Source organism: Cydia fagiglandana, chromosome 8, assembly GCF_963556715.1.
Source record: "Cydia fagiglandana chromosome 8, ilCydFagi1.1, whole genome shotgun sequence".
Classification (NCBI taxonomy): domain Eukaryota; kingdom Metazoa; phylum Arthropoda; class Insecta; order Lepidoptera; family Tortricidae; genus Cydia; species Cydia fagiglandana.
Genome location: NC_085939.1, coordinates 9,049,160 through 9,337,517, shown reverse-complemented (window position 1 = coordinate 9,337,517; position 288,358 = coordinate 9,049,160). Strand labels below are relative to the sequence as shown.

The following is a 288,358-nucleotide window of genomic DNA, read 5'->3' as shown; positions in this document are numbered from 1 at the left end:
GCCACTCACTTGCTTGATATTTTTCAGTGACCTCTATTATTATAATAAAATAAGGGTGACAGCTGGTAGCTACAGTTACCAAAAGCAAGTGAGTGGCTAGTAAGTCATCATGGGCGATGCAAATGATAATAATCGACCAAAACCATATAAACACCCAACACCCGTCAACCTTTTACAGAAAAGTTTTTAAAGAAATGCAATAAGCTACTTAGGTCAGCCAACGAATGCTCCAAAAAGTTGTAGAGGGAAATGCTCGGAACACAATTTTTGACTCTGTAACTTGGTTTGGACAAGTTAGGAGGTGAACATATCAAAAGTCCCCGGCCGTAGCCCTTGAGCGGGGGGAAGAGAGGGGGCTTTGAAGGTCCCATTTTCCGGTTTTTCGATTATATCTCGGAAACTATGCATCTTAGCGACATGGCCACTTATACAAAATGAAAGATAATTTAATTTGTTACAAGTTTGTTCAGTCAATTTTTTCGATATGTTGAATAGTTTTTGAGATATCCGCTCTTGAAAGTTTATTTAGGGCTCTCAATTTTATCTTGATATATCTACATCAGTGAAGGTGCTAGGCCGTGTATGGTATCGTTTTCGTATAAATCTGGCTTGCTGAATCCATTTAAGGTATCACATTGACACCATTCCACAAAATAAAAAAAAAAACTTTTTAGGGTTCCGTACCTCAAAAGCAAAAAACGGAATCCTTATAGGATCACTCGTGCGTACAGACGCATGTCTGTCTGTCTGAGTACACAAAATAGTTCTTTACCTATAGATGACAGGAAAACCTATTAGAAATGTGCAGTCAAGCGCGAGTCGGACTTAATGTACGGAACCCTTAATACGCGAGTCCGACTCGCACTTGGCCGGTTTTTTTTAAACTCCTCTTGACGCTTAACCGCTGAACCGATTTCGTTGAAATTTGGTATAGAAATAGTTTGCGTCCCGGAACAGGACATAGGATAGATCTTATAACCAAAATCATCTTTTGAAGGTGTGAAAAGTGGCGTGGAAATTTGTACGGGAAATCAATAACCGCTGAACCGATTTATATTAAATTTGGGATGGTCTACATCTTTGATTTAGTTAAAAATGATAAAAAAAACATGACTTCAAACCTAAACTTAAACAGTATTAACTTCAAGAAGTCAATTCTGAATTCCCCCCTACACCTCATTTCACACCTTTAAAGGATGATTTTTGAGATAACTTATTATGTCCTGTCTCGGGACTCAATATATATGTGTACTAAATTTAAATTAAAACTGTTCAGCAGTTTAAGCGTGAAGAGGAGTTTAAAAGAAAGTACATGTTTTTACTTTGGAATGGTGTCAATGTGATACCATAACTATATTTGGTACTGCGAATTTATACGAAAACGATACCAAACATGGCCTCGTAGCTTTACTGTTGTAGAAGTCAAAATAAAATTGAGAGCCCTAAATTCTTATTACTTGACCAAACTTGTGTAGAAGGAAAAGGAAAAATAAAAGTCTTCGGCAGGAATATAAGACACAAATATAACTTTTTTTTTTGCGTTAGTATTTCAATCATCAAATATAAACATACCTTGATTATATCATTCTAGTGAGATCCTCACAGATAAACAAAAACATTTACTTAAAAAATTACAAGGTCGAAATGTCACGGAACTTGTGAGAGTAATATGTGAAAAATAAAAAAATTTATGACAAAAAAATCTGGACACAATTTAAGAAGCATCCCATTGCGTCGAGGAATCATCTGTATTTTTGCTTGTTTCATTACCTCCTCGCTTCTTTTTTTGTCCTTTGTATTCTGTAGCAATTTGTTAGATCTGAAAATAAAGATAACTTGCGTCGTCACGGATGTCGATTTATAGGTTTTAGGGAGTGCAGAATTCGAAAACGATGATCATTTTATAATCCAAGATGGCGGCTACGTATTTTGTCATAAAAGTCGTCATGAATATCGTTTTATAGGTTTTAGGAAGTGCCGATTTCGAAAATGATGACCAGTTTGGAATCCAAGATGTGTGCCGTGCACTTTGTCATAAAAGTCGTCATGGATATCGTTTTATAGGTTTTAGGGAGTGCAGAATTCGAAAATGATGACCATTTTGGATTCCAAGATGTCTGCCGTGCACTTTGTGATATAAGCCGTCATAGATGTTGATTTATATCCGCATTCGACATGGTCGACCATAATATTCTCATAGCGAAACTGGAGTTCTACGGCATTAGAGGCCAGGCCTTAAATCTTATAAAATCTTACTTTCACAATAGAACTCAATTTGTGGAAATTACAAACGTAGAAGGTAAATATGAGAATGTTATCAAATCCAAATCAATCAAACTAATGCGAGGAGTACCACAGGGTTCTATCCTGGGCCCAGTCTTTTTTGTGCTTTACACTAACGACCTGATACAATTTATAAGCAAAGAAATTCCGGATATCGGCCTAATAGTTTTTGCAGATGATACCAATGCAATTGTAAGCGCTAGTTCACTTGAGGCTCTGAACAGAAAGGCGAATCGAGTGCTGGAATTATTTGACTGGTGGTTTAGCTGTAACTACCTGAAGGTGAACCCAGGTAAAACCTGCGTTATGCTCTTGAGGTCTACAGTCAGGCAAAGAGACCATTTGAATCTGTCGTTCTGTGGCGATAAAATAGAAAACGTAAGCAGTGTAAAGTTTCTCGGTACTCATATAGACGATTTACTTACGTGGAAAAACGAACTCGTAAGCATAGTAAACTCCATTAGCTCGGCTTGTTATATCTTACGAAGCTTACGGAACATAGTGGAGCAAAGATACCTCAAGATGATATACTATGAGATGATTGACCACTCGCTCCTTCTAACTAAACTGTCACAGTATGGCATTGCAGGTACATTTCACGAAACTATTTCATCATTTTTAAAAAACCGGAAACAGAGCACTTACGTCCTAAACTCTAAGTCTAATTTAGAATCCACAGGAAGTTGCGCGGTACCTCAAGGTTCTATTGCCGGTAACAACCTGTTTTTGATTCTCATAAATGATATAACAGCAGCTTGCCCAGACCCTGAATATGTTATATTTGCGGACGACACCTGTATTATTGTACAAGCAGATAACTTTAACAACTTAAAGTCCAAACTCTGTCACGTGACAGGTTTAATTGAAAAATGGTTTTCTGCAAATGGCATGTTAATTAATCTTGATAAGACAAATATTGTCCATTTTCAACTAAAAAATACAAATACCAATAAACTTGATATTGTAGTAAATGACACCCAAATCCCACAAGTAGACACTGTAAAATACCTAGGATACCAAATTGATTCTGGACTAACTTGGGCCCCGCACATACAATCCACCTGCGACAGACTAGCCTCAGCCTGTTTTGCGCTGTCCCGAATAGCACCTAGTCTATCTATTGAGAACTTAAAGACCGCCTATTACGGATATTTCCATGCAATACTTTCTCAAGGTGTTGATCTTTGGGGCACAGCTGCTGATCGCGATAGACTGCTTAGAATGCAGAAACGCGCCCTTCGCATTATTGATGGCAAACCCGTTGACTATCCTGCACAATCTCTGTTCATAAAGCACAAAATATTAACGCTACCGTATATATATATATACTGACCGCGTGTATGTATGCCAGAACAAATATCCACTTGTATAAATCCAGTGGTTCTACCCGCAGTCGCCCTGCCCGCAAGTTGCCTATTTTGCTCGCTCCCAAATGCCGGCTCGCGAAATCACGAAAGTCACTAAATATCATGGGACCAACTCTCTATAACTCAGTATCGACTTATATAAAGGAGTCGAAAAGTGACACAATATTTAACAAAAAGCTAAAATTGTTACTCATTGAAAGAGCTTACTACTCAATTGACGAATTCATAGAGTCTATGCGTAACGATCATTGATTTGTATTTATTATTGTTAATAACATTTGCATGATTAATTTATTATTGTTAATAATATTTTTAATTATAAGAACCGAATGACTTGTAAAATGTACCTTTTTACCAATAAAAAATCTGTATCTGTATCTGTATCTGTATGCACTGGTGGAATCAAAACTTCGTTATAGTGTCAAGTGCTGGGGGAATAGCTATGAGTATAACATGAACAAAGCCTTTGTTATCCAAAAACGAGCCATGAGGACTATAGTGCGTATTCCACAAACTGAGTCCTGCAAGGAATATTTCATAAATCTCAAAATACTTACTGTCCCGTGTCTGTACATCCTTCTGCTCCTCACTGACTTGGTCAAAAGTCTAAAGGAGTACGAGACCAATGAAGAGAGGGAGACACGTGTAAGTACTAGAAGAAAATACCTACACTGTAAACTGCAGCCTAAACTTAATATAGTCACTCATTGCGCAGAATTTCAGAGTGTGCAGCTCTACAACAAGCTTCCCAGTGAGTGGAGGAACATCGATAGCCTTGTTATCTTTAAAAATAAATTAAAAACACTGCTGCTGAAAGAGTGCTTTTATTCTATAGTGGAGTTTACAACCTACCTTAGTAATTTGTCTTCGTAATGTTGGTATTAACTATTTTAGATAAATACGTATGATATTGTACTGCATGTTAGATTTTAAAATTCCTACATTTAAGGACCTAGATTTAAGCAACTTAGTATGTAGTTAGAGTCTGGCTAGCCAAATTTTGTTGACAAATATTTCCTTGTTGCATCACCAATTGTCTATGCTTTTAAAAAAAGTTAAAAGTCTGTTGTCAATTTATGTCATTCATTCAAATTGTTTGCGGTTTATAAGGCGTTTATTTTAAATAACACTTAAATAATATTAATAATGACTATGCCGAGTGTGGTCCGCAAACTATTATTTAAGCTCTTAAATAATTAAGACAATGTGCGAAGTCGACGTGAAGCGATTATTAACGAAAAACTGCAATGTTTACAAGTCGTAAATAATTTAGTAGGTTGGTGCTCTAATAATATTTTGATACTTTAAGTACTATTTCTAACATTTCCCTATAACTTTGATTAAGTACGTGCATTTATTAATACCTGAAACAAGTGTGTAAAAAAAAACGGATAAACTAGAAGTTCTAGAAAATATCAATAAAATCAAAACATTGGACCGTAAACTTATGTGTTTGTCGTTAACTGTACTTTAAATAGTGGTATAAATTATGTGAGCTGACTTTGAGTGCACGTCAACGTATATTTAACTTATTTTATCAGGTACCTTACGTGTGCACGGAAAATCAAAAATATTTTCTAGTATCAAAACTATAAATCCTACTACACACAGTGTGACCAGCCCAAGATTTTTTGAATTTCCCGCCAAAACTTTGGGTAATATTTCAGTAGCCAGACTCTATATTCAAATACAATTGTCACATTGTTCATGAATAAATAAATAATAATAATAAATATAGGTGTTAGGAAGAGCAGATTTCGAAAATGATGACCATGACCAACAAAACGACATCCATGTCGACTTTTAACATAGTACATGGCCGCCATCTTGGATTCCAAAATAGTTATTATTTTCTAAATCTGCGCCCCCCAAAACCTATAAAACGACATCCATGACGACTTTTATGACATAGTGCATGGCCGCCATTTTGGAATCGAAAATGGTTATCGTTTTCGAAATCTGCGCCCCCCAAAACCTATAAAACGACACCCATGACGACTTTTATGACATAGTGCATGGCCGCCATTTTGGATTTCAAAATGGTCATCATTTTCTAAATCGGGGCCCCCTAAAACCCATAAAACGACATCCATGACGACTTTTATGACATAGTGCATAGCCGCCATTTTGGAATCGAAAATGGTTATCATTTTCGAAATCTCCGCCCCATAAAACCTATAAGTGCATGGCCGCCATCTTGGAATCCAAAATGGTCATCGTTTTCGAAATCTGCGCCCCTTAAAACCTATAAAACGACACCCATGACGACTTTTATGACATAGTGCATGGCCGCCATTCTGGATTCCAAAATGGTCATCATTTTCGAAAGCGGGGCCCCCTAAAACCTATAAAACGACATCCATGACGACTTTTATGACATAGTGCATGGCCGCCATCTTGGAATCCAAAATGGTCATCGTTTTCGAAATCTGCGCCCCTTAAAACCTATAAAACGACACCCATGACGACTTTTATGACATAGTGCATGGCCACCATTTTGGAATCCAAAATGGTCATCATTTTCTAAATCTGCGCCCCCCAAAACCTATAAAACGACACCCATGACGACTTTTATGACATAGTGCATGGCCGCCATTTTGGATTTCAAAATGGTCATCATTTTCTAAATCGGGGCCCCCTAAAACCTATAAAACGACATCCATGACGACTTTTATGACATAGTGCATGGCCGCCATCTTGGAATCCAAAATGGTCATCATTTTTGAAATCTGCGCCTCCTAAAACCTATAAAACGACACCCATGACGCAGTGGCGGGACTTCCATACAAGCCCAAAAGCCGGGCTTGCCCTAAGGCAACTAATTGCCTTACCGAAATTACGTAGTGATAAGATCAATAAAGATTATTTTGAAAATCGCGCGCCAAACGAACCCGTATTATTAAATTCAAGCCACAGCGGCCTCGAACCGCGGCACGAGCGTGTTGCAAAATTATGCCGCGGCGTGGCGCCTCGTCCGCGCGAACTAAATCAGGCGGAGGATGTTCTAGCTATCCTGCTCGAACTCGCACTCGTTGGCTTGCAACCGTGCTTGCTTTTTCGTCCCGCTCTGGGCACTATCAGCCTACAAACCGTCAAAGAACGATGTAACTATTTGTTGGTATGTATAGCAATTTTATAAGACGATTTATGCTTGGATTTTGTGTGAAGTTAGCTGCATAAGTTCGCACAGCGCGCGTTCGCGTTTACTTCAAGTGTATTATTATTTAGTTGAGCCGAGTCAGTGGTCGAGTCGAAAGTAACGAAAGTTTGTTTAAGTGAATTTGATTAAATAGTGAATGTGAATTTGTTCATTGTTGTGGCGCTTAGTTTAATAAGTGTTAACAATGGATCAAGAAGTGGTTCCTTGTGACGGTTTGAAATGCGTCCACGTTTTAGTCAACCAAAACAAGGTAAAGTCTTTGACCTTTGTCGAAAAACGGGACCTAATTTCCGCGGCAAAACCAACACCCGACTTGTGTATTTCTCAGTCAAGTCAGTCGCGTATGAGAAATTTCTGTAGGGCCGTCTACAAAACTCATTGGATTGTTGGTTGTTCCCATACAAATAAGATGTATTGCTGGTGTTGCATATTTTTTTCGAACGATATTAACGTTTGGAATACTTCTGGCTATAACGATTTAAATAATTTATCTGGAGCAATAAAGAGGCACATGAATTCCGGTAAACATATGTGTGCAGTGATTTCTTTTAGCAATTTTGGGAAACAAAGGATCGAGGCCTCTTTGTCGCGACAATTATCAGAAGAAATATCAAAACATAACATGCGTGTTGACAACAATCGTAGTGTTTTTCAGAGGTTAGTCGATATTGTGTGCCATTTAGCACAGCAAGAACTTCCTTTTAGAGGACACGACGAGTCAAACACTTCATTAAATAGGGGCAATTTTTTGGAACTTGTATCGTTGCTATCAAAATATGACGGCGTTCTAGAAAAACATGTTCAAAGCGACAAACCAAGCTCGAGCTATTTGTCTAACAAAAAACAAAATGACATTATTCATTCCGTAGCAGACGTGTGCTATGATTAGCTCGCCTCGTCACGCTAGCAGATGCATTTGACCCCGAAGAGTGAAGATTGGACAGTTATTACGAAAACATATCTTTCGGCTTGCCTTACTCCAAAACCCTAGGCACGCTACTGCCATGACGACTTTTATGGCATAGTGCATGGCCGCCATTTTGGATTCCAAAATGGTCATCATTTTCAAAATTGGGGCCCCCTAAAACTTATAAAACGACATCCATGACGACTTTTATGACACAGTGCATGGCCGCCATTTTGGAATCCAAAATGGTCATCATTTTCTAAATCTGCGCCCCCCAAAACCTATAAAACGACACCCATGACAACTTTTATGACAAAGTATTTGGCTACCATCTGCATGCAAGACATTTCTATTATTTTTACGTACAAAAATGGCCCCCTGTCAACTTCCAACCGAGATTTAATCGATAATTTATTCGATTAATGTTCAGATTAATTCAATTTCAATCTATGTTAGGTCGACTAAACTAATCGTGATTAAAATTTGAGGATAAACTTTTTTTATTCCATTAATTAGCGCCACTTGCACCATTCCACTAACCCGGGGTTAACTGGTTAAACCTGGGTTAGTGGGACGGTGCAAGTGGGCCTTAGTCGAATAAACAGTTAATCTATTAAGTCCCATCTCTGACCACGTCATTTTTACACTTTGAGAATATCTGAAAACAAATGAACACAAGGAGCCATTTTGCAAATCCAGTAACTTTGTTATTACTTTTGACAGCGCGTGTCATGTGTCTACACAGAGTCGACACAAAGTCGAAACATTTGCGACTACTTTATAACTGCAATATTTCTCAGCCTTAAACAATATTTATACATCATAATTAACAAGTTTCGTAGTACGTAAAGCGTTATTTCTGTTATCTAAGTATATTATACGCATCGAAGTACTAAAAATGCATCAAATAATATATTTATGAACACAAGCACTGAGAAGTAAACAATTTCATTTCCGGCTAAACTAAAACAATGTGGTGGCGCGTTGATTATATTACACTTAGTTTATCAAATCACTCGAGCAGTTTAATTCCCCATAATAATTGAAGTCCTATTGTAATATAAATGCAAACAATATATAATTACGTCTTGTAATCCGTTTTAGAGATGGCGTATTAATGTCACTTATTTTTATTTAACTATTTTTCCATCTGACAGTTTCCATTTGACAGGAACAAAATGAACGAATGAACGAATGATTTTGGCATAAAGTAGTCGCAAACTAGTAACAATGTGTGCACACGGCGACCACACTTTATGTCACTTTGTGTCATGTGTCGACCCTTCCCCATTTCTGGTAACTGTGTCGACACGGCGACGACTCTGCGACTGGAATTGTGACCGAAACAGACGGTGTCGACACAAGATGTGTCTACACCGCGTCGTAACGGCGACTGGAAATGGTTGTATGGGTAGTTACTGCATTTTGTCGTAGACCCTTTCTTATGTAATGGTATAAACACAGAGTGTGTCCATTCCTTTGGCCACAGCCCGCCCCTCCAGATCTTGTTACATATAGTGTGAAATATGTCTACGCCAAAATCTCCGCAGCACTTGATTGTCTCAATTGGAATACAGTCGTTTCCAACTGCCTTCCCTTCCTTTAGATGGTTGATTGCAGCTTTAACTTCCTCCCTTATTATATGAGGTTCCAGGTCTTGCTCTTCTGGATTGGTAGAGACATAGTTGTGCGAGTTGGGGTGGGGTCAAAAAAGAGCGACTGGCAGTAATCCTTCCAGACCTCCAGAATATTTTCCAGCTCTGTAACGACCCTTCCTTCTGCGTTTTCGATAGTCCATGTTTTAGAAAAATACTAATAAATATAACTTATTAAAATAAACTAAAACTACAAAGAAATTAAAATTAATACTAAAATAAAAGAAACTTACCTATAAAATAAAAACCTAATTATAAAAAGAATACCCCCTCTAGCAGGTCCGCCTGTGATGGTACCCATTACGCTGGCGGCGTTTCCTCACATAAATTGTATCATACAAAATTAATTTATATTTTCAATCGAATCATACAATTTCTGTGGGTATTTTTAAAGAAATTGACAGGTAAATCACATTTTAAGTTTTGTCCCTATTCATCCCAGCAATTCCTATTCATCGTATGTAACTATCGTAATAAACAATCATGTTTTAAGTTAGTGTTTGGTGCAAGAATTAATTGATTTTAGCTAAATATAATCTACAGGTAGAAGACCCTTTCTCCCACCCACCCTTCCTCCTCCCCCCTATTAACAAAACTTATTATAACAGCAAACATAGGGAGGGTCATAAAAACCGGAACAATTGCTTATCAGATGGCTTAGGAGGGTTAACTCAGATAAGAAATAATTCGGTGCGGTTTACGGATGTACACTAAATATAGATTAGTGTAACATATCCTCCTAAGGCCCAGCCCTACAAATAAATAATCCAAAATTTGCCACTGCAATTTGAACCTACACTGTAAGAAATTGAGTTGATTCTGCTTTGTATAAAAAATGAACGACGCGAGACAAATGCAACTCTGTTCCAATTGGATAAGATTTAAATTTCATCGAACTGAATAAGTACTATAGGTAGGACCTTGGGCCTTACGAGGATAGACGCACTTTAGAGGGTTGGGGGCGTCAATTTTGTATTAAAATGTCGTAAATATTATATTTACCGCCACGAGGAGCGCTATTATTATCGACATAATTACATATAAATTCAAATACAGAGAAAACATCATTAAAAAAGCGCTGGTGGCCTAGCGGTAAGAGCGTGCGACTTTCAATCCGGAGGTCGCGGGTTCAAACCCCGGCTCGTACTAATGAGTTTTTCGGAACTTATGTGCGAAATTTGATATTTACCAGTTGCTTTTCGGTGAAAGAAAACATCGTGAGGAAACCGAACTCATCCCAATAAGGCCTAGTTCCCAGGCTCCCATGAGCCGTGGCAAAATGCCGGGATAACGCGAACAAGAAGATACATACACGTAGAAAACATCCATAACTTAGGAACAAATATTTGGGATAAACACAAATAAATGCCCTTACCAGGATTCGAACCCGGGAACAAGAAGAAATATTTGTATTGCTTCTCTTCTTACGAACCTACAATTCGAACGTAGTACACCGACATCAGAATGATATCTTAATGATGTCATTTAGTTATCGCGCGTCTCGCTCGCGCCAATACATATACGGTCGATTATGAGCGAAATGAACGATAACTGAATGACACAATTTAGATATTCTGATATCTGTGTGCGTTCGAATTGACCTGTGTGTGAATGCAGGCGACACGCCCATAAAGTTCGCTGCATAAAGTAGGTTTGGTGCACCTACTGCAATTTCGGCGAAAAAGCGTTTTAGACTAATTTAGTTTTCCAAACAACTTATCGCAGAACGCTTAGTTGGCAAACTGACGTATAGGTACTAAATTTATAGATTAGGCTTAGATGCTACCTAGTACCTATTTACCTATACCTATGCGAACCGTTGTTAAGCTAATTGATGATTCGCTCAAATGAAATTATGGGGAAAATCCTTTGGGATATCATAACTCAGCCTATATACATCCCACTGCTGGGAACAGGCCTCCTCTCATACGCTTGGGATATAGTCCCCACACAGAGTTCTTTTATAGGTATATTAAGACCCTTTTGTCTTATGTGTATGATTTGTCCTATTGTATTCTTGCTTATGTTATTAAATAGATATGATTAGTAAGTAATCATTTACCTACTAAATATAACATTGTTTGGTCCCACATGTCGAGCAATTTTCAACTTGAAATACGTGTGAGTTACCCGTTTTAATTTACAATACAAATACTCTTTATTGCACACCTCAATAAAAGAAGACAATACAAAAGAAAACAGAAATACAAGCAGAGGTAAACAGCAGGCGGTCTTATCACATAAAAGCTATCTCTTCCAGACAACCTTTGGGCAATACAATTGACATCAGTATATTTCATATTTATAGTCCCATAATTTAACCCATGAAGTAGGGACCATTCTATTTTATTCTATAAATAAATTTCGCTAAGCGGAGGATAGTAAAAGCGTGAAATGTGAAAAAGTACAAACTACTAACTCCCTGATATACGTAAGTTGAACTAAACAGAAGCGGCATTAAATTAAAACTAAAAGCCAAATGCAAACGCAAATTGGAACGTTCTAAAAGACGTAACAGACAGGAAAGCTAGGAAAGTTACGTCGTTTATAAAAACTGGTGTTTGTTAGCTGTGCTCCATTTATTAATTTGTGCCTCTGTAATGTGATAGTCAAGTTAAATTTGCATGCAGTTGGCTATCTGTCTCAATGTATGGACATTAGTGAAATAGCGGCCTGCTGGTTGTGTTCGTGATACGAGATAGTATCGGTTATTTTTAGTTTTTTTTTAACAGCCCAATAAACACTAAACACTTACTGGCAAAAAGTTATACCTACTTGACTTGGCCGGGGCACTAGGTACCGTGCCTCCAGATAATGTTCATATTGTGTTATTTTTTTGTTGACACTACCAAACATATTATGGGCCCGATTCGGATTTTAAAATAGACATATTTTAGGCATCACCAAGATACGATAACGATATGTTTAAGATCTAACCTGTCAAATTTGACATTTGCGCGATTCTGGAGATACTCTTGAACGATTTCCACAGGATATGACTTAGAGATCCAATTCACATCTAATAGATATCTTACTCTATCTAACGTAAAAGTGACATTGGTTGCCCGAATTGCGCTGCAAAAGAGAACTAGTTGATATCTAAACTATAACGTATCTAGAATGGATCTAGTACGTGTCGTCTATTGTGAATATCTTGAAGTTGGAATAAGCAGTATTAATGTTATTATTTTCCTAAAGTACCACCACCTTACCAAGGATTACCTATTTAACAAGTCAAAGTCAAAATCCAGTTTAATCGGCCTTCTTAAATTTTGTTGTCACTATTGAAGTTAAAAGTTGTAGTATATGAGCAATATGAGATCAAAATTATTTGCACTGTTGAGTCCCTCGCTAGGTTCAAGATTACACACACAAGAATAATATGAGCAATAAATGCATTTTCAAGAACTTTGTTCATGCTTGACTTGAAGTAAGTCGCTGGTGCAATAAGTATAAAATATGTAGTAAAACTAAAAATGTTACTTTAGAATAATAAAGGCTAAATACATGTGATGTGGGGTAGAGACGCTAGTGTAGTCACTACTAGTGTAGTATTGTAGTCAAAAGTTTAATTTATTTCTCTATATCTATGTACCATCGAAACGTGAAAAAAAATAAAAACGTGCACATTGCAATCCATTAAGGGCACTTTAAATACGTCAATCTTGGAGGATATAACCCAATGGAGACGCCTTGTCTATAATTTATTGTACAAAACAGTCTGCCGATTTTAGCGGGGGAGGGGCACGTCAAATGTATACCTACGTAAAAATAGCCATGTTAGATAAACGTCAGTCCATAAAATGTGTATCACCATTGGTCATAGAGTTTCGACAGAGGGGAAAGCCTGTTAATGGCTACTCCGTTTCGTTATATCCTCCAAGACGTCGTAAGATACAAACTAAACAGTGGTGCCTATTTTAAAATCGTTAGAAACCCAACGACCGAAGCAACGTGAGTGGTCCGCTTTATTCGTTTACTCGTGGTGCACAATTCGTGCCACAAACGAGGGCTCCGGGACCAATAAACAGAACTTCCTCCAATAAAGATCGCTCTTTATGTCGCTACGGAGTCGCAGAGTTCTCGCACAAGAGATACATTTTAAAATGATTTGTGTATTAAACAGGATAATAATATAACAAAGTGTACGGTAAGTTTGAGCTCAAGTTATTTTGTTGGCGCTTGGGAGAGCTTAGTTTCGGAGAGGATTTACAGTGAGTACCTACTTACGTGAATAGGAAAAGATAGAGTGAGATCTGGTGCCGTAGAAGTAGAGAGAAGTGCTGCAAATTGTTGGAGAGAAGAGAAACCTACCGGGGACCATAGAGAATAGAATAGACGACGAGGCAAAATGATAGGTCACTTGATAAGACACGACACCTTCTTTAAAACTATATTAGAAGGCAAGATCGAAGCTAGGAAAGGAAAAGGAAAACCACGAGCAAGCTATACACAACAACTAAAAGCAAAACCAAATGTCGTGTCTTACAGGGACCTAAAGAACCTGGCCGAGGACCGCGAAAACTGGCGCATACTCCATCGACAAGAGCCAGGCTCTTAAATTATGATGATGATGAGAGTGAGATCAATTTTATTTATTTATTACTGTCCCGTCCGTAATGGCTCCTCTACACGATGGGCCAATGCCGGCCACTCCAAGGGACGCATTTATGCGTTAGAGGAGCAAGTGATATTGCTATCTCATCCTACCGCATGATGGCTGCGTCCCTTGGAGTGGCCGGCGTTGGCCCATCGTGTAGAGGAGCCATAAAATATTACTTGCCCGAAATAATCACGAGCAATATACCTATTCGCGTTTTCTACTTTTTTATTTAAAACCTACATCATATCGCAAGTCGACCGTATAATATGGCATTATTACAACAGAAGAACCCTAATATGTATTGTACTAGGATTAGGCATTCATTTGGCGTACATCAAATGTATCCACAGTAGGTAATATACCTCGGTATCATTCATCAGCTTATCTCCACATTTGGGGACCCTGGCGCCGGTCCTTTGACGTACCTACTATTGTACAACTCCACTGACGAGGCTATGTATTACTGTAAAAGCACTCTCAACGCACTTACACACTAGTATAATTTGAGCCATGGGTAGTAATATAACTATATCACTAAACTAAAGCCGTATTATAGTTATATACCTAGTAAGATAGTAATGAATCGCTTTCATATAACTATATTACGTCATATAATTATATCCCTAGAGTTATAACTATATAACGGCTTTATCTATCTTACTGCGACATAAGTATATATACCTACTACCTACCTATTGTATTATGAAAAGCGACAAAAGTAATAGGAAGAAAAAGGTTAAGATGTATTAGTTAGTGGCACAACAGTGACCGGGACATAGGCTCAATATCTGGGAAACCGAGCGTTGCATGACTTGAAAACATGTAATTGAAACTCAAAAACGTACGTTTTCCCAGTGGGCCGATTTTTGAATTTCGATCGCTCGATTTCGTCACTCGGAAATCGGTGGAAAACGGAGTAATGCTAATTTTTGAAATACGAGCGATCGAAATTTGGAATCTATTGGTATTGACCACTTGATTTCAATTCTATTAGTAGAATTTAAATGCCTAGTAGTGGAGATATCGAGTGGTCGAAATTCAAAAATCGGCCCCCAGAGCTAAGACCGATTGATAGCTAGATCGATTGATCGCCCCCGAAATCCCCCATATAGCAAATTTCATCGAAATCGTTAGAGCCCTCTCCGAGATCCCCGAAATATATACATATATATATAAATAAATAAACAATGATAGTGAATAAATTAATCAGTAGGTAACTAAATATTGGTGCGCATGGAGAATAACAGTCCTACGTTCCCTTCCACTTAACATGTATGTACCTACATATTAACATACGGCTAGCTCTGAAAGCCGATTATTGGGGGGATATTGACACGATACTTCAATTTATATGACATTTTATAATCACGTTGTTTACCTGTAACTACCCCAGCTTCTCACAGGTTAACAAATTACTCACCTAAACATATTAAATACCTTAAGAACGGGTCACTCACGTATTTTAAGTCGAAAAACGCTCGACATGTTTCACTCCGTACCGAGGAGTGTCATCAGGAGATTGCGTTTACGGCGCAAACTGCGCCGATCTGTCACCGTAAACGCATGCTCCTGATGACACTCGTCGGTACAGAGTGAAACATGTCGAGCGTTTTTCGACTTAAAATACGTGAGTGACCGATATTTAATATGTCTGTGTCTCACGGAAGTTTTGTTATACTCGTATTCACCTAAACCTTCCTCAAGAATCGCTCTATTGATAGGTGAAATTCGTTTATTCGTTTATCGCGAACATACAAACACACAAACAGACAGACGCGGCGGGGGACTTTGTTTTATAAGGTGTAGTGATTATATATTATAGAGTCTTCTTCTTCTAAACTTGAAAATAATAATGTAACTATGATATTACGAACTCTTACTTTTTAAGGTACCTATACTCGTAAGGTAGGTACCTGGTAATAATTTCATCATACTTTAAAAAGTTAACTAAGTGAGTTAAGTGCCTTGGAATGAGGCTACACCCCACCAAGTTTTAAGCGAACATATCACTTACCGCCAGGAATTCTAAAGTAAGTTTTACACACAACTTGAGAAAGTAACCACAAGGTAATAATATTCTGATGGCTTAACGAACGGCGATATCGCTTCAGGAGTTTCTAGAGGAGGAGAAATTAATTTTCATGCGCATCTACTAAGTAAATAGGTTCCTTACAATATGTCATGAACGCGCACTCAGCTTTTTTGGTCATATCACGCGGTCTAAAAAGCATGACCTAGAAAGGCAGATTATCTTACGTCAATTTTTTTATGGTACCGTTATGATAATGAGTATGGTACCATATATATTATGTGGTAAATGAAAAAACCGGCCAACCGCTTGTTGTATAGCAGCACCACTTAAATATTTATTTTATTGTTTTTATTATTTGTTGTTATAGCGGCAACAGAAATATATCATCTGTGAAAATTTCAACTGTCTAGCTAGCTATAACGGTTCACGAGATACAGCCTGGTGACAGACAGACGGACGGACGAGCTGACGGATAGACGGACAGCGGAACCTTAGTAATAAGGTCCCATTTTTACCCTTTGGAACCCTACAAATGATAACGCTTTAAATGACCGAAAATGACTTCAAGAACAATAAAGCTACTAGAAAATTCCAATTCTGGGGGCCGATTTTTGAATTTCGGCCGCTCGATTTCGTGAATTTCGTATTTCGTTCAATAATATCTCCACTACTAGGCATTTAAATTCAAGTAATGGAATTGAAAACGAGTGGTCAATACCACTAGATTTCCAATTTCTATCGCTTGATTTCAATAATTAGACATTTCACCGATTTACGAGTAACGTTGTGTAAAAATCGCCCCCCTGAGGCCTAAAAGAATTCAGTCTATAATGGGTTAAAATCTAATCAAGATAACAATGCAAAACTACGTAAAATGCTCCAACATCGCATTTTCACTCCAGAAAAGGTTCTCTAAAGCAAAGAACCGTTGTTTTACAGCTCTTCTCAAAAACAGTTTGCATTTGTATTTATGACGCGCGAAGTTGGTTAATTGTACTGTTTCTTTACTTGCAGCAGTTTTAAGGGTTGGCGGAGTTTTATCACGCCTGAGAATTGAAAGTCGTAAAATTTAATAAAATGAAACGTTAAGATTCTCGCTTGTTTTACAGGTCATGCGAGAAAAGTTTACAGCAAATGTTTAAAGCGACCTAGCTCGAGATTGGGCTGGCAAAAGTTTAGAACTTAATACAATATAACATGGTCCCGAGTGGGGTTTTAGACGAAGAAAATATGCCTTTGCAGATTTAGTTAATTGAACATGCTTAGCACTTTTCTCAGGAGTAACGTGTTATATTAGTCTTCAGAGTTTATATTACATACTGTAACTAGTAGCTTTTCAAATGGAATGCATACTTATACAAACTACATACTTGGTTTACTCGAAGTTTTGCTCCATCTTGTTACTATGTACTAAGTACTCGACAACTTATAGGTACTCATCTTCATTTTAGCAAATGAAAATGAATAACGTTAAGTAACTTCATTTGGATTCCCTCTTGGGTTCTTTCAGGAAGAACTTTATATAAGCAATTCTAGTTGCTCTAGAGGAGTTTCTCAGTTGTTTCCTACCTTAGTTCGAGTTATTATATGTTCCACTTTACTTTATTATCTCATATCCGCCCAGTCAAGGAAACAAACTTATTGCATTGAAATATTTAACATGATAACTTGAGTGTATTTAATAATTAGCCAAGTTAAATCTTCAACTCTGATTATCCACAGAACTTGATACCCATTTGGATCTTTCGAACAGCTTTCTGCTGCAAAAATTTCTGACACTGTAAGAGTGTCATATATTTTTGCGGACTTCGAATAGTAACATATTATTGCAGGTGACTGCGCACCTAATTTAGGATTCTGTAATCAAATTAAAAATCCACGGTTATAGTTGTGTCGTAACGTAATCTCAGTCCCCTCTCAATTTCAATCTTAGAAATTAGTTGTCATAGCAGCCATATGAAACAATGAAACGATGGAACAAGTTCATCTACCGGTGTCGAAAGATCGCAAGAAGCCACCTTATTTCCGTGATGAATGTGTCATTGAACTTTTTCCTTTTTTTAGTAGTTTATTATGGCCGCTGTGACAACCAACCCCTGAGACAAAGACAACCATACCCGGTCACCTCTAAGCCGTGCACCGTGCACTAAGTATTAAGCAATCTGCCGTATTCGAACTTCAAGATTTACAAGAGACGACAAATACTACGAGCCCCAATGCAGAAGAGTTCGTCAAGTCATAGATTATTAAGTATATGAATCTTATATCAACTCGTTTTATTTCTAGAAAGGCATTAGCAGCAAACAATTTCTACAATATTATACTCCATAAATACAACGTTGCTTTTACACTATTGCACAATAAATACAATGTAAGAAAAAAAAATCCTAGGTATATTCATTCATGTATGGTTTCACAAAACAGTTCGGCAGGTTCTTAATTGATGCAAAATAGTTTGTACATGCCTAGCGTTAAGCCTTTTTAATGTTATTGCTCAAATAAATAAAAATGATTCAAATAAATTTGGAACCCATTGTCATTTAATATGTCAAAGGGTACATATATAAGTACATACTCCAAGTATTTTTTCATTATTATAAGTAATTTAGAGCAACATGGGCCGCGGAAAACCAGTCACAGAAGAAGTCAGGAAAATTATAATTTCCAGTAGTGAGAGTGGAAAATCTACCAACCAAATCGCAAGAGATTTATTACTGCCAAGATCTACTGTCCAGTCAATCATCCAGCATCGCAAGAAACACGGCACAATTTCGTGTTTGAAGAACTCTGGTCGACCGCGTATGACGAGTGCAGCTGAAAACCGAGTTTTAAAGAAAATTATCAAACAAAACCGCCGTGCTCGTGCGGGGGAACTCACCGTAAAATGGCGTGATATGATCCAGAAAGACGTTTCAGTGGATACCTGCAAAAGGGTTCTCAAAAGAATGAGATATGGTTTTTACACGGCCAAGGAAAAACCTTTACTAACGGTGTTACAGAAAAAGAAGAGGCTGAAATTCGCTCGCGAGCACTCAAACTGGACTACTGAGCAATGGCGTCAAATAATCTGGAGTGATGAATCAAAATTCGAAGTAACTGTCGGCGACAAACGAAAAAAAAAACGTTCGAAATAAAGACGAAGCATTCATCAAGGACTGCATTAAGAGAAAAGTGAAGTTTCCTGGGTCTGTGATGATATGGGGTTGCATGTCGGCACAAGGGGTAGGCCGCCTGCGTTTTGTAGAAGGGACTGTTAATGCAGTGAAATACCAGGACATTTTGAAAACCAGTTTAATTCCATCTATTCCGAGCTTGAAATATGAAAATGTCTACACTTTTCAACAAGACGGGGCATCTTACCATACTGCGAAGACCACGAAGACTTGGCTCGAGTCTAAAGCAATCCCCACTATGGAGTGGCCGTCGAATAGTCCAGATTTGTCACCCATTGAAACATTGTGGTGGAAAATGAAAAAAAAATTACGCAAGTTTCCATCGAGGTCAAAAAGTGATTTAAAAGAGAAAATCGTCACTGTCTGGGAGTCCATAACCCCAGAAGAGTGCGAGGAGTTGGTAGCGACGATGCCATTGAGGATCAGGGCTGTTCTTAAGAGTAAAGGCGAGACAACTAAGCGGTAGGCGAACTATTTTGCGTATTCAAGATCGATAGCCGAACTATTATGCGTTGTAGTTGATAGAAGAATTGTATTTTTTTATTACAATGCATGAATATTTTTTTGTTGTATTATATAGGAAATAAAGTTGATTAATTTTACTACACTTTTTTTTATTTCTTGCTCCTATGCTACCAAAATTACTTACTAGATTTGACTTTGAAAAAAAGTTACTCTCTTTTTTAAATAGTAGCCGAACTCTTCTGCATTGGGGCTCGTAGATCCATTCTAGATACGTTATAGTTTAGATATCAACTAGTTCTCTTTTGCAGCGCAATTCGGGCAACCAATGTCACTTTTACGTGGCTCTCTAAGTCATATCCTGTGGATATCGTTCAAGAATATCTCCAGAATCGCGCAAATGTAAAATTTGACAGGTTAGATCTTAAACATATCGTTATCTTATCTTGGTGATGTCTAAAAGATATATAATAGATGTCTATTTCAAAATCCGAATCGGACCCAATATCTTTTCAATATCGAGCATGTAAGTAGGCTTAGCACTACTAACATACTCATACATATCACATTGTTATCATATTTTTAAGGTCAGAATACAGTATGTGTCTGACCATGGGGCTTTAATTCCAGGGCTTGATTTAACTCGCTAAACTGACCTACTTTTACTATGGGACCAACCCTAAAATCGCGGAATTTTTTTTGGCATTTCCACAGAAAACGTCGACATCTGATCAGCCAAAATGTATGAAAAAGTAAAAATTTTTTTCGTGATTTCGGGGTTGATGCCATAATTATTTTATTTATTTTTTATTTTATTTATTCAGAACACATACAGTCATATAAGATACATATGTTAGAGGTGCGTAATACGCACATAAATCTTAATACTAAAAAGACCTGGAGGTTCATAAAATATACATGTAACTGAAAATTGGTATACAATAGGTACAAGCATAAGCCCAAGGTAGGATACATACAACAAGAAGCAAGAACAACTCATTAATACTTACAGTAAAAAGTCGGAATAATAATAATAATTACAGCGAGGGTCAAGAAAAGAAATATAGAATTCTGAAAATTGCGTAGTACAGAAAAATAGATAAGAATCAAGGAACAATAGCTATCAAAATAAAATCTCAGAGAGTAGGTAGTTACAGCAATAATAGTTTTTCCTTTAACATGATTTTAAGTGTAGTAAGTGATTTGTGAAAGGGATCAATCCTGCCTAGATGTCTATTACAATAGTTGGGCACTCGTCTGAAAAACGTATGCTGCGCATATTTCTTGCGAGCAAAAGTAACGTGAAAAAGGGGCCTAGAACGTAAGGGGCGGTGCATAATAAAAGTACCTCAGTTTAGCGAGTAGAATCGAGCCCTGGATTTAAAGCCCCATGGTCAGTAACACCCTGTATATCTCGGTGTCACGTCAAAGACTAATACGTTAGGTATATTTGTTTTACGTGTCAAGCAGAATTTAATTAACATTGTTGACACATCTCCCTCACGGTAGGGAGTGACTTGGCATGATTGCGCGTCATAAAACAAGGGCCTTGTAAATATTACTTAGCTTACATAAGACCCATTTAAATGCATGACTCGACAAACAGGCACGTGTAGTTACCAAAAATAATTCTGAATGAAAGAAGGTGGCTTCGAAAGTATACTAAATATTTGGATAACTCGGGACGAAAATAACCCCAAAGGGCATATTATTTGAATCCTAAACCAGCGAAGGGATTTTTTTTGTTCGAGTTTTCTTCTTATTTAGAGTTACCTACTTCTATTTAATTCCATACAGGTGACAGTCCATTTCCAACGACAGCTGCACAACAACAATTTCCATAGTAAAACTGTTCATTTTACTATGGAAATTGACAACTAATTTTGATGACTTATTAAACATACAATGCCCAATTAAATTGTACGAAGCGTTCACACTTATATTTAAAAATATTTATGATGCATGCTACAGAACACAAATAATTAGAGAAAACTATTACAATAGAAACAATAAGAATTGGGTAAGTGATAATTTAAAAAAAATGATCTCAGAACGTGATAGACTGTTTGTTATATGGTGCAATGAACCAAAGAATATGTTAAAAAGACTTAACTATACTAAATAGACGCGTTTTACCTACCAATAAAACGCATATTAATTTACTTACCTTATTCGAAGCTTATTAATTGAGATAGGCACGTCGTTTCCCGCCATTATATTGCTATCTCTTTCTAACTTATGGCTATATTTCGCTCTTTTTCCCCCCACCATTAGTGGACCACCACCTGGCAGTGGGGATGAGTTTCTACTTAAACGAAATTCCAGAATGGCTCGTCATTGGCTCGAAATTATTTAATGCCACCAGGCAGAGTTTACTCATAAGCTTCGAATAAGGTAAGTAAATTAATATGCGTTTTATTGGTAGGTAAAACGCGTCTATTAATTTGACTGTACCGTTATTCGAAGCTTATTAATTGAGACCTGTTTGTTATCGCCTGGTGGTGGTGAAAAAGAAGACGCCAATGTGACCTTATAATGTGATGATAAATCGGCAGGACAGAAATGTATAAAACCTTGGATTCAGTTATAAATCATTTATTGCCAATTCAAATGAGCAAACATTATTGTTATCATCACAGTTTATGAAGAATAGATTAGGTTACCTATTATTTAATTGGTTCAAATAAGTGTGATACAGAATCAACAGTAGAGGTTACAGGCATTACTTCACGCCTATAAAACCGACAGAATGTATTTTCTGAGCGCCAGTTACCACGCTCTAGAATGTCGTCTACAGGGAAATTATCCACCCAATGTTTTGATGCCACAGCAGAGCGAATGCTGCCTGGGGATGCTGTAATGCCTGCTTCCTTGAACAAGCTTTTTATCCAACCCGATATTATCGTTCGGGAAGCGCCTTTAACAACACCTCTCAGTGTAACAAATAAATCATATATATTGGCTAACTCACGCCTACGTTTTAATAAAGAAATAGTATGCTTCACCCAAAACACAGGATTTAAGTTTTGACAGTCAGGGTTCAGCAACAATTTCCATCCAGACTGCCTATAATCAGCGCAGTCCGTCTTAGACCCAAATGACGGCCAAAAAACAATAGCATTATCAGATTCAACAAAGTGCTGACAATCAATCTTTAACAATGTCAAATCATGGATTCGTCTGCCGGAGCAAAGAAGTAGTAGCATTGCAGTGTGCCTGGATGATTCGAAAGAACTTTCTAAATTAATTTTACATTTACTTAGATGGTCAAGAAGAATGTCTATATTCCAAATAGGTGGTTTTTGGCCGATAGGTTTTTGCAAAGCTATTGATTTAAGGACATGTTTAACAAGAATGTGTGAACTCAATAGCCCGGAATCCTCAGTATTACATAATGTTGACACTACTGATTTATAAAGTAATATAGTTCTGTACGAAAGTTTATGTATCAAATGAAGATCAGATAAATACTTCGCTAAGTCTGAACCTGATGGCTTCTTAAAGTCTACCTTATGACTAGTGGCCCAGAGGACCCACTTTTTCCACGCTATATCATAAGTTTTCCTGGTAGACGTACGCCAAGATTGTTCGAGCAATTTTAATTGATCTGGATTCCAGTCAGCTAGATTCTCTGACCACCCCCACACTTCCACACTTCTAGGACCATGTCCTGAACTTTCGGTGGAGGCAATCCCGTCGTGACGTCGATCAGGAACTTTTCCAGGGACCGTAGAGTGAACGGGGCTGCCAGAGCGCGTGACCTGATGTCCGCTCTCCAATAAACGCGACTCCATCGTGGAACTACTAGGAGATACACGCCCGTTGCTTGGTTGAGATGGGCTAGCACTTTCGGGACCAGGTAGGGAGGCGGGAACACCCACGCCAGGTTGTAATTCCATACTTGTGAAAAAGCGTCGTGAAATAATGCCGTCGGATCGTTTTGGTCCAGTGAGGCATAGTTCATTACTACATGCGCCCTGCGAGACGCGAACAGATCGATCTGGGGAACACCCCATTTTGAAAATACCTTTTCTGTGGCTCCCGGAAGCAGATGCCACTCCGGAGTCTGACGCAACCGTGACAGGTGATCTGCATGGCTGTTGTATTTGCCCGGTATGTGAACTAAGTTTAGATGGATGCGATACTGTTCTAGGATGCAAAATATCTGGAATGTTAATTCCAGGAGTGGATTCGATTTTGTTCCGCCCTGGTTGCGCAAGTAGGCTAGCACAGTTTTGTTGTCGCATTGCACAAGTACTGTAGAGTTGCTCAGGTACTGACAGTGACCTTCTAATACCCTTTGAACAGCTAGCATCTCTTTCTGATTGCAGTGCAACATCTGCTCCGATTTTGTCCAAAATCCAGTCAGAGCTTGATCGTCCAACTGTGCACCCCAGGCCAGGTCTGACGCATCCGTTGTTAAGAAGTGGGACGGTGGAGGCAGGTGGATTGGTGAAGGCGTGCGACAATGGTGCAACCACCACATCAAGTCCGCCTTCACCCTGTCGGGAATGGCAAAAGTCTCGCTCGAAAATCGCGGCACAGAGTTCAGAAGGTTTAGCAGGGCACGGTAGTTCAATCTTCCCCTTGGAACCGTAAAACTTGCGAAGTTCAAAAGTCCCACTAACCTCTCTAAATTTTTCCGGTTGGTTCTCGCAGCGGGAAGCATTTGTTGAATTTTGCCAATCAAAATAGGGATCTTTTCGTCCGGAAGTCTTTTCTGGTTTCTCCAGGCATCCCACCAGACGCCTAAGTATACCAGTGCTTTCTGGGGGGTCAATTGAGATTTTTGATAATTGATTAACCACCCTAGTGTTTCTAATTTCTTTACGACCACCTCGACATGCCTGGCGAGCATGTTCTTGTCTTGGTGGGCAATAAGGAAATCGTCGAGGTATACTATTATTCTTATATTCATGTCCCTTAGAACCTGTGCTATCCAATTGGTAAAAGTCGCAAAGGTCTTTGGCGCAGTACTGAGCCCGAATGGTAAACAGGTCATCTGCATGAGCTCTTGGCCATAGATAAGGCGTAGAAATCGTCTGTGCGATGGGCTTATTGGCAGATGGAAGTACGCTTGGGACAGATCTATCTTGCATAGCCAGTCTTTCGGCTGAATGAAATTTGGCACGCGGTGCACGTTTATCAATCCAAAATTTTCGGTCATTACATACCGGTTTAAAGCCTTTAAATTGAAAATAGGCCGGGGCGAGCCGTCGCTTTTGGGCACTATAAACATCGTTGATATGAAGCTGGGAGACGGATCCACTACCTCTAGCACACCCTGTTCTTTCATCTGATTTATGATATGCGACATCTCGTCTGACTGTGGACATTTTAGGTTGTTGTCGAAACGGTTCGGGTAAACCAGAGGTGGCTTTTGTAAGAAGGGTATGCGATACCCCTTTAACATCTGTAGCACGTGGTCCGGTGCGTTCATGTTCTCCCATATGCTGTAAAACTGTGCCAGCCGGCCTGCCCTGAACCTCATGTCAATATTTACCTCTCTTATTGTACCTGTACCCCGCGGGGGAAGCTCCTCGTTTTCGAGCAATTCTAGGCTGATTTTGTGGCCTTTGTTGATATTGTCTTGACCGACGTCCACGAAAGGAACCGCTGGGCCCAGCTTTAAATCCACTGTTATTATATCCTTGTGAAGGATGGTTATGATTGTAATTACCCCGCTGGGGCATATACGGCTGCGCGGCAGCATTTTCCTGGCATGCCTGAGCATTACATGTGAAAGTGTTGCTTGCATGTGCGTGATTGCAATAGCCCTGCGAGGGCGCTTTGTGAGGCGCTGTTCCCTGCGAGGGAACGCCTGTAGTGCCCTTAAACTCATCTGTTTGCGAAACAGTGGTCTTTTTTAGAGGCCAGAAACACTTACGAACTCCACCATGGTGCTCAATCTTGGCTGTGAATGCTTCGGCGTTAAACAGCGACGAACTAGATGGCGGTATCTTGCGTATGGCCGCCTTAAGCAAAGGCTCTTTGATATGCTTCGTGATTCCATTTCGTCTCATGTTTATCACCTCGGCTCTGTGTCCGCAAACCAGTTGTAACATGTCTTCAGAGACTTTGAAAAGGTCACCACCTAACAGGACGCTATTTACCTTTTCACGAAAGCTATCGTACGAAAACTCTCCACCAGATTTAGTATAGTCAAGTATTTCTGCCACTGCAGCGTGCAGGGCTTCTTGCTGTTTTATCAAACAAAACGTAAGGGCGCCATACGCTTTGTCAGAATGCACTAAATGTGGATATGTGTCATACTGTTTAACCTCTTCGTTAACCTCCAAATCAGTGTAGCCCGGAGACCTACTGTAGATTTTCTGAGTTTCGGAATAGCGAATGTCATTCCAGCCTTTATCATCGAGGCGTTGCACTTCACGCAAAAGTTTTATTTGCTCCTCCGTAGCGTCGGGTATTGTTGGTTCCTTTAATTTGGTTCCGAGGCCCAAAACAAAAGGTTTAGATGGGCCCGGCTGAGGTTCCGCCTCGGTATAAAGTTCTCGACTGACATTATCCGAAACCACAGAATATGCATCACAATCATCGACACGAGCGTAATAGTTATCAGGATTAACAAGTGCTCGCAGCTCGTTTACTTGTTTGGTTAATGTATGGAGCCTGCGACGGGATGTTTTTCGGCCCCCCCTTTTCTTGCTGCGATAACGGCACTTGCGTTTCGAATCTGAATTCGACGAATCTGAGGAACTGGAGCAGTCACTGTCACTACTGCTTGACTCGCTAGACACATGCTTACGCCTTGTTTTAGAGACATCTGGTTTGTCTTCAGGCTTTCCTTCTACATCATCCATAATTCTACAATAAAAACTACAATTAGAATCGAACGGCAAAAACCGTTTAAATAATTATTAATTTTCCAATAAAAATGGAGGGTAGATTCGAAACCCTTTGCACCAGTACTAGAAAAGAATGAATAGCTACTCGAAGATTACTTACGTGAGTATGTTGTCACAAATAACCTTTTACTGTATTTGCTAGTACTGAAAACGAACTATAAAATTTTAATCTTATTATGCTCGCACTTGGAACGAGCTAATAGTTTTATAACGGATTTTATCAAAGCCGTACTTTTTGCTAGCACGACCTATCGCGGCGGGAAACGAGACGCCAATGACGAGCCATTCTGGAATTTCGTTTAAGTAGAAACTCATCCCCACTGCCAGGTGGTGGTCCACTAATGGTGGGGGGAAAAAGAGCGAAATATAGCCATAAGTTAGAAAGAGATAGCAATATAATGGCGGGAAACGACGTGCCTATCTCAATTAATAAGCTTCGAATAACGGTACAGTCAAATTAATATAGAAATAGGTGTAATAAGGCAATTTCAAAATGTAAAAATGAGTATGATAAGCAAAGTATATTAAAGTGCAATAATAACATTAAAAAAGTATGGGAAAAAATAAATAGTTTATTAGGAAATAATAAATCTTCGTTAGATAGTACCGTAATTAATAATATAAAGATAGAAGATAGTATTAAAGAGATCTGTGATAAATTTGCATATACTTTTTCAAATGAGATAGAGCAAATAAAACATAGTTGCAGTGATAGATGGTTAGATAGAAATAGTTATGTAAATAAGGCGGATGTATCTATGAGATGGCAACCCGTGCACAGTAAAGATGTAAAACGTATTATTAACCAAGTAGATAAAAATAAAGCACCGGGAAGTGATCTCGTACGTATGTCCGACCTCAAGCTTATTGTAGATAAAGTTAGTCCAGTCATAGCTAAATTTATCAACTTGTCAGTAGCTCAGCACAAATATGTGTGGAGCTATACAAAATTGTTCTGCATATATGTTCGCTGACGATCTTTGCACCTTACGTGCCGGAACCAATGTCACTGATATATGTCATCTGGTTCAACAGGACATAGATTCAATAGTTAAATGGTCACACGATAATGGCATTATATTGAATTCTGATAAGACAAAACTACTCATTATACAATCACCTTATATATGCACCGTAGAAACTCCTTTGCCTATGTATACCCACAGTTTTACTTGTTTCCACGATAAATTAAAAGCTTGTCATTGCAAACCTATAGAAAAAGTTGATTGTGTTACATATTGTAACGGTTCGGGGAGCCCTATAGTGGTATAAAATAAAAGTAATAAAGAAATTGGTATTAACAAGTAAATTAATTACACCAACAAGAAATTTAAGGTAATATTATAATAATAACTAGCTCAGTCGTAATTTAAATAAATAGGTATTAATTTTTAGAGCACAGGGGGTGAGTCTGTGTTTCAATAGGCTGGAAGACCTTGGTAACTAGGGGTAAAAATATTTGAATATTGGGCGCCTTTATAAAATAATAAAAACCGTCTGACCTCCAGTTAGATAAGGAATGAGAAACGAGCCTTGCAGATTCGTGGTGGTGAGCTCAACCACCCCGGTGCCGCAGCCGCCGCCTCCGAACGTCCATGCTAGTTAAGCCGCCAAGGAAGCACCAGCTCAGCGCGGTCTGGAGCACATCCTCGCCCATGCCGACGCCCTTGACTAACTAGGGGACTGAAGGGGTAAACGAAAACCTCTTCTTAAATAAACCTCTTTCTGAAATACCCTTTCTTGAAAGCCCTGCCTGAAGGCCTGCCTGAAGGCCTGCCTGAAGGCCCTGGAAATAATTTAAAAAACAATAAGTATGTGGCTTTGCCGATTCTCGACGAGAGTTAAAATTCACCAGAACGGTTGAGCAACTTACCCAATGCAGAAAAGAAGCCGGTTTGTAAGTCCGTGCTTTCATGTCGATGCATGGGGCCTTCAGAGGTTATGGTACGAGGAACATAATATTCTCCCTGAAAATAAGTAATAAAACAATAAGCACTGAACACGTCTCGAACAATTTGATACGTAGATCAAGAAAAATACTTACGATTAAGCGGTTTAAGCCGCGATTTAAACAATATGGCTCACTGGCCTTTGAAGAAAACGGATCGACATACTACTCCATCACATCCGAAATAAAAATGACAGCTGACAGATCAAACCGAAGATACTTCCACTGCTGCGCTGCGTTTCGTTGCGCGCACGATGTAAATAAATACCGCCTCCAAAACTCGTTTCAATAAGAAAAGATACTTAATAATAATTTCCAAAAAGGAAAGAAGAAAGTTGTAAAATATTTAATAAGATTTTAATTTCGGTAAATTAATAAGAGTAAACATTTTATTAAAGAAAAATCCAATAGCGAGCTACTCACGCCCTCTGTTGATCAATGCAAGTATTAAAACCAGTATTACCAACGCTCAACGCTAGATAGCCTTTATATTAGAAACTAAATATATTAATGCCTATGAGGCTTTAAAAAAATGTTGTTACAGTACATCCCTCCCCGAATAAAATTTTGACGTAGGCAAAATTTTGAGCTGGTCTCCAGCTCCAAACATCTATCCGCAGAAAGTAAACAACAGTTATCCACCACAAAATAATAAATTTAATAAAAAAAACAACCACCCAAATCGAACCCACGCACTAAACTAGACTTACTTTATAGTAAACTCAACGTTTGCAAGTCGAGCTCCAAGCTACAATTAAATACTACAAAACGTCGCATCGCGTATATTTCTTGGTGACATAACGAACGGCCCAGGCCGCGGGTTGTGCGTCCAAGTGACATAGCGGAAGACGGCATATAGCCAAGTGAAATTAAACTAACTAATATCGGTGACTGTACTACAACTAATTTAAATATATACAACGCGCATATCAGGCCGTGACTGTCAGACGTCACAGGTCTAAACGCGGTAATCAGACAATAACACAACAACAATGATACGTTGACCAGCTGTGTCTGAACGACAAGCAGACGGTAACGTTCAAAACAACACGAGACACAAGGAACTCGACTGTACAGGCTCCATTTCAGGCAATGCAAGTCTGTCAGTCTGACACACAATAATCCGATGTTTGCGGACAACGCTTTAAGGCGTGTACCACATAACAACCCCCTAACATCAACATTAACGTTCACGCATATGATTTAAGTCATACCGCAAAGCGTTAACAAAGAAGATGGCACTGCTATTAAGAGCTTGACGGTTTAAAGTCCGCCAAAACCCGACCAGCCAGTGCCGATTGGAATGCTGGTTTAAAGCACCAGCACCCCGGTAAACACGCGAAGAGTCTTTAAATCGTCCTCTTCGCCCACCAACAACAAACAAACCACGTGCCTGAGTTACGTTTGCTCAGACACGATCGAAAGGTAATAAGTACGCGTGTTCGAAAGGTAACTTTCCCTTCCGGACACTATGTAGATAAACACCTGCACGAAACACATAAAAAAAACTCCTACCGAAACAACAACAAAAAAAACACGCAATCACCGATAAGCAACTATTAACTAAGTCTTTACTCCATAAACGTAACGGTAATAAGGAAAAAACTCGATTTAAGTCGAGATAATAGATAAGGAATAGTAGGTAAATAAAATAACTCCTGGACAAAACCCTACAATAAGATTCAACAATAAAGACAAACCTCAAAGAAATGAACCCGGATATTGTTAAATGCGCACGTTGGACTAAGTTAAACGATTAAAGAACTAAGAGGTCAACCAGTTATTCAAAACTTAAATGGATGTTAAAATTTTTTTTTAGAATCACCCTGTATGCTCTTCACATGTTTAACTTACTGTGTTAAGGTTCCAAAAGTACTACATATTTAATAAGAATATCTTGTGCTACCATTTACAAAACCGCAATTCACTATCATTAAGCTAGTAATAATATATTTAAGGTAAAAACAGCACCAAATATGTGACTGACTGTACTTAATTATTCTCCTACACATCTATAGTAAGTAATATTATTTAATTTTAAATTAACCACTTTCCGGAACAAACAGTAATAAATGTAGTACAACATTAAAAAAAAAAAACTGCTGACTGTACCTCGTTCACATCAAAAAGACAAATTCATCTTCAACTATTAAGTATAAAAAGAATAGATAAGCTTGCGGTACTATTTGAACGAAAATTTAGGTATAACTTGCTTACACTTCGGTAAAGGAATAAAATAGGTAGGTATGGTCAGCACTTTTAGCTATTAATAAGTAAAACTGAATAATTATAATTGGTAACTCACTAAAAAAAAGGTAAATAATTCCAACTGACTGTACTTTTAATACATAAGAAACCTCCTACAACAAAACATTCTAAATTAATTAATTATTTTTAAACTAATATTTTAACAATTATTTTGCCAACCATACCAATGAGGATAAATGTACACTAAAATAGGTACAGAAATACTTATAACACCTGTTCATAACATTCTACTTCAAATTATTTAACTTACTACCTTCATAACTACAAGATAACCTCTCAAAAGTATAAATAAAATATTTAGTTTTAATTACACAGTACCGCAACACTAAGGTAAATTAATAAGTAATTGTAAGAATACAAGAATGGCTATTGCTTTATAACCTCCATTATACACAACACACGGTGCTTAACCGCTTTAACTACAAAGGAAATAATAAAAAGAATAATGGTCTTCCAGCTTGAACACACTAGAGCCACACGTAGGGCTGCCACTGTAACGGTTCGGGGAGCCCTATGCCCCACTGTAACGGTTCGGGGAGCCCTATAGTGGTATAAAATAAAAGTAATAAAGAAATTGGTATTAACAAGTATATTAATTACACCAACAAGAAATTTAAGGTAATATTATAATAATAACTAGCTCAGTCGTAATTTAAATAAATAGGTATTAATTTTTAGAGCACAGGGGGTGAGTCTGTGTTTCAATAGGCTGGAAGACCTTGGTAACTAGGGGTAAAAATATTTGAATATTGGGCGCCTTTATAAAATAATAAAAACCGTCTGACCTCCAGTTAGATAAGGAATGAGAAACGAGCCTTGCAGATTCGTGGTGGTGAGCTCAACCACCCCGGTGCCGCAGCCGCCGCCTCCGAACGTCCATGCTAGTTAAGCCGCCAAGGAAGCACCAGCTCAGCGCGGTCTGGAGCACATCCTCGCCCATGCCGACGCCCTTGACTAACTAGGAGACTGAAGGGGTAAACGAAAACCTCTTCTTAAATAAACCTCTTTCTGAAATACCCTTTCTTGAAAGCCCTGCCTGAAGGCCTGCCTGAAGGCCCTGGAAATAATTTAAAAAACAATAAGTATGTGGCTTTGCCGATTCTCGACGAGAGTTAAAATTCACCAGAACGGTTGAGCAACTTACCCAATGCAGAAAAGAAGCCGGTTTGTAAGTCCGTGCTTTCATGTCGATGCATGGGGCCTTCAGAGGTTATGGTACGAGGAACATAATATTCTCCCTGAAAATAAGTAATAAAACAATAAGCACTGAACACGTCTCGAACAATTTGATACGTAGATCAAGAAAAATACTTACGATTAAGCGGTTTAAGCCGCGATTTAAACAATATGGCTCACTGGCCTTTGAAGAAAACGGATCGACATACTACTCCATCACATCCGAAATAAAAATGACAGCTGACAGATCAAACCGAAGATACTTCCACTGCTGCGCTGCGTTTCGTTGCGCGCACGATGTAAATAAATACCGCCTCCAAAACTCGTTTCAATAAGAAAAGATACTTAATAATAATTTCCAAAAAGGAAAGAAGAAAGTTGTAAAATATTTAATAAGATTTTAATTTCGGTAAATTAATAAGAGTAAACATTTTATTAAAGAAAAATCCAATAGCGAGCTACTCACGCCCTCTGTTGATCAATGCAAGTATTAAAACCAGTATTACCAACGCTCAACGCTAGATGGCCTTTATATTAGAAACTAAATATATTAATGCCTATGAGGCTTTAAAAAAATGTTGTTACAGTATCTGGGAGTCAAAATAGATACCGCATTCTCTTGGCAACAACATATAGACCATATCTGTAGTAAATTAAGAATTCTCTTAGGTAGATTTTATCACTTAAGCTATAAAGTACCTAATAACATACTGAAATGTTTATATTTTGCAATAGTGGAATCTGTATTGAGCTATGCACTTCATTGCTATGGTCTTACTTTTAAATCATACATAGATAAATTAGAAGCACTACAAATTAGATTCCTAAAACTACTCGTAAATAAGAAAACCAGAAACAGCTGTAAAAACGATTATTATAAACTATTCAAAATTTGCAAAATACTACCAGTTAGTTTAAAGCACAAATTCCTTCTAGCAGTTAACAACCATGGCAATGAAGAGCTCAATACTCAATACTAATAGAACATAAGCATAAAACAAGGGCAGTAACTGCGCGAAAATTTGAAGTCCCCCGGGTTAGCAACTATTTTGGTGATAGAACTCTTAGGAAAAGAGTTCCGTATCTCCTGAATAGTCTACCCGAGAACATTCGGCATGAGCCAAATAAAAATAAATTTAAAAGTGCCCTAAAACTGTACCTATTGCAAACACTTAAGTGACAGTTGCACATGTGCAAGTGCCACTAAGTGTTTAGATTTAATAATAATTTAAAATTAGTACTCACTTAAATACATGTGTATGTAGAGACTCTTACCTGCAGGCAAACTGTAAATACAGTTTTGCAGGGACCTGTTCAATTATATGTTCTGTACTGTGTGTTAATAATAATAAATAAATAAATAATAATAATAATGACAGCGACGCGTTCAGTACCGGTAATAGTGCAGCTGCGGTTAGAAATGGAATGTTACCATAAAGGGGAAATAAAGGGATGGGTGGGTGTGATGGTATCAAAGTAAGTAGAGCAAGAAATTAGCTTGTGGGCCACAACATTCCTCCGTCAGTCCTCAATGCTATGTTCCAATAAAAATAAGACCTAGATATGGTATATTTTGTGCATCTCGTTCGCTCTAATAGAGATCGACATAATAAACCAGAAACCACACCCAGAAACACAACCAGAAACTATTACAAAAACCTACATTTTCACGGTATACGAAAACACGAACCCGAAAAAGGAAGGTAAAGGGCCCTCAAAATTGTTTACCCATACGAAACCGCTTCGAATAAATGTGGCGTCATCAACAATGATTCAGTACGGAGTCTGCGGGTCGGAGGGCTCTCTGATATACGCTGCCCTCTAAGATACAACTACGAGTGACCGCAGAGGGCCGTGATATACTGTTATTGGCCCTAGGGCCCTCAAATGAATGCTGGCGTAAATGCATTATGACAAATGGGGTGTAATAAAACCTGCGTGAGTTTAATGGAGAGGCCGGTTATTTAGAGTGTTTATTGTTCTTGGTGGCTAGAGTTAGTTTGCGGCATTATAATTTAACAAACCGATAAAATAAATAGTAGTAGTAGTAAACACTTTATTGCACAAAACAAGTACATAACACAGAGAGAATACAGTAAATGTGTAAATATTATAGGTTAATATTATAGTAAACACCCCTACAATAGACGAGATCCTAAAAGTATACCATGCACAATTAATAAAAATTCTGTCCGTGTTAAAAAAATGGCGCCATGCTGTCTATGACTGGAGAACAAAAACATTGTTTTAATTTGTTAATTAATTATGTCGAAGCTAATCTCTTCATTAAACACGTCAAAACATAAATGACTTCGACAGCAATGCCGCAAAGACAGCAATGTAAATTGTCAAGGAAGTACTTATTAGGTCAGGAAATGAATGCTCAAAAAAGGTTGTAGAGGGAAATGCTAGGAACACAATTTTTGACTACGTAACTTTGTTTGGACTAGTTAGGAGGTGAACATATCAAAAGTCCCCGGCTGTAGCCCCGGTGCTGGGGGGTAGAGGGGGGTAAGAAGGTTGAATTTTTCGGTTTTTCATTGATATCTTGGAAACTTTGCGTCTTAGCGACATGACTACTAAGACAAACCGAAATATGATAAAATTAGTTACAAGTTTTGTCCAGTCAAGTTTTTCGATATCTTGAATAGTTTTCGAGATACCCTCTCTTGAAAGTTTATTTAGGGATTCTAATTTTATCTTGATATCTACGCCAGTGAAGCTGTTAGGTCATGTTTGGTATCATTTTCGTATAAATCGGGGGTACTGAATTCATTTACGGTATCACATTGACACTATTCCGAAGTAAAACCAAAATTTTAAAAAATATATTTTTTTAAATCCCTCTTCACGCTTAAACCGCTGAACCAATTTCGTTGAAATTTGGTATAGAAATGGTTTCAGTCTCAACACAGGACATAGGATAGTTTTTATAACCAAAAACATCTTTTGGGGCTGTGAAAAGTAGGGTGGAAATTTGTATGGGGAGTCAATAACCGTTGAACCGGTTTAGATGAAATTTAGGATGGTATACATCTGTGATTTAGATGAAAATGATACCAAACATGACTTCAAACCTTACCTTAAGCAGTATTAACCTCAGGAATTCAGTTTCGTCGACGAAGTTGAATTCCCCCCATACTCCATTTCACAACTTTAAAGGCTGACTATTGAGATAAAAAGTATCTTATGTCCTGTCTTGGGACTAGAAATATCTGTATACCAAATTTCAATGAAATCGGTTGAGCGGTTTAAGCGTGAAGAGGAATTAAAAAAAAAAGGTATTTGTTTAAAGTTTATATGTTTTTTCTTAGGAATGGTGCCAATGTGATACCAAAAATGAATTCAGCACCCCCGATTTATACGAAAATGATACCAAACACGGCCTAAGAGCTTCATTAATGTAGATATCAAGATAAAATTGAAAGCCCTAAATAAACTTTCAAGAGCGGATATCTCAAAAACTATTCAAGATATCGAAAAACTTGACTGAATAAAACTTGTAACAAATTTTATCAGCTTTTGGTTTGTCTTAGTAGTCATGTCGCTAAGACGCAAAGTTTCCAAGATATAAGTGAAAAACCGAAAAATGAGACCTTCTTTCCCCCCTCTACCCCCCAGCACCGGGGCTACGGCCGGGGACTTTTGATATGTTCACCTCCTAACTAGTTCAAACAAAGCTACGGAGTCAAAAATTGTGTTCCTAGCATTTCCCTCTATAACTTCTTATTGCTTGGCCTATTATAGCTTGGCAAAAAAGAGTAAAAATTAAAAAGTGGTAACACTGTAGTGTCGTCCCTTTCTACCCAATTTTCATAAAGGTAGACTTCCGAGCACAGCGGCTCTGGCGACACTAACGCAGCGACACTGACGCGGTGACAGAGCGACAGTATTATGCAGTATGGAAATGTATGAACTTACTTCCGAGCGCAGCGTCACTATCACAGCGACAGTGGCGCCGCGTCAGTATCGCTTGGCGATAGCGGCCGTACTACGTCTGCGCAAGCACTGTCGCGCAGTCGCTGCGATCGTTCGTGGTTTTGAGGCTATGTCAATATTTAAAATATCTAAAAAATGAATATTAAACCGACAAAACTCCTGAATTTGTCGTCGTTCTCGTTTAAATGCTTTTTTTTTCAAGTTGATATAAGTTCCTTCGTCTATTCTACTTTTGTAAATTGAGTTGGGTAGGCTTCGCTCCATACTGTAAAAGTAACGAAGCAAACAATCGTGATCCTCCTCTTCTTCTAAAAATATTTTCATAATTGATCGGTTTATCAGTATATCACGTCTGCACCGTATGGAATAACAACTGCGACTAGTGCGACTGTCGCCGGAGTCGCGCCGCTGACGCAGCGGCTCTAACGCTGCGGCCGTTGCGTCAGAGCCGCTTTGCTCGGAAGTCCAGCTTAAGAAAACGGGACGACACTACAGTGTTGGCACTTTTTAATTTGTACTCTTTTTTGCCAAGCTTTACTCAATGATACAGAAAGAAAGTTGCCACTTGCAATAGTAAGGCTACTGCAGTCACTATCCGAACGTAACCTTTATCTTTTTGATGGGATTTATACAGTCTCCATCTTCTTTCAGCCGTATTCGAACAATGAGATACGTCAAATACTAGATATTGAAACGATATGGATTAGATATGTCAGTTTCAAACAAGTGTCAAAAGTGACGTTTTTATATGAAGAAACTTCAATTTTGACCCTTGTTTGACACTGACATATCTAATCCATATCGTTTCAATATCTAGTATTTGACGTATCTTATTGTTCGAATACGGCTGTTTGTCGATTCACTCTTGACAAAGTGGCCATGGTCATCTCATCATCGAAATGTGACGAGCTTCTGAACACGCCACACTGTCTACATTAACCGATCCTCACCCAATTCTTATGGCTCCTCTACACGATGGGTCATCATACTGGCCCACTAAGATGGGCTAGCGTATAGAAAGGGTAGTAGTGTCGGATGCCTTATAGCGCGGCGGGATGGTCATGGGATGGCTACGGTGACGATTTTTCGTCTGCACATCAAAGGTGTGTCAGCGATGGTGCGTAGGCATCTACACGTGGCCCATACCATAGTGCGTGTTCTCAACCATCGCATGGCCATCCCGCTGGTCCAGCGCTGGGCCATCGTGTAGAGGAGCCATTATAAGTTCACAACAAAGTGTAACTCGCCAAGTTAGGGAGCAGATGTTATCGATCCACTTAATTAAACGTGTTGCGTAAACATTCGTAGAAACTTCTGTTAATGGCTGTTGCTAACTTCGACAAATTTCACCTCTTTTAGGACTTTCGGAATTCCTTTCACAAACAAAAAGACCTTACTTAAATAATTGAATACCTATCGGAGTCGGGCTAATCAAAGTTAAATATAAATAGACTATAAGAATAATAAAAATCACCAAGCGATTATAAGTTTTCTATTGAAGGCATTTTCCTAAAGGTAACGTTCGGATTTTAACTGCAGCTGCATTACTGTTGCGGCTTCACTATTGTCACCGCTGTATCTGTAAATTTCCTTAATAAAATTAGTCCTCTAACTTGGCTTGACACGCTGCCACGGTCAAGATGCGCCGACGAACATCACTCGTTTTATCAAGGAAATTGCCAGATACTATGGCTGCACTTGATATCTGAAAGTCACTTTAACACATTCACTGCCAGCGACCCGCTAGGCAGATTCTCTGTTCGTAGGCGCTTTCCGCTACATACGGTTTTTCCCGTATTATCGGCTACGTTCGTAGCGCGTTGCACGCGCTGGCACTAACGGCGCGATTCGGGAAATGAATTAGAGATGCACTAGGTATGAAATAGTAAAGATATGTGACGTTCCACGGCAAAAGGTACCTTATTGCAGCTGGCTCTTATGCTATTATTATCGCCGCTCCAATATTCAGCCGGGGGAATGGTACCTTTTGCCGTGGGACGTCACATATCTTTACTATTTCATATCTAGTGCATCTCTAATTCATTTTCCGAATCGCGCCGTGAATGTGTTTGAACCCTGACTCTGCGCGGATAGACGAAGATGTGCAGGCGGTGCGCAGTGGGTTCTTGCTGCGAGTTCTATTTCTAAGTGCGGCAACAAAGAGGAGTTATTACTAAAATGACTACTTACAGTGCAATTTACGGAGTAAAAATTAAATATTTATCATTCAAAATCATCACATAAAAGTCAATTCTATCATCCAATACAATTCGCCTTCTCGAAATACTAAAGTGTCGCAGTGGAATACCGTTTCGCGTACGATGTTGTTCTCAGAAAATGCTCCATTGTTCCAAATATTCCATTTGTTACTTACGTGGCTTCCTTAAAGTGCATTTAAAATTAATTCCGTACGCCAATCACCGTAACAATTGTGAGTTACATTGAAATTTCAATAAATTTACAATGTGGCGTTATCTCAGTGTAATTACATCCAACATCCCGTATTCTATTAAGTAAAGAGTTCCACGAATAAGCTCCTCAAACGCGACAAGACTAATTGATCAGCTAATTCGCTGAGCAGGTGTGTACGCGCCCTTATGAATTACAAATTGGTTTCTATAATCAATACCCATTAAGCTGCGTTGACATTAACCGAGTACTTGAACGAGGTTAGACGTACAAGCAAGTAGCATTCATGAAACAAGTAGGTACAAATGGAGACTACTTTGAGGCAAAATGAACTTAATTACCTATACCACGTACCCACGAGGAACCCGAGAGATTTTAACAGTATACTTCTTATCATATTTAAAGAATAAAATGTCCTATAAACCTTTTTGGAATTCGCCTAGTTTCGGGTTCCAGAGTTGAAACCAGTAAAAAATATATTTTAATTGTTACTTAGTGCAAAACACCTTTTTGATGGCGATGTTCCCTCGAAAAGATGTCAAAAAGTAACAAGTACCTAAGACTTTTCAAAAAAGGTTAGGTTTAAACAAAAAAAAAATTTTTTTTTGATTGACATTTTTACAAATAGCTTTTACATTTTATACAAATACACACAAAAAAATGGAAAAATAGAAACGAAACAAATATTTTTTTTTGCGAAATTGACCTAATCTCATATAACATTATTTCCTTCCCTTGGTCTCAGAAATGCGTGGTTAAAATCATATCCTATGTCTTTAACTAAGCGCTAGGTAAATCCAAGGAAAGCTTTCTGAAGTTAGTATGTCCCTTCGCGAGGCGTACAGAAATGTCAACGAGCAATGATAACATTATTAAGTATCAGTTTATTATACATCACATTGGTAGTCTTGAAGTCAACTGGCTAAGCTAGTAATTAAGTAATTCGAACGCTACACCAGCCCTGATTGAGTAGGCAGCAGTGAACCTAGTTAGTATAATATTTAGATTGATGCCTTCATTCGCGAATTGATTTAGTTTTAACTAATAATCTTAAGTGTTTCGTTGTTAGTTACAAGTTTGTTAGCACTTGCAAAAGCATCTTATACGTGATGTAGTATGTAGTGGCTAGTTATTGAAGGCTGACCAGTTATTGAAACCTTACTAAAATGAATTCTGTTTTTAGGTGAATATCTCGGGTGAATATAGAAATCATTTTTAATTTAAGGTGGCCATTTACTGGCGAATTACCCTACCTATTTATTTTATTGTTTATACCTCGCGTACTTATCCGATTTTTATGTCAATTTTATTATTTTTATTTATTTCATAGACTGTTTATCCCGAGCATACGAACCATAATTCATTTAGACCTCGCAAACTATTGTGCAACTTGATATTACTTGAGCGCCAAGTTTCAACTTTACTGTTCTAATAGGGTTGCCACAAAGATATATTTCATTTTAATTTATATCATTATACAATAAATTACATTATACATAATATTCAAATTCATGTCTTCAATAATGGACCTTTTTGTGTAGGTACTTAAAAGGCGAAGCGATTAAACTTGAGACGATGTTTACGCTATTCCAAGACATTAAGCCTTTAATAATTAGTAAAATAATCTGGCGGGGTAAAACACTTGCACTGCCTGTGCTATCAAAACAAAATGAAAAAAAATCTTAAAGTTTGCATCTAATTACTTTACCACTCTTGTGGATAAAATGCTATATTCTCATCAGTTTTTGAAGTATTAAAAAAGTCTTTACCAGTTGGTGTGGTGAAAATAAATATGTCGGTTATGAACCAACACTAAGATACTCACTTGATATATTTCAGAAGTGCCAGCCCTACGTTTCGGTCATAACCGGTTAATGCGATCTGTCAATAGTTTTCATTTCGATTTGTACGGACTGGAAACTGTTTGGCGAACGCTAAAATCTTCAGTATTTCCGTTAATACCGTACGATAAAGTGATTCTTCAAATTCCAGAGAAATGCTTCCGAAAAGTTCGAGCAGAACAAGTGGCGGGTCGTATTGAAGAGTGTACCTTTTAGATAAATAACGTTATGTGCAACTGTAGTTGGAAAGAGTACTTTATTATTCGATTCGGACGATATGACCAGAATTTTTCAACAAGAATCGAAAAGATTAATAAAAATAAAAGTTTATATATGACTCATTTTTACAATAAGGGGTTGTGGTCAAAATCACAACAAGATACCCTATTGATATAATATAGATAATTGTGTCATTTTCAATCTAAAGGTACCACATTGCCGGGTACAGGTTAACTTTAAACTGAAAAATTGCTGAAGATTTGTTTTGTTCAAAATCAATATGACCACTTCCACTCCCACTCCCGCATCCACTCCCACTCCCATTCGTAAATCGCATCATTATCCCACTAGTAAATCGCTTTAAAATCGGTTCAGCGAAACGCGAGATAATCGCGAACAAATACACATACAAACATACGGGTCAAACTGAGAACCTCCTTTTTTAAGATGGTTAAAAAATGGCTGACAACATACCACAAATAATTACACCACAAGTAATTTAGTCCGGTGGCTTGTTCCTTGACAACACAAAACTAGAGTAGCTTAGCGCAGAAGAGTGAGGAGGCCTGACCCTAAATAAAGGGAGCAGGGAAAGAAGGACAAGGTTGTTCCTTGACAAATTTTGATGGGAAAAAACAACACGCCTATCGTTTCGATGTGGCACTTAAGACTCTTTAGTAATAGACAAAATGAAAAGTGATAAGTAGGTACTAAAATAGCCTGAGAGCCAAGATATACCGCAAAAGTAAATATACAGTACGGTTACCATTAAGATGTTCTTTGGCTCTGTAAATCGTGACAAAAGAGTCAGTCAATACGCAATTTCAATCACTTGTGTCGTATCGAAAACACTTCCCAATCAATCTTTCCATCTCGGCGCGCAAACAGTGACAATCAGATATCAGAATCAGTATCAGATACTCGATTGCGACGATCACAATAGGATCAAATGCAAAACCAACATTTCTCACCAAACCTATCACACCTAACAACGTTATTGCAAACACTACCTTATATTGATTCAACTAAAGTTGAAATCACAGTTTCACCGTCTAATTACTCCTCGCATCGATACGCTGAGCGTAATTTTCCTGCTAGAGGTAATGTTATGCAATATGCAACTTTAAGATATTGTTGTTTGAGTTAATACCAGTATTTACGTATTAAGAGCCCTTCAACGTGCACACTAGCGCCACTGCTAAATAATCGAGATTATTTAAATTTTACGAAAGATATTTAAAAAAAGGGGGCCGCTACGGACTGCATTGTGTATTTAAGTACCTTTTGAATACATCAAACTAGTTTTTATGTTGCTTCATACTTTGCCCACCACTGGTTTAAGGTGAAAAAATCACACCAAAAATATTTCACATTAGGTATTTATAGACCGCCAGCCATACCAGGAGCAAAATTTCGTCAGTGATATTGCGATGTGTAATGAACCCTAGTGCACGTCAGCTCCGTAACTAAATTATTATGTATTTATTCTTAGCACCAATATGACAGGAGTACTACTGAGCAATATTAATTCCAAACAAGGACTCTACCTAATGTCTTTCGACCAATAATATAAGTGATATAAGGTTTACTCGGGTAATTCCGAATGTCGAAAACTGTCGGATAATTCCGAAGAGAGACTTTTATTATGATGGAATTAAGGGTGATTTTCATCTGAATTTCGGAATTATCCGACATTCGGTATTACCCGAATACACCTTAATAAATTCTTGTGTGGACATTTTAATGTTATTTATTTAATAAATTACGAAATTGATAAATCATTATTAAGTAAGTAATAAATTTAACACTTTGATATCTTCCTATCTGTTTTAAATAAACTTTAGAGATATCCTAGAAGAAACGGCAAGAAAAATCACTCAAGTTAGACATTTAAGTAAGCATATGCAAGTCGGCTAGATGAGGCTTTCTTTACTAATGCGGTGAGTGCACACCGCTGTAGGTATAAGGATTTTTGAGGTTGTGAAAAATAATCATCATTATTCAGTAAGAATCTTCACCACGACCGGTAGGGCCTGCGAACGGAGACGGGGACGAGAGCTAGTAATATTAGGATTTTTTTAGAGGTAGGTATACAAATTTAAAAAGAAATAAAGCACATTGGTTTTCTTTAAAAGATAAGAATATCTTTTAAGTTATAATGCACTCACTAATGGCATACCTAATCTAGAAACACTTAACATTAAAAAACTAATTATTATAACTTAAAAAAAATAATTACATTATTATACCCTTTTTCAAGAACTGCGACTGTGTCTATTCTGTATTTAATAGTTTTTTGTTTTGTTTAAAATAGTATGTCATACGATTAAATAATTTGTAATTATGGAGTGTAGAAGTAAAGGAGAGCTATCTTTTATGATAAGACGGTTGTAAAAGTGTCCAGCTGTCAGTATAAAGAATAGTTCGAAATCTCTCCGGTGGCGCTAGTAGGTAGCACCGGGAACTAACATGAATTTAGACCTTATTGACTGAGTGAAGTGCGCTGTCAGTTTTTTGAAATTTTATTAAAAATTTTCATAAAGTGATTTATTTAATTTAGGATTTCCTTGTGCAGTAAAACTAGCCGCCCCTGTCTCAGTACGCATCATATAGACTGCCACCTCTGTTATCTAGCCACCTCGGGCCTGGGCTTACCAGGCCTTAAGCCCCACATTCACACTCCTACCTTGTAGGCCGCCTCGTAGTCCGCCTCGTTGGGTAGGATTGTGTATGGGGGTTGCGGACTACGAGCCGTCCTACAAACGGCTAAACGGTAGGACGACTCGTAGTCCGCAACCCCCATACACAATCCTACCCAACGACGTGGACTACGAGGCGGCCTACAAGGTAGGAGTGTGAATGTGGGGCTTTAGGGCAAATCCACCGCTATAGGATATATTTTCTATAGTAAAAATGGGAAAAGTTTGCATCGTAAACAGTTGCCAAAGTGGGCGTAAGAGGAAAAAACAGAAAAATGTTACGAAATCCGTATCTTTTTTCCAACCAACGGTAAGTATGTAATTTTCACTACACCTTATAAAACAAAGTCCCCCGCCGCGACTGTCTGTTCGTGGGTTTGAATGTATCTTTGCGATAAACAAACTACTGGACGGTTTCAGTTCGATTTTCATGTATCAATAGAGTGATTCTTGAGGAAGGTTTACGTATATAATTTGTTGACTATAGTTCGTTTTTTTTTAGCATTAGAAAGAACTTGCAAGAAGGTAAGCGATTTTGACATGTCTTTTAATTGAAAAACGCTTTTTAAAATTCAAAAACTATTACTGATGAAAGCAGAATAATATATAAGAATGATCGTATTAGATTCATAATTGTTACATATTTGCCGTAACTTATTTTTAAAATGTGTTTTTCAATTAAAAGACACATCAAGATTGTTTACCTAATTTCAAACAAAATTTACAAAAAAAAAACGAACTATAGTGCGAAGCCGGTCGCTAGTTATTTAATAAAATATTATATTGTGATTTTTATATTTTTCTTATAAAATTCACAATTTCACTTCAACAATTCTTCATTTTTCTATTTATTCTCAGACTCCGGCACGGTTAGAAAGTTGGAAAAAGTCGTTAGGAATTGCATTAAAAGCAAATGATTATATTTGCCATCTTCATTTTAAAGAAGAAAATATAAATATGTACGAAAAGTTAACTATTAAAGGAGAGCTCAAATATATTCCTACACAAAGAAAAACGCTTAAGGAAGAAGCTGTGCCCACGATTGAGCATCAGTTTATTCCCATTCCCGAACATGAACTCCAAGCCAATACTATTCACATAGAGGAATCTTTCGAACCATACCGTCCATACCCCAATCAACCTAAGGACGAGCAGCAACAACAAATCAATGCCGAGCAACAGGAATTATCAGAAGATCAAAATGATTCTAATTATTTAATGGATTATGAAATGATACAACAGGACTTTGCGGAACCATTGTTTAGTCAATATCAGGATACTAATGTAACAATAAATCCAATAGAGAATTTTAAAAGTAAGTTTCGGGCATTTTCGTTGTTGCCGCCTTTTTGGCTACATGCAGAAAATCCTAATGGGCTGGAATTTATGCGAATGGATCCAAAAACTCAGAAGATTAAACATCATATACGTTTAAACGATGATCTAACTGTCACTGTAAGTGTTTATTAATGTAACAATAAAATTCGGTTGGCATGATTTGAATTTGTAACGAAACATAATTGCTATTTAATTGCAGGTAATTTTTCCCAATAATGAACAATTGCCACTAAAGGAGAAAATTAATTCATATGACAACACCTACGATTACTTAAAATCGGTTGAAAGATGGCCTTTGTGCGTTGGTACTCAGATTGACGACAATAAGTAAGTTTTGGTAGATTGTTAACCAAGGGATGAACGCAGTGAGAGTATAGTCCGAGGCTAAAATGATGCCATTCACCCGAGTTAAACACTCTACTTTTCATTTCGAATACGAGGAACCTAGCCCCAAAGCTTGTACTATGGGTGTAGGCGATAATACAACTGTTTGCAGTCGTCTTATGAATATATATACCATAATGTAACAGTTGTATTTAAAATAAAAGGATAACTCGTAAGCCTTGATTTTATTTCACATTTTTGTCATTAAAAATATTGTATGTAACGGTACATTAAATAGGTCTTAATTCTTGAACCTATCCTATTAAAACTCGACTTTTATGTGTATTTTAAGAACTCTTATTATGTAGGTACCTGTAGATTAAAGCACTATTTATACATAAACAATGGTACAGGAGAATAATAATTAATAAAAGATAAAAACGAATTTATCTAATAATTACATCAATTTTCAGATTTTGTAAAGGTGTGATTATTGGTGATGATACTTACGAAAGAAATCAACAGTACCCAAGATGTAAATCTTGTCGAATATTACGAAATCGTTTGCAGAACCGTAATTCCACTTCAACTCTATTACAAAAAATGGCAGAAGCTAAACGGCGCGCTTCAAATCTTGTACATAAATGCAAGCGTCTGAAGAGGACGGTAAGGCTTATGCCGGCTACATACGTAACGATAAATCGTTGCGATAAAACTGTGCAGTCCGACTGTGCAGATAAATCGAACCGTGTGTATGACAAATCCATAGACTTATGATATATAGAGACGTAGTCTCAGCCAGCTGTCACTGTTGCCACTTTTGTTTAGTGTACGATTAACAATGAGGCCCACGTTGCTGTAGCCATGTCGATAAAGTCATATCGATAAACTATCGACATTTCTTGCAATTTTAATTTTACTTCAAAGGCTTAACGATACCTAAAATGACCAAAAACGCTTTTATTCTTTATTGTGGTTATCAGATTACAATTTTATAGTCACGCCCCAGCAGGGAACCAAGGGAAAGTTCAGATATTTAGTTAAAATACATAAATACCTCCTAAAATATGTGTTCCGCAATAATTGAATTATATTATTATATTATAATATATTCATTATCCATTAGCATTTCAATTATGTTTATATTTAACGAAGATATTGAAGCTTCAATTAATCGCTATTTTGTTCCGCTGTGTAGCGTTTATCGATATATAACATGACTAAAATCGACTTTTCGCATCCCTAAAAGAGCACACATATACGCTTATACGCACACATATACAGACTGGGCGCATCAAGAAAGGCAACACTTGATTTGAAGTCCACCTTGTCAACAGTATGGTTGTCCTTTTTTGACAAACGGCATTTTTAACGAGCGAGGAGAGAGAAATGATACTAGTTGCTGCGCCTTGAAAGAGAACAGAAAAGGTTGGACCCTTGGACAAATCGTTACGATAATCGACAATCGGACAATCGGACTGCACAGTTTTATCGCAACGATTTATCGTTACGTATGTAGCCGGCATTAAAGCCGTAACAGACTACCGCACCGCGCCACGACCTTGATGGTGCGGTTAAAATATCTCTTTCACGCTCCAAATTATAGCTACATCCTTAGCCCCCTCCAGACTATGCGCGTGAATCGCGGGCGAAGCCGCGAACGCGAGTGTGGAGTCGATTTCGCAGGTCTGCGTTCTGGACTCCACACTCGCGTTCGCGGCTTCGCCCGCGATTCACGCGCATAGTCTGGAGGGGGCTCTTAACACACGTACGGCGACCACCTTACGACTATCGATACGTGCGCCGCACCGCACTAAAGTCGCGGTATGGTGCGGTAGTCTGTTACGGCTTTTTATCAAAAACATATTAAATAAATAAATATTAGGGGACATCTAAAGGCCCCTGTACACAATGGGCCAGCGCCGGCCAGGCCAAGGGACGCTGCCATGCGGTAGAATGAGATAGCAATATCACTTGCTCCCTCTAACGCATAAATGCGTCCCCCAGACTGGCCCACGCTGGCCCATTGTGTACTGGCCTTTACACAGGTCAACCTAGCCCCAAACTAAGCAAAAGTTGTACTATGGGTACTAGGCGACGCTATAATATACTGTATTTGTATAATTGAAGACGTAAAATAATACAAAAAGAAACTTGAGCAAGAAGTTTTCATACATATTTTTCGAAATCATTTCGAAATCCCTTAAGGCGTATCCAGATTAGTAAATTTTTCGCCAATCTGATTCAATTGCCCGATCGAATCAGGATCGAAGTGCGGATGCAAATACCAATTTGGCTCGCCGAATTCAACCGCCGATAATGACCGATATTACCGATAAAATGAAGTGCAGATGCAAGAATACCAATTTGTAAGGCCAGTCTGGATACCATTTCTGGATTTTTTCAATGTAGAGGGCTCTAATATCACCATAAATCTAAAATTAGAGATTGACGCCAATTTCATTTCTGATAAAATCAACCGATTTGATCAGTCCCGTCTGGATACCACTTTACTTAGCTGTTGTTTTTTATTCGCACACCCGCTTATAGACCAACAAGAAATTGTAGAAATTAAAAAGTGGCAACATCGTAGTGTCGTCCCTTTCAAATCAATCTAAGAAAACGGGACGACACTACGATGTTGCCACATTTTAATTACTACAATATCTTGTCGGCTTATAACTTTATACATTGTACCTACTTGAGTAACGAATTTCATATCGACCGTTCATATAATTGAAGAATATCCAATTAAGAGAGAAAATTTCCTTGGCTAAGGCGCAGTGTGCAAAGAAATCGGATACCGTAGTACAAGCATCTATTTCAAAACTACCTGAAGAATTTCAAAATGCCGTGAGATCATGTTTTGAAGCCGCGAAAAAAAATAATACAAAAGGTCGTCGATATACGTTAGAATGGATTTATGAGTGCATGTTGATACGTATAAAAAGCAGGAATACGTATGAATTTATACGTAAAAGAAATATTTTACCCCTTCCTTCTGTACAAACTTTAAATAAGTATCTCAGCAAAATCAGCTGTTCTGCATATGGATTCCAATCCTCTACTTTCTTTAGTTTAAAAGAAAGATGTGAGGCGATGAAGAAGGAGGAGAAACGAGGAGTTATTTTAGTGGATGAAATGAAATTAAGTGAAGGCGTTTATTTTGATTCTCAAACCATGAAATTTAATGGTTTTGTTGACCTGGGGCAACACACTCCAGATAATTTAAAAAATACAACAGCGGACCATGCTTTGGTGTTCAAGTTTGTGCCTTTTCGAGGTAGATGGGTTCAAGCCTTAGGTTGCTTTTTATCGAAAAATTCATGCAAAAGCGAACCGCTACATAAACTAGTTTTAGAGTGTATTGTTTTAATGGAAAACAGCGGAATTTGTGTTGATGCTGTCATGATGGACGGTGCACCTTGGAACCGAGGAGTATGGAAAATATTCGGTGTAAATGAAGACACTGTTAGCTGTGAACACCCTTGTGACTGCTCACGACGGTTATGGATGATTTCAGATTTTAATCATTTAGTGAAATGTTTTCGAACATCTACTTTGGATGATAAGCTACAAGAGTTCAAGGTTAATTAAGAGTAATGCATGAGTAATGATAATTTTAAAAATATACAAGGTGTAATTATTATATCTGACCAAACTCTGAGGGGTGAATATGTAGGTCATACTGAACAACTTTTACTATAGCCAACCCTGAAATCAGGAAAAAGAAATCGCCTGTTTAATAGAAAACATTGACTCTACTGATTCACCGCAATATGTATGAGACAGCAGATTTTTTTTCACGATTTCGGGGCTGGTCCCATAGTATAAGTTGTTAAGTATGACCTATATTCACCCCTCAGAGTTTGGTCAGAGATAACAATTTCGCCTTGTATAAAATGATAATACCAAGTCAAACTAATGTAATATTCTTTTTTCAGACCCCTTACGGAACTGTGAAAAAAAGACATTGGGAAGCGGTATTAGAGGAAGAGAATTATCGTCAGCCTAACTTAAAAATCGCTTACAAGTTAACACCAGCGCATTTGAAACCGAAAGGTTTTCAAGTAATGAATGTTCCTCTTGCAACTGAAGTATGTACCTATAAATATAATCAATAATTTTCATTGATTGTCCGGATTTATTTCGTAGGACTTTCGGCTCATCAAAACTAATATTATTAATCTTATAAAAACAGGTGTTTGGTCACGAAATTTCGGTCGCCATGGCTCACTATCAACCCTATTGCGAGGAATTGAAGGATTCAACTGCAACACAAAAATTTATTGATCTTGTATTCAATTTGATACAAGCTATGTCTTCGCGTATACCAAGAGATGCTCTGTACGTGAATGAAAATTGCAGACGAAGAAAGGTAAGAAATAGTTGGCGATTAAAATTAAGGTCAATGCGGAGAAGACCGTCTATCAGCTAAGTCCGTCTACTCACTATAACATTTAAGGGAAGACCGTCATAAAGAAAGACCGGCCGGACGGTGCCTTAAACCAGAAGTAGCCAACCTTTTAATGTATTTTTGTTAGTAGATACCTCTTATAGTGAAGAATATTTTATGCCGATTATAATTAGAATTAATATAATTATGCGTTGCTGGTAGTGAATATTATGTGTTAATGTTAATATGCCGGAACCGCCGCCGCCTCGCAATCTGAATATATTCCTTGGCACCTATACAGCCTATACTGTAATTTTTAGTTTAATATAAAAATTAGGAACATTTAAAAATTTGTATGTATTACATTTATATATTTTTTGCTCCTTACTATCTGTAAATGTCTACTACTGACTATACTTTTGTGTAGAGAAGCGGCCGTCCCCTTTCCTCTTAATATTTCATTGTATAGCTTTGAAGCTTGTTTACTTAATGAAGAAATACTTTTTTCAGGCAATCCAGGAATTTTTAGAATTCCTTGCAGACTGGGAAAAGCTCGAAAAAAAAAATACCTGTGTCAAGGAGCACGTTAACTGGATTAAAAGTAACTTTACGGGCAACACTTGAAATTTTGGATATGCTGAATGTTGCATGTGATTACAAGTATTTGATGACAGCAACCCTATCTCAAGATCCGTTGGAGGTAATTAATAATTACTAATTATGTAATCCAATGAATATGTATGTATGTATGTATGTATTTACTTTATTGTACATAGAAATATAAACACGAGAAACACAGTTACAGAGTCAATTAAATACAACAAAGGCGAACTTATCCCTGAAAGGGATCTCTTCCAGTTAACCTTAATATGAATCTGCTTGTATGGAATCTGCATCATGTATGCTGCCTTACTTTTGGAGACATTAATAACATTACATTTAAATATAATCTACTAAAATTAACAATAAAATTTAAAAATTTACAAATCACATTAAAGAATAATGATATACAATATATACACAAAAACACAACAATACATACAAAACTAACCTACACCTGTCCTTACATGCCTGTTGCAACAGTGCACAATATAAGGACAGTCAAGCCGATCTGCGATCATCGCCAGGACAGTGTTGGCGCTGGCCCGCACGCGCCGCACCAGCGCAGCTGCGCGCACGCGCATGGTGGCGTGGAAACAGGCCGTGTGGGCCCCCGCGAACATGCCCGAAGCGCTACAGTAGCGGGGCAGCCCCAACACCGCCCTGAATGCGTTATTGTACTGGACGCGGAGCGCGTTGTACGCTCTTTGCGTGTAGTCCGCCCACAGGCCACACGTGTACAGCGACGTGCAGTACGCTTTGAAAAGCGTTATCTTCACGTCACTACTACAACGAGCAAACCTGCGAGCCAACATGTTCGCCCTTACGCACAACGCCCTCCGCTCCCGCTCCATATCCACATCATCCTTGAGGTCCGCAGTAACAATATGCCCTAGGTACTTGAAACTCTGTACTCTGTCTAAGAGAGCTCCGTTAAGCATGACAGGTGGCACATATTTTTTTTTGGATACAGTTCCTACCTAGTCCATATACTTAATGTACCCATCAATATATTTCTGCCTGGTGTTTTTGGGTTTAATTCTTTTGAAATGAGGCGTAACTTTGGGCTGTGGACGTTTTTTATCGCTTACCTTCTTTCTAATGCTAAAAAAACGAACATAGCCATACAAATATTAGTACTATTATAAATGCAAAAGTGTGTCTGTTACCTCTTCACGCTTAAACCGCTGAACCAATTTAGATAAAATTATGGAGATAGTTTGAGACCCGATGTCCTATATTTTTTATTGAATAATAATTTTGACTTGTTTTCAGAGATTTTTCTCCGTCATGAGATATTCGTGTGGAGGAAACGATCACCCTGATCCCAAAATGTTTGCACAAGTTTACCGATTGGCGTCTTGTTTTTCCCTAATACGCCCTCCGAAAGGTTGTAACGTTTCCGGCAAAGATTTGCTGAAGAACTTACTAGGAGCAAAGGATATGGTAACTGGTTCAAACGAGGCTAAGCAAGCATGGCTGGAAAGCCTCGACCATATACTAGATAATGGTGAACCATTGATTGATGGTTATGAAGACCATGACTACAACGAGGCTGTCACCAGTGACGCGGTGCAGTCTTACATTGCTGGGTACATCGTCCGCAAATTGCGAAAAATCGTAAAATGCAATAATTGTTTGAAACTCATACAAATGAGTCCTAATGAGGGAACACTGTTAGTGAGAAACGACGTAATCGATAAAATGGATTTATACGGCGGGTTAATTTATGCTAGTGACGATCTATTCAATCTGACCAAAACGATAGAGAAATGTATGTTAAGAGTAATAAGCAAAGCTTTAACCAATATGGAGACGATCAGTGAAATTACGCAAGAATGACTAAAAGGAGCATTGATAAAAGTTGGACGTGTCGACCATTTCAAACATATATTTAAAAAATGTTATCGATATGTACGTAGTTATGCGAGCCCACTTTCTGGCAAAATATAAAAATAAACGTTACGCCGCAGCCAAAACCAAAACTAAAATGAATAGGAAAAATGCCAAGTTATTGTCTTAATTACTAATAGTTCGCCCCGAACTAAGAACTCGCATTCGCTGAAAACTACCGCGCAGCGCGCACACTCAGGTTTTGATTTCCAACTCAATCTCACTAGTGATACTTAGGTAAGTAATACTTTATATACGAGATTACCGCCATGTGGGATGTTGACTCGACGATCATTGTTGCGATAGTCGTCTCAGCGGACGGTCTCATAGCGAAGAGTCTCGACCAACACCTAGAGACTGGATCAAGGGTCAGATGCAGGCAAATTGTGACAAAACATTCGCTGATGTTAACAAGAAATAACTCAAAATGTAGTCAATATGATGGGTGCTGAGAAAGGGGCGGCTACAGGGCCTGGGGCCTAGGGCGGCAAAGACTGCAAATCCGCCACTACATTATACATATATAAAAATGTGTTCGGGTGTTTTTTTTTTGTTTTGTAAGTGTTTTTATATTTTACTTTTATATTAATATTAAAAACGAAAAACAAAAAAGAGCCTTTTATTTCTCGCCGGTAAAACAAACACAATATTATAAACTTAAATTTACATTAGGTTTAGTATTACAATAATATTTAATATTCCTCAAATCAATGTTCTATTATGCTTGGTTATGTAATAAGTAGTAAGTAATTATATTTTTTTGTAATTTATTCTGCAACAACCCCTCCTGTGAGGGTGAAGGCCTCCTCCAGTGATGCTGGTCATCACAATTTCTGTTCTCTATCTTTTTCAACTTACATATGTATATCAATATTAATTTATATATTGGTATTAAATACCTACAAATACAAATAATAAAAAGCTAATAAATACTCTTATCGGGATTCGAACCCGGGACCTCCTGCTTCATAAGCGGGGTCACTACCGACAAGGCTAAAAGACCGTCAAAAATTGGTTCGCGATGCACAGTGGCGCCGCGGCGCGGCCTATTTATTGTTTTTGAGGGACACTTTTTAATACATGAAGATTGTTTTCCTCATCTCTACCTTCCATATTTGTAATATGGATATCGTAAAGTACCTAAGGGACAAAAAAAGCTAACAGCTCTGAAAATTGATTACAGCTCACATACACTTAATGCTAACGACGGGAGCGACCGGGGCAGGTCAGTTAATCATGGCGAAGACTAATGTTGCCAGAGTGTCAGTATCGCTTGATCTACATAGGAGATTTTTTTACAAGCTTTTATTTAGTTTCACCTGACCGTTGTCTGCCTGTCTGTCTGTGTGTAATCAAATCTTGCAAGTTAAATTTGATCCACTTCCCGGTTTCCGATTGAGCTGAAATATTGCATACAACGTAAGTCGGCTGACAATGCAATATTATGGCACCATCGAGCTGATCTGATGATGGAGACAGGAGGTGGACATAGGAACTGTGATGAAATAACGCAAACTAATTGTGTTTGGGGTTTTTAGAATTGTCTCGATGAGTATTAATTGCCTGTGGAAAAAAAAGTACAGTCAGCCATAAAAGTTTATACCAAAAATTAAATTTTTGCCTAAAACTTTTTTATTTAGGCTTTATTACCTTTATGTAATAACCCTAAAGGTTATACGCTCCAATAATCATAGTAGTCCATAACCGTCTCATATCAAGAAATTACTATCTGAACAGGCTTCCTGGTAGGTATGATTAACTTCTCACAAGTCGCGGTTTGGCACTTAGGTGAGGTTACATGTAGGTACCATACAATATGCTATGTAAATGAACATTGCCAAATATTTCCAAACAAAAATATTTCATGAAAATGATTACAAGGATTCACATATATATTGTAAAATGATGTTATCAATGTTGGGGTCCCTTTGTTTCCCATAAAGTTTTAAGTCATAATGTATTGTTTGTCATATTATCGTTAGTCATAAAACTGAAACCGTTAACTTTTCAGGATTTTCCTAAGGTTATTCTATAGATAGGTTAGGTTAGGTTAGGTTTGTTTTATGGCAATCCTGAAAAGTTACGCGTTTCTGAGAAAAACCAATTATGACTAACGAAAATTCGGACAAACAATACATTATGACTTAAAATTATTTGGGAAACAATAGAGACCCTATCAATGTTGCATTTAAAACCGTTGACTTCTACTTCATACAAGAAGTTCACGGATCAGTGTGATGGCAAGGAATCGGCGTATTTTACTGCCGAGAAATCGCTTTGTGTTTGCAACAAATGTGAGCTTTCTAAATATCTACGTATTGTTATCCAGATCGAAGAGTTTGAAAATAAAAATATAGGTAATGTAAATGTACTGGTGATCGACGCGGTCCCAGTACATGTCATCTTGAAACTTAAGACATTGTCAATAGAGGTGACAGCAAGGTGTCATCTATTGGGCATTAGCATGTCGAGCACTAGTACGTTTACCTTATAAGTTGCCAGATATTTTCTTACTCCGTGGCAGCTCTTATTTAACCATGTCGAATCGCATCGTAAAACTCCGAACTGCATGCAATTGAAAAGCCTAACTTCGAGCAGCTCTAATGACCTACCGTGGCCCGCACCGTATCCAACCAAGATCCAGAGACTAAATTAATACGAAGTTGCACTAAATTAAATACTAACTCTTACGTTCCTCGTACAACTCTTCCATGTTATTACTTCCCAGATGTTTGAGATGTTTGTTATGCAAACTTGTAATTGAATGGGGTTACACGTGTAGGTATTATATGTAAATGTAACTTTAATAGCGGAAGCAGTTATAAAGTTGACCCAAAATTTTTTTATTAAGCTATGAGCTTCATCACATATGTTCCTTGAGTAATTCTAAGCATTTCAAGCCTGGGAGGCAATAAGAAATGTGTGTCTACTCGGATTTGTAATGGATTCAAACTTTCAACCCCTTTTTAACCCTGTTAGGGGATGAATTTTACAAAACGCTGAAATTACTTTTCCTGTCTTTTAATAATATCCCCAAATACAAAGATTCAAGTCTCGCGTTCGAAATTTTTTTTGATATCCATACAAACTTTCAACTCCTTTTTCACCACCTTAGGGGATGAATTTTCAAAAACGCTGAAATTAGTTTTCTTGTATTTTAATAATATATCGTTTTACGAAGTTTCAAATTCCTAGCTTAAAATAAAACTTGAACCCCATACAAACTTTCATCCCCTTTTTAACCCCCTTAGGGGTTGAATTTCACAAAATCGCTTCTTATCTCTGGTACACTTTATAAATGTAATCTAGTGTGCAAATTTCAACTTTCTATCTTTTGTAGTTTCGGCTCCGCGTAGCAAAAATCTCCAACCAAATTTTTCACCTTTTTACGTTTTTCTTGTAAAATTACTATGAAATTGAAAAAAACAAATATCAGCAATGAATTCTACGTCTTTGGTTTATACGAAAATGATACCAAACTTGCCCTAGTACCCACCAGGATCAGAGTAGATTTTTTTTAAAGATGACGGGTGGCGGCCGTCTTTGTACCCCACCCTCCCCCCCACTTCAGGCTAGAAATGCTTAGAATTACTCAAATATCAGATGTGATGAAGCTCATAGCTTAATAAAAAAATTTTGGGTCATGTATGGCAGCGTTACATAACTGACTCCAGTATAATGAGATGAGCCCGAATTCAACCGAATTTTCGGTGAACTTTCTTTTACCGGAAACTTTGCTTTTAACGGCGGTAATTTAGTGATTCAGGTGAGTGACTGTCCATGGTCGAGGGTTGAAATCCTGATTGATATATTGAAGTAGGTTAAAGGAACTTATCTAACTAAAGGTAGTAATATATTTAGATAAAAATATTGGCCACGTACCCTGATCGCTTTTAGCGAAGAGGCACATATAGAAGAAATTTAAAGATAATATGTAAATTTCCCAACCCGCTTTTGGTCAGTGTGGGGACTGTAGCTTAATCCCTCTCAATCATGCGAAGCGAGGCTTATGTGGTGTGCCCAATGGCAGCTAGACTGACAGCTAAGCATTGACTCGTAGATGTAGGCAGCTCAAGCCAAGCCGTCATTTCACATCGGACACGATTATACAATAACAAGCATACCTACATATCCTTATATTACTTATACATATACACAACATGCACCTATAGGTCCTACCCAGCCTAATATACCTCACAATTGACAATACAACGAACAGCAAATGAATCAAATAAATAGACACTCCGCCGCGCCGCTCCGGCCCTTTGCTTTGAGGCCCTCATCATTAAACAAAACAAGAAAGAGCTCGAATTACGAACTTCTTATTTGCCGCTGACACAAAATAAAGGAATTGGATCTTAAATCGCAAACAACAATCTCCATACATTCGCAAAAACAATTCGTTCCACACAAGGCGTGTTGATTCGCCCCGCTCCTCCCATACCTACTTGTATTTGCGCTCTCGACTTTCTTTGACAAATCGCTCGCGATGGGAGCGTAAACACTAACATTCAAAAGGGTTCCAAGCATTGAAGTAGTCAGTTTGTAACTACGAACAACTGGAAAGCGCTCTCCCAACATAGTTAAAATATATTTCATATTCTATTTATATAATGCTTTACTCAAATACTTAACTTTCTCGAAAATCTTTTTAATTAGGTACACAAGGCTAGGCAAGCCTACCTACTTTTAAATAAGTAAGTGGTTCCACGTGTTAGGTAACAATATTTTATTAAAATAATTAAATTGTTAGCTGCAAATTAATCGTAAGAACAACTTTAATTGAATTGTCCTTGATTATTTCTTACAGAGCGCATTCCAGAGGTACGTAGAACTTAATAATTCCATGGTCCCAAGTTTTCTCGGGAAGTTTATTCAATGGGCGGACCTTGCTGTAACGAGTACGTGGGGTATTCTCGGGCCCTTTGTAGATAAAAGCAATTGCTTCAGTATTTGGCCTAAGGTATGAAAGTTGGGGCATGAAAGTTTGTTTGAGGGCCAATTCGTTTTTATGCCCGATGCTTCAGTATTTCACCGCTGTAATGGTACCTAAAGAGCACAAAGGAAGTGGTATTGATTTGTACCTGATAGCTAAGTAACAAAAGGATGACATAACCTGAGTAGGTATTCAAATATTTTCGTACCTATGTTCCTTTATAGATCACTATTTTTTAAATCATAATATTAGAGTTAAAAAAATAGATTCTATCAGCTTTCACTACACCTGAAAGAAATAAAAAGATAATGAAGGAAAATAATAGGATTGTCACACGAACACCTGCGCTATCCCTGTTACCTGTCTCATGCCGCGGTTCTAAATGCAAGAATAGTTTTGCACTTTTTCCTCGCTACAGGTTTTCTCCATTAGCAGCTGGTGGCGTCCGATAAATCTAAAGATATTCCGCGACAACCCTGAGTTATTGCGTTATGAATGCTCTATTCGAACGGGGACGTCACTCCCACGCCCCTGTTTGACGGTGGAAGAAAACAGTGCTAGTAATTAATTATATAGCTTCTCGAGTATTATCGATATTTATGATGTAATAATAATACAGCCTTATAAGTCTCACTGCTGGACACAGGCCTCATCTCATGCGCGAGAGGGCTTGGCCTATAGTCCCCTCCACGTACTGGCCCATTGGGGATTTACTTGAAGCAATTACTTGAATCATAATAAATGTATAACGTATTATTCTAATTTTAATACTTTCCTATCCTAATTTTATTGATACCATATCATAGGAGTCTATTACATACGAATATTATTCAAATTTTAATGATGTGGGCTTATAATTACACTTAACATAAGTTTTGTTTTCCTCGCACTAATGAAACGTCATAACATATTGCCATGGCCGCACTCTCGTATCTTGAACATCTACCTCAACTTTGTAAGAATTTTTCAAAAAGAAGAGATAAATAACAGTTTTTCGATGAACGCCATATCGCCATGTCACTTACCACACATTTTAACACCTATCGCGTTATTAAAGCACAAAGTTAAACTTTAGCAGATTCCTTAACCAACAACAATACTAAGTTAACAATAAAGAAAGTTCCGGCAATTCAGTGTTGTTAAACGCTTATTTTATTAAAGTATAAGCAGCAAAGTTGCCAACTTCTAATAAAGGTAAACGTCAGATGCTATCTTTCGTTTAAGCGACATCAATTTAGGAGAGCACTCCGCCATTTTATTTATATTTCATGCCGACTCTAGATAGATTAAACTGGATCTGGTTCTACATTAGCGACGTTTCAGCTATTAAAGCTAGTTTACTTTAAGTCAAATAGCACTAATATCTCCATTAAAACTTAGAGCTAGAAATAAAATAGAATATTAGAAAATTTTGAGGCTCGGAGTGGCTCAGGATATATGAGATGAGATAACACAAGATGATTTCTTCGAGGTAAATTAGGTACAATACAAGTTACAACCGAGTTACCTGGAACAAATAAGGAAGGTCATAAATGTACAAAACTATCAAATAGTCTTATCTATGGACTCTCAGAGCGTCTTAATCCAGACATGACATTCAATTTTAGAAATCTCAACTTCATTTATTTTGACATCGATAAGGCGAGGCCTTGATAAGACTGCCTCTCTCGCTTGATTACGACTATTTTTATGACGTAAAAAAATCCCTATTTTATTAGCTTTATTATCTTTATTCAATTAGGGTCTTAGGTTAGGATTTTACAATGTGAGTATAAAAGTAAAATATAAAAACACTTACAAAACATTACAAAAATATATAAACACATTATAAAAAACCTAACCTAGGGTGCCGCCGGCAGCGGGCAGGGTCCATTAGCTTTATTATCATTAGTACTGCCGAATTAAGCTTGTTTTTCCAGATTTATGGGAATAGTTGTTTATAGGTAGGTAGGGAAGGTATAATATATAGGTATAATTATATACGAGTAGGTAGTCTTCTTGAAGTGGATATTTAAGTATATTGTAATTCGCGAAGCACAAGAGAGACGATGGGATAAAGGTCCTCAGAAAACATGTCACTGTCGGCTTTCAGTCACGGACGTATATAGACGAGGCTATTTGAAAGGCATTCACCAGGCAAAAGGCAACATAAAGAGGCATTGACTACTTTGAGGCGTTTTTTATATCGGCTATCCATTTTTGCAGTTTGCGCAAAAGTATATGTACAGGTACTTAATTGTTTTTTTTTTATTATTTGAAACTGAATATCTTTATTTAATTAAAAAGGACCACTTTGGTCGCATCTGGTCCAAAGGTTCCCATTACATTTCGACGCAGTTATAGCCAAATGAAATCCCCTGTACCACTTAATTAAACTTGTATTTTCCTAAGTAGGTAGGTATTACGTTCTTGGTCGGTAAAATTATCGTTAGGTATTTTAAAATAACTGTTTCGAGCATAAGTATTTCAACATTTGGTGAATAGATTTTAGGAATTCTGAATATGTAATCGTCAGTGTGGCACCAACACAATGGATGATAGTGGGGACTTATCTCAAAACCGTCTTATAACTTATAACATAGCCGCCATTTTTACGACGAGAACACGCCAACTTGCAATTTTCTCCCCAACTGCAATATCAATAAATAAAGCTATCAGCTATCTGGATTACAATCTATTGCACGCACGTACTGCACTTTTGTAATTGAAGTTTATATTATATCATACTGTAAATACACTAAATACCCGTTTTTATCGAAATCTAGTGAAAGAACGTTTTCACTAAGGCGATATACGGAAAACTGGTTTTAACTAGGGAAACATATTTATCACTAAAAAGGGGATTTTACGGTAACTTTTTTTAAATGTAAACTGACTGACGTAAGTCAACGCCCAGCCCAAATCGTTTGACCGTAAAAGCTGTTTTTTAGGTATTTGGAACTTTTAAAAATACGAGACGTGTTAAACCCTAAAAAGGGACTGATTTTTGAACAATATTTTTGGCCATTTGCACTTGCCTTAGTGCCACATTTCGTTACGCTACGTCTTACGTAGGCGAACAACGCGCGAACGCGGCGCGGCGCGGCGCGGCGAAAGCGGCCGCCGCCGCGCCGCGCCGCGCCGCGCCGCCTGACATTCGCGTGCAAATCGCGCCGCACCGCGTTCGCAACGAGATCGCTTACGTAGGACACTTCTATGGGCATCAAAGGATTGATTTCGCCGCGCCGCGCCGCGCCGCGTTCGCGCGTTGTTCGCCTACGTAAGACGTAGCGTTAGACTCCTGTATGGCTTTACCAGCAGCACCACCAGTTTCGCACTGACATAAACGTTATCGAGAACGTAAGTTACTTTCTTTGCATCTCGCTCGTACTCGCATCGCATATTAGTGCGCGCGAGATGTATAGAAAGTAAATTACGTAAGTAGACGTTAGCGTAGTTTTGACACTGTCAGTGACTCATGGTACGACTAATAGCATACCTATTCGGCACTAACAATTTTTTAGATAAGTAGGTACCTACAGGTATATATTTCATCAGAATTATAAACCTAAAGCCATTAATATAAAAGCATTAACTCCTAACTTAATAACACTCACGTTTCTGTAATAAACACCTCTCCAAACGACAGAGACTAATTCTCGAATATGAATCTGACGCATCAGCATTATACCGATAATATATTGCTTGTGGGCATTCGCTCGCTCTTAAGCGCAGCGATGGTGGGTGCGAGTGATACGGAATAACTTTAATTTCAAATATTACCTGTAGCTGTACCCGTACCATGAGTCACTGACAGTGTCAAACTGACATGTATGCTAACGTCTAATACGTAATTTACTTCCTATACATGTCGCGCACTTATATGCGAGTTCGAGCGAGACGCATAGAAAGTAAGTTACATTCTCGATAGTGTTTATGACAGTGCCAACCTGGTAGCCGTTGGTATTGAATTTTCTGTACTTAATGAATTAAGGCATAGTCCGGGCAGAACAGAATCGGAGTGAGTTTCTTAACTCTGTGAAAGAACAAACAAGATGTCTGAGACGTTAGGGATTGAAATTATCAAGTAATTTAATAAAACCGGCGATAAGTCGAAGACGGTCTCCCTCGTGGCTAGATAAAAGGAAATAAGTTTAAACGAGAAAAGTTAGCGGGGCGAGCTGACGACCAGCGGGCCTACCGCGAACCACGTTCGACGTGTTGCCTCTCTGTCGCACTTGTAAATTAGTACGTAAGTGCGAAAGGTAAAGTGGGTAAAGCTGCCCAGTGGCAGGGCACGTCTGCCGAATATACTCGGAGCCCTGGACCAAACTAGCTACAGACTGGGTCCCACAGGATGGATTTCGGGGCAGAGGAAGACCAAAACGGAGACGGGACGACCTTGACACATTTTGTAAGGAGTGGCGGGAGTGTGCATCGGATAGGACCAAATGGCGGGAAAGAGGTGAGGCCTTTGCCCAGCAGTGGGACACTCCTATAAGCTAAAAAAAAAGTGTAACAGGGGGCAATACCTACGTCGAACGTGGTTCGCGGTAGGCCCCAAGCGACGTGCGACTTTCCTTCCATGAGCACCAATGAATCTGACGACTTGATTGACTCCTTATTCTTGAAGTCAATTTCTCTACTCTAGTCATTTTACTGACCGGAAGTATGGCGAAATGGAAATAATTTATAGTAGCTGGTCGTTTTAGTTTAACGGTACATGATTCCCGTATAATTATACAGTCGACATAGGTATATGCAGGAGCTACAAATGTTTTTTGTAGGATTTTTATGAACATAGCTCTACTAGATCGTTAAATAAACATTTAAGTAATAAAATAAATTTATGCAAATCGGAGCTAACTGACTAAAAATTGGGTAAGCCGGTGAAACGTTTGAATTGAGTTCTATGAACGAAGCACCATCAACTGTCTGCTCAAATTCCGTTTATACAATATAGATATACTCGTACCTACTCGTAATGCATAATTGTTTTCCATCGTATTTTCACGGAAACGTACGAACATGTCTTTCTTTTCAGTCAGTCTCAGGACAAAAAGTACTGAGGTTGGTTAAAGTAGCATGACAAATAAGAACGTTCCCGAGAAAATACGATGGAAAACAATTATGCACTACATCTGTATGTAGGTACCTACATTACATATAGGGATCGTTCATAACGTCCATGCCAGCTACCAATAAATTACATTAGCTAACGAAGAAGAATAAAAACATGTGAACGTCGCTAAATCGGATTAACGTACCATATATTTTTTAGATCGGGCCTTGGATAGTAAAATTAGAACAATTCGCGTAATTGTTTAAAGGGGGCGCCCGTTCCCACCACTCCCTTGCCTATTATTTATCCTATTTTGAACCTTAAGGGTACATAATAAGGTATTAGTAAGCTGTATGTTTATGTTGGTGATGGCACAGGGAATTAGAACAAAGGGTTGTCACCGCTAGCATGCCGCTCAATAAACTTTAATCAAAGAAGACAGGGGTAGTATGTGCATGCTTGCTAGGCAGGCTAATAAACTCTCTGAGTTTGCGTAAGCTGGGTTGGCTGTATGTCACTTTAAGAAATTGGTTTTTTGTGTAAACAAGCAATGAATAGGACATATACATGAATCATATTTATAGTCCATCTTACTTGAGTACCTATTTTGTTAATGTTATTTTTGTTCTTCAGTTTTAACTTACTTCAAAATTTAAAAGAAGTAGGGTTTTCAATTCGATTTAAGAACACACCTTACACGTACAGCCTGGCAAGAAAGAGTAGCAATTAAAAAGTGGCAACACTGTAGTGTCGTCCCGTTCTCTTATATATATATTGATTTGAAAGGGACGTCACTATTACAGTGTTGCCACTTTTTAATTTCTACTCTTTTTTGCCAAGCTGTAGGCACGCTGACCGTTATTAGAGATAAAGTGCAACTGAACATAAAGACCATGCAATCATCAACAGAACAATTTAACGAAATGATGACAGCAACTATTGAAACTATGGGCAATAGATATAGGTCGGGCTACACATATTATAGGTATATGTATCAATAAACTAAATATATCTACTTTCCACAAAAAAATAAAAATAAAACCGCCTTCGGTTTGATATATTTTTTATTTTAAATTAATGTCAGAATATATTTTTCTTTTTTCATTTTATTTATTTCGGGCATCAACAACAATACAAAAAGTAATACATAGCATAAGTAGGGAACAGAAAACATAACCAATAACAGACCACTGTTACTAAAAGGTACCAAGAAAAAAATATTATTATGCGACTTACAAAAAATCCTCCGCACGTGCCGAACATTCAGTTGTAGGTATCTAAAAAACAATCTTCAGAATAAACAATGATGTGTGAGAACATCGATCTGCAATGTCCAATAGTAATGCCATGCTAGATTACATTCCGACTAGGTCTGGTATCTCCATTGCTAACACTACGCCTCATGTCATTCAAAGTTGAATGCTATCTCCGATCTCGCTCAGTAGATTTGCACCCATGAAGGCACAGTTACACTGGTTTCCATGAATCATCCACTCATGCTGAGTAGGTTCCTGTTAGAACAAGGAGCACGCCTCCACGAATCATGGTCGATTTGCCGGATTGGATCAGATATAGCTCGATACGCCACGCCAAAGCACGTGCTTTGGCGTGGCGTATCGAGCTATATCACGAATCATGGTCGATTTGCCGGATTGGATCAGATATAGCTCGATACGCCACGCCAAAGCACGTGCTTTGTGCATGGCAAAGGTGTTTGGTACAAATAGTACTACTAACTGCACATACGTGACGAATCTTATTACAAAAGGCATAAGGTCTACCGATGTACAATTAACACTGTGAGCGATGTAGATATGAGCGCCGCCGCCGCAGACGCTGCGCTATCGGCGTGGCATCGGCGTGACCTTGTTAGATACTACTACTTTCAGAATCAGATTTTATCTAGTTTAGATCTTTAACGGCGCCACTCTGAATAGCTTATAGACATTCAAAATGTAGTTTAGGTCCATATAATTAAAAAATATCGAAGGTAAATTCAAACTTTCTGTCTGGTAACCGCGCTACTAGTCTTAGGACAACGAAATTATAAATTTTGCTAGCTGGTTAGGTAATCCGTCATTCACCGCGAAATTAACCATTGCAAGCATGGCTGAATGTTTTTAAAATGTGTAAAAAGGGGTTAATTTCAGATATTAAGCATTTTCGCGTCCAAAGGAAGGGCGTCGGAGAGGGAAACGGCTCTCATTTAAACTTGGCCATTGTTCAAATTTCAAACTTTGCTCTCTCGAAGCTCAATCTTTGGCCTCGTATCGCTCGCACGGAAGTATGCTGCTATCTGAACCGCCAAGTTTTTGGCTCTGTTTGGAGCTCATCTTTCGGCCTCGCTTTTAAAATATTGTTGGTCATTGGTTTTTGTCCGATCTTAGCTCCACTGCAGCACGGCCTTTGGCCTCGCACGAATGCGCCTGCATCTTCAAGTTTTTAACATTATGGCCTCGGTCTTTATCGGCCTTCGGAATTGCTTACACTGGACCACTAGTTCAATTCTAAGCTCCGCTCTCTAGCAGCTTGGTCTTCGACCTTGCACAGAAGCGCACCGCAATCGGCGCCCCAGGCATTCGGCCGTCAGCCAAGCTCACAATTGGCGTTCGATTCTAAGCTGTATGCTTAATACCAGCAGCTCAGCTTCTGGCCTCGCATGCTCGCATGGGAAGGCGTCGGAATCAGGTCTTCGGTGTTAGGTGGAGCTCGGGCTTGAGCCTCACCTTTAGACATCAATCGGTTTTGTTCGGTTGATTTTGGTTAACGACAAAGCTTGATTTTCCTCACTTCGGCTCTTTAGAATATCGCCAAGACGTTTTCCTGATGATTCAGTCAATCCGCTACTGGTATAGTTAGCACAAAAGATAAGGGCCTCGCAAAGATCTTCCGGCCAGGGCCTCACCAAGATTAAGACCGGCTCAGATCCAGCGCGATGCCGTTTATGCGACTGATTATACTATATAAAACTATTTTTCGTACGTTTATTCAATAAATTATCCTTGAAATAGAAAAATGCACTTATTTTATAACTTTCTTACAGCAAAAACATGTTTTTTCGGTAAAATTTCGGTTTGAATTATTTTTTCATTAATCTAAGGTGTTTCAAGGCCACGCCGCCGATTCGCCGCCGCCACCGACCGATTTTGGCCGTCGCGCCGCCGCCGGCTAAATGCCTATCGGCGCTCATATCTAAGCGATGGCACCATTGTGACACCATGTGAGATTTGAGGATGTTTCGTGTGCCGTTTTGATTCATAATGTGATCTACATTTCTTTGTTTAGCTAGTGTTTTTTTTTACTTTATGTTTTCAAAATCGCTATTTATTTTATGTTAATCAAGTTTCACATTCACGTGGTACGAGTATGTATATAAAAAATACAAATTTTTCACTCTAGTAAGGGACCATGAGTTTTCCACAAGAGGTAGCGAACCCTAAAATTCAAAATGTTCAAATATTCTAAAAAGAGTTAAGCTTTTGTTACATTTCAATTAAATTCTGAAAATTAAATCACCCAAAAATATGGATCTTCCTATTAAATCTTAGAGGATATAAAACCAACGGAGACGCCATGTCTATAATTTTCGGTACAAAATAGTCTGCCGTTTTTTGCGGGGGAGGGGCACATCAAATGTATAGGAACGTCATGTCAGTTAAACGTCAGTTCATACATGTGGTTGACATGTGGTTGACCATTGGCCGCCTATTTTCGACAGAGGGGAACGCCTGTTAATGACCAATCCGAATATTTAATAGGTTACCTACGGTTTTGATGCCTGACTATCCAATATCGAATGCCACCGGAAACTATTGTACTATCCAAGCTTCCCACTTAGCTCCGCTAAAGATTAAATTATAATACACTTAGCAGATACACCACGGGATTTAACAAAAATACAAATGTGTAGGCAAGTATCAATTATTGGCATCTATAACAAAGGTTAACTGGAAGACATCCTTTAAAGGGATATTTGCGCCTTTGCACTGCCTATCCAGGCGGCCTAGTCAAGGTGACAATTGCTTGCGCTTCGCCGTCGAATCGCTTTGTGTCTGTCTATCACTCTTCCATTCCATATTAAATTAGTGTGATTTCGCGATTATGATGTTTTGCGATTATGATGTTTTGCGATTATCATGTTTTGCGAATATGATCTTTAGCGACGGAAGGAACCGTGACAGATTCGTTTCGTTCGCTAGTAGCGTTAGCTATTGGCAAGTTGTCTACGGGACCTGTGCTATATTTGTGCTTTGTACAATAAAGAGTTATTGTACATTATACATACATAAAATTGAGTTTCAATTTGTATGTAGGTTTGTAGATATCGTAATATATATAATTCTATGACTCTCAACTACAATTAAATAAAAATATAAATTAAAATCATAATCGTCATCTCAGCCGAAAAACGTCCACGAAGGAAATTCGCAATGAGTGGCTTCGCAATTTTGGAACCGACACGAGTTGCGAATTATCTATTCGCACGTGTATCATCACGTTTTACAGTACATATGGCCCTTTACATTTTCGACGTAGTTACGTAATGAGCTTATTATTGCTCCGGTGTCGTAATGTAGCACCTGATGTTCTGTAAAAATAATTACAACTGATCACATCAAAATTACGCCATTCCTGTTATTAGGTAAGTAATCTGCGATCGTGGAATCTTCTCGAAACACCGTTCCAAATGGCTGACATTTTACGCATGACTACACTTCTAATTTTCCGTCTTTGTCTCAGCGAAATTAGTATTTGATCTGTTTTATAGAGATAAAGGGAATGCCATTCAATGACTGGAACTGGAGTAATGGTATTGTAATTAAAGAAGTCATAATGGAGGGATGGAATGGAAGAAATTACTTTTTATTCGAACGCTTACAGTAGCTTCGGAAAGCTATTTAAGCTATAGCGATGGCTATTGGACTTTTACATTCCTGATTGTTAAATCATCCGCCCACTCTTAGTTACTCTTGGAAAAAGGAAACCCCTCCCCCCTCCCCTAGAAATCTCAACAACGACTTGTTGGAGTTAGTCATGCGCTACTTTCGCCAAACTTTTATTTACGATCTTGGGCATCATCATCATCATATCAGCCAGAGGACTTCCACTGCTGGACATAGGCCTCCAAATAGTGCCACAATGACCGGGCTTTGCGCCACCCGCATCCAGCGGACTTCCGCGACCTTTACTAGGTCGTCAGTCCGCCTTGTGGGGGGGTCTACCCACGCTGCGCCTTCCGGTACGTGGTCGCCACTCGAGAACCTTTCCGCCCCAATGGCCATCCGTTCTACGGGCAATGTGCCCCGCCCACTGCCACTTAAGTTTTAACTATTCGGAGGGCTACATCGGTTACTTTGGTTCTGCTGCGGATGGCCTCATTTCTGTACGCCAATGTTTTGTACGCCAGCGAAAAGTGTATATATATTTACGAAGCAAAGTGCAGCTTGGCACACAAATCAACGAATGCTTTGTACGCAACACGTTCACACCCGAATGGCGCTCGCTCATTGTCTACCCGCAAGTTTAAAGCGATCTGAACAGCGCAGGGTTGCCTCTACGAAACTTTTTCAAATTCGATACACTACACTCTCAGAGAATTTGATTCAAGTTGAAGTTTGATTTGACTTCTTACCACGTCACAGTGACAAGCAATATAAAAGCTCCAATCAAAAACTACTACGATACAGTGGCTATTGCCATTATTATGATGCATCATGGCCATGGAATTTGATTTGTGTGCCACTTCTTATGTACTCGACGTAGTGACAATGTGCCCGATTTTCGTACTCAACTATCAAATAACTAATACTGTCCAATATCGCTAGGTTGGTGTAGTGCGTGGTCAATACATTTACCCACCTAATTCCATTGCAATGGATACAAACTATAAAATCTCCTTTCTATTTACACCGGATTGATGCACGCAAATTGTTTCAGCTCTGGATTCCGAGATCAACGTAATAAGTTAAGCATTCGACTCTATTTCTTGAGAGTTTGTCACATTTGTGTCTCAAATGTGATTAGCAAGGGAAATAAGGGAATAGGTGAAATCGACCAAAGTCGGAATTGATGCACCGTGCACGTATATAAGTACTTATAAAGCGGTGACAACCCTGTTGCCGAGGCAAGTTCAAACAAGTTTGATTGGATTCTCTTAGCTAAGCCCGCGCGGATTAACGCGCGTAACTAGCGGCGCGCCAATTATGGAGTCATGTGGAAAACATCGCAACACACGGTGAGACATATCGACATACGATAATTGTGCTCACAAGTATCCACCACGCTAAGTTTGCATTAACATCGCAATGACAATGTACAGGTATATATATATATATATATATATATATATATATATATATATATATATATATATATATATATATATAGTAGGTACATATCCCATAGGAGCACGAGAGCACGACGTAGCACTTGACTCTATCTAACTACTAATACATATGCGGTACAATTATGGTCGCAAATCGAAATGGGTACTAGGCCCAATGGTCTACACGTAAAAAATACAGCAAGTAAGAAGAAGATACAATTTGACAATTGTTAGCCTGGTGCAAAAACCGCAGTATGGTTGACAGGGAATACTGACATACTTAGTACTAAGCAAGTGACATACTGACCTTTTATAATTGACGCTGCCACGCCATTCACCAAAATGAGGTAGGTAATACGTAATACGTACGTAGTACGTAATTTGCGGACCCGTAAAATCACATGAAACACAGTCCAGTTAAATTTAAAGTGTCCACAATTGTTAAAGTAACACTTGTAGAGTCTGTGCAGAAAGGGAAGAGTCGTGAATTGTAGGAGAGCCCATACATTCTACGCTCTTCTCTTTCCTTACAGACTCTATACGTATGTAATCGATTTAAAAATCGAAGAGAACCCATAAGTGCTCCGTGAACAAAGCTTTGTACGGAACACTAACAATTAAGTAAATAAAATAATGGTTAGATTACAAAGTCAACAAGCAACAGCATAAATTGAATTGGTTTTTCAAATAAGGATCGTCACGTGTCGACTAGGAGAGATCGACATACGAAGCAGTTGTAAGTAGGTAGTAGGTACTAGGTAGGTATAGCTGAGACAATGTACACATCATAAATAATTGATTCCTAAATCAAACGGCCTGAGGTCGGCTTCTCGTAGTTAAGGGACTCTGGCTACTAACATCCCGTTTGTCAAATCTCAGGGGATACAATCCAATCAATTGACGCAAGCTAGTTCATCCGTCTTTGTACGGTCACCATCAGATACCTAATATATATCTGAGCGGCCAAGATTTTCACTAATATCTGAACACGCACTCTAACGTGTTCAAAATTTGTGAGCGCCTTAGCCGGTGGCTCCGATATATCTGATGGATACATCAGACATCTAATAAAGCAACTTGCTTAAACCCGAAATATACCCAAGGACTAGCTCAGATCAAACCTCACTAAATAGGACCTACATAGAAGTATAAGAACCTAAAGAAAGAACATAACCAATTAAAAAAAGAAAACCGACTTCAAAAATATTAAAAGTTCTTTAATACTGCGGTAGCACCTGACATGTTAGTTGCTTTTTAGGGTTCCGTACCCAAAGGGTAAAACGGGACCCTATTACTAAGACTCTGCTGTCCGTCCGTCCGTCCGTCCGTCCGTCCGTCCGTCCGTCCGTCCGTCCGTCTGTCACCAGGCTGTATCTCACGAACCGTGATAGCTAGAGAGTTGAAATTTTCACAGATGATGTATTTCTGTTGCCGCTATAACAACAAATACTAAAAACAGAATAAAATAAAGATTTAAATGGGGCTCCCATACAACAAACGTGATTTTTGACCAAAGTTAAGCAACGTCGGGAGGGGTCAGTACTTGGATGGGTGACCGTTTTCTTTTTGCTTTTTTTTTTTTTGCATTATGGTACTGTAACTAGCCGTAAGCCCTATCTATAAATATAAAACATTTAAGTAATAAAAAGCCTTAATTATGAAATTGAATTAGACTTTACTCATACTTCAATATAAATATTAAGTTAAAACGTTTGATAACAACGCCATCTGTGGGCAGTGGTGGGAATTAAGTTCATAACAAGTTATGTATTGACCGTCGGAGCGTTATCAACAAGACACCTAACGTTCAAGTAGTTGCGTAAGAAATTCATTGATGGCACTAAGATGTGACATCAATCAAAAATAAATCTTACGTGTGAGGCACAAGGGCTACACAGATAATGTGTCGTTACGACTTTTGGTTCTGAGGTATCAAATGTCTCAATTACAGAGCGTGTCTGAACTACTTCGTCGAACCAAAATAATTCTTAATAGTCTGGTTTTATTTTTCATAAAATCGATTTCGACTGGCAAATCATATTACTTTTTGGCAACCGGGTTTTTTAACCTAATTAGACCCCGCTGAATCCGAATTTGCCGGTTGCTCGATCGAAATCTTGACCGGAAGTGAGATATTTGACATTAAAGGTCCCTTTTTTTAGTTTTTCGTAAATAACTCTTAAACGGTGGCGCATAGCAAAAAATGTTCTATAACATAAGTAATCTGCATAAAATTGCCTACAAGAAAGATTTAGTACAACTTTTCGCTAGGATCAATATTCAAAGAGATATTAACGCGGGAAATTTAATTATAATCACTTCTAAGGTACCTTTTTTTAGTTTTTCATAAATAACTCATAAACGGTGGCCCATATCAAAAAATGTTGTTAAACGATAATAATCTACACAAAATTTTGAACAAAACAAATTCAGTACACTTTTCGCAGGGATCAATATTTAAAAAGATAATAAAGAGGGAAAGTTCTAGTATAAGGAATTCTAAGTTTCCTTGTTTTATTTATTCGTTAATAATTTGAAAAGTATGACTCATAGCAAAAAAAATCTTATACATAAATAATAAACATAAAATTTTCTACAAGAAACATGTAGAACACTTTTCGCTAGGATCAATATTTAAAAAGACAAAGCAGCGGGTAAGTTATAAATAATCAATTTTAAAATCCCTGTTTAGTTTTTTGTAAGTAACTCCTAAACGGTGTCCCGTAGCAAAATAGGTTTTTAAGAATAAATTATCTCCATAAAATTTCCTTCAAAAAATATCTGGAACACTTTTCTCTAGGATCAATATTTAAAGCGATATTATAAGAAGAAAGTTAATTACAATCAGTTCACAGGTCACTTTTTTTAGTTTTTCGTAAATAACTCGTAAACGGTGGCCCGTTGCAAAAGAATATTATACATAAAGATGAAACATTAAATTGTCCACAAAAAAGGTTCTGTACACTTTTTCGCTACGATCAATATTTAAAGAGGTATTAAAGGGGGTAAGTTAATTGTAATCAATTTCCAGGTCCCTATTCTAAAATCCTGCTGGGGGCGGTGCAGTCAAGCGTGAGTCGGACCAATTACTTAGTTTATGATCCGACCCCTACGGGTTTTTTAAAGGCAATTCACTCGCGTTTCACATATAAAAAATACATTGTTGAAATTTGGGTAATGTACGGAACCCTTGCAACGCGAGTCCGACTCGCGCTTGGCCGGTTTTTTAGATTTTATGACTATTTTAAGAATTAGGAGCGAATAAGAAATGCTATACACATTTATAGATGCTCCTAACTCTTACAATAATTAAAAATTCGAGGACGCGTAAGTAAGCACCATATTGATACCTAGTTATGTCGGCAACTGGGTTCACCAGTGCAATCACTGCAATCAGTCAACGCAGAGCTGGCTTGCGGTAAACAACTGGACTGCAGTCAACTAGTCTATGCTGGAGTGAACATTTCAGCTTCAACTACATGCACGCCTATCAAAAGTCTGAGACACCATAATCCTGTGTATATGATAATCTAATAATCTTCATACTTACTACTACATAATTATATGACCGAAAAATAGTGCCGTGAATACAAAGCCCCTGAAACAGATCTGAGATCTCAGCCTGGATTTTTACCTGATACATACTGGCACAGAATAATTCAAAACGGCTCAATCTAGTCAACCTAACATATCCCCTTAGTTCCACTCTAGTAAAAACTACCTAAACGAAACAAAATTAAATTTGTATTCCAATGACTATGTGTCCAAAGATACGAGTGGAGAGTAGATTTGCCGCGACCCAAGTAAATGAGCCCATTGCGTCGAACGTCGGGCCAAATTTGTGTGACACTCCGTATCGTTCCTTACCTTTTTGTACCGTCATTTTTTACATACAAATATATACGCTGTTTCATAAAAAAGCGGAACGTCGGCAGATATTTGCATGAGGGCGCCTTTATTTGGTCACGTCTTTTGCGTAATTTCACCGAGGGGATGCGAGATATTATTCTCTTACAAACGATGAATTTTATAAGTGCGGTAAGTATTAGGGAATGATTACGGTACCTACCTACTACTACTATCTGTGTTAGTGTAAGAGAATGGTGGGACCAAACTAACTCTGCACTGCATTTGCAATGATGCTTCCCGCTCGCTCGGTCAATGAGTAAAATGACGCAGTGAAAGATAGTTTTATACAAGGCAATTAGGAAAAAGTTATAAAAGTAGGAAATTGCGTTTTAAACGGATAATTACAGGAATATCCAATTTAAGATTCCTAGATACCTATGTTTTAAAAATGACATTACTTTCACTTAAGGAACTTACACAATGAAACCATTAGTATGTAGGTAAGGAAATCCAGCGATAAAGATTAGATTTAGTGTAACTACCCTTATTAAATAAAATACAATCAGCTAGAATATATAATGGATGGGACTCGGCGAGACCGCTGATTTTCAGTCCCCAGCCAAAAAACTTAAAGCTAATTCTTAACAAGCTACTTAAGTGAGTTATTTTGTTATTAAATCACTAACCAGACGAAAAGTTCACTACCAAAGCGATGTCATTGGACTGGTTATTCTCATTGTCTTAAAAGTCATTGGTCTTTCGAAGATAAATAATTCCGCAGTTTCAAGTTTCAATACCGTCAAGTCCGGTCGTTGAACTGAAAGAACTACCCACAGCCCACAGTACAGTAATTTTAGCGTGGCCACAGTAAATATAGCAATCGGCAGTAGGTAGCTCAGAACTATTAAGTTTGTTTGAAGTGTGCCTAATTTATAATTTATAATATGCGATAAGTAGAAACACCAGAGGAAATCCCTACAGGAGAAGTATTAGCGAATTTTTAAATAGAAATGTTAGGTACTGCATATACAGAGTGATCTGTCGAACTGAGTTTCGTTAGTGATACTACCGAGTTTTTTTTAATTCCCTACTAGCGACCCGCGCCGTCTTCGCACTGGTAAACTTTGACAAATTATAAACCTAAACCTTCCTCAAGAATCACTCTATTGTGGTCACAGGTTAAAACTGCATGAAAATCCAATAAGTAGTTTTATATTTATCTCCTCCTCCTTCTTCCTCGCGTTATCCCGGCATTTTGCCACGGCTCATGGGAGCCAGGGGTCCGCTTTGACAACTAATCCCATGATATAGTTTTATATTTATAACGAACTTAAATACATACATACAGACAAATGTAGCGGGGGATTTTGTTTTATAAGGTATAAGATGCGCCAAGAATAGAGTTAGACCAAGAAAAGTCTGCAACGATTTTGATAGCCCACGCAGTGCAAGTGTTATTTATATACGTCATAATTTCATAGAACTTTGACGTTTAAAATAACACTTGCACTGCGTGGGCTATCAAAATCGCTGCAGACTTTTCTTGGCCTAACTTTTAATCATGCCTATTCTTCTTATATTCTTTCAAATAGTTGCTTCTTACTAGTGATATTTACATACTGCACCTAAGGGGTTGTGGACAAATCACGTGAGGTGTTTTCGGCTACTTTTCGTCCCATACAAAATTTTAAAAAACGCCTTTTTCTACTGACAAGATTTGCTTGACCATCTGTATCAATAATCCAATGTTATTATTGAATAATATTACCATCAATAAATTGCTCTGATAATTAGATTAAGATTAATTACGATTCATAAAAGCTTGTCGTGAATAAAGTATATTTTGAATTTGAATTTGGTATTTTCTCTTCGTTCACTGTAAAAAATAACACGTGAGTTCTCCTTATTCCCCGGGGTCCCCCAACGTGATGTGTCGTGATTTTTTTCCCACAGACCAACCCCTAGTGTTTTTTCCTGACCCCCCCCCCCTCTCGAACCTCGCGTGATTTGTGCACATGCCCTAAGTAAACAAAAATGTATCGCGGGGTGCATTAGGTGCACTGTTTGTGTGGAACTCGAAGTGCGATTTGTGCGCGAGCATGTATTGTGGGCTGGATTCGGGAAATGTGTTTGTGTATCCAAGAGGACACACGCGTTTGTTTTATGGCTCTTCTACACGATGGGCCAACACCGGCCACTCCAAGGGACGCATTTATGCGTTAGAGGGAGCAAGTGATATTGCTATCTCATTCTACCGCATGGCTGCGTCCGGTGGAGTGGCCGGCGTTGGCCCATCGTGTAGAGGAGCCATTATACCAGAACATGGAACAAGAGTACCTCCAATTAAATATTTTCATATTCACTTTTAAATTTTTTGCTTGTTTCAGTTTTATTCATTTACTGACTTCATAGCAAGTTCTTTTTTCCATTCATACGTGACCGATGAAAAATATTTTTTACCATTTCATTGTGTTTATTTCGCTGTATATTTTGGCTTTTGCACTCAGTGTTACCAATTCATAATACATATTTAGAGTCTCCACGTTTTATTGTTGCTGAAACGAAAAATGCTCAATGTGAAATTTTTATGCAGTGAATGATAAAATGAAGAGAAGGAGTGTCGTACGGACAAGAGGCGGTCCACTCTTAATTTATGATTAAATTGGATTTAGTAACTCTGTAGTAGCGGTATTCGAAATTTAAAATTCTGTTAATCATGCGTGTGTTAACTTGTGCAGTTAATCTATCGGACCCTTTTATTTATACACTTTATGGAACCCTAGATGGCTTATCGATAATTGATACCCATCCAATAAAGGTACATGGTTCCCTACAGAGCCCATAGGTAGCGCTGTAGTCAATAGTAGATTTAGATTGTTTATACGACAACGGTTTCACTCACTTGAATTTTCGCTATTGGCGACATGTTTCGGGCCCGTCGGGGGACCTTCCTCAGTCTCGAGTGCTCGCGGCGACTGCAACTCGTGCACTCACACACGCACACGAGTGCACTAAAAATTCAAGTGAGTGAAACCGTTGTCGTCTAAACAATTTAAAATATGTCTCACGAAAGTTTAATATCGAATAGTAGATTTAGGGTAGTAAATTTAGATGTACTCGTCTTACTTTCCCAATATACGCGATACGAAGCAAACGCTTGTTTGTCTCTAACTCCCTCAAGATCCTCCAACCTCCGCCCACGTGACATAAGCGTGTATAATGTTATTACATGCAGCGCAACTCGCCCACACCAATATACAGAGTATTAAACCCGATTAACCCAAATCGATCAATGAGTTTTGAAGCTTTACAGCTTCAAAATTATAGATAAATAGATACGAGTTTTAAGAATAAATAGAAATAATTGTAGTATTTTTACTAAAGTCGGGCTAAAATATGACTCCTAAGAACCAATAATTGGTTATATCGGATTATATTACAGATTTTTCTTTACTTTCCCATTTAGATTAAAATATCCTCTATAAACACGAACGATAAATCAAATGGCCATCAATCTCTAAGTTGTAATTTGGTATCTGGTTACTGGCCATGTAATTCTTTCATCGCTTCGCTCTTCGCGTTTTACCTGTCCCGTCTCCCGTCGCCCATAATCCTGATCCGGCCGCATATCGCAAAAGTTAATCACGTAAATAGTTACTGTAGCGTATCAATTAGATTAATTACACTAGTAGGCGCAGCACCACGCGTGTACCCGGAATACCTGCTACAAATTGCCCGACCTATCCATATGTACCTAGATTGGCTTGATTAAATATTGACGTTTTATTGAAAGTGTTATATTTAAATTTTTACACGCCGTAAACTGTTTATTTGAATTTTGTAGTGTGGACATACGACACAGTAACGTCAGTCTGTCTGTCTGTAATCAGCTAATCGAATCTTGGAAGTTAAATTTGATCCACTTCCCGGTTTCCGTCGTAGCCGAAAATTTGCATAAGTACATAATGTAAGTTATGTAAGTCGGGTGATAATGCAATATTATGGTACCTACCATCGAGCTGATCTGATGGTGGAGACAGGAGGTTGCCATAGGAACTCTGTGATAGTTTTTGAGAAAAATGGCTGTGGCACACGGACAGACTGATAAAAGGATAGACAGTTACACATACCATAAATAAATAAATAATAATAAAAGTAACTAAGTAACTTTTATATTCATAATTATTAATGACCTAGCCTAAGAAAAAAATAAATAAATGAGAAATAAACGTAAATAAAAATAAACAACACATTTAATTTATAAAAACATAAGTACGTATTACTTAATGTTCAAAAATATCATTATTAAGTGCTTTATTGCTTCAAATATTTTAACATAAGGCGAACATCATAACACAAAAGCGTTTCATGACTTCCATACAACGAAAAAACCCAACTGTTTAATCCCATTTCTCTCACTGGTATAAAATTTACAGCTTTGTCAATTTTCCTTACATCTAAATTTTCAAAAACGTAAGAGCCTTTGTATATTTGACAAGATTTATCTATTTTGACTTTTGCTGCCAGTGTAATCATTCGCACTAAAATATTTTTACAAGTCATGCCTTTGCTGTCCAAATTATATTTTAAAACACCAGTTCGAAGGACACCCGTCTTCAGTCTCCATAAATAACCGACCAGATTTTGTTTTACAACTATATCTCCTCTTATGTACGTGTCATTATTCTTTGTATGAATTGAAATATTTGCTGACATCTTTCTGTCCAGTTCGTAAGGAGGGTCGGGCTTCTCACAAGGTTTCACACTTATTAACGTGGTTTGATAAACACCATGACAAAATAAGTGAAATTGAAAAACTGTGCACAATAACAATAAACTGCGGAAATCCATGTCAGAAGAGAAACACATGAATATTACTCATTTGACTTAACAGTAAATAATGACGCGCCTTTTGGAACAAAAGAGCTCTATAAATAAAAATGTAATTATATTTACATTTTACAATATCACATAACCGGATATTTGTGATCTACGTGGCTTAATGACCTTTTGTTAAAAATGTTAACGGCTAATGACACTATACAGCTATACATATGATGCAAACTATTTACATTTAGAAAACCCCAAAAAAACAACCGTCATTAGAACTATTGAGCCAAATTTCTTTGAGGGCTATCACAGGGGTGTTGGCAGGTCAGTCAGGGTGCTGATGTGCGACAATGGTGTGTTACCTTCGAGCCCTGAAACCCTTTCCAGTTTGCCGTAAAAGCACCCTGACTCCTCCCGACCATTGTCAATCCCGTCTAAACCAGATCTTGCCCAGCTCTAATCGTTAGGTCGGAAGTTGCACTGGCTTTAAGCTCCTTTAACAGCGGTTCTGCTGCAAACATAGACGATATCCGATCATCACATCTGGAGGAGCTTATTTCAGGCTCTGCTTCATAGTAATCAAAATTTGTGCGCACACAAGCGTAAATTGTATTTGTGTAACTTTTTGGTGCGTAACACAAACCAAAATTTAAGATCTACATACCTATTTCACGCTGGTGGAATGACCGGCGACGGCGACGTACGCCACTCCGGTTGGCGCACACCTCGAGTAAGTAGGTATACTTACCTACATATGTTAAACTCTGCTTTTGAGGCAAATTGTGCCTTTTTATGACATGACATAATCCTTACTCGGCAAAATTCCAAACATTTTAGTTTGTCCCGCTTTTTGTCGATAATGTATAAGAGGCAGACAGATTCCTCTGACCCAAAGGCGGAATTCAGTGCGCATTTTCCCACACCGCCGCCCAGTGACGTATCTTCAAACCTTGCAGAATTCAATCAGAATATCAGAATTGCCGACTTCAAAAGCCATTTATCGACATTATTGTCTCTATAATATTTTAAACTTTCGCGTTTTGTACACACATTAACTCACATTTATAGACGAAAAAAAAATGTGATGTCTACCCCAAACTTTTCCATACACTTTTCGTCAGGTAGTTGCACAAATCTGTGTTTTGACATCATGCTGGGATATCAGTCAGCCGCGCCGCGACCACGACCAGTGAAACCTGTGTCGAAACGTCGGTAAATCAAGGTAATTGAATAAAATTCGCGTTAGACCCGTCTATAAATGTGAGTTAATATTATTGTCTCTGTCGTAATCTCAAAAACTAGTAGAGTTTTATTGTCATATACAGATACAACGTTTTACCGTAGGTACTACATATGGCCCTTTAAATTTTAAGCGGTAAAGTATCACCATATGTGTGTACTGTAAAAATAATTCCAGAAAACCGCTACTAGCAGTATTTCCAGCAGCAAATAGTTAGCTTAAGCAATATTTCCCGGCTTCCGGCAACAACACAACTTACACAACACTACTCCCTACTCCCGGCGTTTAGCGAGCGCGAGTTCACGTACGTTACGTCTTATCTCGAACGCGAATAAATTAATGTCGGCCCAAAACATTTCACGAAACGTTGCACTTCTGCGCGGATCATTTTTAATCTAAATTCCGTTCGAGCCCCGCCTTTGTCTCGTGGCAAGAAATTGCTCAACGTACATTATATCGGGGCGGGTAAAATCATTCCGGACGGGTAACCGGGAAGACTTTAAAGAAATTTGGCCTTTGTTAGTAGTTTTTTTACACTTCAATGGACGAGGCCAAATTTCTTAAAAGGAATATTTTCAATGCAAAATTTGATACGAATGCCTACTTCTCTTTTTTTTAAGAAAAGGTGATTGTCTAGAATGGACGACTGATCATTGTTGAATTTCTTTAAATACTTACTAATCAAAAATTCCTTGACTTTTACCTACCGTGTTTTGGAGCAGGATAATGATAATGATCAATGATAGTTATTTACGATACAAGTGTGAAAAATATGAAATTCGCAACGAGTGGCGAATTTTAAAACACGACCGAAGGGAGCGTTTAAATCGACACTAATATGTACCTACTTGCAAATTACTCATTCGCCCGTTGTCTAAATATTATACATATATGTTGTGAACATAATAGACTTTATGAATTATTATTTGCTCTCGCAAAGTATTTCGAAGTGGGTAATTAGTTGTGAGTTGTGAGTGCACTCGCCTGATGCACGGGTGGGAGAATCCATCAAAAGTTTAGCTGAGCTTAATCTGATGCAGATTGGGTCGAGCTGACTGATTGCTTTGACGAGACATACCTACCTACCCCTTTTTAATATACTATTTAAAAGTTTGGATTTGATACTTTCAAGCACGTCTACAGAAAAGCGGCACTTTCCATGAATATATTGACCCATATAAATTAGCAAATTCCCAGCATATGCATTTGAAACAGTTGCTGGGATTCCGGGCTAAGTCAATGTTAGGGGACAGTTTTGTTTAACGGCAATGTTATTTTATTTGGTACTAATACATAAATATTACTTTTACGGATCCCTCGGTGCGCGAGTCAGACAAACGCTAGGCCGGTTTTTCGACTTTCATAAGAATAAGAGAATAAGAATAAGAGATGTTCATTGGTGTAACTGTAACACTGCGCTGCGCTGCGCGGCTGTATACGCGACTAATAGGTCGGAGAAAGATTTTTCGGGTTTTATCGATAAGTTCAAGAGATTTTTAACATAGTTTATTTACATTTAGTTATAAATATATATGCCTTTTCGTTTGGTAACATGTTGCCATTTCCGAAATTAAACTTTCGTGAGATATATTTTAAAATATTTAAAAAACAACGGTACAGCTTGAGGAAGGACCTCTCACCGACCTAATGTGTCAATAATTATGTTATTAAGTAGAAAATTTGTTAATTCAGAACGAAGACGTTTTGGTGCGAGTAGCCCTATACTTGTAATCTCAAAAATAATATTAAGTTTTGAATTAGTTTGCCGACGTAGGACAAAACCTTCACCAAAACCCCGACTAAGACAGATCTGGAGAAAGATGGGGGCAACCCGGATATAAACGAGGAATATCCACAATTTACCTACGTCATTGGGAGCACGGAATGCGACTACTCGGCTCAATACACTGGATAATTGCCGTTAAAACTCTTAGTGTAAGCAAAAATCCAGGGTTGTGATCAGAGTCTAAAGCGAATCTAGTTTTAAGCAATAAAGCCTGTTTTATAATATGTGTAATGTTTCTGTGAAAACTTGAGGAGCGATATAGTGTCACATTTTTTTATCTATTGTGTTCTAGGTCCTTACTCAATTTTTGACACCGCAGTGCTGCGGATTATTCTGTGGATCTATTGATTGTCGGCTCACGATTTCAAAAGAACTTGTAAGGCCATCAGATAAATTTAAGAACGACTAATACGGAACCAGTTCTTGTAAACGCAGCTTTTGTGAACTTTATTTAAAATTAGTTCCTCAATATCAAAACAAAAGAGGGTGGTTTGGTCATCGAGCTGCGCGCTCTGAATCCACAACAAGGAATCAACGGGAAACATCTTAATTAACTCCGGATTAAATTCAATTTAGCGCACGAGGTGTTTCGGTAAACATCCAGGCTCCCTAATGAGTTACCAACTTCGCCACTTTGTAAGATTAAGCCAAAAATTGTGAAAAACTTCGGCGTACGCTACGAGTCGAGTTTGCGAGCGGCAAAGTTTAAATGGTCGCCTTATTTTGAAGAACTTAAGAATCATTTTAGCGTAGCTTAGATGTTTTTGATTGTGAAATGTATGTTTGGGGAATCGCACACCCAACGCTGGACGTTGTTTGACGTATTCGGAGTTTTTTAGACCCCTGTCCTTGCTATCCGTCGAGTTTTCCACACTTTTCTCTCTGTTTACTTAAGTATGCTTAGAGGAATTAAAACTTAGGGCAAAGTTGTTTTTTATTGCATTGCTCTGGGCCTGAAACGTGAGAATCCCTGGGGATGAATTTTATTTAAATTACCATTGGAGATTTGCGGTTTTCTGCGTAGATTAATTTCCAAGCGTCGGTGCTCAAATCTCACGCATGAGCGAACTAAATAAGTTTAATGGAGTCTGGAAAGGCAATTTTCAACACACTCCACTCAATTAATTATGAATTCTAGCGAGTCATAATAAAAATAGAATTTTGGATTGTGTTTTTAGTATAAAATGAGCAATAGGATATTTGATTACTAGTCAAATCAGTTTCTTTTTTCGAACTGTAAAACTGTATACTGTGTGTAACTGTGTACTGTATGTAATTGCCACTATGGAATTTATATAAAAACTAACAAGTGACGTCACGGGCAAGTTACCTGTAATAATATAATAATAATAATAAAGCCATTTATTCCATATTTTCATAAAGTTATACATTTTACAGTTTTTGTTAGTAAGTTGTAGTAAGAAAAGAATAGAAAATAGGTAATTAGTATGTTAGTTCTTAATGTTTAATAAAATATGGACCCCTTCTGGGTAAAGGCCTCCTCCATCCTCTTCCATGCCTCCCTGTCATTGCCTAACTTTATCCAGTCGGCTCCTGTGACTTGTGTGATATCATCAGCCCACCGTGTTATTGGTCGACCTGGATTCCTTTTTCCAATTGGTCCTTTCCAACGTGTGGTTTCTATAGTCCATCTTCTGTCTTTGAGTCGTGAGATATGTCCAGCCCATCTCCACTTGAGTGAGAGTGCGTGCCTGAGAGCATCAGTGATTTTAGTTTTTAGTCTAATGTTTTCATTCTTTATTTTTTGAATTCTTCTAATTTTTAATATACTTCTTTCCATTGCTGTTTGGCTACATTTGATTTTCTGTTTTATTTCGTCTGTAAATATCCAAGTTTGGCAGGCATACAATAAGCAGGGTAATAGACATGTGTCAAATACAGTCTTTTTTAGGTGCAAACTGTAGTTTCCTTTTAGAACTTCTTTCAAAGACCAAAATTTTCTCCAAGTTGCGTTGATTCTTCTTGTTATTTCCTCTTCGTTGCTAGACTTTTTAAATGACAGCTGCTTCCCCAAATATATGTAGTCACTGACATATTCTATATTGTTTCCTTTAATCACGATAGGTCTTTTGCGATGGTTGGTCATAATCTTAGTTTTATTTATGTTCATTTCTAAACCAATTTTTGAGCTTTCGTAGTCGAGTGAGCTCATCATTTCCTCAAGGTCTTTAGCAGTATCAGCAATTATAACTATGTCGTCAGCGAACCTAAGGTGGTTCAGATAACGTCCATTTATCCGCACTCCCTTATTTTTCCATTCTAATTTCTGAAAGATATTTTCGAGTACTGCGATGAAAAGTTTCGGAGATAGAGGTCCCCCTGTCTAACTCCTCGTTCTATTTTTATTTCATCTCCTGTAGTTTCTAGTCTAACTCGACTTTTACTGTGCTTGTAAATATATTTCAAAATGTTGATATATTTTTGGTTTATATTTGAATGTTGTAGTGCGTTCCATATCGAGCTGTGACTAATGCTATCAAAGGCTTTGCTGTAGTCTATGAAAGCCAGATACAAAGGTGTATTAAACTCTCTGTGTTTTTCAATAATTTGATCTAATGATTGTATGTGGTCTGTTGTGCTGTAACCTGATCTAAATCCCGCTTGTTCCTTTGGTTGCAGTTTATCAATGTCTTGAGATATTCTTTTTAAAAGTATGGATGAGAACAGTTTGTATATACTTGCTAAAAGGCTTATGGGTCTGTAGTTCCCGATATCTTGAGGGTTTCCTTTTTTGAATAGTAAAATGATATCCGATGTACACCATTGTTTTGGTACAATTTCTGTATCCATTACCATATTGAATAATTGGCATAACCGGTGAACTAAAATTGGTGCTCCTATTTTTAGGACTTCATTACATAATCTATCTGGCCCGGGGCTCTTATCAGCTTTTAGCCTTTTTATTTGTTCATAAACTTCGGGCTCTTCAATTGGTTTGATGGGACTATTATTACTTATGTGAAAAGTTTGTGCCGCTATTTCAGTGTCATTTTGTCTCTTGTATAGTTCCTTATAAAAGTTAGTTGCATGGTTGATTATATCTTCCCTGGACTTGGTTTCCTTCGAATTTTGTTCCAATTTTTGTATCCATGTCTTACTTGTAGTTAATTCTTTATATGCTTTTTTTGTACTTTTGAAGTTCTTGATATTTCTTGATATGATTTCGTATCTGTGGTTGCTATAGTCCTTCCTGATTGATTTATGGGTTACTTTATATAGTCTACTAAGTTCCTCTTTCATCTCTTTGGTTTTATTTTTTGTCTGGATTAGTTCAGTGCGCCTTTTTATTAGTTGGACTGTGCTATAGCTGAATATTTTATGTTGAGCTGGTTGGGTGTTACTTTTGGGGAGCAAGCTCTCTGTTATGCCTTTTTCCAGGATATTGTAGTAGGTTTGAATATCAGTACAGTCTGGTTCTATATTTCCTATATGTGATTGTAGATTTGTGATGTAATTTTTGATTTCTTCTTCCGTTTTTGGGATATTAGATGGTGTTCTAAAGTTTTTTCTGCTCTTTTTAGGGTGATTTAGAGCAAGAGTGGCTCGCACTGGTCTGTGATCAGATGGGAATTTTATGTTATTTAGAATTTCAATGTTGGTTATTAGTTTATGGTTATTTATCATTATAAAATCAATTTCATTTTTGACATTTTGGTTCGGAGATATCCAAGTCCATCTGCGGCTCGCTTTCTTTCTGAAAAATGTGTTCATTATTGACAGACCATATTGAAAAGCATAGCTTACAAGACGATCACCTCTTTCATTGCGCACTCCATAACCATGTTGGCCCATAACCGGGTAATGATCCGTTTTGGGGCAACCTATTTTGGCATTGAAGTCCCCCATCACTATGACATTATCATCAGACATAGTATGAGCAGATTCAAGGTCCTTATAAAACTTGTCAATTTCTTCCTCTGTTGAGTTTTCCGTTGGTGCATATGCTTGGATAATTGATAAGGGAAAGCATTCAAATTTTAGTTGTAAAAGTGCTACTCTTTCTGAGATTCCTATAAAATTTCTTATTTTGTTTTTATATTCTTTCATGATTAGAAACCCCACTCCGTGTAGTCCTTTAGTTTCACCAATGTAGCAAAAAATATAATCAGCATGCTCTTCAATATTACAGCCCATTCTGCGGACCTCTGAGAGGCCTAAAATGTCACAATTAATGTTTTCCAGAGCATAGGTTAGTTCAATGTATTTTTCTGTTGATGCTAGCGATCTTACATTATAGGTACACACTTTTAGGGTTGTTTTTTCATTGTCTATTTTGATTTTTGGTGGAGGGTTGCAGTCTAATTCCCCACGATGACCAGTCGGGTTGGGGAATGAGTTACCTGTAACTCTTCATAATTCTATATATACGATTTATAAAATAGAAATTGTGTCTTTAAGTAACTTCTGTCTACGTTTCTGTATTAAATGTTCTGGTCCTTTATTTCATACATCATACCTACATAGTGTGAAACAATTAGTACAGTCAACATCCTTAGGTATTGAATTGATTTAAATACGAGTAAGTCCGTCCAGCAAACAATATTTTAGAAGTTTTTGGTTTGATTTTTGCTCGCTTAGAATAATATACCTACATTAAAAACTGTAATCCAATGTTAAGTGAGTCACGCACAATAGGTACCTACATATAATATAGAAATTCACATATAGGTAATAATTTCCTTTTGTAACTGCGAGCAGACTTACGGCGACAATTCAAAACCAACTTAGCCGGCAACATTAATAATAATTTCCATTAATTTTCTCTATTTGTATCCACGATTATTTAGTACGAAAATTTGCCTCTCGTCTTTAACTTTCTCGGCAATCATATCCTACAAAAATATAGTTTAGACCCAGGAACCGATAGGTACCAATTTTTATTGAAAATAGGCATGGTACTGGGCCAAAACTGCTTGGGAGACAATGGCGCAGACGCAAGTCATACACCCGTATTCGAACAATGAGATAAGTACGTCAAATACTAGATATTGAAACGATATGCATTAGATATATCAGCGTCAAACAAGTGTCAAAATTGACGTATTTGTTTGAAGGAACGTCAATTTTGACACTTGTTTGACACTGACATATCTAATCCATATCTTTTCTAGATCTATTAACTGACGTATCTTAAAGTTGGAATCGAGCCGATAATTTAGTTGAACGCAGTCAGTAGGTAGGTAGTTAATTTGCAGTAATAAGTTTTTAGGTACTAATTTAAGTACCTACTCAAGTTTTACTAAGATATTTCGACGAACTTGGGTATAGAAGTTGTAAAATATGCTGTAGTTGTCGTAGTATCATTCATTATACTCGTAATGTGTAACAAGTGTAACAACCCCTAGGTAAACATTGCCATTTACTACTGTTAACTCACTATACGACTCCCGTGGGCCGCTGCTTGCAACCTAACAAAAATTAACGCTAACATTTGAATTCCCCAAAGTACCAGCATGTGAATAATATCAGTATAATTTGTTTAAGCCGCATATCGTGACGTTACTTTCAAAAGTACCTATTTCATCCAGCACCAGCAGTCGAAAAAAACACGTTCAGTTTAAGCTAATAAAGTTTAAATTAAATATGAATTTTACATTTCATAATAGCTTGAAAAAGTAACTATTGATTTACAGAGCTGAGAACGGAATTTTGCCACAATACAGCACTTTAATTAGTACTGGCTTAATGAAATTTTCCAGTAATGTTAAATATTTGCATCGCCCGGAGGTTTTAAAACGCTCCGCGACTCCCTTATCTCATTTTTGATTTATTTACTCAGCAGTTAGGTATAGGTAAATATGACTGTGTTGAGTATGCGTAATTTTACATACCTACACTTCGTTTTTTTTAGCATTAGAAATAAGGTAAACAATCTTGATGTGTCTTTTAATAGAAAAACACATTTTAAAAATAAGTTACGGCAAATATGTAACAATTATGAATCTAATACGACCATTTATATTCTTTTGCTTTCATAAGTAATAGTTTTTGATTTTTAAAAAGCGTTTTTCAATTAAAAGACATGTCAAGATCGCTTACCTTCTTGCAAGTTCTTTCTAATGCTAAAAAAACGAAGTATACATAAGTTTGTCGGTCGTAGGCATATAAATTACCTAATAATACAATATTATTTATTGCACACCTCGAACAACAAAAACCGGGCAAGTGCGAGTCGGACTCGCGCACGAAGGGTTCCGTACCATAAAGCAAAAAAAAACGGAAAAAAATGCAAAAAGAAAACGGTCACCCATCCAAGTACTGAACACGCCCGACGTTGCTTAACTTTGGTCAAAAATCACGTTTGCTGTATGGGAGCCCCATTTAAATCTTTATTTTATTCTATTTTTATTATTTGTTGTTATAGCGGCAACAGAAATACATCATCTGTGAAAATTTCAACTGTGTAGCTATCACGGTTCGTGAGATACAGCCTGGTGACAGACAGACGGACGGACGGACGGGCGGACAGCGAAGTCTTAGTAATAGGGTCCCGTTTTACCCTTTGTTAAAAAACCGACCAAGTGCGAGTCGAAAAATCGATGTTTGCTTCTAGCTTCAAAATCATCTAGATACCTACGGTACCTACCTACTTCAATTATAGATGTTCTGAGAGATCCTCACAACAGGCACTCTCATTAGATATTTAATGGATATTTATTACGATTAAGGGCTGATTTAGACGGCACGCGAACTCGCATGTGATTTTAGTTACCTACATTGCAGACTGTTGGTTGCGTCCAATTGAACCGACTGCTCAAAACCCGCAATGGTATGAAACTGGCATGCGAGTTCTCGCATCGTCTAAATCAGCTCTAGTTTTCCTCCTAATAGGCCGGCAAGTGTAAAATTCATCCCTAACATTCCTCGCCCATCTTTGGGTATATAACTGACTTACAAAACAAGAATTTGACAATATTCGTAGGATTGAAAGGTAAAATCTTAGGATATTTACATAGGAGATTTAGGGGATTTAGGAGTATTTTACAGATGGCGCCATCATAGGTGATGGCGCCATCTGTAAAATACTTCGACCGGCCAACCCCATTTGCATAGATCACTCCAACAACTTAATGGCGAATCGGTTTGTTGAAATCTGTTTCGTGTAAGTACCTACAGTCGACGTCAAAGATGTTTACACTTTTGCACCTTACTCCTTTGTAATAAGACGAAAAATGTAAGCATATGTTTGACGTCGACTGTACCTAGCTAAATAGGTACCTACTGACCATTTGTTTGTCTCGAGAGAGCGCGTGTGTGGTTCAGTATTTAATTAAACAATATTCATCCGTTTAATCGCGCTCCGTTTAAGCGAGTAATTAGGTACGCCACCCATTTTTAGGGTTCCGTACCCAAAGGGTAAAAACGGGACCCTATTACTAAGACCCCCGCTGTCCGTCTGTCCTTCTGTCTGTCTGTCACCAGGCTGTATCTCATGAACCGTGATAGCTAGGCAGTTGAAATTTTCACAGATGATGTATTTCTGTTGTAATAACAACAAATACTAAAAACAGAATATAATATGATGATGAATGAGTACCTACTCTCAAACGTGATTTTTTCCCGTTTTTTTGTGTAATGGTACGGAACCCTAGGTGCGCGAGTCCGACTCGCACTTGGGTTTTATTAGGTACGTAACTGAAATAATTAATTAGACTTCACTTTGCTTGTTTTGCTGAGCAACGAATTAAATTAACGAAACTGTCAGCATCATTCATTAAATATATATTGAAATCATTTATGCGTGCTTTTGTGATATGAGTTGAATTGTCATAAGAGTATATAATTATGTACTTAATATTATGTACCTAATTATAGGTGTTTTTAAAGTCTGGCTAATGAAAGATGAACCTGCAAAAACGCGGCAATTTAAATCTAATCTTACAGCAAAACGTACAGTCAAGGAATTTAAATTCCGACCCATTTCGTACTTTGTCACAGTGACAATCAATATGAAAGCCGCTAGAGACCTCATACGGTTGTCACTGTGACAAAGTACGAAATGGGTCGGAATTTAAATTCCTTGACTGTACAAGTATAAGTCCGGAAAAAATATTGAGTACTGAAAATAATATAGAAATTATAAAAAGTATCAAGATCATGCAATCCTTGTAATCAAAGACTTGCCTGCTATATTTTTTTTGAAATTGTTTTGCAGAATCATCATTCATTAATTAGCTAGACTATACATACCTACATAGTTTTGATTTCAATTTGAACACACGTTAAAACTATAATAGGCATAATATGTCTAGAAATACAGTGTACTGTACGAGTACTTATGACCAATTTTTAGTAAGTAGTATATTTAATCTGCATTCATTTAATTAATACACAATATGCGTATATGCAATGCATAGTTTGAGATCAATTTTCTTTTAATTATTTTTGTACCTATCAAGCACAAACGTCTGCGAACGATGCTTCTAGTGTTAAGAATAGTTAGATATTAAGCGTTGGGAATCGAGTTCTCTGGTATAATTCCCAGCCACAGACAATGTATGTATGCCCAACCATAGAAATACACATAGGATATTTTTTTCTTAAGAATTAAGTCCCTAAGTATTAGGCAATAGAGACCGCAAACTGCCATTTAGTACAGACAGTTTAACGACTGATACGCGGACAAAGACGCGGGCAGAAGCTAGCGACTATCGGCCCGATTCGCACTTTAAGATACGTCAATGAATAGATCTAGAAACGACATGGATTAGATATGTCAGTGCGAAATGTGACGATTCTTAAAAAAAACGTCACTTTTGACACTGACACGTCTAATCCATATCGTTTCTAGAACTATTAATTGACAGGTATCTTAACGTTCGAATCGGGCAATATATAAATCAATATTCGTACACCGTGTAACAAACACGAATAGAACTTATACTCGTAAAGTTACATAACATTTTCATGTCGATAAATTTCCTTTTGCGTTCGTCTTGCTAGTTAAGCCCCTCATATTTACCGGTATTGATATCGCAACAGGCACCCAAGACGGCAATTACGCTACCATCGCTTTCCGCACATCGCTATATAAGGATGGAAGAGATACCTATATTTTTTCAATATACCGGGTGTGACCTGTAACACGAGCAAATAATTAAAACATAGATTGTACTCCTCAAACGGTGACACTATAATGCAACAACTTTTAAAAATTATGAAGTATTAGACTCGCTATTTTTCATACAAAATAAATAATTATTATCTTCAATGGACGCCATCGGCACGCCATTTCATTGTGATTGACGTTAATTGTCACGGCTTAAACATATCAAAATTCGCAATACATTGCGTCTTAGAATAAACTTTAAAGTGTATTAAAAATCAAACCACAAGTTATTTTTAATAGTCGCTGAACAAATGTTGGTCAGTATGAGGAGTACAGCCTACCGTTTAATTTTTTGCTCATATTAAAAGCCACACCCGGTATTTATTTTTAACTTACAAATAATTTAATACTGGTTTCAGTTTCACAAAGTAATAAAGTGTGTGGAGCGCTGCCTTAAACACGATTTATTTAGTTTTTATTAATTTTAATTTTAAGGCGTGGATTGTTAACATTTGTTATTTAAGATATTTTTTAATACCTAAATTTTATAACTTATAACCTCGTAATAGAAGTTAAAAAAGTATTAATTATTTCGTAGAGGGGTAGAGGATTTAATGACCTTAATTTTTACCCGCAAATCCGACAAAAACATCGTGAGGAAACCGGACTTATCCCATCCCGATAAGGCTTACGAGTAGCTTAGTCTATTTTATTTAACAGTCCTCTAGGTTGGAAGGTTAGATGGCAGTCGCTTTAGTAAAAACAAGTGCCGACCTACGTTAATTCTTGACATTCGTTTGCAAGCGGGCCCTAGGCTCTAAGAGCGAAAGATATGAGATAGGACTAGGTTTTTAAGATAGGTACAATATTGTTAGCTAGAAATGAATACCTTTCCGCCGTGGCATAGGAAAAAGCCCACGTTACCATTAGAATATTAGTACATATCGCTTCCAGCTGAGCCGACATCGACATCGCTCGGCCCATGCCGCCGCGACAGCGACACAGCCGCGGAATTTCCCTCGAGCGCCATCCACAACAAGCCACAAGAAGAATAACCGCGAATGCAAAATGAAAATTATCATACAAATTCTCTTTCTTATATGAACCGGTATTACTGTGGCCCTATAAGTATGCAAAAATATGGAGTCGTCATTCTGTTGAAGCGAAAATACGGATCGGTGCGTGGAGGAGGTAATCTGCATTTGTTTTGTAAATAATCGGGCCGATTGTGCCCGGATTATTCAGATTATTTCGTTAGGGTAGTATTTCTATGGAAATGGAGATTAGATGTTTGTTTGGCCGTATCGTAGGTTTGAGTAGATTGCTTATATTCATTGTCCAGGCGCGTCAGATTCGGACGACGAAATGAATGCGAGATGTATGTTGGTAATGTTTATTTATGAAAAAATGTGATTTAGTGACGTTAGATAATGTAATATGTATAAGGCCGAAATTATATTTGTTAGTAGCTACCGTAAACATCCGCTTACGGAGATAAACCAAAATATACCTAGGTACTGTTTTTATGAACGATAGGCAGTAAAAAATATTATTATGTACTTTATTAAGTAGGAAAGTATTCTACGTGTACCTACTTTAATATTTTTTTAAATCTATAACTATGTTATATTAAAAAAAGTTTTCCTACTTTAATTCATTTTAACATTGAAAATGTTTGATCCTTCGTGTTCGTGGGGGGAGTGTATTTATAACTTAATTCGGCTATATTTCCAAAAGTTATAAAGATAGACGAAAGGCAGTGGTATTAAAAGATGCAGGAGAGCACCGTACCCACCTACAATATTTTCGAATCACAGTAACTTTTTTTGGAAAATTGAAAATGGTGAAAACAAAATTTCCTGTTTTTTCGAACAAAAAGTAGATTATTCTGAAAACATGTCGATATCGAAAAAAAGCGGCCTAGTGCGAGTTGGACTCGCCCATGAAGGGTTCCGCTTCCGTAGCAGCAAGTAACATAATAAAATTTCGGTTTACTATTTATGACGTATTAAAAAAAACTACTTACTAGATCTCGTTCAAACCAATTTTCGGTGGAAGTTTGCATGGTAATGTACATTATATATTTTTTTTAGTTTTATCATTCTCTTATTTTAGAAGTTACAGGGGGGGGGGGCACACATCTTACCACTTTGGAAGTGAAACTTGGTAAGTAGATGTATTCTGTGAACCGCATTAAGATTTTCACACGAAAATAGAAACCCACGATAAATTTTGGGGGTTCCCCATACTTAGAACTGAAACTCAAAAAATTTTTTTTCATCAAACCCAAGGTCTTTAAAAATTATATTGAGGTTTCTAATATCATTTTTTTCTAAACTGAATAGTTTGCGCGAGAGACACTTCCAAAGTGGTAAAATGTGTGTGTGTGTGTGTGTGTGTCCCCTGTAACTTCTAAAATAAGAGAATGATAAAACTAAAAAATATATGCAAACTGCCACCGAAAATTGGTTTGAACGAGATCTAGTAAGTAGTTTTTTTCTTCATACGTCATAAATCGTAAACCGCAATTTTTTATGTTACTTGCTGCTACGTAACCCTTCATGGGCGAGTCCGACTCGCACTTGGTCGCTTTTTTTGCCATTTGGCTACGGAACCCTAAAAATCAAAAATCTTCCGTGGCCAGGAATCGACGAGGAAAAGACTATCAGAGTATTTTTTCTTCCTCACGTAATCGCGCGTCAGTTTGACAATTATTCCCAAGAATTGGCGTAGGCACCAGTTTTTACGAAAGCGACTGCCGTCTGACTTTCCGACCCAGAGGGAGACTAAGCCTTATCGGGATTACTCCGGTTTCCTCACGGTGTTTTCACACCTTTTTGCTACACCTGCTCTTAAAGGAATTTGTTGTACACAGACGTTCACGGTTATTAATAGCTTAATAGCTGATTTTTACCTATCTTGTAATACACACGCTATTATTTAGTTAAAGAAAACAATTCTGTAAAAATAAGTATTTATTTTCTGAAAGTACAGAACTGAAATTATTAGTAAGCCGACTTACAGAATACAACATCAGTTATTTAATGAATAAAAAACTTAACAATATATTAGCTAAAAGCTTGAAATTAATACGATAAATGCATATTTTACCATTATCACAAAATAGGAAATTACATACATGTAGACTCACAATACATAAAATAGAACAGAATCACATTATAATATGGAAAACATCTATTAGAAAAGTAACAGAACTTTGGTTTTGAACTAAATCTAAACTTACATCTATATTAGAGCCAAGTAGAAAAATATGGCAGTCATAATTATAAAAATACATGTTAAGTACTGTATACATATGACATTGAGATTTCCATAACGGAATGGATTATAATTTAGTAGTAGGTACTTACTAAACGTATAGGAACAAGTATTTAATTACACGAACAGAGAGAAGACACTGACCACAGTGTCCGGAAAGACCACAGTCACCAGACTATGGTCTTTCCGTGACCACAGCTGGTGCAACTCAGCTGAAACCACAGAATAAATAATAGTCGTACCGTACAGAAAGGACACTTGCTACAAACCCGAAGTTTGACAGCGGTTCAGGGTTGAATCATGCTATCCCTTTCTAATATATGGCACTATCCCTTTCGGCTATTTAGGGTTGTCAAAATTCAAGTGATTATCTTATCTATGGTCGCGCACACAAACGGAAGTCAAGTGGTGCAAACCCTAATAATTACTCGGAGCAATGCTGAGCCGAACGGAGTCAAGTTCGACCGAGTGTCTCCCCACTGCTAAAACGTCGGAATTTAAGGTAATAACAATGAAATCATATCGCGATAGACCCGTTCGTGTAATTAAATATGTCTACAAAACGCGAGAGTTGATGATGATGTAACTAAAAATAATAAAACCTCTTACTTAGCTAATAATTTATTATAGTGTAGATTAGGCTAAGTCTGTCCGTAAATATTGTAAAGTTTAATTAAAATAAACAGTTTAATTTTTTTTAGTTTAAAGTGTCGTATAGAAACAAGTTGCCCTATTAACTGCCTTTTGAAATAGCTTTATGTCTAAAACGTCATAACACACAGTGACTCTTAGGGGTCATCCATTAATTACATCACACGTTTAGGGGGAGGGAGGGGGTCAAGAAAATGTGACATATTGTGACATGGGGGAGGGGGGAGACACAAACTTTGTGACGTCACTTTAACTTCATCAGTAACCGAAAATTTATTAAAATTATTTTATTCGCTGTAATTTTTAAATAACAAGTTTTTAAAACGATAATCGTTTTTATTCGTTTAATTTTCTTTCCAAATAGTTTTGGGTCATAAAATTACTAATATTTATATCGTCAAAAATACCTAATAATACCTACCCAATGGACTACTTCAAACATTATATTGTTGTTCAAAAAAGGCGACCCGTATAACATAAACAACTATAGACCTATTAGTCTGATGTCAAATGTCTATAAAATATTTGCGAAGACGATATTATACAGACTAACACACATACTTGATGAAAATCAACCAGAGGAACAGGCCGGGTTCAGACGCGATTTCTCAGTGCTGGACCACATATTCACAGTACGGCAACTAACTGAAAAATGCAAAGAGTACCAAGTCCCACTTTACATAGCTTATGTTGACTACAGCAAAGCCTTCGACTCGCTCATACATAACAAAATTTGGGAAGCCCTGAAGGAGCAAGGTGTATTGCCGAAGTACATCAGGATAATAAGAAATATATACGAAGCAAGCACTGCTAGAATACAGCTAGAAAGTAAGGGAGAAGAGATCAAAATAAACAAAGGAGTACGACAAGGGGATCCTCTTTCTCCAAAAATATTCTCTGCAGTGCTTGAGGGAATATTTCGTAATCTTAAATGGGATGGGAATCCCAAATACGGACTTAAAATTAATGGTACTACCCTTACACATTTACGATTTGCAGATGATCTAGTGCTGATAGCAAAAACAGCTGAAGACCTGCAAAATATGCTAAAGGAACTAGCTTGCGAGAGCGAGGCTATGGGGCTTCGAATGAATGCAGAAAAAACAAAAACAATGACCAACTCCAAAAAGACACCTATAGTGGTAAATGAAGAAACCATTGAGTATGTCGATGAATACATATATTTGGGACAAACAATATCCATGGATAACCAGATGGAGAAAGAGATTGCTAGAAGAACAACAAACGCATGGAAACGGTACTGGTCACTGAGAGAAGTAATGAAGAATAAGGAAATTAATATAGCCACGAAGAGGAAGCTATTTAATACATGCATTTTACCAGTCTTAACCTATGGCAGCCAAACTTGGACTTTAACTAAGAGCAACCTAAACAAACTACAAGTATGTCAAAGGTCCATGGAAAGAAGTATGATTGGAGTTAAATTGAGAGATAGAATTAGAAATAAGTTGATTAGATCTAAAACACGTGTAGAGGATGTAACCATTAAAGTTAAATCACTCAAATGGAGGTGGACAGGACATATGATCAGAGGCAAAGAGAAATGGAGCAAGAGAATTATATGGTGGTTCCTGAAAGATAGAAAAAGAAAACAAGCACCACCAAAAATGAGATGGGAAGACGAAATTGTAAAATTCGCAGGGAGACAGTGGACTAGACTAGCGAGAGACAGAGAAAAATGGAAAGGGATGGAAGAGGCCTTTGCCAAACGGCATACAGACCAAACCGATGTTGTCTGAAATAGTAATAAGTTAAATTATATATTTTGATAAGTTATATACAATAATATGTAAACTCTTAAACTGTAATTTGCCTGAATAAAAGGCTTATATTATATTATATATATTATTATTATATCGTCAAAAATATTTTGATAAAATATTAATAATACTTAGGTACTTACTTAATTCGATTTAGCGATTTCGTAGAAAAAATGTGACGTCACACTAGGGGGGAGGGGTTTGCCAAATGTGACCAAGTGTGACAAGGAGGGGGGGAGGGGTCAAAAAACCTAGAAATTCGTGTGACGTAATTAATGGATGACCCCTTAGCAGCTACGTCGCAGCAATCCCCTAGCCAGGACGATACCCGAAACATCAGCATAGATTCAATAAAGCAGTATGTAGTAGCTGCAAAAAACCCCTGCATGTGAAGTTGCTTGTACTTTTGTTTTGTGTTTTTATTTAACATTTCATCCACGAGGTGCAATGTTAATCATAATTATTAATCTTTCGTTTGCAACAGTTTCAACACATCTACGATCACAATATATTACGTAACGCAGGATTTAAACAAATTACTAATTGAAATTGGCCCTATAAGTTATAGTGCCACTGTAAGTATATAAACATAATAACAATGAGTCGCATTAAATGGAATTTTCCTAGAAATGGTACAATTTCATAAGAAATAAAATCACGCTTCTTCAGAACTGATTCGCATTAGCAACTTACCTAACAAGTAACTTCCAGTTGTTCATACCAAATTGACGATGTGGCTCTAGCGAAAAGATGTACAGATCCCATATTGATATAACTCGTATAATACTTAGACGCGTCACTAGCATTATACTATTATTACTAAAGTATAGAAACCGGCGCACAAAACCAGTGTAACCATGACTTGATGCTGTTTTGACAAACCATAGAAGCGGAGCGTGAGTCTCGCGACCTAAACGCCTACGCGCCATGAATTTTTACGGCGATTACGACATTTTGTTCACGAGGTACACGTTACGATTGCGACACTGAGGGTTTCCGCGATCGAGTTTTCCACTAGATGACAGCCCCGTGACGAGAGGTCTAGCTGTCATAATCCAACAATCATGTTTAACCATATTTTTTTTATTGTTGGATTTTCACAGCAACTGTCAAAAAGACCTCTCGTCACGGTGCTGCAGGCGGGACTGCTGCCATCTAGTGACAAACTCGATCGCGGAAACCCTCATTTCATTGTATGGTATGGCTTTTCAATAGTAATATCTCGACGGTCACTAGAGCCACAGTCAATATAATTTATCAGTTACTGCAGACCGTTTCCAGGCCCTCGGTTGGGAGTAGGGACGGGCCTAGAACTCGTCGTGCCTGGCGAGCGCCTCGCCGAAGTCGGTGGCCTGCGAGCCGACGAACAGGTCGTACTTGTCCAGCACCTGAGATGATACAGAAAACCTAATAATAGTCGTAAAATGATTACCTACTGTACTGTGATATTGTACTATGAACCTACTTCTTTGTTAAGGTGATTACAGTTATATTATGTAATACATATTGTCGTGTATAGCTAGTTTTTAATCACTCATGTCTAGTTTTAAGCGTTCCATATGTTACTAATCTATTTTGTGTGTTTATTTTTTATTATTAATTATTGTACTAACTTGGCTATTTTTTACGTTTTATTATGTCACGTGTTAGATAATAAGTCTTTATTGTTCCCCAATTAAATATATCCTCTTTTTCCCTAATTTTGTAACATGATTATATTTACTGTACTGTGATTGGCTCAATAAAGAAAATACTTACTCTGCACGTAACACCCACGCCTTGAGTAGGCGTGGCCTAGAGTACCTACGGTGGGGGTGCGCTGAGCGCGCCTATATAAACGCGCCCACCCTGGGAGCTCATTCATTCTCATCAGCAAGCATCAACAGAGGCACCAGCCTCCCAACACTCTCCAAAGTTTTCTTTTAAACCTACAAATGTGTTTTCATTAAACACCCTACATATTCCCGGTAATGGTGCGGTAACCGGAGGTAACAGCAGCCAGCGAGCCAGCCAGCGTGTTCCAGCCTGCGTGAACGTGTCCTGACTTCGGAATCTGCGAGCCCCACAGTAACTACGCTCGACATTATGGTCCTTCGTTGCCGAATGAAGAAAGAAACACGTACGCGCTGAATTTTAAGTAGAGCTTTACTTGATTCAGAGGAAAAAAGAAAAACGAACGCGCTGAGCCTCCGAAGTTCGCTTCGGCTCAGACCTTACCTACCTACCTCTCCATAACCCACCATTACCGGCTTGCCGGCGGACCGTGCAGTGTTGTAGGTTTACCTCCACTCACGCGTCCTGGCAACTTTAGTTGCATGTGTCACATGGTGATACCATCACGCTGCTTTCGAACGCTCTAGGCACTGCACTTAGCCATTGCGGGAGATTCAGCGCACCGAGGGATCCACGCTTAGGGGCACTGGCGTTGCGTTCTGTAGCGTCAGAGCATAGGCGTTAGGCAGGTAAATTTGTATATAGTTAGGGACCCCCCGCGTGTGTCAAGTGTTGTGTTTTGTGCGTAAAAATCAAGAAAGAAGAAGATGTCACAAAGCGGAAGATCACTTCGCTCACGCAGACGGGACCAGCCTGTCCCCACGCCCACGCCCACGCCCTCGTCCGGCAAAACTACGTCCGGCGAGACCCATACGTGGAGCAAAGGCACCAGCGACAACCGGAAAACTAGTGGTGAGAGAGATAATGAGTCGGTACACTCAGAAGAGCGTCATGATGAAACAGTGGTAGTTCGCAGTAGGTCGAATACTTTAGTGCCGCCCGTTGTTGCGCCGCCGCCGCGAGCGCCGTCTGTTCGCGAATCAGTTAGGTCTGTCCGCGAATCGGCAAATAGGGACCGCGATAGTGAATTAACCGTGCTTTTAGCCGAGCTCGAAGTTCGTAAAGCCGCTCTACTCGTAGCCAAGGCAGAGTCCGATACCGCCAAAACGAAGCTGCAGATTGCCCAAGCTAAGGCGCAGTCTGACGGCGGCAGTATCGCGACCGAGGCCGAGGTACGAACTAGAAGTTGGGTAGAACAAGCGAGGCTACAGCGCGAAATCGCGAGTGAAAACGTAAAAATCCCGCCGCCGAAAGAGACCGCGCCGCGCGCCGCGACCGATAGGGTTAGCAAGCCGCCACCGCGATTTTTAGAGGTGCCGCAAGGTACCTACGCGCCAATGTATCACAAGCCGCCAGAGTTACCCACATTCGGTGGCGATGTACCACGTGACTTAGTAGACAAATGCGAACATTTGTCGAAAATCGCGGACGAGTTAAGTTACCCTACGGCCGTACCTACTATCGTGATAGGTCAAGATAACTGGCACCTCATCATTTCTCGGCAAGTCATAGACGGCCCGCCTAACCTTCCCGTCGCGAGTCTAACCAGATTAGGATGGGTTCTACACGGCCCAGACCGAACGCGTCGCGCCGCGGTAAATTTTGTGGGGCATGCACGGCCTAAAACCGCGGACGACGAAGCTTTAGAGCTCATGAAACGGCATTTCGACATAGAATCGTTAGGCGTTTCACAAAAGTTGCCTCGGGCCGATCCCGACCAACGAGCGCTAGATTTATTAAAAGCCACGTGCGATAAGATACCGGGGGAGAATCGGTATCGAGCGGGCTTATTATGGCGAACCGACGACGAAAAACTCCCCGATAACCGAGCGCAAGCATTAAAGCGGCTACTCAGTCTAGAACGTAAACTAGACCGCGACGAAAAGTTGAAAGCCGAATACGCGAAACATATGAATAATTTGCTCGATAAAGGTTACGCGGAGAAGATGGATTCGCCCCCGCCCCCCGACGCACCTCGGACGTGGTACCTAGCGCATTTCCCCACATTTCACCCGCAACGTGGTAAAATGAGGCTAGTTTGGGACGCGGCTGCCACAGCATACGGTCGCTCGCTTAACAGCGCGCTGCTGGCAGGCCCCGACCTGTTAGAATCACTTTTTGGCGTATTAGTGCGCTTCCGCGAAGGTAAAATCGCGGTAATAGCCGACGTCAAGGAGATGTTTTTGCAAATCGAAATTGTAGAGTGTGGTCGCGATGCGTTACGTTTCGTTTGGAGGGGGGAAGACCGTACTTCTCCACCGCAAGAGTACAGAATGAAGCGGCTAATATTTGGATCGGCAGCGTCGCCGACAACCGCTTTATATGTCAAAAACGAAAACGCTAAAACGCATAGTGCTGAATTTCCGATCGCAGCTGAAAAAACAATTAAAAATACGTACATGGACGACATGTTAATCGCCCTCGACACGTCCGAGGAGGACGCCAGACGCGTAGTAAACGACATTTACGAGCTAAACATGCGCGCGTCATTCGAACTCCGCGGGTTCGCGTCGAACCATCCTGCGGTAATTGCTGACGTAGTTAACAGCAAAGAGGAAACGTCTTTGTTAGGCGCTAACGAGAGCGAACGTACCTTAGGTTTGAAATGGAATCACAAGCGTGACACCTTAGGTTTCAACGTGAACTTTCGTAATACGCCCGAAGACGTACTTAACGGTCAGAAATTACCAACAAAGCGACAGGTAACGAGTAGCGCGATGTCAATATTCGATCCGATCGGTTACGTAAGCCCCATATCCGTCTTAGGCAAGGCGTTAATGCAAGAGATATGGAGGACCGGAATCGGTTGGGACTCGCCTATACCCGTCTCACTCGCACCCGCGTGGCGATCGTTCATCGAAAACGTACAGCAATTACGGGACTTAGAAATTCCGCGACACGTGCCCGCATTTAATAGGGAGGCATATATGCATGTTTTTTGCGACGCGAGCGAAAAAATATATGCCGCGGCCGTGTATCTGGTTAGCGTCAACCCCGAGGGGATTAGAACTTCCGCGTTAGTAGCCGCTAAGGCCCGCGTTTCGCCTCTCCGGGTAGTGAGCATTCCGAGAATGGAATTGCAGAGCTGCGTACTAGCCACGAGATTAGCGGAAACCATAGTCAAGGAGTCAGATTACGTAGTAAAGGAAAAGTTTTTTTGGTCTGACTCTAAAACGGCGCTCACGTGGATACGTGCGGACCCACGTAGGTATAAAACGTTCGTGGCACATAGGTTGGCAGAAATCGAGAACACTACCACCCCCGCCAACTGGCGCTGGGTGCCTAGTGCAGCCAACGTGGCTGACGACGCGACCCGCGGAATACCTGCGCAATTTGGAGTGAACCACCGGTGGTTCATAGGGCCCGATTTTATACGTAAACCCGAAGAGCATTGGCCGACCGAGAAAACGCCCACGCCCGTCGCCGATACGGGCGAAGAGCGCGTTAGCAAACTCGTATGCTCAGTAGGTGTCGCGAAAAATAAGTTTGAGTACCTACCGGAAGTAGGTAGATTTTCAAAGTTCGTACGACTAGTTCGCGCCACCGCTAGGGTTCTGGTTGCCGCCGAGGTTTTTAAAGCCTCATTGCTATCCCAGAAAGCAGACACAGAAATGAACAAAGGGCATGTAAATCTAGCAGAAATTTTGCTAATTCGCCGGAGTCAGCATGCTGCCTTTCCAGAGGAGATTAAGCTACTGGAAACTGGGCGGCCTCTACCGAAGAAGTCTCCGCTGCATAAGATAGCAATACGACTGGATAAGAACGGAGTCATCGTGCTGAACGCCAGAATAGACAAAGACGTGCACATACCCGTTCTGTACGCAAAAGAAGATTTTGTCAAACTGCTGATATATCATTTCCATGCGCTCTTCGACCACGGTAACCACGCAACCGTAATCAACGAATTAAAGCAGAGATATTTTATCATCGGGCTGCGCGGTAATATTCGCTATATAGCGAACAAGTGCCAATGGTGTCGGACCTATAAAGGAACCACACTCAAGGTTCCTGTAGGCGACCTCCCGCCAGAGAGGCTCCAGGCGAATCAACCGCCATTTACCGCCACAGCCGTAGACCTGTTTGGCCCTATGCAAATCACGATAGGCCGTCGCCGCGAAAAGAGATGGGGTGTATTATACACATGCCTCACGACACGCGCTGTGCACTTAGAGCTTGCCGCCTCACTTTCGGCATCCTCTATGATACTCTCCTTGCGCAGAATGATAGCGCGACGCGGCACGCCCACGGTTCTATACTCTGACAACGCCACCAACTTTTACGGCGCAGAGCGAGAACTGGCAGAGGCCAAGAAGACGCTGCCCGACAACCTAAAGCCATTTTTGATCGAGCGAGCCATAACCTGGAAAAAGATACCGCCCGGCAACCCTTCCGCCGGCGGCGCATGGGAACGGCTCGTAGGCAGCGTGAAAAGGTCACTAAAAGTAACACTCAAAGAGAGAGCACCTCATGAAGAAGTGCTGCACACATTGCTGCTGGAAGCCGAGCACATAGTGAACTCTCGACCGTTGACGCCAGTAAATCCAGACTTAGACAGTGAAGCCCTGACGCCAAACCATTTTCTCATCGGTCGATCGAGCTCCATGTCACCACTGGGCGTCTTCACAGATGCAACTATGACACTCTCGTCATGGAAGACAGCGCAGACCTTAGCCGACCATTTTTGGAGGCGCTGGCAGAAGGAATACCGACCCAGCCTCCTCCCTCGGCCCGGTGCTCATCAGAACGCGAAGAAACTACATATAGGCGACGTAGTCATAGTCGCCGACAGCTCCATGCCAAGAGGAACATGGCCTAGAGGCGTAATCGCACAACTCTTTCCCGGCCCTGATGGCCACGTAAGAGTAGCCATTGTTCGCACCCGCGCAGGTGACGTCCGTCGCCCAGTTTCCAGGCTTATACATATACACTCCTCACATACAGACGGTGTTGACACACGTGGGGGAGATTGTCGTGTATAGCTAGTTTTTAATCACTCATGTCTAGTTTTAAGCGTTCCATATGTTACTAATCTATTTTGTGTGTTTATTTTTTATTATTAATTATTGTACTAACTTGGCTATTTTTTACGTTTTATTATGTCACGTGTTAGATAATAAGTCTTTATTGTTCCCCAATTAAATATATCCTCTTTTTCCCTAATTTTGTAACATGATTATATTTACTGTACTGTGATTGGCTCAATAAAGAAAATACTTACTCTGCACGTAACACCCACGCCTTGAGTAGGCGTGGCCTAGAGTACCTACGGTGGGGGTGCGCTGAGCGCGCCTATATAAACGCGCCCACCCTGGGAGCTCATTCATTCTCATCAGCAAGCATCAACAGAGGCACCAGCCTCCCAACACTCTCCAAAGTTTTCTTTTAAACCTACAAATGTGTTTTCATTAAACACCCTACATATTCCCGGTAATGGTGCGGTAACCGGAGGTAACAGCAGCCAGCGAGCCAGCCAGCGTGTTCCAGCCTGCGTGAACGTGTCCTGACTTCGGAATCTGCGAGCCCCACAGTGACTACGCTCGACACATATTATAGTTTATAATTAAGTGAATAATTAAAAATTAATTAATATTGTCCTTCGCTGCCTGAAATACAGAGAGTCCTAGTTCAGGCATTTGTAAACCACTTGTCTCTATATAAATTCTTAGTCTAAGAACAACCACTGTATCCGTCGCGCTCTATTAGAAACCTACGAACTATAAAGTGAACGAACGATTTTTTATGCTTGTGGCACGTGGCACGAGCGGTTTTACTTAACAATAAACAATAGGATTAGCCGTCGGGCTCTATTAGGAAGCTACGAACTATACTATACTTTTCTCAATAAATTATTTGTATATTTGTATTAGTTATTTAGTACCTCGGTCTTGGAGAGGCGCTCGTCGGCGTCGGCGTCGGCCTCGAACACGAGGTGGCGCGCCTCCGCCTCCGCGTGGTCGAACGACGGCGGCGCAATCCACTCCTTCACCTCGTTCGCGTCCATGTACCCGTCCTTGTCTGTGTCTCTGGAAACACCAACAACAGTCAATCGATCGCGCGATCTCGCATTATAGTTATCCTCTAGCCGCCCAGACGTCAAACCTTGCCAAGAAAAATGAACTTTGATTTGTTAAAACTAAGAATCAATTTAGAATGGCACAGGAGACCTTTTTATAGGTCTTTGGGCGGCTAGAGGTTCAGACTCACTTTTTAATGTTCCGTACCCAGAGAGTAAAAACGGGAACCTATTACTAAGACTTCACTGTCCGTCTGTCTGGCTGTATCTCATGAACCGTGATAGCTAGACAGTTGAAATTTTCACAGATGATGTATTTCTGCCGCAATAACAACAAATACTAAAAACAGAATAAAATAAATATTTAAATGAGGCTCGCATACAACAAACTTGATTTTTTTGCCGTTTTTTGCGCAATGGTACAGAACCCTTCATGCGCGAGTCTGACTCGCAATTGACCGGTTTTATTATTTGATATGTATATCACGGTTCCAGGTCATATTTAGAAAAAGTCTCTTAGAATCCTTTGAAAGTAAAATAGTGGAACAAAAATCCGTTATTAACCTTTTCGACGCCGTGTCAAATATAAAAGCTGCCACCAAAGTGTCAAAACTGAAATTGAACTTTACGCATAGGTATGCACGTAGGTCTATGTTGCTCTGCGGTCTGTGACCGATTAATCAGTCTCTGGCGTTGAACCTGCGGTGCGGATATATCGGTCATTGGCATCCGAAAGGTTAAATGCTTCCCGTCCACATTTTGCACAGAATAGCCTGTAGTGACAAACTAACCTGTAGCCTGCGAACTGCTCCCTCTCCTGTTTGACCCAGTCGGGCTCCTCTTCCTCGCCCTCCTCCGCCTGGTACATGTCACCGATGTACTCGTCCAACGACACTTTGCCGTCCTATGACAAATTAAATACCATACTTTAAAACGACAATCGCATTTATAAATAACTACTAAACTACTTGGAAATATGCAAGGTCTAAGAGCGGTTTCAGACTAGCGTTTTAAAACACGCGCGTCTAAGCTATAGTTTGTTTTTTTTTTACATTAGAAAAAAGGTAAACAATCTTGGTGTGTCTTACACGTTTTAAAAATAAGTCACGGCAAATATGTAACAATTATAAATTTAATACGATCATTTATATTCTTCTGCTTTCATTAGTAATAGTTACTGATTTTTAAATTAATAGACATGTCAAGATCAAGTGATCTTAAAGAAGGTAAGTACCTTCCTTCTAAAGCTAAAAAAAAACGAACTATAGTAAAAACCAAATGTAGGGAGATAAAAAGCGCGTGTGAGCTCATAACGTCGAAACGACCGTATACGCGCAGAAAAATACGCTAGTCTGAAACCGTCCTCAAGGCTTAATGGGCATTTTCACACAAAAATGTACCATTAACGGCCGGTTAGCAAAGTACCCACCTTGTCCTTGTCGATGTCCTCGAGCGTCTCCAGCACGACGATGTCCCGCATGTTGGGGTGGTCCTCGGGGTGCAGGAACGACGCGAACTCCGTGCGGTTCAGCGCGTCGTCAGAGTCCCCGTCTGCAATATGGGCAACTTACCCTTAAGTTTATTTTAAATTCTTACATTACTAAGATTTCAAAGAAATACTACAGGGTGAAATTTAAATCACTGGCCATATTCATTCCCGGCACTAGGTTACACTTAAGGAATCTATTTAGCGAAAAAAAAGAGTACACTTTTTTTTAATTTTCATTTTTCAATTTTTAAACATTTTCCACTAGACGTGGTCACCCTATTACCACAAATGTAAACAAACCTAATAGTAGGATTTAACAACAACATCAGCAAAACCCTTAGCTGACCTTCACTAAACCTTATAATCGTTGCAATAGGGTCCACCCAGTTAGTGTTGGCGATGGTAGGCAGGTTTATCAATTTCGAGGGTAGTCTAAACTAAACCATTCCGCGCTAGCGGTAAACATAACGGTAAGCATAAATGATTAGTCACTCGTCACTCGCCAACCTTAAAATAATAATCGCGCGCGTACTAAGGTTAAAAAAAATGTTTTCGAACCGGGAATATTACGAAGTAGTACGGTGTTATTTATTAAGTGGTGAGTGTTTACGTGGTGCACAAAGATTATACGAAATGGAATCCGTTCCACGCCTTCGCAGACAAGGATTGAATCCAAGAGTCCATCTCGTGGGACTTTCGTTAATTGCGTCGATTTTTAATCAAATGTACGAATGTTGATTCAATTTTTTAAATACGCCTGAATGCAAAGATTCCTGACCTAGTTTTTACTCATTGTTTTTAAGCCACGGACGTTTTGTTAATAATCATTAGTCAGAAATAACATTTTAGATTAAAAATGGGTTGCCTTTGCATTTTGACGGTTCTAAGCCCGTTAATATGAAAGGAAAAATTAGCAACTTATGTAGGTAATCTCGCTGCAATAGGGTTCATAATTGGTGACGCGATTGCAAACAGCGGGAGGGGCGGGGTGTCAATGACCTTAACTGATAAGAGAGAAGCGGGTGTAGTGGGTAGTTGTCGGTTCACCATAACGTACGAGGTTTTTAGGACAACTTGATCATGAGTTATTTCGAAAAAAATGTACTGAGCGGTATTAAAAGAAAAAACACGTGTTTAATATTTTTTCGAGTTCTTTCGGTTGTTTCAATTTGGCCAGTGAATTAAATTTCACCCTGTATAATAGGCCCCGTACATGAATTATAGGGGGCAGCATAGGAGCCGTCAGATATTTGGCGCGCGAAAATGTGTCGTTTATGTTTCTGATGTAGCCCACAAGATGCCAGAACCTACTATGCGCAAGGAAATGACTGTACCGACGAGAACGGTAGATGGTAGCACTTGCTTTGGCAATGTACATGTGCACATATGTTTTCGAATCAGGCCACAAGATTGCAAACTCTCCAACGCGCACGGTCCCTATAATGAATGAATCAAAGACCGTATTTTGACTTATTGACATTATTGGAAGTAAGACGTTAGACGTCACTGGAACACAACTTAGTGCCAGTTGCACCATCCACACTTGACAGACTGATCAACATCACCCGCCGCGCCGCCGCGGTTTACTATGAAACATTCCATACAATAAAATTTAGCGAAGTCTTTAACAATGACAGTTTGATGCAACCGACCCTTAGTCGCTCTATAAAGTACAAGCGTCCATCCGGATCGTATTTTGACTTATTGACATTATTGAAAGGAATTAAGATTATCTGTGGACGCACCAGCGTAGGTCCAGCGCCTGCGGTCCCGCTTGCGCAGGTTGGAGTAGGTGAAGCCTTCGCTGTTCGGGGCAGAGAGCTCCGCCGGGGACATCTCCTCCATGAACCCGTACACGTTTTTCCGGTACGTCTGAAATAGGGATGATGACACGTTGAATTTTAATAATCTAGTAAAATAGATGGCAAATAACTAAATACTAAATAGATGGTCCAAGTGGGCCTTAGTTTTTATTTTACTACTAAGCACAAAATTAATTTCATCAACATACCTCCCAAGGAATGGTGTCAGCGCCCTGCGGGTTGTGCTGCCTCCAGTGGCGTTCCACGTCCTCCTCGATGTACCGCTTCTGCGTGTACCGGATCCAGTCCTTCAGCTCCACAAGGGTGATGAACCCATCACCGTCCACGTCTATCTTGTCTACGATCAGGCTGGAATAGAACATTGACTTTTTAAGGCCCCTGTACATATTGGGCCAGCGTGGGCCAGTCTGGGGGACGCATTTATGCGTTAGAGGGAGCAAGTGATATTGCTATCTCATGGCTGCGTCCCTTGGACTGGCCTGCGTTGGCCCAATATGTACAGGGACCTTTAACATTTATTCAACCACTATGAACAAATAAAGAACTTTGGATTTGATAGTGTTTATTTGTTTTTCCACTGAAGGGACCAAAAAGAATGCAGTGAAATCTCAAGGGACCAGCTATTGTGTGACAATTAGAGGTAACTGGCCTTAGGCCTTACTACGGCCCTTCGCACACGGAGTGGTGGACACGCAACATAAATTGGTTGGTATTCGGCTTTGCCAACTGTGACGCAACCCACGCTCTCACACGTTGCACTGCACTGTGTGGAAGCACAAATTTAATACATATAAGTTTTAAGCCACAGATAAATTATGATCTCAAAATACAATGGTCGTGCACTGTAGTTTTTCTAATTCATTCTATAACGAATATAATTAATTTGCTATTTACAGCAACAGTATTTCATTATTCATTATACCTACTCAAATATCCAGAGTAAAGATAATCTATCAACGTGCTTATCTCCGCGAGCGAGAAGATACGACAGATACGATTACAGAGAGAGGAAGAGAGAGAGTGGTCTTAAACGTCACATTTAAAATAAACATGTGCATCTTTGCTGGGCTTCTAAGGAAATTGCCGTTTATCTTTTAAATTGGAACAATGGGTTAACGACTCGGCGAGATTAAGTTTAGATAATGATGTCGGAGTTGGTTCAGCTGGTGTGGGTCGGTTTATCACACCTTATTCGACTGGAGCTATTTAGATCTATTGTTAACTTAATGTAATGAGTAATAAATATGTAGTTTATGGCGTTATTCATAAACGCGCTAAAACCCTCAATTAGCTTTTAATTATTTGTCTTATTCGCCATCTTGACTTATATGTTTGTAGCAAAGAGAACATAAATGAATTATGGCTTGTAAAGTTTTATGTATAAGACAATTATGTGTTCACATGAAATGTGTTTTCCTATTAACCCTTTAACCGCCAGAGTCTGATATATAAGACATTAGATATCCAGCTCATTTCGCCACAGTCTGATAAATAAGACAAAGATCTGATTTGGTTTTTACAGCACATTTATAACTCCCGTAACTATGCCAACCTTACTCTGCGTGGTACAATTACTGTCGGTGGCAACACGAGCACGCACGATCAAAAATTGCTGGCGGTTAAAAGGTTAAATCGAATAGTACAAGCCTTGCTTAGTTTGCTTGGTAACAATATTTTGTCATAAATTACTAACCCTTTAGCTTTTTGTCTATCACTTTATTCATTGAAAATTTTCAGCACCCGAGGAGTGGAATCAGAACCCTAAATATTAAATTTTCACTTTCCATTGTCAGTCTGTCTGTCTATCTCAGAAACTGGTATAGGTTGGTTTTTTTTTTCAGTGTGTTTGAAACCAGTCACGCAAGAGTTGGTCTTAAGAAAATGAAAACATTGTATAAAATAGTCTGGAATCATGAACAGCGCAAATCCAACTCATGTTTAGACTTAGACACTTGTTAAAACAATAAACACTTATCATTATTTGCCTATTAAGCTTTGATTAAATACAAGTGATCTTACCATTTTTAAATGCTGGAATTAAGTAATAAAAAAATATTAACTGTAAATCACTCAAATGAAAAAAATCTTTCAAAATACCACAAGTTAAATGTAACAAAAGTAATTCCCAAATAAAATAAACATACCCAAGTCTCCTTTTGCTTTCTTCCGGAGGCAGCTGATCAAAGGTCTTGGCCTGGTCCTCTCCAAGGAATGCCTCGTGGTCGAACTGCTTGTTGTGGTGTTCATTCTTGAAGTGCTCCGCATCCGAGAGCTTGTCCATCATCCTTTTGGTGTCTTCCGGTACTCCGGCACATGCTGCCGTCACGGCCAGCAGGACAAATAGGGAGGTCAGCATTTTAACTGGAATTTTGAGATAATAACTCTTCTATTATTGATAACTACTTCTTTTGTATTACCACAAGTGACTTCTCAGTTATTGTAGCACAATAAACTTAAGTTTAATGATCTTTTTTATTATAAAAGTTGAAATTGTAAAAACCAAAAATATATGTTACTTTACATTTCGAAATGTTAACAGTAATGTAATTGTACTTAAAAGATGCAATCAAAGATCTCTAAAACTTAACATGTTTTTATTATCAGTACAAACACAACCACTCCCATTCCACTTCATGGCAATATTCAATGTATCAAGCACCAAAAGGGTTTGTTTTAGTAAGTACACACCTGGTGTACCTGGTCTTCAACAAAAAGCTGGAAGGCACCTTCCATAAATGCACATTAAAACAAAATAAATAATTGTGTTATAATTTTTGAACTGAAAGAATAACCAAATCGAAAACACAAGTTACCAAAATCGAACAATTATTTGCTTCTAGACTTTTACACCCACCTAATTTGCTAAATTATAATTGATGCTGCTTTTAAGTTCAAATGCTCCAGAACACTTGCCTGTCTGTAAACTGAAATTGCCACGTCAATGCAGGCCACGTAGCAACGTCCAACTATCCCGTTCCGTTTCCGCTAGATGAGACAATAAACAGCCGGCGAGTCCGGCGGCGTTGAGTAGGATATTATCGGGAGATGAGGATGCCAATCAAAAGGCAGACTTGAGATAAAAGCTCGTTCAGTACAGATATATTTTGCTTAAACAAAATGTCAAAATAAAACGTTCTAATATTTCCTGGCAAGCCAAATCCAATAATACCGCAAGAAACAATATATTTTTTGTGTACTGTTTAGTATTTAAATATTTGTTGTTAAATGGTTAATTTGTAGTGCAAGTTTTAAAAAACTATGACATTTATAAATGTGTATTTGAACGTGGATGTGGATGCATCTGTCAAACCGAGTGCTGCCAGCAGTGAATAATTCCCCTAAATTAAAGGAAAAGGGGCATGATAATAAACATCATTGATTCCTAATCCTAAATGATGTATTTGCTTTTTCTACGAAGTAAAAACTGCATTTTAGAGTACGTATGTATTATTTGTATGAAACCTTTACTATAATTGTACAGTAAGTAAATACACAAATATGTTACAGAGCACGGCTAAGTAGATAAAAAATAGGTAGAGACGAGGAATGAGTTCATAAGGTCCTCTACCTATCGGGTACCACGGGACCACCAACAATACAGTCAAAATGTATGCTTGCTACTACAGTGGTATCACAAACGCGCGCTGGCGGCGCTGTTAGCCTTTTTTTTTTTTTTTTTTTCACATACCTGTAGTTATGTCCCATGAGCCAACCATTTCTGCACTATTTTTTAATTTGTTCGTCTTTTCCAAATAATTAATTTAGTGATATAGTTTGGTTTGTTTAAAGCTTTTACGACTAGAAGTTTTTAAGTTTTCTGCACAAAATGTACACGTGGATAGCTGTGTCATAGCACAAATATGGCCGTGCTGGTGTCGTGCCGTGTGACGTGGCAATGGCGTGGCGGCCAGCTGTCACTTGGCTGTCAGGCCTGTTCCAGATACGGCAATTGCCGCAATGTTGAAGTTGTATATAATAGTTTTAGTTTCAATTTTATGTTTTAGGTATAGTTCTAGTTTTTAATTAGTTTAGTAAATCATAGCATAACCGCCTCGTCGTCGAACGGCGTACGCCTGGGTTACAACGGAAGAACAGCGCTGGCTTTGCCAGCAACATGCTGAGTTGTGACCCTTTTATGGCATTTTTCACTAAATGTTATACATTGTATATTTGTCAACATGTTTTTGTCATCTGTGTTTGTTTGTCATAAATAAATGTATTTCTATTCTATTCTATTCTATTCTTAAACTATAGTCCGACGCGATGAAAATGGCGTCAATTTCCAATCTAATGACCAATTTTAGATTTATGGTGATATTAGAGCCCTCTAAATTGAAAAAATGCCCCAAAACGAAAATACTGGCGCCACAAATTAGCAAATTGGTATTCTTGCGTCCGCACCTCATTTTATCGGTAATATCGGTCATAATCGGCCTTCGAGCAACACGGAAGGGAGGCGGCATTCGCACTATTTCCCCTCTGCCGTGGTACAAGATTAGCGCGTCAATCTAATCTACCGCGGGTAATAAAACTAGTTGCACTTGGATTTTTCACTAGACCGAGTCCAGACGCGCGCGTGAACACTGCTGCACTAAAATGCCTGTTTGCTCGGTTTTTTGCTACAAAAAGAGGTCGGGGACATCAAATTTACAAAAAGAAAGTGTTACATTCCACATGTAATTTTTTTTTTACATATCATACGTTTAATTATATTTAAATACAATTACTATATTTTAGTCTCAAGTATTTGTTGGATTTATCGATTTTGCTCGCTCAGTACAAATTGCGGATCGGTCGAGCGACAAATCCGACTTCTCATCTCTCAGAATACAATGACATACTTCAACGAAAATGTGTTAGTGTGCGTGTTGTGACACTAGTCACTCGTCCGTACACAAAAAGAGAACGAGGTTTGAAAGATTTGTCTTTGACGTGTGTCATTTTCTATGTATTTGTGTCGTCATTACAGAGGGCCTACCGCGAACCACGTTTGACGTGTTGCCTCCCTGTCACACTTATGTATGAATTTACAAGTGCCATAGAGAGGCAACACGTCGAACGTGGTTCGCGGTAGGGCCTCTGATTGGATTTTGTATGTAAGTGTGTGAGAAGTGCGACTGTGTGCACCCGCGAAAAATGGCAGAAAGATTTGTACGGTGAGATATCGCTTGGGCCCCTCCCTTCCGACGTGTCGGAAGCCGGTGTTGCTCGAAGTAATCGGCGGTTGAATTCGGCGAGCGAAATTGGCGATTGTGTCCGCATGGCCTGATTTGATCGGACAATTTAATCAGATTGGCGAAAAATTGTCTCCGATGATGCAATAAAGAAAAACCATGATGGAATTTATGGCAACATTACTATACCATAGACATAGGTGTTGTTTTTCTTTCTGTCTTTTCTGTACTTATTGTCTCTGGTCATGTGGTAAATGCCAGCCGCCGAGGACCTGTCATGTGTGTTGTACGATTTGCCACTTTTGCCTAATTTTTAGTTCCAAAGAAATTATAATTATGTTTCTGAATAATACAACTACTTAGTCGTAAATTAATCGTTTGAAGACTGCATTAAACGCATATTTGGGTTATAAGTTGCTAAAAACGGATTGCAAATGTCAATATGTCAGGATCTCGGCCTTAATTTCCAACAGAGAATGGTGAGAAACACGGTTAATTACTATTTTATGCTTCTTTTAATTGCTGTAAACTCTTAAAGTTTAATCTGGATCGTTTTTTCGGTGACTGTAGTAATACTGATCCTAAATAAATTAGGCATTTTCTCTCACCTTTTATTGAACTAATAAGATTCGGCATAATGTTTGATAATTTTCAGGGCGCAAATATATCGCAGTTGGAAAGAGATATTGGTTCAGAACAGTTCCCACCGAATGAACATTACTTTGGTTTAGTCAATGTAAGTATAATAATGTTTCATGTAGCATGTTATGTCTCATACATTTTGTTATTAGTTTGCATTTCTTCACTATCTGAAATTTGATACTGAAACTAAAGATGATTTATTTTGTATGCTAGTTAAGTATACAAGATTACAATAACTAATAAGAAAATATGTAAAATCCCTCTATAGTTGAATTTTTGAATATGTGGACATAGCCATTGTTAGAAATGCCTCTCCATTTTGCAAAAAAAGAAAGAAGAAGATCAGCATCTAGTAGTGTAGTGTATTCTTATAGTACTAAGAATGAAGTGGAAATTACTTATGAAGTAATATGCAATCATAGTGCTGTCAACTAATCACAATTCCCCACTTGATTTTAAGTAGGTATTTAAAATAATCATTCGTGATTACATTAACTAGTAAAGACTTTCAACTGTGCATTTTTTTTCATTAGCTGGGTCCACACAGAGTGAGCATATGCACAAGGCAATTTCCTCATGCATAACGGACTTGAATATTAATAGCTATTTGCTCAGATAGTATGCAGCATTCAGCCAAATACTAAATACCTATTAAAAAAGTGTCTGAATACATAATAAAATAACAGTTGAATATTCATATCATCTCTATCAATTATTCTATTATTTCTATTAAGTATTTGTGGAGTGTAAAAATAAATGTTAAATGATAAAGGATATGTACAAACCTATGAAAGTTGACATCTGCTTAATCGCATATAGGAGCTACTACTACCTGTACCATCTGTATTCATGTTGTGTCTGATATCTATCAGAGGGCCTACCGCGAACCATGTTCTAAGTGTTGCCTCTCTGACGCACTTGTAAATTCGTATGTAAGTGGGACAGGGAGGCAACACGTCAAACGTGTTTTGCGGTAAACCCTCTGGTTCTAGATCTGGAATTAGTGATCCATACCAATCTACCAGGTTTAAAGTACTTACTTAATATCTTGCCAATTCTTATTTTCTTTAATCAAGATATCACTGATGTCATGTTACTGATAAGGATTCCTATATCAAATGATAAATTCTAATAAGATTGAATACCAGTTATATTTTAGAAGGAAATGAGTCATTGTTTTCATTTTCTATTACATTCAGTACCGTCTTTACCATAAGGGCACACAGGGCCCGTGCCCAGGGCCCCCATCCTCAGGGGACCCCGAAGGACAGACAGTAACAGTATATTTGATTACTCATAATAAATAGAAAATCATAGTAGAAAAATGTTAGTTTAATTCGCTTTCTTTACTTCCCAAAAGGGCCCCAAGTTCTTATGTGCCCAAGGGCCCCAGCATAGTTTAAGACGACCCTGGTCACATTACTCAATGTTTTGATTCAAAAATCATTTGGAATAATGGGTGACCTTCATTTTCATATTGAACTATAATTAAATAGACTTTATTTTCAGTTTGGCAACACTTGCTACAGCAACTCTGTGTTGCAAGCCCTATACTTCTGCCGTCCATTCAGAGAGAAGGTGCTGGAATACAAGGCAAAGAACAAGCGCACCAAGGAGACGCTGCTCTCCTGTCTAGCAGACCTATTCTATAGTATCGCCACGCAGAAGAAGAAAGTTGGTTCTATAGCTCCAAAGAAATTTATTGCAAGGCTTAGGAAGGAGAAAGGTGAGTTTTGTTACCATGTTGCCCACTAATCCCACTATGCAAAAATATAGCTAACTAAGTTTGAATCTAGTTGTATTTTTAAGGGAGGGGATTGGGTTCAAATTCATTGATTTGTTGAAAGTTGTTTCCATTAAAACAGATTGTACAATTTGTTCATTGTAATGTTTATAGTTCGTCAACCCCCATCAACGAATTAAATATCTCCCTTAACCACTTCACTGTATAGCCTGGGAATAACTTGTCCAAAAAAATCACCTTCTCGTTTTTAGACCTTATGGATTATAAAGTAATTGCTTTTATATGTTTTTATTTCCAGAGGAATTCGATAACTACATGCAACAAGATGCCCATGAGTTTTTAAACTTCCTTATCAATCATATAAATGAAATTATTCTAGGTATGTAGCTGATTTTTGAGATAAGTACTTAACATTTTGAGAGCCTCTCAAACTTAGTAGTTTATTAGGTGATATTACTGATATTACTTGTGGCTGGATTGACTGTCCAACAAATAGTACCCTATCAGAGCCTATTCTGGAAGCTCCAATGACCTGTTCTCACTCACTTCTGACGCTACTCAATGGCTGAGAACCTTGGAAATTTGTGACATACCTGATGTATTTTTGATTTAAGTATTTGTGATTCTTACATGTCATACAATTAAATAAATAAATTGAATTGCTGATAAAAGAGTTTTGGTTCATTTTTTTATGAAGTGGATCAAGTTTCCGGCCTAGGCAAGTCTCCTTGACTACCCCTAATCTTTTCAACACTAAGGGCCAATTGCACCAACTACATTTATTTTGACAGACTGCTGTACACCACTCAGCAGAAAACTATGAACATTTCCATACAATAAAATTTAACGAACGTTTTAACAGTAGTAGGCGGTTTGGTGCAACCGACTCTTAGTCTCATAATATCACTTGCACGAAATAACTGCACAATTATTCTTCCAGCGGAACGTAACCAGAGCACTCTAAAAGTCCAAAAGAACGCCTCAGGCGAGAGCGTGACATGCAACGGAACGAGCACAGCGCCGGGCGGCGGTGACCCGACGTGGGTGCACGAGATATTCCAGGGCACGCTCACGAGCGAGACCCGCTGTCTCAACTGTGAGACTGTTAGCAGTAAGGATGAGCATTTTTTCGACCTGCAGGTACTTATAAATATTTTAATGACCAGTAACAGAAGTGAGACGGGCCTTAAGAAATTAAGTTTTGTAATAAGTCCTTTATAAGCGGGTTTCGGACAGTTCGGACTCGGGAGGAGAGAGGAATCTTTCATTTTATTGTTAAGTTTATCATGCGTAAATCGACTTTTGTTGTGTCTTTATTTATACGTCTAACGATTTATTTTAGTGCTAGATATGATTACATTAAGTCCGCTCGAAAAAATAATCTTACCTTAAAAATATATTTTTATTGCACCGAAACTGCGATATATAAAGTACAACACCATTCTAGTCTAAACATATATTCGATTATTCCAGGTGGACGTAGGCCAGAACACAAGCATAACGCACTGTCTAAAATGCTTCAGCGACACAGAAACATTATGCAACGACAACAAATTCAAGTGTGATAACTGCAGCAGCTACCAGGAGGCGCAGAAGAGGATGAGAGTGAAGAAACTACCGCTCATACTCGCGCTGCACCTGAAGAGATTCAAATATATGGAGCAATATAATAGACATATAAAAGTGTCGCATAGAGTTGTGTTTCCCTTGGAGCTCAGGTTATTTAACACGGTTAGTATTTAGTATTTTATTTTGTACCTGTCCCGTCTTATACTTACGGTACATCAGTGGACCTTATGCCTTTTGTAATAAGGTCCACCGATATACAGTTAGGAGTGTTGCTGCTTGGCCTGTTTGTACTTATTACTTGAATGAAATTCAAACCATTTTCAAAACAAGAAATTCAACCTTATACATTATTGGTTACAAATAAACTTAACTGCGATTAAATATTTCTTATACGATGGACTTTAGGAGAATGTGATTGGCGACTTCTGTCAAGTCATTCTTCTTAGTTACCATTTGATAGAATGAGAATAGATATTTTTTTCATATATTTCATCTGATACATTATTATGTTTAAGATTTTCATAACAATAACAACCCTTTAACGGTCAGTTAGGGTAAAACAAACAGTTGTATGGAATTGTCGTGTTCATCCTCTTGCCCGAGAAAAATAAACCCACCAAAAACATTCTGTAAAAAACTAGCCAAGTCTCGATGGAGCTGCTTGTTTATCTCTAAAAAGTAATGAAATCTAGACAAAGTCGTGCCAAGTCTAAGGTTCCTTACTGCGATTTCTTTATTATTATAGTTAATGTTGTGTGACTTGGCCGTTGAAGGGTACACAAGGGTACAAAACCAGGTGCTCCATGACACCATTGCACCAATCTGCCATTGCACCAAAAAGAAGTGTTTGTTTCAGGCTCGCCCATACATAAGTATTATTGAAATATGCAGCTTTATCAAGCCTACAATTGACTGGTTATTGAATCAACGTTTTCCAAGTGGCAATTTTCCATCGTCAATGGGTAGCGGTTCTGGCGACAGATTGGTGCAATGGTGTCATGGAGCACCTGGTTTTGTACCCTTGTGTACCCTTCAACGGCCAAGTCACACAACATTAACTATAATAATAAAGAAATCGCAGTAAGGAACCTTAGACTTGGCACGACTTTGTCTAGATTTCATTACTTTTTAGAGATAAACAAGCAGCTCCATCGAGACTTGGCTAGTTTTTTACAGAATGTTTTTGGTGGGATTTCACTTCTTTTTGTAGAAACCCCCTGGCACTGATTAAAATAACCGACTTGGTTTCACATTACATCTCAAAACTTTTTTTGTAGTAAAAGCGTTGCGAGACTTGCACCTTTTTACATGTAATGTTTTTGATTTTTGATGGGATCTCATCTCTTTTTGTAGGCAGTCCTTCTTTTCGGGTACTCATACCCATACTATATATACACATATCATAACTAAACATATCTTCATTCATACTCACATCGTACATCGTAGTGTACCTTTACTTTACTTTACCTACTATTTGTAGGAACTGCAACAGTAACTTTGTAATATCATATATTTATATGGGATTACAAACTTACTTATGCAGTTCTTAGATCTTTAAAACGTGACTGATATTGCAATATTTTTAGGTTTTCCCTTTATGTGGCCATTAAACCCTAAGGCTAGGTTCACACGGGGTAAATTTTTCCCGTATACCGTATACGGGATTTTATCGAATAGCGTAGTGACAGCAAAATTTGTATAGAGACGTTCAAAATCCTTCAGACGGCTAGACGGCTTTCCCGCATAGACGCCGTGTGAACGACTTTGATCGTTTCCTTACAAATTTGGCTGTCACTACGGTATTCGATAAAATCCCGTATACGGTATACGGGAAAAAATTACGCCGTGTGAATCTAGCCTCACTCTGTACCAAATTTCAGCTCTCTGAGTTTATGGGCAGTACTAGTTCTATTCTGATGATCATGAGTGAGTTTCATAAATGCGAAACTTTGCTTTCGCTTAACTTCGGAACTAAATGACCTACAGACTTGAAATTTTGGATTTTAAGTATGTGATTATAGCTTACTGGATGACCAACATTTCTGCGTTCTGGTCTTATCCAGAGGTTCTCAAATAGGGGCCTGAAAATGCGGCGAAATGGTTCCAGTAAAGGATGGTACGGCAGTGTTTGCTTCGCGCTCGACTTGGCGGGGGCACTGCCGTGCCCCCCGATTGTTCTATTTTCCCCAACTACCCTATCATATCAAAAACGTTCAGGAAAACGAGCATCTTTCTGCCTGCGGACATTAAAGGGCGATACAGACGGACTGTAACCCGACTGCAATTTATATGGGAATTGCATGCCGACGTCGATTAACATGTGTCATGTGGTTGCAGTCCGTCTGTACCGGACTTAGAGGATATAACCAATGGAGACGCCATGTCTAAAATTTTCGGTACAAAATAGTCTGCCGTTTTTTGCGGGGGAGGGGCACATCAAATGTATATTGTATAGGTACGTCATGTCAGATAAATGTCAGTCCATACATATGGTTGACCATTGGCCGCCTATTTTCGACAGAGGGGAACGCCTATTAATGGCGGCTCCATTGTTAGGTACCGGACCTTAAGGATTCGGGATCAATATTTAAATTTGAACAGTGTGCCCATTCGCTCGATAAAACTTCCTTCTATCCTTAATAAAGAGCAAATTGCAGTCGGACGACGCGGTGAACCCGGACCGGCTGTACGACCTGGTGGCCGTCGTGGTGCACTGCGGCTCCGGGCCCAACCGCGGCCACTACATCAGCATCGTCAAGAGCCACGGCTTCTGGCTGCTGTTCGACGACGATATGGTCGATGTGAGTACCACACTGTAGTGACTCTAGGGGGAACTACTTGTTCTCAAATTGCAGTCAGACGACGCGGTGAACCCGGACCGGATGTACGACCTGGTGGCCGTCGTGGTGCACTGCGGCTCCGGGCCCAACCGCGGCCACTACATCAGCATCGTCAAGAGCCACGGCTTCTGGCTGTTGTTCGACGACGATATATGGTCGATGTGAGTACCACTCTATAGTCACTCTAGGGTCTCTAGGGGGAACTACTTGTTCTCAAATTGCAGTCGGACGACGCGGTGAACCCGGACCGGCTGTATGACCTGGTGGCCGTCGTGGTGCACTGCGGCTCCGTGCCCAACCGCGGCCACTAAATCAGCATCGTCAAGAGCCACGGCTTCTGGCTGCTGTTCGACGACGATATGGTCGATGTGAGTACCACTTTGTAGTGACTCTAGGGTCTCTAGGGGGAACTATTTGTTCTCAAATTGCAGTCGGACGACGCGGTGAACCCGGACCGGCTGTACGACCTGGTGGCCGTCGCGGTGCACTATGGCTCCGGGCCCAACCGCGGCCACTACATCAGCAAGATCCACGGCTTCTGGCTGCTGTTCGACGATGACATGGTCGATGTGAGTACCACTCTATAGTCACTCTAGGGTCTCTAGGGGGAACTACTTGTTCTCAAATTGCAGTCGGACGACGCGGTGAACCCGGACCGGCTGTACGACCTGGTGGCCGTCGTGGTGCACTGCGGCTCCGGGCCCAACTGCGGCCACTACATCAGCATCGTCAAGAGCCACTGCTTCTGGCTGCTGTTCGTCGATAACATGGTCGATGTGAGTACCACACTCTATGTAGTGACGTGACTCTAGCCTCGTGCCACCCACCATACTAAGTTATAGCCAAGGAAGTTACCTAACCTTAAGTGTTGAAAAGTCTCACTCACCTCTAACGGCTCGGCCACGACTTTGCGCGACTGGCGACGGCAACCATAGGTTGGAGCTAGACACAGCGATCGGACCTATTCTTGCCGTCGCCGTTCGCGCAACGTCATGGCCGAGCCGTAAGGATGTCCGCTAGTTGGCGCGGGCCCGCGGGCGCACGCAAGCGAGTGCCGTTGTAGGTAAAATCCGTCACGCGTTAGCGTTCCTCATATTATTTTTCGTTAACCGACTCACCCGCTCCATATAACCGTGCCAGCTACCGGATGCCCTAAAAGTAATATCTACTATCTACGTCTTATTGAGTGCTTCCACGGTCCACTATCTTTAATAGAGTAGGTACTGCTCAACGTCAGATTATACCAGCGGTCGGGAACAAGCGGCCCGCGAGCCTCCCAGGCTCTCCTGGCCTGGCGGGTTGACAAACGACAATGTCTGCTAAAATCACAAATATTACCAAAGTGCGGCCCGCGTCAACTTCGTTAACTACTATGTGGCCCTTGGCTGCTAAAAGGTTGCCGACCGCTGGATTATACCATTCTTACTAAAACCCTGTCTCTTTTTTTGCAGAAAATAGACGCGTCAGCTATAGAAGATTTCTACGGCCTAACTTCAGATATACAAAAATCGTCAGAAACGGGATATATACTATTTTATCAATCTAGAGATGCTAGCTGTTAAGTTTAACTAATTTAATTAATTTATATTATATAATAGGTTAGTGCTGAGTACGTTCTTTAATATGCCTCGTTTGTTAAAGTTGAAAGGGCATAATAAAATTATTGAAATATTGTTCAATTCGAAACATTGAGATATTCATCTTTTAGATTTCATTTGTAAATAAATATATTTCATTTCAAATTATTATCTGAAATTTGCTTTTTATTTAATGGATTTGTGGGGAGTTCACTTGGTCTCCATAGGTAACTATACTAGTTATAGTACATTGTTAACAAAGGGTTGAAAGGCACTCATTTTTGCCGAGGTAGTTTGGCGCTCGAACACAGTGACATCGCCAATAGTCCGAGGCTAAAATGATGCCTTTCACCCGAGTTAAACACTCTACTTCTCATTTCGATTACGAGGAAAGTAAAATGCATGTGTTTTTTTATAAACATGACAGTATACATTTTTATAATATTTTTTGAGGGCACTTTCAACTAACAATTTAGGCAAAAGTATCGTTATGGAATGGGGAGTCAAATAGTTATGAGTCGCTTAACTTCAAACTCGGGTAAATCCACTGGCAGATTATGCGATTTTGGTATTAAGAAAAGGTAATAGGGCAGATATTTGCGAGAGGGTCGAATGGATTTACCCGAGTTTGAAGCTAAGCGACACATATCAGAGTGGAAATTGTGTAACAAATCCATTTAAACCCTAATTTCAATTGCTTATCGGAAAAAAATCGTAGTTGAAACCTAAAATGCTCCAGTGCAGAAACGTATCATTTTCTGCACTCCTTTTAGAACAAGAATGACCCTCTTTCAGAGCATGAAAAATGAAATAGTTATTTACGATATAAGTGCGGAAAAGAGTGAATTACCCATTCGCACGTGTGTCGTACGTTTTACAGTACACTTTTGACATACGTACGAAAAGTACTATTTTACGCACTAGTGCGGGAAAATAGGACCATATGTACTGTAAAGTTTATTACTGTCCTATGAGCTACGCGCGATTAAAGGCAACTTGTACGATTTATCACAAGGTAAGCACTTCAAATTTGGAACGTTATAGACTTATCATTAAGGTTAAAGACTAATGATTACAACTAATGTAATCATTAGTCTTTAACCTTTCATCTGTATAAGCACTGATCAGTGCGCTCGAATTAAAATCCTTTGTTTAATACAATAGGTTTAAATTCGTTCGCACTGATCAGTGCTTAGTCATACGAAGGGTTAAGCGCTTCACATGTCTTTGACGAATTGACGACAGAGACGCAGCAATACGTGAGATAGATGCTCTTCTCCTCTGTCACCGTTAAGTTACCTTCTCGCAACCGAAATTTCGATTCAGTTTAGGCGACTATCACAATGCCGTTGCCAAAGAGCATAGATGTAATCACTACGTACGTTCGTCGTTGCGACGCTAAAAATCGAAGCAGTGTGATAACCACCTTAACCTAATTAAAAATAACAAATGAGGTTATAAAGTATAACAAATGAAACAAGAACTTCCTTAAATAACTTTAATCCCCTTAGGCTATGAATTCATATGGGATCGGAGCCAACAGCACAGGTTTCTCTGTACCACTGACGATATGAGCGGGCTTGGGGGCAGCAGGCTGTCTCTTCAGCTTGACAATCTTGTTGGCGGCCTTCGCTTCCTTCAGCAGCCTCTCGTTCTCCTTGACGCGCTTGAGGAAGTCCTGTCTGCACTTGGAGTGCTTCACATGCTCAACGCGGATGTTGATGCGCTTGGGGATGATGCGGCCGCGAACTCGCTTGTTTACAATGACTCCTAAGGCGTGGGCTGTGACGTTGTATACACGGCCTGTCTTTCCGTGGTAAACCTTGTGTGGCATACCCTTTTGGACGGCACCGTTACCCTGGAATAAGAGAAGTAATGATCAATTAGTTTTGTTATACTCTTGCTGAATAATTTTGTAAATAGAAAGGATTGGTATCTCGAAGACCGAAGCGGAAACGACAAGCAGCATGTCACCAACACTCTCCATCGACAACACAACCTACCCCTCCTACATTCAAATATTGGCTTGAGGCTGCATAGCCGGCTGATTCTATCCCTCTCCCATCCCAGAGCGTGTCACTCCTCACAAATTTCGTCCCCTGGTATGCCGGTTAGACCGGAGCGGACATGGGCCCGGCTGGGTGTGGCGCATTCTTGTCTTGTTTTGTGTAGAAAGGATTGGTATATTGTTGTAATAATACATAGCCATAGCCTAGAAGTAGTAGGCATCAAAAAAAATTGATGAAATTGTTTTTGGACAAGAACTTGCACTAAAGATGGGCGTAATATTCTATATTCGGCAACTTTTCCAATGTTCGTATTTGGCCGAATTATTCGGTTATAGAACCGAATACACAGGAAATTCTTTTTTTGTTATGTTTATTATAGTAAGACATGTTGAATGGTAAATAATTTATGCCTTTTCAAAATATGCTTTAACATTCAATAAAATGATTGTATATTTACTGGTACGAATCTAATACTAGCACTATACTTGCCGCAAAACTAGTGTCGAGTTAGGTCATAATGCCATCTCTTTCCCTCTTGGTTGGTCTTAACAAGGGTAAAGGAGATAGCATTATGATTTCAGTCGCCAATTGGTACGGCAAGTATAGCTTGCTTCCCTTAGTCAAGGGCCCTTATTACATATTGTATGTTTATATTAGCTCCAAAAATTACTGAAAATGTCAACTACTGGACCTACTGGTTATAGATATGAGATAAAGCCAGCTGACAGGCAGTCATCAAAACAATATAAAGAATCATCAATTCATCATGTAAATTGTGGCCTTCCTTACTAATTAATCTTGTTTTATTTTTAATATTAGTTGTAAAGCAATAACAAAAATTGGTACTTAACCACTGAAAAACTTTCTACCAGTTACATTGAGAGACAGATGTCAGCAGCTTCGGTAACTATTGGGTACAGTCGCTATCAGATATATAGAGGCGGCCGAGATGCTCAAAAATATCTGAACATGCAATCTAACGCCTTGACAATAAGGCCGTGTTCAGATATTTGTGAGCACCGTGACCGCTCCAATATATCTGATGGCGAATGTACGATGTGCGAATTTTTAGAGAAATGTGGTGTAAGGGAAACTGCAATAACCAGCAATATTCTAAACATTTTGAGTTTTTTAATTGAATAACAAATGCATTGATATGAGATTATTGTAGGATTTCATGATAAAAATAGGAGTCTAATTACTAACCCTGATGTCAACGATGTCTCCAACTTTGTACACTTTCATATACGTGGAGAGGGGTATGACGCCATGGGTGCGGAACCGGCGGGCGAACAGATCCCTCGTACCGCGGCGGTAACCCTTTGAGTTCGTCATCTTGTCGCCTGAAATCAAACCAACGTTGTACAGATTCCTGCACGTGGACTTAACAACTACACTGATCACTTAATATATGAAACTGTTTGTAAAAAACATTATTTCTATACATTGTCTAAAGCTTGATCTACATTTTGATGGGTTTTTTAGCGGATATGTAATGAAATTATATATTTTAAATAAATAATTCACTAATCACCTTTGCTTACAAAGCTTGACGGATAAAGAAAGAGGTTAGTTTAGTTTATGGTATAGAGTAGAAAGGAAAAGGAAGTCAGTGCTGGTTTTTAAATGGCTCATACACGGTCAAACCATGAAAAGTCTTGTCTTCTATTTAAATATCATTTAAGTTTATTTGTATTCTGTTTTATAAAGAGTTGTATTTAACCGTGTGAAACGAATGGTCGAAATAAAGTTGGTCACAATTTCGCTTCCGATATATCGACTGCGATACGTTGTCTCATCCTAACTTCCCGCTCCATTGCAGTCTGTTCTACCGACTGCCGATAATTCGCAAATGTCTGTGGAGCCCTTTGTAAATTTTGACGTATATTATTACGATCTGGCAACAAACCCGTGGTTGTTACACGTCAAACCACTGAGCATATAATCACTACGTTTTAAGAGTCGGCACTTTCGAACAAGCCTTAAACCGAATTATGAACGTACATTGTGCCAACACACCAAATACATGTCAATATTGCCAACACAAAAAAAAACAACACTAGGGCTTGCCACTACTGGCGTACCTACTCTTTATCGATATCGATAAATGTGCGATACAGTCGCCATCAGATATATCGGAGCGGCCGAGGTGCTCAAAAATATCTGAACACGCACCTAGCGCCATGACAATAGAGGCGTGTTCAGATATTTGTGAGCACTTTGGCCGCTTCGATATATCTGATGGCGACTGTACATGCTGCTGTACTGTACTATAGTAACAGTAAATTTTGAGTATCACTAGGATTAATAAAATAAAAGCAAAATATAAAAATAATTTTATTTAACATATTAAAGATATGATACAGATAGTTTATTATTACAATACGCTTATGTTATGAACGTAAAGTTTGTATGGGGTTAAAGTTTTCTTTTGAGCTACGAATTTGAAACTTCGTTAAAAGATATATTATTTAAATACAAGAAAACTAATTTCAGCGTTTTTGAAAATTCAACCTCTAAAGTGATGAAAAAGGGGTTGAAAGTTTGTATGGATATCAAACATTTTTTCGAGTGTTGGACTTGAATCTTTGTATTTAGGGATATTATTAGAAGACAGGAAAAGTAATTTCAGCGTTTTGTAAAATTCATCCCCTAACAGGGTTAAAAAGGGGTTGAAAGTTTGAATCCATTACAAATGGTTTTGAAACTTCTTAGAAAGGCATAATAGCCGTATGCAAAAAAAAGTGATTGCAACGTTTTTGGAATTTCAACCCCTAAGGGGGTTAAAAAGGGGATGGAAGTTTGTCTGCGGGTGCAAATTTTATTTTAAGCAAGGAACTTGAAACTTTGTAAAAACGTTTTAAATTAAAATACAAGAAAACTCATTTCAGCATTTATGAAAATTCATCCCCTAAGGTGGTGAAAAAGGGGTTGAAAGTTTGTATGGAGATCAGATATTTTGTGAGTGCGGAATGCGGAACTTGAATCTTTGTATAAGGGCATAGGTACCTATTATGAGAATACAAGAAAAGTAATTTCAGCAACCAACATCAAAATCCACTTGACTTAAAACTTCATACAACTTGCTAAAAAATGTCAACATTGCTTGGATATGAAAATTATAGGTACTAAAGATGTAAAATGTTGAAGATAAGATTCCACGCGGACGAAGTCGCGGTGTTGCCCGCGACTTCGTCCGCGTGGAATTGATATTGCATACTCGTAATTACATATATTATTTTGCAGCGCTTCTTAGTTGAGCTATCTTTGCAGCGTTCGCAGAAATTTCTTCTGTTTTAATAATATCCGAATTTAATATTTGGCACTGTCTTCTAATTAAGATTTTGGTAAGCGTTGAATTGTTCGAACACTGGGCAAAGGCATTATATGCTGCAGAAAACGGTATGTCTTGGGTGACCTCTTAAAAATTTGTAAAGCAGAAATTTTGTTAATTAAATTCCATCGCTTGCCTCTAGGTTTCCGGGCTTGATTTTTCAGAGAGTCTGATACAACATTTTTCAGAAAATCGGAATCTAATTTGTCCAAATCGACGGATGTTTTTGAGAGTGATGATAACAAACACTGTGTTCGCTGCAACTTTTTTACAAGTTTTTTTTTTCGTGGAGTCATTTCTATGTTGCTGTAGCCATATTTTGGCGGTGTTCCTCGTATACAATCTGTGGTTTTATTCGTTTTTACCCTTGAAGTCGAAGCATCATCTAAAACAAAATGATTTGTTAATAATAATTATGATTAGTAACAAATTGTTCATCACTACATAGTATAAAACAAAGTCGCTTCCCGCTGCCTGTCTGTCAATTTATTAATAGCCCCATACTCGTACTTATGAAGGTATATTACTCGAAAGAAATTATAGGTACTCGCTTATTTACATGTTTCGTCATTGCATTTGGTACCTATAGGTTGTAAAGTTTGTATCAACGAGGGTTTAAAAACGAACTGGTATGACCACATTCCGGCTCCATCATCAGACCTTGAGTACTATCTTGTGTCAAAGATCTTGTTGAGACAAATCAAACGAGCCCAAACACGAAGTGGTTTAGTTGCATGGTTGATTGGTACCGGTGACCACCTTCCGGCTCCATCATCAGACCCTGAGTACTATCTTGTGTCAAAGATCTTGTTGAGACGAATAAAACGAGCCTAAACACGAAGTGGTTTAGTTGCATGGTTGATTGGTACCGGTGACCACCTTCCGGCTCCATCATCAGACCCGGAGTACTATCTTGTGTCGAAGATCACGTTGAGACAAATCAAACGAGCCTAAACATGAAGTGGTTTAATTGCATGGTTGATTGGTACCGGTGACCACATTCCGGCTCCATCATCAGACCTTGAGTACTATCTATCTTGTGTCAAAGATCTTGTTGAGACGAATAAAACGAGCCTAAACACGAAGTGGTTTAGTTGCATGGTTGATTGGTACCGGTGACCACCTTCCGGCTCCATCATCAGACCCTGAGTACTATCTTGTGTCAAAGATCTTGTTGAGACGAGCAAATGAGCAACTTCATGTCTTCATTTCATGATATTAACGCATACATTTCGAAGTATGTTTGAGAAAATAACAATTTTTTCTCAAACATGCAATGAAATGTCGTCGCTCCGGGCGTTATATCAGGCTTCGAAGTATCACGTTTAGGGCGGAGCAACTCCAGAGAACTGTAAAGGAATTTCATACAAAATTGAACGCCTATACTGCAAAACGTAATTCAAGGCCAAAAAAAGTATGACAATGTTGCCACTGCAATAATTTGTTTGTAAAATTGTAAATTCCTTTTGATAAATAATCATGTTAAGATAATTTATTCATTAGTAATTTTACTCCTACTATTTAAAAAAGTACTTTTAGTTACTTATTTGTACATAAATACAAGACGCGCTAGTAAAAAAGTGGCAACATTTCTTACTTTTTTTGGTCTTGAATTACAGCTTGGCAAAAAAGAGTAGAAATTAAAAAGTGGCAACACTGTAGTGTCGTCCCGTTTTTTTATATAAATTGGTTAGAAAGGGACGACACTAGAGTGTTGCCACTTTTTAATTTCTACTCTTTTTTGCCAAGCTGTACGTTATCTGGAGCGGCTACCGCGAAAACCGAAATTCGCAAATTGCGGGGATCTTTCTCTTTTACTCCAACGAAGGCGTAATTAGAGTGACAGAGAAAAATCCCCGCAATTTGCGAACTTCGATTTTCGCGGTTATAGCCCAGTTTAGGCGGCCGGGAAGTAATAATTAAAGTATTATTTTAATCTTTTACCTTCTAGTTTGCGTTTTTGTCCTGAGACTCCTCCAGCAGAAACTACTGTAACATAACATTATTAAATTATGTACTTGCCTTTATTCAGTTTAAGAATAAAAAGCGGCAAAGTGCGAGTCAGACTCGCCCATGAAGGGTTCCGTACCAGCGAGTAACATAATAAAATTGCGGTTTACGATTTATGACGTATTAAAAAAAAATACTTACCAGGCCTCGCTCAAACCAATTTTCGGTGGAAGTTTGCATGGTAATGTACATCATTTTTTTTTAGATTTATCATTCACTTATTTTAAAAGTTACAGGGGGGGACGACACACATTTTACCACTTTGTAAGTGTCTCTCGCGCAAACTATTCAGTTTATAAAAAAATGATATTAGAAACCTCAATATCATTTTTGAAGACCTATCCATAGACACCCCACCCGTATGGGTATGATGAAAGAAAAATTTTTGTGTTTCAGTTCTAAGTAGGTATGGGGAACCCCCAAAATTTATTGTTTTTTTCTATTTTTGTGTGAAAATCTTAATGCGGTTCACAGAATACATCTACTTACCAAGTTTCAAGAGTTCTTACAGTTTCGGAAAAAAGTGGCTGTAACATACACGGACAGACAGACGGACAGACAGACGGACAGACATGACGAACCTATAAGGGTTCCGTTTTTTGCCATTTGGCTACGGAACCCTAAAAAAAGGTAGCAAATTATGAATACTAATAAAATTTTAATACCTATTTCTGAATGATGTGGTGCCATTTTATCAGAAATCTCGTAAGTTGAGGTCGATGGCACACTGTTTGGGCCATAACCCTTATTTCGTTTTGAATTTGTGGAATCATCATCTTCACCTTAAACAAGGTTGTAAAATTACGTTATATTCAATTCAAACGAAAGTCAAAAAATAAAAATATAATTAAAGTATTATTTTTATCTTTTACCTCCTAGTTTGCGTTTTTGTCCTGAGACACTTCCAGCAGAAACCACTGTAACATAATCAAACATTTTAATTTACTTGCCTGATTTTAGTTAAAGAAAAGCGGCCAAGTGTGAGTCGGACTCGGCCATGAAGGGTTCCGTACCAGCAAGTAACATAATACAATAGCGGTTTACGATTTGGTAATGGTAATGTACATCATATATATTTTTTAGATTTATCATTCTCTTATTTTGGAAGTGTCTCTCGCGGCTCGCGCAAACTATTCAGTTTAGAAAAAAATGATATCAGAAACCTCAATATCAATAGACACCCCACACCCATATGTTGATGACAAAAAAATTTTTGAGTTTCAGTTCTAAGTATGGGGAACCCCCAAAATGTATTGTTTTTTTTTCTATTTTTGTGTGAAAATCTTAATGCGGTTCACAGAATATATCAACTTACCAAGTTTCAACAGTATAGTTTCGGAAAAAAGTGGCTGTGACATACGGACGGACGGACAGACAGACAGACATACAGACAGACAGACAGGTATGGCGAATTCACAAGGGTTCCGTTTTTTTTGCCATTTGGCTACGGAACCCTAAAAACCGGGCAAGTGCGAGTCGGACTCGCGCACGAAGGATTCCGTACCATAAAGCAAAAAAAAACGGAAAAAATTCAAAAACAAAACGGTCACCCATCCAAGTACTGACCACGCCCGACGTTGCTTAACTTTGGTCAAAAATCACGTTTGTTGTATGGGAGCCCCATTTAAATCTTTATTTTATTATGTTTTTAGTATTTGTATAGCGGCAACAGAAATACATCATCTGTGAAAATTTCAACTGTCTAGCTATCACGGTTCGTGAGATACAGCCTGGTGACAGACGGACGGACGGACGGACGGACAGCGAAGTCTTAGTAATAGGGTCCCGTTTTACCCTTTGGGTACGGAACCCTAAAAATCAGTAACAAATTATAAATACCAATAAGGGGTTGTGCACAAATCACGCGAGGTATTTTCGGCTACTTTTTGACCCCCCCCTCCTCCTTGGTGATATTTGGTGAGGTTTTTGGTGTAAGGATTCTTATAGGATATCTACTATGGACAAAACGAGCATAGGGATATCGCCGCGGCATCTTAAAAGTTTAATGGTCATTTTTATACTTTGTCAATTATATTTTGCACCAAATATATATTGAGACAATAAAAAAGGGTCATTTTTATACTTCGACAAACATATAACTAGTCAAAATTATACAGGGAGGAAATTATCCGAGTGGACATTTTTATAAACCGTCATTTTTCCTTTAAGTCCACAGTCGCATAAATCCCCCCTCCCCCAACGTGATCTATCGTGAGTTTTTCGTGACCTCCCCTAAAATAAAGATTTAAATGGGGCTCCCATACAACAAACGTGAACGTTTTTGACCAAAGTTAAGCAACGTCGGGAGTGGTCAGCACTTGGATGGGTGACCGTTTTTTTTTTTGCTTTTTTTTGTTTTTTTTTTTGCATTATGGTACGGAACCCTTTGTGCGCGAGTCCGATTCGCACTTGCCCGGTTTTTCAAACTCTGGAACAATAGGGAATGACGACAGAATTTCGTCCGAGAGGGGCGCCTTGAGATTTAGGCTTGGTACCGCATTCCTTTTTAGCCTGTTTCCATTTTTGTTGAAGGCAGTTGGTGGAAAATGATCTCCACAAATAAATTTATTTTCGTTTAATCTTTGTATGGGTAAATATACCAAATCTTCGTTGCCGGTCAACTTTACCCATAATCGACATCTGAAATAAAGGGATTATCGACAAGTTGTTCGCACACTATTCGTGTCCTTAGGTTACCTAGTTTTTTACAAGAAGAACCTATTCACAGAATGTTTTCGTTTTAATCAAGGATTGTAAACGATAAAAACTGCTCCAAACTAATTAAATTAGTATCTGGTAACGACTCAAAATGAAAATATCGCATAAAACATCAGTTTATCGACCTGTTGGGGTCAAGCGGAAATCTCGCCAAAAATATATCAGACGTTAATCTTCTTACACGCCTGACCCCACAAACTTCACATTTTCGCAAAGATTTGCCCCCCATTTAAGCAAAAGAGAAAATAATTTTGTCTTTTACCAAAAATAATCACTTAATATTACCGCTGTCACGAAAATTTAAAATGACGGTTGACGTTTTACCGATCATACCAACCTAAAGAAAAGTAAGTATAATACGACTAAGTTGAAAGCAAGTATGGTATGTGCTACCAAAATGCAACAACAGTCATTTTAATTCGATAAGATTATTTCTATGCCTCAATGTTGGTAACAAGTACGTTCATAGTTTATCATAGTATGGGGTGTCGATGGGCTGCGTCAAACGACGATTTCCAATAAAATGTTCTCTAAATTATTACTTTAACTGGTTAAATGAAATAAATAAAGCTTGTAAATAGTACTTTAAATAATTCGGAGGGCACTCATATGCTTATGTGGAAAAGTTTAAACATCGCTACATCCGCTAAATGAATTAGACTAGTGAACCTTATCAGGATAAAATGGGTATGTAATTGTGTTGTCGTAAAAATTAATATTACTTCGTAAACAGCCGGTGATGTTTGATAAGTTTAATTGTAATTTTCAGGTGGTTTATTTAGTTACTTCAGAGGGTTACTAGGGGCACGAGAAATGCGGATTTTGATCCTCGGATTAGACGGCGCCGGGAAGACGACAATTCTATACAAATTGCAAGTGGGTGAGGTGGTCACTACCATTCCCACCATCGGGTTCAACGTAGAACAGGTCACGTACAAAAACTTAAAGTTCCAAGTGTGGGATCTCGGAGGACAGACCAGTATTAGGTAAGGACTGAAAGGACTGGCATGTTAAGGAGTAATAGGTTATGTTTCTTGTTTTATATTTTTACTGAACACTAAGTACAATAGGTTTTAAGATTTGATCGTATATAACTCACTCGAATTATTACCTAAATATTATAAAATTATGATTAATATTTACTCCAAATCTGAAAATAAGATGTCAATAGGTATAATTTTATCATCATGTATGGATTATACTACTCATTGAAATTGAAATATAAAGCCATACACTCAGCTGGCTGGTACTATCAAACAACTTAATTCCTGACCCACTATGTAACCTTTTCACATTTACTAAGTCATTGGCATTATGTGTTATGGTGGGTTAAAAATTGTTTTTTTTTGACTGTACGATACAATCAGCTAATGAGGAACAAGCAAATAACCTATAACCACTTACATACAAATTTTATGTCTCCAAAATTCAGTGGTGTAGTGAACTGTAGTGTGAACTAATCTAAACTGCAAAACGTAATTCAAGACCAAAAAAAGTAAGAAATGTTGCTACTAGCGCGTCGTCTTGTATTACTGTAAAAATAAGTCAATAAAAGTACTGTTTTAAATCGTAGGATTAAAATTACTAATAAATAAATTATCTTAGCGTGATTATTTATCAAAAGGAATTTACTATTTTAGTAGTTAGTATTTAGTACTATCTAGTTATTGCAGTGGCAACATTGTCTTACTTTTTTTGGTCTTGAATTACGTTTTGCAGTATAGCCATGGGGGAAGTTGCACATTACGCCCACATGTAGATATGCCACTGTCAAAATTGGTATGATCTTTCATTATCTTTTTTTTTTTTATTATGCCATATCGTGAAATTGTTCAGGTGGTAAATTTTGGGAACCTGTCATACACCAATAAACAGAATAGAATAATGTTCTATCATCATTCTATTCTGTTTCATCAATATGAAATTATAGATATTTGACTCATACCAGATAACGATACAGTAGTGTGCAATATAATAGCCATTTAGTACTAGACAGTCTTGGTTCGTTGTGGGCAAGGCTGTGAACCGGTTTTTCTTCATCCAAAAATTATGTTCTTTTTCATTCTTTGGTTTAGTATTTTATTTTTAATGGGACAATCTAATAATTACCTAAATACATGATACAGTCCTACGTAAAGAGCATAAAATAATTAATATTATTGGGCTATTCCGGGTTTTCACAAAACCGGTTCCGAGCCTTGGTTGTGGGCAGCACTGTCACTAAAGCCACAAGCAAGCAAACCAAGAAGTTGGTCAAAAATCAACATCAAAGTTGGCACAATACCACTATAATTTAGCAAATGTTGCCATATATTTAATGTAATTAACATATGTTTTCATTTCAGGCCCTACTGGCGATGTTACTATGGCAACACAGATGCTATAATTTATGTTGTAGACTCTGCAGACAGAGACAGAATAGGGATATCAAAAGACGAATTGGTTCATATGCTAAGAGTAAGTACAATGTAATTTATTTTTCACCACATCAAATTTCAGGCCCTACTGGCCTAACTGGCGAAAAAAATGGTTTCAAAGGTAATTTGTAATACATTAAATGTCTTTCATGTATACAACTAAGTTTAGTCTTAGTTTGATGTCTAACAGCCTCCTAAAATCTATTGAAATCATAATTAACTATAAAAGTGTGACTAATGTTAATTTAATGGGCGTAGCTATGGTGAAAAATATAATGAAGTGCAATAAATAATATTAAAATATTTTCCACACTACCAATATCTTCAGAGGAAAATGGAGACTCCTTGTATGGAGAAGCTATTGTTCTCTCTATACTTAATCTCCTTCCTCGCGTTTTTCCAGCTAAGGATTTTGTCATGGCTCATGGGAGCCTGGGGTCCGTTTGACAACTAAGTAATTCCATGATTTGACATAGCATAGCGTTTTTACGAAAGCGACCTTCCAACCCAGAGGGGAAACTAGGCCTTATTGGTCTCTATAGACTTAATATTGAACAATTATTTCAGGAAGAAGAACTAGCTAATGCAATACTAGTGGTGTTAGCGAATAAGCAAGACATGGCAGGCTGCCTGACCGTGGCGGAGGTGCACCAGGCGCTGGGGCTGGACGCGCTGCGCGACCGCACCTTCCAGATCTTCAAGACGTCGGCCGTGCGCGGCGAAGGGCTCGACCAGGCCATGGACTGGCTGTCTAGCGCGCTGCAGGCCAGGAAATAACGAATAATTACCCATGTGAGTACTAGTCATGCTATTAACCGCTTGGCTGTACTAGGATACCTATTATTTAATTGCTGTTTTTTCGGGAACGATTTTTACTGCTACATACAGCAAATCCAAGGTTTGAACCTACGATTTTTGACCACCAATTATGAAAGGTTAATATAAAATAATTTCATATAGATTAGAATATTAGATTCTCTCTAGTCTGCCCTGAAACGGGTGCGAAATCCCTGCCATCGGGCAAACGTCTCCGGCTAATTATGCTTCGAGCAATTATTAGGGTTGACACAACTTGACGTCCCTTTGCGTGCACGGTCACAGATAAGATAATGGCTTGAAATTTGACAACCCTAAATAGTAAATAGCCAAAAGGGATAGTGCCATATATTAGAAAGGGACATGTCGACCCTGAACCACTAGTACTATTTATTCTGTGCCCAAAAGTAACTGCCTTGTCAGCGGCATATTGATTGAATCTCAGTTTGATTAGCAACACATTGACGTTAAAATGCATTACACTAAAATACATTACGCTACATTGCCAGTAGTATTTTCAACTGACTGCCATTAAGCAACTTGACATTCATGCGATGCGTATACAGATATTATGTAGGGTGGTGGTCGCTGAGAAATAAAATGTGTATTCAAATTTAAAATTGGTAATTTCTGTCATTTGATGATCATAATAATGCATGTTTTTACAGGAGCTACAAAATACGGGATGCGGGAAGGAGATAGCAGCCAGCGGCCCAGAGCGCGGGAGAGAGATAGTAATACCATAGTCACTTGTAACTACAATAGCGTTAAGTACTTAGCGTCGCCGCTTAAGCCGTCGAATGTGTTAGCCTTATTTTATGCAGGGTCCAGACATATGACCAACTCTGGCTAAAGTAAATGGGCTCGAGAGACTGTCAACTCGCACGAGTAGTAACATTATCTATCTCTCTCTCCTGCATCTCTTTTCTCCCTCTTACTTTAAGGCGAATAGTTGGGCTGACACGAGCGCCTTTAAAGCAGAGTGAGGCATGTGAATGCCGAATGGCGGCGAGACGAGCCGAGTGTACTTAACATATCGGCGCCTGCCTATAGTGCCTATAGGTACTTACATTCGCCTGAATAGCCATATGTCTGTACCGGGCGTAAGACCAAGACCGGGCGTATGATTATCAATAAATCAAGCATAGTTCCAATTTGGACAACCCTAGTCGCTAGTTAAATATTACATGCTATTAAAAAATCCGCTGCACGATATAAATTAACGGTATACAACACGACAAAACGCACAACCGAAAACGTTCGTACGGAATTTAATTTGCGCGAGTAAAACGTCTAGCTGTTTTTATACTTCTTATACGACATCACAGCCGAAAATCATATGAACTGCCTACCTCGCACATCAGCCGTAGCAATCATAGAAACATTAAGCCCCCATTCGCATGACAGCTTTTTCAACGCGCGTTAAAAAAGCGCTTGAATCTGTCCACACTCTAAATTCGACTTAACGACCAAGGCTTAAAGTCGAAAATCCAACAACGCTTGATAAAAAGCGCCACCGCTGTCGTGTGAATAAATACACATGTATCCATTTGTGTCACTCCAACGCTTTTTTATCGCGCGTTGTAAAAGCGCCCGTGGGAATGGGGGCTAATTCGATTATTAAGGCTAGAGCACACGTAGAGCCGTGCACGGACACGTCACGCAAGCAGTGTGCCGTCTCATAAGGATCTGTATACATATTACAACACGCGTGCACGTCTACGAACACGCATCCGGTATGCACAACCCTTTAACCCTTTTCCAGATATAGTACGATTTATCGACCACATAGCTGCCAATAGAATTTCAACTTAAGCATTCCGATATAAAGTTCAAATTAGCTTTTGCGACTTGTCTCCAAATGAATTATCAAAGCTGGATTCATTTGAATATGTTTGATTTTTGTAGGAAAACCTTGAAGATTGGTCCGGCCTGGTAAAGGGTTAATCGTATTAAATCCAAAAATTCGCCATTAATTTCAAATTCTAACTGGTTTTTCAATAAATGTTGTGAGGCAGAACACGATTGTGAGGGCAATTTTGCGACGGTAGGTAAATTTATAACGTGGCAACGGTGACTGCCATAATTTTACAAATCATTCCAGTTATTATACTTTATTTTTTATTATATTAACAGAATGTAAAAAAAAATGTCCTATTAAGTTATTTATAAATATTAGGTAAGTACCTACAGCTTGGCAAAAAAGGGTAGAAATTAAAAAGTGGCAACACTGTAGTGTCGTCCCTTTCAAACCAATTTATATAAGAAAACGGGACGACACTATGTTGCAATGTGCAATTGTCACGTTTATTCCGTGTACTGACCGCTTCTTTGTAGCTTACCTGATGGTTTCGGCGGCGACGCTTGTCATGTAAAATAACAAACATTTTAGGACCGCGCGGGTAGTTATATATTGCCTAGGAACTTGTAATTAATAATTATATATTTTGTATCAGTGGAGTTCGTCAGCTAATTTATATTATAATTATTATGGTAAGACACGATTGTTCGAAATACATTATCATGTATTAATTTCACATTTGTTTTATTTTCTACCAGTGGCGGCGCGTCAAACATATCCATAGGCAAGCCGGAGCTAATTTGGGTTACATGTTTCCTTTACAATTCTGCTCAAACGTCCAAAAACAGGCAAGCCGGTGGGGGTCGACTTTTATGGGCGCGACGCCACTGTTTTCTACTTATAAACACTAACCCCCTTATTCATAAATCATAAAACTTTACGGGCCTGTTTTAGTTAAATTGTTTTATCACTTTCTTTTAAGTCGTTTAAGTCAAAATGACAGATAAAGACAAACGATTATTAGCTAATTGAGGTTTGTAGCGCGTTTATGAATAAGGAGGTAATTATGTACAGTCGGCTGCTATAGTTTTACCGTTTAACTGAGGCGGTTGGCCATCTATAGACTAACCCCCTTATTCATAAACGTTTACTAAAGTTGATAAGCCGATAATAATCGTTTGTCCCTTTCCGACATATTGGTATGATGGAAAAGAACAAACGATTATTATCGGCTTGTCAACTTTAGTAAACGTTTATGAATAAGGGGGTAACTGAATAAACTATAGGCTAGGCTGCACGAAGCTCATTTGTATTATGCTTCGAGCAACACGGAAGGGAGGCGGCATTCACACTATTTCCCCTCTGCCGAGGTACAAGATTAGCGCGTCAAAATAATCTAGCGCGGGTAATAAAACTAGTTGCACTTGGATTTTTCACTAGACCGAGTCCAGACGCGCGCGTGAACACTGCTGCACAAAAATGCCTGTTTGCTCGGTTTTTTGTTATAAAAAGAGGTCGAGGACATCAAATTTATAAAAAGAAAGTGTTACATTTCACATGTAATATTTTTTTTACATATCATACGTTTAATTACATTTAAATACAATTATTATATTTTAGTCTCACGTAATTGTTGGATTTATCGATTTTGCTCGCTCAGTACAAATTGCGGATCGGTCGAGCGACAAATCCGACTTCTCATCTCTCAGAATACAATGACATACTTCAACGAAAATGTGTTAGTGTGCGTGTTGTGACACTAATCACTCGTCCGTACATAAAAAGAGATCGAGGTTTGCAAGATTTGTCTTTGACGTGTGTCATTTTCTATGTATTTGTGTCGTCATTACAGATTGGATTTTGTACGTAAGTGTGTGAGAAATGCGACTGTGTGCATCTTTCCCCCCGCGAAAAATGGCAGAAAGATTTGTACGGCGAGATATCGCTTGGGCCCCTCCCTTCCGACGTGTCGGAAGCCGGTGTTGCTCGAAGGTATTATGTATGATTATTATGTTAAAAAAAAGTAATAGATATACAGGCTGGGAAAAAATAATGGGCCCTGGAGGGAAAGTGCCTTTTGCAAAAAAATTCGCTGTCGATATTAAATATTGATGTTTACTCGTACAGTCAGCAGCAGAAGTTGCTAAGCGGGCGAGGTGTTCAAAATGATCTCGACGCGACTGTATTGTTAAGAGAATAAGAGCGTGTCACGGTAATTTTAAACACCTTGCCACCTTGCTTAGCCACTTCTGCTGCTGACTGTACAGCAAAATGCAATAGTGCATACCCACTTTATTAATGGAATTCATTCATACATATACCCCGTACTTTTGCAGCTGGATGTACAATTTAGGACAATCATTACACAATGGAAAATATTTGTTATAACAATTGATTGTTAGGACAAAAAAGTTAGGGCAATTGATATAAGGACAATCCTTGTTAGGGATTGCGAGGATTATGTAAAATGACATTAGGAATCTTTGTTACTTAGGAATAATGGTCTATTACCGTTATACTTATTTGGCTTGGATGTCATAAAGTATTTAATGCTAACTGTAAGTACCCTGCATAAAACAAAGCATTTCATTTGACTTAACAGCTATGTAAAACTCGACACACAATCTTGCACTAAAACCGGCGGTGTACACTCATAAGTTTACTGCAAGCATTAACTCTTCACTTTACATATTGTTACTTGAAATTGAATGTTCTCTCGGGTATTATTATGTCGCCGCTAGTAAAACCCAGTCTTTCCATTTCCTTTTTGGAAATACGTAAGGTTCCGGGTTGAAGGCAGAATGAATTACTCTCTTCTTTCTTCTCATTAGTGGGGGCACTAGAGAACAGTTTGTAGAGTATTGCGGCCGCTGCCACGGCGATGCCTACGCCGACTAAGGGGACCCATTCGGGAGTTTCACCTGTAAATAAATAATGTTTTACGTGGCGAAAAGGCGAGTCAAGTAATCACCTAGGTTCTCTATCAGACTAAATATAGAAGTAGCACAATAAATACTATAAGAAGTAGTCACACAATACGCCTGCTCGGGATTTAGACACGCGGCAGCGTGTCAAGCCAAGTTCAAAAGAAGAGAACTGGTGACGCGACGCAGCGGCCGCGTGTTATACAGTGTGGAAAGATAAGTCGGGCCCTGGAGGGAAACTAGCTTAAATCCTTAAGCTGGCTCATTTTACTTAAAGGAGACATTCCTTTATTTTTAAAAAGAAACAAAACTGCATCTCCTGCAAATCACGAAAACCCTGATTAAATGCATTGTCCCGAAAAATGAGAATCCTGATCAGAGGGCCTACCGTGAACCAAGTTCGACGTGTTGCCTTCCTGTCACACTTTGTGTACGAATTTACAAGTGCGACAGAGAGGCAACTCGTCGAACGTGGTTCGCGGTAGGCCCTCTGGTCAGTGGCGTAGCTAGGGGGGGGGGCGGCGGGGGCGGTCCGCCCCGGGTGTCACCCATTTAGGGGTGACACCCGCCGTGAACATCAGTAGTGCCACCTATAAAAATTCGTAAAATTATGTAAAATGAAAGCGATGGAGTAATTCCTGAGCTATTTAACATAAAGTACAATTACTCTTTTTAAATATATTTTACAATTTTGATTGAATTATGGGGTGACACCCACAATTTCCGCACCGGGTGCCACCCGTGCTAGCTACGCCACTGCCTCTGGTAATCCTACTATAGATACCTAGTGGTACACCGACCATCTACCGACAGTATTTCGGCAGAGGATTTTATGGACTGCCACTAAAAATAGGTTCTAAATAAACTAAACTTACTTCGAGAGGACATTTCAATTGGCAGGACCAAAAATTCCTTGCCATGTAGTTTCTTACGTCTTATCGGTAATTTTGGAGTTCCATGTTTTCGGTGATTTACGGCATTTTACGGGTGATTTTGAATGTCAAGTTGTCAACTGTCAAGTCAAAGATAGACGTAAAAACGTGGTAAAAACCATATAAACTCATAACCATCGACATGAAGATTTTTAAGGATGGCCGCAGATGTCTGGTTTTAGTTCTCCATATAGGGTTGCCAGATGGTCGGGATTTGGCGGGATTCTCCCGATATTTAGCATGTGTTCCCGATTCCCGACAAAGTGAAAACTGTCCCGAAAAACAGCTTCATGTTATAAAACAATAATTTCAAGTTCCGAAGTGAGGGATTGGGCAGAGCAGCTGACGTAGTGCCAATAATGTAAAATATCGTTGTTTTTAATACAATTACTTTAATTTGAATGTTTCTTTTTTCCCGACTTAAGTCCGTAAATCCCGAAAACTTGATATTTTTTCCCGATAATGGCGCCTTTTGATCTGGCAACCCTATCTCCATATGATACGGTTCAAAACGTACCCATATAGTTGGTCAAACCAATTTGTAAGTCAGTAACAAAGAATATAATACTCACGTCAGTAAGCACCAGGAAAACTATACTCATCCTTTTCTTTTGGATGGTAGTACTAGTGTAAGACAAAGATAATATTATTCTCTCTGTCTATTACTGCGGCATTATACTCTTTAACGCATTCACTGCCACCAACGCATATATGCGTCACCGTGACTTTCACGCTGTGCCTTTGACGCACAGACGCGTTCATAATAGTGACAGCAAAGTGCGGCACCTGGTAAATGTCCAGGAAAAGAGGCCCATACAACCATTTCCAGTCGCCGTTACGACGCGGTGTAGACACATCTTGTGTCGACACCGTCTGTTTCGGTCACAATTCCAGTCGCAGAGTCGTCGCCGTGTCGACACAGTTACCAGAAATGGGGAAGGGTCGACACATGACACAAAGTGACATAAAGTGTGGTCGCCGTGTGCACACATTGTTTCGGGTTTGCGACTACTTTATGCCAATATCATTCGTTCATTTTGTTCCTGTCAGATGGAAAAATAGTTCAATAAAAATAAGTGTCATTAATACGCCATCTCTAAAACGGATTACAAGACGTAATTATATATTGTTTGCATTTATATTACAATAGGACTTAAATTATAATGGGGAATTAAACTGCTCGAGTGATTTGATAAACTAAGTGTAATATAATCAACGCGCCACCACATTGTTTTAGTTTAGCCGGAAATGAAATTGTTTACTTCTCAGTGCTTGTGTTCATAAATATATTATTTGATGCATTTTTAGTACTTCGATGCGTATACTATACTTAAATAACAGAAATAACGCTTTACATACCACGAAACTTGTTAATTATGATGTATAAATATGGTTTAAGGCTGAGAAATATTGCAGTCACAAAGTAGTCGCAAATGTTTCGACTTTGTGTCGACTCTGTGTAGACACATGACACGCGCTGTCAAAAGTAATAACAAAGTTACTGGATTTGCAAAATGGCTCCTTGTGTTCATTTGTTTTCAGATATTCTCAAAGTGTAAAAATGCCGTGGTCAGAGATGGGACTTAATAGATTAACTGTTTATTCGACTAATTAATGGAATAAAAAAAGTTAATCCTCAAATTTTAATCACGATTAGTTTAGTCGACCTAACATATATTGAAATTGAATTAGTCTGAACATTAATCGAATAAATTATCGATTAAATCTCGGTTGGAAGTTGACAGGGGGCCATTTTTGTACGTAAAAATAATAGAAATGTCTTGCATGCAGTGGCCTATTTTATAAAGCTACAAGTTACAATTTACAAGCGGAAGTCTCGTTCTAACACATAGGGTTAGAAAGAGACTTCCGCTTGTAACTTGTAACTTGTAGCTTTATAAAATAGGCCACAGATTGTAGCCAAACACTTTGTCATAAAAGTCCAGATGGGTGTCGATTTACAGGTTTTAGGGAGTGCCGATTTCGAAAATGATGACCATTTTGGAATCCAAAATGGCGGCCATGCACTGTGTCATAAAAGTCGTCATGGATGTCGTTTTATACGTTTTAGGGGGCCCCAATTTTGAAAATGATGACCATTTTGGAATCCAAAATGGCGGCCATGCACTATGCCATAAAAGTCGTCAGGGGTGTCGTTTCATAGGTTTTAGGAGGCGCAGATTTCAAAAATGATGACCATTTTGGATTCCAAGATGGCGGCCATGCACTATGTCATAAAAGTCGTCATGGGTGTCGTTTTATAGGTTTTAGGGGGCCCCGATTTAGAAAATGATGACCATTTTGAAATCCAAAATGGCGGCCATGCACTATGTAATAAAAGTCGTCATGGGTGTCGTTTTATAGGTTTTGGGGGGCGCAGATTTAGAAAATGATGACCATTTTGGATTCCAAAATGGTGGCCATGCACTATGTCATAAAAGTCGTCATGGGTGTCGTTTTATAGGTTTTGGGGGGCGCAGATTTCGAAAACGATAACCATTTTCGATTCCAAAATGGCGGCCATGCACTATGTCATAAAAGTCGTCATGGATGTCGTTTTATGGGTTTTAGGGGGCCCCGATTTAGAAAATGATGACCATTTTGAAATCCAAAATGGCGGCCATGCACTATGTCATAAAAGTCGTCATGGGTGTCGTTTTGTAGGTTTTGGGGGGCGCAGATTTCGAAAACGATAACCATTTTCGAATCCAAAATGGCGGCCATGCACTATGTAATAAAAGTCGTCATGGGTGTCGTTTTATAGGTTTTGGGGGGCGCAGATTTAGAAAATGATGACCATTTTGGATTCCAAAATGGTGGCCATGCACTATGTCATAAAAGTCGTCATGGGTGTCGTTTTATAGGTTTTAGGGGGCCCCGCTTTCGAAAATGATGACCATTTTGGAATCCAGAATGGCGGCCACGCACTATGTCATAAAAGTCGTCATGGGTGTCGTTTTATAGGTTTTGGGGGGCGCAGATTTCGAAAACGATAACCATTTTCGATTCCAAAATGGCGGCCATGCACTATGTCATAAAAGTCGTCATGGATGTCGTTTTATAGGTTTTGGGGGGCGCAGATTTAGAAAATGATGACCATTTTGGATTCCAAAATGGTGGCCATGCACTATGTCATAAAAGTCGTCATGGGTGTCGTTTTATAGGTTTTAGGGGGCGCAGATTTCGAAAACGATGACCATTTTGGATTCCAAAATGGCGGCCATGCACTATGTTATAAAAGTCGTCATGGATGTCGTTTTATAGGTTTTAGGGGGCCCCGCTTTCGAAAATGATGACCATTTTGGAATCCAGAATGGCGGCCATGCACTATGTCATGAAAGTCGTCATGGGTGTCGTTTTATAGGTTTTGGGGGGCGCAGATTTCGAAAACGATAACCATTTTCGATTCCAAAATGGCGGCCATGCACTATGTCATAAAAGTCGTCATGGATGTCGTTTTATAGGTTTTAGGGAGCCCCGATTTAGAAAATGATGACCATTTTGAAATCCAAAATGGCGGCCATGCACTATGTCATAAAAGTCGTCATGGGTGTCGTTTTATAGGTTTTAGGGGGCGCAGATTTCGAAAACGATGACCATTTTAGATTCCAAGATGGCGGCCATGCACTATGTCATAAAAGTCGTCATGGATGTCGTTTTATAGCTTTTAGGGGACGCAGATTTCGAAAATGATGGCCATTTTGGAATCCAAAATGGCGGCCACGCACTATGTCATAAAAGTTGTCATGGGTGTCGTTTTATAGGTTTTAGGGGGCCCTGATTTCGAAAATGATGACCATTTTGGAATCCAAAATGGCGGCAATGCAGTATGTCATTAAAGTCGTCATGGCTGTCGTTTTATAGGTTTTAGGGAGCGCAGATTTCGAAAATAATAACTATTTTGGAATCCAAGATGGCGGCCATGCACTATGTTAAAAGTCGACATGGATGTCGTTTTGTTGGTCATGGTCATCATTTTCGAAATCTGCTCTTCCTAACACCTATAACCTCTAGCCGCCCATACGTCAAACCTTGCCAAGCAAAATTAAATTTTATTTTGTCAACACAAAGTTCAAATTAGAATGGAACAGGAGACCTTTTTATAGGTCTCTGGGCGGCTAGAGGTTAAATCAACATCTATGACGGCTTATATAGCAAAGTGCACGGCAGACATCTTGGAATCCAAAATGCTCATCATTTTCGAATTCTGCACTCCCTAAAACCTATAAAACGATATCCATGAGGACTTTTATGACAAAGTGCACGGCTCACATCTTGGATTCCAAACTGGTCATCATTTTCGAAATCGGCACTTCCTAAAACCTATAAAACGATATTCATGACGACTTTTATGACAAAATACGTAGCGGCCATCTTGGATTATAAAATAATCATCGTTTTCGAATTCTGCACTCCCTAAAACCTATAAATCGACATCCGTGACGACGCAAGTTATCTTTATTTTCAGATCTAACAAATTGCTACAGAATACAAAGGACAAAAAAAAAGCGAGGAGGTAATGAAACAAGCAAAAAATACAGATGATTCCTCGACGCAATAGGATGCTTCTTAAATTGTTTCCAGATTTTTTTGTCATAAAAGTTTTTATTTTTCACGTATTACTCTCACAAGTTCCGTGACATTTCGACCTTGTAATTTTTTAAGTAAATGTTTTTGTTTATCTGTGAGGATCTCACTAGAATAATATAATCAAGGTATGTTTATATTTGATGATTGAAATAGTAACGCAAAAAAAAAAAAAATTGTGTCTTATATTCCTGCCGAAGACTTTTATTTTTCCTTTTCCTTCTAAAGCCTAACAAGTTCCTTTTTAGCCCTCGCCACGTTGCGGATTTTCGATGGAACTAATTTATTTTAATGGCAATTATTTTGTTTGACATCCGACATTAAAAGTCATTGAATGTCACCGATGTAAACAAATCGAAAATGATTGTAAATATTTCAGGATAATAATAGATTTTGCAATCAAAATGCCCAAAAAAATTCACACCGATGCTAAACAAATAATTTTAAATACATTAAAATACTTGCGACAGAAAAAGGATACGGGATTCAGTAGCATTCCATTAAACAATGTTGTGAAATTATTTGTTGACATGACGGGTACTGATTTTCATAGTGAGTTTGTAATAAACTGGTTAGTTTTGTACTAAATATGAATATTAATTATTAAATTATTATTTTTCTCATTTAAGGCGTCTTTAGTGCTATAATCAAAAATATTTATTATAAGAATGAGCCATTACCACCACGAGTGACTGAATCTGGTAAATATATATACGGAGGTCGAATATTTAGAATCAAATTATGGCGGATAGGTAAATTATTCATACTTAATTATCAACTAAACATGCTCTTTCGATTGGGTTTCGATTGGGAAACATACTTCTACAACTCACATGTACATAATTGTATACCTCACTCGCTCTTGCACGATGCCAATACACACTGTCCCGACTATTCATGACGTACACGTATTGTTGCTATATGTAAGCTGTTTGTAGCGACATTATATCAGGGCTAAAAAAGAACTTGTCAGGCTATACACAAGTTTGGTCAAGTAATAAGAATTTAGGGCTCTCAATTTTATTTTGACTTCTACAACAGTAAAGCTACGAGGCCATGTTTGGTATCGTTTTCGTATAAATTCGCAGTATTTCATATTAATTCGTATAAATTTGAGTCCCGAGACAGGACATAATAAGTTATGGGTCATTCCATAAGAAACGCTACCAAAGGGTTGAAAAATGAAAACTGGTTTAAGAAGTCAAAACTAACCTATTTCCATAGAAAACATACCGAACCTTAATGTCACAAAAAAAAAACCGAAAAAAAATGTTTTTTTATGGTAGCTCCTGTACAAAAAAAAATATTTTTAAATTTTTTTGGAATTATTCCTGTGATGTGGGGTGTCGTTGGATAGATCTTTCAAAATGAATAGGTGTCACCATTAACAAGTTTTTGATTAAGTGAATATTTTCGGAAATATTCGCATCCAAAGAAAAATAATTATGATATCTTCGAGAAACAGTTTTTATTGTTAAGATAGTGTATTTTAAAATAATTCAGCATTTATTACTTATATTTTTAATCGAATTTATTAAAAAGACAATAATTTCAATAAAATGAGCCATAATTTCGTATAAATCTGTCTTAATTTCGTACTCGTAACACCCGAAACGAACCATGAGTAACACCCGAAACAGGTAATTTATTTTATTAAAATTAAATAAGAAGTGATACTAAGTGTTACTTCAGTGTTTCAGTAGACTATACTAACTATTATTACTTGACATAAATAAAACTGGAGCTTACTTGATAAAATTCGCTTAATTATGCATTTTGGTACTGATGGTCAGAAGGTATAGGCCAATTCGCGTAACGCCCGAAACAGCTACTTTTTAGTGATTCTCTCGTTATTTCTCTTATACTTTAATAATGTGTGTACAGGAAAGGAAAATATTATCAAAGTAGTAGATGAATCAATAGTTATAACCTCCTAGTTGTTAGAATAGATAGTTAAACGCAAACTATAGCAACACAGTTTTGACATGTATGTGTCACATCTCTATTTTAAAAAAATAAATTTCTTCTTGTCTATGTCTTACATCCGATGGTTTCATTTCGCATTTTCCTAAGCCCTTAAATATTAATTAAAACATTAATCTGCTTATTATTAGAGGTTTCTAAGAGGTTATGGGCCCAGTAGAAAAGTAGGTTTATTACGAGATCTGATTTCAGCCAAGTTGGAGGACAGCTCTGGTATTGAAGAGTATGTAAATAAAGTAATGACAACAGCTCATAAGCTTAGAAATATTAAATTTGTAGTCGAAGACGAGTGGCTTGGTACTTTGCTGCTCGCTGGTCTTCCTGATGTCTACAAACCGATGATAATGGCTATTGAGAGCTCAGGTGTGTCCATTACAGCTGATTTTGTAAAAACAAAGCTGCTCCAGGAGGTGAAAACTTCAGATTCTGCAGCGTTATATGTAAACCATAATAAAACTAAAAATATACCTAAGTCTCAGAAAGGTTCACATGGTAATCAACAAAAGAAGGGGCCAAGATGCTATAATTGCAATAAATATGGCCATTTTAGCAGTAACTGTCACTTCCAGAAGAAAAGTAAAACAAATACCCAAAATAATGGTTATTTTGCCGCTTTTTCTGTTGCAGACAATTTGGATGAGAACCGCTGGTATATCGATTCTGGCTGTTCTTACCACATGTGTAGGGACAGAAACTGGATGTACAATGTTACTTCGTCAACAATAAGTAGCATTAAGGTGGCAGATAAGGAGACTTTAAAAGTGGAAGGATGCGGCAATGTGAACTTACAAATAAAAGACTCCGAAGGCAAACCTCAGACAATTCAGGTTAGAAATGTGTTGTATGTACCTACTCTGGCTACTAACTTACTTTCTGTAAGTGAGATGACAAATAATGGCTGTGTGCTTCATTTTGAAAAAAATGTGTGTAAAGTTTATCAAAATAAAAGACTGATCATGACAGCTTATAAATGCAGTAACATGTATCTTTTAAAAGAAATTTCTGTAGCACCGGCATTTTTATCAACCGTTGAAGAACAAGATATAAATGTTTGGCATCTTCGAATGGCTCATCTGAACTTCACAGATTTACAAAAAATAGTTGATTGTACAGAGGGTGTTAAATTATCAAAGAAAGGTAGCCAAGTCTGTACAACCTGTATGGCAGGTAAAATGAAACGACAACCATTTAAAAATGTTGGAACCAGGGCTACTGAACCTTTGCAACTAATCCACACAGATGTTTGTGGACCGATGGAAACTAGCTCTATAGGGGGTTCCAAATATTATGTCAATTTTATTGACGATTATAGTAGGAAAGTTTATGTTTATTTTATGAAAAACAAGTCTGAAACTTTACAGAGCTTTAAGGATTTTAAGAATCTAGTGGAAAATGAGACTGGAAAAAAAATAAAAATGATCCGTTCTGACAATGGAACAGAATACATTAATAAGGAATTTAAATTATTTTTGAATAAATTCGGCATACAACATCAAACAAGTAATCCTTACTGCAGTGAACAGAATGGGATGGCCGAAAGGATGCACCAAAATCTGGTGCAAAAAGCTAAATGTTTGATTCTGAATTCCAGGTTAGAAAAAGCATTTTGGGCCGAGGCAGTATCTACAGCTGCTTACATAATTAATCGGTCACCAACCAAAGCTCTGGACTACAAGACGCCATATGAAATGTGGTCTGGTAAGAAGCCTAATATTGATAATTTAAGAATATTTGGTTGTCAAGCCATGGTTCATGTGCCTAAAGAAAAAAGACAAAAATGGGACCCTAAGGCGGTCAAAATGTTATTTGTTGGATACTGTGAATACACCAAGGGATACAGATTTTATGATTTAAAGCAGAGAAGAATATACAAAAGCAGGGATGCTGTTTTTCTTGAGCACACAGTTCAAAATAATAGCATTATTGTACCATTATCAGAACTGCAGGAAGAGGAAACTGAAGTCTTGTCTCAAACAGCTGATACTTCTAGTGAACCTTCTGACACATCTGAGCCTCAAAATTCAGCCGATACAACTCTAAATGGGAGCCTTAAAAAAGAATTATCTGAAGATGAGGATACTTACTTTACTGATAATGCCGATGAGGAGTACATACCAGATGAAACATTAAGTGATGAATTATCTCGTAAAATGACGCTAAGGCCAAGAAATAATAAGCCTGTTACCTACTTATGTCGAGAAAGCACAAGTGGTTCAAACCAAGCAGTAGCTTTTTTTGCAAAAGAGCCAGAAACACTAAAGGAAGCTCTTTCAGGTCCAAATGCAAAAGAATGGAAAAATGCCATGAGTAATGAATATGAGTCACTCCTGCAAAATAATACATGGACGTTAGTACCCTTACCAGAAGGCAAAAGAGCCATTCCGTGTAAATGGGTCTTTAAAATAAAGACTGATGCCAAGGGTGAGATTGTACGATACAAAGCAAGACTGGTCATTAAAGGTTTCATTCAGAGAAAAGGAATGGAATATAATGAAATATTTGCTCCGGTTGTTCGTCATACTTCAATCAGATATTTATTAGCATTGGCAGTCAAGTACAATTTATTCATTGAACAAATGGATGCAGTTACGGCCTTCTTACAAGGGGATATAGATACAGAAATATACATGTACCAACCACCGTCTTATGAACATGGAGAAGAAGTATGCAAGTTGAATAAATCAATTTATGGCCTGAAGCAGGCGAGTCGACAATGGAACTTGAAGCTTACATCTGTGTTAAAGGAATTGGGACTGAAAAGTTCATCAGTGGATCCTTGTATATTTTACAAAACATTTGAAGGAAATATTTTAATTGTACTCATTTATGTTGATGACATATTGATATTTTATAACAATGAACACATGGGTCAAGAAATAAAAAAACAATTAAAAAGCAAATTTGATATGAAGGAGCTTGGTTACATACATCATTTTGTTGGTTGGAGAATTGAACAAAACTCTTCTAGAAGTGAAATTTGTATTGATCAGACTGCTTACATAGAGAAAATTCTGCAAAGATTCAAGATGACAGATTGTAATCCGGTACATTCACCATGTGACCCTAGCATTAAATTGATCAGCACAGAAGATGAAAAAAATATACTTACAAACATACCTTACCAAGAAGCAATAGGAAGCCTGTTGTACTTATCCCAAGGGACCAGGCCGGATATATGTTTTATAGTAAACAAATTAAGTAGCTTTAATAACAGGCCCGAACAGCAGCACTGGCTAGCTTTGAAAAGAGTGCTGCGATACATTAAAGGTACTAAGGAAATGAAATTAATATATAGCCAAAATACTGAAGAAAAAAGAACAACTGGCTACTGTGACTCTGACTGGGCTTCAGACATTAACAGCCGAAGATCTTGCTCCGGCTACACTTTTTTGTTTCAGGGTGCAGCAATATCATGGCGTTCTAAACGCCAAAACACCATTGCGCTTTCAACCATGGAAGCAGAATTTATGTCGCTTGCTGCTGCCATACAAGAAGCAATGTGGCTCCGACACTTGGAGTCCGAATTACATCATGATGTTGGAACATCATCGACTGTTATATATTGTGATAATCAAAGTGCCATTAAATTTGCAGGTACAGAATCCTATTGTGCCCGCAGCAAACATATAGACATCAGATACCACTTTGTCCGAGAGAAAGTAGCTAAAAAGGAAATAGAAGTCATCTATCTTGGAACTGAGGACATGGTGGCTGATATCCTGACCAAATCCACTTCACAAGTGAAAATTCAAAAATGTTCCAGTGCCATGGGTTTGCGCTTAAAGGGAGGATGTTAGAATAGATAGTTAAACGCAAACTATAGCAACACAGTTTTGACATGTATGTGTCACATCTCTATTTTTAAAAAATAAATTTCTTCTTGTCTATGTCTTACATCCGATGGTTTCATTTCGCATTTTCCTAAGCCCTTAAATATTAATTAAAACATTAATCTGCTTATTATTAGAGGTTTCTAAGACTAGTTCCTGTTACAATATCGGATAAAACCTTATTTTATGAGTTCAAGTGTAACACCCGAAACGGTGGAATGACCCTTATCTCAAAAATCATCCTTCAAAGGTGTGAAATGAGGTGTAGGGAGGAATTCAGAATTGACTTCTTGAAGTTAATACTGTTTAAGTTTAGGTTTGAAGTCATGTTTTTTTTATAATTTTTAACTAAATCAAAGATCGTTCAGCGGTTATTGATTTCCCGTACAAATTTCCACGCCACTTTTCACACCTTCAAAAGATGATTTTGGTTATAAGATCTATCCTATGTCCTGTTCCGGGACGCAAACTATTTCTATACCAAATTTCAACGAAATCGGTTCAGCGGTTAAGCGTCAAGAGGAGTTTAAAAAAAACCGACCAAGTGCGAGTCGGACTCGCGTATTAAGGGTTCCGTACATTAAGTCCGACTCGCGCTTGACTGCACATTTCTAATAGGTTTTCCTGTCATCTATAGGTAAAGAACTATTTTGTGTATTCAGACAGACAGACATACAGACGCACGAGTGATCCTATAAGGATTCCGTTTTTTGCTTTTGAGGTACGGAACCCTAAAAAGATTTTTTTAATTTTGTGGAATGGTTTCAATGTGATACCTTAAATGGATTCAGCAACCCAGATTTATACGAAAACGATACCATACACGGCCTAGCACCTTCACTGATGTAGATATATCAAGATAAAATTGAGAGCCCTAAATAAACTTTCAATAGCGGATATCTCAAAAACTATTCAACATATCGAAAAATTGACTGAATAAACTTGTAACAAATCAAATTAACTTTCATTTTGTATAAGTGGCCATGTCGCTAAGATGCATAGTTTCCGAGATATAATCGAAAAACCGGAAAATGGGACATTCAAAGCCCCCTCTTTTCCCCCCGCTCAAGGGCTACGGCCGGGGACTTTTGATATGTTCACCTCCTAACTTGTCCAAACCAAGTTACAGAGTCAAAAATTGTGTTCCGAGCATTTCCCTCTACAACTTTTTTGAGCATTCGTTGGCTGACCTAAGTAGCTTAGTGCATTTCTTTAAAAACTTTTCTGTAAAAGGTTGACGGGTGTTGGGTGTTTATATGGTTTTGGTCGATTATTATCATTTGCATCGCCCATGATGACTTACTAGAATTACTTACGAGCACACGAGACACTAATAGTAGTTTGACAAACCTTGGTTTTCAAGAGGTATTTTATATTGACATTTGCTGTCACAAATTTGCTGTCAAATTTAGTCGCAAACCGCACGCAAAGTGCACACAAATGTGTCGACACCTTGTTACGGAAAAGTGTACACACGGCGACGACACTTTGTTTCGAAACAATTCTAGACACATTGTGTGGACTCTGTTACGACACATCTGACATTTAGTTACCACTTTGATGATTCTGCGACTGGAATGGTTATATGGGGGGTGGCAGTGAATGCGTTAAAACATGGACCTAGAATATACTATGCTTTAAAATATAACTTTCAAAGAACTTGCAAATTATTAAATGGTCAGTCAATAAAATATAATTTGGACATCAAGAAACTCCGATGCTCAGCGAGCGCTAGGTTAGGTGTTAGGTGAGACTTCTGCTGACCAAAACATCAATTATGGACCAACTATCATACTAATTATTTAGAGAATTCCCGGAAATGTAGGGTTGCTCCGTCAATTAAAAATCTACTAATTTCTTTACTTTTTTATTAAAACATAATTTGTGACATTTATTTAAGATATGACTAATTAAAAACTAAGAACCACTAAATACTTAATAAATAACCAACAATACTTAAGTTACCGCCTCAGCGGGGTATATTAACAATTAATCATTGGTAGCTAGGTACAGTGGCGTTCAAAAGTGCATGGATAGATGTCGACCGTAATGCCATAATATTACGGTTGAAACATCTTCATACACTTTTGAACGCCAGGTATAGTCAGCAGGTAAATTTAATTACAATATACACAAGCGATTTTATTGTCAAAAGAGAAATTGTGTATATACTTTTAATTTTGTCAGTGTTATCACAGTGAATAAAAATGACATTTCATATTTTAATTGGTACCTAGAATGTTCAAAATAATTCCAACTGCCTTCTGTTCTGTTAACTATGGACAATAAAAAATAATGTGACCCGCGAAACGTACAGGACTAAAGTCGGATACCCCTCATGTGAAAACATTTTTTTTTTGTTACTTATAAGTTATTTTTTTTGCAGCAAGGTGTCACCCTTATTTTCACATAATAGAGGTCACTGAAAAATATCAATCATGTGAGAGGATAGGAATATCACCACTATAAGGGGTTGTGCACCAATCACACGAGGTATTTTTGGCTACTTTTTGACCCCCCCTCCCCCTTGGTGATATTTGGTGAGGTTTTTGGCTACCCCCTCCCCCCATGCAACCTCACGTGTATTTATTTGATTTTATTTCATTCGACCTAATTTTAAGATAAATAGTGTTGTATTTAGAAAATATTGTCTATTTTCGTTAAATACATTCGCTATTTTGAAGTGCAGAGTGAAGATTTATGTTTAACGAAACCGAGAAAAGGTATTTACTCATGTGGTTGGTTTTTTTTTCTTAGTTTTGTTTACTGTAGAAAAATACACGTGAGGTTTCCTTATACCCCCCTCCCCCAACGTGATCTATCGTGAGTTTTGCATGACCCCCCCTCCCCCCATCGAACCTCGCGTGATTTGTGCACGACCCCTAAGTAGTAATGCAACATTTTTAAAACCTGGCTGAAGTATGGATCTCACTTGAATACAGTTCTTGGCCACAAGCTGGCTATCATAACCTCCTAAGGCCCTTCGATGAAATTGAAATCATATTCAATTGGAACAGAGTCGCATTTGTTTTGTTTCGTTCAATTTTCAAACAAAACCAAAATCAACTTTATTCTCTGCACTAAAGGTTCAAATTTCAAAATTATGGGTTTTCCATTTGTATGGCTGGACCTTAGGAGGATGGATACAACTATATGTAAGCTTTAATGCGAGTAAACTGTTTTACGATTATAAAATATCTTAAATTTTTTACTGCGTCGTTGTCCTTCCTTGAAAAATAAACATTTTATCTTGCCACGTAGGACTGTGACCGCATTTCTATTTAGGACTAAGCCAGACTGTCCGTCCGTCTTGATCATAATACATAATATATAGGATGGCTACGGAGCCTAACAGGCAGGGTATTTCATGTCATGGCCGTTAAATTCATTCAATTCATTAACAGTTTCAAAGTAGAGAGCCAAGTTAATAGTAATTAATTTATGTGATGTGAAAAAAGAACGATATGTTACAAGCATTAACTGGTAACTGGTAAACTTAGTCTTTAAACTCGTTTTACACACTATCCCGGAATACTATTTTCTTTCGATGTGCTGTTACGTAACCAACTTTTTTTTAATTTTGACTGTTTATTATTTTGTATTTCAGGTACTTTCTTACAATTTCATAATGTTTATAGAGATGGTATTCGTCTAACTAGTGTCGTACCATGATGAAATAAAGGGTTGGTGTGGGTTACTTTTTGGAAAGTCTTTAGTTTCCATAATACATAGCTTGCTGACATGGACTTGGTATAGTATATTTATATTACCATCACCTAATAATATTAGAATACCTATAGCTTACGCGATTGGTAAAAACATACTTCTTATATCGTCAGTTGGATTTGAAACCTAGGTAACAAATTCCTAAACTAAAACGAATCAACATTTATATTTATTTTATCACGTTTTCGCTTTGATTCTAAGGTAACTTGTTACTAAATATTGTAATATTACATATAAAAACTGGAAAATGATGGTGTTACTTTTAAATTTTCATATAATAGAGAATATTAGGCAAAGCTCTGTGTACCACCTTTGTGGCACATACAGTAAACAAACCACATTGACACATCACACGTCACGTCCATCACATGGCCTACCGCGAAACAAGAAAATCGAAATTTCGTTATCTGATCTCTCTATCACTCTTGCATATTCAAGCGATAAAGAGGCAGATAACTAAATTTCGATTTTCGCGCTTACCGGTAGGCCCTTGTTAACAAACCGCCTTGATGCATCAATGTCATATTTTATTGTCTGTGAAAACTTGTCAAAAAACAGTTTAAGGCACAATGTGTTATACACACTGTTAAGTTAGTCTATGAATTTACTGAGTCGGTAGTGATACACTCTGGCGGCAGAACATTGCAGTAATATCCCCTATTACCTAAGCATTTAATCTAGATCAGTTTCGACTTCTTTTTAGGGATACAAATGTCAAAGTGACAACATTTTGTCAGTTTCCAACATGTGGGATCTATGACTTTACATATATTTATTCTGTAGTAGTTCATATTATCATTGATGTTTTACAATTTATGTATTACAAACATTAACAGCTCATCTGCAATCAGCCTTAAATCAATGATTAAATAATATCAGAAGTTCAAGTTGCATGCAATGTGTAGATAGATAGATCTTTATTTGGTTGTACATACTTACATAAATTAAATTTGTATCATTTAGATGGAAGTTATTAGAAACATACTTATAACATAAATATACTTTAATCTTCATAGAAAAGACACGAGTGTTGAAATTTGAATGCCGATGCTATGAATTTCTTAATTCTCTGAAATGATTCTTTTTTTTCTCTAGAATGTCGTTGTTTCGCGCTGCATTTCTAGGCGCTGTTGAAGGACTACAACTCGCGTAGTGCGGTTGAGAGGCTCGACTACATGACTAGTGTTTAACCCCCTTATTCATAAACATTGACTAAAGTTGTCAAGAAGATAATAAGCGCGTGTCCCTTTACGACGTACTGGTATGATGGAAAGGGACAAACGATTATTATCGGCTTGTCAACTTTATGTTATGTACTTGTTTTGTGCAATAAAGTGTTTACTACTACTTTAGTAAACGTTTATGAATAGGGGGGAAAGTCGATACAAGCTGACTTTGACAGAACCAAGTGTGGACGTATCATCGTAAAAGTTAATTTGATATTTATGATGACATAACCACACTTTTAGGCTGGTTTTAGTGTCACGCGGACCGTCCGTGCGGATCGCTCCGCACCGGACCAATATGTATTAAGTTCAGGGAGCGTTATAGAGTAAAGCTGACGGGTCCGCGCGGTCCGTCGACAGCTTTCTCATACAATTTGGCAGTGCGGAGCGATCCGCACCGACGGTCCGCGTGACACTAAAACCAGCCTTACACTGCAAATGCCACGGTCGGTGCTAGGTCGGCCCGTCTAGCAAGTCTCGTAGAGATGGCGGCGGTCGCTCTCGGGCTGCTCGGCGTCGCTCTCGGAGCTGGCGAGCGAGTGTCGGCGCCACTCGCTCTCAGGGTCCGAGAACAGGTTGCGGTCGCCGAGCGACTCCTCGTCGATGTCGAGGCCGTCCACGTCGAGCGAGTCTGTAATGACACAAAGATACCTATCTTTGTGTACTTTGTGTACTCTTTCTCTCAAAAATCAAATAAAAAAAAAACAAAATATGTATATTTCGTCGAGTGACAAGCACAACTCACTAAGTACTATCAAAAAATGAAAGTAACAATGCACTTTATTACACTTGTAACACGGTTTATTGTCCAATAATTTCAATGATGTTAGTTATTGACTTTTGCTTGTCACCCGACGATTTATTTCAGAAATTAATATTACCGAATAGGAGCCCCGCTTGCTATAAAGCTAAGATAAAAAGGAAAAAATAATGTGGGCATTTTGCGTTCTAGCCCGTTAGCAAGGTAGACTATAACCGATATATAGTGCGTCAAGCAAATCTTGTCAGTAGGCAGCAATGTACAATGTACATCGAACCTAAACTTTTTTTCCGCTGAGCGCACCCGTCAATTCAAATTGTCACTCGCGGATTCTCTATTGAAAATGTTTGAAATTGTTATTAATAGGTATGGACGGACAATTTAAAAGCGGTGTGTGATGTTGATAAAAATGATTAACTAATTTGAAGATCTCAAAATAAAATTAGAAGTGGACTATGCCGTTAAACAAGAATGTATGAATAAAATCATTGCTTCAGCAGGTAGATGTCCTACTACTCGATTTTAATATTTTATTAGATTTCTCAATTGCCACCGTAGGCATTGTAGGCATCTTAGCTTTGATTAAGCAGAATCTTATTTAATATATTGGTATTTAATGGTGACACAGCAGAAATATCTCTTGAAATAGAATCGATTCAGAATGTAAACAAAGATGATGGCTGTCATTCGCGATCCACATTCCACAGATAAAGCACAGATGACACGCGATTTTCGAATTATTCGAACACAGTGTTGCTAACCCGCGATTTTTCAAATTTGCCGCCGTTTGCTACTGACAAGATTTGCTTGACCCAGTATAGGTAAAATATTACACTAGTTATTTTGTGTTCTAGACCGTCCGCGAATAACCCCTAAATTAAATAGGGCTTAAAAGTTGGTACCGGTGTCTGCGATCATGTCGCGCGACCAGTCGTTGTCGAACTCTAGTTGCTCGTTGACGACGCGCTCGGTCGGCGACTGCACCGCGTCCGTGTCCGCGTCCGTCACGTCGTATATCTCTGTCATTTTCATCTGGAATGAGAGAGACGGGCCGATTATAGCTAGAACATTTTTTTTAATTCAGGGAATTATTGAAAAATCCACCGTTTGGGCAAAATTCCAACATGTGACCTTTTGGAACACCGGTCCAAAAATCCCTATGGATAATATGTACCTACTAACGGGTTGGCTTAAAGTAATGAGAATTTTCGTTTTCGGAAATATAAAAAAAAAAGACAATTGCTGTGGGTTTTCGAAATTTTACAGTGACAAACAAGAGCATATTTTAAATTACAAGAAAACATTATACACCGTGAAATTTTAGTGGTTGTTTTCCCGCGGCAGGGCGACTTGCTATCGGTAGTACTTTCGAATTATGATAGACAAACTTATAAATAAACTGTTTTCCAAAAAAAAATATTACAAAAAAATAATCTAAACTCGAACAAGCGAAAAACAATAGTAACACACTAAAACTGCAAGTCGACGACAGTTCCGATATTGTAAACAGATAAACAAGCACATGTTACTTTTTTAAACTGTGTAACAGGCTAGAGTGCTTTACTGTTTGACAACTGAAAATAAACTTTACTTAGACTGTTCCTTCACGATTAACAGTTGAAATAAAACCTTTTTATTAGTTTGATGATTGCCATTACGTTGTGTCAACTTTGGTAAATCGAATAATTACATCCTCTTCGCTTATTAAACTAATGTGATAACAGATCCTGTCAATGTCATCACTGCTATTTCTAGTAAAATGGATCGACATTACGAATATTCTAATTTAGAGTACGTCGCGATGGTGCAGTACGCTAGGGCTAACTACGACTCCCACGCCGCCCGGCGACTTTACGCGGAACCGGACCATTTACAGTCGCTGCGTCTTCGGGGGATTTTAAACCCCCAAGTTCCACACGGACGAACAATTGTCGCCGCAACACAGCGGCTGCTTAACCACGGGCAGTTTCAAACGCCAGCACATGCACAGGGCAGAGGTGATTGTGTATTGAACGTGGCGGATTGCAGTTCGAACAATTATTGCGGTATCGGGAAATTTAAGTGTTTGTTTAAGTTTTTGATCATTAAAAGCTTGATCTTAACTTGTTATGTTTACTTTTAAGGATCTGCAAACTAACTGCGCGTAAAATGTGTGAAGGTAATTTTAGGTTATTTTGTTTCATTCACTCAAAAGAATTAGGTAGGTACTACTGCAGTGCTACTACTGGTGTTAGGTCACTTTCGAGTTTCGTTCGACACATTTATAAATCTGGCATTTCTTAACATTATTTAAAAAAAAGATTACACATCGACTGTATATCGATAGCAGAATCATTTCGTTGCGGGAAAACAACCACTAAAATTTCACGGTGTATATACTATAACATCTCCCACATCCGATTTCTCATAACTGTGTTCAAACCCTCTGCGTCATGCTTTGGACAACGTTTTATTTACATTCCATAACTGTTTTATTGCCGTTAATTTTAATTATTTCGGCATATTAGCTTGTTATCTATATCATGCCATCATTCACAATTGCTAACTGATTAACATTTTCATGAAATCTGCAACTGATTGATATTTAGAGAAAATTGTTTATGTATCATATTTTGGTAAAATGTATGCAATGACGTTTTTAACTGGTTTTAGGCTCTCGCGGAAAAACGACTAAACGTTTCCAACCCTAGAATATCCCCAAGACTTAAATCAATCGAAGAATTTTGGCAAATATTATATACTCTGATATGTATATTGCGATAGTAGGCAAAAATATTATAGAATAAAATAAATTTTACCGTGTAATTACAAAACGATCAGTCAGAGAGTACTTGGTAGTTTGTCCAAAGTGAAAAGCAAACGGTCAGAAGCATGTTACGTAAACTAACACAAGGGAGGCCAATTACTTCATTCTTGAATTTGGTTCTAATGTTGGATATTGCATAGTTCTTCAATATAACATCCAGAAATCCATGGCCATTGTCTTTTTGTCTTTATGTCCGAAAACAAAAATTCTCATTACTTTAAGCCAACCCGTTATGTACATATAACCTAGCCTTCACCTATACATGAATACGTCGCAGTATGATGATAAAATGTGAAGCTTAATCCCCAGGATTATAGCTTACTTAGGGCATACTGATTCCTGGACTGGCCACCTAGAAAAAAAAAATAAGTCGTCTCATATATCAGAATTCAGAAACTTTCAGTATGGCCCACGTATTTACCCTAATAACGATAAACGACAACAAACAACTGGCATCCACGGACACGATATAGGTATCTAGTGATATAACTTAATTTAAACTATAATACTACAGTGCTTCGTTCTCGATATATAATTTACCAAGTATCTTTATGTTACTAGGCATTCTAGGCAACGAAATGAATGGTAAATTATATATCTTAGAACGAAGCACTTCATATAATAATGATCGAATATCGTTATATTACTTAAGGTATGTTCGTTTGATCACTTATTTTATTACAGCTATATTTCTACTATCTCTTAGGCGACATCTACAATTCTAAATGTATCAAAGCCATACCTATATTACTGCGACACATACATACTTTTAACTAGGTAGGTACTTTTTCTAAACACCGAGGAAAAACGTATTATAAAGGACACGTGCCCGAGCCATGCATTTCTTCTGCGATAAGGCAACATTAAAGGACAACAGTGCGATTACAGATAATTTGATTGGGTAAGTACAAGAAATAGGTAGCATAATACATATGATCACTAGGTACTTTAATGTTTCTAGTTTTATCTAAGGGCTTAGACGGTTGCGGTAAATATTACTTTCAATTGTAAAATGTAGGGCAAGAAATGTTCAACACGTTTTTGGAAATACTAATTACCTACAGTTTTATTACCGACGACGCATATCTAAACCGCTTCACGACTAGATATTATCTTTATCATTGGCGATTGTAGTTCCGTATCTGTGCCATTGGCTTGACCGGACGATATCATCAACAAAGACTTGACTCATAGAGTGAAGATCACTGGTTTGACATTCAATGCCATTGACTTAAAATAATATTTTATAGGTATTGTATGGAAGCAATAGACAAAGTCCACCATCAGTTCTATGTTCCTTCCTTCACATGGCGGACACGCCGTCGTACGGAAATCGTTTAAGTATTGGTCTGCGCACAACATGTCTGTATGCTCAATTGGTGTGTAAGACCCTTGAGGCAGTCAGTCAGTTGAAAATATTTTTGCGTAACCATGGCAACCAAGCAGCATTGTACAAAAAAAAACATAATTAGGTAAGTACTTGAAATTGATAAGCACCCATACCTACATTTCGTGTTGCTACATAAATTCGATAAATTCTGCTGCCGCAGGTGTTAAATCGGTAATTCAGTTTGGGGCGGGGTGAACCATTTCCGTTCAGTATGAAAAACGATTACATATTCTGTGGTTTAGTGCAATTAAATTAAATATCATTTATTATCAGGCAACTAAAGGCCATAGCTCTCAAACTAACAGACAATAATAAAAATCTTGAAAGCTTAGAATTATTACGACGACACAGTTTTCGATTGCGTCGCTTGTTCCGATTCGGCGATTCCCTCGGAACCGACGCATTACACGTGCCCCTCAATAAATTTAGGTTTTTAATGAAGCAGATCGACTCTCCTAACTGCGATATCTGTGGATCAGTAGAAGATGTCTATCACATACTTGTAGAGTGTAGTAGAAATCGCGCCCTTAGGGAGGCGCTCATAACTTCGGCCAATCTAATGCCATATGACATCGGTGCCATACACATTCTTAGTAACCCAATATCGGACACGGCACAATTGGTACCTATATAGATTGGCTGAAGTTATGCTTAACAAATAGATTCTAATTATTTTTATTTTAAATGTCCACTTATGTACACTTATTTCTGAAGATATAAGAAGCGGCTTTATAGGGCCGATATGTACAATGTATAAAGGTCCTATTAAATAATAAATTTAAAAAAATAATCTTGAAACCGTAAAATTATTACGAGGACACAGTTTTCTGTTGCATCGCATGTTCCGATTCGGCAGAATCCCTCGGAACCGTCGCATTACTACGCCCTTCGGCCAGAAGTCCGTGTTTGTTATTTTCTGGACGTAAGTAGTAAGTACTGATTACTTACTTTTAGCGACGAGCTTCACGAAAAACTTATTAAGGGAAACCGAATGTGTCTGTGAAGTGAACATTCAAACATAGAACCTCCATTTTTTATATCAATCGCTTTTTATTTATTATGCGAGTCTATGTGAACGGCAAAGATATGAGCTCTATTTGCCAAATTGAAACATGGTGGTTTATAGATTGCATGATAATTGGCTGGGACAGTAAGGGCTGATTTAGATGATGCGAGAACTCGCATGAGAGTTTCATACCATTGCGGGTTTTGATCGGTCGGTCGAATTGGACGTATTAACAAACAGTCCGCAATAAATAAATAAATAAATATTATAGGACATTCTTACACAGATTGACTAAGTCCCACAGTAAGCTCAAGAAGGCTTGTGTTGTGGGTACTCAGACAACGATATATATAATATACAAATACTTAAATACATAGAAAACACCCATGACTCAGGAACAAATATCTGTATCATCATACAAATAAATGCCCTTACTGGGATTCGAACCCAGGACCATCGGCTTCGCAGGCAGGGTCACTACCCACTAGGCCAGACTGGTCGTCAAACAATGCAACTAAATTCGCATGAAATTTCGCGCGCCGTCAAATTCAGCCTTAAGTGTGTATTTATCCTTCAGAGATGGTAAAGAAGGCTGGGCCCCAAGAACATAAAGCAAACATTCATCATAGTTAACTCATCATACTGCTATGTTCAAAGACTTTAACTATTAGCGTTATCGATTCGTATGATACTCGTAGATGGTTTAGAACAAAGGCTTGACTCATAACTTCATTAGTAGTAAGACAAAGATCTATTGAAGGCGACAAAGAAGTTATAGTTTATAAATCATGTCACATTAACTTAATCAAGTTACCATCACATTTCTATTCCTATTTAAATCTAAGAAATTAATTTTGCAAAGTTTAGACATCGGGATATTTAATTGTAAATTTTAGGGCTCCTGATATTCGTGCTAAACGCCGTCCCGTGCACCCGTGTGTTCAACCCCGGCGGTGCTAAGGTCCCAAATTACATGAACCCGCCAAAATCCGTCTCCGGATCTACGTTCGGGTGTGCATCCGCGGGTTTTGGCTTCGCTCGGGTATTGAATACCCGTCGGACCGACGCGCTAGGACCGAGTGGAAATAAATAATTGAGTACCATTATTACCAAGGTAACATTATTAAATGATAAACTGATATTATATTATGTACCGGACGTACAGGGTCTCTATATCACCACTACACGTCGAGGACACGTCGGACCCGCATGCAGTTAAAAGATCAGTGAATCCGGGTACACAGGTACACTGATGTTAATTACATTACACGGCACGATACCTAATTATAGGTACTTTCGTTTGGGTGTTGATAAGTTAACCAATATGTGACGTTCCACGGGAAAAGGTACCTTATGAGGGTTTCTAGTTTCGGAGATATGAAATGTTTTGTAAAGAGGTGAAAAAATGCTCAATTTTTTTTTATTGTGTGATCTCAAACCTTAATGCGTAACGTTTGTTTACCTGTTTTTATTTTTGTTATAAGTTAGTTATAAGCCTAGTAACGTCGTCTCAGAGTTTAGTAAAAAGGTACCTTATGGAAAAATGGTTGAAAATTTCCTTATGGAAAAATGGTTGAAAAAAAAAACTAGTCAATACGGGAAAAGAAGTTTGGTAGAGAACTGTATTAGCATTCTGCAAAACTAATTTGATAATTTCAGTTCTGGTTGGGGCGCCTAGCAAATATTACAACCGTACATCGACCGACATTATAAATCCAAGTAGCCTGCTATTATACTAAAGTTACTCTCGTCAAGTCTTTCTTAACTAGAATAATCTTCATTTGGTTTGGTCGCATGCAATAAATCAGCCATTGGTTTGCTGAAAAATGCCAATACCCGACGCATTACCTTATGGAATATCTAAGGTCATTGAACCTCAATGCCGCTTGTCTTCAATGGCAACCAAAATATATTATTGATAAGAAATAGACGATTTATAACATCTTTACCCCAAAATATTATTAGTTTATCCTAACTGTTCCATCATCATCATGCCTCATCATGTAACTTAACCACAAGGTACCTTTTCATTACATACAAATTATTGGTCTTTTTTAAGATTATTATGACGAAGAACCAATTAAATTTGTGGCAGTTTAATGTAAATTAATATTTTCTATTCATAAAAGATAAAAGCTTCAATGTGATTGATGTTTTGTAGTGATGTATTATTAGATTTATTTCCATAAGGTACCTTTTCGTAAATGTATGGAGCAAATACTGTTATTGTTATGTAAGTTTAAAGTGGCATAAGGGGTTAAATATAGTATTTAGTTGGGGTTTTAGGATTTATTTCATTTGAATGACAGAATTTCTTTCATATGTGCTCAGAAAAATTGATTGTGTGTTACATTAAAAGTAAATATATTCAATTTTCTGATTCTATATGAAAAAGTCAGAAAATACATTTTCACCTCTAAATCGGTATTGTTTTTTGCTTAAACTGTCTCTCAGTGTCGTTTTCTAATAGATAAAATTTAAATCTTGAGAGCTCATTGCAATCAATCGTGAAAATGAAATAAAACTTTATTTTCAAGAGACTGGTTAGTATACACATAAATCAGTCGATATCAAAGGTTTCTATTTGCATTACAGAACAAGTCGCAACATTTTTTTAATCTCAGATATATAAGGTATTATTATTTGTAGTCAACTATGTAACTTACTTCAGGAACATAGTTTTTTAGGCGGCTAAACTTAAAACTTCTCTATCGTAAAGTTGCTCATTTCACAACATTATTTTCAAAAAATCATAACTCTGTAACTACGCAACTTAGGAGGTTGATCTTTTGTGTTATCGATAGCTTATTTATTGTAGATTACTGGGGTATGCATAACTCCATACCCGCCATAAGGTACCTTTGACCGTGGGACGTCACATATAAACAAGTGTTTTTGCTAATTAGCCATAACAATAAAAACAACAAAGAATGTCCGACGATAACCCGGCGGGGTCGCCGGGTGCGATTCGTGTGAACTACACTATCGCGAGCGTCATCATTCCATGACGTCAACTTTGATATGAAATATTTGCAAAAAGAATTAATGGCTTTGACTAGAGATCGAAATTACTAAATAATTAAAATAAGAACTAAACAACAAAGTATGGCCAAAATTTAAAGGATAAGTCTGACGACGGTCACATTCGCAACGCAACCTATGAAGTAGGTTGGTTGATGTCACAGAGCTATATGCAAAATGAAACAGATAACAGATCTAATGCAAGACTTTTTCAAGTAGAATGTAGAATTTTACGACATTACTAGGCCTACTAATGTTAACAATTCTTCCGCCGACTGGATCAACGTCATAATAATATTGATGAGAAGTTTTTTTTATATACATATTGGAAAAAGGTAAGCATTGGACCACAACCATACCTACCTGATAAGTGCCGATGCAGTCTAGGATGCAGCATGCTTACCTAAAATGTGACGTTATCTGTGAAAAGGGACCTTATTGTCAATGGAGCTTACGCCAGTATTTAAATACAATGCTCCGTTATAAATACAATGCCGCGCGACGTAAGTGCCATCGACAATAAGGTCCCTTTTTCATAGATAATGCCCCAAATATGACTTATTCACTCTCGATTTAAAAAGATCCAAGTTCTAGTGGACTGCTGATGAGAATAGATTAGCAGGAAGTGAGTTTCTCAGCTTTCTCACCTTATTGTCGCTGTCGAGGTAGTAATAAGCCAGGAGTGCGTCGTTGTGTGACGTCACATTGAGGATGTGTTCGAACGTGTCGTCCGCGAGCACGTCTCCGTACGATATGCGCATCTCGCTCGCTCTTCTGAAAATAAATCAAAATAAAACATTAAGCATAAGGTTCAAATCGTTGCGAAAACCGCAAACTTTCATTTGTTTGCACGAATGAGCTACCCTTCAAAATATGCTGGCACTCTTTACATTGAGTACAGATCCGTACGCCGCCCCGATGTGCGAGGATATCGCTATATGCGTACTTAGCGCTTTCTCGCTCACACATCGGAGCGGCGTGCGAATTCGTATTAGGCGGTTTACATTCGCGGCTTGCGTGCACGTCAAGCTAATAACTATTACACTCTTGCCTCGTGGCTCGTCTCGTGTCACGTAAGCACGTCGAGCTAATCGATTTTAAACATTAACGGCACGGTATAAGGTTTGTAACCGAATGACAAGCCGAACGCGAGTGTAAACGCATCAAGCGCCCATGCCGAGCGAGCCCCTTTGACTCGTGCCCAAAAAACCACTCTTCCACGCGAGCCAGGCTAGCGAGAGCCGAGCCGCGAGACGAGCCTCCCGCTTACACTCGCGTCTCGTGGGTCGTACGAGAATGTAAACCGCCTATATCATTATGGTAACCGCGTATCATCGAAATGTTAACGCACCGTAATCTGAAGAACTTAAGTAACTAGCCCGCGATTAGAACGAGGTCGCGACCTACGCTTAACTAGCTACGCTCTCTGGGTGATTTAAGACAACAACTGATTTGGGTAAACGACCGCTAAATAATAACGACATCAATATTAATAGACTTTTAATCTATCTCATTAAAATATCATTGTCTAATAGATATGCCATTGGGAACTCTTTCCCTTTTTAATTGCATTGAATCTGATTTAAAGGCAGGTATACAAGGTACCAAGGGGGAGGCCTATGTTCAGCAGTGGACGTCTTATGGCTGAGATGATGATGATGATGACACTACCCCGTTGGGTATCAATGTTGCATACAAATTAAGGTTGACAAAATTATCTACAAAAGGAGGGAATCCTAACTTCACCGTTGGTGCCCCACTTCGGCCAAGCAAAATGTTAAAAAAATAACTTTAGGTACCAAGAAATTGATGTCGATTAAATTCACAATAAATAGAGCTGCGTAATATATTTTTTTAAGTAGCAAAAAAAAAACGAAAATTCAAAAATATTCGCCTAATGAAGTATTGGATGAACTGTTTTAGGAGGTTATACTATAGGAAGCTAAATATTAAGTAAGACATCCGGACTCAATAAATAAACAAATTAAATTGTCATCGTCATCAAACAGAAATCGTAATACTAATACCTACGTCAAGTCACGAATGGTTGCACACTAACATGAAAACAAACGCCCTATTGCGCATTTCTAACAGATAAAAATATTAATCTTAGCCATATATTACACATTCAGATAATTATGAAGTTACCAATATACCCCAAAGTCACCTAAGCCGTTTATCTAAATTCCTAAGACAGTAACCTAGTGACATACCTAACTTATATACCTAATCATCATTACCAAACTAAAATGGAATTGGGCGGGCATGTTGCAGGCAGAGTGATGGCAGATGGACAAAAATGTTAACAGAATGGTGGCTGCTTTCAGATGAAAGAAGGGCCTGGTGTCCGTTGGCTCGTTGAGTAGACGACATCCGGAAAATTGCGGGTCACTTCTGGATGAGATTAGCTCAGGACCGGGACAAGTGGCGTTCTAGAAGAGAGTCCTATGCTCAGCAGTGGGCGATAAAGGGCTGGTACGATGATGATACCTAATCAAATCTAGGTACTTGGACAAACGTAAATATTATGTGCCTTTAAAACGCACACAATAAGTGCGTCACAAGATATTTTAATAATCCAAGTGCTAGTCGTACTAGTCGTACGCACGCACTAAGAGTTCCGTACCATTACGCAAAAAAATCACATGAATTTACGGTTTAGACTCACTTGTTTTTAGTCGCTCGCGCGACATGTTTCGGAGAGTCTAGGTCTCCTTTCTCAAGCACTAACAAAATTCGACTTCGAATTAAATTCGACAAAAAAATCACGTTTGTTGTATCGGAGCCTCACTTAAATATTTATGTATTCTGTTTTTAGTATTTGTTGTTATAGCGGCAACAGAAATACATAATCTGTGAAAATTTCAATTTAACTGGTAGCTACCACGGTTCATGAGATACAGCCTGGTGACAGAGACATATATAGACGGACAGCGGAGTCTTAATAGGGTCCCGTTTTTACCCTTTGGGTACGGAACCCTACAAAGCATAGCAGAAAAATACATTAAGCTAATGCTGCTGGTTAGCCAAAGTAAAAGTACATCTTATGGCAACCACATAACCTTTGGATATGAAAAGCCACATATATAAATCAAGATTGGTATAATCATTCAAATAGGATTGGGTTAATCTATTTAGAGTATATTAAATGAACTAAACGAATAACTAATCATTGCGTCTTTGTCTTTATTCTTTAGTCTTCCGGTTTTAACTTGTACCCATGTATTGTAGGCACATTTAATTAGGTACCTTCACTTCACCTATTCGATTTACCTACTTATGGCGATTCGACATATGTGTTATTTCAACATATCCACCAAACAAGATGCCGCAGGAAGGGGAGGCCTCTTTAAACAAATGTTAACGCAGTTGTTGCGATAACACATTCCTGGTAACAAGACAATACAAGTAAAGAGAAAACGGGTCATGGATAACAATATTTGTTTCAAAGAAGTTTGATAACGTTGTAGTTAAGTGTATGTAAGTAATTTAAGTTTATTTGAAATTAAAATATAAAAAAATCATGAAAACGTTTTTATTTTTTAATTTTCATCATAATTGTCAAGTTATGCACTGCTAATTGTTTCCTCTTACCATCAGCAAGAAACCTATGTATATACATAAATACCTAGGTATGTATGTATAGTGTAACAGGGGCCGACATATTTATTGGTTGTTGAGTCATATATGGAAACAAATGGCTATAAATCATTAAAATACGACGCACTGATAATTATACATAACAATTAAACACGTGTTGATGAAAACAAGGAGCAGTTTGTGCGTTTAATTTACAAGCTCCGACAAGTTGAAAATGTTCGTCATAAAGGCCTCTATACTCACGTTGCAACAAATGGCGTGCCGTGCGATTTTATAGGCGGTTTACATTCTCGTGCGAGCCACGAGCCGAGCTACGAGACGCGAGTGTAACAAGCGTTGGACTAACCGCCTATTATATAATTGTCGGCTAAATAGGTTCAAGGTGTTACGAATTAAATCGATCTAAGTATCAAATTGCAACAATGTTCCTAACGCAAATAGCATTCAATTATCTGCGACGTTTGTATAGTGATATAGTGCGAGTTATAAAAATTAAAGCAAAGCAAAGCAAAAAAGCTTTTTCGCTTGAACATAATATTTACGTTTATTTATTCTGTGGTTTGAAGCGTGTTGAATCCAGAGAAATTCAATAATAAGAATCTTGAGCTTGCTATTCTGCCAAATAGTATTTATTTATTTATGCATTTGGCGGAATAGCAAAGCTCAAAGAAAGGTAGCTAGAAAACATGGAAGTTGACAAATATGAAATTTTATTAAATAGCTTTTTTCTTCCACTAGGTCCTTGAAAGTCCTTGAAAGTGCTGACGTTGAACTTGAAGTAGACAATCAGTATAATCAATGATCATGCGACGCATTGTAGGTTGGTACCTAGGTACTTACTTATGCTTTTTCTAAAGATAACGTTCGCGTACACGGATGCAGGAAGATAAACGCAATGCTGAAGGTTACCGATTAGATATTGGCCATCATACCTATTAATATTTAATCCTTTTATGCATTTATTATATATTAAATGATAAATCTAAAACAAAGGACCTATTTATCTGTGACGTTACGGAACTTTAAAAATAAAAACACAATAATAACACAGAAAAATATAAATCCAGAAAAAAATCGAATGTTCAGGGTAAATAATTTATCATCAATCAGTTTAGTATTTTATTCTATACAGGGTGGCTAAAAAATACTGCATTCCCGTTGCCAGGGAGGTTTTGGGATTGTACTGAGCGACTTTTATTATGGGACCAACCCCGAAATCGCGAAAAAATATTTGGCTGTTTCATACATTTTGGCTGGTCCATTTTCTATGGGAGGGTAAATTTTTTTTTCGCGATATCGGTGTTGGTCCCATAGTAAAAGTTGCTCAGTATAATCCCAAAACCTCCCTGGCAAGGTGAATGTAGTATTTTTTTAGCCACAGTGTACATAATAAGTAACATAATAGGTATATCTTTTCGTGGCGATACATCAATCAGTATAAAGTTTGTGTGAATGACCTCTAAGCTAAACTTATCCCGTGGCAAAACCCCAAAAAAATCAATGTTGCACTTCATTGGAAATAAGCTGGCAAAATACGTATCCTATAGGCTTGTTTAGTACATGTACTAAAGTAAAAAAAACGCAATTCCCTCCACTGTACTAGACCGAACATACCCGAATGATTCTGAAATAGTTTTTACAAGCATTCAAATTAGCATAAACATATATATGTATAATCAACGCAATAACATAATAACTCAGGATCAGTTAGCGGAAATCATCCGATTGTTGTCAACACTAAGTTTGTTTACCAGCACAATATTATTGCTAAATACTGTAATATACGCGGCAACTGATAACGGCTTGTACCTACAAAACTACGAGAGGAGAACAATAACAATTATTATTATAAAATAGCTTCCAAGATTTGACCTATAAAACATAATATAACTTCATGCTAACACGGTAAGTTAAACAAAAAGTAGGTATAAATATTATAGTTAATGTTCGTCAGAGTTTAACACGATTTCCCGCAAATTGACTGTTAATATGCTTTCCGGTTTCTACCTATCACGTTCTTAAGTTACAACCCACTGACAGACAGATGGAGGCGTAGGAACAGAGTACCTACTGTTTGTCACCCTTCGGAATCTATGAAAAAATCCAATAAATTAACAAAAAAAAGATATAATTATTGAACCAGGCCGCGTAGCCAAGATGACGATCGCTTACGCTCCGTAGCGATCGAAACGCAACTGTCACTGTCGCACTAATATGGAAGAGTGATAGAGAGACATAATGCTTTTCGTTGTCGAAGCGATAGTGATTGTAGTAACCTTGGCTAGGCCGGCAGGCCTCGTAACATGCCAATCACTAACTCTCCGTAGCGAACGAAACGCAACTGTTACTGTCACAATAATATGGAAGCGTGATCGAGAGACACAAAGCGATTCGATAGCGATTGTCACCTTGGCTAGGCAGCCCAATTTTTTCGACACCTTGAAAGATTGAGAGAAAGCATTTTCTCAAGCTGAAACGGAGACGCTCCGCTCGCCCGACATCAACAACTGAGTATGATGGTATGAAAACCTAAACTGACCTTCTGTCCACCTGGCGTGCATCCGCGACTTCCTTCTTCGCGTCCATGGTGAGCTTGTAGTAGATCTGCGCGGCGGCCTCGGACCGGCCGTGCGCGGAGTACAGGAATCCGTGCAACTGCTGGACGAGGTTCAGGCTGAGCTTCCACAGCGACCGCGACATCTTCAACTACCTTGTAAGTATGATGGTATGAAAACAAACTGACCTGTCCACCTGGCGTGCATCCGTGACTTCCTTCTTGGCGTCCATGGTGAGCTTGTAGTAGATCTGCGCGGCGGCCTCGGACCGGTCGTGCGCGGAGTGCAGGAACCCGTGCAACTGCTGGACGAGGTTCAGGCTGAGCTTCCACAGCGACCGCGACATCTTCAACTACTTTGTAAGTATGATGGTATGAAAACATAAACTAACCTTCTGTCAACCTGGCGTGCATCCGCGACTTCCTTCTTCGCGTCCATGGTGAGCTTGTAGTAGATCTGCGCGGCGGCCTCGGACCGGTCGTGCGCGGAGTGCAGGAACCCGTGCAACTGCTGGACGAGGTTCAGGCTGAGCTTCCACAGCGACCGCGACATCTTCAACAACTTTGTAAGTATGATGGTATGAAAACAAACTGACCTTCTGTCCACCTGGCGTGCATCCGTGACTTCCTTCTTGGCGTCCATGGTGAGCTTGTAGTAGATCTGCGCGGCGGCCTCGGACCGGTCGTGCGCGGAGTGCAGGAACCCGTGCAACTGCTGGACGAGGTTCAGGCTGAGCTTCCACAGCGACCGCGACATCTTCAACAACTTTGTAAGTATGATGGTATGAAAACAAACTGACCTTCTGTCCACCTGGCGTGCATCCGCGACTTCCTTCTTCGCGTCCATGGTGAGCATGTAGTAGATCTGCGCGGCAGCCTCGGACCGGTCGTGCGCGGAGTACAGGAACCCGTGCAACTGCTGGACGAGGTTCAGGCTGAGCTTCCACAGCGACCGCGACATCTTCGGGGTGCACGCTACAAATCTGGAACGAATTTAACTGTCTAGAAAAATTCTTCTATAACCCCATTCCCTCTTCCGTGCTACATGAAAAAGTACGTGGGTAGTCTCCAACATAAAGCATATGGATTTTAAAGAACCTTGAAGTTTCTTATCTTCTTAAATGGGTTTAGTGTACCCTCGACCACGCAAAAAAAGGGTTTACCAATAGTCAGTTAAAAAATGTGTTCACATTTGTACCGTCTTATACATCTATATGTATCGGTAACTCCCCCTTATTCATAAACGCGCTACAAACCTTGATTAGCTAATAATAGTTTGGCTTTATCTGTCATTTTGAGTTATGTATTTGTAAGAAAGGGATAAAATATAAACTAAATCAGGCCCGTAAAATCGTATGAATAAGGGGGTAAGTATTCCCTTTTTATTAAAAGGTAAATAGATAATTAACGCAAACCTTACGTCCGAAGGAACATTCTAGTAGTTATTCTAATTCTAATCGAAAGTATCCAGGATAGCTGATACCTGATAAATAACTAATGTATTGTATTGTACAAAATCATATTTTTAATCTAAAAGCATGAAATTGAAGGAACGGGTGTTATAATTATCTTAAGGACGTTATTAACATAGATTAATCAAATCAAACGATAAGAGAATGATATGAATTCGGCCATTTCTTATTTGTATTAATCTGTTTAAAGTCCTTATACCCACATTGCTAAATACACGGACACAACAAAAACACATAGATAACAGAATAATGCTCTAGTTTCCTAGGATAGCGGTGCCGTCATATAGCGGCCGTCTCCATACTAAATAATACGGCTAAATAGTAAATATGGATGTCGTAGTATTTGTATGGAGACGGCCGCTATATGACGGCACCGCTATCCTAGGAAACTAGAGCATAAGCAGTCAATGATACCGTAAGACAGAAGTGTCACCCGTCCCCGCCACCCTAATCCTATAATCAAATTAGCAAATTTTGAGGCGGAAAAGTGGCATCATAATATTGTTTTTCCACTAACTATTTGAAACAAAGCAAATGAGAAAATGTTCGATATATCGGTATATCGGTATCTGTCTCTCTATCACTCGAATATACAGCTTGACAAAAGAGAGTAGAAATTAAAAAGCGGCAACACTGTAGTGTCGTCCCGTTTTCTAGCTTATACATATATATTGATTTGAAAGGGACAACACTACAGTATTGCCACTTTTTAATTTCTACTCTTTTTTGCCAAGCTGTACGTACAAAAGCGTAAGAGAGCCAGATAACGAAATTGTGGTTTTCAAAGCTCGCGTTAGGCCTTCACGTTCATAATAATAATGCAAGCGAACCCAACATATATTTAAAGTAATAATAGTATTGGTATGTACGAGAGGCTCAATAATTCTCTTCGCGACGTCCAACAGGGCTAGGGCTTGTTGGTTGGCTGTGACGAGATCGAAGTCTTCGCAAACAAGCCTACGGCCATGCTTGAACGTTGTTATGCCGCTGAAAACGATTATTACGTGTAATGGCTCCTCTACACGATGGGCCAACGCGGGCCACTCCAAGGGACGCATTTATGCGTTAGAGGGAGCAAGTGATATTGCTATCTCATTCTACCGCATGGCTGGGTCCCTTGGAGTGGCCGACATTGGCCCATCGTGTAGAGGAGCCATAAATAATGGAATAGGTAGATATCAAACTATTGGGTCGATCATATCATAACTAAATAGATTTTTTTTTCCCCTAAGTAGGGTAATTCGCCAGTAACTGGCCACGGTTAGTAATTGGACACTAAATGAATTCTGTTCACCTATAAACAGAATTCATTTTAGTATAAGGTTTCAATAACTGGCCAGTCTACGATAACTAGCCGCCTTAATACTAAAATGAATTCTGTTTATAGGTAATAAATAGAATTCATTTTTAGTTTAGGGTGGCCCATAGGTACCAACAGTGGCCAGTTACTGGCGAATACCCTAGGTACCAAATTAATTTTCTACTCATAAAAAGCACTAGGTAAGTAACAAAAAACTAAAAGCACTAAGGTAGTACGTCTTTGAGAGCTTCAGGGTAGTACCTTACTTGCTTAGGTAAGTAGGTATTAGTTAACAAATAGCTTGAGCCGGCACTTGTACCTAAATTAAACATTTAATATTGTCGATACTTCTTTTTTTAAGATAAAATATAATATAAAGTATAGGTACGTAATAAACTTTTTTTGTAATCAATAGGTAAATGAAAGCGTCAAATACGCAAATATGTCACGTTATACCTATTGAAAAAATACATTTGTGACGTTCCACGGCAAAAGGTATCTTATGGCGGTTGGCGCTTAGGTCGCATAGCGTCGCAATAATATTGGAACGGCGTCAATGATAGCGTAAGCGTCAACCGCCATAATGTACCTTTACCCGTGGGACGTCACATTTTACTCTGCAAACATTAAACAATCTCGATCTCACGTCATATAACAATTTGTGTTGACATCATAGAATAGTACAGTCAAGAGCAATGGAAACGATACACTTCGTACGATATGGTCGATACATCGTGACCCGTTTTCAATGCACTTGAATATGTTAGTTGAATATTCTGTAGTATTAATAAAGCGATATGCGGGGAGACCATATGCGTTCAATCCTTGACCCAATAGTCGTGCGATATGTGAACTTAGATACGGAAACGTAATACGAATATTGTTTAACAAGGGATACCGATAATAATACCGTCAACCGGGGTGAATAAGGACGGCTGGGGTGAATAGGGACAAAACTAATAATGTGATTTACCTGACAATTTCTTAAAAAATACCAACACAGCTTGTATAATTCGATTAAAAATAATAGTAAATGTTGTATGATACAATTTGTTTGGGTATTTTTAAAGATATTGTTTTATTTTTTACCTAATTTTATTATTTACCTAAGTAAATCACATTTTAATTTTTGTTTACCCCAGCCGTCCCTATTCACCCCGGGTAACTGTATGTGATGTAAAGTTTTCATCCCAAGCAGATAGTCAGAGGTGTGTCCAAAATGTTCAAATAACATTATTAGAAATAAAATATAGGTAGGTAATCGATGTCTTTGATTTTTTGTTTTGTTATATAACTTATATACCTAAATATTAAAGACATTTAATGAAGATCTACCTAAAGTCTCTTAACACGTCCTTAAACCGTTGCCGTAACAACTAATGTTGATTATTGTTTATTGTTATATTAAGCTAGCTTAATTGAAACGGCGATTGGTATATAAATATGTTAAATAAACAACGCGTGCAAAATATAACATTATCGGCTTGTCTAGGCGCCACTGGCAAATATTATTGGAGTCTATTTACATGTATGTGTGCCCCCCACCGAACATTTGATGTCCTAATTATACCTACAAGTATGTAGGGTAATACGCCAGTAACTGGCCGCCCGAAATTAAAATTGAATTCTATTCACCTATAAATAGGTGGCCAGTTATTGAAACCTTATACTAAAATGAATTCCGTTTATAGGTAAATAGAATTCATTTTTAGTTCAGGGCGGCCAGATACTGGCGAATTACCCTATATACCTACGTGGTTTTAGAGAAAAACTAGGCCACTGCGATTAACGAAATTTTATTGTCTCATATGATATGTCATCATTTTGACAATTAAGGTACTAAATGAGCTATTGGAATCAATTTTCATCAGCTACACACTATAATACTAGAAGAGAATGCATTCAAACGAACAGAGACCCAATCGAAATAGCACCCTGACCCAAACACATAAAGTCTATATTCAAACGAACACAACTACTCAATAGATACAAAACCAAGCCAATATAAACAGGACCATAGGACGTGGACGACACGGTACATTTTGGCACTAACCTAGTCATAGTGTTGTTGTGTCGGATACATCTCTTCCTAACGACGAGCACATTAGCGGCCACTTTGTATTGCACCGAATGCTTCTCTACGGTATCCCCGATATAGCTAAAATACGTCAATCGTTTGTTAAACACAATAAATGGAATTTGAACAAGTAATTCCACATTACTTCCACATTACTTTTTTTAAGTTATGACATTGTACATCTTATAACATGGCGAAATCTGTTCACTTCAATTGTCTTATATAAGGTATGTACTTTCTAGTAACTGATATTTTTATAGATAATGTTTGGTTTTTATCCAAACATGGCTATTTATTTCATCACATCGCGGCAGCAAGGCCCTGCACTGTATGCGTAGGAAATCGCGTGCGTTGCGTGCCATTCGTATTCGTTAAACATACGCAACATAAGCGATGAGCTATGATGATGCATGATGATGTTAAGAGGCTGATTGCACGAATTATTCTTTAGGGTCTCCCCAGATTTATCGAGTATCAACGCGCAATCGGCAATAGCCTATAGGAAAAAGCTTTATGTCCGCGCAATAAGAGCGAAAAAGTCATCGACGCGTCGGCAGGCGCCGGCCGACGCGAGCCGAGCCGAACGACGACTTCGCTCTTATTGCGCAGATATAAAGCTTTTTCCTATCGGATTTTGCCGATTCCGCGTCGACATAATTATGTGGGGGAACCCTTCATCGGAACTATCGTTAGTTTAAATGCGGTTGGCAACTGCCAACGGTTTGCATAGATGGCGCCATCATAGCTTGCCCTTTTTTCTATGAGATTTGGCTTAAAGGGCTGGCATCCAAGGCATTAAAAAACCAAAAAAAATACATAATTCTAGGGATTGACAGGGCCTCTATGATGGCACCATCTGCTAAATACTTCGACCAGCCAACCCCATTCGACAGTGTGGGACGACAGCTGCTGGCCACCATAATTATAGATGGTCAAGCAAATATTGTCAGTAGAAAAAGGCGCGAAATTCAAATTTTCTATCAGACGATATCCTTACGCCCTAAATTTTTCAAATTTGCCGCCTTTTTCTACTGACAAGATCTGCTTGACCCAGTATAACTTAAATTTGTTCGCCGACGATTCGAGTGCGACCCGTAGATAGGTACTTACAATAGTGTTCGCCATATCATGCACGAGCTAACATTTCATTGTATTAAAAAAAAATCTTATAATAGTCAAATATGTGTAGTTATTGCATGCCAGTTTTAGAGGTAGACTTTCATAATGATAAGACCGTGGCCCGTTTCCAAAGTGACAAGTTGAGTAACGAAACGAGCACAAATTCGATTATTTATATACGCAGTGCGCTTATCAAACTAATAATGACAGATAACATTGTAAGACTTGTAAGCATTAATACTATTTCGAAATTAAAACCACGCAAGTGCAATATGGAGCCTAAAGTTAACAAATTCCCGTATTTTCCATTTTCAAAATTTAAACTCTTCATTTAATAATACTGTAATAAAAAATAATTCTAGGTTGCAATTAAGTATACATGACAATGTTTTTTTTTTCGGATATATAATTATTAATTTATTTATATTATTACCTACTTTTATTAAGAGCTTAAGCGCGCCGCGCTAAAACCGCGTTTTCCGGACGAGGCGTGATCGTTTTTTATGTAAAACCGGCGCGCCCCGCTCACGCGCCGCCCGGGAAACGCGCCTGTGTGACGAAGCCTTTATGAGTATTAGTGTCACACTCCCACTGATTGCCTTCCCTCGCTTTTCCCAGTCTTACCCCGTTGATCTGTATACGGTCTAAAGTAAGTAATTTCTTTCTTTCTTTACCTTTTAACTTTTAAGAATGTGGTATTTTGCAACAGAACGATATAAATAAGATAAAAGATTATACATTGGGAACCTAGTTTATACTTTGCTCGACAGCTAAATAATAATATATGAGCGCAAAGTCTAAAAAACGCGCAGATTTTATAGCGCATTGCCTACAGCTACACCATTAGCGCAACAGAGTCAGCTCAAAGGTTAATTTACGTCGTTTGAAACGTAACAAGGTACTTATACAGTATACCTAACTCACATGAACTGCATGCACAACTACCATTAACTTAGAGGATATAACCAACGGAGACGCCATGTCTATAATTTTCGGTACAAAATAGTCTGCCGTTTTTTGCGGGGGAGGGGCACATCAAATGTATAGGAACGTCATGTCAGATAAACGTCAGTCCATACATGTGGTTGACATGTGGTTGACCATTGGCCGCCTATTTTCGACAGAGGGGAACGCCTGTTAATGGCCACTCCGTTTGGTTATATTCTCTAAGACCATTAATGATATTCATGCATCTAGGTAAGTACATATGTACTAGTTTATCTTATTTGAGGGAAGGCCTTTATTATTAACTACTGTTAAGCATAATTATGTGAAAAGTTAAGTACTTCGTACAGAATTCATCTGCATATATTACGGCTTTATCTAAATATCGAATTAAGAGTATCATAATCGGATTTTATGATAAAAATGTTAATAAAGAGACACTATCATAATTAAACCACGTTACTTACAACTAACTTTAGCATTTTAAATTATTCCTTTTTTAATACCGGAAAAATATTTATATTTATTAAGAAATTACATGTTTTAAATCTGTGTATGATCCACAATTCCATATTTCAGCTTACCTAATAGCCATACAGTTTCAAAGAAATATTATGTACCGATATATTTACATGCCTATTCATGACATCATTGTTATTCATAAATTGTCAATCCATCTTGATTACACAATGTAAATAAACAACAAATATGGCGGGAACTATGTCAACTAAGCACAAGATATCGACAATGTTTACTAATTGAAATGCATACAAATTGGATGCATTCATTAACGAATGATAAAATGACTATGTGTGAACGAATATAGCTTTTAGTGCTTTGAGTTAAAGATTCAGAGTAGGTTGAAGGGCGGAAGATAGGGCCAGTGATAAAAGGTTATCATATCAGCCAACATGGGAGTTTACATAGGTACTATTTTTAAATTCTACGCAGTACATTACAGGGTCATTGCGCTCGTTTTCATCCGGCTCTAGTTTTCGTCCACTTGACGAAATTTGAACTCCGCAAATTTGAACTTGTTGCAATCCTTAATATCTAAACAATTTATCTATCTACATAAAAAATATATTACGCAAGTAACAAATTATAAATTAAATGTATTATTTGCTAATCCGTCAAGTGGACGGAAACTGACACCGGGCGGTAAACTGACACAATTATCCTACCTTATTATCAGTGATCGGCGTGAAACTGTTCGGAAATATTGGTATTTAAGTGTAAGTACTATATTTATAAAATATACGACAGTAAATAAAATGTGTGCCTCAAACCTTTTGCATACAACATAAAATTAGATCACGTGACTCCGACTATCTCTTTAGGATCGCTAATTTAAGAAGTTCCAAATTAAATTCTAATTTAAATCCTTTCAAAACAATACTTAATACTAAATAAAAAACTAAGTAAAATACTTAATATTTAGAACTCACATAAGGTGGGGGTACTATTAGTGCTCGACATGCTAATGCCCAATAGATGACAGCCAGCTGTCACCTCTATTGACAATGACTTAAGATTCAAGATGACATGTACTGGGATCGCGTTGAGAACCAGCTTAACTATACTCTATAGCAGCGGTCGGCAACCTTTTAGCAGCCAAGGGCCACATAGTAGTTAACGAAGGTGACGCGGGCCGTACTTTGTTAATATTTATGACTTTATGAGACATTGTCGTTTGTCACTATTACATAAAAAATAGCCAAGGCGGCACTCGGGCCGCAAGTGGTAGGTTCACGAGCCGCATGCGGCCCGCGGGCCGCAGGTTGCCGACCGCTGCTCTATAGTATAATTTTGTCAGAGAAAAGAAACTCAACTTAAGCCTTTAGTATGTACTTGTACAAGATCGTGTACAATTAATTTATCCTCACGGTTGCCGCTGTACGTTACGCGAGAAACATTTCTTTATAACGTAGTACGCACTAGGTATAGTTTGTAGATTTCTAATAAGCCCCGACTTTTGTTAAGCAAGACAAAGGATTAGCCGTCGGGGCTTATTAGAAATCTACAAACTATACGCGACGTACAGCGTCAGCCGAAGACCAAGAAAACATCTAGTGAAACTACTGAGCATCACAACTTACTTGGTGAGAGTAGCGTACATGATGTCAATGGGCACACGGTACGGCAGAGTCATGATGCTCAGGTAGCGCACGGCGCGCTGCCGCATCACCCAGTTCACGATGCCGTGGTTCGCCGAGTCTATGGCGTTTTGGAATATCGACATCACTGTATCGGGTAGGTCGTCCACTAGTGCGTCCTGTAATTATGAGATTACTTAAAACAGGTCTTGTAATCACCCTAAATATGTACTTACAAGCGGCCAAAATTATATTCGAATAGCAATAACAGAACATCACGATAGAAATGTCAGGATAAATTATTAAATGAAAATATACGTGATTAAGTACATATTATTTTTAATTTAAGACTAGCCAAACCAATAGCGAGACACTAAAGCTGAATAAGGCTATAATAGTGTGCCCTTCTAAAAGTTCGATTTTTGTAAAAATATATATGTAGTTACTGGTTATGTCGTTGTATCTAATTGTGAACGCAATTGATTAAGCGATTGCGCTCCCATACTAAATTTGCACGGGAGCGCTTATGTGTGGTGACCTCGATTGTCTTAGGGCACATTTAGATGACGCGAGAACTCGCATGCGAGTAGGTAGTGATTCTACTATACTAAGCTTTTTCAATAAAGCTTACGAATTGTGCACGATGATGAAGTGACGCTAACCTGTCTATGTGTCTTGCACTCCTCACAATCCGGGTCATAATCGTAGACAGTATCGTCCAAGACCTCCTGCAGTTGGAAGGTGGACTGCACCGCCAGGCACCTCGTGCAGGAGATCATGTTGTTCCTGTGCAGAAATCTGAGGGCATCGTCGAAGCCCTGCTTGCACATGTTGCTCAGCACCTCGGGCTTCGGCGGGAAGAGGATGCGGGCGAATCTGTTAATGTTCTGCTTTGATAGCTCTATGCTTGTGTTGGCTATACTGACCTGCGGGAAAAAATATAAAAAGATTAGATTACCCCTACAATATCCCAACAGTACTATAGCGTGACGCGTACAATACACCAATACAGGGCACCAAAATGTTTAAAGGAAACTTAACTTTATTATTTTGAACTAAGATTTAATTTCAAATAATCATAAATCTTGATGTGGCCATATTTCAGGCAGCATACACTATCTGTCTAAGTACTATCTCGACAGACAAGACTTTCCATTAGAAAAAACCGCACTCAAATTGGTTCGTCAGTTTCATCACACAAATCAGTGAGTTAAACTTATAACACCTACCACTTAAAATCAATAACAACCTTTTTTTTGTGTGACAGGACACACATGACAAAGACTGTCAAAGTTAATACGAAACATGTCTCTAAAGTCTAATACAAAATTATAAAATTCTAAAAGCAACTGAGAGACCTTCAAATCAAGAGTGAACAGGCACCTTCTGGGCGAGCTCGCTCCATCGTAGGCCACGTCTACGCCTCGGCTAGTCTGTGGCCATGAGTAAGCCCATTCATAATTTTAAAAAAAAGAGAGACTTTGAATCGCCTTCCCGCAATATTTGAGACACAATATAGGTATTAGCAGAGATATATATAAATATAACTCCGTATATAAGATAAATAAAGTCTAAGAAAAAAACGTGCCTCGGAAATCAAGAAAAAGTCATTCTCGAATCGATGGCGCCATTACCTTTGGCCTATTCTCGGATAGATGGCGTTGACGACATCGTTTGATATTTAACAATTCTAACACATATCAGTGAAAGAACATGGGTCAGTACGGAACAATAAAAATTAAAAAGCATTTATCCGTAAACATATTTTGATTAATTTATACATTTTCAATTTAATTTTAAGTTTTAATCGTGTGTCGATAGATGGCAGTAAATGTACCGTGACTACAAAATTTACTTTGGCAACAGCCCTCTATACTATCTATTCTCTTTGGTATTAGGTACAGCAAAGTATATATTTATCATAAATCATGATCTGCAGCTCGCTCGTAACTCTCTTATAGCAAAACAATAGGTATTAGTCAGATTTTGTGATAACATTTTAACTACGCTTTCCTTTAATCACGGAAGAACGTGTGAATACTGTAAATGATAACACGTTTAATCATTGTAGGTTTTAATGCGAGTAGGTATTGAGAGTATAACATAGATAACAGTTTGAACATATGCTCCGACGAAAACACACGGCCATGACGTCATAGTTAACAATGAGCAAAAGTACTAGAAAAACCGGGCAAGTGCGAGTCGGACTCGCGCACGAAGGGTTCCGTACCATAATGCAAAAAAAAAAAAAAAAATACGGTCACCCATCCAAGTACTGACCACTCCCGACGTTGCTTAACTTTGGTCAAAAATCACGTTTGTTGTATGGGAGCCCCATTTAAATCTTTATTTTATTCTCTTTTTAGTATTTGTTGTTATAGCGGCAACAGAAATACATCATCTGTGAAAGTTTCAACTGTCTAGCTATCAGGGTTCGTGAGATACAGCCTGGTGAGACGGACGGACGGACGGACGGACAGCGAAGTCTTAGTAATACTAATAGGGTCCCGTTTTACCCTTTGGGTACGGAACCCTAAAAACGTAGCTTTTACAAATATTTACTACATATGTACTACTCAAACCTACCTACTACTCAGAATGTTCTACTTGTAGCCAATTTAATATTAGTAGAGCCGGTATTAGTGTCGACACGGTATTGCGTTCGATAAGTATACTATTCGCAACATCGCACTTATGATGAATTATGACTTCATTTAAGGCCTGTGCAACCCGGCTGCGTGTGCGTGACGTGCGTGCGCGTGCGACGTTGTGGTATACAGATCCTTACAAGAGACGGCACACCGCTTGCGTGACGTGTGCGGCTCCAACATTTTAGAGCACAGGCACGTGCACGTCACGCCCACGCAAGCCGGTGTGTACAGTCAGCAGCAGAAGTCGCTATACACTCCAGGTGCTCAAAGATAGGTAAACGTTTAAACTGTCAAAAAGTTGTTGGCTGTCATGGTAGTATTTACTTGTGAGCGCTCAACGTGTCACAAATATGTTAACAGTCGCTATTCATTAATTTCTACACTTATAGTTCGTTTTTTTTAGCATTAGAAAGAACTTGCAAGAAGGTAAGCGATCTTGACATGTCTTTTAATTGAAAAACGCTTTATAAAAATATAAAACTGTTACTTATGAAAGCAGAAGAATATAAATGATCGTATTAGATTCATAATTGTTACATATTTGCCGTAACTTATTTTTAAAATGTGTTTTTCAATTAAAAGACACGTCAAGATTGTTTACCTTATTTCTAATGCTAAAAAAAACGAAGTATACAACAAGTCATTGATACCTTAGCTGTCAAAAAACCAATGGTATCTAAGCGGTCAACGTGTCAAATATATCTGAACAATATGGAAAAATAGACTTTAAAACATACAAGTATGGTCGAATATTGAATAAAAGATAGCCATGCTAATTTCAGGTAAAGCGTTTTGACAATCATCGAAAGCAGTACAGTCTTGTCATCACATACATCTATCTCACGTTTTGCCCTTCAACCATTTGACAGGAGCCTCTCGGTCAACTTACTGCAAACTATTTCTTTTAACAGAATCGTCAAGACGAATGACACATAGCAAAAGCTAACTGAAGCCGAATTTAGACCCAATTGTCAAGGCACGTCGTGGTCTCAGTAACAGGCGTTTGCTTTTCAAAGCAGAGACAGCGGGTTCAAATCTCAGTCGTACGCACCTAGAGATTACAGCTTTATGTTTTTTTTTGGATTTCATTTCTATTATTAATTTGTGTCTTCTGGTTTTATGTTAATTTCGCATTAGTTTATATATTTTTTGAAGATAATGTCACATGTAGCGTATGTACGACTTTCTATCAGGACGTTGTAGGTTTGAACCCACAGTGGGCGTTACTTAGATTACTCCTGTGCGGAATGCCATTTGATATTTACTACTCAAAAATCACGTTTGTTGTATGGGAGCCCCACTTAAATCTTTATTTTATTCTGTTTTTAGTATTTCTTGTTACTTATAATAGCGTCAACAGAAATACATCATTTGTGAAAATTTGAACTGTCTAGCTATCACGGTTCCTGAGATACAGCCTGGTGACAGACGGACGGACGGACGGATGGATGGACAGACGGACGGACAGCAGAGTCTTAGTAATAGGGTCCCGTTTTACCCTTTGGATACGGAACCCTAAAAATGCTGGTCTCTTCGAAAACTGACTAAATTAAATTAAAGGATATGAAAACAATGCATTTTATTAATTTCAGACATCATGTTTTATAGTAACATTTATTGCTTAAGACCTACACAATCGATATCTAAATAGAAATAATCTTAGTTTTATTTTTCAAAACGTTCGGGGTTCGATTCCCGAGCTGAGTACACATTTTTTTTAATGTATGAATGCAGTTTTTCGTGTTACTAAAATCGATGACATGATTCCTAAGAAGAGATCGGTGTATATCGTATAGTATCAGATTTTCCCATACTGGCCGATCTAAATGGGCCACCCTGTATAGTATATTTTACTACAATAAGTGGGCTAAATAAATATATTAACATAGGTATATAATATGATCAACGGTTTGGAAGAACAGCTGCATATGACAGTTAAAATAAAAAAACCGATCATTCTAGTAGAACCTACTTATTTATTGTATAAGTTTGACACTTAACGATAAAATACTTCTTTAAGAAAGGAGGTGTCAATTCGTAGTGCTACAGTATTTATTTTAAAGTTAAACAGATAAAATGTTGATGCTTAGTTACCATTGAAATAACAACTGCTTAGCAACTGGTGGCACCCTGGCTGCTGACGTACGTGATTGGCAGTGCGTGTAGGTATTAATGACAGCAGCTTGAATTTGATTGCTTAGTTACCACTGACTTTTTAACCGTTATTGTCATTGTGATTAAATAAGCGTGTATGTGTTAAAGAAAAACTCAAAAGTTAAGGTATTTGTGACGAACTGAAAGCCTACGTGAAAATGACATCTTAGATGTCCTTATTTTTGTGACGATTGAAGTGTATATGTTTTCTTGGACACCTTGCCCGCTCAGGTATATCTGCTGCTGACTGTACAGGTCTTTAAAATTTAGGAGGGACCCCTTTTTCATATTATGACCACTGCTACTATGTTGCCAGGGCCCTTGCGGGTCTAGGTGGAAATCCGGCCCTGTGCAATATTAGATGGTAGCATACCTTCAGTGGGACATTAGGAACACTCACATGGAACAACTGCGAGCTAAGATCCCTCGGGCAGATGTCGCTCTCTCCGCAAAACGGGCTGACTGTGATGGTGTTCTCGTTAAGGACGGGCAGATTGTCGCTGAAGCCGCCATCCATATATCGGATGCCGTGGAAGCGCGGTGGCAGCATACCACTGAACACTGGCACGAAACACGACGCTAGTAATGCCTGAAACAAACGCAGCATAACAATAGCTTGTACAGGTAATCAAATCGAGTTTAAAATGTAGTCACGGAATTTGAGGGTTTGTCACTTTTCGACTCTATGTAATGGCATTAAGGTTCAAAAGTTACAAACAAATTCCGTGACTGTACATAAGTACAGTACATACTATAGTTAGTTGCACGTTTTTATACGCTTTTAGTTAAAATCACTTCGTACTCGTACATCTAATTTGTTTATATCTTGTCTTGTCTCATATTGGTATCTGGTGTTATTAAGTTAAATATTTGTTATATTTGGTACTTTCTTCAAAAATCATCAAAATTAGATGACGTAATTTATGAACAGCCCCCTACATATATACTTATTTACGTTCTTTAAAGAACCTACCTATAGTTTTCTTAAGAACCTGTGCCTTATTCGAAACCTGAATCACCTGAATGGTTGAAGGGAAAACAGTCGCGAGGCCGGCTTGTTAAGTGAATGAACACGTTTTTATTAGGTCATCGCGAAGACAGCATCTTTACTTTAATTAATCAATATCTTACTTTATTCCGCGCGTCAAATTGCTAATCTAAAATTGCTAATTGTCACCGGCAAATTGCTAAACTGAAGTTGTAGTATAGGTTGTAGTATATGAATCATGGTTTTCTAGTCGACATTTCGACATTACCATCTATCATAAGTGGCGTACACAAAGAGAGGCCCATGCTCAGCAGTGGGCGACTGGAGCCTAAAATGATGATGATGATAAAAAATTACTTATAAGATTTGCAAGTTGCGACTACATGTATAGACATAATCAGACAGCTTGATTGCGTATAATGCTAGTGTTTCAGACAGGTTTTCGAGAGAAAGCGGCGACTGTGAAAGTCGACGAATAATTATAATTATGCTTTATGTAAAGGTATAGGTAATGCAATAATAATATTTTTCACTCCATCTTTAACAGAACCATCATTATGTTACATGTGAACTATTCATTATGGTTCTTGAAAACGTGATTAGTATTCGATTTTGGTCATTTGTTTAGAAAACGCTTCATAACGGCTCGGCCACGACATTGAGCGATTTGCGACGGCGGCAGCGACAACCATAGGTGGGAACGAAAGATCCGATCGCTGTGTCTCGCTCCAACCTATGGTTATCGCTGCCGCCGTCGCAAGTCGCTCAATGTCCTGGCCGAGCCGTAATGCGGTCTGTGGTGTCTAGGGACTTAGGGAGTGCTCCTGGTAGGTACCGGTCTTCTACACGAATACAGTATTATACCAGAACTGGGAATTCCCGGTTCGCGCCATACAAACTCAGTACCGGGAGCGTTCCCTAGTGTTGTCTGTGCTCTAAGTTGAGAAGTTTCTCCAGAAACTGGTATCATCGAAAGGAATAGGATAGATGATAGACTCAATTCTCACCTGCATTAAATCCTGCCGCGTTGGAAACTCTGAGACGATGACGTTCTTCCCATCATACACTCTCGTGAGTGATATATGGAGCTTGCCGCTGACGATCTTGTGAACGTCGTGCGGCAGGTACTTGTCCATGCCTTCCAGAAGCACGTTCTGGATGTTGAAGGACGGGCTGAAGGGGCCGAGGGACCCTGCCCGGGCCTCTCCGACCACTCGGAGGACATCACTGGTTATTTCACCTGAGATGCAGAAATAAATAGGGTCATTACATATACGACGTGTTGAAAATGGTATGTGTGTTACAAATGTTACACAAAATGTTTGCAAGGATTCAATCACCGGTGTTATCACATATACTTTTCTGCTGTAAAGAAGGCAGTGCAACAGTAAATTAAAACCCTTGATATTATGAGAAGGATTGGACAATTGTTTAAAGTTATAAATAAATAAATATGACATTATTACCACAGAATAATTAATAGTACTAATATATATAACTTTCTAATATATGGCACTATCCCTTTCGGCTATTTAGGGTTGTCAAAAATCAAGTGAATATCTTATCTGTGGTCGTGCACGGACAAGGAAGTCAAGTGGTACCAACCCTAATAATTGCTCGGAGCAATGCTGAGCCGAGTTTGACCGAAGTCATGAGTTTCGCACCCCTGTTATTACACAAATTGACTAAGTTCCATAGTAAGCTCTATAAGGCTTGTGTTGTGGGTACTTAGACAACGATGTATATAATGTATACATAATTATAAATACTTAAATACATAGAAAACACCCATGACTCAGGAACAAATTTCTGTGTTCATCACACAAATAAATGCCCTTACCGGGATTCAAACCCAGGACCATCAGCTTCACAGGCAGGGTTATTACCCACTAGGCCAGACCGGTCACCAAACTGACCCGGCCAGTTGGTCGGTTATAATATTACCCTAAGATTTAAATTTCATACTAATATTAATCTCTCTGGTAACTCTTTAATTTAATGGTTCTCCGGTAATATAATCATCCTTATTTTGAATCATCTTTGCATAGTAGTAATTTTTTACAACTTTTCCAGAGCAAAGTTGCTGGCAACAGGTTATAAAATACATAAAAATGTAATATTATCCAGCAAGAGTTTAGGTGCCCCAGTAGTCTAAGTGATTTTTTTTTATAGTTTTGCATAAACAAAGAGGAGGCAGTAGTCAAAAGTTGATTAACTTTTGACTACTGCAGTTGTATGTGTTCCCTTTATTGCTACACAAATGCAACTCAAGGCTTTCAGCATTGTGTGGAAATTAACTCTGCAATTGAGTGCACTGTGTCAAGTAACTATTGAAGTAAGGTTCATTTAAGGAATTCTTTAAATACATTAATTAATTAAGTATTACTATGGGAAGTGGTAGAATGTTCTAGAAGTAGTAGCTTTTAAATTTCACACCAAGTGATAATAGATAAATATCCATTAATGTTTGCCACAATAATGGCTAAACCAGTTTAAAACAAACATAATTACATAATGTCCAAATAACTTCCAGTTTAGTTGGCAATTTTATTATGAGACATATAAAAGGTGATAACCCAACCCAAGAGAAACTAAATATTTACATTTTTATTGTCTTGGTTGGTTGGTTGGTTGGTTGGCTAAGACTTTGAATACGATTTTAAATAAGTAATTGACTTTGTGATTAAACTATATTTTAAGATTATTATAATGTAATGTTTAGCTAGGTATTGAATGTTGTATTTATAAGTGATGTTATGTATTTTTTATGGCACTATATTATGATGTTGCTGTAAATGTTGTAATTGACTTGTGAAAGAGCTCAGTTAACTTGCAGATTAATTTTTGAATGAAACTTTTGAAATTTTTAACATATACAAATAAATTGTACTTGAAATTAGAAGTATTTAGAACTATCTAATGCATGCATTTTATTCTTCAAGCTTAAGAACTGATGATAGATGATACCTATAAGTATAAATAAAAATTCACAAAAAGAACCGACTCAAATGAGAGTAGTGCATGGGCAATAAAGAACACAGCTGGAATATTATAAAATAGTTATTGTCTTGGGTCGTCCCATTCGTTTTTCGTCAAGTTCTTAAATTAGTCCTATTCTGATTTTGTCACTCATTCTACATTGAAAGCCACCGACGATTGTGACGAATGTAGAATGAGTGACGAAAGCAGAATAGGACTAATTTAAGAACTTGACGAAAAACGAATGCGACAACCCAAGATGATACCATAAAATAATATCTGGGAGACAAAGCTTTGCTCGGAAAACATATAAATACTAAAAATGCTTGTTTTCCCAGATATAAGATAAGACCTAGCTAGATCAATTTATCATCCCGAAAACCCCCATGTAGCAAATTTCATTGAAATTGTTAGAGCCGTTTCCGAGATCCCCTAAATATAAACAAGAAGGTATTCAATTAGAACCCCCCTTCTTCCTGGCTTTATCCCGGCATTACGGCTCATGGGAGCCTGGGGTCCACTTGACAACTAATCCCATAATTTGATTTGATTTTTTTTTGTATTCAATTAGAACCATTATCTAGATTTCTCCAGACTGCCATCATCATAATTTATAATTATCATAACTTTGATAGCTGTCAATGGAGTTGAATCTTGTATCTGCCATGCAAATGCATTCTATCTGCTGCCAAAATCCGGCCAAGTGCCACCAAGTATTTGTTGTTATGGCGGCAATACAAATACATCAACTGTGAATATTTCATCCACCTAGCTATCATGGGGTATCAAATACAGCCTGGTGACACAGACAGACGGACAGCGGAGTCTTAGTAATAGGGCCCCGTTTTTGCTCATTGGGTACGGAACCCTAAAAACGTTCGGTGGAATGATGGAAATAGTGGAAATATATGACTAACAGGACAAAAACAACAACAGAAATGAAATTATGGTGCAGAAGTATTTGAGTGTATTTATAAAGGCCCAGACAGCAACTCACCTATAGGCACATCACATAGTAAACAGCAGGCTGACAGAGCACCAAACGAGGCGCCAGATATTTTACCCAAAAGCAAGTGTGGTGCATATTTCTTAAAACACACTGCTACGCCGACATGATAAATGCCAAGAAACCCGCACCCAGCGAACGATAAATTCATTATTCACTGTATAACTGTCACAAATGTAATAAAAAAAAATCACAACGATGTAAACGTACACTGCACTAAGTTGCACAAAACACACAAATTAAATAATGATAAATACGGTTGAAAAACACGAATACCTACTGATCTACTCTACGAGATAAGATAATAAAACTTAACTAACAATATCGCTTGTTACAAGACACGTCCGCGTAACAACACTTTAAGAATATAACTAAACTAAACTAAACAAAAGAGAAATCGTATCACATCAGCACATCACATAATACGACAAGCAGTGACGTTGTGGGACGTTCGTATGCGTTTGATTATTGCACGTGTTGTTTACATGTAAACTTGTCAATTAGACTACTAAATACGCTTTATCAACACCATAGATTTATAATATATATAGAGATATTATACCGTCTCAGCGAGCTGTCACTGTTGCCACTTTTATTTAGTGTACGATTAACAATTTAACACCACCTTGCTGTAGCCATATCGACAAAGTCATATCGATAAACTATTTATTTTAAATTTTATTGCACATACAAAAAGTACAACAGGCGGACTTAATGCCGGTATAGGCATTCTCTACCAGTCAACCATAGGCATAAACTATACTTGGTCAAGCAGATCTTGTCAGTAGAAAAAGGCGGCAAATTTGAAAAATGTAGGCGCGAAGGGATATCGTCTCATAGAAAATTTGAATTTCGCGCCTTTTTTACTGACAAGATTTGCTTGACCGTTTATATAAACTATCCATAAACTATCGACATTTCTTGCAACTTTAATTTTACTTCAAAGGTTTAACGATACCTAAAATGAACAAAAACACTTTTATTCTTTATTGTGGTTATCAGATCACAATTTAACCGTCACGCCCCAGCAGGGAACCAAGGGAAAGTTCAGATATTTAATTAAAATACATAAATACCTACTAAAATATGTGTTCCGCAATAATTGAATTATTTTATTATATTATAATATATTCATTATCGATTAGCATTTCAATTATGTTTATGTTTAACGAAGATATTGAAGCTTCAATTAATAGCCATTTCGTTCCGCTGTGTAGCGTTTATCGATATTTAGCATGATTAAAATCGACTTTTCACATCCCTAAAAGAGCACACATACACGTATTTACGCACGCATACTCAGCCTGGATGCACCAAAAAAGGCAACTAAGGCAACACTTGGATTTGAAGTTCATCTTGTCAACAGTGTGGACTGTGGTTGTCCTTTTTTGACAAAAGGCATTTTTAAAAGAGCGAGGAGAGAGAAATGATACTAGATGCTGCGCCGTCAAAGAGAATAGAAAACGTTGGGGCCTTGATCAACACAATAGAGTGAGATGGAGCACCAGGCCAAGCCAAAACATCCATCTACCAAGCAAGTCCGAGACAGACGGAACCAAAGAATATAATACTCACTAGGAGGACGGAACTCTGTTTTAACTCAGCGTTTCAGGCGAAACCGAAACTTTTAGCGTTTGACATGTAGCGAAGCGAAGTATTGTCCAAAGAGAATATATATCATAGACATAATATATATATATATAGACGGTGTCTCAGCGAGCTGTCACTGTTGCCACTTTTGTTTAGTGTACGATTAACAATTTAACACCACCGTGCTGTAGCCATGTCGATAAAGTCATATCGATAAACTATCGACATTTCTTACAATTTTAATTTTACTTCAAAGGTTTGACGATATCTAAAATGAACAAAAACAGTTTTATTCTTTATTGTGGTTATCAGATCACAATTTTATCGTCACGCCCCAGCAGGGAACCAAGGGAAAGTTCAGATATTTAATTAAAATACATAAATACCTACTAAGATATGTGTTCCGCAATAATTGAAATATTTTACTATATTCTAATACATTTATTATTCATTAGCATTTCAATTATGTATATGTTTAACGAAGATATTGAAGCTTCAATTAATAGCTATTTCGTTCCGCTGTGTAGCGTTTATCGATATATAACATGATTAAAATCGACTTTTCACATCCCTAAAAGAACACACATACACGCTTTTACGCACACATTCACAGCCTGGATGCATCAAAAAAGGCAACACTTGATTTGAAGTTCACCTTGTCAGCAGTATGGTTGTCCTTTTTTGACAAATGGCATTTTAAAAGAGCGAGGAGAGAGAAATGATACTAGTTGCCGCGCCGTCAAATAGAACAATAAACGTAGGGGCCTTGATATATATAATCACGTATTGTCTCATTTGTAAAGCCCATGTCAGACTGTCAATGTCATGATTGTCATGTCCAAGGGCCCAACCTTTTCTGTTCTCTTTCACGACGCAGCAACTAGTATCATTTCTCTCTCCTCGCTCTTTTAAAATGCCGTTTGTCAAAAAAGGACAACCATACTGTTGACAAGGTGGACTTCAAATCAAGTGTTGCCTTTCTTGATGCGCCCAGGCTGTGTATGTGTGCGTAAAAGCGTATATGTGTGCTCTTTTAGGGATGTGAAAAGTCGATTTTAATCATGTTATATATCGATAAACGCTACACAGCGGAACGAAATAGCGATTAATTGAAGCTTCAATATCTTCGTTAAACATAAACATAATTGAAATGCTAATTGATAATGAATATATTATAATATAATAATATAATTCAATTATTGCGGAACACCTATTTTAGGAGGTATTTATGTATTTTAATTAAATATCTGAACTTTCCCTTGGTTCCCTGCTGGGGCGTGACTATAAAATTGTGATCTGATAACCACAATAAAGAATAAAAGCGTTTTTGGTCATTTTAGGTATCGTTAAGCCTTTGAAGTAAAATTTAAATGCAAGAAATGTCGATAGTTTATCGATATGACTTTATCGACATGGCTACAGCAACGTGGGCCTCATTGTTAATCGTACACTAAACAAAAGTGGCAACAGTGACAGCTCGCTGAGACACCGTCTATATATATATATATATATTATGTCTATGGTCATATCACATAGATTTATAATATATAGAGACGGTGTCTCAGCGAGCTGTCACTGTTGCCACTTTTGTTTAGTGTACGATTAACAATGAGGCCCACCTTGCTGTAGCCATATCGATAAACTATCGACATTTCTTGCAATTTTAATTTTACTTCAAAGGTTTAACGATACCTAAATTAAACAAAAATGCTTTTATTCTTTATTGTGGTTATCAGATCACAATTTTATAGTCTCGTCCTAGGAACCAAGGGAAAGTTCAGATATTTAATTAAAATACGTAAATACCTACTAAAATAGATGTTAATAATTGAATTATTTTATTACATTATAATACATAATATTCATTATCCATTAGCATTTCAATTATGTTTATGTTTAACGAATTCAATTAATCGTTATTTCGTTCCGCTGTGTAGCGTTTATCGATATATAACATGATTAAAATCGACTTTTACATCCCTAAAAGAGCACACATATACGCTTTTACGCACACATACACAGCCTGGGCGCATCAAAAAAGGTAACACTTGATTTGAAGTCCATCTTGTCAACAGTATGGTTGTCCTTTTTTGACAAACGGCATTTTTAAAAGAGCGAGGAGAGAGAAATGATACTAGTTGCTGCGCCGTGAAAGAGAACAGAAAACGTTGGGCCCAGTCATGTCACTGTCAATGTGAAGAACCAATCCAACCCAAACCGTGTGTTTTTTTTTTTTCTAGCAATAGCTTGTTTATTTGGTTTTGATATTTATGGGTTATTGTTGCTAAATAATGACGAGACACGCTAGAAACTGTACTGCCGGGGCAGTTTACACTTATCACGAGAAGAAAAAAGACGCAGCAGCATCCGGTTATGGAACCCAAAGCGAACGCGTAGGCAAGGACTCTGTTAAGAACTTCGACGACTGCAGCCTGACTTTGCAGCCTTGCAGGAACCCCGTCGTCACCAAGGAAGGCTATCTTTTCGACAAGGAAGCTATCCTAGAATACGTGATTTCTAAAAAGACCGAATACACCCGTAAGCTGAAACGCTACGAAAAGCAATTAAAAAAAGACGAGAACGAAAAAAATGAGCTTGCAGCGGCTGAAAAAGAGGCAAATCTTATCAAATTCATGAACAGGGAAAAGAATATATCCAGCTCTACATCTAAGAACTTCGAAAGTGGGCCCTCATCATCTAATTCTGTCTCAAATCTGGCTAATGGAAAAGACAAGCATTTACCTAGTTTCTGGGTACCAGCAATGTTGCCAGATGCTAAGATTTCTAAAGTCGAGAAGCCAGACCCAACAGTGTACTGCCCAATCAGTGGAAAACCCTTGAAAATGAAAGACCTGATTGAAGTTAAGTGGACATTGGTACCAGACCCGGACGATAAGAAGTCATTGATTGCAAAAGAAAATAGATACATGTGCCCTGTGACACATGATATCCTGAGTAATGCTATTCCATGTGCAGTCATCAGGTAAATCTCAGAACATTATCTTTAAGTAAGTATTGTAAGAAGACTGTCACACTCGCTTCGCTTGGAGGTAGGCCAGAATAGACCATGTGTAAAGTGGGCTCTTCTTATTTTGTTATTTTTACGTCATAAACATCTGGCATCTGCTTCAAATTCAACCTAGCATAAATATAGTAATAATCCAGATGCTAGTTAATAAACACATAGACTAGTTTTATATGTAAAACTTCTATTCAATCTAATTTCTAGCAAGAGTAACTTTGCCAAACATAGATATATGTTACTTGAACATTCATGTCAAATCCTTTGTTATTGAAAAATGTTGTAATAAAATGAGAGCTTTGATTGTATGACCAGTGTCGGATTTGTAGTCTATGTCGCCCTAGGCCCCAAGCCCTATAGCCGCCCCTTTCTCAGCACCCATCATATTGTTATTTCTTATTATCTTCAGTGAATTTTTTGTCAAAATTTACTGCCCTTAATATCTTGCCGCTTGCGCTATTATATACAAGTAACATAAATTTAACTATTATCGAATTTCCAGAACAACAGGTCATGTAGTGACAATGGAGTGTGTTGAAAACCTGATAAAGAAAGACTGGGTGCACCCCCTCACTGGAGACAAATTGAAGGAAAAAGACATCATCCCCTTGCAGCGGGGTGGCACTGGCTACGCCCTGACCAACCAGAACTTGGAGGGCAAGAATGAGAGGCCTGTTTTGCAGGCCTGAACTAGTGGTTGATGTAGTTACTAGGTTATAGTTGATATGTTATTTTTTAATGTTTTATGCTGTTCATAAAAAATCCTTACTTAAGGATATTACAAGTTTTAGTTTGAATAAACGGGGTATAGGTTGCTGCAAAGTATATGTACAGTCAGCTACAAAGAAAAGGTACCTCCTCGCCTGCATAGGAATTTGTATGCAATGGTTCTAAGCTAATAGTATTGTACTCAACAACAACAGTATGTGACGCTATTGTCAGGGATGTCTCAGCATCAGACTAATGTAATTAAACATTATAAACTCATCTTCATTGCATAATTAGGTATGATTTGTGTGTTCAGAGGCTAAATAGCCTATGTTACCATTCTTGCCACATCAATTTCAGGGTGACCAACAAAAAAAAATTACAATGAAACGAATGTGTAAGAAATTCTACTAGAATTATTTTATTGTAAATAAACATTGCTTATTTATCAGTCAAGTGTCCTTAATTTAAATATACCTATACTTAAGACCTAGTGTTATGTATTATTAAAAGAAAATAAGTCTAACTGGAAATCCACTGCTGCATTTCTAATTTCAGGTTCAGGATATGTTAGTTCATTACCTAAGGTTTCTAGAAAGTTCAATACTGATTGATTCTGACTCAAATTTAGGCGGCTGTCCTGAGTGTCATGTTCGTCGGTCAATACTGGCATGTCAGCATTCTGGTTGATATCACTATAAGTCAGAGAACCGTCAGGTAGACTACCCATCGCGTCATCTTTCACGTGTATTAGCGACGGTTCAATCACTGCATTCGATTTTATAAAGCTCTCGTGCGACTGGTCGTCATTCGCCGACGATATAGCCCAATCCTTGCTACTATTGAAATTAAGTCCATTGTTAAGTTCATTATTTATTACATCTTTACACGACATTTCTATTTCATCTCTAAATATACTGTCTAACTTTGTACAATCTGAGGTCGTCGGTGTCTCCTTTATAAGTTCATTAGGTTTCTGGTCTAACTCCAAAGGCCTTATGATTTGCACGTTAAATTTCTCCATTTTATCCGGATTTATTTGGAACGTCCTAAAAATTGTGGAGGTGGACGGTTTTATAGGGGACGAGCGGATATCGAAATGCGCACTATGGAACTGCACGCGACCTTTGGGTTTCTTGATTTCATCCAACGATTGGGATTTATCGAGTTTAGTTTCGGGTTCCGTATCATTTTTTAAAAGAGAGATCATCTTTTGCGGAGCCGGGACCTCTCGGCCGTTCGCACCGAGGCCGATCAGGTCCTCCCGGTTGAGCTCGATTATTTCGCTATCGGGAGCGAGCCTCATTTTCTTGACGTGGTTTTTGTGAGTCTTCTGCTTGATGTCCTGCAGCTTGCTGCCGACGGCGGGCCAGGCGTGCGCCGTGTGCACGCGCGCGCAGTCGTCACGGTGCTGGTGGCGCCAGCGCTGCGAGGGCTTGCCGCCGTCCGCGAGGCCGGGGCCGCCGTCGGCGAGGCCGGGGCCGGCGCCGCCCGGCTCCGAGGCCGAGGCCTGCGCCGGCGCCGGCTGGTGCTTGCAGTGGCCCTCCTTGTCCTTGACGCAGCTTAATGCCTCCATGTCCAGGTGGTACTTGCCGGAACTCAAGCCGAAAAATCTGAAACATGTTTAGGTATCAGTGTACATTTCGCAGTAGGTATTATCCATATGTTGCAGATATTTTGTAAGAATCCGCCGTTTACGAATCAAACAGCGTCGTCAATTTACAAACGGTCTTACGTTTGTAGAACAATGACGCCGTTTGTAAAATGCCGTAGGCAAATTGTTAGTGCACTCAATAGTGTCAACGTAAACGTGATAGGTGTCTGATGGTGATACCGAGGGTGAAACCGTTTGTAAATTGACGACGCCGTTTGTAAACGGCGGATTCTTACAATTTGCCTGCGACATATACACTGAAAAAAAAAAGTTGTGAATATTTTTACTTTTATTGTAAATGAAGAGTAGTAATAATGGATCGAAGAGCGTAGAGTCCAGCCTGTGAGTGTGTCAAATGTAGAGGACGAAAACTTTACACATATGTATTTAATGTTGGGCTCACCTGCCGACGTCGTCGCCGATGTCGGCGGGCTGCGCGGCCGCCCCTCCCCCCGCCGCCGCGGCGCCCGCGAGCAGGCAGGGCAGCAGCGCCTTCAGCTTCCGCACCAGCAGCTCCAGCTGGAAATATTTCATATTTTCATGTCAGTGTCACTATTATGTCATTGTACATTTTGTATTGACTCGTGAAAGAGTCCTTGAGTTGAGGCTTACCTACAATAATACATTTTCACATCACCTATTCGAAAAAGGGTACCTTTTTCCGGTAGGAGGGATCAAAGTTGTACTTTTCTGTTCTAGGTCTAGGACACGATTTTTTCTTTCTTGCATTTTATTTTTTGGTCAAATAATACATATTTTGGAGCATAACAATTTCCTCATAGTTTATGTGAAAATCAGTATGTGCCACACGGTATCAAAATTATTTCGTCTTAGGCGTTAACACTTGAATCCCTCATTAAGTTCAGGATTCTACTTTATTGTAGAATCCATCGCTTCATTCAGGATTCAATATACGCCCTTGGCGGAAATATATATTATTTTGATGTCTTGTAACACAAACTACTAGGTATTTTGAATTCATAAATAAATCGATTTATACGGATGCGATGGTCGTATTTGTCTACGTGACAGAATGATAGTAGTCCGGGAGCCGGCTGCATGAAACAAACCTCATCAAAAAATAGAATATACCTACCCTGTAGAGGTACCTGACATTTAGTAGATTCCAACGCACTTGGTCGGCCTAGGCTTAACCTGGCAGATTTTGTACAAATGGCAAAAACGTTGGACAAAAATTCATCAAAAAAAACCTCATCGAAAAATAGAATGAAACTTGTATGGTAGGATACCTGACCTTGAGGACAGTAAAAAAAAAGTGGTCGGCCTCACCTTAGCCTGGCAGTTTTTGCAGTCCGACCAGATTTATTGGGTCACGTAAGAGCTACAATTTACCTCATCGAAAAATAGAATGTAACAAACGGATTATAATAGCTAAAATAAGCCTGTTGACGTATGTCTTGGTCGGCCTCACCTTAACCTGGCAGTTTTTGCAGTCCGACCAGATTTATAAAAAAATCATCAAAAATTTTTTATCGATAAATCGTATGAAACTTGTATGGTACGATAGCTGCCTTTGAGGACAGTAAAAAAAAAATGGTCTGCCAAATCCTGTGTTTGCAGGTTCCTGTGTCCGACCAATTTTGTGGTACCACGTGAGAGCTACAATTTACCTCATCGAAAAATAGAATGAAACAAACGGATTATAATAGCTTAAATAAGCCTGTTGACGTATGTCTTGGTCGGCCTCACCTTAACCTGGCAGTTTTTGCAGTCCGACCAGATTTATAAAAAAATCATCAAAAATTTTTTATCCAAAAATCGTATGAAACTTGTATGGTACGATAGCTGCCATTGAGGACAGTAAAAAAAAAGTGGTCGGCCAAATCCTGTGTTGGCAGGTTCCTGTGTCCGACCAATTTTGTGGTACCACGTAAGAGCTAAAATTTACCTCATCGAAAAATAGAATGAAACAAACGGATTATAATAGCTAAAATAAGCCTGTTGACGTATGTCTTGGTCGGCCTCACCTTAACCTGGCAGTTTTTGCGGTCCGACCAAATATATAAAAAAAAATTCAAAAAATTTTTATCGAAAAATCGTATGAAACTTGTATGGTACGATAGCTGCCTTTGAGGACAGTAAAAAAAAATGGTCGGCCAAATCCTGTGTTGGCAGGTTCCTCTGTCCAACCAATTTTGTGGTACCACGTGAGAGCTACAATTTACCTCATCGAAAAATAGAATGAAACAAACGGATTATAATAGCTAAAATAAGCCTGTTGACGTATGTCTTGGTCGGCCTTACCTTAACCTGGTAGTTTTTGCAGTCCGACCAAATTTATGAAAAAATCATCAAAAAATTTATATCGAAAAATCGTATGAAACTTGTATGGTACGATAGCTGCCTTTGAGGACAGTAAAAAAAAAGGGGTCGGCCTCACCTTAGCCTGGCAGTTTTTGCAGTCCGACCAAATTTATAAAAAAATCATCAAATTTTTTTTATCGAAAAATCGTATGAAACTTGTATGGTACGATAGCTGCCTTTGAGGACAGTAAAAAAAAAGTGGTCGGCCAAATCCTGTGTTGGCAGGTTCCTCTGTCCAACCAATTTTGTGGTACCACGTGAGAGTTACAATTTACCTCATCGAAAAATAGAATGAAACAAACGGATTATAATAGCTAAAATAAGCCTGTTGACGTATGTCTTGGTCGGCATTACCTTAACCTGGCAGTTTTTGCAGTCCGACCAAATTTATGAAAAAATCATCAAAAAATGTATATCGAAAAATCGTATGAAACTTGTATGGTACGATAGCTGCCTTTGAGGACAGTAAAAAAAATGATCGGCCAAATCCTGTGTTGGCAGGTTCCTGTCTCCGACCAATTTTGTGGTACCACGTGAGAGTTACAATTTACCACATCGAAAAATAGAATGAAACAAACGGATTATAATAGCTAAAATAACCCTGTTGACGTATGGCTTGTTACGGGCGCCTTTCATAAATTCAATGTGGCAGTGTGCGGCAGAATCCACTTGCATCAAATTTGATGCAACACATTGTGGCTGGACATTAAGAGATGAAATGTATAAGATCAAATGGTTTGAAGGACACATAACGCCTTTGCGAGTCGAAGAAATAACAATAAGATAATCACTTAATATATGTGAGGTTATCTTGTGTATTTTTATTTATTTATATTTATTGAGAAATTCAACAGCGTTTACATTAAATAATATACAAAAAAACATGAGAACTTATAGCATAGCCAATAACAGAACTTCCTGTAATTTATACATAATAAAAAATCATCTGTGGGTAGACTTGTAACTTGTGCTGTACAAGAATCGTAAATATAACTTAATTTGTAAGTCTTTAAGGTACAAGGAAAAAGAGAAAAAATTAATAATAACTGTAAACTGGAAAAAAAATCCTAAAATAGTAGGTATAGCTCTAATTTTGCGTAAACAATAAATAAAAAATAGTAAAATAAAAATACATACAGTACCTACATAAACGAGCGAATCTATTAGTTTGTATGCATTTATTGGAATTTATGTGTTCGTGTGTGTGTGTGTGTGTGTGTGTGGGTGGGTGGGTGTATGTGTGTAAGTGGATGTGATAGTGCGTGACTACCAGGAAAGTTGCTTTGCAATTTGTGATTTGAAAACACGTCTGGAGGAGAAGAAAGGGTCAATGTTTTGGAACGATTTATTATAGGTACGTGCGATTCTACTCAGAATTTAATAGAATAGAATTTTGGCCATAATTGGTACGATGACAGGGAATATGGAATAGTGTGGTGTGACGAGTTCGGCGCGTGGGAGCGCGGAGCCCTAACTGTGACAGCAATCCAACGCAGTCTAGATGCCCGTTGAGAACATCGTGGAGGAACATTTTACCATTTATTTAAATTTTGGAAGGATCACGTGCAGTTTTTCCTCTTATATTACAAGTGTTCGATTGAAAACTAAGCTTTGGTGTATACCTGGATCACCTGCACGTACAAGAAGGCGTTTCATATACGCCCGCCCATCAGATAGGTACACAAAGTCATGATGCGTATGGAATACAGCATGTGTGGTCCTATTCTAGCTGTCACGTGATATCACAAATTTGGTCGGACTGCAAAAACTGCCAGGCTACGGTGAGGCCGACCAAGCCATACGTCAACAGGTTTATTTTAGGTATTATAATCCGTTTGTTTCATTCTATTTTTCGATGAGGTAAATTGTAGCTCTCACGTGGTACCACAAAATTGGTCGGACACAGGAACCTGCCATCACAGGATTTGGCCAACCACTTTTTTATTACTGTCCTCAAAGGCAGCTATCGTACCATACAAGTTTCACACGATTTTTCGATAAAATTTTTTGATGATTTTTTTATAAATTTGGCCGGACTGCAAAAACTGCCAGGTTAAGGTGAGGCCGACCAAGACATACGTCAACAGGCTTATTTTAGCTATTATAATCCGTTTGTTTCATTCTATTTTTCGATGAGGTAAATTGTAGCTCTTACGTGGAACCACAAAATTGGTCGGACACAGGAACCTGCCAACACAGGATTTGGCCGACCACTTTTTTTTTTACTGTTCTCAAAGGCAGCTATCGTACCATACAAGTTTCATACGATTTTTCGATAAAAAAATTTTGATGATTTTTTTATAAATCTGGTCGGACTGCAAAAACTGCCAGGTTAAGGTGAGGCCGACCAAGACATACGTCGACAGGCTTATTTTAGCTATTATAATCCGTTTGTTTCATTCTATTTTTCGATGAGGTAAATTGTAGCTCTCACGTGACCCAATAAATCTGGTCGGACTGCGAAAACTGCCAGGCTAAGGTGAGGCCGACCACTTTTTTTTTACTGTCCTCAAGGTCAGGTATCCTACCATACAAGTTTCATTCTATTTTTCGATGAGGTTTTTTTTGATGAATTTTTGTCCAACGTTTTTGCCATTTGTACAAAATCTGCCAGGTTAAGCCTAGGCCGACCAAGTGCGTTGGAATCTACTAAATGTCAGGTACCTCTACAGGGTAGGTATATTCTATTTTTTGATGAGGTTTGTTTCATGCAGCCGGCTCCCGGACTATAGGTAATGTCATACACAGCTTCGCCCTCGCCACGATGTGTAAGCCGACTACGATAGTCAGCAGGCAGTAGAACAGATAGTGCGTCTCGACCGGCGTGTGTGTGTTGGCTCCCATAGTATCCTCGTAAAACCCAACGTATAAAGCAACGCATTTTAATTTGAACCGTATTCTATAAGTAAATTGGAAAAATTTCGTTTGTTTTAAAAAGTAATGAAACAAAAGAAATGCTTATTATTTGGTCCATGAAAGGTTAAAATTAGATTGCACGATTATGTAGGTACATTGTAATGTACATTTAAGGCCTGTGAACAACTGCACACCGGCTTGCGTGTGCGTGACGTGCGCTAAAATGTTGAAGCCACACACGCACACGTCACGCAAGCGGTGTGCCGTCTCTTATAAGGCTCTGTATACTACAACGCCGCACGCGCACGTGCACGTCACGCAGCCGGTGTGCATAGGCCTTTAGTCTCAGAAAAGTTTACCTGTTGTATGAACAGCTTCGCCCGGGTGTCGGCGGGTGAGCCGGCCACGATGGCGAGCAGGCAGTGGAACAGGCTCCAGTGCGTCTTGGACGGCGCGTGCGTGGGCTGGCTCTCGTAGTGCTTCTGCAGTTGGTACAGGCAGGAAGGTATACCTGTTGTATGAACAGCTTCGCCCGGGTCTCGGCGGGCGAGCCGGCCACGATGGCGAGCAGGCAGTGGAACAGGCTCCAGTGCGTCTTGGACGGCGCGTGCGTGGGCTGGCTCTCGTAGTGCTTCTGCAGTTGGTACAGGCTGCCAAAGTCCTGGAACGTTCAACCTTAGTATTATTTTTGTTATTAGTTATTACAATTTAGAGTATTTTTGATATAAAAAATCCAGATCCTACGCCGAGTCAGACAACGCTACGGAGCCATGCCGTTACGACGTCACCCAAATCTAATGTTTAATTAGTTTAATAAAAAAAAAGAAACCAACTTCTAAATTAATATTGAAGGAAATTCTCAAGGATTTTTTTTCACGTATGTTTCCAATTCCTCGGAAAACTAATCGGTCGACAGCGTCAGGATGACTTTCAGCTAGTGGAGACCTCGAACAAGATGGGTGGATGACTCAAACTCACAGCAGGCCAGAACTGGCGAAAAGTGGTCCATGACAGACCCCAATGGAAAGAGCCAAGAGGTACACTGAGCTAAGAGACATACTCTAACTCAGAATAAAAGGGCTTAATAGATAGATAGATGACTTACAGTGGAACACTGGGCGCAGGTGACCACGGTGCCGGGTCTCCGGCGGGGCTTGTGGGGCTCCTCCTCGACCACCTGCCGCGGCAGCCGCACTTTCCGCCCGCTGCGGGTTATCACCGTCTGTGACACCGACCACCAAACAATGACTAACCAAATGTATGACTATTTATATATATTTATTTTTAGTAACACACATTTACGTATATTTATTTTTATTGACGTTTATCAACCGTGAAATGCTCTTGGTCGCAGACTGATGCTACAGCCCTGTTCAATTTACATTAATTTTGACTCTATAGTCTGTATAATAGGTATTTAAATAAAAGTAAACAATCAATTTGTACATTTTCGGGTAGTTCTGACATTTATTGGTTAACCAACCAAATACAAAACCGCCTGGATCTGTAACTGAACGGCCTAACTTTAACCATGTAGGTATTTGATCAGGTAATGTTTTCATCTACCCTCAACTGGTTTGAGGAGCCATTTGAGGGTAGATTTTGTTTACTTTTATTTAAATACCTAAAGATATTCTCTGTAGTATAGTTAGGCCAAGCTAAGATGAACTCACCCCCACCGGGCGCGCGTCGAGCGAGGCGGCGACACGTCGCGGTTCCTTCAGCGCGACCTTATTGCGCCCCACCACCTTCAGATCCTTCGGGGACACCACCCTGCCAGATAACGGAACTTACATACAATGTCTTTTCGGAACCCTTTTACAGGAGGCCAATCATCAAAATAATAGACTGCGCCAAGATATTAAGGGCCAGTTGCACCAACCACAATTAACAGACTGATCAATGTCAAGCAGCAGAGAACTATGAAACTTTCCATACAATCAAATTTAGCGAACGCTAAATCGGTGACAGACAGTTTGGTGCAACCGACCTTAAGTCATTCGAATTGATATGTGATGTGTGTGTGTGATATTTTTATGGATTGATTTATAAGTTTTTTGTCAAGAATTTCATTTTTAATGCAAGATTTTATCATTGATTTACTTTTCTTTCAACTCCATCATCAGATCAGCGTGCTGGTACCATAATATTTGCCTCTTAACTTACATAAGTATGCAAAGTTTTAGCAATAATGGGAACTGGGTTTAATTTTACTTGTAAGATTGGATTTCAGATATCATTTACGTATATCTCAGGACGGGCCTTGCGGGCACTATGAATAGTACTAGTTCAGCGGTGCCACTCACGAGTTGGAGCTAATCGTGCAGTCTAACGCAACTAGTTGCGATCAATGGCGCGTGTAATAGGAACTCATCAACCAATCGCGTTCTAGCGGTGTCACACCGCTGTACCGGCCCATTCATGCACCATTCTTATTGCCCGTAAGGCCAGTCCTGAGATTTACGTGAATGACAGATGGCAGGTGAAACTAAATAAGTTTGTAATCAAATTGTTTTTATTTATGCATGTTCGGCTGCAAAGCGGCCTTTTTAACCGGATTGTATGGAAAACTTTTAACAGGCTGGATTGGCAGGATCTTGGACTGTTCGGAGACATCTAATGAAAACACTCATTCAGGTGTCTATGAGACTTGGATTACCAAATATTTCTTACTTGTATATGAAACGTGTATTGGTGACAGGATCATATGCAGGCTCCGGAGGGATCTTTTCTGGATCCTTGATTATGTTCAAAGCTTGGTTCACCATTTTCACCTGGTCATCACTTAGGACATTGAGACTGGAAATGCATTCACACAATTGGTTAGAAAAAGTAATAAAATATATAAATATATGTTAAGCCTTTATAAGGCAGAGGGAATATATTTCCCACCTGATTTTGAACTTTATTTCAAAGTGATAGAGTTCAATTTTGCATAATTCCTGACACCCTTATGCCTTATAAAGGGTTAATTAGCTTCCATTATCTGTATTTTTTGATCAATGGATCTAAAGATCTAAACTTTCTAACCCTTTAACAACCTAGATTAACATTTTAACTGCCGCTTGTGATTTTAGCACCATAGACTTATATGTGAGACATATAAGACTTGATAAGACAAAACATCGTAACAACACAAGCATACTCTGCGAAAAATTATATGGTGTTTAACACATGCAACATCAAGAACCTGACTGTCAGGTATTCTGTACCTCCTAAGCTCGTGCTCCTTATGGCGAAGATGTGGCGCTATATGCTATATGCGCTACAAGCATAACCCGTAGCACTTACTGGCAATGAATGTGTTAAAAGGTTAAATAAAATCCACAATTCAAGCCTCATAGACAGATTTTGCTGCATTATCCTTATAACAATAAATAAATAAATAATAAACAATGTAAAGATTGGTTTAAATAAATAAAAACAAACCTATGGTATGTCTCTCCTAGCTTGAGTAACTGCACCGATGTATATTTTGGTGGTTCTGGTGTCCTGTGAATGAAAAATACACATATAATTGTTACAACAAAAAAAAATCTGATGATATTTACACTACAATACCAGGCTACAATACCTATCAGCTTATAGCGTAGCTAAATCAGGAGGTGTTATCAATGAACTTACATTTGTTTCTGATATAAACTACAAATAAAGCAATAATTTTCTAAATTAAATGACACTTACACTTCTTTGGGTTTTATCTTTGGCACAGATCTACCACGGAAATGTCTTGAAGCTGTGTCGGAGGGCTTCAACTTCACAATCTTCCTGTCCATGTCGAGTTTGGGTACTGCATGTGTCTTGGTGAGGGGAACATTTTGGCTTGCTGCAGCTACAGTAGCTGTCGCCGGCTTGAACACAATATTGTTCACAGTGTTAACTGTGTTTATTGTGTTCACAGTGGTCACCGTGTTTACTGTGTGCACTGGCTTCGTCTGAACATTGTGAGCACTTGTCTTGGGCACAAGAAAACTGGCTAATTTTAAATTATTACCAATCTGACCAGAATCAGCTTTCTTCAAAATTCTAGCCTTCGCCGCTGGCGGCTCGGGGCTATTCAAAAGAACACTCTTCTCCAAATTCCCGCTGCTCTCGTAAAACCTTTTGAGGTTACTCACTGGTTTTTGTTCAATTTGGTTAGCCGGCGTCAAAACATAAGACGTAGCCTGAAAATTTAATTTAATTCATTACAAATGCCTCCAAAAAAAATTGCAGGACAATAGAGATAACAAATACCTGAGCGACGCCCGAATCCTGTATCAAATATATCGGTGTTAGTTCACAAGAATTCACTATGATGTTGTCCGGTGTCCCGTTCATGTTTATTTAATACTAAATTGTGCTAGTTTAATTATAAATCTAATACGTAAAATTAACTAAAAGTAAATAATGCTCTCAACCCACAACCCGCCTCCCTTGCGCGTAAAATGACACATATACATTGACATTGATGGTGACACAAAAGCTTCGTTCAGAAATCGAAATTATTTTAAGGCCAGTCTAGACGGGATGATCGAAATTAGCGCTATTCTTCAATTATTTAAGACCATAACACACTATCGCACCACACCGCGACCTTGGTGCTTCGCGCCCATAAGTGAGAGCAAGAAACAGATATATCTTTCTCGCTCTCACTTATGGGTGCGACGCATCAGAGTCGCGGTGCGGTGCGATAGTGTGTTATCACTTTTAATCCAAAGAGTAAAGTAAATAGACTATATTTTGGTTTTAATTAAGAGCCCTTCAACGTGCACACTAGCGCCACAGCTAAATAATCGTGATTATTTAAATTTAACGAAGGATATTGAAAAAAGGGGGCCGCTACGTACTGTATTGTGTATTTAAGTACCTTTTGAATACATCAAACTAGTTTTTATGTTGCTGGATTTGTCAATCTATGCGTGCAAAGTTAAAACGTTTTTGTTTTAAGTTCCTAGATCGACGAAACCAGCAACATAAAAACTAGTTTGATGTATTCAAAAGGTACGTAAATACACAATACAGTACGTAGCGGCCCCCTTTTTTCAATATCTTTCGTTAAATTTAAATAATCACGATTATTTAGCTGTGGCGCTAGTGTGCACGTTGAAGGGCTCTTAATATGGATTTCCGCAAAGTAACGCCTGAATTTATTCACTAGTTTACCGAAATACATTATATTAAATTGGTAATAATTTTACCACAACAACAATCATTTCGGTACCATTGGTATACTTGGTCAAGCAGATCTTGTCAGTAGAAAAAGGCGGCAACTAGCTACATAACAAGTATACTGTAAAAAACGAGTTTATATGCGTCACACTTTTTTTTAAATAGCTCAGTCCCTGCACGACATCCAAAGTTGGTGTCATACAATAAATTAATGCTATGTGTAAGCCCTTTCAAACGAGATATGTCTCATTAGTATACATCCATGGGACAAATTGCCCATTCTCCTTTGAAAAATGTAGGCGCGAAGGGATAGCGTCTCATAGAAAATTTGAATTTCGCGCCTTTTTCTACTGAAAAGATTTGCTTGACCATCATAGTTTGGTAGCCCCTCAGAGGGGCTACCGCGAAAACAGAATTTCGCAAATTGTGGGGATCTTTCTCTTTTACTCCAATGAAGGCGTAATTACTTAATTAGAGTGACAGAGAAAAATGCCCGCAATTTGCGAACTTCGATTTTTGCGGTTATAGCCGTAGAGACGTGCGTCACGAACAAAATTAGTAAAATAATAAAATTACCAGTATTAAGGTGGGATTCCACCAAAGTGCGGCACAATCATTATTGAACTGAATATTATGCTTGTACCGCACTCTGGTAGAATCCCGCCTTTAGGCTTCTATAGGCGGTTTTCTGACCTAAACATAATCATTGTAACGTTTTGTGTGTGTTTGTGGATATGTGGACTTTGTTTTGAGATAGGATATTATGGAAGATTGAATTTATTAATATTATTGAAAATAAAATTAGCGTAATGACATGTTAGTTTATTCTTTCAGATAGAAATCAAATATAGAATAGGATAAAGACAATAAAGTATTGCCAACACAAAATACTACTTTAACACTCCTCCTCGATTATAAATGTGGCAAAGGTTAAAAACATATATAATCGTATATAAGTAAAACTAAAAGTAACAGTTCTTAGTTACGAAAACTTAAATAATAGTGTTTATCATTAACACAACACACAACACTCTCGCTTTACAGAAACACTGAAAATAGAAAACTAAGAAATGCTTAGTAAGTCTCTATTGTGAGCAAATTTCTCTGCAGACAGTATTTTTGTAAACATATCAGCAGCATTATTGTATGAGTCTACGTGATACACTGTTATGGTTTTGTTCTTCACTAAGTCTTTGACGAAATGGTATTTGATGTCAATGTGCTTTGCACGTTTGCTGTTTTCGTAGCTATTTGACATGGCGATGGCTCCCATGTTGTCTACGTAAATGGTAGGGGTTAAGCACTTACCGAAATCCTTCGCTAATCCTTTTATATTTACTACCTCTGTACATGTGGTGGCCAGCGCGACGTACTTTGCCTCAGCCGTTGACAAGGAGACACAGTGTTGTTTTCTCGAGTGCCATCCAATAACATTACCGTTATACATTATTACACTTCCACTTGTACTTTTCCTATCATTTTTCTGGCCTGCCCAGTCGGCATCTGAATATGCTTCAATATTATTATTGTTCTTCGTGTAATTCAGCCCGTAATCTGCTGTTTCTTTTAAGTATCTCAGGATTCTCTTTGCTTGCTTCCAACATTGTATATCTGGTTTGTCCAGAAATTGACTTAAGTATGACACAGCATAACTGATGTCTGGTCTAGTTACTGTTGCCAAAAACATAAGGCTTCCTATTATCTCTCTATAGGGAACATCTATCACATTATTGACATCTTTGGTCGTTTTAATTTGGCAATCTTTTTCCATCGGTGTTTTAACACCATTACATTCTGTCATCTTAAATTTATCAAGTATCTTTTGTACTTGTTTGCTCTGGGTAAGCTTCATTCCTTCATCTGATCTTGTTATTTCTATGCCAAGGAATGTATTGATAGCGCCTAAATCTTTGGCCTGGAATTCTTTAAACAATTCCATCTTTACTCTCTTTATCTCTTCCTCTTCTCCTGTTATTAATATGTCGTCAACAAATACTAACATCCAAACTTTGTTGTTGTAGTACAGGCAAAAATCATGTTGGGACCGCTTTAGTCCTATATCATTTGTAATAAAATTATTCAGTCTTTCGTTCCAGCATTTTGGGCTTTCTTTTAATCCATATAGACTTCTTTTTAATTTTAGTACTTTGTTTTTGCCAGCTTTAACACCTTCGGGTACTTTTATGTACACTTCATTTTCCAACACTCCATTCAGGAAAGCTGTTGGTATGTCCATTTGACATATTTTATAATCATTTTGTACGGCGTTTACTAAAAACATCCTGATTGTATTCATCCTTGCTACTGGTGAATAATTGTTCCCGAAATAGCTGTCTTTCTGCTGGAATCCTTTTGCTACTAGTCTAGCTTTCTTTAAACCGCTATCTTTGGTCCTAAAGACCCATTTCGTATCTATCGCTTTTTTGCCTTTAGCTTCTACTTCTTCCCAAGTATTCAACTTTTTTAATGAATTTATTTCTTTTTCGATAGCTTCTTTCCATTCTTTATCTTTAATTGCTTGTTCGTATTTCAGTGGATCTTCTTCATTACTTGTGAGACAGTACGCCATGTAAGTCTCGTAGTCATTGAGATGACTTGGTTTGTTAATCTTTCTTCCTGATCTCGTCTGTTCTTGCACGCTCATATCTGATATATTATTATTTTCTATTTCTATATCCGTATTGCTTTCATTATTATTATGTGTTCCGTACTCCACATCGGATATCTTCATTGAGAGAGTAACGCGATCGTTGACCAATGATGCCGCTAGCGTCTATGTAGTCGCTCCGCCCCACGCCGTGACGTAGTTCCGCTTCCACTTCCTGCGAACCGTTGCTCGCTTCCCGCCACTCGCCACCGCCATGTCATTGTTTCGTCGACCGTCTTGACCGATGGTCCGCAAATATTTTTTGCGTATATTTTTGCAGCATGGTGCTTTAACATTTCCGATCCAAAGCTCGGCCGATTAAATAGTGAGATATGGCAGAGATCGCCACTATTAGTCTTTTGGCGGTCTCGCGATCGAAGTCATCGAACGGTGCTTTTCGATTCTACCCACTTTTTTCTTGCTAAATTTAATTTTCACATTCCATGCTGCTAAAATCGTTACCGTTAACTCGCATTTTCGAGATCGAAGTAGGAAGTGCGTCAGTGGTTTTTGTTGTTAACAAGTGGTAACAAGTCGCTCCGCATCGGAGAGGGAACGTGCGGTCATCGTGCCTGCGGCGGCGGGGGCGGCGCCCGGGCGGCGCGGCGGCAGACGGCCTGCGCGCGCTGCTTTCGGGCGCCGCGCTTCGCTGATAAGGAGGTTTGGATTGTCTCGAACCATCCGGTGAGCCAGTTTAAGATATTCTTCACTAAAGGAGGGTTCTCAGGCAGTAGCCTGGGAGTACCTCGTGTTGTTAGTTGCGGCGCGACCGGGGCGCCCCGTCCCCCGGCGCGGGGGCGTGTGCGGGGGCGCGGGCCCGGCGCCCGCGCGCCGCGTCTTCTGCTGTCGTCCAAGGTGACTCCGAGACACCGCGACGCTGCGGGCCACGGTGGACGCCTCCAGTCCGCAGGACTCGGAGAGACGTCACACGCCCGCTCCTGTTGCTGCAGTCGCGGTGCGGACGCCTCCAGTCCGCGGGACTCCGAGAGACGTCACACGCCCGCTCCTGTTGCTGCAGTCGCGGTGCGGACGCCTCCAGTCCGCGGGACTCCGAGAGACGTCACACGCCCGCTCCTGTTGCTGCAGTCGCGGTGCGGACGCCCGCTCCTGTTGCTGCAGTCGCGGTGCGGACGCCTCCAGTCCGCGGGACTCCGAGAGACGTCACACGCCCGCTCCTGTTGCTGCAGTCGCGGTGCGGACGCCTCCAGTCCGCGGGACTCCGAGAGACGTCACACGCCCGCTCCTGTTGCTGCAGTCGCGGTGCGGACGCCTCCAGTCCGCGGGACTCCGAGAGACGTCACACGCCCGCTCCTGTTGCTGCAGTCGCGGTGCGGACGCCTCCAGTCCGCGGGACTCCGAGAGGCGTCACACGCCCGCTCCTGTTGCTGCAGTCGCGGTGCGGACGCCTCCAGTCCGCGGGACTCCGAGAGACGTCACACGCCCGCTCCTGTTGCTGCAGTCACGGTGCGGACGCCTCCAGTCCGCGGGACTCCGCGAGACGTTACACGCCCGCTCCTATTGCTGCAGTTGCGGTGCGGACGCTTCCAGTCCAGCGGGACTCCGAGAGATCCGCGTGGCTCTGCGAGACGTCACACGCCCGCTCCTGCAGCTGCGGGCGCATCGCGGATGGATCGCGCCAAGGTGAAGGCGGACCGCTTCTGCGTCCCGACTGCTCGAGCGGAAGGAAGGTAAGTTACGTGTAAGCAGTGGAAATGCTACGAGTACAGCGACGATCGCCGCGTTGGTTGCCGGCCGTCATGACGTCGCTGGTGACCTACGCGCCGGTGGTGGCCACCACGATGGCACCGCCGAGGGCAACAGCGTCGCCGTGATGATGCGTGCAACTACGAGCCTAGCCATCGGCGCCTCCCGTGCCGGTAACGTCCGTCACGCGCACCGGCGCCTGTCGAGCTGGCCGCCACGACGGCGCCTCTCGCACCTGAGCCTGGCGACGGTGGCCGCCATGATGGCGCCGCCCGCTCGATGACACCGCCTGCCCCCCGAGCTGGCCGCCACGATGGCGCCTCTCGCATTACGCATCGACGCGGCGGCGGCGGCTGCCACAATGGCGCTGCCCGCCACGATGATGCCGCCCGCCACGATGGCACCACCACCTGCGCACTGGCGCCTCTCGAGCTGGCCGCCACGATGGCGCCTCTCGCCTCACAGCAGTGCCTCCCAGACCAGCCAGCCAGACGGCGACCGCCTCATGCACCGGTGCCTCCCGAGCTGGCCGCCACGATGGCGCCTCTCGCCGCACGCACCGGCGCCTCCCGAGCCGGTGGCGGCGGCCGCCACGATGGAGCCGCCCGCCTCACGCGACAACGCCTCTAGAGCGGGCCGCCACTATGGGTCCTCGCCTCACGCACCAGCGCTTCCCGAACCAGTGGCGGCCGCCATGAGCCGCCCGGCCTCAGGCACCGGTGCCCCCCCCCCCCCCGAGCCGGCCGCCACGATGGCGCCCCTAGCTTCACGCACCGGCGCCTCCCGAGCGGCGGCGGTTACCACAATCACGCCGATGCTGTCCACCGATGCTGCAACTACGACGATGTCGTCCCTTGCTCGCTGGGCGCCACAGTATCAGTTTTGTCCTGTCCACATGGTTCCATTGAGGTACGCAGGCGCCTATAGCTATGGTGCAGGTATAGGTATGGTATGGTACAGCACGAACAGACCGCTAAGCTCTTGGTTTCGGTTAAAGAATCCTCCGGCGACGGCAGACAAGGTCGTAAAGAGCCCCGTCCTAGCGCGGCTCGACTGCCCGGAGTTGAAAGCGGTAAGATATGTCGATACTCAGAGGAAAATACGTCGTGTTCCCGGGCTTCATAAAGGTGCTGATCGACTTCGCTGTGTCGCTTCGAAGCTCCTACGACTTCTCGAGGCCATGGAGTGGTCCAACCGGAGAACAGCTAGCGACAAGGCCCTGTGCGACCGCTCGAAACCGAGGTGAAAGGCATCGAAAAGGTCTGCAGACTTCACATAATTATCTCTGCTTGCTCGCGCTCTCCAGCTTAAGTTCCGTCTTACAAAGACGAACTCGTGCGAAAAGCCATAATAAACAAAATGGGACAAATAAACCCGCTGCGCCTGAACAAGCTTGAGTTTCCGGTGCTAAGAGAAAGGGGCCAGGAGGACTCCAGCAGTTTCCATCTGTCTGTATTCGACTTTATCGAAACAGTTTTGTTACGCAAAGCGCCAAAATCGATTTTAGACTTGATTTCATCAGTTCGATTTCCTTAAAAGCATGCTACTAACTCGATGCCCTATACTAACTCGATATAGGGTGTCTCTTCGGATAAAGCGAATTAGACCATCACGTTCCTAGACATCACGTGGGACACGCGGCACAACACACCGATTGAAAGTTTTCTTTTTCGCGACATACAGGCCTGCCTTGCTGCAGAGTTTCTCGCAGAAATGAGACTCAATGCCTTCTGTTCAGTCTCAAATTCACAAACTTTAGTTCATGGAGGAAGGTGAAGCCTTCGCAGTCCCCAGCAACACGGAGCTGCCGAAAGCCTCGCACCACTTTCTTCCTCATCTTATGCAAGCAGTCCGTTACAATCTCCAATATTGGTAGACAATGTACGAGGTAAGGCCCTTTCAGCGAAGAGTAACCGTTAACGGGCCGCATCTGCAGCGCTGACGACAGAAGTGTAAACATACAACCGCACCGGTACAGTATACATAAAACGACGGCGACACTACATCCCTTCCGTTACTACGGCTGTCGCAAAAACTGCTGATGCCAGCAGATCGTCTACAGGTCGCGCTGGTTGCTTGCTACTTGCCAGGTCGGTACAACCCCCGAGGGCAACGGTTTATCAAGAAGTCACTGCGCGCCCGAGTGGCAGCTGCGCCCAACAGCCGCCGAGACTGTCTTCACCTGACAGGCGCCTTGTTGGCCGGCCTCCGCTTTCGAGAGCCCTCGCACTGTGCCACGGTATTTCTTAACAGACTCATTGAACTGCTACCACGACCTTTGACAGCTGCCTGTGAGACTTGGCATGGATGTCTCCACCTCCCAGCCTAGTCTGTGTACTGCGACGGCGTGATAAGGAGTCTTAAAGCAGCTGTGGTAAGCTTGCAATTTACTGGCGGTCCTAGTGAACACAACGTCAGACCGCCCTCCCTTACGAGTCAACGACCTTAAGAATGAGGCGTAGCTCCTGTCAGATAGGACGCTCCAACACCGAGCTGGCGGGATCAGGAGTGACGTCCGCTACTGGCGTGACTGGCGCATGCATATAACATGCCAAGGTCTAACGCTACGTAGCGAACGAAACGCAACTGTCACTGTCTCACTAATATGGAAGAACTGGATATTCCCGATTCCGGTACTGCGTTTGTATAGAAAACAGTAACGGGAGCCCCTAGATCGTCCCCTTGTCTAGGCTGCATGTACGGCCACAATGTAGAAACGGTCTTTATGGTGCATCAAAAATAAGATCAACTGCCAGGTACCTCTATCCAGTGAAGTAGCGAGCTATCTCAGACGTGTATTTCTATTATCCATGTTAGCTTTCAGAACGATACTCGTTCATAAGCCTCTCACAAGTGCTGTGTATGAACCACTATCGGACACTATGCCTTCTTCCAACGCCATTAATAGCGAGACCAGCGCCTCCCAAAGCACCAGCTTGGGACGCGAGACATCTACTTGCCCTAATTTAAATAGCCCTACAACGTTAGGTACGTTAGAAGAAGTACGATAGAATAGCTGCCGCACTTTTGCTGTTAGCATCAGGCAGCAGGGTCAATGACCTTACTCTACTACACTGTAGCCCGGGCAATTACATTAGATAACTTTAACGCTATTATTTTGTGTCCGAAATTCGGCTCTAAACCAGATAACGTGTCTTACCGACTGGACTCTTAGAAGCTCCGGAATAAAGTATAGACCCAGTATAAGTAGGTAGTCTGGGTACGTCACCTTGCGAGAATTACACAAAATGTTAGGGGACACTTCGCTTATTTCTTTCAGCCACAGTCTCATCCAAGCCGGCCTCGCCTACGATTGCTTTTGATCCACGATGTACTTAATAACTAAATTGGCTGGAAAGCTATTCACTTAGCGATATTTTCGCTTATGTTAATTGGGAACATGACTCGCCGAGATTCTGCGGATCGGATGCGATTTCGAATGAGAATTCTCTTAAACCAGTTTAACGTCAGATTCGAACCTGAGATTACAATTTCAATTCTCAATTTCCTGTAATTCACATTATAACGAGTCACTGTGATTTCATGGGTTGCAATATGGTGTATACATATTTATTCGTTCTCTGAGTTCTATGACAGTAGGTGTAGCCCTATCGCTTGCGCGCCCGCTAACTCGCCACCAGGAGATAATAAACAGGTCTCAATGAAGATATCCGATGTGGAGTACGGAACACATAATATAAAAATTTTACCTTCCAATAAAATTATTATTATGTTTCCTATCCACATCGGATATCTGAGTAATGCCTTCCTGGCAGGCTACTAGGCTACTTTTATGCCGACGGTACTTCTCCTCAACAATGACATGGCGGTGGCGAGTGGCGGGAAGCGAGCAACGGTTCGCAGGAAGTGGAAGCGGAACTACGTCACGGCGTGGGGCGGAGCGACTACATAGACGCTAGCGGCATCATTGGTCAACGATCGCGTTACTCTCTCAATGAAGATATCCGATGTGGATAGGAAACATAATAATAATTTTATTGGAAGGTAAAATTTTTATATTATCTTCTGCAGTATCATATTATATGATTCATATATTGTTGTATTTTCGATATTTGTTTCAATTTCCATATCTTCATCTATTGGCTCGTCTATTGGTTCGTCTACTCCATTATTGACTATTATATTGTCATTATTTATTTCGATTTCATTTTCTTCATCATCATCATCATTCACGTATGGTATAAAATTACGCTGATTATCTTGTCTTTTCTCTTTATTAAATGTAGTTTCGTTTTCATTGAACTTAACATCTGTGGATATTATTACTTTATTTTCTTTAGGATCATACAGTCTGTATCCCGAGCCACTGTATCCAACCATTATATATTTCTTAGCTCTTGGTTCTATCTTTGCTGGTCTGGGTAGTGTTACAGCCCATGCTTGGCTGCCAAAGACCCTAAGTTTTGTTAGATTGTTATTACCAAACCATATCGTTGCTGGTGCTTCTCCATCTAGCGCTGCGGTTGGACTTCTATTTATTTCGTAAGCTGATGCTGTAACTGCTTCACTCCAAAGACATTTTGGTAACTTGGTTTCTGCTAATTTGGTTCGTACTTTATTTAGAATATTTCTGTTCATTCTCTCTGATGTCCCATTCTGTTGCGGCGTGTATGGAGTAGTATATTCGATTTGAATACCTTTGTTGTTACAGTATTGTTTAAATTTATTTGAACTGAATTCACCTCCATTATCTACTCTTAGCCGTTTCGTTTTTAGTCCAAATTGGGTTTTTATAAATTTAATGAAATTTATTATATTATTTTCAGCTTCATTTTTAGTTTTTAGTAATCTTACGACAAGGTAGTGTGAAAAGTCGTCAATCAGAACCTGAAAATATTTGTGTCCATATATACCAATAGGATCTATTGGTCCACAAACATCAGAATGAATTAGATCTCCAATTTCTCTTGTGTTGCTTTTCTGATAGTAGAAACTTCTTCGTGTACTCTTACCTTCGACACAAGTATCGCAGATCTTGCTTGGTACTGGCAGGTTTAATCGTTTTAAATCATTATAATTAATATGACCAAGTCTCTTGTGCCATAAGTCATTATTTTCGTTTGTAAGATTTGCATTTTCAATGTTTTCAAGTTCAATTAGTTCTAGTTTCAGTAAGTATAAGTTGTTTGTTTTATTTCCTTTTATGTAAATATCGCCCTTTTGTAATTCTACATTTGTTTTCTTGAAGGTGATTTCAAAGTCTTTTTCAGTAAGTTTATTAATCGATAATAAATTATGTTTCAATCCATCAACCATTAGCACTTCAATTTCAATTTCTAAATTTTCATACTTGGCGTTTACAATTCCCTTCCTTCGTGCTATCAAGTATTCTCCATTGGCGATTTCTATTTTAATTGGTATTGGCATTTCTTTAGTTTTAGTCACATATTTCTCACATTCTTTCTTTAACATATGGTTTGAGGCTCCTGAATCTAGAATAAAGTTATCTGTATCTTCTATTGCAGCCATTGCTATAAATGCTACTTTGTCTGTCAAATAATGTGGACTTTGTCCTCTGTATGAACCTCTTGTGCCTCTTGGTGCACTTCGATATGATCTTCCTCTATAATTGCTCTGTCCTCTATAGGAGCTTGTGCCGCGATTGGGAGTTCGACCTCTTTGTTGATTAAAATTATTGGAGTAGCAATCAGTTGTTCTATGACCTCGTTTTCCACATTTGAAACATGCTACAAATGTCACTTCGGGTTGCGATGATGATTGTTTACCGTTATTCTTTAGTTCGGCGTCTAATAGTCGGCTCTTTACAAATTCTGTAGTTAATTCTTTATCTACGCTCATAGTTTCTAATGTTGTAATGACGGTTTCATATGAATCTGGTAAAGTAAGTAATAAGTGAGCGACTTTATCACTTTCATCTAGTTTACAGCCTGCGGCTTCCAGTTCGCTTATAATTGTGTCGAATTTCAAAAAGTGGTCTTGTAGATTCCCGGTGCATTTTAAGGTCAATAGTTTCTTTTTTAAATATAATTTGTTGAAAACGCTTTTTCTTTCGAATATTTCTTCCAACTTCGTTAACATATCTTTGCTACTATTTGCTTTTTTAATTATATCTAAGTATTTATCGGATACGTATTGTACTATTGTTGATTTTCCTTTCGCGTCACTTTGTAGAAATTTCTCTTTTTCTTTTGCCTCGGTGGGCGGATTATCGGTTAATACCTTTGCTATGCCTTTCTCTTCTAGTAATATTTTTATTCTAAATTTCCAGTTTGAAAAGTTCTGTTTATCATCCAATTGTGGAATTACATTGTGATTCGACGTAGCCATCTTTTATTTTTCGCCGTTGTGGCTGAAAAATTTGAAATTATCGGTACTTACCTCGTTTGATTTTTCGCTCTGGGCTTTTTATTTATTTAGCATATTTACTTTAATTGTTTATTTATTGCCCATAACCTTTTGAGATAGGATATTATGGAAGATTGAATTTATTAATATTATTGAAAATAAAATTAGCGTAATGACATGTTAGTTTATTCTTTCAGATAGAAATCAAATATAGAATAGGATTGTAAAATCTTCGCTGGTCTCAGGTGTTGTAAAGGTGGTGAAATAATAAGTGGACTGTAGTATAACGCTGGTTTACTTTCAAAATTACAAAAATACAAAAGTAGCAAAGTGGATTGTCGTTGGGATTCAAGAGATGACAAAGTAAGTTTTTGAAAGCTCTATAACTGTCAAAGCTTTGAATATAAAATTGCCATAGTAAAATTTGAAACATAGAGATTTGAATGATGATTGAATTTGTACGTTTAATTGCATATTTTAATTAAAAAATAGACAATTTGAATAATATTAATTGTAAGAACATATTAATTGATACATAAAATTAAATTATATTAAAAACTGTGAAGTTGATTTTTATTGCCGACATTAAAATTGAGCTTAAGAAAAAGGATCAAAAATGTATCCATTTTTGAACGTTTCTGAACATGCTCCCGGCCTTGAAGTCTAGATCTTCAATTATTTGTCGACAGGGAGAGAGCAGATGTTGTTGTAGGCTCGTCGGATGACCCTTCTCTTTGTCTGCATGTTTTTGTTCCGCTTGCGACGCCGTCGCTGCCACGAATGCCTCGGACGACTCGACCGGTTGACAGAAGAGAAGAGGTGGCAGTTTTGTCCTTCACGCCAATCAGAACGCCTTCCTGGAGTTCCTGTTGATGAGTGCCACGAACGTTGAATTGACGAAGTCCTGGAGGCAGTAGTCTGTGGGTGTGGCACGAAATTTGTGGATCGTCCTATAAGGAAGTGGGAAGGAGTTAAGGAACCGAAGTTACTTTGGTCGTCTGACATTAAAGTCAGCGGTCTTGAGATTGAAATTGCCCTAATTTGAATCAGTAGTGCAGACATCCCTTCGTATGTTATGTGCAAATGCCGTGTTAAAGAAAACTGAATGCGTTCGTATACCTCCAATGACGTCGATGCATTACCAGACATTATTGTCTGCGTTTTACCCTGGCGCGCAATGAATCGGCGCAAGGCTGCAATGAACGCATGTTTATTTAAATGTGAATCTAGCTCGAGTTGCACTGCTCCCATGGCAAGGCACACAAACTCACAAATAATCCCGTTTTGGGTGAATATCAAGATTGGATCAGAATAATTGACTCCAGTCTCAAGAAATGAATGTTGTGACTCAATGTCACTGAATATTGAACTGAGCAACACTGGATGTTTGAGGTCGTAATCGTAACTGGAGTTGCTCAGTCTTCCCCCCTCACGGACGAGATTGCCATCGCCGAGAAGCGGACAAAGAGACCGTGAAGGAATTGGGTCTCCTTGAGCCTTACGCGAAAGTAAGTTATTGGGACGCTCGAGCTCTTTGTGTGTAATATAGCCCTTTTGTTCGGCTTCTGAGCGACGCTCCACTGAAAGAGACGTAGCTGAAGCATGCTGACGTGAGTGCCCCAGGACTGCAGGCGACTCCTTTAACTGCATGGAAACTTTGAATTGCCTGTCAGGATCAGTTTTTGTAAACTGCTCCTCACAAGCGTTTTGTTCTGGCGTCAAGCTGTGCCTAGGAACAATTGAATGTAACTCCCGAAATAGCGGGACGTGAATATTTGAATCTGGTGGTATTTCATGTGAATTGATGAAGTCTGAGTTGTGCGCCTTGACAACGGTATTAGCAGCGCTTACCTCCGACTCATTGACGACAGAATTACGCCGCGAATGCTTTTGGATCAGCACTTGCGCAGACGACATGCTCGCGAAGTAGGTATCTTCGAAGAGAGCCCACTCCTCTCTGATATCCCCCTCGCTTGTTGACGCAGACAACATCTCGATATCCGTCTGTAATGCATCGAATTCATCGTATATAGGCACTGTATTGTCGAATCTTAATTGTAACTCGGCAAGCTGCAAATCACTTAATTGCGGTTTGGCTGCTAGATTCGAAACGAACTTTTGAAATGTAATAAGTTTGCCTTTAATAACCCCGCGCTTGTAATTTAGTTTCCTTAAATCTTGTTCATTAGACATTGTGAATAAAGGTATAAAGTAATAACCCTACTCAAATAAAATAGCAATAATATGAATTTAAACAAAATTTGCTCTGCGAAATTGCCAGGCGTTTAATCTTAATGCAATATGGATCGGAGGTGCAATAAAATTATGTAATCACTTAATTACCTTGTTTACTTCCTCCCGGCACAATGCAGTTTGCTATAGAAATCGATTGACTAACGTGTTCACGTGCGGTTATTTTAGTTTTAAATTGAAATTAAGCTAGTGAATTGATTAATTAATGAATATTGTGATTAATGAACAGTTAGGTATCAAGATGAAAGTGAAATTGTGAAATTAAATCTCATGTATTGCTATGAAATGTGCTAAGAGGTTATATTTGCCTACAATTATGAATACCGTTAATGAATACTATTGAATTGAATATCTACTTGCTAAACTGAATTAAATAATGGCAATGAAGACTATGAATCTACTTTCTGCACTAGATGGAAAAGTAGTGAATATATTTGAATATGTTTGAAATGAATGGATGGTGCAGCTACAAAGGAAAACAAAGGAAATGTAAATGGAATAAAAGGAAAAGGAACGATCTCACTTTTTCGTGCTTGTCCTAGTTCTCCTTCTGGATTGACTGCTCCTGGATTCTGAATCTGGATTTTGGTTGAAGTTGATCCCCACTGGATGCTCCTGGACTGGTCTGGTTGGTGCTGGATGGGCTGAATTCCGTAACTGACTCCTGGTTACGGCTGGATTCCCTCTGAAATGGGATGCTCCGTGTGTCCGTCGCTGCTTTGTCCTGACTGATGGGACGCAATGAATATCAGCTCTGGAACTTGCACGTAGCTGGATGTGCCCTGCGCCAACCTGGATGACCCACGGCTTCACTGGAGAAGGTCCGTTGAATAGATGGAGCTCGACTCGATGCCACAATCTTGCCTTCTCGCAATTCAGAGGCTTCGTAAGGACCATGTAAAATCTTCGCTGGTCTCAGGTGTTGTAAAGGTGGTGAAATAATAAGTGGACTGTAGTATAACGCTGGTTTACTTTCAAAATTACAAAAATACAAAAGTAGCAAAGTGGATTGTCGTTGGGATTCAAGAGATGACAAAGTAAGTTTTTGAAAGCTCTATAACTGTCAAAGCTTTGAATATAAAATTGCCATAGTAAAATTTGAAACATAGAGATTTGAATGATGATTGAATTTGTACGTTTAATTGCATATTTTAATTAAAAAATAGACAATTTGAATAATATTAATTGTAAGAACATATTAATTGATACATAAAATTAAATTATATTAAAAACTGTGAAGTTGATTTTTATTGCCGACATTAAAATTGAGCTTAAGAAAAAGGATCAAAAATGTATCCATTTTTGAACGTTTCTGAACAAGGATAAAGACAATAAAGTATTGCCAACACAAAATACTACTTTAACACTTTGTGGTCCCATGTTGGGTGCCAGTGTAACAGAGGGGCTGGTGAGTATTATATTCTTCGGGCTGGATGGTGATGGAGCCTCTCGCCACAGCACAGGAATCAGGAGAAGGAGTTTGAAGTCAGATTACACTCAAGGCATTATTTGTAGGGCAGGTGATATATTTTATTTGTAAAAAGAAAGTCGACTGAAATAATTTAACCGACGCTTTATTTTATCCTGCTAGCTATACTATTTACATTGTGGAGTACCACAGGGTTCCGTATGTGGCCCCGTGTGTTACTTAATGCATGTAAATAGCTTATGTGGAGTTCTGCGAAACTGTTCCGCACATATGTTTGCTGACGACCTATGCACCCTACGCGCAGGAACCAATATGATAGAAACTTGTCGTCTAGTTCAACAAGACATAGACTCAGTGGTAAAGTGGTCACATGACAATGGCATTATATTGAATTCAGATAAAACTAAGCTCCTAATTATACAATCGCCATATCTAAGCCCAACAGAAATGCCACTCCCTATGTATACCTATAGCTTTACTTGTCTTCATAATAACTTACACGATTGCCATTGTAAACCAATAGAAAAAGTTGATTGTGTTACATATTTAGGTGTTAAAGTAGATTCCGCATTTTCTTGGCAACAACATATAAATTATATCTGTAGCAAACTTAGAATTTTATTAGGAAGATTTTACCACCTTAGCTTTAAAGTACCAATTAATGTATTAAAGTGCTTATATTTTGCAATAGTTGATTCCGTGTTAAGCTATGCCCTTGATTGCTATGGTCTCACTTTTAAATCGTATATAGATAAAGTAGAAGCGCTACAAATTAGATTCTTAAAGTTACTCGTCAATAAAAAAACTAGAAACAGTTGTAAAGGTAATTATAATAAACTATTTAAAATTTGTAAAATACTCCCGGTCAGTTTAAAACACAAATACCTCTTAGCAATTAACAACCACAGCAATAAAGAGCAAATCTCGACACGAGTAGAACATAAACATAATACAAGATCAGTGGCTGTGCAAAAATATGAAATACCCCGCGTCACCAATTATTACGGAGACCGAACTCTAAAAAAAAGGTTGCCATATTTCTTAAACAGTCTTCCAGAAAATATCAGGCTCGAGCCCAATAAAACTAGATTTAAAACAGCAGTAAAGCAGCACCTATTGAAAATGCTTGGGTGACAATTGCATGCCTGTGTCTGCAAATGTCACCCAAGTAAAGTAAGGTATATCTGACTATATTAGTTAAGTGTATGATGTTAGTTTTTATAATATTTTACATTGATTACGTATGTAAGTAATTATATCAGAGACTCGCACCTGCAGACAAATCTGTGTAAACAGTTTTGCAGGGAACTGAATTAGATCGTAAGGTTATTTCTTGTATTAATAATAGTAATAAATAAATAAATAAATAAACATGCGAGTAAATGGTATAAAACAGTTTGATAGGGCTAAATGTGTAGGTATACTTAAAACAAACAATTATGGATCTTGATGTTGGAAATGCAGGAATGTCAATCGATGATGATAATGAGTGATGTGTATCATCATTAATACGCAAAGTCGTAAAATAACACTGTGTGCAATATCAATATAGTTAAAGCGCGATATCTGCACACTGGTTTTATTGCAGCGCCCTTGTCTTTGGGACCTAATTTAGTTCAGAGTCTTCTCCTTCTTCTTTCTCCATGCCTCTTCCCATTTCATTTGGGGTCGGCTCTTTGAATATGCTTCCGCCATTTGGCTCTGTCATTGTAGGTTTAATCTACTAACCGTTGCTGGTATTTTTAGCGACTGATTCTCCAGATTTCTCCACCAGGTGGCTTTCGGGGGTCCTGATGGTCGTTTGCCTATGTAAATTTCAAGAGCAATTTTTACCGAGTGATATTTTACTCGACGCATTACATGCTCTTACCATAGGAGTTGGGCTTTCACGGAGTTGGCTTTTGTCTGGGATTGTCGTTTTTAGGGCCGTGAATGACGATTGGCTGGAGTTTAAAGCAAAGTGTAAAATTGTAGGTACCTAGTTAAAATGTAATAACTGTAATAAGTAATAAACATATTTATTTTCATCTGCCTAGTAATTCTTTATTGATCTCCGCTAGAGTCTTTCCTTTAGTTTCCGGCATGGTAATGGCGCAAATAAGAGTTCCTATTGCGTTAACTAAGGCAAATGTAAAGAATATAGTGTACATGCCGAAGCGTTCCGTAATCGGCGCGAACAAAAGTGTTTGTAGCCCAGCGAGAGACCAGCCGTAGGTAGAGAGAAGGCCGAGAACTTTGGTCCTCATCTATAACAAAAAGAAATGTTATAATAAGTTTGACTTGATAATATTTATGAATAACAGCCTCTTAGCCTAGTCGGTATGTAGTGACCTATAAAGCAAGAGGTGCCGGGTAAAAATCCTGTTAAGTGCATTTTACGAGTATGTGTGTGTTCATCACAGATATACATTTGTATCTGAGTTATGAATGTCAATGGCTACATAATACCGTTCGTGGTTCACACGACACGCCTTGGAAAACAACAAATTTGCCTATTTGTATAAGACATAAGACGAGTGTAAGTGACTGAATTGAAGAGTGCGAGTGACTGGAAGACTGCGTGTTTGTGTCTGAGATGTGAGTAAGAAGCCTGAAAAGTATTCAATGTTGTTATCTAAGACGTAATAAATAGGTACCTGTACGTTGAACATTTCCGACATAACGATAAACGGGAGAGACATCATCTGCCCGCTAGCGTACAAGCAGACCCCAATACACGCGACCGGTATCCAGGGCGGCATGGAGCCCCCGTTCTTCACCACGAGCAACATGGCACCCAACACAGCCAGCGGCGTTCCGGTGAAAATGGCGCTAACCATTATTAAAGGCTGAAATTTATAAATGCATATTTAAGATTTGGCATTTGTTATTTTTTCGGGTTATCTAATTGTAATAGGTAGAACATGGTCAAACTTAAAAATCAGTTGATAGGGTAAGTATATAAGAGGAGGAATATTTCAAATACACACTGATTTATATATTTTTAATCACATAATCGGATTAGACTCTGTCTACTCTATACCTCGGTATGATACTAATTATTATCTGAAAATTTTAAATATATATTATATGATAATCATAAGTGCTATGTTAGGTATTACCTTTCTTCCGAATTTTTCTATTGTAACGGCAGATATTAAAGACCCCAACGTCATGAGAATGGGAAATGATAATGCTTGTAGCTCCGGAGAAAATGTCACCCCCGATTGTTTTAAAATAACTGATGCATAAGCAACAATGCCATAATTGCCTCCCAAGTCCAGCATAGTCATACAAAGGAAGGATAACCCAAGAGCTCTCCGTGACACCTTGTCTGATACTGAAAGAAAAAACGCCTGTACATTGGTACTCACTCGTAACATAATATTATCGTCTAGCCGCCCGTACGTCAAACTTTGTCAAGCAAAATTAAATTTTATTTTGTCAACATAAAGTTCAAATTAGAATGGAACAGGAGACCTTTTTATAGGTCTCTGGGCGGCTAGAGGTTATTAACTATTATTTGACACTAGGTTCTAGTTCGCTTGGGATATTTAGGTTCAGGATTTGATTTGGCTAGTTTTTATGTACACGCTATATTACCTAAAAGTATTTGTCTATATTACTTTTCTAACTCTCCATTCCATATAATTCTGTGGTCAAAAGCCTAGCTTTTTCAATCCTACGTTTTTGGGGAATCGCGAGTTTACACTTCGTGGCAAACTATTAGTAGTTTATATTTACGGATAGACTTCCATGTTACTGCTGGTAGATTCTCCGACGCCATCATTTCGTTTTGTAATATGGTAATGTCTCGCTCCACTTCTTTGTGGTCTTCTTCCACTCCTCTCAGCCAAGCCATCACTTTTGTGGCTTCCTTAATACAAAAGGACAATACATCTTGTATGTTGTCTTAGACTTAATATGACTCGCTGCCTATGTTAATTAGAGAGTCACTAAAATATTTTATGTAATTTTTACAGCAAACGACGAAAAAAGTTATTTTGTTCAATATTTACAAATGAATATATAGGTACCTACCTAATGATATCTTATAAAATGAGAAACTATCACCTCAACTTTTCCTGTCTTCACTAAGAACGCAGGTGACTCCGGTATTTGGAACAGCGCTATTAGATTTAGAATAGGAAGCCACACCACTATCCAGAGTACCGTGTAGTATTCCATGTATGCTCCCATCGCGTACATTATCACCAAACCGAGACTCTGAAAAAAATTAGGCATTACAACTTGAACAGTGTCTGGGAAGGTGCACTTTGGTACCTAATTAATTACTCTTAAAAATAATCTTGTAATAAATACTTGTTTTCAAGGAAGCAAAGTTGTTAAAACTCGAGCAAGCGTTGCATGTGGTCTAAAAAGTGGAATCTTAAGCGAACATTATTCCAACCTGCAAAAGAATACCAGAGCATCCCAAAACGCCTCTTATAGAGTCCTGTGCAATCTCCTTTACGTATGTAGGAGATACGCAGTACACGCCTCCGCCAGCGATACCGCAGCAGGCCTGCGCTACCATTAGGCATATGGGGTGGGCTGACACAATCTTCAATGCGAAACCGAGCTGGAATTAAAAGAAAGACCCATTGAATACAACTTTTCTGAAATGAGACAAGGTAAAAATACTAGCTGAAACTTTAATTCACTTACAATCTGAGGAATGACTATCAGAATCAAAGTCTTGCGGCGGCCTATGTAATCGGCTATATATCCGAATATTACTGCCGTGGTGATAGCGGTCATGCTGATCAGACCAGCGACCAGTGAGATCTCGTTCGTGGTGAGCGGCCGGCCGCAAGGGCTACGCTCCGACTGCAGCGTACTGATTGTGGGCGACATCCAACCACTTTGCAACCCGTATGTGAGGATCATTGTTGTTGCTAAAATAATACAGACGCTAAAATTTTCAATGAAAAAGAAAAGAAACACCGACTTAAAAATGGATAAAATATGAATAATAAAAATATACGCTAGCAACTGTTATTTGTGGTTGCAGTCAGGTTGCAAGCAGGGTTGAAGTCAGCGCCAAGCCATATCTTATAAAAGCGTCAACACACTGTCGAATATTTTACTGGAGGAAAATGGAAATCCCTTCTGAGAGCCCTATGCCCTGATGAGGGATAACAGGACATCATCATCATCATCATCATCAGTATTTTACTGTTTGCCAAGGGATGTAAGGGTTTTTAATTTAAGCTCGAGTTAGAAATAGGCAAGTCCTTTCATCTGAGATCTGAGTCCTGCTCTGAAAGTGGAGCATTACTTTCCAAGCACTTAGTAAAGTTTATTTTTAAGATTAGCACGAAAAATTGGTGTTAATGGATTTGTCGTATAGTTTATATTCTGATATATACATGCCGATTAGATAAATAACGATCAATTCTTTATTACTTACATTTGTATATTATTTTATATTATTTTATAAGGGTTTTCCTGTTAACTACCGGAACCCCAAAAAGCACCTGAGTGCGATACCTGTTTTACTGGCGTGTCGTGGTAAAGTAACATTTGAGCATTCGGATGATGACTCTTGCGTTAACTATTGCAGATTAAATGCGGGTGATGTTACTGTCAGTTTCCTTGATAGATACTTAGATGGATATAACGTTTCAATCGCGACAGCAGTGCGACAACGACAGCAACTCAATGGGGTTGGCCGGTGGAAGTTTTTAGCAGATGGCGCCATCATAGCTTGCCCCGTCAATCCCTAGAATTATGTCAAATTTCTGTTTTTTTAATACCCTGGATGCCACCCCTCATAGAAAAAGGGGCAAGCTATGATGGCGCCATCTATGCAAACCTTTGACAGTTGCCAACCCCATTTGTCAAGGAAATTGACAGTGACAACGCTTGTTTCCCGCGCGCTGCTGTAACGCTACACCATCGCTACACTCGCTACAGCAAGTGCAGCAACAAAGTTGTTGCATGCAGGTGCAATCCGAATGTAACCTTTACACAAGTCGTTACTTACCTAATATGTATTTGACCGTAGATAATACAGTATTAGTAATAAATAGTATACTTACAAATAAAACCAATAATCCATTGCTTATGGACGGAACCATTTTTGGTATTTTGATCATTCGCTGTCATGTTTATCATACCAAAATAAAAAGTATTTGATTGTAGATATAATCCACAAGCGGGAACTTATGATTTTCACTAGTGATAGGTATTTTACGTGAATGAACAAACACTGTTGGTAGGTACTGTATGTTATTAAGATGTTGAACCGTTAATTGAGTAAGGTACTTTGATTAAAATTAATTACAAGCACCAATGTGCTGCACGACTTCTAGTTACGACGGCATTTTCGAGAGAATGGAGCAAGAACAAAGGTTGTAAATGGTATAAATACTTTGCAAATTTTATCTTCAAGGTGTCTGTAGAAGTTTATTTGTACTTTATAAATATATTTAAACACAAAGATATAATAAATTAGTCGCAAACGGGGAGTGTTACGTATTAACAAACCGTATTTACTCAGACATTGTATCTAAGTACTTATCACACATACAACATAATTATTTAGATAATAGAAAGTATTGTATTATAGTAACAGCACCAGTCATGGGACATTTAAGAGGAAATTTGGAGTATTTATGATATTTCCCTTATACATGTAAATGGTCTACCGCTTAGCGTGTTAAAAGATGAAAGTCCTATCCGTCTTTCATGTTTTAGGCGTGTTGTATCAAAGATACTGCAATTAGTTTCCACATATTTAACAAATTAAAACCATGCTTTTTTTCTCCAGTCATGGACACCAAAGCTCCAGTAATGGGCCCCCGGTAATGGACGTGGATCCAGTAATGGGCCCCCTATAATGGACATTGCTCTATCAGTATAAAATATTGAAATGGGGAATAAGTTACGGCAAAAAAATAAATTTTTGGTATAAGCTTTTATCGCTGAATGTATTTTTCTTTCTACAGCCAATTATTATTGTATTAGATTAGATCCATCGAGACAATTCTAATATACCCAAACACAATTAGTTAGGGTTTATTGCGATAAAGTTCCCATGGCCACCTCCTGTCTCCATCATCAGATCAGGTCCATATGTCATCAACATATGTTATCATAATATTGCATTATCATCCGACTTGCATACTTAATTACGTACTTACACAAAATTTCAACTGAATCGGAAATCGAAAAGTGGCTCAAATTCAGCTACCAAGATTGGACCCACACTAACTAACAGGGCAAGTTAAATAAAAGTTTGGAAAAACGATATTAATTTATCCGAAGTCCGAGAATACCTCCTGATTGACATATTTCGTAACTACATTTTACTTCTGTATTGTTTAACCATGAAATTATGGCATGGCAAGCAGCATTCTGTCAATTGTCCCATCATAGGAGACACGCAGTTTTACAGCTCCTATAATGGGATTGGGCCAAATATCACTATTTTTTTTACATCTGTGGAGTATACCTTATCTCATGGTAAATGCAATTAACAAAACACATTCTAGTTTTCATCAAGTATTAATTAATCAAAATTTAATAAATTAACTCACTTCTCTTAGCGAAGTTGTTAAAAATTCGTAGTGGTATTTTTTTTCAGTGACACGACAACTTTTGGGTTGGCGCCAATTTCTTAAAAAACAACCAGATTTAATGAAACTTCAAACTGAAACAGCTCTAGGACTCTTATTTATTTATGATAATATACAGCCAGTGTTTATAAACTACTTTTAGATACTTATTTTAGAGGAATTATGTTTTTTTGTCCCATTACTGGTTCCACGTCCATGATAGGGTATACTACTATAAATAATTAATATTTACGTTTGTTACTTACGTATCTTAAACAAATAATATTTTACGCGTTGTGATAAATATTTGTAGTGAATTGATATTCACAAAGGCCGAGTCATAAATTGTTCGTTATCTTACATTCACATGCAAATCATGATCTGTACACTGAGAGAAAAGTACAACAAAAACACACTTAGAATTACAAAAATAAACTTAATCCGGGGACAAGGAGAGTTAACTAATAGGAACAAATTGACTTTTGCAATTTCTATTAGTTCTTGCATTATTTGGGATTACTGAGCTGTTTGTAGAAATAAATAAACTTTACAGAAATAGTGAAACGTCCATAATTATTACTAAAACTTTATTTTTCCCCCAGTACAGAACTGTTTTTTAATTCCTGGTGATGATTTATTTCTCAGTGTATGATCTACAGTAGTCTGTAACTCAAAAATCATAGTTTTCATAAAGTCTATACACAGATTTTACCAATCAAAGACCAATACCATCAAATACATAAAAGAAAAAAAACCGGCCAAGTGCGAGTCGGACTTGCACACGAAGGGTTCCGCACCATTACGCAAAAAACGGCTATAAATTGTTTGTTGTATGGGAGCCCCATTTAAATATTTGTTTTATTTTGTTTCTAGTATTTGTTGTTATAGCGGCAACTAAAATACATCATCTGTGAAAATTTCATCTGTCTAGCTATCACGGTTCATGAGTTAGACTTCCGCTTGTAAATTGTAACTTGTAGCTTTATAAAATAGGCCACTGGTAACAGACAGACGGACGGACAGACAGACAGATAATAGATTCTTAGTAATAGGGTTCCGTTTTACCCTTTGGGTACGGAACCCTAAAATGACAGCTAACTATCATACCAAAACCCGTTCCGTCCATAAGCAATGGATTAGTGGTTTTATTTGTAAGTAGATGCCATTACTAATGTTGTATTAATTACAAATACCTAAATATTAATTTATTAAGCATCGATTTGTGTAAAGGTTACATTTGGATTACACCTGCAACAACGTTGTTGCGGCCGCGTTACAGCAGCGAGCGGGAAACGGCAAACAAGCGTACCATAGCGTTGTCACTGTCAATTTCCTTGACAAATTAGGTTGCAGTCGTTGTCGCACTGCTGTCCAACTGCTGTATGAGATTATGACGTATTAATAACACTTACACTGCGTGGGCCAAAGAATATAATACTCACTAGCGTGGGCTATCAAATCCGCTGCAGACTTTTATTAGTGTGACTATATTTGTCTATTTATCAGTGACACTGACAGTAACATCACAAGCATCTTATCTGCAACAGTAGGTAGGTAACGCATTCATCCGAATCGAATGCTCGAATATGTTGTTGTTGCTCGGATGTTACCTTACCTTAACACGGCACGCCAGTAATAAAGTACCGTACTTAAGTAAGTGTTTTTAGTGGTTCCGGTAGTCTATATATTTATGGGAAACCAATAGGTACATATCTGTGATAATGTTGGCCCATCGGCGTCGCCAGCCTGTCGGTATCCTACCGGTTGCACTTCGGGGAGTGTGCCCAAGAGCTACACGAGCTTATTCCACCGTCCCCATTCTACCATCGGACTTTTAGACGCACGGCCGGTTTCCATCCTTACTTGGTAGAAATTCCACCAATTCGCACGAAGCGCTTTGCTTCTACTTTCCTTATGCGCACTGCCAAGGAATAATTCCTTGCCGGCGTCTATATTTCCGTGTTCTTATAACCCGGCAACCTTTAAATCAAGAGAGTGAACAGGCGCCTTCTGGGCGAGCTCGCTCCATCGTAGGCCACGTCTACGCCTCGGCTAGTCTGTGGCCATGAGTAAGCCCATTCATAATAAAAAAAAATGTCTAGTTAAAGGTACCGTTGTACACTTTGAGGATTCCAGTTTCCGAGTTACGAGCAGATTATTAAAAACAAAACGTTCGTAAAATTATAATTTTTTTTCATTATTCTATGTAAAACTGTTACTGATTTGCACATGTTATACAGCACATATATATATGGCCCTTTAAAATTTTGATATATACCTAGTCACGTAATGTGCTAATTATCGCACTAGTGCGGTAAGTTGCACCAATTGTAGGTAGGTAGCTACCTATGTAAATAAATTAAATATTATTCGAGCGTATTGTAGAAAACCCATACAAAATTCTAGTATATTTTGTTAATTATGTATTTATTGAACGAGCGAGCGAAGCGAAGCTAAGTTCTTACATTCAACTTGTATTGGAACATTTGGAACACGCGACTGGCTTGGGGCGGGGGTTGCGCAGTCCAATGATTGAAATAAGCTTTCCTGAAATCTAGCGCCACAACTGAGAACTTTTGGCATCAATTACATATGAAATAGTTTGATATGTGACGTTCCACGGCAAAAGGTACTTTAGAGCGGTTGGCGCTTACGCTATTATTAACGCCGCTCCAATATTAATGCGGCCGCCATAAGGTACCTTTTTCCATAGAACGTCACATATCTTTACTACTTCATATATAGTGAATTTTTTCACGAATCGAGCCGATGCTCAATCGCATTGTAAGTATTGTGGTATGGTATAATGTATAATAGAGATAGAGTAACTATTTATTATGTTGTGTGTAGTAATTCGTAGTGGTATGTATCTTGGGCTACGGCGGCCGTGCCCCCTCCATGGCGAAAGGCACTTTCACTCGGCGGAATTCGACTGTTTGTGACGTCATCATTTGCGCAACCTGATGCAACTTGCGCCAGATTTCATGCATTTTGCGGTTTTTGGAGCAGTTTCATAACTTTTTCTTAGTAATTTTTAGCGGTTGTATGTCACCAACACATGAACTCGTAAATTTAAAATTCATATGTTACACAAAGCATTATAAAGTTAAAAGCGTAATTTATAGTTCTTTACTGAGAAATTATTGATCACCTCTACGAGATTTCACCCCATTTTTTTTACACCCATAGCGACTTTGGCCATAAAAACTGTTCTATATATACCTATTTTTCCCCACAACTTATCAGTACCAAATTTCATCTAAATCGGTTCAGCGGTTTAAGCGCCAAGATGTAACAAGACAGACAGACACACTTTCCCATTTTATAGTATTAGCATGGATATAATAAATCGTCTTCGGCAACTTCGATGCTCCGCCATCTTTTCCATTTATTGCGCAACTAAAAATAATTGATAATAACATAGGTAATATATCCGATGATAATATTGTCACATGACTTAATGGTAATTCGTTATCACGTTTACTAGTCATTACATATATATTAAGTGCTTAAAGTAAAGATTTATTTGTGGAATACAGGTGATTACAGGTCTTATACACAGGGTTGAAAGATAAGTCGGGCCCTGGAGGGAAACTACCTTAAATCCTTAAGCTGGCTCATTTTACTTAAAGGAGACATTCCTTTATTTTTAAAAAGAAACAAAACTGCAATCAAAGTATTTTTCTTCTTTTCTTTAATTTGGCTTGTCTAAAAAAATCTTGAGTACTAAATATTAGATTTTATGTATATTTTGTACGACAGACGAGTGTTAGACCTAATGCTTCTTGGAGAAATGTTATCATTGATATTAACTCTATCAACTAGTAGAATAAAATTGCGAGTTTTTATTTTTTCGATTTTTTAGTCCGTTCGAGTCCCGGGCGAGGCAAGCGAGTTTTAGAAAATCTTTGAATGCAGTTTTGTTTCTTTTTAAAATAAAGGAATGTCTCCTTTAAGTAAAATGAGCCAGCTTAAGAATTTAAGGTAGTTTCCCTCCAGGGCCCGACTTATCTTTTCACACTGTATAAAATAATAAATAGAACTCTGTGTTTACTATTAGTTATTAGGATAAATGAAATAAAACTGCGATAAGAATGATCATTCAAATTTATTATTACATGATAAAATATTATCTACATTAGTTTGGTCCAATAAACTTACTTAGACATAATTTAATGAAGACACTAACTGCGTCTTGGTTTGTATAAAACTAAAATCTCTTCAATGCACCTAACTTACCCGACACCGGTTTTATTAATTCACGTCTCTTCATATCGGCGGGTGGTGAAATAAGAATATCACAATTTACAAATTTTGTCCCCAATAAATCCTTATCTATTTGGCACAAAATTCTAATTTTAATCGGTACCCAAAACTTGCCAATTCACCGCCATCACTCCAGTTCTTAAAATAAAACTAGGTACTAATCTTTATCGACTGCTCTCCGCAAAGTTACATTAATAATGTACCTAGGTACAAAAAATTACAAAATCTTATACATACCTACTTAGGTACATAAATATTTACACGAAAATTAATAACTAAAAGTTCATAGAACGTACACGGGCTACATCATAGATATATGGGATAAACATTACCAACTTTCGACGAGCACGGCCGAAGCGTCGACCAGTGTGCTCATTTAGTCGCTGGTAAAAAAACTTAGTTTAACGCACACAGCTATTTCCCGTCCGATAGAATTCCGAAGAAAATTACCTTTCTCGAATTGTATGGAGGGAATAAAACATCGCCTAATAACTCGGTCTCGGGATAACGTACCGCCGAGAACAAGTGTTCGGGCCGAGACTCCGCGGAGCTTGCTGCGCAAGGCCGGGAGCCTCCGTGACGACCGCATTACCACGGCTCTACACACCTTATTTACAATAAATATTTACAGATAACTAAAACTACGGACAGAGTATTCGTTTTACAAACAGTACGGATGGCAAAATTGGTACACGAGCCTCTGGCTTCGCTCCGTTTTCTTCATGATCCCCTTCTTGTAGTACTGGCGGATGCTTCTGGACAATTTGTCGTAGTTCATGGCGGGACGGTTTTTCCTCTTGCCCCACAGCCTCGCCACTCGCACGGAGTCCTCGATCTTGAATACTCCGTTACCTGTGAACGACGTGACAGGAATTAAACATGGAAATTGTTAAACAGGGAGATTAAAATTCAGCTTGATGTGGCACTTTCCTCATTTCGTTCTGGTTGCCACAAAGTAGATGTGTTTTTTTGTATGGACAACACTTAGTTAACTGAGTACAAATGCTATAATTACAAAACATGTTCAATGCCTCTTGTGTTGTACCAAAAAAAAAGTCATCGTATCTGTTCTACAAATAGCCTATTAAACAAAACAATGTTTCTACCTCATAGCCGAGTCACGACAAAGACTCAACCTTTGGTTTAAGACATTTTATCAAGTACCAGATGGCAAGTAAGCGGCTGGATCACCTTGAGAGCCGAGAATGTCGTTGCTCCAGTGAATTTAGGTCTGACAATCGTAAATGTAACGTGAATACTAAAGCGCAGCACGAATAATATCATATCGCATTTAATTTAGGATTACTGATATTTGCCAATAATAATAATAACAGATTCCCAACGATAAAATACAATTACCTACAATACATTTCTGTATTTAGGTATACATTGTAAGCGTTATTTATTCCACTGTGAACAAAATAATGTATATGGGTTTAGGTATAAGTAGCCCCTCATTCAGTGGCGCTAGGCTAGACAGACGTATCTTAGGCCTATTCGGATTTCGAGATAATCACAAGATCTTGAGACGATTTAGAGATCAACTAGATCTACATTAGATATCGACTAGATGTGGCTTGGATATCTAAGTCATAACTTGTCGAAATCGTTCAAGAGGACCTCCAGAATCGCAAAAACGTCAAATTTGACATATCTATCTTACAAATATCTTTAAATTATTCATATCGTAACTTGTTGAAGTCTAGTAGAAATCTAATTCATTTTCCGAATCGAGCCGTCTGACTCTGACTGCCATATTTTGCTGAGTTAATTGCGATATTTCAGGTATAAATTCAGGTACCGACAAATAAATATCAGTAAAAAAATATTAAATATAAATAATACTAGAAATATATCCTCGAAATAAAATAATTATTTACCTACAGGTTAGCAACTAATAACTACAACCATGCAGACTCTACATGCTCATTGCATTAAATGCAATTATCGTATTTCTTGGAAAACTAGAATGAACAAACAATTAAATACCTACTTACCTACCTACTTACTTAATACCTACTTAATGCGGCTTCTGATAGTACAACTAGATAAGTTCAATCGTCAGTGTCGTAGGTAGTACCAACAGCGGGTTATTTAAATAGTAATTTGTAATAAGCCAATGAATAATTACTAAGGTGACATTAAGTAAGTACCTATATTTATCATATCATAGTGATAACTCCTGATAAATTGTATGACACATGAGAAAAAAACAAGGCATTAATTTATATAATTATACAAGTACCATTATGAATTCTGTTCGAAAGAAACCCAAAGGATATTAACTATCGCCAGTGGGGAGACAAAGGAGGAGCCTTTTCGGCAACTCGGCTCCATTCGGTTCAGCATTGCTCCGAGCAATTATTAGGACTGGTACCACTTGACGTCCTTTTGCGTGCACGACCACATTATTAATGACTTGAATTTTGACAACCCTAAATAGCCGAAAGGGATAGTGACACACATTAGAAACGGGATAGCATGATTCGTCCCTGAATCGCTGTCAAACTTCGGTTTTATAGTGTCCGTTCTGTACGGTAGCTGCCGCTAAAAAAGCTGATGAATAATGAATACTCACTTCGATCTAGCCACCGTATGGCGGAGCCGTGCACGTGGGGGGACGCTAGGAGTTCCTTCAGGAACTGCCAGAGGTGTATGTGCGTGCTGCCGGTCTTGGTCTTCCCGCCTGGAGCGCCCGTGGTCACAGACTCTGACTCCTCGTCTGTTGAAATAAAATGGTCAAATGCTCAGATCGTTTTTGATTCAATATTTAGGTAGGGATTGCTGTCTTTTCTTTTCTATTGAGACGTCCTAATTCGATTAATTGATTTTAGGGTATTAGGTACCGTAGTAGGGTTCATCATAAGAATATATTATACACGACCGGTCAAAAGTTTCATAGGCCAGTTCGATACCGAAACCGAACGTTCGGCCGAAACATGATGTTTCGGCCGGCCGAAACCGGAACTTTCGCGTACCTACTAGTTTTTGATTATAGTGTATACAACATTATTTGCGGTATTTGACGTCTGTCACTCACAACAGCAATACTACGTAAAATGTCTTGCACATCGAAATCACAAAGGAAAACAACTGCACTGCAAACGTTTACGTTCTACGTCTTTTTTTTTTTAATTTTAGGGTTGGCCGGTCACCATCGTTATGAATCGATAGTAGTCTAAGTAAATCGATATGAATTTTTCATTTTTCTTTTAATAAAAGTAAGGAAAAGGTGGATAATTAACTGTAAATATGGATATACAGGGTGATTCATGAGACGTGAGCAGGACTAATCCTGCACACTCGGTAACTGATATTTGATCGATCACCGTCGTATTTAGATGAAACAACCACACTTTTTCCTATTTTTTAACTTTTTGGTGAGGGAAAATTTAATTCTCTACAATCATGGTTACCCTACAAGACCTAATTAATAAACATAAAACCTCATTAACCGTAATGACAGCATTTGATTACGAAGAAATAAACTGTCAAACTTGAGTGAGATACGACTTTTCAAAAGTAACTAGACCGTGATGACAGTAATGACATTCAATTTGACACAGAATATCGGTAGTTTAGTATTCTAATTTAAGGATGACCACGCATGTCGTAAATAAATTAATAACTTTTTTTTTTCAACACGACTAGTAAATTAACGTTAACCTCACTAATACTGATACGAAACAGTTGCTTATAATTTACGAAATGCGCAGTGTTAGTCCTGCTCACGTCTCCTGAATCACCCTGTATTTATCGTCACCTAACAGACAACAAATTTGACACAGAAATAACATAAATAAATTTTAAAATAGATCCCCAGTTAGTTTAGATTTTGACGATGGGTGCGACCTACTCGGTCGGTGTATTAAATGCATTTACCTTGCGGGAAAACCATATAATTCTAGCTTTATTTAAATCTCAAATAAAAATTCATTATACGTCACAATTCGATACCTCAGTCTACGTGCCATCCAATCGTAATCGCTTGCTGTGACAATCGATTTGGGTTAGTTACATCTCTATATACGTCAGTCACAATGTGTCAAATAACGCAAATAATATTGCATACAGTATAGTCGGCCTATGCTGTGAATATTTAGATTTAAAAAAACTAAACTGTTTAAACCTACATAGAGGTAAATTCCTATTTAAAGTAAGTACAGGTACAGTGTCTAGAAATCACAGTGAGTCAAATATGTAGTAGAAGTCAACAATTATAAAATAATATATACTGTACTTAATAGGAGTAATATTCTTCCAATGAGTCATTCATTGCTGATGAGAATAGTCATGCATTTCTGCCCTTCCGGTCTCACAGCATTGATTTCCAAATGTTTAACATAAGTATATATAGGTATATACTCGTATTATGAATCACATAATGATCATTCGAATGAGGTTTTTGTTCGATTTTTTTTAAAGCGCTTAAATACGGTTTAGGTATTTGTGCATGATGTAAAAAAATATACCGAATGTACTGTGTGAGGTGTGTGCAATAAAGAATATTGTATTATATGTACCTAATACTATAATAAGTACCTACTAATTGAAGCGACATAAATGCGACGATGAAACCGCGGGACAGCCAATGGGACATGTATCAAAGTGTATGCATTAATGCAGTAAGTACCTAATACACCTCGTCTACATCATCGACATATACCTATTTACTTAGTTACTTAATCAATACACATGTAATTATATATACGTTACTAAGAGTTTAAATAATGCGTGCTAGCCGCCCTAACCTACATATTTTTGAACATTTTATTTATTTATTTTATTTATTTTATTGATCAAATAAGTAACACAGCATTACAGTATAAAACCAAGGCACTGTGAAACTACAAAGTAAAAGAAAAGACAAAGAAAAACAATACACATAAAAAATTAAATTAACTAAACATTAGATTTGGGCGACGACGTAACGGCGTGGCTCCGTAGCGTCGTCTGACACTACCTCTAACATAATTTTATAATATTTCCAACATTCACCAATATTCATAATCGCGAAAGATAATCTACCAGTAGCAGCGTATGCTCCGGTTGCATACTAAACAGGCATTAGACATACGCTCTAAGTATGATATTCGACAATTTAGGACCATTAAGGGTACAAGAAGACGGGTGGCTGCTGATGATGGACGCGCGACTTCGTGGAACAGTGTAGTAAGAACTAATAGCTTCGCAGACTTGGCGGGGCCGTGCCTCGTGCGCAGCATTTGAGATCGCCCGTAATTTTATTATGAAGAAGAACTGGTATCTTTTTTTGTAAGCGAGCAAGTAGTACTAGTAGGTAGGTAGTGGTAATAACACTGTTGTACAAAAACCAGTAGGTATACAAAGTTAACAAAAAAATGTAATGATATCCAAGTCTGATGTAACTTAGAGCAATCAAATCTCTTAGGTATTTTATAAATTTTGATGAATTTCTGGAAAAAATGCAAAAGCAGCCACACATGAATGTTTTAAATTCGTTATAAGGGATTATGCGAGAATCAAACGAATGTTTCCCTGATTTGCTTTACCCAGGCTGTCGGGCAGGATCGCAAACAATACTATTTTTCAACTGTCTTTACAACATAATTTTGATCCAGAGAAACATCAAAATTCGAATAAAATGTCTGCGTTTTCGATTAAAGTGTTTTAGAGCAATTTAAGTCGTAATCCTAACACTTTATAAGTGTACTTAGTATTTAATCTTAGTATTTTTAAAGCCAGGCAAAGCTAGCGCGACCTTGTAAGGCCAGTGCTACTTGTTCCAAAGTGGGTCGACGGGAAACACAAAAAGCCGACTTGACGTATAAGGGTTACCCAGGATTACTGACCAGCGATGGCTGATTGATCGTTTAACTGTAGTGAATGACGAGGACCGTTCCGAGATCATTACATTTCCACATCTAATGAAAATCCTATAAAAGGAACAAAATTAATGACAGAGGAAACAAAATAAAATAATGCCTATTTCAGACAAGTGTCCTATTCGTTTTCATTGTTCTTTAACACCAGAGATTATGTTTTACCGTTTATTTTTTGTACGTTTTTATAATGAGCTGTAATAAATAAATAAAATAAATAAATATATAGTATAGGACATTTTTTACACAAATTGACTAAGCCCCACGGTAAGCTCAAGAAGGCTTGTGTTGTGGGTACTCAGACAACGACGACGACGTGTAATATCATGCCCTCCAGTTTGACAGCTCAAGAAGATGGCGCTTTACGGCGGTTGACGAATCCTCAACTTTCGGCCACCAGAGTTACTGGGTCCCGCATAGTATCCGGTCGTGTTTCGGTTTCGGCAGGTTTCGGCAAAAAAATCATGTTTCGCCGAAGTTTCGGTATCGGTCTTTCAGCAGCGCCGAAACCTACTTTCGGATCGCGCTCGGTTAATCTTATGTGCATTTTAGTCAGCTCTTGGAAGCTAACTAATTGTAGAAATAGAATCGTCCAGTTGTCCATTTCCACGAACTACCATTTGCTTGTATGGGTTTTCATATCGTATGTAGGTACGGAACCCTCCAATAAGCGTGGTCCAACACGCACATGGCTGGTTTTTTTATACCACCTAGATGAATTATAGGTGTTTCATTGATCATATTATGTATAAAGAAAAGGCGTGCTGACATTTTCTTCAACGGTTTTAAACACGCCTGTAATACTTTCGGTTTCGGCCGAAACTAGAGTCAAAACGGAACCTTAGAATTCGGTTTCGCCAAAAAAACGGTTTCGGTCGGACACTAGCTACGCTCAGTAGCGGCTACCGCGAAAACCGAAATTCTTTCTCTTTTACTCCAATGAAGGCGTAATTAGAGTGACAGAGAAAAATCCCCGCAATTTGCGAACTTCGATTTTCGCGGTTATAGCCCTGCATAATGTTCGAAGTCGTACAGCGCTATTTACACTATAGAATTCGAAAAAAAAAAACACTATTGAAACATATGCATTGTTTCCATGTCAGACAAAGATAAAAAAATTCTTATATCTGATCATTAATAGTACATTACTACAGAGGCCGGGACAAAAGGGGTTGCCGGCCGAGGACATATAGACGGCCGAGCGAAGCGAGGCCGGATAGGTCTGAGCGCGGGCAACCCCATTTCCCGCCGAGGTATGTATAGTGCTTTTCTCAAACATGCAATGAAATAAATAAAATAAAAAATCCACTAAACCCAAGTTTTATTTATAGAAAAAACTAAAAGTAAACTACACCCAAAATATCACCAACACGTACCTATATCATTATCACGCGTATGTTTTACACGAGTCGTGTATTTTTACTACCCGTATATTTTCATGTATCTTTGATTTTTTCGCCTTGTATCCGTCTGGCTGTCGTTTTCGTCACATAAGTTTACATAGTCTTTCATATTGATATCATGTTTCACATACATCGTTGCTTTATGCATGGAGTAAATAAGTATAATTTCCACAGTGTTGATGAATTTGTAGTTACATTCATTTAAAATATGCCACAAAACTGTTTCTAATAAACTGTAAGCCATTTTTCTTAGTTTCTCAAATAATAAAATTGCCATAAGCAACCATATACATACTTCGTCTTTGACTTGGCGGCAGAGGCAGCAAGTTATTTAAAATCAATTCTGCTTACGCTGCCAATTCCAACACCTACGATTACAATTAATTTCATTATTTCGTCGGAACTCATATTAAAGTAAAAAAATCAACAACGCACCATAAATCCAATAAAACAGAATGAAAATTTTTCAACTTTACCTCCATAACAATAAAAAAAAATAACTACGCGTGTTTGAGTAGACCTTTTTACCGCTAACGTTTAGATGAAATATTTTAAATGTTTTTATTTGTGTAGTTAAATTTATAATTTAAAATTATAAAATTTGGTTAATAATGTATTACTTATTAAGTTCATGTTGATTTTATACAAATAAAACTGCAAATTATAGCAAACATTGTTTTTTGTTTTTTTTTATAGGCGTAGTGGCGGCAGTGTCATTACGAACCATAAAGCCAATACTGCCTCTAGTTTTTTTTTATGGATGAATGCCACGATGCTGTGTCACAAATATCTGTGAAATGAAAATTAAAAAAGAGGACTTTGCCGGCCTAGGCCTGCAAGATTTGTATGAAATTCCATTAAATACCTTTTGTCCTAGCCGCACCTGAAACGTCATACTTCGCAGCCTATTATAAGGAACATAACATCAATATTTCATTGCATGTTTGAGAAAATAAAGTTATATCTAAGTTATGTAAATAAAGCAAAACCGAGTCTATTAAATTATCATTTGCATAAGCAAGACAGACTGGTAGAATGTGGAATGTCTAACTACTATACCAATACTTTATCTTAAATACCAAGTATTAAGAACGGTTTTCGAATGAACTTTGGGCTTTTGTTTAAGATGCAAAGCTTAGTAAGTAGTTGACGACCTCGAGTAGGAGTCGTGCACCGCAACTTAAAAGGATTATGATTGGATAAGTTATATATACTAACTTTTAAAACAATGGCGCTCGTAGGTATCTAACTAATGGCACATGTGGGTTTTGGAGTGAAGAGTATTTTATTTCGTGTTAAGGAAACCTTTATCGATATTTGAGTAATTGAGGTTCCAATGTATCTGTATTACAGCAATATCGAGTGCCTTATTTATGGGTAGACAGTAAAATTCTAAATTAGACTAGGTAGCATATTTCCAATTGTTCCTTGGTTTCAAAACCAGAGATGACACAGAAACACCCAGAGTGGCGTTTCCAGACTACAAGGGGCGATTCCAAGAGACATAGGAGGGAGACAAGAGACAAGGTAATAGGCTCAGGTGAAGAAGAAGAGAAGTTGTTCCTTGGTTTTGATACTTTTTGGCGGAACACATTTTCTTAAAGGTTTCTCTGTGCTTTTGAATAACAATAAATACTTATTTAACAAATAGCTTAAGCAGGCACTTTGCAAACGAGCAAGCATCACATTATCTTGAGAAAAACGTGATATCACTGGAATCATAAAACGTTACCGGAAAATACGTCAATGTATGTTTCTTTAGAGTCCTATGTTTTGCTTTACATAATAGATAAGTAGGTATATGTAAAGTCGAGAGTCGCTTCATAAAGCCCTGAGTTAAAGCATGCGGGACACTCAGTCATATATCATTGGGTTGTTTGTCTGCAGCCTCCGTCGTATGTGGGCCGGCCATAACAGAAAACACAGCTTACATCAGACTAGAAACTGCTGTCCTTCACCACCCAAGGAGTCCAAGATCACCTGGGTATTTTTTGTGTTCGTAATCCCCATGTTAATAAATATCTTACCTACTTACAGAAAATATTAGTTAGTTACTTAATTACGCTTAAGTTAATATAATCCGCTAGAAAACAATGTCCACAGATAGTTTAAATATTTTGATTCTGTAGGTAAGTAATAATATCTAACATTAAGCGTATCTGGTATCAGTGAACACTGATTTAGAAACTCGCTGCAAGTAAATAAGTATTTACTTAATGAATTTAAGATTTTATTTATACCTACTACTGAAATATGCGTAACGTTTTTTTACTACCTACTTTACGGTTTTTTAATGCTTGGTATAAATGCCTAGTTGTAACTAAATATTTGTTCAATTGTAAGTTTTGATAATAAATCGGCCAGATTTAAGTTATAGGTAGATCTATAGGCCATTACATGATCTGATTAACTTAGATGTTTCATTCATTCAATTCTCCTGATGACTATGTATGAAAAGCCATGCAGTTTAGTTCAGGCGAATCAGCAACAGAATTGGCGAGTTTTCGTAAGTTCGATTTCGGATAGCTAATTTACACTACAGCTTTGTTTCCAATAAAAAACACTGTAATTTTGCCAAAAAAGTGGTTGGTAATAAATTAGATCGATGAGTTACGTTCATTTATTACACCAAAATCATAAATATGCTGAAATACGATGGTTATAGCATATCAACGTGACGCCGCAAATTAGAAGCGGTGAACATGAGCAATTGAGCATCTCGTGGACATTGGTCTCACTGTTCAAGTATTCTGTTGCATTTCTAACGGTTGATCACAATGCACGCAAGCAGCTGATGCATTGCCGTGCCACATCGCATTCGATACAAGATAGACCGTTGGCTACTTTTTCCACTTTTTATACAATTCGCGACCCGGTTTGCTACAGACAGGTATAGAGTAACCATCAGACAGGTTGGTTCTCTGGATAAATAAAAAGGTAGTACCTATAAAGTTTGGCTATAATTTTTGGACCGGTGAGTACCGAGGTGTTCATTGTTAAGCCGAATATCTAAATCTGACACAGCCCTCCTAATACTTACTCTTAACAAAAATAATTGTGTTTTTATAATAGGTAATCAATTCGACGCATTTACACTCAAATCACTGAAAGATCTCACATGAGATAAGGTGGGGAGGGGGAGGCGTCGCCCCCTTATCTACAACACATTATTTTTGATATTTTTTGCCTTTGCTTTATTATTGCCTAACATTGAACTCTAAAGACAAGCACTTTAAGATTTTTTTACTTTTACTCAATTTGATGCTATTTACATAAATGATTATTAATCATTACCATTAGGTGGGGTAGGATATCAATATCAGTTTATTGAAGAGGTGGGTAATTCTTTTAAAAAGCAATTAGGTAGGTATTAGGTATACTTAATAATCATTTATCACTCATCACATCGATAATTTACCTTATTATCTTTAAGAAATAAAAAATAATCAACTTCACAATCAATCAATGCTATCATTTTGTGGAAAATATTTGAAAAGTTTCTTCTATATTCCAGAATACCATTAAATTACGTACCTGATTCAAACGAAAAATTCGGTCCAGTCGTCTACGAAAAATCGGAGATGATAACATAATAGAATTGAGAACTTCCTCCGTATATAGCATTACCAGATACAAATTTAAAATTTCCTGACAAAATTCCTGATTTCCGAATATTTTTCCTGACATTCATATTTTTGACGAAAGATTTGTTAATTAATATTTACAAAGTTACTGATAAGTTGAGTGGGTCTCGTTTATTATTTTTTTACAATGTTTTTGGATTAATTTAAGTAAATAAAAAGGTACTTTATAAAAAAGTCTTTCCATTCAAAAAAATCCTGACATTTTCGTGTTCCGTCCCCAAAAGACCAAAATTCCTGACATGTCAGGAAAATTCCTGTCATCTGGTAACCCTACGTATAGACATTATTTGGGTCCTCCATCTTTGTTTCTTAAGATCCTGCAGTACATACATATTTATAACACGTCCTACCTTATGCATATACAATGATTTTCTGTTCGAATACCCACTACTATTGAAAGCCTTTCTCTTCCTGAATCCTCGTCCCTGTCCCTTACAATTATACGGTTGAAACTGCCAGCTACAATATTGAGTCTCAAGATGTTAAGAGTGGTTTAGTGTTGCATTTATTGATGGTATTTACCTTAATTTTTCTAACTGTGATTGAATTTATATAAAAAAATTATCAGTGCGTTTCTTTTGTAAATACCATCTGTGGCCTATTTTATAAAGCTACAAGTTACAATTTACAAGCGGAAGTCTCGTTCTAACACATAGGGTTAGAAAGAGACTTCCGCTTGTAAATTGTAACTTGTAGCTTTATAAAATAGGCCACTGATAGTCAAAACGTATGAAACGGGAGCGTGTCTTTGCCTAGCACCTATAAGAAATAACACGCAATATACGAGCTATTGCTGCTTCTGGTTCAATATATCCTCAGGTGACAAGCAAAAGTTACTAATAACAAAAAAAAAATAAACAAAAATCGACCTTCTTTTAGTTCTAATATGGTTCAATGGCTATGAACTTGTGGTGGTACTTAGTGACTTGCTTGTCACCCGACGTATGGTCGGAGGTTTAAAATGATAAGTGCTGAGACCGTTTTTAGGGTAGGGGCATACCTTCGCTCATGTCATCGGCGGACGGCACGGGTGCGGGCGTCGGTGAAGGCTGCGACTCAGCCCACTGCTGCCGCCACGCCTCGTGGCTCGCCGCCTTCCAGATTTCTAACTGCGCGTATAGTGTGCTGCCAGCCTGTAAAACAAAGCATTGTTAGATTTGTTAGCTCTTTCCTCCTCCTGTTGGTCATCCTAAATACCGTTGGGGAGAGTGGAGGCAGATCTCCGTGGGCGAGCAGCGATGGCGCGATACCGCTCTGGAGTCCAGATTCCAGACTCTGGACTGTGTGGTGTGTGGAATCTGGACTGTGTTATATTAATTATATTATAGTAAGTACCTATCTAAGCTACCAATTATTTAGCTATGCAAAAGTCTACGCAAAAGAACCTACACTAGACTAGCCTACCTTATTTATTATAGACTAGTAAAATAATGTGCATGGGTTTGACGTATATCTTTATAGTCGTATACACCATATATTAAAAACGCATAAAATAAAAGTTACGACCTTGAAAGTGCATTTTAGGGCGTATAAAGCATCGGCAAATAAGTGAGGTTAGTTGCCTCGCTTTCTTCGGCGGAGAAAGTCAGTTGCGCGTGCACTTGAGCGAGTACTTGGCTGCTGGCTGGTGGCCGATTAGTCGCTTCGTTCAAGTTACTTGCTCGTTGATTGGTCGAGTTATGTAATTATTTGAGCTACTTCATTATTGTTGTTTAGTAACACCTGTTAGGTAGTGTTGTTTTATACAGGGTATTTTTTAAGTCACGCAGAACATACATATTTTATTATTTTCAGATAAATCTTAAAGGTGACGGTCGGATGGCAACTGTAGGTGCATTAGCGGTTGCGACATTGTTGCGGCTGCGTTGATGCCGTCAGTATATATGTCAATTTCTTTATTAAAATTCATTTAGGCGATTCCCAAAAATTAAAACATTTGCGTCGCCCAAAAATTAAAACTATTTTCCCTAACACAGAGGTAAGTACGAGTAAGTAGAATTGTTTAGCGTTATCGAAGTCACCGAGAATAACTCGTATTTTTCAGACCAAAGCAATGCATCACTTAATTTAATGATAATAGACTAAGACCAAATAGCCCCGGTATAGTACATTGTGTATTAAGGGCGGGAAATAAGAAATTACGAACGAGTGTCAATTTTAAGCCCGATGCGAAGCGAGGGCTTAAAATGTTCACGAGTTCGGAATTTCTTTACCGCCCGTGGCACACACAATGTTTTTCATCACACTTGTAAGGAAAAAAAGGAGAATTAATAAAAACAAACTTCTGTATAAAACACTTTTCCGCCCTAGGGCGAAAATTTCAATTTCCCGCCCGCAAGCCCTACGTGTAAATAAGTGTTTTTCATCACACTTGCTCGGAAAAGATTTTTTCCGCCCTAGGGCGAAAATTTCAATTTCCCGCCCGCAAGCCCTACGTGTAAATACATCTTTTCCGAGCAAGTGTGATGAAAAAAGATATACAGTTTTGAGAGCATCGATTCCCACATCAGTGTCACACTCACAACTCCTTTAAGACTTTTCCTCAAATATTGCATTCCAGCCGATTACAGCGTGTTTGTAGTCTGCACAGCGTAATCACTTGCATAATGCCCGATTTCCTTAACGGATTTCCTTAACTAGTGACGTAATGAAACCGGGACAATTGCACCTTGCTGTTACAACACACGCCTAAATTGGTTCCTTAAATGATAGTCGTGAAATGTTCGTTTTTAGGGCCTGCAGCTAGTAATGGGTACATGGAATTTTAAATAAACATTAAAAAGCTTATTTTAGCCTACAACAAATTTAAATAAACATTAAAAAGTTCATTTCAGCCTACAAACGCCACTGAAATTCCTTGTAAAATGCTAACTTAGATACAGTCATACTTCGTTCTACGATCAACACTGCTATTCTAGGATTTCTAGGTAGTATACCCGCTTGGGTCAATGTATATATATAGGTAGTTGAAGTAGAGAAGAGCCTTAGAAGCCCAGAGTAATGTACCAAAGTAAAAGGTGAATCAGATTTTACGGAAACATTACAAATTATTGAAGTGGATCTCAAAATATATGTCTCATTTTACTTTTTTTCTCTGGATTTATCTGTTTATGAAATAACTAAGTGAAATTAATTACCTACAGTGCTTCTACTTTTAGTCCACCTTCATCTACCTTCATCATCTTCATTTATTTTCATCTTAGTATAGGTACCTAATCTTAGAGGTAGGTTTTCGCCAACAAGTATGAACCATCAAATCGTATGCATAATAATGCCAAATTAGATCACATGTCAAAACCCTGCCGTGATGTAATATCTGCCGAAAAACATTAGGAAGCAATTACATTGAGGTGATGTGATGATCTAAGGAGCACATTTTACGATGCGGCACGAATTAAAACGATATTATTATATTTTAATGTAAAAAAATAATGGTCTGCTTTATTGTGATATTCGAATATCTTAGATCAAAATACCTACATATAAAATTCACGAACCACTATAATCCTCACATAAACTAAGGAGTAGGTATCCTCCGCAAATAGTAAAGAAAAAATAATGCTCGTTCAAGAAACACCCTCGACCTCGACAAAAACTCCTCGGGTAGAGTCTGTGCTGAAAGAGAGTCGTAGAATGTATGGGAACCATTACATTCTATGACTTCTCTTTCCGTTAATATGAACAATCATAGTGACTGTCAACTATGTCATATGATATTATACACGCACTACTCCTACGTCATCTACACTTTTGGATCACGCGTATCATAATATCTGCCGTGACAGTGTGTCCGTGCACAGAGCGATAACGTTCCTCAGTGACCACTGCGCGCAAGTAACCGGTATTACTAGAACTTCGTCGCGCAAACACGAGCCGCTGCCTCGACGATCTTATACTCTCACAAATAAGGTCCATTTTGGACAACATCTCGAGTCTATAGATTGGACTGAAGTGATAACGAGATGCGATAATGATGAGAATAAATTAGCCGAACTAATATTAAACTCACTAATAAACAAGTTTAACATTTGTTTCCCAAAGAAAAAGAGTAAGTGTTATAAAAAATCTAACTCGTGGGTCGATACTGACATTTTAACCACCAAGTGCCTCCTTTTCGATGTAATGGATCTAAAAAATAAATTTCCGGACTCTGGTAGGTTGTCATGTTTTGCGGAAAACCTATCAATCGCTTATTGCACTAAACTAAAATCAAAACGCACAGAGTATTATGATGATCTAATTAGTAAAAATGAAAATAAAAGCAAGTCAATGTGGAACGTTATCAATAAGGAGCTAGCTAGAAAACCCAGTGAGCCTTTGGATTTTACCGAATTGATAAAACAATGTAACGGTATCCCGGTGACAAGCAAGCAGCAGGTGGCGGACGCGCTGAACGCGGAGTTCGTGAGCGCGGCGGCGGCGTGCGGCGCACCGCGCGCCGACGTGCGCGCCGCGCTGACTGCGCTCGCCGCTCGCACGCCGCCTCTTGACCGCTCGATACGACTTGAATCGTTTACTGCTCATGAAGTAGCCAAAATAATGCAGGTTAAGATAGCGCCCAAGAATAGTCAGGATATATACGAATTATCACCGAGCATTCTTAAATTTGTTAGCCCGATAATTAGCTATCCGCTATCGCACCTCTTTAATATTAGTATTAAAAATGGGACATTCCCAGAATCACTTAAAAAAGTAAAAATATCACCTTTGTATAAGGGGAAAGGACCAAAAAGCGCTAGTAAGTCGTATCGCCCTATCTCTTTGGTACCCGCCCTCAGCAAAGTTATCGAAGTCGGTCTCAACCAGCGTATGTTGTCCTTCTGGTTGTCCCAAAACGCGATGTCAGACCGGCAGTACGCGTACCAAAGAGGTCGAAATTCAACGGACCTGGTCCGCGAGGTTGTGTGGGCGGTGATGAGGGCGCGCGAGGCCGGGCGGCAGGCGGCCGTGCTGTGCTGCGACCTCTCGCGCGCCTTCGACACCGCGGACCACGGTCTTGTCGAGGCCAAGCTTGATCACTACGGCTTCCGTGGACCCGCGCTCAGTATACTGGTGTCCTTCATGAGGAACAGAACCCTAACTGTAGTAGGTGATCGAGGAAGGGTACGGTCTGCAGAACAAAGTAGCGTAATGGGAGTTCCGCAGGGCTCCTGTTTATCTAATACCCTGTTCACAATACTACTCAACGATCTACCGGGGGCTCTCGATGAGGACGAAGTATTTATGTACGCTGACGATGTTACCGTAGTGATCACAGCACCGAACGAACGGTTACTCGAAGTGGCCCTTAATGACACCGTCAATCGATTATATATTTGGTTTGTGCAGAACGGCCTAGCACTTAATACGGAAAAGACCTGTTTTCTACGCGTCAGTCTAAACGGCCACCAAAGTACTGACCTCGAGGTCCACGCGGGGTGCACTAAAATTGAACAAGTTGCGACCGCTAAACTCCTCGGCTTTGTGCTGGATAGCTCGTTGTCTTGGCGGGAACATATCGATAGCGTATGTGCCCGTCTAGGTCGAGCATGCTACGCACTGCGACGACTTGCATCGACAGCTAGCAGAGATACAGTCAGATCCTGTTATTTCGCCACCGTCCACTCTATACTATTGTACGGAACTGAGCTATGGGGCCGAGCATCTGATTTTGACCGTGCCTTTCGAATGCAGAAGCGCGCAGTGCGAAGCATCGTAGGTATCCGCAGTGATGAATCAGTCCGCGATCACTTCAAGAACCTACGCATTTTAACCCTACCTAGCCTGGTTATTCTTCAAATCGCGACCTTTACCTACATAAACATAAATAAATTTAAACGGAAAGGCATAGTGACCTCACATAATTTACGAAGCAACTCACACAGAGACCGCCTAGTTGCACCGATTCATAAACTCACACGGTCCGAACAGTCGGTTTACGTCACAGGCCCTATGATATACAACCGCCTCTCTGATAGCATAAGAGATGTCCAGACTCACCAATCCTTTAAAAGAAATTTAGAATCGTGGTTACTTACAAAAAACTTTTACACCTTTAATGAAATAATGGCACTGCCAATGACTATGTAAAACATATTTATTAATTGTTTTTATTTTTTCTCTTTTGAATTGTTGACATTACTATGTTGTGTATATTTCAGTTGAAATACTCTGTAATGTGGAATTTGTATGATTATTGTACAAAATTGTATCTGACGTGTACCTGTATTGTACCAATAAAGATTATCTTATCTTATCTTATCTTATCTTATCGATATGTTTTAGGCACGCATTCCTTCCATATTTTATAGGTAAAACTATTTACACAGGTACGAGTAGTGAGCCTACCTATTTATTTTACCATTGTAAAAGTTTTGTTTTCGGTACATTGATAAATTAGAAAATACCCACCCCACACCTTCAATCAGTATGACAGCTATGAGTAAGTAATGATGACATTAAATTGTTTACAAATGTTCAGGGTCAGGACTTACGACATTTCATAGAGATTACAATATTTCGTCAACTTTTAAGATAAGTAGCATTCTTTAAACTTGCAATATATAATACGTAGGTACTTAAAAATAATAAATTATTACCTAGGAGACCGATTCTGATCACAATTATGATTTTCGTTATGATTTCACAAGTTCTCAGTATTAACTATGTAGCAAGTTTTACTTAAAATATCTATTAGCGCATTTTTGAAGAACCTGAACTACGATTCACTTCGGCCGCCTGGCGTCTATGCGATGCGCCTATACTTATTATCTTTCTTTGCGAAATATAAAACTTTAATGAAAATGAAATGAAAAAAATCGTGTCTGTAGACACAACCGTTGAATATTATAATAGTAATCTTAAAATTAAATATTCATCAAATGTTATTTTTTATTCAATACCTAAGGGAGTGAAAATGCTGAACTAGCAAGTTTTTAACGGCGTACTACTCGGTGAAAGTCACGTGCGAGTGATGATTAAGTACCTATAATATGTATATTATAATACCTAAATAAGTTTGATTGTATTATCATTAATAGCTGATAAGTAATGTTATTAAAGACTTTGAACCCCACGCCCTCGTTCGCGGGGTCGGCCGATTAACGCGCCCAGCCCAAATATTTTAACATTTACATTGTCTCATAAAATTAACAAACAGTAATATCTGTGATCTGATGTGCATTGTATTATTACAATCCTATTATCTGCTTTTGTTCAAAATAAGTTAGAAGTACATTTGCATGTGTATTGAATTGTTAACCTTATTACGTGTTGAATGGGGTTAAAATAGTCTAAAAAGGATTGTACCTGAGGTGCTCTCCGGTTGAAATCTTCTTCTGTAAGTGCCATTAGCGCGGCACCTTCCATCGCGAAGTACTCCGTCGGTACCATCGGCAAGTTGAACGTCTGGAGTGTGAACGCCACCCAAGCCTTTACGTTTTCTGTACTCCAAACCATTGGATCTGTCAAACAAGAATCAGCATTAGAATCATTACTTTTAAATTATTCGTGTGAGATACCTAAACTAGATGATATTTTAATTTTAAAAGAAGACATCAGTGTGCCGATATTGATTAAAAACTAAACGATGAAATCATCTTCAAATTTGGGTTTGTTAATTAACTGTAAACGTTTTTTGTCATGTTTTTGTCATCAATAATTGATTTAAAAAAGCAGCTCTAGCTCTGTTAATCATCAAGTCGGTCAGTAGCATACAGTTGACAGCTTACGTAATCGGCCAGTTCGTAGAAAACCTTTATATTTATCATTATCATCACTGTGTACTTAGGCGCTTGGCTTCTACTTGGAATTTTTTTGACACTGATTGACGTCAGCTTACATGATGGTTAAAGTGTAATTTACATCGCTAGGTAATAAGCATTACATTACAGCATGCGAAGACATGACTTACAGGAGAAACAATAATCTGTTTCGAGGTGACTAACTAACAGTAGTGGCGAGTCGATTACCTACATCGGTCGGGCAAGCCGAAGCTTATTTGGCTTGCTTTTTTTCCAAGTTGCTGGATAAGGTGTTGAATTTATCTCTTAAAAGTCAAGCCGAGGGGAACCGAGGCTTAGTTAAGAACACCCTGCAGTGGCAGGGCTGTAGCAATCAGCAGTAGCTGATTAATCCTAAATATCATTCACCTGGTGAGATTCCCAGAACATTGCACGTGTTGTCGACATCCCTCTTCGATTGTTCGATAGCCATACAAATAACTCTGTCCATTTCTGAAGTGACCAGTGTGTCTTCTGTGTTCGCCCCTCCACTGCTTTCTTCCATCTTCACATCCAATTCAACCGGCCTCAAATTAAACCTCTTTTGGAATGATGTATCTTCAAGGAATGATCTTAAAAGGTTGTGGTCTCTGGGCTCTTCGATTTCGAGTTTGGGAGTGATAAAAGTCTGTTGGTTATTCTCTTGGGAGATCTGATTCTCTTTCAACAGTTCTTCAATGTCGATATACTCCTCATGCTGTGGAACGGGGGAGGAATAATGATTCGTGCTGCCATATGAGGCACAGGAGCCGGAAGGAGAAAGAGGGTATGGAGATGCGAACTCTGGCACGGAAAGTCTGTTGGGCTCTTCTTTAATGTATACGTTGGGGGAGTAGGAGAAGGAGCTGTAAGGCGAGGGAGGCTGGAGCGCTACTGCGGGAATGGATCCTTCGTCAGAAGAGGGTGAAGGTGTGGGATATCCCTCGAAGTCATGTAGGCGCTCGAGGAAAGAGTTATCTTCTGGGTATGGCGGAGGTGGTTTGGTGTGTGTGGCGGGGGGATGGAGCATGGGTTCCGGGGGGGAGGCGGCGCCGAGGTAGCGCAGCAGGTGCTGCAGGTCGGCGGGCGAGGCGGGCACGGCGCGCTCGCCCTGCGTCGCCGACGGCGGGCTCAGGCCTGACCGCGGGACCGTCTGTGGCATCTAGGGACAATATGAAAACTTTGTTTATTTCAATGATACCATATATTTCTATTGCCCTCATAGCAACGAAAATAATAACTAAGAAATTCACTTAAGGACTTAAATTAAATATTTATTAAATTGGTTACTTAATTACTCAATGCTTGCTTCAGCTAATTAGTAAATATTACGAGTTGTTGCTAACTATACTTTTTCGCACTTATGAATATTGTCGCGAAGGCCAATTACACCGAAACCATTAATTTTTACTGAATAAAGGGGGGTAGTTCATGATTTTCATGAAATCCTCACATCCACATCAATGGCCTTCTTTTGTTACTTAAGCGACACCGTATATAAAATCAAGTTTTATGTTCAAACTCACACATTAATTATATCGTGGAATTTTTGTCACAGATTATAAGTATTATCTCCGCTATAATGACATATACCTAAATGTATAGGAGAGCCATCTATCGTCATAGAAATCGTCATACATGAGATCATCATAAAACGACGACGTCAAACTATTCTGCCATGATGGCCAGATGTTGTAAAGAAAACAAGACGAACTAAAAATATATTCGGAGTGGATAGTGAACTCGCTTTACGTCTTTACAATTGATTTAGGTAGGTAGTAGTTAAGTACAGAATTCATACCTACCCTTTTATAGAATTCTGATATATATTGTTATTTAATGTATGCACTTTTTATAATTCAAAGTAGAGCGGAATAACTGGATGTGAACATATAACTTATCTTTTGTTCAGTAGATCGAGAAATAAAACATATTGATATTTCAATTTCTGTAGTACAATACATACCTATTGGTATGATCAAAATATCTTAGTCTACCTCGCAATTAAATGATAGGTGGAGGTTAATAGGTAGGTAATAGTATTAATATATAGCGCAAATGCTGATATCTTTATATGAAATATTCAAAACTTACTTTGAGTAACGACAAGCAAAGACCCATTCTACGCGACACAACCACCATTACTGACTGAGTCTTCGCGAAATTGATAGTCGTCACACCGGTCTGTTCAGGAAAACGACTTCCGAGCATTTTCATTAGTTTTTTATGCAATAATCACTATTGTATTCATATTTCTCACGATAACTAGCTTCAATTGTTAGTCGATACGTACGTGGGAAAATCGGATTGGAGTAGGTATATGTTTTAGAGAAAACAAAGAAACGCAGATATTAGCGCAGTTTACTAATATTCAGTTCTGCATGTATTGAAACAAAAAGAAATTACAAAACTTGACAAGAAATCCCACACATGTACACATCACATCAGTGGCGGATTTGCCCTAAGGCTTTGGCCTTAGGGCCTAGGGCGGCAAAGAATTAGGGGCGGCAAATTGGGACAAAAAAATTCACTGATGATTACAAGAAAAAATAATGTGTGCTGCGAAAGGGGCGGTTATAGGGCCTGGGGCCTAGGGCGGCAAAGACTGCAAATCCGCCACTGGATATCATTTCATTTGATATTTAGGTACCAGTTGCTTTTCGGTGAAGGAAAAACATTGTGAGGAAAACGGGCTAATCCCAATAAGGCCTAGTTTCCTCTCTGGGTTGGAAAGTCAGATGGCAGTCGCTGTCGTAAAAACTAGTGCCTACGTCAATTCATGGGATTAGTTGTCAAGCGGACCCCAGGCTCCCATGAGTCGTGGCAAAATGCCGAGATAACGCGAGGAAGAAGCAGAACTCTTCCTAGATATTCACAAATTAATTGTCTCTCTGCCGCTGATTCGCTATTTTTTAATAAATTAACTTATAAACATATTTGGCAATAAAGAACAACTGTCTCTAATACCTATGTATTGTTCAACACTATAGTCTCCAGAGGTGTGGAGTGTTTGTCGTCTCGAACTAAGTAGGTAATTGTTGTGGCATTAGGGTTTCGCAAAATTAATGTATTTGCCTACTTTATTGTTACCTACAAGTACAGTATAAGCATTAAGACGGAACAACGAAAACAATTACGCTTATAGCTTATATCATCGAAAAACGGAAACCAATTATTATGTCCTAGTTAAATCGCCCGACTAATAATTGCATTGGGCATTTATTAGGTAATAACATCGTGGAATTGTTTAGATACTCTGCCTTACATAATTTATATTATTCCTTGATACGTTTACACACATCCGCAATCGCCTCAATTCTAATTTGTTCAATTATTAACTGACATGCCAAGCTCCCGGAATCAAGTCATGTAAAATGAAAGATCACTCGAAGGTGTTTTTAATTTTTGATGTTTAATAAAGGTTAAATCTCACTTCGCTTCGCTTGTTGGAAAATCGGAAAGGGCAGGCCACATAAGAGGCAAGTGTTAAGACTGCGCAACATTTGCAGTACCTACCTATACAGACAAAAACTGCGTTTCACAGTTTCCTCTATGCCTCTACCTACCTTTATAAATATTAACAAAAGCGTCTGTGTTATTTAAATCCTAATAGAACAAATAGCCTTAACATAGCGTAAGCGCGTTAGAAATAGGTTTAGGTACATACAGTGAATTAACATAGTTTAAGTATATATATGTAATAACATCGGTACGGCATTCGTCTCAGGGTCTCAGTCAAGAACTTTAAAAACAGAGTGATAGACGCATTGACAGGTATCTGTTCACAACATTGCCGACGACCAGTAACAGTTTGAGCTCTGAGTATGCGTAATCATTATGTCCTTGGAGATCATGTCATGTTAGACGCGCCCGCGCACAATTTTGGTAAAGAATTCGACTCGTACGAAGTTACACGTGTAGCCTGTGTAGATCGTGCAGGCGCGAGGCGCGGCGCCGCCGGCGCACGGTGGGCTGAAAATCGGCCTCCATAGAAATAGAAACCGAAGTCTTAAATTTGAACTTTTTTTATTGGAATAGCTTTTGTTAGGTTTTATTATGTCCCAAAATTAATCTTAGCTAATTTGGTTGGAAAAATAATTAATTATAATTTTTTTTCAAAATCTTTGTATGGCGCGTATCAGAAAAAACGAGTTTTCTCCGAAAATAAAAAGTTAACCGTAATATCCTGACAGATGATTTTAAAACCAATTATTATTGATTTTTCCACATAATTAGAATTTTCCTACGGGGTGCACTTTTTTTTAAAAAAATCGATATATATTTTTTATTTTTATTATTTTATTTTTTTATTTTAATACGGTTATACTCGTTATTTTGACTACGAAAAATGAATTTGAGTTTGATCGAACCAATAACTTACGCGTAGTTAATTTTTGTTCTAAGCAAATGTATGGAGCGTACGAGTAAAACGGATTTTTTTCTAAAATTAAAGGTATACCGTAATATCCTTGCAGATGATTTAAGTACCAATTATTAATGATATTTTGACATAACGCGAACTTTTCTACCGTGTGCACTTATTTAATAAAAAATAAAAAACTTATTTTTTTCATGCTGAAATAGCTTTTTCTCATTGTTTTAATCAAATAAATAATAAACATACAAGAGTTACAAGTAGAAAATTGAAAATAAAACCATTACATCCTTTACATTATTACCATAGTATCCTCTTTATTACATTATCTTTGTACTTAATGAAACAGTATTTAACAAATGACACATTGACAACTTATGAGTCTAAAATTAATGATCATTAATGAGGTCCGGTCCGGATTGTATCGTTAGTAGATATTATGAATGCAGTTTAATCATTAAGGTTTTAATCATTATGCTTATAATTAGACGTAAAACTAATTATATAGCAATGATATACTCGTAGAATGGTGGTGTTCATTAGTAATAGCAATAAATAGGTAAGGGGTACATTTTATATTTTAGTTCATCTTGAGCTTCTTAACCGCTAACTTACACGAACATAAACCATGGACAGTCTTATTACGAACTTGGACTTGTTTGTTATCCTAAAATCTCAAGGATCTAGTTTAAATCACAAAGCTTTGTTTGAAATAGTGCTAACTAAATCAAACCTTAACCTATCAGAAGAAGATCGTGACACCTTGAAAGAATTTTGCCGAAGATTTACAAGAGCTGCTACTTACAGATGGAAGAAAAGCCAACGGAACACAGAAAAATTTAGAAGAATGTATGGATCTTGGTTAGAAGCAAATATTGACTGGCCAAGTTGCTTTTATCTTCAGTTGGATCTTCAGTTAGCCCACGCATCAACCAGCAGTGATCTCATTCCTCATACACTAAGCACATCATCAACTGGAACCATGACGCGATTGAAACGTAAACCATTCGAAGACCTCGAAACGAAGCAGAAAAAAAACAGATGCAGCGATCTAAGCGTTGAAAACACAGACGAAGTGGTGTTTTCAGCTGTAAAGCTTTTAAAAGAAGATGGTCGGGGTGAAATTGCATCATTGATAGAATATATGTTAAAGAACCCAGAAGCAGTCCAGAAATTCACTGCAATCATCAAGAAGCCTGGTTCTACCGCGTCACTTACAGCAGAGAAGGTATTAGGTCTACTGATTTCTTTGAAGTTAAGTAAATGGCAATACATAACTTTACGAGAGACAGCCATCAGAGAGGGTGCTTCAAATTTATACCCATCGTATTATAAGGTGCAGAAGGCTAAATTAGATTGTTATCCACCAACGCAATCTGTTACTGTAACGGATTTTTCGTGTGAGATAACATTGCAAGCTTTGCTGGATTTAACAGTTACACGAATTTTGAATAGTTTACAGGAACAAGTAGAAGACATGCAGTTAAGTTTAATTTCTAAATGGGGATTTGACGGTGCTTCCAGTCAAAGCCGGTACAAGCAGAAAATTGGTGGCAGTGAACAAGATGACTCAAGCATTTTTATGACGACTTTAGTGCCACTAAAGCTTATCTCTGGCGACAAGACAATTTGGACAAATCCAAAACCATGTTCTGCTTCATATTGTCGTCCAAAGCAATTTACATTTACTAAAGAGAACAAAAACTTTGTTCTAGCTCAAAAGAAAAAAATGGACGATGAAATCAAAGACCTAGTGCCCACAGAACATAGGAACAACAAAGTGACACATAAGCTGAAGATGACGATGGTAGATGGCAAAATCTGCACATATCTTTCACAGGCTAAGTCAAGTGCAACATGCGTTTTATGTTTAGCTAAGCCTAATGAAATGAACAATATAGACAAAGTTTCGAAAAAAACAGTGCCTGATACTACCTTATATGAATTTGGACTATCATCTTTACATGCCCGGATCAATACCATGGAATGCCTTCTTCATATAGCATATCGATTGGACTTTAAAGAATTTTATGCAACTGAAAAGAGGGGCCTTAAACAGAAGATGGAACTACGGAAGAAGATTATTCAAGATCGCTTCAAAGACGAACTAAATCTTTTAGTTGATGTAGTAAAACAAGGTTCTGGAACAATGAATGAAACACAGCACGAAAATTTTTCGAAGATCCCGAAAAAACAGCTAATATCACTGGACTGGACAAACAACTGATTCGGAGATTTGCTGTAATTCTGCAAGCTGTCACATCAGGTGAAGTAATTGACACTGAAAAGTTTAAATCCTATTGTAAAGATACAGCGGACGACTATATTAAATTTTACAGTTGGTATAAGATGCCCCCAACAGTGCATAAATTGCTGATCCATGGCACAGATATCATTGCACAAAATGATATTGTACCGATTGGTCATCTCTCTGAAGAAGCATCCGAGGCACGCAACAAAGACTTCAGAATGTTCAGAGAGCATCACTCACAAAAAAAAACGAGACAAGATTCGAACAGGGATGTTTTTAATATGTTACTTTTGTCTTCCGATCCTGTCCTTTCTTCAATGAGGCCAACAATAAGTGGAAAAAAGAAACAGGCTTTCTTCCCTGAAACTTTAGAATTATTCATTTGTCTGGAACCTCAAGAAGAAGAAGTGACAGATACCTCAAATGTGTACCCTGATTCTGAAATGGACACGGATTCGGAAGTAAGCGACCAGGAAAACTAAACTTTCAGGATTCCAATATTAGCATTAGAATACTTTTAATTAGGATAGCATTACATATACTTATTTCTGTTTTTATGTAAACCAATTATTGATAATGTTACTGATATTTATTTAATTAAGTAAATTCGTAGTATCTACTAATGATTGTAACCGGACCTTATTAACGATCATTAATTTTAGACTCATCAGTTGTCAATATGTCAAATTTGTTAAATATTGTTTCATTAAGTACAAAGATAATGTAATAAAGAGGATACAAGGGTAATAATGTAAAGGATGTAATGGTTTTATTTTCAATTTTCTACTTGTAACTCTTGTATGTTTATTATTTATTTGATTAAAACAATGAGAAAAACTTATTTCAGCATGAAAAAATAAGTTTTTTATTTTTTGTTAAATAAGTGCATACGGTAGAAAAGTTCGCGTTATGTCAAAATATCATTAATAATTGGTACTTAAATCATCTGCAAGGATATTACGGTATACCTTTAATTTTTCAAAAAAATCCGTTTTACTCGTACGCTCCATACATTTGCTTAGAACAAAAATTCACTACGCGTAAGTTATTGGTTCGATCAAACTCAAATTCATTTTTTGTAGTCAAAATAACGAGTATAACCGTATTAAAATAAAAAAATAAAATAATAAAAATAAAAAATATATATCCATTTTTAAAAAAAAAAGTGCACCCCGTAGGAAAATTCTAATTATGTGGAAAAATCAAGAATAATTGGTTTTAAAATCATCTGTCAGGATATTACGGTTAACTTTTTATTTTCGGAGAAAACTCGTTTTTTCTGATACGCGCCATACAAAGATTTTGAAAAAAAAATATAATTAATTATTTTTCCAACCAAATTAGCTAAGATTAATTTTGGGACATAATAAAACCTAACAAAAGCTATTCCAATAAAAAAAAGTTCAAATTTAAGACTTCGGTTTCTATTTCTATGGAGGCCGATTTTCAGCCCACCGTGCGGCGACGCGGAAATGGAATTGAAATATTTTTGGATTAGTGTAACCTTAGAATATGTACCTATGGATAAGCTTGGAAGCTTGTAATTTTCATTTAGTAGATAAGTCTAAAAACCTTTGTATATTAGGCAGTAAGAATCCCGAATAACATAAAATAGTAATAATCGTTAGTACAGAAGTACATTACGTAACTAAGTAGTACTGTCTAGAACAGCCATTCTCAAAGTGTGTTCCGCGGAACCCTAGGGTTCCGCAAAGCCTCTGTTGGGGTTCCGCGAAAATACTTCTAATAATAAGAAAAAAACAATAGGTATATCTGGTCGACAGTGTCGAACGAAAATATTTAATTTGGGGAACGAAAATATTTAAGTATTTCGCTTTCTAAAAGGGTTCCGTCACCAAAAAAGACAATGCGCTAATAATTTTAATAACAAAACTTCCGTGAGACAGATATGTTTATTAAATAAAGCTCCTGATGACACTCCTCGGTACGGAGTGAAACGTCTCGAGGGTTTTTCTACTTAAAATACGTTAGTGCACTAATAATACTTGGTTCGAGTGTAGTCCGATCAAAAAGACTAACAGATAACAGCGTGAGATTTTTTTTACAGGAAACGAATGATACCGGCAGTAAGGCTGCTCTTATTAATGATGACGTCACGACATTGTATAGACGCATGCGCCTGTCTTTTGATACCATTTCGACAAGGTTAGGCCAAAGGCCTTGGGATTTTCACACGAAGTCAAATACCGTCATGGATGCTATACCATTTTAGACCATACTGGATTCGGTTAAATTTTAATCTCAAATCCGCTTCCGTGTCTGCATACCTAATTGTTATTACTCGAGTTTGTACTCCGTGACTTCAATAGCATAAGCTTTAAGCTCTATTGCATACAAATTCTCTGCATAAATCAACAATAAAGAACGCTCGTCTTGTTTCAAGATGTAACTGTCAGATAAACTAAATTGCCCATTACTTAAACGTGAATTCGTGCAAGCTTTTTAAATTCAGATTCAAACGGGCACTGTCGTCTTGAACGTAAAGCAGTCTTACCTAACGGTTATAAACCTAGTAATAACTCACTTGGTATTGCCAACTTTCCTCCATAAGTCACTTTTTAACTAAACAACACTCACACAGTCAGTCAGCGAACATTTGAGGTTAGGACGCCGGCCGGTACGCTGAAGCCCAATAACAAAACGCGTTCACTGAAGTCCCGTGCCAACTGAGCCGCTGTACATCATTGATAAAGCAAAATTAGGTACGGACTCAGTCACTAGTTAGTGTATTGTTCAATAAAACAAAACACTGGTGTTTGGTGATGTCCATGCCCCAGCGTGTGCGCGACGGGTAGATCACACGGCCACTGAGCGCCGCCCGCGCCGCACTCGAGCCTCAATGGCTGTCTACGTCACCGCGGGAAGTACGCCTCACCAATAAAACTATAATAGAACACTCGGAACTAACGTCATATGTTTCTAATTAGATTTTAATTGGATATATTTCCGTCTTTTGTGACAATGCAGTTCTATTCAAGTTGAAGAGTCATTGAGAAAATAAGAGGACAATAAAATAAGCTTTTCCACTGTGCTGTCCATAGGACTCCCTTAAGCCTCACCAGATCGCCGCGCCGGGTACCTAATTTGTTGCTTTTTCCAAAACTTCATCCTAGGGCTTGTCTGCTCCATTAACACATTCACTGCCCCCGGCACACATGTGCGTCCACCGTCATACAAGTTTGTTCCTAGGCCCCCTGGCAGTGAATGCGTTAATCACAATATCATCAGATCATCGATGAAGGTGCGCTGCCGTTGGTTCACGTGCATTCATTCTATACATCGTAATTCGAGTATTAAACGAACTAAAACCCTAGTAGCGTAGCAAATAATGAATGAGTACCTACTGGTAAACCCCCGGTTCCGCGGAAGTTAATTCATTCCGCCGACCCCTAAAACCTCACCGTCATGACGCATGTCTCAATTCATTCATACTCTAAAAATAGGTAGCTGCGAGACTTGAGCAAAAAATACGGCAGTGTAAACACCCCTTTACGCTTAATGAAAGTAACACAAAAGGGATCATCCATTAATTACGTCACACGAATTTCTAGGTTTTTTGACCCCTCCCCCCTCCTTGTCACACTTGGTCACATTTTGCAAATCCCTCCCCACCTGGTGTGACGTCACATTTTAGGCAATTTTGTTTTCAACGAAATCGGTAATAGCAACACGGCATTATTTTTTTTAATTAAAAAATATTTTAGTAAAAGAAATATTAGTAATTTTATAACACAAAACCAATTAGGAACGAAAATTACTTCCAAAAACTCATTATAAATTAATTTTTGGTTACTGATGTAGTTGAAGTGACGTCACAATGTTTGTGACTCCCGCCTCCCCCATGTCACAATATGTCACATTTTCTTGACCCCTCCCTCCCCCTAAACGTGTGACGTAATTAATGGATGATCCCAAAGCTGGGTTAAATATCTATAGCTGGATTTCAGGGATAAATCATCACAGGGCCTAACAAAATCCTACCACCCCGCAACTAATACCTCCTAACACCTCCTAACTAATGCCTCAAAGGGATAAGTTCGTCTTTGTACTTCTTACGTATTTTATGTTATTTTTAATGTCTTTTTTGTGCAATAAAGAGTTTACTACTACTATTAATTTTATTACAAAGGTTTTCATTGAATCGACTGTTTCAATTATTTAAAACAAATTAATAAATAATTTGTTTTTATTATTTAAAGAACACTGGGTAGCAACGAGTGTACTTTAAGTTATCCTAAGGTTTGCAGTCTTCGCCGCCCTAGGCATATGCCTAGGCTAGGGCCGTAGCCGACCCTTTCTCAGCACCCATCATATTGACTACATTTCGAGTTATTAAATTTCTTGTTATCGGCGAATTTTTTGTCACAATTTGCCGCCCCCAAAAAACTTGCCGCCCGCGTCTAGTTGGCCTTAGGGCAAATCCGCCATCGGTTGTATGGAAAAGATCGCTTACGGCGATTAAACCGTCTGTTTTGTGGTGCAATAATAGTACATTACTACAGAGGCCGGGACGAAAGGGGTTGCCGGCCGAAGACATATAGACGGCCGAGCGAAGCGAGGCCGGATAGGTCTGAGCGCGGGCAACCCCATTTCCCGCCGAGGTATGTATAGTGCTTTTCTCAAACATGCAATGAAACAAATAAAATAAAAAAATCCACGAAACCCAAGTTTTATTTATAGAAAAAACTAAAAGTAAACTACACCCAAAATATAACCAACACGTACCTATATCATTATCACGCGTATGTTTTACACGAGTCGTGTATTTTTACTACCCGTATATTTTCATGTATCTTTGATTTTTTCGCCTTGTATCCGTCTGACTGTTGTTTTCGTCACATAAGTTTACATAGTCTTTCATGTTGATATCATGTTTCACATACATCGTTGCTATGCATGGAGTAAATAAGTATAATTTCCACAGTGTTGACGAATTTGTAGTTACATTCATTTAAAATATGCCAAAAAACTGTTTCTAATAAACTGTAAGCCATTTTTCTTAGTTTCTCAAATAATAAAATTGCCATAAGCAACCATATACATACTTCGTCTTTGACTTGGCGGCAGAGGCAGCAAGTTATTTAAAATCAATTCTGCTTACGCTGCCAATTCCAACACCTACGTTTACAATTAATATTAATATCATTATTTCGTCGGAACTCATATTAAAGTCAAAAAATCAACAACGCACCATAAATCCAATAAAACAGAATAAATATATTTCAACTTTACCTCCATAACAATTTAAAAAATATAACTACGCGTGTTTGAGTAGACCGTTTTACCGCTAACGTTTAGATGAAATATTTTAAATGTTTTTATTTGTGTAGTTAAATTTATAATTTAAAATTATATAATGTATTATTTATTAAGTTCATGTTGATTTTATATAAAAAAAAACTGCAAATTATAGCAAACATTGTTTTTTGTTTTTTTTTATAGGCGTAGTGGCAGAGTGCCATTACGAACCATAAAGCAAATACTGCCTCTAGTTCTTTTTTATGGATGAATGCCACGATGCTGTGTCACAAATATCTGTGAAATGAAAATTAAAAAAGAGGACTTTGCCGGCCTAGGCCTGCAAGATGTGTATGAAATTCCATTAACGACCTTTTGTCCTAGCCGCACCTGAAACGTCATACTTCGCAGCCTATTATAAGGAACATAACATCAATATTTCATTGCATGTTTGAGAAAAGAATATTTAACAAATAATAGGTATTTGTACCGAGGGTAGGTGAAGTGAGCAAAACTTAGCGTAACACCTCTGCATACATATTTGTATATGCACAGGGGTGCAAAGCGAATCGTTTTTCTGACTGTACATAGGCAATACTTGATACATACTATTACGCACGTCGCACAGTAATTATACATACACACACCCACAATGTATGACGCGAATAATTTGTGTGGAAAAACGATTGTGTAACTACTGGCATTAGTCATTATTTATTATCTAGTTACAAAATGTATAAATACATCAACTAGGTAACAAGTGTTCACGCACTGCAAGGAAAATACCTTGTACGTTAAAAGAACAATTATAGTAAATAGGTAGGTAGGTACTACATCTGCTATTTTTATAGGTATTAGTAATTTCATCACTTTTCTTCCCTTGGCAAAAGACATCAACGCGCTACGAGAGCTAGCAAGAAAGTAGACGACCGCAAGGTCAAACCGCATTTTCCATACAAATGTAGTCGCCATTTTTAGGGTTCCGTAGTCAACAACTTATAGTTCGGCCATGTCATGCCAAATAATTTAAAAATAAATTAATTACTTAATTAATAAATTTTCATTATGTCACAGAAAAAAATACAAAGAGTGCCGATAAAAAATGTCAAACTAAAAATTTAAATAAAACGTGATCTACTTAATTTGGTGTTTGGTGACATGAAAACAAATGACAACATTAATAAAACAACAGCCACCTACGTGGGTAAACATTACGGCCACTTAAGTGATGTTGTTGGTACGGCTATGTATACCTAGGAATAACCCATTATGCACATATGTACTATTACTGTAGCCAATTCTCATAATATGCTAATAGAGTCTATTGTGCTAGCGGGCGTGTATTATTATGCAAGTGGGTTTGTCAATGAGTCAACGAAGTGTGACTTGTCTCGTACGAAAACCCATTCTTAAACCATCGTTTCAAAATTAGATAAACTTAGGTATTATTACGTTAGCACGATTTAGATACTTTAAATGTTAGTTGCAGGGAGGCTGATAATGTTAGGTACTAGGTACCTACCTATTGAATAAATAAAATAAATAAATATTATAGGCCATTTTTACACAAATTGACTATGGTCCCACGGTAAGCTCAAGAAGGCTTGTGTTGCGCTGTTATTATTAAGTAAGTAGGTATAGAACCGTCATAAAGAACCAATATGCGCCATGAGTTTTTGATGTTTTGACAACAAACCATAGAAGCGGAACGTGAATCTCGCGACCTAATCGCGTAAGCGCCATAATATTTACGGCGCATACGATGTTTTGGTCGCGTGGTATGTCCGTCCGTCCGTCCGTCCATGTCTGTCAAGACTCTTTATCTCGGGAACGCGTGGAGGTATCGAGTTGAAATTAAAGTCTTACCTATACTCAGGTCTAACCCCTTAAAGTTGTGAAAAAAAAAAGTTTAATTTGTACGGAACCCCCGGTAGGCGAGTCCGACTCACACTTGGCCGGTATTTTTAGGTTATATGACACAAAAAAATACCTAAAGTGTTTATATAACACAAAAATAAAACACTTAACTAACAAGATATCCCTATACATAGCTATAGGCTACTTCGATTTCCACAAACGATAATCTCTGACGTTAGTGTGACTTATTTCAAAGATTATAATATATTTTATCAATTTATCTACATTTATCATTTGGAAAATAACACGATGATACAATCAACTCGGTACAAAGTACAAAATAAATAGAATCGAACTGTACATTATTCTGAATTAATAGTATTCAAGTCTTGCAAGCATTTATAGATTGTGGTCCGAAACTTGGTAAAAAAGGGTAGGTACCTAACCTATGACCGCATATCATCAAGACGAGTCGATTATAACTATTACGAAAAGAGAAGGCTAAAGATACGAGACATGACATGTGCTCGAAGAGCGGCCTATGCCCAGCTGTGGGCGATCACATGCTGACTATGATATGTAGCGTAGGTGCAGAGTGCTGACTGTACATAGGTACAGTCACGCTCCGTAATTGTTATGCTATTTAGGGTTCTACCTAAATCGGACATTCCATAGCGTAAGTATGGAACAACCAATTTAGCAAATACTATAAATGTAATTCAATTATTTCTTTAGCCAGATTTAAATAAAAATGTAAGTAGATGAGTGTTTCTCACCGAACAGCATTCGCCACAGTATCTTCCCACACTGTAATCCCAGCAAGACATTTTGTTAAAACAACACAATCGCGCGCTCCCGCCTAGTTATCACAAGTAAATGTGCTTTTACACAACCAAGACCTTATTTATTCAGAAGTGTTATCGAGACGTTATCGGCGACCAAGTTCGCGGGTTTATCGGTGGACTATCGTCGCGTAATCGCTGCGACGGCGACGGCCCTTATAAGGTATCAGTTTTTAAGATTAAGACGTTTGTGGCGTATCATCATGTATCCATCGGTCATAAGTATCATAAAATTTAAGATTACCTACCTTTTTTATAGAATGCAATCCAAGTATTTTACGGGATTCGACGTGTCCACTGGCCAACATCCAACTGCCATTACGCTCGACTTGGAAACAATAATCGCGAAGTTATGAACTGTCATTTGAACAAATTGAATTAGGTATCTACTATCTAGAGATAACACGCGTATACCTATATCTAGTTACGATGACCGAGTGAGGTTAACTTTTCAAAATTTTAAGTGTAATCTGCTGATCTTTTGCTAAGTGCGCCTACTGTAACACTTTAGTATAGGTGAAGAGATTTCGTCTTGTGAATGAAATGAATTAAGGACAGTACTGTTACTGTTAACTGAAGCTAACAAAAATTAAACATTGGGCAATCCCGAGTTAAAGAATATTCTAAAAATTCAGATTAGATTAGTGATCCATTAAAAAGCCATGAACAATGTTTTGTACGGTGTCGGTGTCGTTACTACAATTTTTATCTATTTACTCAGTAGGTACTTTTTGGTATAATTAAAGATCGTCATTAATGTGAATATATTCAACTACTTAAATGTTATATGTGTTTACTAGGTAAACAGCAGTCCACATTCCAATGTCAGATAACCTTAGACCTTTCATTTGTTTACGTTATTTCAACTTTGTTGGTAGAGGTACGTCCTTTGATAATTCAATAAGATAGCATTTGAAATCATATGCACATTTTGAATGCACAAGTGCATAATTAGATACACACCTCTAAAGATTGCGTGTCGGAGTATCTCTAAGTATATTAGGTAAGTATATATACAATTATACACCTGCGAAGATTTTCCTCGTGCATCCAGTAAGAATTGAAATAAAAAGATAGGGCTAAAAGGTCTACTAAAGATTGTATACAACATTATTTAAAAAATTGCCTACGTACCTACCTACCTAAAATATATTTTTTTAAATTATTACCTACCTAACAAAATAACAATACAGTCAATAACCTAAACGTCTGTTTAATCTACATACCTCGCAATCGAGGTAGCAAAACCGTAGCAGTTGCACATTAAGGTTGACGCATATATACGTATTTACTAATAAGTCAAATACAAAAACTATGTTTTAAATTAATTATTTAAGATCTGTTTGCGTGTGATTACGCTAAATAAGGTATGTAAATACATCCTTGTGCTATACACACATCATTACGTTATAAGTAGGTAGAATTTATTTTGTATTTCAAATTAAGAGTAAACAAATTGTGATCAAATAAACAAAAATTTAAAGAAGTAATTTAATAATTTACTTTCCTGAAACACAAATTTAACTTTAAAATTTAAAAAATAGTGGCTTTGTTATCATGAGTCATGATGATGATTCATGACATATGAAGGCTAACCTTTACATTCAACTGTCGTTTGCTACGGTTTTGCTAACTCGATTGCGAGGTATGTTAATCTAACACCAAATAATACCTTAATTTTTTATATTTTGGGGTGTTGTGGGCCTTTGAGTGCCACTTCGACCAAGCTGTGATCTATAGTGACGGCCCTGTAATTTTTAATAACTCCATATTTAAAATGATTAGTCAAGTAAACATAGAATAACAACACTTGAAGTCATATTTCACCAATTTGCATATTACCTATACTTACAGGGTAATTCATGAGACGTGAGCAGGAATAATCCTGCATACTCAGTAAGTGATAATTGATCGACCACCGTCGTATTTAGGTGAAACGACCACACTTTTTCCTATTTTTTAACTTTTTGGCGAGGGCAAATTTAATTCTCTAGAACAATGGTCACCCTACAAGACCTAATTAATAAACATAAAACCTCTTTAACCGTAATGACAGCATTTTGCTTACGAAGAAAATAAACTGTCAACTTGAGTGAGATACGAGTTTTCAAAAGTAACCAGATCGTGATGACAGTGTTGACATTCAATTTGACACAGATTATCGGTAGTTTAGTATTCTAATTTTAGGGTGACCATGCATGTGGTAAATTAATTAATTACCTTTTTTTTTTCAACACGACTAGAAAATTAACGTTAACCTCACTAATACTGATACGAAACAGTTGCTTATAATTTATGAAATGCGCAGTGTTAGTCCTGCTCACGTCTCCTGAATCACCCTGTATTATGTTCGGTATTTTCCTGCTTATTTCGGTGTCAGGGCCAGCGTATGAATATGTAAACGTTGTTTTGAATCGTCGACGCACCAGGACCAGTTGTACTAAGGTACTATTCTTACTAATATGTAATAGCACTTAGGATAGGAAGTCATTTACGTTTCTGGACGGATTTTATTTCCAGTCTATTGATAAGAACTGCAAATTTATGACATCAATCAGAAATTATTAACTGAAAAGTAAGTAGGCACAATCTTTTACGGAGAGTCACGACCCTTTATTTATTATGCGTACAATTTTGTACTTAAGTGTAACTTGGACATAACATAGGTATCTATATATATGTCGGTGGCCGATCGTAAAATTATGAAATTTCTAGACATATCATGAAACGCCGCAATTTCATGATTTGGCGAGTGACCAGTGACTTGACCCATTGTTCAAACCTCATCGTTGGACGCTTTTCCTGGCGACTTTTAGGCATATCGAATAGTTATTTTATCCAAAGCTAAAGCAAATAAAAACGATTGATAATAACTATTAGGTAAAATATTTAATTATTAATAATTATATTTAATTATGTTTTGTAAGTGTTTTTATATTTTACTTTTATATTCATATTATAAAATAACTTAAGACGAAAAATAAATAAAGAAAATTATATCCTATCCTTACAAGACTCTCTGCCCCCTCTGAAATTAGAATCGTACTTAACTTTGATTTATTTTCCACTTTTACTAATATGTACCTATAATTGTATTTTTCTTAACATATCAGCTCTGCTGAAAGAAACTACGTCCCAAAGCTCTAAAGTTCAAGGTAAGTACAGTCACCTGCAATAATATGTTACACAACGAAGGCCGCAAAAATATTTGACACGGTCTTATCTTATTTGTAGAGCCATAAGAGAGTGTCACATATTTAGGCGGCGTTCGAAGAGTAACATATTATTGCAGGTGACTGTACATATAAAGTGTTTTTTCTTTCAATATTCCTACTTAGCTAGCAAACAAATGACCACAATGTATTTTATTAAACTTGTATAGTGATCGAGAATACTATTAATACATGATTACAGTAATCCGGGCGCAGAACCGGTTGACCAAGGCTTGGGTTTTGCCCGCTCTGTTGCTAACAACCTTTGTCACCATTCCAATGGCGTACCAACAGCAATCGAGCGTTCGTTTGGCCAAACTAGTATAAAAATAATCTCTGTTTACGCATAGTTATTGCAGATCACAAGTTTCTACTAATACTGGTTTGTTTGAGTCTAAATTTGCGTGGACTTAGTATGCAATAGGAACGCAGAACCTTTTTGTGCTCTTAGTCTGAGCGATTTGCGACACTGTATGACTAGGGATTTTGAAGTTCCGGACATTATTTGTTCATGAATTGATACCTTTACGTACTTAGGGACGGCGAAATGAATTGATCATATTTTGAGATGTTTTTATTATTTTATCATCATTATATCTCAGCAAAAAATCATACCATCGTCGAACTTTAAATGATGCGTAGCTTAATTCATTCTCTTCCAAAAACAATCTTCAAAATGAATGAAGGTATTAATATTAAGGCTTTTGAGAAAATCTACGAAAACCAGAAGGGTTCTAAGTTGAGACAGCTTCCAAGGTAGCTTTTGATAGTTGATGAACAAAAAATACCATTATTTATACCAATAAAAAAACATACAAAAATAAGCCACAACTTTTTCAGAATAATTGCCAAACAGTATGCATAGTTTCCGAGAAATCTTCATTGTCCCAACCCTCCTACGTCTCCCCTAATTATCGACTGCCTATTCGGGAAAGATTCAAAGCTAGTAACGCCGTTGCAACCTTCGTCTAAACGAGTTTAACTTTGACGCAAAACCTTTCAAACGTAACTGCATAACAGTAAATTAGTATGTAATAACTCTTATAATTAAATTAAATCGCAAGGACGCGTGCCCACGCGCAGGCTGTGACGCTGGTTTCCCTTTCACTGAGCCGATTGGTGCGATTAATAAGCACTCCACTTGGATAAATTAATGTAGGCACACTTTGTGCCCAAGCGTTCCGAACGCTTAATATTCCTATTATCTACGACGATTTTGATTTTGATCGAGTTTTCGTATAGCACACACAGTACAAGTGTTATTTAAGTATACGTCATAATTTCATAGCATTAGAGGTACGAGTATGACGTTTAAAATAAGCGCTGGTGGCCCAGAGTAGAGGTGCGACTTTTAATCCGGAGGTCGCGGGTTCAAACACCGGCTCATACCAGTAGCTTTTCGGTGAAGGAAAACATCGTGAGGAAACCGGAATAATCCCATAGGCGTACCCACGGTGGGGCAAGGTCGGGCAGTTGCCCCACCCTGGTATCTGACCATAAGCTAAGAATTTCTGTTTTAACAGTACCTGTTACAACGTACCCAGCCTCCCCTACTCCTGCCCCACCCCTTAAAAAATGCTGCGTACGCCCATGAATAATCCCAAAAAGGCCCTTTTTACAAAGAATACTGTTTCTATATTCTATAAGTAGTAATCTAACATGTACCTATACATTATGTACTTACTTGTGACTTGTTTATAGATATACAAATAGATAGGTATATTTACACCGCGTCTATAACATAAAGACAGCGTCTTCTAAGAAACGTCGCGCCGCGTGACATTTCGTAAAATTCCAGCATTAGCCGTATTTTAACGGCAACGTATGAATTGGTGCTAATTTCACCAAAAAGCCGCACTAGGCGTTCAAGTTTAACAACTTACAACAGATGGTATTCGCGTGTCTCTGCTATTTTTCTATTGGTAGGGGCCCCAACTTACCTACCTATACTTATATCGTCGGGTGACAAGCAAAAGTCACTAACTAACTTGAACTTAACATTGAAATTATTGAACAATTTTTTGATAGTACTTAGTGACTTTTGCTTGTCACCCGACGATATGGAATGGAATTCATGAAGGCTAGTTCAGGTCAGTGATTATGATGTGTAGGTTCCTATTAAATGAGGGTTAGTTTCCTACCATTTTGACGTTACTTAACGTAAGTTTATAATTATTGTAGATATGGATTACTTCCTGAAGAAAGGCCAGGTCAAGAGCACCCTAAACCGGCGAGCGTGTATGAGGAATGTTATGAATGTGAAGGAAGCGAAAGAGGTATGTCAGTATCGTAGCAAGTGGAAATCCGTGGTCTCTGCCTACCCCTCCGGGAAATAGGCGTGATTATATGTATGTATGTATGTATGGATTACCTATTACTGATAAATAATATATTATTATAATGAGTGTCACTCGTATAATTGTAACTATATTAAATTAAATAGAACTATCAAGGATTAAAGGTTACAGTAAAGACGTATTGACGTCAATCTGATATTGAACCAGAAATGCAAAGTGCATTCTGGATTCATTAATGGCCTCGAACTAGGTGTCAATAAAATTTCCCTGAAGTAACCGTACCTAGATAAGAATGATTTCGCTTAAAATTTAGTTCTTTCTACGCAAGTGAGATGGAAAACATTGTGTGTACTTGTAACTCCAGGGTTAAGAATATTGTTATTCGAGTCTTTGATTCACTCCAGCCTACGGCTGTCATGAATATAAGACTCTCGTACAATATTCCACGAACCCCAGCGTTGCACAATAGTTAAAAGAGATCTAAGCGCATATCTGTTCTCAGACTACGAAATCAAGTTGTTAAAAAGATAGGAGGCTTCGGAGCTACGCAAATGCGTCATATTATACATAAAGGCCATTTCTCAACCGGGCAGTCCACCGATCAAGAACGCATTCTCTCGCGTTTTCCTGCTACGACCCGTCGGCTTGCGCAACGGTCTGATTCACTGCCGTATTCGAACTTCAAGATATTCACAAGAGACGACACGTACTAGATCCATTCTAGATACGTTATAGTTTAGATATCAACTAGTTCTCTTTTGCAGCGCAATTCGGGCAACCAATGTCACTTTTACGTTAGATAGAGTAAGATATCTGTTAGATGTGAATTGAATCTCTATATTCTATTATTGGATTGGATCTCTAATTAGATCTCATATCCTGTGGAAATCGTTCAACAGTATCTCCAGAATCGCGCAAATGTCAAATTTGACAGGTTAGATCTTAAACATATCGTTATCGTATCTCGGTGATGTCTAAAAGATATCTAATTGATGTCTATTTCAAAATCCGAATCGGGCCCTCAGACTATAGTCACGACAAAAATGATTTGCTATGCCGTGATGAAAGCTTTTGTAACGGTGCTGTTACTTGTAATTTTTATTTTGATTTATTTAACCCAAGAAAAGGTACAAATAATTGAAAATGGAGACCTAGGCTCTTCGAAATATGCAGGGAGGATAATTAAAAATACGCGAGTTAAAGTTTCTTCCCTAAGCTTTTACCATTTAAATGAAAACAATTTGTGTAAAAACAACGCAATAAATAACTAAGATACCTAGGTAGGCACAAAATTTGGAAGTCGCTGTTATATAATATAGGTAACGTTACTAATCTAGAGAAAACTAAATTGAAATCGAGAATCCTGCGCATACACTGCGTGTTTCTAAATAAATGTATGCTGCAATTAACTGCCCGATTCGAACTTTAAGATACGTCAGTTAATAGATCTAGAAACGATATGTATTACATATGTCAGTGTCAAATGTGACATTTCTTCAAACAAAAACGTCACTTTTGACACTGACACATCTAATCCGCCATATCGTTTCTAGATCTATTAATTGACGTATCTAAATGTTCGAATCAGGCCGTAAATCAGGCCATGGAGAAATACTTGAAAGAATTTGATATGATACATTAAATGTGTAGGTATTGATAAAGCCATGTAACCAATGCAGTTGCGAGTTTCCCTTTAAATTCCTTTCTCAGATGTTAGAAAGTTTCGATTCCATAATGTAAAACATTTCTTTTACTGCTTTAGGTCTTTGAAGTCATTCATTACTACCCAAGGCACATAGTTGTAAGATCTCTTGAAGAAAAGCCTTGTGACCAAACAATAAAGTTCAAATTGGCACGAATTATGAGTGAATCACGTAACACCGGCCATTCGTCCTCGACCTAAAAAGACAAAAGTGAAAATCGGACCGCAAACAACAACACTGTTCTTTGAGTTCTAAGAAGTTATGAAAAATTGAGTTAGGCGATTTGCAATTAGTGAGTCACTCTTTGCAACAGCTACAGTTTATGTTTAGGGAAAAGAAGAAAAATTGCGAAATGATTGCAACGAATGTGATAAGGTGAAATGTAACTGGTAGTACCAGGGTACCTGGTTACCTTATTTAGATAGTCTCATTCGGTTTTGACTAGTTTTTCAGCTATAAAAAAGTTGCCAGAAACAGGAAGAGAGTGCTCTTTTGTTAACTGTCTCTAACCTTACCTTTTAACACCGTTCTGTGCTGTTTTCTTTTGTTGAGGCATATGCCAGGGTGTCGGTCATTCTAAATTCTAAACCAATACCCCATTTTCCCGGACATAACAAGCCTTTTAAAAAAACCTTAAGGAATCTCAGGCATTATTTAAGTTCTAACAGTTTACTTGAAGAAAGTACTATGAGTATACGTTATACGCAATCTTGTATCTTTCTTGAAGTTGTCCTTTAGTGGGACGAAGTGGGCTTCGCAAGCTTTAACAGTGCTACAATTTGCGCGGCATCTCAATGACGGCCTGGGAAGTATCACTTTGAACGTTTTTAAATAACCAGGAAAAGTTTTGCACCGGCCAGTAAAATTGGAGAACTTACTAGAGTGTATAGTTTAGCTACCCAAAATACTACTTTTCAAAATGAGCTAAGCCAGTTAAGGTGTAATTCGGGATTACCAAATATACCTTAGAGTTAGACAAAGGAAATTTTGCAGATTTTGATAGCCCACGCAATGCAAGTGCACGAAATTATGACGTATAAATAATAACACTTGCACTGCGTGGGCTATCAAAATCGCTGCAGACTTTACTAGGTCTAACTCTACTTACATTTACATGAATTATCCAGTGGTACGTTAAGAGTGGTTACCGTTTTTTTCTTGTTTTTCTTGCCTAAATATATATATATATATATATACTAAACTGAATTGAAAAACTTCTGATACTTTAGTTAGAACCGTATAAATAACCATTAAGACGGAGTAAAATTAGACTTTAGTCTGAAGTAAAGGGCTTTATAAAAATAATCTAAGTTTTTACTTAAAACCTATTGAAGCGTAATCGTAGCGTAGCTAATCGGACAAAGTGCGCAACTGTGCAAAAACAAGCGTTCCTGCGTGTGGCGGGTCGGCTATATCAAAAAAAATGCTTTTAATTGTACTTAGTTTAAGTTTAGTCCCAGCATATCTGATTTATTTATATCTTAACAACATTTATAATAATCTGTGCGTTAAAACAAAGGAGCAAAGAGCATATATTAATCAGTATTAATAGGGCTAATTGTATTTATTTGATTAATAGTACGTACCTATTCACTAATTATACTGATATTAAGTCCTAATTATTTACTGCAAGTAAATTTGTCTTTAACATTATCCTCGTGCCGCCCACCATACAAAATTATAGCCAAGGAAATTAGAATCTTGTTGTATTTTCAATTGGGTTCATTTTCATTTGTTTGAAAATTTTACGAGACAAATTGGGCGGCACGAGGATATCTTTGTTAACAAACATCAGTGGGTTGGGGACTGTCAAAGGTTTTGATAGATGGCACCAGTACTCGTATAGACGCGAGACGTCCATGAACAATTGTTCTCATAGAGCAATTGAAGCGGCTTTGGCTGATTTGGCTTAAAGGGCTAGTATAGTATCCATCCATGCCATGAGATCCCAAAAAAACAAATAGAATTTGGCTTAATTGACACTATTCGTAGGATTGACAGGTAGAGAACATGATGGATCTGTAAAATAAATCGACCGGCCAACCCAATTGGGTATTAATATAATATTAGGTATACAATATAGATAATTAAGTGAACCAAGAACCAACCGATTATTTTTACTGCTATTTTGAAATTACATATTTCCCAAATTATTTAAACATTTCATTCAATTTGAATTAACTTTTAGTAATAATATGTAGGTAATTAGTAATTACCAACACACTGCCGTAATTGAAATGAAACAAAGGTTAAATTTTAACGTATGCAATATAGAGGCGATTGTACCAATCTATACATAGTGAACCGTAATGATATGGAAATAGAGTTGTTTTTATTTAAGAGCATTTTTAAACGGCCTTCACGTGATTACTTCCGAGAGCTTTTTAGCCCAGAGCTATTTAACTTAAACCCGATCACTATCTGAAAATAAAAACTACTACGCAAATCGAATTTACGGACATATTCATAGTAGTAATGTTATAAACTCAAATAAGTGTTGTCCAGGCATTTACTTGGAAAATATAAGAGGTATCAACAATCTGTAATTATTTTTAAATGAGAAAGGACATTACTAAAACTAGTCCCAATAAAGTAGGTACCTGCCAAGTAATATTAGATACATTCACACGTTGCTTGGTTCGTTAAATGCATGTACATGTTATTATGGAAAAGTTGTCGCCTTTATAGAGCTCTTAATGTTTAAAATTCGGGACTAAATCACGTTTATTATCAAATCAACATATTTATTTCAAAAGCTCTGACTGCAACTTGTATACTTGACATCCGTCAGCAATCAGGATCATATTCTTATTTTAGTTCAATAAGGATATGAGAGCCTTCGATCGATTTGGTATTATATGTTATATGTATAATAAAAATAGGTATCTGAGCATGTATTATACAGTACTAAAGTTCATTTAACATTAATAACAGAAGGCCTCTTGATAATTTTTTCTTTCGTATAAGTCATCTATTACAGTTTTAATTTATAATTTATAGTCTAACCCCCTTAATTTAATACCTATTCATAATAAGGGGGTAATACCTAGGTAGCGTTTCTTCACTTTCTTCTTTTAAATTACCCAGACCAGGTTTGTTCCAGACCAGTAAAATTCCTAATACTTGTAAATAATCTATTAAATACTCATTATTTCTTAACGATCAAATATATGGTAATTTCTCTCCCTCAATTAATAATACCAATAACCAGTTTAACACTTAACTGTCCATGTTCATGTATATTAAAATATAATTATGCAAGATAATATTACATTCGGATAAAATACCTACCACTAAGTAAATTATTATTATTATTCTTAGCCATTGAACGTATGAACGATATCGTTCCTAAAAAAATAATTGTAATTGTTTGTACTCTAATCGTGACGTTTTTTATTGTCAATTTTTTTAATTAGGGTTCTTCACTAGTTTATATACGCGCGCCGCGGTTCCAACTCGTCGATTATGCGAGAAATCTAGTTAATTCCATGTGAGTATAATTTCTTTCTTTTATCGAGCGCTTGCCGTAATGAACCAGTATAAAATAAGGTAGGTATTCTCCAATAACACAGTTAATATGGATAAATTTCATATTTATACTGGATTTCCGGAGAGTTCTCGGTAAGCAATGTATATTAAAGATAAGATAAAGATAAAAAATAGTTTATTCAAGTAGGCATATTACAATGCGCTTATGAACGTCAAATAAACCTTTACCGGCTCCAACCGTACACCTCTGCCCCGAGAAGATTTAAATCCCCCCTCAATTGGAGGAGGGTATCCCAATATGGGACCGGCAACAAACTCGGCGGGACACATCTTTTCAAAACATTATTACATCTTATAATTAACATGCATTACGAGTAATTAAGAAAAATACAATTTAAATTACTATACTATACTATATTAACACTTAACAGCTTCTGTCTGGGTGATCGTGTAGTGCGGAACGTTAATATTTTAACGTTGAAGCAATAACAACCTTACCACTGATAGGTAAAGACCAGATTAGCTTGATAAACAGCGTGAAGTTTGAATGGCGCATTTTAAATGCGCAATTATAAATCGCCCCGATTTTACCCGTTTCCTTTGTTAATTGTATCATATTTTTAAAATAGAAATTACTCACATTAACAGCAGTTATACAACAAACTTATAGGATAGTAATTTTTCAAATGATCGTATTTTTTTTTAATTAGTAATTTTTTTGTAATCAGCAGATATCGTAAATTACCTATATAGCATTTTTGGTACAGCGGAGTGGTGTTAACGGATTAGTACCTATAGATAATTCCAATTAATCATAGGCTTGAAATTGTTTATACCAATTTCGTTAACACCACTCGGCTGCATCGACACTGCTATAAAATTTACGATGTCTTGTAATCAGTAATAATTTTACACGACGACAAATATAACTCCTTTTCATTAATGATTATCGCGTTGCGTTCAATTAGAATTAGACAATCTAATTCTAATTTAGTCTGGAAATATTTTATATTGATTTCGAATTTAGCTGATTGGGTATGATTGTCAGTGGGTATGTGGGTAGTTGGGTACCTATTATTATTAAGGATATGTAACTGAACAACCTGACTTTAACCTACATTATTTTGATCGTGTAATTTTTTCGTCTACCCTCAAATAGCTCCTTAAGCTATTTGAGGGTAGATTTTGTGTACTTTTATTTAAATACCTAAAGATACAAAATAAAATATCACCTAGGTACCTACCTACCTAAATATACTAGTGAATATTATAAGAGCATGGAACTTTCGCCCTCCTACTGATATGCATAAATACATATATGTAGGTAATATAGTTATGTATGTACGTATATATCTACAAATATGTTTACATGTAGTTTTTACGAGCAGCATTGGCAACAGCTTACATCATCAACCTTAATCGTCGACCAACGGGTTTAGCTTTTTTATAAACGTTTAGTTAGTTAGTATAGGTACTTACTTTGAAGTGTTTTTACGATTCATATAATTTACAATATATATTTATTACAATTTAGAAGGTGAGTAAAGCAAAAGTGTTACCAGTTCAAAAACCTGATGTTTTTGCGTTAATTTGTCGTTTTGTTTGTTCTATTAACATGTCATTATCATTTAGTTTATCATTATCACTTAATACTTACATTATTACCTGCATTAAGAAAAATAATAAAGTTAGGTCTTATGTAGGTACCCACGCAAAAGCTCGTGAGTCGGCTCAAAGCCTACTGCTCGAATACTTATTATGCAAGTGCCATTTTAGTCTCGGACGTGTGTGCGTATCAAAATCCACGTTTATTTAGATTTAATCGAGGTATTCACAACACTCCCACAGCGGGAGAAGCGCGCAATGAATATTTACAAAGCTTCTCTTCCCTGTGTTTTATATTAAGAAAAACTGTTCACGTTTTATGCAAATACGTCGGCGTTGAGCGAAAACTAGAAAGTTGACGCACACACACACATGCGCAACGCGTGTGTAAACCGGCTAGGTTTCATAATTCTATGCGCATCAATAGATACAACATTTTACACCCTCATCCATCGATTTGCACAAATAAACCAATTAAAGTGTAATAACAAAGAAACATTAAAAACAACTTACCGTATCCGTCTCTTCAGAAAAACTCGACTCCCACAACATGTTTGCGTAGAACAGTTCAAAGCACTTGAAAAAAAACGAAAATCACAGGTTTCTATTGTTTTTGTAAACAATCAGTCCATTCTTAGGAGTGTTGACGTATCCCGTGACGTTTACGGAGTTAATACCTTACGCGTTTAAATTTGAAACGCGCGCGACTGTTGCCGATGCTGCGTCTTGACGCTATGTGCGCGGGCGCAGGCCGAACGCGCCCGAGCCCCCCCGAACGCCACCGAAGTCGACCGACCGAGCCGACCTACTTTGTGGAAACGCCCGCCAAGTGAGCAGTGATTTTTTTTCCATTTTCCAATGAAATTTTATACCTACGCGTACGCGCAACCTTTTAAGAGTTAAGATCAAGTCATTATTCTTGTGTTTCTTAATTAGCACATTCAATCAATTGCTGACTTTTCATATCTAGTCAGCGCAAGAATGTTGACATTTACCGGCGTCGTCGGAGCTTAAATGTCAGTAAAGTAAAATGCGTTATTGTGCCTGCTGAGTTGGAACAGGTATTCGTATTAGTTATGAGTATGACTGTACAATGATCCCCCCATAGGTACCATTCGTAGATATTCTCTAGTAATCAATAATAAATTTACTTTTCTCTGAAATGATTGAGAGCGCCTGTTGAGTGTTCTTTGACATAAATAAAAAAAATATAGTTTGCGGGTAGGCCGTAATTGCTCTTCCCAAAGTCAAGAATACATTTAGGTACAGAGAGATAATAATTATAAAAAATATTTCATAAAATAATATGATTTGTTTCCTAGTTCAACTTTTTAGCTTTTGTAATTTCTGCTCTGCGTTGACGAGTCAGTCGGTCAAGACATACGCGTTTATTTACATAATATCAGCTTGGTACCTCTGATACCTCCACGCGTTCCAGAGAAAAAGGGTCCTTACAGACGAACCGCAAAGTGATCCTATAAGGCAGCGGTCGGCAACCTTTTAGCAGCCAAGGGCCAAATGGTAGTTAACAGAGGTGACGCGGACCGTACTTTGTTAATATTTATGACTTTATGAGACATTGTCGTTTGTCACTATTACATACAAAATAGCCAAGGCGGTTCTCGGGCCGCAAGTGACAGGATCACGAGCCGCATGCGGCCCGCGGGCCGCAGGTTGCCGACCGCTGCAACCTCCGGCCTATAAGGGTTCTGTTTATGTGACGTACGTCACGTGTAATATTTTCCATGCTTGGTTCCCATCTGTGCTCACTATCCTCCCCTTAAACTGACAAAAACGAATTAACAATAAAAAATACTTGAACATGAGTACTGAATTTAATCAGATTAAAAACATTTGTCCTTCGTCAAAACTCGCCTAACTATCCATACTATATCTTTCTGATTCTTAGAAATTGGCTTCGATATTTTTTAACAGTGACCACATGTTCATGAATAATAAAAACAGATATTGCCCCATTGCGTCAAAGACCACGTCATAGATTTAAGAATTACATGCTACGTGATAACTATGACGAGTTATATGGCCCCTACCAAAGAAAACATAAATGTTTTAAGTAAGTATATAAGCATTATATGCTCTAAAAAAAATAGAAACCTTTCAGAAAATGCACAGTGCTAGAAATAGTCACGAGATAGCAATAATTAGATCTCGTGTTAAAAAGAGTGAAGAAATCTTTTCTAGGACAGTGTATACAGTTTTATACGGGGTGAAACATGTCGAGCGTTTTTCGACTTAAAATACGTGAGTGACCCGTTTTTAATAAATTTAATACGAAGGGGGGCATTGGATTTACCATTTCCTGGACTTAAAAAATATGTCAAATCTACTCTACTGCATAAGGCATATTACACAGTCGAAGATTATGTTAATGATAAACACGCATGGCCGTCTATTAATAAATGAATTAATTATTATGAAAAATGTATTTGTATCAGTACTAAATTGTAATTGTTGAATTTTGTAAGCTGTTATTTATTTTTTAATTTATTTATAATGTACCTACTTTGATAATGCAAAAGCGATTGTAAAATCCTACTTGATTAAATGAGATTCTATTCTATTCTATTAGGCATAAAGATTCAGGTTCTGAAATTATGAAAAAACTAGCTTGTTATGATCGGAAGCATGACGAGTTGTCAAACATAGAGACTCGATAAATAATTGATCAATGGTTATTTTTATTTATTTCACAAGGGGGCAACACGCGAAATCCAAAATTGAACCAGGAACGTAGGAACCTTAAGCGTTGCGAGGGTTTCAAGACTTTCAAGGCACGCGGGTTAAACAAACTTTGCCACCAACGCGAGGAAAATAACTGTAAAATATTAGTTACAAACCAAATCCAAATTAACGCTATTAAATATGTACGTAAGTATGTAATTATAACCATCAGAGAAAATAAGGATACAACTCAAAATTTGCATAGCTAATTATTTTGCAACTCTTGTGGATAAAATGCAACTTCATCATCCATTTTTAACATTCCTGTAGGCACACCTTAAAGGTAATGTCTTAAAACAAAAAATAAATTAGAATTACTTAATGCGAAGGGGTAGTAAATGATTCAAACTACGAGTATAACTTACTCCTTGTGTTAAAGTGTATTAATAATTAAGGCAATATGAGTACTTAATAAGAGTGTATCTGTCGGCGGCCGATCGTAAGATCAGGCAGATCGTAATGTTCCTGTGTAATGTTTTGACGATAGTCACATTAAACCAATATATAGGTAGGATAGGTTCGTTAGGTTGCTTTAGATGAACGAAGGGTAAATTGCCCAGAAATAGCGGGGCTCCGTCGACTCAGGGAATGGGTCAAAGATTTTCACGTTTCACGATATGCCTAGGAATTTCACGATATGCCTGATCTTACGATCGGCCGCCGACATATCAATGTTTTGATTCGATAACACGACCTTTTTAACAATGAGTTCACGTAGTAAGAGCCGTTTCAAACGCTTTAGAGTCCGTTAAGAGATCCTGTACCTACCTACTACGAAAGCCTTCAAGGAAAAGCCCGCCATAATGAATTATTTATTATGAACTTGTACTGTACCACACAGGCAATATTATATTTGCAATTGAAAAACGATGAAGTAGTTTTGCTGTGGATAAGATTCATAGGAACGCTATAATTTCATTAACAGCAATTGTAAATTTGTAGCGCTACAATAAGGCATTCGTAAGTAACAATTACCTTAACAATAAATGAAAGTTATTTCAGTTTAATTGTGAGTGATTATGTAGGTACTTAGTACCGAGTGATTATGTAGATAGGTATCGAATAAAAACATTGTACAAAGACAAGTTTCGTTCTCTTTGGTTTCGTAGAATTACTTTTTACATTTTGTTTGAGGAAAACAGTAAATTATTATCAAGTCAAGTAGGTATAGTTCGTTTTTTTAGCATTAGAAATAAGGTAAACAATCTTGATGTGTCTTTTAATTAAAAAACACACTTTAAAAATAAGTTACGGCAAATATGTAACAATTATGGATCTAATTCATTCATTCATTCATTTATTCATTTATTTCAATATAAACTTACAGTTTAGCACCAAAACGTTTACATGAGACTTACGACTATTATATTACATTATTATTACATTATATGTTATACCTATATCTAAGAAAGAAAAATAAATAAAGAAACAATGTCAGCTAAATGATAAATTGAATAAACATTATAGATTAAAATTAAATATTTGCATCAATAAAAAATATGTCAGGTCATTGCCAATAATAATCAAAATTGAGACACTTAAATTAGACCAATCGAATTACAATAAGACAATAAAAAAACAATAAAAATAAATTAATCACATAAAAATACTATTTAAGCTTTGGAGACACTTTCTGCAAAATTCACCAACATGATCTGCGAAAACATCAACGTCATGACCCTCAGTAGCCATCACATTAAAAAGGGCCAGTGCCCGGGGCGTAGGCGCGTTGTCAGCCTGGCGGGTGCGCGCGCGCAGCCACGCGAACAGGCGGTAGCGGCGCCGCGGCGGCAGCGCGTTCACGGCGTCTGACACCGTCCGCTGTACTGGCACATGCAGGCCCATTCGTGCCAGTACGGAAGAATTGTTCACTCTGTTGTGTACAACTCCATGGTAATGTACCAACAAAAGTAGTTTTCGTCTCAGTTCTAGAGAGTGGAGACCTACCATCCCTGAGACAAAACGAGAGGGGTATAGATAGGGGTAATAGCCGTAGGACCTGTTGTACAGATATCTTGCAAACTTTTTTTGTAGCTTTTCGATCATGACAATGTATTTGCACTCGCAGGGATCCCACGCTATCGCACCAAATTCGAGTTTGCTACGGACATATGCGTTGTACAATATTACCGCTATTCTCACATTTCTAAATTGAGAACTCATCCTAATAATAAAGCCTAGGGTTTTAGAAGCACTTTTACATGTGTCACTGATGTGCTGTCGGAAATTAAGATGAGTATCCATGGTTAACCCCAGATCGCGAATTCCACCTACTCGTTCTAATTGAACGCCTTGGAGACTATAGGTGTAATGGATGGGTGACCTAGCCCTAGAGTACGTCATAACCTTGCACTTGTTTATATTAAAGTGCAAATTGTTAATGACGCTCCACTCAGCCACGGCATCAATATCACTCTGTAACCTATCGCAATCGGTCCCACACCTCACTTCCAGGCAAAGCTTTAGGTCATCCGCGTACAAAAGGCAGACGGCATAACTTAGGACTTTAGGTAAATCATCAACCATTATCAGAAATTGAGTTGGCCCCAGTGTGCTACCTTGGCTCACGCCTGATAGCGTATAGTATGGCTTCGACTGACATCCTGCAAGTTTCACGTATTGACTGCGGTTATGGAGATAATCAGCGAAAAAGTGGAGGAGTTTAGGTGCGAACCCTAACTTTGCAAATTTTTGCAGCAATACATCGTTATCAACCAAGTCGAAGGCTTTCTGAAAATCAAAGTATGCTACATCAACTTGGTTGCGACGATCCATTGCCGCAGCAGCATAATCGACAAAACAGACCTGATTTGTGGTCGTAGACCTACCACTACGAAATCCATGTTGGGCTTCGTCGAGATTTAAGCCTATTTGTTGATTGATGCGAGAAGCTATCACGGTTTCAAATATTTTCCCAAAAACGGACATCACAGCTATAGGCCTGTACTGTGTTATATCTGACTCCGCTTTGCCCTTTGGGACAGGGGTGACACGTGAGACCTTCCAGCATGAGGGATATTTAGCACGCTGCAAGGCCAAATTAAATATGTGTAGCAGTGGTTTCTCTAAGAATGTCACGCAGTCTTTGGCCAGGTATGGTGGAATGCCATCAGGTCCCGGAGCCGAGTGCGGTTTAAGGCTGCGAACTGCCCGCCTTATATCCGATGCACTCACATTATCAATAGCCACACGCGACGCATCAACACCATAGCTTCCCGCTGCTGCCTCTGCATCCAACCGCGGTATTTTGCGCTGGAACACAGAGCTGAAATACTCAGCAAACGCATCAGCGGCCGCCTGACCCGTAACAGTCCGATCCTTGTAGCAATATTCGCAACATTTACATTTATCTTTGCGTTTACTCTTGACAAAATTCCAGAACTTTGCTGGTTCCTCGCTGATATCACGTTCAATGTTACGAATATATTCCGTGTAAGCTACATTGATACGAGTTTTTGCGCACCCTCTATAGTATTTATAAAGTTCTTTGTTGAATTCTAATCCCAATTGTTTGTATTTCTTAAAATGAAAGTACTTGTCCTTAATAGTTTTAATTATTTCGGGAGTGTACCATACAGGATAATTGTATTTGCTAGGTTTTTGCCTAATTCGCCTTTTTAAAGGCACACATGACGAAATACATTCCTCTAGCTTTGAGTAAAATACTTCCGTAGCTTTATCAACATTATCCATTTCCATTACAACACGCCAATCAATATCCGACAGACTGGCATATAGCTGCTGAAAGTCGGCTTTACGAAAGTTAAATTCAGGTTTTAACGAGTCATTGTCTGGGAAGGACGGCATTGGAGAGGGTGGATGTCCTCGAGGCAGCGTCAGCATAATTTCTAGCGGCGGATGGTACGCATCAGCCGGCACCAACGGTTCTACTTCGCCTGTGACGGTTACAATATCTGGCCGCCACCCACTCAATACTAGATCCAATAGACTACCGTGTCCATTGCAAATATTGTTGTGTTGGTGGAATTTGCAGAATTCCAGAAATACGATCTAATACGATCATTTATATTCTTCTGCTTTCATAAGTAATAGTTTTTGATTTTTAAAAAGCGTTTTTCTATTAAGACTGCGTCGTGCAAAATCAGCGAAAAAGGCAAGTCACCGTTTAGTCGCTAGCAAAGAATATAATACTCACTAGGAGAAGAACGATAACTCCATACAAAAAAATGTCCCCTTCAAAAGTTCGTTTATACTACTAGCGCTCGGTAGGATACCATTGTAATTAGAATTGACAACCCGTTTAGCCTAGCGCCCCTGGCAGTAATCCAGTTCAGGAAGCTAATGGTCCTGGGTTCGAATCCCGGAGAGGGAATTTCTTTTTGTAAGTATTATTTTATTTTTTGTTGGGGTCAGGTTTTTAAGAGCCCATCAACGTGCACACTAGCGCCACTGCTGAATACATTAAACTAATTTTTATGTTACTGGATTCGTCAACCTACCCGTTCAAAACTAAAGCGGCCGTTTTTGTTTTGAGCTCATAGATTGACGAATCCAGCAACATAAAAACTAGTTTGATGTATTCAAAAGGTACTTAAATACACAATACAGTCAGTAGCGGCCACTTTTTTAAATACCTGTAAAATTTAAATTTAACTTAAATAATCACGATTATTTATTTTAGCAGTGGTGCTAGTGTGCACGTTGTTGGGCTCTTAAATTAGCATATCACAAATAAATAAAGAAATACGTTATAAGATAATGATTAGGTACTATATTTAAAAATTCGTCAAATATAAAAGGTTACAAAAAGTTACGTATTATTAAGATATAAATATTTTCATTCCTATTAGGATTAGTGTATATATGTTAGGAGCAATACATATGAATACATACATTGATATGGCAAATGGTTACAAGTTGTTATTACATCTATCCGGTTATCGGACATTTCTGCTCCACAGCTCCACGCAGCGTTCTTGGTCACCGGAAAACTAGTCTGTATATGCAGCAGATAGGTACGTGCCCTTTGAGCTTTTTCCAAGAAATCATATGACGGGCCAGGATTATATTATTATCTCACGCTCAAGCCATGATTCACTTTCTAAAACAAAATAGTCACAAATTAAACAATATAATCTAACTTCCTAATTACTAACGTCGCTAATTCCTAAGGTCTAAATTTACCAGCTTACTCGTAAACAATGAGAGGTTTTACATCTATGATGAATTTAGATTATAATTTCGGACGCGATATAGCGTCCGCGGGACTTACGGGGATAGTAAGATTAAATTATTATATTTGAATTTGGTAATTAGTACGCTCATTTTTATTTAAAGATTGATATATTTCTTACCTTGAAATTATCGCTGTTTCTGGTTTACCTCTATCTCTACCTTCCATATCAATAGGCCTTGGTCGCTAGCGTCCACATCGCTTGATAAAAAAAAAAAAAAAAAATATCATTATTATCCCAAAGAGTGTGTTTACAACGAATCACCCTTGAAAATTTGAAATCTTTTACAATATAATAAATACACTCATGCAAAGTTGTACCTAAAACGTGATGAACGAGTGTCAGCGTTTAGTAAAATTTGTATAAAAAAATCGATGCTCATGCTACAAAATCGAGTGATTTCGAAAGCCAGATAACTAGACTACAACGAATCAGGCTTTTCCTATTTTTCCTCTTAAAGGCTACAGAGAAATTCAATCGTAAACGTAAACTTTCGTAAAATTTCCATACATCCGCCATATCTGTCAAATTCTCCTTCTCCTCAGATGCCCGCTGTGGGCCGTTGGAAGCGGACGCGTACATGCTTTTTCCAAATTGACATTTCAATTTGTCATATATATTGACAGAAATTCATGTCCGTATACGAATGATGATACCAGTGAAAAACTGTGTTCAAAATAAATAGGGTAAATGAATAATGTCACACGGAGATCCAGAGTCATTAAAATTTTGATTTGTTTTTATTCATAAGTCATAATACTTTAAAAATATAACAAATTATTTAAAATATATACGAACACAACCAAATCAGTGTAATTAGTTTCTTCCTAATTCACTAAAAATTAAAAAAGTTTGAAGATTTGTTTTATCTTATTGGAATAAATTTTCATTGTGCTGGCATTCATATTACGTCATTTTAAAAACATATATGACATAATGTCAATATACTAGATAGACAATTTATCAACAAATTTCTTCACATTTTAACGTAAACAATATAAATTATTAAAATTTTATTTATGAAGACGAAGCAATGTTGTTCACATAATATCAGCAATAAATTTTTTAGTTTCAACCAGTTTTGTTGCTATTCTGAGAGCTATCACGTGCTTTGAAAGTTAATTCAATGATATATCATCAAGAAATTGAAACCAAGACTCGACCTGCAGTCTCAGCGAGTTTTTGTGGCTATATTATCAGTTGAAAGAACGATATTTCCATCGCAGTGGTATGGTTTACGAGTACCTATACTGGTTTCATGTGACGATGTTTATATAAATGTATCTATCAAATAACAACGTGCTTTTATTTCATTGATATTCGGTGCAAACCGATAACTCAGTAACGAAAAATAATTACTTATCAGAAATGCCTTAAAGTTTTTTCAGTGAACGTTTATTTATAGGTATTTATGAGGTCTTATGTCTTATCACCGTGGCTTTGGCCTTTGGACATTTTTGTAATGCTTTGTAATAAGGTAGGTGAGGTATCTATCCCTCATTTAATAACCTTTTTTTGAATGAATTACAATTTAATTATTTAAATAAATAAGTGGTCTACAAACATACATATCCGCTCGGTCCGCTAAAATAATTTAAGTGCCCTACATAATAGGTATATTTAAGATTAACAATCAGTAAACATCATTAATTACGCTCAAATGCTTGTTTCAGTACAAATTGGCTGAAATACTTCCGACATAAAACCTAAAGGTATAAAAGTACAATTTGCTAAGTAAACTGTCAATCTACATTAATTATAATAGATAGCCTCTTAGAAGTCAGCTTACTGAAGATTATGAACAACATATAAGTACTTTCTAAATAAAATACAATTTGTTTTTCCATGACTCATGTAGGCCGTATTTTACTATAGACCATTTTAAATTGAAGATGAAATTAATTCATGATAAAAGCTAATAAGGCCCGGTAATATTTTCCGTTATTCTTGAACTTCTGTTCAAGTCAGCGTTCAACTGTCAGTGCAAGTAACAAGGCCCGGTTCCGAACCAACATGGTATGGTTTTTAGGGTTCCGTACCCAAAGGGTAAAACGGGACCCTATTACTAAGACTTCGCTGTCCGTCCGTCCGTCCGTCCGTCTGTCTGTCACCAGGCTGTATCTCACGAACCGTGATAGCTAGACAGTTGAAATTTTCACAGATGATATATTTCTGTTGCCGCTATAACAACAAATACTAAAAACAGAATAAAATAAAGATTTAAATGGGGCTCCCATACAGCAAACGTGATTTTAGACCAAAGTTATGCAACGTCGGGAGTGGTCAGTACTTGGATGGGTGACCGTTTTTTTTTTTGCTTTTTTTTTTGTTTTTTTTTTGCATTATGGTACGGAACCCTTCGTGCGCGTGTCCGACTCGCACTTGCCCGGTTTTTTTTATAAAACGTGTATTTTGCAAAAGCGCTGGAATATTTATATAACTATTTTGGTATATGAAGAAACATGAACAAATGAGAAATCTATATTGAATTGATTTGGTAATAATATCCTGATTATTAATAGAACTATTTCAGTTAAAATAAAGGTGGGCCTTATATGCTTCACCTGACCTTATTCGTCCACATAAAGTATTCACACAATTATCGTTACGAAACACAAACTAAGCTTTTGCGATGTAGTACAATTTAAATCAATTCTAAAAGTGAAGTTTGTATAGGTATGTATATTCTTCTGAGAATAAATTGTCTTATACCTGGAATCGATTGTTTTAGTAAGTTAGGTAACAAACACTCTATATTACAATCTTGTACCTATTACAAATGCAAAGTATAGATCGTGTCATTCACGAAAACGCGTGCCTTGACTTGTATTGCCATGTTATTAAAGGTTAGATTTACCAAAGCAGCGCGTCATCGTGGATCACATGACGGATTCACATAAAACAAAATGCCAACAATCAAATGAATCTAGGCCTTAATTTACTATACAGGGTGGAAAGATAAGTCGGGCCCTGGAGGGAAATTACCTTAATTATACCTTATTTTTAAAAAGAAACAAAACTGCATTCAAAGATTTTCTAAAAACTCGCTTGCCTCGCCCGGGACTCGAACCGACTAAAAATTCAAAAAAATAAAAACTCGCAAGTTTATTCTACTAGTCGATACAGTTAATGTTAATGATAACATTTCTCCAAGAAACATTAGGTCTTACACTCGTCTGTCGTACAAAATATCCATAAAATCTAATATTTAGTACTTAAGATTTCGTTTGACAAGCCAAATTGAATAAAAAAAGAAAAATACTTTTAATGCAGTTTTGTTTCTTTTTAAAAATAAAGGAATGTCTCCTTTAAGTAAAATGAGCCAGCTTAAGGATTTAAGGCTCCCTCCAGGGCCCGACTTATCTTTCCACCCTGTATACAATTTTAAATTTAAGGCGTACTTAATTCCAGATGAAGGATAATAAGGCCTAAAGGGAAATTTTGTAGGCCTTATTACCCACGAACAATGTATGTGAACTGAATAGGATAAAAAGGAACTAGATTATAACATATTGTTCTCATGTTTAGCACAGTGTAATAAATAAATATTTTTTTATAACAAAAACGATCGTTATATGATAAGTACCTACAAGCTGAAATGTATGTACATTTTACCTGTGTGAAAATTGTATAATTGAGATAAATAAACTAAATTATAGTTACTATATTCTCTGTTATTCTTGAACTTGTACTTGGGCTAAAAAGGCCCTCTGTCTGTGCGGGTGACAAGGCCCGGCCCCGGGCCTTATTGAACGTGAGACGAAATAGTAAATTTAATTATTTTTATATAGGTAATTATGAGTTCTTTGATTTCCCGATAAGCATCACTTACTGACTTACAAAAGTATAAATGTAGTACATATGTAGTACCTGAATTTTATTAGAGGTTTTTAAAGCCTTATTATCAATTAAGTTATAAGTGAAATATAATAAGCGTCTTTAGTTGTAAAAAAATATTACAAGCCCTATAACTAAGTAATGAGGGGATCATTTTAGATATAGTCCACTTTTTTCGAGTAGGTAAATTCGGACTATGTTTACAAACCGCATACCATCGCCCATGACCACACTGTTAACTGACAGTTCGTAAACCTTATTACAAAAGGCATAAGGTCCACCGATGG

The 288,358-nt window shown here is 38.3% G+C and overlaps 10 protein-coding genes and 2 long non-coding RNA genes across 22 annotated transcripts; 5 read left to right on the top strand and 7 right to left on the bottom strand.

The window, feature by feature from the left end:
- The first annotated feature begins 43,885 nt into the window (after positions 1-43,885).
- On the top strand, positions 43,886-52,636 carry LOC134666644 (uncharacterized). Of its 3 annotated transcripts, none has more exons than XM_063523863.1 (5): positions 43,886-44,462; positions 44,545-44,672; positions 45,143-45,335; positions 49,576-49,765; positions 50,941-52,636. In XM_063523863.1, the coding sequence occupies exons 1-4, from the start codon at positions 43,965-43,967 to the stop codon at positions 49,687-49,689; spliced, it is 933 nt and encodes a 310-aa protein (XP_063379933.1). In that variant the 5' UTR covers positions 43,886-43,964; the 3' UTR covers positions 49,690-49,765; positions 50,941-52,636. The 3 variants fall into 3 exon arrangements, 2 of the variants coding, with proteins under 2 accessions (XP_063379933.1, XP_063379935.1); XR_010098538.1 differs by lacking the exons at positions 43,886-44,462; positions 44,545-44,672; positions 45,143-45,335 and adding exons at positions 47,841-47,952; positions 48,614-48,766; positions 48,871-49,047 and having other exon boundaries at positions 50,941-52,631; XM_063523865.1 differs by lacking the exons at positions 43,886-44,462; positions 44,545-44,672; positions 45,143-45,335 and adding exons at positions 47,921-48,257; positions 48,614-48,766; positions 48,871-49,047 and having other exon boundaries at positions 50,941-52,631.
- Positions 52,637-92,519: 39,883 nt separating this feature from the next.
- LOC134666630 (calumenin-B) lies at positions 92,520-108,543 on the bottom strand. Of its 2 annotated transcripts, XM_063523844.1 has the most exons (9): positions 108,418-108,543; positions 107,649-107,865; positions 105,693-105,852; positions 105,427-105,553; positions 103,622-103,743; positions 102,984-103,096; positions 102,058-102,202; positions 94,631-95,734; positions 92,520-92,699 (listed from the first exon to the last, which is right to left on the bottom strand). In XM_063523844.1, the coding sequence occupies exons 2-8, from the start codon at positions 107,858-107,860 to the stop codon at positions 95,654-95,656; spliced, it is 960 nt and encodes a 319-aa protein (XP_063379914.1). In that variant the 5' UTR covers positions 107,861-107,865; positions 108,418-108,543; the 3' UTR covers positions 92,520-92,699; positions 94,631-95,653. The 2 variants fall into 2 exon arrangements, with proteins under 2 accessions (XP_063379914.1, XP_063379913.1); XM_063523843.1 differs by lacking the exon at positions 108,418-108,543 and having other exon boundaries at positions 107,649-107,897.
- A 2,377-nt stretch (positions 108,544-110,920) lies between these two features.
- Positions 110,921-119,228, top strand: LOC134666628 (ubiquitin carboxyl-terminal hydrolase 46). Of its 2 annotated transcripts, none has more exons than XM_063523841.1 (8): positions 110,921-111,157; positions 111,334-111,414; positions 112,830-113,046; positions 113,363-113,443; positions 114,005-114,204; positions 114,538-114,795; positions 117,279-117,434; positions 118,925-119,228. In XM_063523841.1, the coding sequence occupies exons 1-8, from the start codon at positions 111,113-111,115 to the stop codon at positions 119,033-119,035; spliced, it is 1,149 nt and encodes a 382-aa protein (XP_063379911.1). In that variant the 5' UTR covers positions 110,921-111,112; the 3' UTR covers positions 119,036-119,228. The 2 variants fall into 2 exon arrangements, with proteins under 2 accessions (XP_063379911.1, XP_063379912.1); XM_063523842.1 differs by having other exon boundaries at positions 110,922-111,157; positions 117,291-117,434.
- Positions 119,229-120,534: 1,306 nt separating this feature from the next.
- LOC134666627 (large ribosomal subunit protein eL21) lies at positions 120,535-122,681 on the bottom strand. Its single transcript, XM_063523840.1, has 3 exons — positions 122,594-122,681; positions 122,266-122,402; positions 120,535-120,908 (listed from the first exon to the last, which is right to left on the bottom strand). The coding sequence occupies exons 2-3, from the start codon at positions 122,392-122,394 to the stop codon at positions 120,558-120,560; spliced, it is 480 nt and encodes a 159-aa protein (XP_063379910.1). The 5' UTR covers positions 122,395-122,402; positions 122,594-122,681; the 3' UTR covers positions 120,535-120,557.
- A 2,840-nt stretch (positions 122,682-125,521) lies between these two features.
- On the bottom strand, positions 125,522-127,183 carry LOC134667028 (uncharacterized). Its single transcript, XR_010098579.1, has 3 exons — positions 127,069-127,183; positions 126,338-126,382; positions 125,522-125,742 (listed from the first exon to the last, which is right to left on the bottom strand). It is a non-coding gene; the product is annotated as an uncharacterized LOC134667028 (long non-coding RNA).
- Positions 127,184-129,616: 2,433 nt separating this feature from the next.
- On the top strand, positions 129,617-134,891 carry LOC134666648 (ADP-ribosylation factor-like protein 1). 2 transcript variants are annotated; one of them, XM_063523871.1, is made up of 5 exons: positions 129,617-129,808; positions 129,891-130,107; positions 131,467-131,578; positions 132,106-132,330; positions 133,023-134,891. In XM_063523871.1, the coding sequence occupies exons 1-4, from the start codon at positions 129,805-129,807 to the stop codon at positions 132,313-132,315; spliced, it is 543 nt and encodes a 180-aa protein (XP_063379941.1). In that variant the 5' UTR covers positions 129,617-129,804; the 3' UTR covers positions 132,316-132,330; positions 133,023-134,891. The 2 variants fall into 2 exon arrangements, with proteins under 2 accessions (XP_063379941.1, XP_063379942.1); XM_063523872.1 differs by having other exon boundaries at positions 129,617-129,820; positions 129,904-130,107.
- Positions 134,892-150,262: 15,371 nt separating this feature from the next.
- Positions 150,263-187,648, bottom strand: LOC134666604 (1-acylglycerol-3-phosphate O-acyltransferase Pnpla3-like). Of its 2 annotated transcripts, XR_010098526.1 has the most exons (11): positions 187,279-187,648; positions 184,310-184,542; positions 182,715-182,903; positions 178,172-178,435; positions 177,513-177,688; positions 169,301-169,483; positions 162,994-163,120; positions 155,026-155,155; positions 153,795-153,994; positions 151,292-153,599; positions 150,263-150,874 (listed from the first exon to the last, which is right to left on the bottom strand). XR_010098526.1 is itself a non-coding variant. In XM_063523819.1 (10 exons), exons 1-9 carry the CDS (start codon positions 187,436-187,438, stop codon positions 153,831-153,833), a joined length of 1,626 nt encoding a protein of 541 aa, XP_063379889.1. In that variant the 5' UTR covers positions 187,439-187,648; the 3' UTR covers positions 150,263-153,599; positions 153,795-153,830. The 2 variants fall into 2 exon arrangements, 1 of the variants encoding a protein (XP_063379889.1); XM_063523819.1 differs by having other exon boundaries at positions 150,263-153,599.
- A 3,446-nt stretch (positions 187,649-191,094) lies between these two features.
- On the top strand, positions 191,095-193,058 carry LOC134666615 (nitric oxide synthase-interacting protein homolog). The gene is made up of 2 exons (XM_063523834.1): positions 191,095-191,860; positions 192,402-193,058. Exons 1-2 carry the CDS (start codon positions 191,169-191,171, stop codon positions 192,586-192,588), a joined length of 879 nt encoding a protein of 292 aa, XP_063379904.1. The 5' UTR covers positions 191,095-191,168; the 3' UTR covers positions 192,589-193,058.
- LOC134666595 (uncharacterized) lies at positions 193,006-203,868 on the bottom strand. The gene is made up of 9 exons (XM_063523809.1): positions 203,679-203,868; positions 203,127-203,608; positions 202,872-202,934; positions 202,116-202,241; positions 201,116-201,215; positions 200,548-200,664; positions 199,954-200,103; positions 194,665-194,780; positions 193,006-194,220 (listed from the first exon to the last, which is right to left on the bottom strand). The coding sequence occupies exons 1-9, from the start codon at positions 203,760-203,762 to the stop codon at positions 193,104-193,106; spliced, it is 2,355 nt and encodes a 784-aa protein (XP_063379879.1). The 5' UTR covers positions 203,763-203,868; the 3' UTR covers positions 193,006-193,103.
- A 14,004-nt stretch (positions 203,869-217,872) lies between these two features.
- On the top strand, positions 217,873-218,763 carry LOC134666623 (uncharacterized). Its single transcript, XR_010098532.1, has 2 exons — positions 217,873-217,945; positions 218,120-218,763. It is a non-coding gene; the product is annotated as an uncharacterized LOC134666623 (long non-coding RNA).
- Positions 218,764-220,940: 2,177 nt separating this feature from the next.
- Positions 220,941-225,125, bottom strand: LOC134667027 (facilitated trehalose transporter Tret1-like). Its single transcript, XM_063524333.1, has 8 exons — positions 224,977-225,125; positions 223,601-223,830; positions 223,344-223,514; positions 223,007-223,159; positions 222,677-222,809; positions 222,055-222,272; positions 221,590-221,781; positions 220,941-221,199 (listed from the first exon to the last, which is right to left on the bottom strand). The coding sequence occupies exons 1-8, from the start codon at positions 225,050-225,052 to the stop codon at positions 220,978-220,980; spliced, it is 1,395 nt and encodes a 464-aa protein (XP_063380403.1). The 5' UTR covers positions 225,053-225,125; the 3' UTR covers positions 220,941-220,977.
- A 5,462-nt stretch (positions 225,126-230,587) lies between these two features.
- Positions 230,588-277,038, bottom strand: LOC134666583 (DNA-binding protein D-ETS-4). Of its 5 annotated transcripts, none has more exons than XM_063523786.1 (6): positions 276,811-277,038; positions 249,798-250,569; positions 248,956-249,110; positions 242,669-242,801; positions 233,339-233,482; positions 230,588-231,612 (listed from the first exon to the last, which is right to left on the bottom strand). In XM_063523786.1, the coding sequence occupies exons 1-6, from the start codon at positions 276,847-276,849 to the stop codon at positions 231,422-231,424; spliced, it is 1,434 nt and encodes a 477-aa protein (XP_063379856.1). In that variant the 5' UTR covers positions 276,850-277,038; the 3' UTR covers positions 230,588-231,421. The 5 variants fall into 5 exon arrangements, with proteins under 5 accessions (XP_063379856.1, XP_063379855.1, XP_063379858.1 ...); XM_063523785.1 differs by lacking the exon at positions 276,811-277,038 and adding an exon at positions 263,926-264,011; XM_063523788.1 differs by lacking the exon at positions 276,811-277,038 and adding an exon at positions 258,632-258,768.
- Between the last annotated feature and the right edge of the window lie 11,320 nt (positions 277,039-288,358).

Coding starts and splice junctions, on each gene's coding strand:
- LOC134666604 (XM_063523819.1), bottom strand. CDS start 187,438: ATGAATTTATCGTTCGCTGGGTGCGGGTTTCTTGGCATTTATCATGTC. Junction 184,543..187,278: donor ACTATGTGATGTGCCTATAG/GTGAGTTGCTGT, acceptor TCTGCATCTCAG/GTGAAATAACCAGTGATGTC. Junction 182,904..184,309: donor CGCGGCAGGATTTAATGCAG/GTGAGAATTGAG, acceptor CGTTTGTTTCAG/GCATTACTAGCGTCGTGTTT.
- LOC134666630 (XM_063523844.1), bottom strand. CDS start 107,860: ATGCTGACCTCCCTATTTGTCCTGCTGGCCGTGACGGCAGCATGTGCC. Junction 105,853..107,648: donor GAAAGCAAAAGGAGACTTGG/GTATGTTTATTT, acceptor GTTCTATTCCAG/CCTGATCGTAGACAAGATAG. Junction 102,203..102,983: donor GAGCAGTTCGCAGGCTACAG/GTTAGTTTGTCA, acceptor TGGTGTTTCCAG/AGACACAGACAAGGACGGGT.
- LOC134666615 (XM_063523834.1), top strand. CDS start 191,169: ATGACGAGACACGCTAGAAACTGTACTGCCGGGGCAGTTTACACTTAT. Junction 191,861..192,401: donor ATTCCATGTGCAGTCATCAG/GTAAATCTCAGA, acceptor TCGAATTTCCAG/AACAACAGGTCATGTAGTGA.
- LOC134666648 (XM_063523871.1), top strand. Junction 130,108..131,466: donor GGAGGACAGACCAGTATTAG/GTAAGGACTGAA, acceptor TTTTCATTTCAG/GCCCTACTGGCGATGTTACT. Junction 131,579..132,105: donor AATTGGTTCATATGCTAAGA/GTAAGTACAATG, acceptor CAATTATTTCAG/GAAGAAGAACTAGCTAATGC.
- LOC134666627 (XM_063523840.1), bottom strand. CDS start 122,394: ATGACGAACTCAAAGGGTTACCGCCGCGGTACGAGGGATCTGTTCGCC. Junction 120,909..122,265: donor GAGACATCGTTGACATCAGG/GTTAGTAATTAG, acceptor CTCTTATTCCAG/GGTAACGGTGCCGTCCAAAA.
- LOC134666583 (XM_063523785.1), bottom strand. CDS start 263,976: ATGTCTTGCTGGGATTACAGTGTGGGAAGATACTGTGGCGAATGCTGT. Junction 250,570..263,925: donor ACTGTGGCGAATGCTGTTCG/GTGAGAAACACT, acceptor TATTGTCCCTAG/ATGCCACAGACGGTCCCGCG. Junction 249,111..249,797: donor TGTTCTGGGAATCTCACCAG/GTGAATGATATT, acceptor CTTGTTTGACAG/ATCCAATGGTTTGGAGTACA.
- LOC134666644 (XM_063523863.1), top strand. CDS start 43,965: ATGTACGAAAAGTTAACTATTAAAGGAGAGCTCAAATATATTCCTACA. Junction 44,673..45,142: donor ACTCAGATTGACGACAATAA/GTAAGTTTTGGT, acceptor ATCAATTTTCAG/ATTTTGTAAAGGTGTGATTA. Junction 45,336..49,575: donor GCAAGCGTCTGAAGAGGACG/GTAAGGCTTATG, acceptor TACTTTTTTCAG/GCAATCCAGGAATTTTTAGA.
- LOC134666628 (XM_063523841.1), top strand. CDS start 111,113: ATGTCAATATGTCAGGATCTCGGCCTTAATTTCCAACAGAGAATG. Junction 113,047..113,362: donor AAGGCTTAGGAAGGAGAAAG/GTGAGTTTTGTT, acceptor TTTTATTTCCAG/AGGAATTCGATAACTACATG. Junction 114,205..114,537: donor AGCATTTTTTCGACCTGCAG/GTACTTATAAAT, acceptor CGATTATTCCAG/GTGGACGTAGGCCAGAACAC.
- LOC134667027 (XM_063524333.1), bottom strand. CDS start 225,052: ATGATAAACATGACAGCGAATGATCAAAATACCAAAAATGGTTCCGTC. Junction 222,273..222,676: donor AGTAACATGGAAGTCTATCC/GTAAATATAAAC, acceptor TTTTTCTTTCAG/TATCAGACAAGGTGTCACGG. Junction 221,200..221,589: donor CGGAAATGTTCAACGTACAG/GTACCTATTTAT, acceptor TTTTTGTTATAG/ATGAGGACCAAAGTTCTCGG.
- LOC134666595 (XM_063523809.1), bottom strand. CDS start 203,762: ATGAACGGGACACCGGACAACATCATAGTGAATTCTTGTGAACTAACA. Junction 203,609..203,678: donor AGGATTCGGGCGTCGCTCAG/GTATTTGTTATC, acceptor TTAAATTTTCAG/GCTACGTCTTATGTTTTGAC. Junction 200,665..201,115: donor TCGACGCGCGCCCGGTGGGG/GTGAGTTCATCT, acceptor TCGGTGTCACAG/ACGGTGATAACCCGCAGCGG.